The 288,358-nt window shown below is 41.7% G+C and overlaps 7 protein-coding genes and 2 long non-coding RNA genes across 18 annotated transcripts in view; 4 read left to right on the forward strand and 5 right to left on the reverse strand.

Annotated features, from left to right (window-relative positions):
* Positions 1 to 2,267: 2,267 nt before the first annotated feature.
* ncanb (neurocan b) lies at positions 2,268 to 160,294 on the reverse strand. 2 transcript variants are annotated; one of them, XM_031318339.2, is made up of 16 exons: positions 159,938 to 160,294; positions 125,686 to 125,768; positions 107,721 to 107,950; positions 107,417 to 107,585; positions 101,879 to 102,053; positions 99,809 to 99,936; positions 94,451 to 94,744; positions 92,616 to 93,482; positions 85,987 to 87,189; positions 64,594 to 64,710; positions 36,878 to 36,991; positions 21,433 to 21,591; positions 17,643 to 17,725; positions 17,061 to 17,205; positions 7,342 to 7,524; positions 2,268 to 6,029 (listed from the first exon to the last, which is right to left on the reverse strand). In XM_031318339.2, exons 2-16 carry the CDS (start codon positions 125,756 to 125,758, stop codon positions 5,899 to 5,901), a joined length of 4,071 nt encoding a protein of 1,356 aa, XP_031174199.1. In that variant the 5' UTR covers positions 125,759 to 125,768; positions 159,938 to 160,294; the 3' UTR covers positions 2,268 to 5,898. The 2 variants fall into 2 exon arrangements, with proteins under 2 accessions (XP_031174199.1, XP_031174198.1); XM_031318338.2 differs by having other exon boundaries at positions 92,610 to 93,482.
* Positions 160,295 to 203,923: 43,629 nt separating this feature from the next.
* LOC116063400 lies at positions 203,924 to 208,395 on the reverse strand. Of its 2 annotated transcripts, XR_004108263.2 has the most exons (4): positions 208,289 to 208,395; positions 208,099 to 208,181; positions 205,932 to 206,062; positions 203,924 to 204,015 (listed from the first exon to the last, which is right to left on the reverse strand). It is a non-coding gene; the product is annotated as an uncharacterized LOC116063400 (long non-coding RNA). The 2 variants fall into 2 exon arrangements; XR_004108264.2 differs by lacking the exon at positions 205,932 to 206,062 and having other exon boundaries at positions 208,289 to 208,392.
* LOC116063398 (nuclear receptor 2C2-associated protein) lies at positions 208,372 to 211,140 on the forward strand. The gene is made up of 5 exons (XM_031318378.2): positions 208,372 to 208,495; positions 208,680 to 208,770; positions 209,801 to 209,906; positions 210,066 to 210,133; positions 210,668 to 211,140. The coding sequence occupies exons 1-5, from the start codon at positions 208,458 to 208,460 to the stop codon at positions 210,788 to 210,790; spliced, it is 426 nt and encodes a 141-aa protein (XP_031174238.1). The 5' UTR covers positions 208,372 to 208,457; the 3' UTR covers positions 210,791 to 211,140.
* rfxank (regulatory factor X-associated ankyrin-containing protein) lies at positions 210,818 to 213,682 on the reverse strand. 3 transcript variants are annotated; one of them, XM_036006976.1, is made up of 9 exons: positions 213,432 to 213,682; positions 212,749 to 212,853; positions 212,453 to 212,563; positions 212,284 to 212,349; positions 212,076 to 212,176; positions 211,864 to 211,989; positions 211,673 to 211,739; positions 211,499 to 211,579; positions 210,818 to 211,408 (listed from the first exon to the last, which is right to left on the reverse strand). In XM_036006976.1, exons 2-9 carry the CDS (start codon positions 212,849 to 212,851, stop codon positions 211,359 to 211,361), a joined length of 705 nt encoding a protein of 234 aa, XP_035862869.1. In that variant the 5' UTR covers positions 212,852 to 212,853; positions 213,432 to 213,682; the 3' UTR covers positions 210,818 to 211,358. The 3 variants fall into 3 exon arrangements, with proteins under 3 accessions (XP_035862869.1, XP_031174221.1, XP_031174220.1); XM_031318361.2 differs by having other exon boundaries at positions 213,420 to 213,672; XM_031318360.2 differs by lacking the exon at positions 213,432 to 213,682 and adding an exon at positions 212,968 to 213,194.
* On the forward strand, positions 213,135 to 218,479 carry borcs8 (BLOC-1 related complex subunit 8). Of its 5 annotated transcripts, none has more exons than XM_031318372.2 (6): positions 213,135 to 213,384; positions 213,604 to 213,716; positions 214,471 to 214,535; positions 214,627 to 214,734; positions 215,515 to 215,606; positions 217,122 to 218,479. In XM_031318372.2, the coding sequence occupies exons 1-5, from the start codon at positions 213,348 to 213,350 to the stop codon at positions 215,594 to 215,596; spliced, it is 405 nt and encodes a 134-aa protein (XP_031174232.1). In that variant the 5' UTR covers positions 213,135 to 213,347; the 3' UTR covers positions 215,597 to 215,606; positions 217,122 to 218,479. The 5 variants fall into 5 exon arrangements, with proteins under 5 accessions (XP_031174232.1, XP_031174233.1, XP_031174230.1 ...); XM_031318370.2 differs by having other exon boundaries at positions 213,261 to 213,384; positions 213,565 to 213,716; XM_031318373.2 differs by lacking the exon at positions 215,515 to 215,606.
* Positions 215,005 to 220,166, reverse strand: tmem221 (transmembrane protein 221). Its single transcript, XM_031318354.2, has 3 exons — positions 219,511 to 220,166; positions 217,767 to 217,852; positions 215,005 to 216,791 (listed from the first exon to the last, which is right to left on the reverse strand). Exons 1-3 carry the CDS (start codon positions 219,819 to 219,821, stop codon positions 216,265 to 216,267), a joined length of 924 nt encoding a protein of 307 aa, XP_031174214.1. The 5' UTR covers positions 219,822 to 220,166; the 3' UTR covers positions 215,005 to 216,264.
* A 4,806-nt stretch (positions 220,167 to 224,972) lies between these two features.
* mef2b (myocyte enhancer factor 2b) lies at positions 224,973 to 238,318 on the forward strand. The gene is made up of 9 exons (XM_031318350.2): positions 224,973 to 225,157; positions 229,885 to 229,965; positions 232,277 to 232,480; positions 232,709 to 232,837; positions 233,091 to 233,280; positions 234,492 to 234,640; positions 235,667 to 235,781; positions 236,385 to 236,496; positions 237,473 to 238,318. The coding sequence occupies exons 2-9, from the start codon at positions 229,912 to 229,914 to the stop codon at positions 237,783 to 237,785; spliced, it is 1,266 nt and encodes a 421-aa protein (XP_031174210.1). The 5' UTR covers positions 224,973 to 225,157; positions 229,885 to 229,911; the 3' UTR covers positions 237,786 to 238,318.
* Positions 238,319 to 242,844: 4,526 nt separating this feature from the next.
* Positions 242,845 to 250,509, reverse strand: tmem161a (transmembrane protein 161A). The gene is made up of 11 exons (XM_031318349.2): positions 250,359 to 250,509; positions 249,709 to 249,812; positions 249,532 to 249,615; positions 249,158 to 249,249; positions 248,779 to 248,935; positions 248,267 to 248,482; positions 247,979 to 248,122; positions 247,395 to 247,508; positions 247,072 to 247,246; positions 246,844 to 246,940; positions 242,845 to 244,919 (listed from the first exon to the last, which is right to left on the reverse strand). Exons 1-11 carry the CDS (start codon positions 250,359 to 250,361, stop codon positions 244,615 to 244,617), a joined length of 1,491 nt encoding a protein of 496 aa, XP_031174209.1. The 5' UTR covers positions 250,362 to 250,509; the 3' UTR covers positions 242,845 to 244,614.
* A 5,117-nt stretch (positions 250,510 to 255,626) lies between these two features.
* LOC116063399 overlaps positions 255,627 to 288,358 on the forward strand; it is a 45,579-nt gene continuing 12,847 nt past the window's right edge. The window contains exons 1-3 of one of the 2 annotated variants that reach the window (XR_004898714.1): positions 255,627 to 255,731; positions 271,401 to 271,536; positions 284,043 to 285,642. This is a non-coding gene — a long non-coding RNA (uncharacterized LOC116063399). Of the gene's footprint in view, positions 255,732 to 260,811; positions 261,178 to 271,400; positions 271,537 to 284,042; positions 285,643 to 288,358 lie in introns of those variants that run through there. The other variant, XR_004108262.2, reaches the window with a different exon arrangement.

Raw genomic sequence — 288,358 nt, forward strand, 5'->3', positions numbered from 1 at the left:
TGACTTTAAATAAACTAAATGAACACAAATAATCACTCCAGCAAAGACAGTTAACGGATCCAAACAAGGGTTTCCTTTAATGGTCATTTGTCTTGTAAAGAATATAATACAATGACATGACTGAAATTCATAAGAACACACATCAATAAATATGAATAAATACTTGTGGACCACATTCACACAGCTGTAGACAGCTCAGTTGCAGTTATACATTTTATGTATCTAGATTCTCAGCCGACATGAACACAGGTAGCTGCAAATTGAAGTGTTGTGCAGGGAACAGAGCCAAAGAAGTGATATTTCCCTGTAAGGTAAAATATCACCTCGCTTCTGCAGAGTGTGTGTTGACCGGAGCGTCTCTGTTTGTCTGACGCAGCAGTTCAAAACAGCAATGTGTGTGAGCAGAAGGGAAAAACAGAGAGAGGGAGATGGGTTTTGGATCCACTGAGGCTGTGTGGATATGGTCCAGAAAGGCTAAGCAAAACACACCCAGAGTCTAAATGGATTAAAACAAAAAGAAGAAAAAAACAGTATTTACATCACAGAGGAGAAAGAGTGTTTGTCATTGATTTCTGCTCTTCGCTTGTCTCTTTCATTTCTCATTCTCTCACTGTAACATCTTTCCATTCATCCTTCCAAACTGAATGCAGCCGGTTTCTCGGCGATGATAAATTGTCTCAACTCAATATCAGACAGAGACGCAATGCCATATAAACACCACTAGGGGTGTACTTGTGCATCAGATGCAGAACAGCTGGAAAAAGAGTTTTGAAAGGTCTGATGAGAAGAAGATAATGATACAAATTATGCAGAAGCAGCAGTGAGCCAAGACAGTCCATTTTCCATGTCATTTAAAAAACATCCAGCGGTCAGACGGCGCTATTGTGCCGTCAATGCCATCGGCGGACTTAATTGGAAATCAAGACGGACAGCCTAATCATGGAATCAATAGTCTGCCTGTGTGCGACTGAGGACAACAGCCTCTACCGCTCTTATCAGGTTGTCATTGCTGATGAGCACTGCATTTTAATGCATCACGTCACAAACAGTTGTTACAGTACAATTTTCTTCCACACTGTTTGCAAATAGGCCCACGCACAGTCACACATGCTCCCACACACAGTCAAATGTCACTTATTTCTCTTGACAATAAAACTGTTCCTTTTTTCTTTTCAAATCAAAAAAACTGCTCTGCAATGAACATAAGATGCATTTGTTAGCATGTTCAGCTTACTACTACTTGTAACCTAGCGTTACCTCCAAGGACAGGGGCATTTCATTCCACATTATTTTGTGAGGTTACAAGTTACGTAAAAGTATTTAAAAGTTTTTAAGAGTCCGACAAGCACATCCACTCTAGTACTTCAGTGTGGGAGCCAGTCCTGGATGCTATATCAGAGTGTAGGCTAACGTTAGCGGCTCTGTCCTGCTCTATTGGATTTAGGGAAGTTAACACTCCAGCAACCCTAGCTTTACGTTCACAATAAACAATAGTCCTAAAGCCATTTCTTTTGTAATGTTAAAAGTCAAACATACTGTTTAAAAATGCAAATCCAAGTAGGCTATGTAAGCTAAACAGGGTCATGTTTGAATTAAATAAGAGTCTGACATTTTTCTTCAAAGTACAAAGGCTAAGAGCAACGCAGTTTATTTATCTGTATGTCTTATCATCAACTGGTGTGGATGCTAACTTTTTGACTGGGACATGTTTAACATGTAGCTTTAGCCTTTGTCTTTGCTTGCGTTATATCATGTATGTAGCTATCAACTCCATATTTAAGACACCTTTCACATGGAAGACATAGCAACAGTAACTAAGGGGGCTTTGAGAAAGGTCAATTGCTGCTCTTGTTTTTTTATTATTAAATGCCTACCTTGTAATGCCTGTATTCATTTATATGCGTTGAAGGTACTTGCTTTGAACTTTGAGGTCTAATTAGCTTTTTGTTGTTGTTCTATTATTTTTAATTTCATACTTGGATATTAGGTCAGACTTCTATAACCTCCTTTCAATCATTCTTTCCTCTCACCTTCATTTTTGTCGTTGTGCTATGTTTTGTTTTTATGTGAAAGGAAAATATGATGTTGGTGTGTTTATGAATGTTGCTGCAAACACTTGCTGTTGCCTTTGAGACAAGAGCGCACCCAATGTCAATTTCCGCGGACTTGTTTGTATCACTTCTGTCCCACTGATTCAACCAGACACACACTTTCTTCACAACATACACAACTAATCTAAACAAGTTGTGCCCAAGTTGTGCTTTTTTTAGACAGAGTGCAACCAAATTGCACAGCTACAGTAAGAGCACACAGAGGTGTAAAGATTCACTCCCCTCAAAAACTTCCTAGAGGATGGACCAAAAACAAGCTGTCCCCTTATAGAGACAAAACACACGCACGCACACATGCATGCACGCACACGCACACGCACACAGAAGTTTAACATAAATCTGTGTGTTTGTGGTAGGCCTAAAAATCTCTGCAGAGGCGAAGAAGACAGAAAAGCAGATTAAACATGACTTCAACAGATTATCTTTTCCTCACCTCAACATAGATCCGTTGGAATGTAATTTCATTAACTTGTCATCATTAATTCAATTTTGTCAAATCATGTCTCCTCACTCTCTGTTCTCCGGCCCAAATTTAGTTCCTCACTTCAGAACTTTTCAGAAAGTTTTCCACTCCTGTCACACAGCTGAACATTTACACAGCTTATAATTACACTGTCTCTGGGCATCAACTCTGATCTGAATTACTGTGAGAGGGGCTTCTGTCTGCCCTTTCATTCAACCACCCGTGCTCGATCCATTTTCCCGTTGCAGCCTGACATCTAAGAAGCGACAGGAGTGTGATGGCTGTGACAGTTCTCTGGGTCTCCTGTCCGTCACCCTAAACCTTTCACTGGCTGTCCGTCAACCTAACCCTTCCCTTGTCATCGCGGCTCCGCTGTTCTGCAGATAATGCAACTTGTTAATTAGGCATGCAGCAGATTAATTAAACTGATACAGAGGTGTAGGTTCACTTTGATTCTCCGTGCAGAGAGGAGTGTTGTCATTGCCAAGGTGAAAAGAGACAACAAAGGCAGGGAATTAATGTGCACAGGATTGATTTTCTTACCTCATGTGACTTTATATAACCTGATCATGCTTTAGTGTTATTTTTTATAATATGGGTGAAAGGCTGCTAAAAAAACAGCCTGAAAAAAGATCTGGTTGAAGTGAATTTAGGAGCTTCACTACTTTTAAATTGTTAAAAAAACAGCGAAAGCGAAAAAGAATGTTGAGTGAGGAAGATAAATGAAAAGCACTCAAGTGAGAGGTGGTGAAGGGAAAAAGCAAGAACAAGAGGGGGAAACATAAAGGATAAAAGTGCTGGAGTCAGTGGACATAATCCCAGAAGCTCCAACCTCAAGTGCTGGCTTTAAAAAACACCAATTTACGCGGCAGTAAAATGGGAGGAAAAGAGAGCAAAGTGCTCGTTCTATTCGTCTCAATCCCCTCTTTAAAGCGGGACAAGCGGGAGGAGCGAACACAGGTGTGAGCAGCTGTGAGACTCGGTCTGCCCCAGAAATGGGGAGCTTTAATCTCTGCTGACCCTCTCTATCATCATCCTCTGGGACCTCAGCCACTGTCAACATCCTCAATCATAAACACACACACACACACACACACACACACACGCACACACACGAACGCACACGCGCACACACACACACACACACACACACACACAAACGAGAGATCTCAGCTATGTGTCTTCTGCCTTATATTCATCCTGATTCCCTGTGTACACACCTTTCATTGATCCATCAGTCATCAACATTAGTCTCTGCTAGTTTTCATGCCTGTTCCCCAACTCACCCTGGCCTCTTTCCTCTTATTTAATCTTTTCATTCACTCTCATCGCTCCCTTCAGCAGTTGTTTTCAGCCAAATAAATTGTGATGAACTGAATGTATGCTACCTGCCCTGCACAGTTAACAAATAGCTGGTGAACGTGATGGAGCATTTAGCTTGCTAAAGGGCCAGATATTTAACTGATGAGTGAATATTGGACCTACATTTGTTAGGTGTCATGACACCAAGTGAATGCTAATGTTGCTCCATATCTGCTGGATGTGTAAATAGGCATCTGTTTGCTAACATGTTAGCCATAACAGCTAACAGCTGCCAATGTTGTGGGGTACAAAGTGGCCAAAGAAATCAATTATTGCAAGTCTTAAAATAATAATAATATATATTTTTTTAAATAATCTACCACTGGGATAACACAAATCTTGTTTTAAGAACAACATGTCCTCATATATGAGTGACAAAGTCAAACGACTAATTTGGCAATGGCAAATGTATTACTTCCATTTTTGCTATTTTGCTATATGCTAAGATGCTATGAGTAATAATTCTTTTATTTTGATTATTTATTATAAAGGTCATTAATGATCAAAACACCAATGTTGTTGTTTTCTTCAAGAATTATACTTTTATTCTTTATATTAATACAGGGATCTGTCCTATTTGAATATAATTACTATCTTCCTAGAAAAAATCCTAACACAATGGAAAAGCATGAAAACAAGTATTAAGTGAATTGCAGAATCAGTTTTGTTTTAGGAAAAAGTTTTGAAAGGCTGAAAGTAAAATTTTGAGATTTCTTTTTAATGACATGTTTTTTGTGTAGTTGTCATATCTTGTGCTTGCTGTGACACATGAGGTTGCTACTGGATAGATGTAACGTGCTCCGTCTCTCTCTGCATCTGTCGTGCCAGGCTGACGGCATCATTTCTCCTCATCAAACCCAAGACGTAAAAACTCTGTTAATGAGTGAGAGGAACTTCGCCTCCATTAATGCCCAGCACACATTCTTACAGCCACACAAACTGTAAGAAGAGGCAAAGCAAACGTGGGATTGCTGAGCTGAGTTGAGACAAACTGACATCAAAGGCTCCGATTAATCCTGGAAAATGACAGGGATGGATGTCTGACACAACAAGAGCTGCTTGAGATTGTTTTGACACTCCTGAAAATTGACTGATGTGTAATGTTGTGTGATGAAACTGAATTAAGATGTGTTTTCCATTTTCCTCTGGGGGTTTAGCATCTGATCTAAAGTAACTGTCCCACACTGACGACAAGATACGATACGCTAACAATCAAATCATTCAATTACAACTGCCTCGGATTGAAAGAAAAATTAATTTAAACTGTTTCAGAATAACTCGCCTTAAGTCAAGTACAATGTCTTACAAAGAGCAAACCAAAAGCAGCAGAGTGAAGAAATAAATACTGAGTATTTGTAAAAAATAATATGTGTTCAACAGACAGAAGGCTCAAAGTCAACAACACGGATGTCTTCCTCAAATCGTCTGATTTTGATACAGTGTTTTCAGTGATGTCGTCCCTATTTATAGTTTGTACTAAACTGCTTCCCTCCGAAGAATGTTCGGTGTGGATCTCAAAGGTATTTTTCTTTTTTTTTTTTCCCCTTCAAAAACAGGTCAGCGTAGCCCCATGTTTCAGGTCATCGTTGAGCTCGGAGGGAGAGTAACTGGGTCGAGTTAGAGGATAGGTGGGAGTTAAGACGAGAAAGGAAAACAGAGAAAAGGAAAGTCAAAAGAGTAGAAAGGGATCTGTTATCGTCCCGGCGACACCTGGCAGCACTTTGGCAGGCCTCGGAGTTGACTATGATACAGGCTGACTCGGGGAGCCAGGGAGTGGAGTGTAGGGCAGGGCAGGGCAGTGCAGTGCAGAGAGTGGGCTTGGGCGGAGAGTTCTGAGTTGCAAGGTGGGAAGTAGTGTTTGGGGAGAGGGGGTGAGAGGAAGGGACGACAGGGAGACAGGCAAACCGCAGTTGGCAGCAGAGGAGAAAAAGGAAAGGACGTGGGTTTTTTTTTTTTTTTGGTTCAGACGTGTGCGTGGTTGTGGCCCCGTTCTCCTCCGTGGTGCCCTCTCTCTCTGTGGCCGTGCCTCTTGTGCTTCCTGCGCTCCCTCCTGCCCTGGTGGTGGTGGCGCCGGTAGCGGTGGGCTCGTCGGGCTGGCGGAGCAAACAGAGCGGGATAGGGAGACAGTGAGATGGGAAGAGATAGGTGAGATAGGAAAGGCCAGGTGATGTAATTAAAGAAGTGAGTCAGAAAGAGTGGGAAAAAAACGATGTAAGAGGGAGATAAATCACTGACATCAGAAGCATTCGCAGGGAGGTGAGAGCAGGTAAGGGATGAGGGAAAAGGGATTTTAAAAAAAGCAGCTCTCTGCAGAAGGGTTAGCTGTTTCCACCACACTGAGGGAATCGGTTTGATCTGACATTCAGTAGACTGGGTGCCCGTAGCAAGAGCACACTAAGCTAGTCACCCACTCACAGCATCAGTATAAGCTCGCTCCTGGGGTGTACTACCAAATTAGGTTGCTCTGTCCCTTTCTGGATTTTGCCAACAAAGACATGTCATCTGCAATGAATGATAACGACAGCATAACTCTGGGCCATAAAAAAAAACAACTCTGTGTAAAGATAAAGAAAAATAAAGGAAAATTATTCTTTATCACTTTCACCAGAAGCTACATTATTTCAGTATTTCATCATTACTGTCACATTGTGAGCTGAGTGAAATGAAATACAAGGGACAGTTTGTTGAATATTTATATACATCTCTGAATAAGCATGATTATTACGCTGAAAAGTTGGGACATTTATTCTGTCAACTCAGTCATAGTTGGAGTGAGTCCTTTTAAAATGATTGTAGATAATAATAAATAATAAAGTTTATTTTAAGGCTCAAAGGATGATCTCCTTTGTGTGAACGTTGCATAATGAAAGATTGATTTTAGATGCTAAACTGCGCTAAAATAAGAGGTGGCTTCAAAAGAGATCATTTCACTCAAACGCTCCATGAGAATGAATATGAAAATACTTGCTGCACTAAAAATGTCATATTTCAGTCCGGTTGAACATTTTTAGTTTTTAGCACACATCCTTTGTATTTAATAAAACGGTCAAATGGTTGCAAATCATTTGTTTTGAAAAGTCTAAAAAAGAAAGAAAGTGTAAAGCACTTCAAAGGAGACCCTACCACTTCTAAGTAAGCCCAGGAGGTTTCATTCATACGGCAACTACAGTAATCTTTTTGCTTGCAATTATTAATAATGAGAGCAGGGATGGCGAGCCTGAATGCGCATGGTGACAGCACGTCCCGAAGGCAGTTAATGAAGGTGGTTCGTCTTACGGACCTATACATGCATGTTAAAAATAATAAAATGTAAATGTGAAAATGATCTAACAAATGGAAATACTGCTTTAAGTCTTGCTGTCTGCCCTCCCACTCTGTGTGAAAACACTGTTGTGTAAAACTCACATTTTATGCAGATGATTTTAGGCCGGTCCCATCTGCCGTTGGCACGACACTTAGCAGTGGGCACGTGGCGCTGCAGGAAGCCGTCGGCGCACTGGTAACGTGCGACAGAGTGGATGTCATAGTGGGAACGCTTCCGACCAATCAGGAAGGCATTATCCACCGTGGGTGGGGCTCCGCAAAGCACTGGAGGGGAAAGAAAAGAGACGGCACAGAATATTAATCAGATCGTCCACTTCTGTTTATCTTCATATCCTCCTGTGTGATAAATATATATCCAATAATAATGACTTCCACCTGAGTTCACCTTATCAGAGTGCATGTTTTAAACAGTTAATTAAATGTCTCTACTGTTTTCTGCATTCAGTGTGTATCCTGACTTCTGATTTGAAGGCACACATCTCTTAGAAAACCACTTACAGCACTAACATGAAAATGTGGATTTAGTGTCTTGCAGGACAGCCGGTCTGTCAAAGTCTCTGAGTGAGTGGGCGGCTGTCAAACAGTGAGTGATTCAGACAGAAAGAAGTAGAATCCGAAAAATGTTTACACAAGCTGAGATGGAAAGAGGACTGACACTCCGGTCAGAGACTGACAGGATGGACAAGCCTCAAACAACTTCACAGGTATTTTAAGTCTCCTGTCAGAGGGTGCCAGCCTCTCCCGTGGTGGAGGCAGTCCCTACATGGCAGATCTGCCTCTCAACAAACGCCTCTTTCCGACCAGGTAGTTACAGGAACGTAGTTATAGGAACAGTCCACTTCTAAACAGTTCTACTAACTACTCTCCCCCAAAACTGGTTTTGCCATTTGCATTCAAACTGGCCAAGTGGCCATAGGAACTGACCTTTTGTTATTATAATCACAGCCATCTAACCACTATGCGGAAAAAGGGAAAAGACCGTGCCCTGAAGTAGGAGCTGAAAGAGTTACAGGAACTGTGGCCAGAGGAACTTAATAATCCCCAAATTGGTCCAGTCGAAACACGAGAAAAAAAGGGTTCTAGGAACGTTATGTTCTAGGAACTGCAAAAATCCCTCCGGTCGGAAAGCGGCTATAATGTCCTTTCCCTATTAGTTCCTGCTGAAACGGCTGGAGTATTCACAGAAAAGACGCTAGAGTCTGACGTCATATTTACATGGAAAATAAGCTTCTTTATATTTTGACTGATGTTTTTTTTTTTTTTTTTACTATCTTCTAAATGTGTATCATATGGATTTTAATATTTATGAGATCTAAAACAAGTCACAGCCTGAGCTCCGTTCAGAGAGAAAACTACTATAGGAGCTGACTAAGGTTGTGAAAGTTTGTTTGAGGTGAAAAAAACGTCCACGCTGCCACAATCAAACATACCTATTTTGCCAGCACCAGTAACTACAGTTCCATTGATTCCATCCTTGAATGTGATTTACAAACTTCCGTTCTAAAAGCGGTAATAAGAGGACATAATCAGCCATCAGAAAATGTTGACAAATCCTTCATTCCCTCGTCCTTGTCCTAATACCTCTTAAATTCTTAACAAGGTAAAGAAATGTCATTAACTCTGATGAAAGGTTTAATGCCACATTTGCAGTTTAATGTGTTGTGGATGGAAGGGGCAAAAAGCACTTTGCTTCTCACTAGAGACAATCACACACTCAACACAAATGGAAGGCTGAAAGGTAGTTTTCCATTAGCCCTAACCTATGTTCACTGTTGAATGATTTCTCGCAGCAAGGCAAGCAAGGTCAGAATGTATTGAAGTATGGATAAAAGAAAATGTCACTAAACTCAGAAAAAGGATATGGAGCCGTGATTTTATGGGAGACGCTTTAAGACAGAGAAGGCCTTTTGTAGAATAAAACCTGAATAGTGGGTCTGCTACCGAGAGAGGAACTAGATTTCTTAGAAAAATTTACTTTTCAAAATACTCCAACGCTGCTTCTCAATATTTTAAGCAGTGACTTAAACCGTTGAGTGTGGATTTTTGTTAAACCACTGATTGTTTGAGACTAAACATCCAGCCACTCCTGGTATCTGCATGTGTCTGATAGCAGATGAGTCACACACACACTGTCAGAACAAGCATTTTGCTTACATGATGAGATTATAGAAACTATGTATATACTGTAATATCTACACCCTCTCCTGCTGTGGGTTGCTTTCTGTGTACAGGCCAATTTTGAAAATTCAGACTAAGTACCCAATACACTCAAGACGGTGGCTATAGTTAATGCAGCAATAATCAATATTTTTTATATCAATAATGAATCACATGTAATGTGAAATCTGTCAAATAATACAGCTGGAGAGAGTGGAGTAAGGTTGCTAAGTCAGTGACTTGCAAAGCTGAGAGAAAGTAAACCATTAAAATATGCCATTTTAGAAAGCAAGAAGCAAAAATATGTTCATTTAAAGTGTCTGGATTATAACTTGGAAAAAGAACAAAGGTAGAAGTTTAAAGGTAGAAATGGGGAAGTGTGGGTGAAGAGATGGAAAATGAAGGAGATGGAGAAGAGAGACTAGAGCTGAAGAGAAGGAGGGATTTACTTGTGCAGAGGAAAAAGGAGAGGACATTTTACAGGTCCCAAATTTCACTTTATGAGTTTTTTTTAACATTAATATGAGTTCCCCCAGCCTGCCTATGGTCCCCCAGTGGCTAGAAATGGTGATAGGTGTAAACCGAGCCCTGGGTATCCTGCTCTGCCTTTGAGAAAATTAAAGCTCAGATGGGCCGATCTGGAATCTGCTCCTTATGACGTCATAAGGAGCAAGGTTACCTCCCCTTTCTCTGCTTTGCCCACCCAGAGAATTTGGCCCACCCATGAGAAAGAGAGAGACATCATGGCTTGAAAACAAGCAAAGTGGCAGTTGGTCAAGGCCACACCCCCACCCTCCACCTTGCCCCCCCCTCCTCAATAGCATTTAAAGCTACAGACACAGAAATGGCACATCCTAAGGAAAGCTCATTGTGGGACTGGCTCTAGTGGCTGTAATTCTGCACCAAGGCTGAATTTTGGGAAAGAGACTTCAGATACAGTATTAGGGGACCACTAAGGCCTGTATAAAAGCATCCAAAAAGCAGCATGTCATAGGACCTTTAAAAGTTTTCTTAGCATAGTACAGTCTGTATCCAAATTAAAAATCTAGAATGAAGAATACAAATTACTGCATGTATGTACATATGGCATAGGTGTTATAGTTTCCAGCATCTGATTTTAATTTTAGTGTAGCCGACATTAGAAGCTAAGAAGTTACTCCTGCATGCAGGCGTGTGTGTGCTTTAACTGCATACTTGAAAGCAGCATGTTTCTAGAGGTATTTCCTGTGGCTGTGTGCTTGTGTCTGTGCTGCAGGGGGGGGAGTCAGTGGGAGTTGGTGGCATGGGGAGTGCTGCAGACAGTTAGATGCTGGTTCCTCTCAGCACTCCGCCATGGCCTCAAAGCATCCGCACACCTACTGGCAGTACTGTTAGAATGAATCAGAGAGACGTGAAAGTGTGTGTGCATTCTCACTGAAATACTTCTGGGAGCAAAGTCTCACATGGAAACAGTAGATGTGGATTCTTGTTTATTAAATAACAAACTGCAGGAGTTGTTTGTGTGAATGTTTGCTGAGGTGCCACTGACAGCCCAGACCACCTGACAGATAGAATGGCAGAAAATGGTGATGTTTTGGATCACTATACAGTACCATGCAGTACAAAATACTTTTAGAATGCAATATGCCATATACTATGGTGTGTCTTTACCTTCTGAAGTATATCTGCAAACAAGGGATAAAACTGCAACAAGTTGTATTATGTTGTAAAATATAGGAATAGAGAGAAAGACAAAAATGATATTGAAGATTTCTACAAACTTTATTGAAATCACAGAGCAAACTAACGCTCTTTTCACAGCACAAATTTTAAATGGGTTTAAACAAAAAAATGACCGAAAGAACGAGATCCGGGGTACAAGCGGCCGAAATGGGTTTCCTCAGGAGGGTGGCTGGGGTCTCCCTTGGAGATAGGGTGAGAAGCTCAGTCAACTGTGAGGAACTCGGAGTAGAGCCGCTGCTCCTTTGCGTCTAAAGGAGCCAGTTGAAGTGGTGTGGGCATCTGATAAGGATGCCCCCTGGGCGCATCCCTAGAGAGGTGTTCCAGGCACGTCCAGCTGGGAGGAGGCCTCGGGGAAGAGCCAGGACTAGTTGGAGGGATTATATCTCCAACCTGGCCTGGGAACACCTCGGGATCCCCCAGTCGGAGCTGGTTAATGTGGCTCGAGAAAGGGAAGTTTGGGTTCCCCTGCTGGAGCTGCTGCCCCCGCAACCCGACCCCGGATAAGCAGATGAAGATGGATGGATGGATAAACAAAAAAAACACAGGTGTCACCATTAACATTAAAGGTCCTATATTGTGCTTATTTTCAGATTCACACTTGTATTTTGGGGTTCTACAAGAATATGTTTACATGCTTTAATATTCAAAATACATTATTTTTCTTAGACTGTCTGAATATACATGTCTGAAATGCTCCATTTTAGCGCCTGCCTCTTTAAGCACCCCCCCTCCCAAAAAGCCCAGTCTGCTTGGATTGGTCAGCGTTTCTGGATCTATGTAATGAATCAAAACCTCCAAAGAGAATGTTTTGTCAAAGATTTATGCGAGTCAGTGAGCAGTGTAGTGCGGTGAGAGAGAGCAGCTCCTTGGAGGTCTTCTGGCTCGTGGACTTCTGCTGTGTCCCTGCACACACCTCCCTGAGGAGGACGTAACTATCTGTAGCAGCGATGTCTACAAAATGACAAGACAGGGTCCCTGTGGGGAAGTTTGTGGCTGCTCAGGTGGGGTTGGTGAAGCAAACCTTCATCTCCTCCTTCCTTCTCTTCCTGTCTGTGACCGGACAGATTCATCTTCAGCATTAAACACAAATCAACATAAGGATTAATATTATATAGGGAATATAGCATATATACTAACATATATATATATATATATATATATATATATTAGGGCTGTCAAAATGAACGTGATACTGTAATACTGTAAATGCTGTATATAAATATGATACTGTTACTGTACTGATACGGATACTGTAAAAGAATTCCTTTTAATGGCACACATTTTTTTGACGCTCAATTAACGCACATGCGTTCTGTTATTTGGGCCTTGGTCTGCTCCGTAGTTTGGGAATTCAGGAAGCGATGCAGCAATAACGTGTGGATAGCTAGCAGAAACCGTAAAGTGCTCCGTGAAAACATCCAGAGGAAACCCACCATCACTGATCTACGAGGAGACCCGTGCTGTGCTGAAGGTGTTCCTGGAGAACGTGATACGTAATGCTGTCACCTAACACCGAGCACGCCAAAAGGAAGGCCGTTACTGCCATGGATGTGGTGTATGCTTTGAAGAGGCAGGGCCGCACCCTGTACGGCTTCAGAAAGTGTTAAACCTGATCACAAAAAAAAACCTCTTTTAAAAGCCACACCCTTAATCTAAAGAGAGACTTCCCGTTCTAAATAACAGGCTTTATTACTTACTTAACCTCCTAGCACAGAAATGGATAATGGAAAGGGTCTTTTGAATGGCAGGTTCAGTTTCAAAGCCCTTCCAGATGGTTTTCTCGAGAAGAATAAAGTACGTCAAGTCTCAAATACCACTTGAGCTTTTAAAAGTACATTTATAACTGTTAAGAAATGTGTGATTAATTTGCAATCAATCACGAGTTAACTATAGACAATCATGCGAATAATCGTGATTATGATCGATTGACAGCCCTAATATATATCCTGTAAATGAGTTGTGCCTCAATTAAACACAGGGGGAGTGTGTGCACAAACACTCCCCCTGTGGCTTCCTCACACACAGGTGAACCGGTCTTTTCTCTCAGTCCGTTCTGAACTAAAATGTAAATTGCTTGTGCATTGTGGGATTGTGCACCACACCAGCTAATGCTCCATGTACACACACACACACACACACACACACACACACACACACACACACACAACTGCAAACATGCACGCTAGCTGGTTGGGTAATTCATATAGAAATAAAAATTGTTTTCCCCCTTTCTTTTTCTTTCAAAGTACATTACACCAATGGCAGTTTTACTCTACATGTGTATCTAGCAATGATTACATTACACACCAGTGGACACATCAACTGCTAAAGGCACTGACAGCAGCCTATCATCTCCCAAAGCACTCTGAGAGCGTGCTGAGTATGTCATGCAGAATTAGATTTCCTGTCTCCGTACATACTAACCCATCCAAAATAATGGAACAATTTCATAATACTTACATGTCCTGTTGTGGGCAATTTCCCTCTCGTCCTCGCTGGAAGAACTCAGAGGAAGAAGAATATGCGACTCTCTCGTGCTATTGCATCCCATTAAATCTAATTTTTTTGTATTCATCCTTCCTTATACAAGGATGATCCAGCAATGAAATACTGCTTCTAAATGTACTAACTACTCTATTTAAATCTACAAAATGTATTGTTCATCAATATAACATGTTAAAAGCCACCCCAGATAAAAAGCTTTCCCTTTATATTTTCTTATTTGGGAAGATTCTGTATTCTGAATGGCTTACAGTATAGAGTTAACGTGATGTTTTAAATATCTGAAAACATTTGAAGACAAAACCACAGCTGTTAGTCTACATTTTCTGCATCTTTATGCAGATATTAAGCTGGCTGGGTAGCTCAAGGTAAAGACTTTTTGTAGGAAACCAGCAGGTTTAACAAGGTTCAATATATGATGTGTGATTCAACATTATGGGCTTGTGTGAGTGGGTTGTAAAAATAATATGTGTGATGAGTCTGGCTCTCTTTTATCTGACCATCTTCTCATCAGATGACAGTCTCACCTCGTTTCAGTTATATGTCAAAACTATCGTCACCATCTGCATGACACATCACCCTGACTGGGCTCACACGACTGGGCTCACACGCTGCTGTTATCGCTCCATCAAGCCCAGGGCTTGCTGATGAACAGACAAACATATCCTATGAGCTGTGAGCAGTAGAAAGCGGGGTAGAGAATACTCAGCATGGAGCTGACAAACTCCACTTATAAGACAAGACATTACATGGGGTTACTGAGAGTGAAAAAAGAGGCTGGCGGGGAGGCGGGGAGAAGATGAAAAGACGCCGGTGATTGTAACTGACTGATTAAGGTCAGAGGTGGGCTAGACGCTGGGGACTTGTGACAGTGTGCATCAGAGGTGGTGCAACACCTTGTTTGTGAGGGAAATACCTTTCCTTTCATGCAAGGATAGAACTTGGTGTTTCAGGAGACGTGCTGTGCCTGAGGCTTTAGAAGTACGCTCTCTACGCTTCTGGCCTCTGATGACAAACCATCTGTTAAAGCACAATGATTTGCTTAAATTAACATAATGACCATCAGTAAGGCCTTAAGGGCTTTTATGTTAAGGCTCATCTAATATTCAGTGATAAAGAGGGATGATTAGGGAAGCTATTTCATTAGTTCTACAAGTATAGGTCAAACACACCCAGTAGGTGCAACCCCATAGCTTTGGGGTTAAGATGACAACAATGTTGACAATGAACCGAAATGTCAGAAATTTCTCTCCTTCCCCAAATACTTTAAACCTACCCAGTAAAAGATTAATTTTAATAGCTGACTATTACGTCATCTACTGTCAATATCTATGTACAGAGCAAGATGGTATTATTTGGATAATCCCACATTTATCAAAGTAAGAATTGCATTTAAAGTGCTCATATTATGCTTTTTGGCTTTTCCCCTTTCCTTTATTGTGTTATATATCTTTTTTGTGCACGTTATAGGTTTACAAAGTGAAAAAGCCCAAAGTCCACCCCAAAGGGACTTACCATCTCCAACAGAAAACACACAAACTGCTCCAAACAGCTCTATTGTAGTCCAGCCTTTACTTCCGTGACGAACATGCATCACTTTGTAACATACGTTATAATGCTCACCTAGCTGTTAGCGTGGCACGCCCTCATACTCTGCTTCTGACTGGCTAGTAGTCCTTACCTTGGTACTACGCATGTGCGACTCCCAACAAAGATGGAACAGAAGTGAGATGCCTCACTTGGTAGCTAAAACAGAGAGCTCAACACACACGGTGAAAAGAGGAGCTGCAGCAATAGTTGCAGTACAACAAATATATGGTGTTTTTTGAAAATTAAACCATGTAAACCTATTCTATTAGCATAATATGAGCACTTTAAGAATGCTTTGAAGAGTTTGGAGTCAAAAAGTTCTTTGCTGAAAGTGAAGAATAACAACCAATACCGAGCAACCTTGCACCTACTTAGCTCGAAGTGTAGGAGTAACCTTTAAGAGCAGATCTCAAGTGATCACGTTTAATGCTCAGAATAGTGATGTTATATCTGGAACAAATCGTTGCTTTTGAATGACTCTTAAGGAGGAAAAAGTTAACTCGATTCGCAAGCGGGGGCGTTTAACAAAGTTGTTTAATTATTACACTAAAAAAGCTAAGAGAGAGCTTGTGTTACGTGGCGAACTCACTGGGTAAAAATAGGTTTTTGAACCCCTGATAAATGCAATAAAATCCCAGCCTATTAACTATTCAAATCTTTTGCAAATAGGTGGCTAAAAGTACCATATTCTTAATTACACATATTGCTTCAGATAACATATTGCACATCATGACCAATGATGTTTTGTACAACCACTCCAAACCATGTCTCAAAAAATGTGTGTGCACCTCTGTTTCTGTACGGCAGTCATCTGTGATCTATGATATTTAGCTTTTATTCTTATGCTTGTGAGTGAAGGATTTTTATATCCACACGCCTACAGCTAAAACCGAACGGCCACCAGTGGCTTCTTGTGTCCCAGTATTTCTCTTAACCTGCCTCTTCTTATTCGTCATAAGCCTGACCTGTATGCAAATGTGTGGCAAAAAATAGGTTTTAATAGGCTCTCAGTGGAGCATGTGGTGGCTTAACTCGAGCAGCTGCAACAGGGGACGGGAAGTGGCGGTATCGGCGTATGTAGGAACTTAACAAACCAATAAGTTTGCTCACCTCGTTTTGCTGGGTTTAAGTTTCCCGAACATGAAGCAGAAAGTACATTGTGCCTCAAGATTCACTTCACCTTAGTAAAACAGAACATTTGGCAGAGGAAATGGAAATGTGGTATGAGAAGTACGTGGAGAACTTTTTAAAGTCGTGCTGGCGGATGATGAGAGATGGAAGAAAGAGCGCTGGTGAGCAGTAATGAGTGTGAATCTGAAGTACACGGACTGATTGAAGAGTTTCGGTGCTAATCTCTTCCGCTGCACAGAGATGAGTTTAATGTTAAGTATGACATAGCCAGGATGTTCCCCTGAAGGTACATGTGCTGCTTCACATGAAACTGTTTTAAGAATATTTTGTCATCTTTCTTCACTTTCTATGATTCTTTATAGGATTTCTGACTTAAGATCTGACAGCACAGTGAGCTTGTTTCTCCTTGGCCAGTTTTCTCCATCTCACTCTGCCTTCTTCTGTCCGATATCTCACCGTCTCACTCTTTAAATCCGATGTCTCCTAGCAAGCCTCTTCCTTTTTTTTCAGTGTTCCTCTTTTACATCCTGTTATTTTCTGCCTCCTTACCTCTGTGTAAGTCATCTTAATCACCTGTTGAAGTTGCAGCGTATGCCACTCTCTTCTCTCCTCTCCTCTCCTCTCCTCTCCTCTCCTCTCCTCTCCTCTCCTCTCCTGTCCTGTCCTGTCTTGTCCTGTCCTGTCCTCGTGGTTCTCACCTGTCCCCTTCTTGCAGACGTAGGGCAAGTTGTAGTTGCAGGGCACGTCATTCCATTTGCCATTCTCATGAGCAATCATAACCACGCAGTCTTCTCCTCCAGCGAAGAAGTTGTCCGGCTGGTTTTCACGCCAGTTCTCATATTGCTGCAACACATGCACAGAAAACAGACACACAGTTAGAAAAACAGATGTGTGTCTTTTTAAAACTCCAATTAAACTTACTTTTCTTGGCATGAGACACTAGTCACTGATCAAACGTCTACTTTTACACACAATAATCAATTATGCGCGGAACATTATTTTTCATGTTCTCCTTTTGACGTTGGGATGTTTCTGTATGTAACGATGGAAAATTAGAATACAACTCTTAATGGCACAAAAAAGTGCATCCTGTGCATGCTGAATATCTACTGTCATTATCAGTAGATAAAGCTGTACTGCAAAAGCAAACTGCGGTTCAGGATGTTTCCGGCTGCGATGCTGAGCATCCAAATGTACTGTATATAGTTTATCTAGGGCCTTAAACTCCACTGGGATCGACAGCTGACTAAGTGACAAAGCAGACACAGCTGGTTCCTCACCAGGTCCATCTTGTCAGTCCACTGAAAGTCGTCCTCCACTGTACGATCATTTAACCCGATCCAGGTGTTGTCATGGCTTAGACCTGAATAGGAGGTAACAGAGGAAATGAATACAGAGAAAGAAAACAAGCATGGACATCCAGTACACAAACAACAGACCAAGTAATAGTAGCTAAAAACATAATACAAATCTAATACAAACAGAAGAAGTATGGGTCTGGAAACTTTGTATAAATATGAGTTAACACCTCTCTGGCACAATCTCAACAAAAAGAAAGTGTCTTTCACAGAGATATTAGTCAGGTTTCCATCAAAATGTAGCCCAAATTTTAACCAAATTTCTAAATAATCTGCAAAAGAAAATGCAAATGCATTTCCATCCACTACTCCTGAATATTAGGAGTTGAGCACATTTTGTTTTTATCGATACACTAACATTTTTTCACCTCAGCCAAGTTGACATTTTTTTAAATCCAACTTTTTTGTTTCTTGAATTTACAGCGTTTCCTCTTTGTGTCTTTTTTTAATGTGCAAATTGAAAATGCCTTTAAAATAAGTGAATGGAAACAGTTATTTGGTATTTGGTTTGGTATTGCAATAGATTTCACAATACTGTGTCCAACCATTTTACTGTATATACTGCACACTGCATTTCTCTGTGGGTACGAAAGTAACCATGTCTGGAAAATAGGGGTTTAATTCCCTTTAATGCATTAGAAATGCATGCACTCATGGTGCTAACACATAAATAAATAACTAAATAAAATTATCCATTACGTAGAATAGGTTGGGTTATAGAGGTTAGCGTTAAAATAAGGATTAAGCTCCAAAAATGCTCCTACACTTCCCAAAATGCTTTTTGAAATTTTATATTAGTCCATCTGTGTGTAGTGAATGCCCACAACTTTTAGATTCCACACCCCCAGTTGGTAACATAGGCATTATCTTATAAAAGCCAAGAGAATAACCCCAGATGAGATCAGCCTCCTCCAGAATCATAGAAAACATTATACTGTTTGCTCAGGTTGAGTACTCCCCATGACTGGTAAACTAATCTTTACTGGACTGTAGATGTAAAATCAGTAAAGTGCTCATTAATGTTACATATTGTGCTGAAGGTTATTTTTCTTTGTGCAACAGATGAGCCTGACACAGTCCTGGAGCTGAACAGCAGCAGGTACAGCTGAGAGATCTTCTCTCTCTGGCCTCAGCTGAGAGACCAAGATTAATGCAGGTATACTGTTTCTGTCTATGATGCACTGGTGATGAGTTTTTTGTTTGTGTGAAAGGAAATACCACTAATGGTGGTTTGGGTTAATCTCATTTGTGTGTTTTGCGGGGGGCACGTCTGTGTGCACAGTTGTATAGGCGCGTGCGTGCATGTGCATGCACATACAGTATGTAATGGAATTTCGATCATGGTGTATCTGCTAACATCATTACCAGGCCCATTAATCTTTCTAATGGCTCTGATCCCCTTATTGCAGGGGTGGAGACGTCCATTTTCGAGGCAATTAAACACACTTTTTGGTAACTGTGTGAGTGTGAATGAAAGATGGGTGCAAGATGGATGGCACTGTCCTGGCATCTGTCCTAGACAGAAGGTGGATCCAGTATTACAGGGGATCATAAGACGTGGCAAAAGGCTGAGAGTGAGGAGATGAAGGCTTATGAGAAAAAATCAATAGAATTTGCAAAATAATTCAGTAGGTGGGTGGTAAATTAAATCAAGTGCCATTTTTGTCTTTATACTGGTCCTATTTAATCCAGTTTCAACATATTGACACTTGCATTTCCAATTTACAAATGCAGTTACCTCACCCACTGTGGGGAGTTTTCACCTGTTTCAAGACAAATGACATCCAAAGAAAGAATATGATAGTATATTAAATGTTCTGTCACAGACACTTAGATCAGAGCCTATAGCACCTTTTCATTGCAACAAATGGTGATAAACATTTATTTGGCTGAACAGACTCGGCTCCTGAGGGGATTTTTCAGCGGGGAGCGCAATAAACCCCTTCAAGGACTGGCAGACAGAACCAGGCAGACATTTATCAATGAGTTATGGAATACACATAAGGCAAGAGCTGCCATGGCCAAGTATGGTAATAATAAGGTAGAAGGGTAGATATCCATCAACTGCTAGTAAAAGCAGTGTGTAGCAGGCAGGCAGACAGCAGAGAGATGGTTGAATTATAAAGGCCATCTAATTGCCATTATTTAAACTGAGTGGTGACTTGTTTAAATGTGATTGGTGGCTGTGAGAGTCGCCAGATATTTCTTGAGTTATAGAGTTGGGAACAGCTGCTGGTTCCATAAGTGTTTTTTTTAATGACTTTAAATTTCAATTTGAAAGTTTTCTCTTACATCCTAAGCTTTCCTCGAAATAGAAACACCTAGGCTTTAACGGTTTTATAGGTTCATGATCTGGTGATCAGTTCAGATTATTTCATCTTCGATTCTGAGAAATCATGTTCCTTTTTGGCAGTAGCTCAGTCAGTAGGGAGTTGGGTTGGGAACCGGAGGTTCACTGGTTCAAGTCCCCATACGGACCAAAGTATAGTGGTGGACAGGTAGCTGGAGAGGTGCCAGTTCACCTCCTGTGTACTACTGTGTACTGGCGCTTTTCCATAGGCAGCTACCTCACGCTGACATCTTTCCATTAGTGCATTTATAGGTACTGAGCATGTGTGTGCAATTCAGACCTGTGTGTAATAAAAACATTGTAATTTCCCCTTGCGGAATTAATGAAATATACATTATTATTATATTATTAATTTTTATAATACCCATGAGCCTTAGCTGTTGCTATAGATAAAAAGCTAGTTAGAGGTGGTAGTTATCAAATGTTAGCATGCTAAAATGCTAAACAAAGATGGCAAAAATAGTAAACATTGTACCTGCTAAACAACAATGTGTTAGCACAATGGCGTAGGTTTAGTTCAAACATTGGGGGGGGGGGACACATTGTAACGGGGGGGTCTGGGAGTCGTCGCCATAACATTGTGAGCATCAAACACAAAATTTCCTGCATTCTGGTGAATTGTTATGCAACAATTTATGGTGCAAATGTCTTTCTATAAAGGAAAATTATTATTCTTTTGTATTGTTCAAAACATCTCACGTGTTTCGGGATGTTTTTTAGGATGTACATCTCAACAACAAATCTGTTAAGCCAGATGCTCCAACGTTTAAAGCTAAATCACATCTTTTTTTTTTTCACGGCCCTGTTGTGTTCTTTAACCCCCCGATGTAGCACAATTAGACACAGTTCTGGTTTTCCGTACATGTTTTGAGCCCCCTGAACGGTTATTTTTTACCTCTTTTGGGGAAGGGGTTGTCTAACATATTTTTTAAAGAGGAAACAAATCTGCCTATGTGTAAGGATTGTCATTGTGAGCATTTGGTCAGCTAGGAGATTTGATTGATTTTAAGAAGATTGTTATGCCCATCAAGATGTGAAAGTGCTCCAACTAGCAGTTTAACAACATTACAGAAAATGAATAGGGCTTATCTGTCTAATTTAAGATTTCCTGCAGTGTAATCTTTTCACAAACATTTACATAGGCTACACTGTCTGTGTCAATTCTTTGTCCTAACTTTCTCCTTAACCTCCACCCAGGGGCGAAGCACAAAATTCTGGGCACTGTAGAAAGGCATTTTCTATGGGCCCCTCCCCGCATCCACAGCTATTCATTCTAGCATCTTTTTGGGCCCTCCTCACATGCGGGCCCTGGGTACTCAGTACCCTCCCCCCCCCCAGTCCGACGCCCCTGCCTCCGCCCACCTCTGATGAAGTTCTGATCGGCCAGGCTGTGGATGCTAGCCAGGTGGCCGCTGTGCTCCCTGCAGTCCTTCTCGGCGTCCTCCCAGGTGTGTCTCCGACTGAAGTACCGGTAGCAGTGGCCGTGGAACTTCCTCCATGTGTGCTCGCAGCCCTCAGTGTCTGCAGGTGTACAGGGGTATTGAGAAAAAGAAGGGGGATGTAATTGAAAAAGACAGCGATTAGTCAATGGGAAATCCATATGGGAAGAGAAATGTGTTGTTTTTTTAATCGTTAAACACCCACAGCAGACAGATGCAAAAGAATAACAGCATTGCACAGGAACGGAGTAGGAGGATTTAGGACTAAGAAGAGGGATATGACTATTATTTTGTCGTATTTATTTTTGTATCCACACACAGCAATTTCCTCCGCTCTAGCAGCAAACAAGATCTACTGTATATATTGCCTCCCCCTCTTCCCCTTTCCCCCTTCCTTTCCTTCTTCAGAACTATCTTGCTCTAAGTGCCCTCTGTGACACCCCTCTCCATCTACATCCCTCTTTGTGTCTTCTTCTCTTTGATTTGACTTGGACTTTTAATCCACAGCAGAGGCAAGCCGACGGTGAGACAGCTTAGACCAGTGAAAGGGTGTTTTAATCTATTCAAATGACAACAATCCTTAGAAATTGCTTCCAGTGCACAGCGCTCACTTGGTAATTAAGCCCTGTCACAGCCCTGTCAGCACACCGATTCTCACTCCCTCCTTCTCTCCCTTCATCTCTCTCATCTATCGGCCCTCATCTGTCTGGGGGTTAGCAGTGTGACTGTGAGCTGTACATTTCAAATGTGATGTGTGTGTGTGGCTTTTGGTTCCATGCTGGATTGTCTATGTGTGCACAGCTGTGGACGTGCAAATGTATGTTAACCGGAATATGTGGAAATGTAGGAGTGGATGTGGTTCAGGCTCGATCTGTCAGCTAAGCCACCTCCGGTTTCCCCCTCATCCTCATCCCCTTCCTCCCTCCCTCCCTCCCTGCAGTGTGGGGATCAGGGAGAAGGCCTCAGCTTTTCCTCCAACAAATGTGAAGCGACATCAGTAAATTGCGTGGTGCAAATTGGGCCGTATGGGTCCCTGTTTAGTATGCAGAGAGATGCAGTTTTTGCCATGAAAAGAAGAGGGTTGAGAGGAGAGGAGTCCATTATGAAAGTAATATAAAATAAGGGCCTTGAAAACCCTCATACTGCATTGAGGAAGTAAGTGCTTTTCATACTGTTAGGCTCTCCTCCATTCACTAAGTTTTTAAGGGCTATTTGAGTGCAAAGACACCATTCCACAACAGGCAAGGCACTGGGTCACAGCAGGACTGCCTCCTCAGGTGAAGCTACATTTCGTCTCTCAAAGCGAGGTTTTGCAAACTCACTGTACTCACTCTGCTTCAGATCAATGTGTTTGCCAATTAAAACATATTTCTATATTTTGTTTTTGGCAGCTCAATGCAATTGCTCACTCACGAGCTGTACACAAATGCCTCCAGTAAGTGTAAAAGTAACAAAAGCACTAATTGACAGTGAACAATGGTGTCGAGTATCACCAACACATGTCCAACACGCAACAGTTAAAATATACTTGCATCTTGTGCTCAGAAGGTAGTTTGAGAGAGCGAGAGAGAGAGAGAGAGAGAGAGAGAGAGCGAGCGAGCGAGCGAGCGAGCGAGAGAGAGAGAGAGAGAGAGAGAGAGAGAGAGAGAGAGAGAGAGAGAGAGAGAGAGAGAGAGAGCAATGAAGAATGAAGAGATTAATGTTTGCATATATCTGGAAGATTCATGGAGGAGACTGTCTAGTTCTTATCACTCTCTGATGCTCTGATGCAATTCAGCACTGTTTGAAATCCATCATCCATCCGCTGGCCTGTCTGATATGCATTCATTCAGTCCCATAAAGTAGGTCTGGTGGAAGTGGAGTCCTATATACAAAAGAAGCCTGTTCCCACTCTAACAGTGAGTCACAGGTGTGGTTAAGTAACAAACCTCACATTTTTTGTTTTTGGTAAAATTGAGGACTGAAATGTGTCTGAAAACTGCCAAGTACTGAAAGCTTTACTTGTTGTTTGATCAGGAACTTAGTGATTCAAATATAGTATTTTATACAGGCAAAGTGTGCATGCACAAGACATGGATGAACTAATATTCACAAATAAATCTCTCTCGTTTCTCTACATATGACATGAGCTTCATCACACCACAGACATTTCGAGAACATAAATCCATGTCAGTCATATGACTAAACCCAATTAATAAAGTACTTACAAACATTATAAGACCAAAATCTGTCATACACACAAACTACAGTAGTGAATCACCACCTTAGTGTTTTACTTTAGCACTGTAGTATTACTAAAGTACTCCTTTTAGCAGATGCATGTTGGGTCCCTGAAGTAACAAGCGCTCGATGTGTCTTATTTTTTAAATAAAAATATGAGTTCTCATGTTCTTTCTCTGTGCCAGACAATTATTTTGTTTCTTCGTCCAAAACAAACGTTTAGTGCTGAGTTCCTCTTACTACTATTTACTGAGCTACTTACTACTTACTGAATCTAATCGTGTCTTCTGAGCAGTGATGTCAGCTCTGACAATTATTGTAAATGTGGAGAATTGCTTCATTACTTTGCCTGCTCAAGTTTCTCCTGGTTGTCTGGGGATTGAATCTGATGACCTCGAAACACGCTAAAGACATGAAAGCCAATTAGCCACTTCAACCTTTCCCGCCTCCTCTGGGTGGCTCAGCGGCTCCTTGGTTAGCCCTGTTGCATTAATCGCAAGATGAACCTGGGTTTAACTTCTCATTTGGACCTTTGTGTGCATACCCTCTTCATTTGTAATATATTTCCTTTCACAATGCACAGTGGGAACGCTAACATACTCATACTTCTGAATATGAGACAGTATCTGTCTATTATGCTTGGGTTAGTCTGGCTCAGTGGATGTACATAGCTGGGATAAAGCCTAACATCAAGGTACCTCCCTTTCCCCTACTGTATCTCAGCTATCTATTTTGCAAGGGCACCGTTACTGCATCCGGGGGACGACTGGGATTGGTTTAAAGAAATACAAACAAGCCAGAGTGTTTATTCCCCCCTATCCCAGAATATATAAGCCATGTAGCCAGATTTTGCTCCAGCACTGACAGTGCTTTGGAGAGAGGTCTGGCAATGCGAGACTATACCTGGGTCAACTCAATCACTTGATAGAAAGAACAGTTTGGTAAAGATGGTTTGATTTAAACTTTTCCATTGCTTGAAAATGAGTGAAAACCTTTTTACACATGAGCTCAGCTGACACTAGGAAACTCTTGTTATCCTAAAAAGGATTTTAAAGTGGCCATATTATGCTCATTTTCAGGTTCATAATTGTAATTTGAGATTGTATCAGAATAGGTTTACATGGTTTAATTTTCAAAAAACACCATATTTTTGTTGTACTGCACATTGCTGCAGCTCCTCTTTTCACCCTGTGTTCAGGTCTCCGTTTTAGCTACAGAGTGAGACATCTCAACTTCTGTAACATCTTTGTTGTCAGTCGCACATGCGCAGTAGCTAGGTAAGGATTACATGAGCTAGCTAGCTGTTTCTCCAACTTCGGTCAGTACAAGGCAGGATTAGCCAGGAGACTTCTTCTAAACGAGGGCGCACTTCCAACTTTGTGTGGAATACCTGTAGAACAGGGACATGTAAGTAGTTCTATACAATTTATTTTGTAGATTAGGGTGAATTTGTGTGTGTTGTAGCAGTGTTTTGCCATTGAGAACGAGCTAGCATGCTAGCGTTAACATGCTAACGGTTAGCCCCCTAGCCCCCTCGTTTCGGCTAGTTACGTAGAAAACCGTGCAGATTTTGAACAGCTCACCCGGAGACTGAAGGCAGGACACATTCAGAAACTGTATCTCACTCAAAACAGCATAGATGTTTTTTTTCAAAGTTTGTATGCGTGTGGAAGCACCAGAGACACAAAATAACACCCCAAATCCAAGAAAAAGTGATTTTTTCATAATATTGGCACTTTAAATTGCTGGAGATTATGGATAAAAAAAAAGCATTTTTTTTGTGCCTTTAAGGTTAGGACTGGGACAAATAGATTCTCAAGAATATCAATGTTGACGTTGATATTCTTACCTGTTATGTGTAAAAGATATTCTATTACATGTAACAGTAAAGTTCATAACATACAGTATAATGTTAGGCCTATGGAAGAACATAAATAACCTGTCACTATTCAGGAACCACTTTAACTATCTATAAACCAAGCTGTCTGAGCATTGTTATATCCACAGTTAGATTTCTGCTTTATTAATACAATGATTATTTCCCAAACTAATTCATTTAGCATTATGTAGATTTTGCATCCTACAGACCTAATTAGACAATATGGAAATGTGGTGTCAATGTTACCACACTAATGGATGGTGACCAGTGCAGGTTGTTTCCCTATGTTTGTTCCAATATGCAGAAAGTTTCAGGACCCTGATTAAGATTTTAGTAATTTTCTTAATTCTACTAATATTAAATGAACAAACTGGACATTTATGTAAAGGTTTGTCTTATGTTGGAAATGTCTCACAGCTTCACAGGAGACTGGCTGCGTTAGAATCAGCATTTTGCAGCCATACTCCTCCCTGTAGCACAGACCGTGTGCTTCTGAACAGAGAGCAGTAGATTAGCATTAGAACCATGTTACTACTGTTATCTCTGGTCAAACGGGAACTATAAATCAGTCACTGCTGATGTAATTTTCTCTGCTGACGGCTAACTTATTCACTCCTTCATCTGAACTGGAAGCTACCTGCTCAAAATGTTTGCCCACATGGCAGCTGGTACACTATATTAGCATTGGGAGTGGGTCCAGTTTGGCTGATGATGGTGGGCGATGGGTATTATCTACACAGCAACAGGGACAGGAGAGTCAGGGTAGAGACAAAAATAGACACACAAATACGCACATCTATAAATGAAATGAAACATACTTCACTGAATCACACATTGACTGCAGTGAGTCTGTACTGTATGTGTATAAGGCCGGTGCTGGCCACATTGAGGCCTTTGAAAACAGGAACTACAAACTAAACACACACAAATGCAGACTTGGTGTGATTTCTACTTGGGAATTTACATAAGCATATACAATAATTTGGCGTCCAAGGAAGACAAAAAACTTAAGTGCATCAAACACTGTAAGATGCAGAGTGGGAGGACAGAAAAGAGAGAGAGACAGAATAAGGAAGTGATAGAGTCACAGAAACTGAAAGAGACAGAGACAGAGAGAAAGAAAGGCAGAGATAAAAAGTAAACAGGCATGTTTTCTCCCCCTCAGATCTTCAACCCAGTCTCTGCTGATTTCTTCTCCCACTCGCTGACAGTTAGGCTCAAAGCCCAACATCACATCAACCTCTTCAAATATTTAGACATTACTCAAGTCGTCTTCTTTCCCCCTTTTTTCCCTCTGTCAGGCGGAGAGAGAGGCAGGGGGTATGTTTTAGCGATTAATATTCCCACAGACTTTAGTGAACGGCAGTTAGGAAATAAAAGGCCATACACTTCCAGATGACTGATTGGCTCGTTTATCCACATCACCAAGTGATATTTCTACTGCTCGGCTTTTTCAGATCCCCTGAATGATGAAACGGGTGTGTGTTTGCATGTGTGTGTGTGTGTGTGTGTGTGTGTGTGTGCGCTGCCATTATGCCTCCTCCCTGTGTGACTCTTTGAAGGCTGACAGCTCAGCGTGCCATTTGCAAGAGGGCAGATGACAGCAGTCCAGAGAGAGGGGACGTAAGTGAGAGAGAGAGAGAGAAACAGAGAGAGCGAGATGAGAGGGAATCTGCTGATAGCCAGCGACAAAAGGTGAGAATGTGAGAGCGGCTGTGGAATTACTAATGGTTGATACGAGTGCAGCGTTGATTAATGGAACATCTTAATAGTTTGATTCTCACAATTAGGGTAATGGATGTTACAGTAAAACAGCTACAGAGCGCAACATGAATGCCAGTATGCATAGTTAGCCCGTAGACGTGTCTTTGCACATTGATGCTGATGGAGGAGGCCAAGGTAAAAGTGAGGGCAGCACGGGCCCTTACAGTAAATAGGCAAAATCCAGTTCATTCAAACGGACACAGTGAGGACAGCACACCCAATCAACAGATTTGTGTATTTCCATTGTCTGAATCAATATTATTCTAAAAAAAAGAGTGGGCAGGTAATGGCCTATTAGCGTATAGCTAGTCTCGCTTTGCCAGACCTTCCTCCACAGCGCTGCGGAGGAGGGTCTGGCTAGTCCACACAGCATTCCTGGATGGAAGAAAAACGTGCTCTGGTTTATTGGCTTTTTAAAAAAAAAAAAAAAATCACAATTTGTGCTCAATTTGTGCTACCCTAAAATGGTGAAATTCCAGGTCTGCACACAGGTGAACACGTTTCTCAGGCATGAGAACAACTTACTCGTTACAGTAATGTGATTACTTTTTTCAGTAACCAGTATCGAGACATTCAGTTATTACATTACAGTTACTAATCCCAGTAATGCTCTGTTATTTTGACAGTTTTGGGTTGACTTCTTCGCTGCATTCCTGGGAGTTTGATGGACAAGTAATATCAGTTTCTTCTCTGTATGCTCAGAGGACAGACTGTTGCGGGATGCATCAGTTTAACGCTCTGGGGAAGCAGTTAGAAATGTGATTATCAGTCATTTAGAATTTGTGTTATTTACATGTCGTGTGCTTTTAACTGCCAGCTAGGCATATGATACATGATGCCATTAAAACATAAAAGTTTCACTAGTTTTTTTTTTGCACAACTTTTTTCAAACACATTGACTCTTGCGACATGCGGCCACTGTTAGTTTGCTGGTCTGAATGAATGTTGAGAGTCATACAGAATAATACCACACAGGAGCAGAAACATTGGTAGGCCAAAAAACTGGAAACAAGCTTCCTGTGGTTGCAGGTTAAGTTCCTGAGTTCTGAAAAAGGTTGCTGGAAAACGTCCTGTGGTGGAAATAACTGTGGGATGACAGTAAATGAAAAACAAAAGAAAGCACAATAGTACGAGCCAGGCTTCGTAACTTGGCCATCAGAGTACTTTTGCAATTTTCTTGTGTATATCAAAAAGAGGAGGTAAAGTGGCCGGGTTAGCTCAGTCGGTGGAGCGGGCGCACATATGTGGAGGTTTGCTCCTCAACGCAGCGGCCGCGGGTTTGACTCCGACCTGCGGTCCTTTGCTGCATGTCATTCCCCCTTTCTCTCCCCTTTCATGTCTTCATCTGTCCTGTGAAAATAAAGGCCTAAAAATGCCCAAAAAATAATCTTAAAAAAAAAGAGGTGGTAAAGAAACGTGCTAAACCTCGAGCACAGCTCAAAGTAGTTTATCTGTGTTTTAAGCCCCCAACGTCTCCTTCCAGGCAGCGCTGCCTGGAAGACACTAGGATTAGGCAATGGTTACGGTATTGCTTATGGTTAGGGTTAGGTGCCTTGAAGTCAACGGTCGCAGCGCTGCCTGGAAGGAGACGTTTTAACGTTTTAACGGCTTAAAACACCATCGAGCGTTTCACACTGCTCAGAAACCTTCATTAATGCACAGCAGAGGAACACAGACTCTCCTCTCCCTCTTTTCATCTATTGTAACACCTGCTCTGATGCTTCCTCTCTCTTTTCTTCTGGGTTTTTTTCTTTTCTGCCTGAACTTCCTTTCACTCTGGAGAGGAGAATGACAGTTGCTTCAGGAACATTGTCTAATTAAGTACCCAAAATGAGAATAAATTACCCCCATGCTCTCTCCAGCTCTACTGTTAAGAGGGAGAATCGCTAAGTGTCGAACACATAACATATGGAGTGAGTGATGCCTTGCTGTTATTCCATTTGAAAAGCCTCTGCCAGGCTAAAGCAAAACTTCCGGGATTTATTTTTCCTTGTGTACCTGCCCTGTGTGTGTGTGTGTTTCTCTCTTCAGAAGACCACTGTGAGCGAGGCAAACCAAAAAGAAACAAAAATTAATCTTGAGCCGAGCTTCTGCTGGGTTGCCGGTTTAGACGGCGGCAGCACAGTCAGGGACAGAGCAGAGAAGCACCACAGCAAAGTCGGCAAACTCAGACACCTTCCTCCTCAGCCTCTCTGTCAAGTCTGAAAGAAGATGCTCAGTGTCCTGTGGCTTAACAACAGAGCGTGGACAGGAGATAAGACAGGAGTGACATATCTAATTGACCAGTGAACACCTCTGTACAAGAAGCAATAGCATGATAAGGGTGAAGTGACTGAAACTGGTCAAAACATGGTCTGAACCAGGATCAATAGAAACTTGTAGCTGTATTTCAAGCAACAGTACCATACGAAAGGATAGACGCTTAAATATGGTTAACATCATTTAGTATATCTACTTTCAGAAATGCACAATTACCTGAAATGTATTATTTCAAATGTGATTATGATATCCTAACCTCTCTTAGTTCTATCACTATATCTGAGCCCCTACTGACTTGAAACCCAACCTTATCACCAGACAAGACTGTCAGTACAGGACAGTTCTGCAACATTTTGAATACAACAGACAAAAAGCCTTTTTTGTTTTCAATTCAATGCCAAAATTCTCACGTTCTACACTACATATGTCAACTAGAATATGGTTAAAAGAGTACTCCACTGATTTAGCATTGCACTCCCATAACTTTTTTGGACCCTGAAGCTAATCCTAAAAAGTAAAGTATAAAAATCGATGCAGTAGAACCAGAGATGTATCTTTTTTTATATTACGCATTCTTCCTCCTTTTCAAAACCTGGTGCCTACATTATCCACAATACAACACGGCCACCAACAGTTTGGAAATTCGGGTGTGTTACGCTAGTAGCAGCTAATTTAAACTCCAGCCGCTAGCCTCAATCCGAGATGAAGAGCGGGCCGCAGTCGTCTGGTAAGCTCACTTCTTTCTAACTCCACACCTCCAGATTCTTTTCATTTTCAAACTTGTAATCTTGAGCCCCAACTGACGCTAACTCAAGAGACATCACTTGAGGACAATTATCAGACTTGACTTTGGCTTTTTACTAGAGGTGGGAATCACCAGAGGCCCCGCGATATGATATTATCACGATACTTTTGTCACGATACAATATTATTGCGATTTTAAACAAATTGCGATATTCTGCGATATATTGCAATTTACTGACATATTGCAATTTACCTTTTTTCCAACTTCAAATTATGCCTTCAAAACTTTGTCCACGTCCTGACCTCACCAGAAACAAAACCTCAACTGCACCACCTAGTGGACTGAAAAGGCAATTGATTTTTATCATTCTAGTACCAAAAACTCAAATTGTCATACTTAGTTACTCGATACCTAGCGTCCATGTATCGATACAGTATTGCCACTGAAAATATTGCGATACTATGCTGTATCGATTTTCCCACCCACCTCTACTTTTTACACATATGCAGTGGTACTCCCTAAAAACTGTCTCTGCTCAGATCATGACGGAGGTTGGCAATTTCAGCCTTAAAATCTTCCAGGGAAGCTTGGTGGGACAGCTGTAGCTCACACCTTAGTGTTTGCAGAGTGAGTGGGGTCTCCTTCGCCATCTTGTGACTTCTTCCCATTGTCGCACTGTTTTTTTGTTGCTTTTAAATGCTCACTCGTATTTATTATACGGCTGTATATTGTTCCTCCTCATTCAATAGTGAAAATAGTTTCAAGGTACGTAATCAAATCACGATTAAAACTTGAATGAGTCGGTATTAAAGAAAAAATATTCGGGAGCCACGGGACTTCGGTCTACTCCATTATGGGCCGCTACTGGAAGTCTTCCTTAAAAACTTTGTAAAATCAGCGCATTTTCCCTTTAAGGTCGAAAAAAATCGTGGTTAAAGCAAATAAACTATGTTTGAGACATGGTTAGGGTTAGGCAACGTAAAACACATAGGTAAGGTTGGTTAAATGTGGTTATGGTTAGTAAAAAAGTAGTTAGTAGATATGCCCTACATAAAAGATACACTACACATAATGCATAAGCACTGAACATTGGCAGTGGATGTAAACTGTGAATTGTGGAAGTAGTTCCTTGGGATGAGTTAAAACCAGAGGATATTCAATCATCAAGATTCAATTCAATCATGCATTTACCCCTAGTGACTCTAAATTACAGGTAAATTACCTTCACTGTAAGAAAACATGCACACGTGAGAGAAAAGGTAGAACATGAGGTCCGAAAAAAAAAGAGCACAGTGATGGAGTGACTGCATGTGGAACTTTTTGAAGCACTTCCCACCACTGTCAGTCAGCTCAGTTTGCTCTCCTCCTCATTAGTCTCAGTGTGTAGGCTACACTACATCGCCTGCTTCCTGCTTCCAATCTGCAGCACTGGTGTTGCTGTTGGCGTCAACGTACTCAGAAGTCTTCCTATCTGTCTGCCTCAGATTCACCCGTCACACTCTTTGGGGGGGAAGTTGAGCTCCACTTTTCTTTAGCTTTCCTGTAACGCTGTCTAGTTTTTGTTTTCCTGTCAAATAACTTATTGTGTGTCCGTGCGTGCATGCATGTGTATTGTATGTGTGTTTTAAGGTGTTTATGCCAGCAGCAGTATCTCATGCCAGCAGAATGAGTGAGCCATCCTGCCTGGAACACTGTGACTTCTACTGGATTTTTATTGGTTCCAATAGTAGTTGTGATGTATAATGGTCTCACCACACTATCTGAAGGCTGCAAACCCCACCAACAAACTTCTAGGCTAAACTCATCGCCATGCTTGCCTGCGTGTTTACCTCTGTATGCTGCTCAACCAGTAGTTGCAGAGTCATACTTGCCAGTAACAGCTGTGTAGCCTACTCGGGGATGTAGCAAATGTGTTCCCAAAAGCCAAATAAAAAAAAAAAAAATGTTAATGATTTGACGCGTGGAAGCAGGGCAAGGAACAGAGGCTTTGGAGCTGAAGATGAAGTGCTGGCCTTGCCTGTGAGAGCAAACACATTCCTCACATAAAACCAAGCTAAATACCTTGGGATTAATTAGCTACACATCCTTTCAATGCAAGCTTTTGGTTTCCAATTTGTAGATTATTAGTTCTGTTAGGAAACAGAAGAAGAGAGAGAGGATTATTGTTTTATTAGGCGTGTTGTTTTGTAACTACAAGTTATTTCACAGCACTGCAGTTTACTGCTTGGAGTCGGAAGTGTTCGATTGCCATCTAAGCTGCTGTTGAATAAACAAAGGGAAAAAGTCTTTTGATAATTGGAAGGGTTCAAGGGTAGGTAGACTGAGTTTTGTTTGTGTGTGTGTGTGTGGCACATAATGTATCAGTAAGCCACAAAAGTAGAAAAGACACAGAGCAAATATGAAATTAAGTGTTTGTGAGTGTACTTTTGTGCTTCTATTTTTGTAGACAAGACAAAAGTGAGTTTTAGACTTTGAGCAGTGAGGACATTTTGTGGCGGTTCCTCACATCTTCATAAGGCTTTTTGAAAGGGTTAAGACTTTTTGGGTAAGACATGTATAGTTGTGATGGCTAGAGAATGCATTATGTCAAAGAGGGTCCTCACAAGTAAAAAAAACATGTGGATGTGTTGCTGTGTGAAGGTCTGTTAGCTGAAAGATCTCTGACTTTGCAGCTCTAAGAAATGTTAAAGCATCACACAAACTTCCACGCGCACACATTCACTGCAAAACAGCAGATACAGGCTGTACAGACACACTCACACAGTGACACACACACAAACACTCACACTGAGTGACGAAACCTCCTGCGGTGCACCAGAGATGAGAGGCACAAAAAGATGCAAGTAGTGCAGGGAGTGACAGCAGAGGGGTAGGGAGAGGAAGGGAACATGATACGTCGGTATGTACAGTAGTGGAATAGCAAAGTAACACAACCACACTCTCACACATTACACATGATGTCCTTTTTCTCCCTAGAACAACCGAAGGAAGCAAATTGCGGAGTGAACGATGAATAAAAAGACTGGGGGAAAAGAGTTGATGAGAAGAAACCAGCTAATGCTTTCTCTGCCACTTTTCACTTCAGTCAGTCAGGCTTAGAGAGATTCGCTTTCTGCCTCCACTGATTAGGCAGCGAACCAAAAAAACAGCAGGACGCACTCAACTATCAGTCTTAGTGCTGGGATAAGAAGAGAGCGAAACAACTGGCTGATGTCTCCGTTACTCTCATCACACTGGCCTTTTCTTTTCAACATTCATTACTGATAGAGAACTGATGAAAAAATAACTGCAAGAGGAGGGATTTGGTTGTTTCGCACAGCTACAACTACAGTGATGATTATTAAATAATGTGAAAAATGCTGAAAATTTATTTTAATACAAAAAGAATATCATCAAACTTCTAAACTTCTTGAGTTTCAAAGTGTGTTACAGACAAAAAACAGCTATAAACCAACCTGATCAACAACAAAAACAAAAACTTGTGTAATGTTAATATAACTGTAAAATTTGTAGAGTAACAAGCCATTTTCTTCTATCTCTCAGGACATTTGCTGAAGGACTTCAGCCCTGTCAACTTACAATTATTGACTCTCAGATGGGATCACCATGGTAACAGGCCAGAGGGAGCCAACAGCGGACCGGATCTACCCAGCATGCAAGGCTGTTAGCTTACGAGTCAAAGCACACACACACACATTCAAGAAGACACAGCAAATGAGACGGAGAGAACCGGACCACTTTAGTGAGACAGGGACCAATTGGATGACATTTAAATGGATGGAAGCCTTGGCGGAACAAATGAGTTCATTTCCAGCGTTCAGACCCCCTTCTGGATATCAAACTGAGATCACGACGAAATGGCAGAGCGACGCCTGTTGCGAATTGCACTTTTCACAGCTGAATCCTGTTTTTCTGCGAGTGTGGAGCAGCGAGAGATAAAAGTGACAGACAGACAGAGACTTTAGATCTACACAATCAGACCTGCTGTTCCCAATCAGGCATTAAGGCAGCAGCGCAGCAGGAGAGGAAAAGTACGCGCTGCATGTCAAATGAGAAGCACACTCTGGAGATGGGTGTGTGTGTTTGGGAAGGAGTGGAGGGAAAAACACACTTTTTATGATGTACATGCAATACTAAAGGCTGGTAAAATCAAACCTTGTGAGACTCGATCGATTGACACTTTAATGATCTGCCTTGACTTAAAGTAGATGCACATTTAAGGTGAAGTTTAAAACTGCCTGAAACACAGTCAAACACATCACCACAAACAAATGTATATATACTGTGTAGCCTCTGTGGCTTTAAAAATTTTTTTTTTTCTTGTGTATGTATGATCTGCACCACAGTAGAGGCATGCATATTAAAGGGGAACTATGTCATTTTTTTATAGCTTAATTTATCTTAACTGAACAGCTTCGGAGTCATTGGAATGGTTATATGACTTTTTTCGAGTTGAACGGCGGTCGTCTCGCTCCCCCCTACCGCCTGTGAGCTGAAAAACCACCCTTGCAACTTTGGGCCGGCGAGTCGCCGGCCTTAGCATCAGGAAGTATTGCGTGATATCAGGTCTCGCGATGCAACGAATTGCTTCACGGCACTGCACACATACGCCCATTCAGGAACCGGCTAACAAGGTAGCGATGGAGTTTTTGACACTATCGTCATGGCTGAGCTGGCAAAAAAGAAGCACAAAGCTAGGAAAGCGTTGTCGGAGGAACAGAGAAAGAGGAAATGGCAGACTGACTGAGCGAGGAGTCAGACACAAGTAAACATTGGAGCTGCCAAATATCTATTCCGAAGCTGTAGGGGGAGCTCTATAGAGAAACCTGCGCAAAAAGTGAGAAAACAGCGAAGAAATGGCCCAAACTGCATAGCACCCCTTTAAAGAGGCAGCCATGAAAATAATAATTTGGAAGCTCTGTTAGAGCCTGCCAAACCTACTGCAGTTTCTACAGCATTCAAAATGTCCTGCTTTGGTCTGCTACTTCTGTCTGGCTTCGCTCTCTCCTCTCTCTATCGATTGCTCTGCCCTCAGCCACATCAGACCACGGCAGAGCAGTAAAAAGCGAGACACTGGAAGCCAGACACATAAGAAAGACAGGCATTCAAAGTCACAACTCTTCTAAAAGTTAAGATCAAAGGTCACGCTACACCACTGGAATCTGGCTTGGTTTAATGCAATTCAGAGCAGTCCAGAAATACTCCCGTTCTCTCATACTTCTTCTAAAAATGTATCCTTTGCTAAAATCTCACGCTCTCTTTGTCTCTCCAACTATCTTTATTTTCATTCTCATGTTTTTTGTGCAATTTTAAATCTTGTGTTTTAAGAGATGAAGGATTTGCAGAATTCAGTCAATGCATTGCTAGTTAGAAAGGAAACTCCAAACTCACACATTTATTTAATTTCCATTGTATCCCTGCATTCACCCTTAGTATATAAATGAGTTTTTAAATATGCTATATATAAAATATAAAATATATATATATATAAATGAATACTGATATCACTGATACAGGATCAGTGATATCAGTATTCATTTTTATTATGAAAAACAAAAAAGCTACCAAAGAAATCAGATTAAAAAAATTCAATAAGTCTTGTGAAAAATGTTAAAAATACTTTTTTCAGCAATAGTCTTTAACGATTTAATCAGATATTTTGGCACACAATAGGAAGCTCATGTGCACTTCTCTCTATTTCTGCCAACTGCCAATGTCACAACCCTTGTTTACTTTGGGGACATAAAATCCAGGTACAAATAGTTTTGAACGAATCAACTCCTTTAAAAGAAATCTAGGTATTTTATTTTTCATTTAAATGGTCAAAAACCCAAATTATCAACCCTAATGTATACAACAGCTGTTGGCTTTCCTCAACGTTGTTTTCCACGGACATGTCGGCCATGTTTTAATGTAACGTGCAGTTTGTGAACAGCCTCCTCTGTGGCCCCCTTCTCACAGGGGAATTCCAGTAATGAGAGAGAACACCAGCTGGACGAGGTGTCCTGTATAAACCTGATACATTATTCCAAAGGGCTTCCCTCTCCATCATCCACCTCTTTGTCTACATCCAAAATCCTCTTCCTCCCACTTCCACCGCCTCCACTTCCACATTCTCATTATCTCCATCTTCCTCAACCTTGTTGTTTTCTCTTCACCTCTGTCCCCACATCCTGCTCTTCTAGCATCATCTTACTCTGCTGTGCCTCATACACCTTTCCCATCCCTTCCCCCTCTTTATCTTCATTGTGCTACCTCCACTGTCACAACACATTGCTTCTCCACCTTCTTTGTCTCAACATTCTCTGCCATCACTGTCTTGTGTTCCTTCTTTATCCATTTTTGCCATGTCCTCCTGCTACTCTCAGTCATTTCCTCCATCCTCCATCTATCTACTTCTCCCCATCCTCTTCTTTCTCCTCCTCCGCTCTCTGCTTCCACAAAACACATACCCCTTTGTCGGATGAAATGAGAAAGCAGAGTTTTCGTCCACATCGTTACCTTTCTCACAAGCAGCTCCTCCGTAGCTGGGCAGACAAAGACACACAAAGGAGTTGATCTCATCGATACAGGTTCCTCCATTCTGGCATGGATTGGACTGGCAGTCATCAATGTCTAGAGAGAGAGAGAGAGAGAGAGAGAGAGAGAGAGAGAGAGAGAGAGAGTCAGATTATGTAGATGAAAACACACACACACACACACACACACACACACACACACACACACACACACACACACACACACAGTGCGTGGCACTATCTTTGTGGGGACCCCTCATTGACATAATGCATTCCCTAGCCCCTTACCCTAACCATCACAACTGAATGCCTAACTTTAACCCTTACCCTAACCATAACCATAACCTAATTCTAACCCTAATCCTAAAACCAAGTCTTAACCCTCAAACAGCCCTTTAAAGTTGTGGGGTCCAGCATTTTGGCCCCACAAAGCTGTCTGGACCCCACGAATATAGTTAAACAAGAACACACACACACACACACACACACACACACACACACAGCACTTTACAAATGTCTACCTGCCACAGCGTTTTACTGCACAAACCCCCGAGAGATCAAACTTTTGGAGAGATTAGAGGTGTTTCTGGGAAAGTTATAATTAAAGTGAATTGATTGAACTTCATCAGAGAGCGGTTTGGGATGCACTGAAGCGCATGATGCTAATTGCAATGTGTTTGCAGGACGTGCTGCAGTTCTGCAGGAGCGAGGGAGAGTACAGAATGAGGTGTAAGGTAGAAGGAGAGAGAGACGTGGAGATTAGAGGGAGGAAGACATTCAGATGGGTGAGCTTCCGATTTTCCACAACAACACTGCCCACACTGATGCACAAAGCCACTAGCTAGTAGCTACAAAAACTGTATGTAAATCAATATAAAAAAAATACAATTTTGATATGTGCAAAAATGACCAAAACCAAAACAATGCAACCGGTCATACAGCATCTCTTATATGCAATATCAAAAACAAGTCTAAATGCTTGTGCACAATGCACACACACACACACACACACACACACACACACACACATTTCGCAGAGGCGTTGCTGGGGTGAGAGTTCTCATTCTGTTGAAAAGGTAGTAACTGTATTTCTCTGGCTCATCTGGGCCTGGGGGCAAAATCATTAAAACTGCAGCTGGTATCCCACAACCCACTGCTATCACAACAACCAAGTGAGTCCCTGGGGCAAGAGGTCATGGGAGTGGAAGTGAACGGAGACTGGGGGAGGCAGGAGAAAGTCTGAAGAGTGAGGAAAGGTGTTGGGATATGGAGATGCTCAAAAACATAGGGAATGAAGGAGAGGTAATGAAAACAAGTGGAGAGTTGATGTGATGCTACGACTTTGGGAAGTTGGCAAGTTTCAGAGTTGGATTACAGGGGCTTTGCAGGCAGACAGCGTTTGGGGCGGAAGAGTCTTTTTGGATAAAACAGCATGACAGCTTCATTGCTGGTTCCCCTGCTTTGGGCTGGCTGACATTAAAGGCTGAATTTGATGAAGCAGGTAAAGACCTAGCCAGAGGAGTGAGAATGAGATGGCATTTGTGCTGGTTTAGTGTATCGTTGTATATCCATCTATATGGGTTGAAAAAATAAATTATAGAGAAATGGAATAACACAGCAGAGATAGGAAGACAGTCACACACAGCCCAATCATTGATTACTTTTTAGCTTTAAAGGTGCTGTACTTGAAATACTAACAAAATTGCGGGTGGTTGAGCCGTAATGGTGGGGGGGTCGCACTGCTAGCCGCAAGCTTATAACGGCAATAGTGCACCCACTGGCTAGATAATTGCTGCTGCGGCCGGACTGGCTACCAAAACAAAGAACAGAGAAGCTCGGATTACAACACACACAGAGAGAGTGTGCCTTCATTCTATGCTCAGGACGGCATTACTCCACTATAACTTTACATTTTTTAACAGGAATCCTGCATTACAAACTGGAGGTGTGGACAGAGACAGGGAGGGTCTAATGAAAGATGCTGTTGAATTGCATTATGGGAATTGTAGGATCCAACGTGAATGGAGCTTGACCCATATTAAACAAGTTAGAAAAAGTCAGGATATGTCAACCTCTGATGCTTCAATTTTCATTTTTGTTGTTGTTAATCCATCTCTTGTAAGTCCCCCAACTTTAAAAAAAAGTTCAATACTAAATCGCCTTTAATCTTGTTGTGTGTTTGACCAAGAGCTCTTTGTTGAAGGATCTAATAGTTCAGAGATACTTGCCTCTAGACTGACATAAGTACTAGAGGATGGATACCCAACCCAAGCCCGACGGTACCCAACGGGCCGGGCCGGTTTCAGACAGATATTTAGAAATTATGTTCGAGTTGGGCTCGGTCTCATCAGCGCGATACAGCATTGGACATTTTACATTTAAAACAGCTTATTATGTAGGTAGCCAATGGGCCTGTTTCACTTGATGCAAAGGTTCGTTTTTGTGATTAAAATAAATTTAAAATATTACCCTAACATCTGTCTTCCTGTGTGCGGAAATTTGTTTATGTAGCTGTGACAACGAAACACGTGCATATTAGGCTACATGTACATGTGTCATTAGTATGAGAAAAAAATGAGATTCTAACTGTGTCGGGCTCGGGTCGGGCTCGGACATAAATATCTTAATGCCTGTCGGGCTCGGGTTGGGTTCGGTTACTGCTCTGTCAGACGTGGGCCGGGCTCGGACAGAAAAATGCGGCCCGATCCGCACTCTAATAAGTACCATCAGTCACAATGTAAACAGTTGTTGACAGACTGCAATATTATTGATAAAGCCAGAGGTAACTGAATGAAAAGGTAGGAATGATTAATAATAATAATAATGAACTGCATTAGGTGTCCTGTGCCAGCCACGAAAGCTATGTACTGTACATCATGAGCCTTTCTTACAGTGTAACATTAAAAGTGAAAAATTAAAACATACAAACGTTATTTGAGATCTTTAAAGTTGCAATTCACCACTGAGACCCAACAATCACCACTGAGTGAAAACATCACTCTTCAGGATTATTGGCCAATTGTGACAGTTAACCGCCATCAAACAAGAGGTCTCTAAGCTGCTTGGCAGTGAAGAGAGGCCACGCTGGGTTAATACTGTTAAATGGTGTGATGTTGACATTAAAGGACAAACAGCAGTATTTTTAATCTTACCAGGCATTCAATTTTAAGTTTCAATTTCAAGTTTCAACCAAGTCACTGAAACTTGTCTGTGGCAATTAAACCACCTGCAGGAGTCCAGGTGTGATGACATAAATATAAAATACAGAGCAGGTCCAATTTTTGCTATCTTTTTGATAGAGAAATTATATATATATATATTTATTTTACAAAAAATGTGACAGTGGGTCCAATGTAATGTCCAAGTACACAAAACCATATCATTTCATTTTAAGTATATCCGGTGAAAATACCAAGTACAGCTGGACAAAACAGAATGATTTGACCCAAAACAATCCATATTAAATATGGCTAAATGAATAGAGAACCCTGAATGAACCTCTGAGGAACTCCATGAAATGAATGATAGACACTGGAATCCCTCTACACTGTGAACCAATAGATGAGCAGGTTGTCAATACAGCTGTTCAAAAACAACAACCAAAACAGCTACTGGGCCTAATATGATCCAGCATCTGGCCTCATTAAGCACTGCAGCACTGGGTTAAGGGGTGGAGGAACCTCCTGGATTTTAGGACCAACCCCAGGTAACTTCATTGTATGAGATGGGCATTTTCACTCGCAACCAATCAAATGGCTGGCCTTTGTGTACTTAATAACTGGAGCTCTGGCAACATGAGATTAGCAGTTGCGGAACAAACAGTAGCATCAGATTTAGGCATAATAAGCTTCACTAATGCTGTCTTTGTAAAGACAAGAAATTGCAATACAGATATGCCAAATATGTGTTTAAGATCATTTAGAAAAGGTGTCTTTATTGCATAGTTTGTTGACCAGGGAGCACTAATAATTAAATGCCGTACATCATGGTCACAATTTGACAAAACTCAAGGATCATCGTCAAAAATGTTCATTTATGTTTTGTGTTTATGTACAAAAAAAGTTGAGTGGTTGATTTGATTTATGGGATTTCTTAAACCCTTAAATATGATCGGTCGGGCTACAATTTAAACACACATCTGTAACAATCTTAACTCGAAGGTCCACCCACAAGCTTGTTTTGGCTTGTTTTAAACAGCATGGAACTTCAATCACATTACAATAGGTGGCCGTATTGGGGATGTCATGGAACATAAAACTTTCTGTTACTGCTGTTAGCATCGTTAACACCCGGCGCTGGAGTTTGTGCCGGCTGGGTTCGGATTTCTGTAAGTTTATAATAGTGGCTGGCTGCTGGCTAACTGTGGATGCGTCGTGTCCGCTTTCATCCCAACTGAAGTCCCTTAGCAGCTGGGAGTGAGGCAGAAAAAACAGGGTGGGATAGTTGGCTAAATTAACATTCGATTTGTCTTCTATCTATAAAGATTACAAACGTAATCGTGGGTTAGCCCAGTGCTGTTTAACGGTAACTTTACCTTGATCAAAACAACTACTTAAAATAACTTCATGAACGTGTTGAACGATGTTATAACCTTATAACGTTAACGTTCCCCACCGAGCATTAGCATGAGCTAACGCTAACGTAGCACGTTAAGCTAAGGTGACCAGATTTTTGAGACAAAATCCGGGGGCATTTTCAGCTCAGAAGTGTTAATACCTCCAAAATAGGTAATGTTTTTATCTTTGTAAAACTTAAAACGGGGACACTGCCCCAGGGGCGTCACTAGACCTAGAGCTGCACTGGGGCACAAGCCCCCCTAGGTGGGTCCATGGGCATGCTCCCCTGTAAGAAAATGTTGTCTATTTTAATGTTTAAATGCATCAATCTGGTGCACTTTGAAAAGAAATTCAGAGGTTAGACTTGATTATTGTTATCTATGGATGGAAATATTTGTGCTGTAGCCTGAACTATTTTGCACTTCAGAATTATAACCATGCACACACAGGTGGAATAGTTTTTTCTTCATATTTTTTCATTAATGTCACTAGGAAGCATACCAGTAGAAATATATATTCATATTTGTAAGTGGATAAGTAAGTGGGATTATCTGGAATCTGGCAATATAATAACCATTATGGTGGGATACACTGGCTAAGCAATTTACAAAAATCTCTGTGCTGACATAAATAGTTTACATGAGAATACATTATAATTTTGGCCCTTTGGCTGAGTCTCTATCTGTCAGAGGGAGAGCAGGAGTGCGGTTGTGAAGAAGTTGGTAATTTCATGGCGCAGATTAACACTTTTGCATTCACTATATCCGTGTCACATTCTCATTAGGGGCTGATCCTAGAATCCTAGAATCTCCCCTGCTGCTACTTCATACTTGTACGTGTACTCCACTACACCTCAGAGGGAAATGTTGTAATGTTTACTGCACTACATTTATCTGACAGCTTTTGCTTTATTGCTTCACGCTGGGCTTGTTTCTGCAACAGCTCATTGAGTATCAGATACAATTAAAACTATTGAGGAAATATTTTCCTTTGACATTGGTCCAGTATTAAATGAGATTGCTGCAGTCGGCAACGCCGAAACAAGCTACAATCAATGTAAGTTAATAGGATGTCAATTGTCCAGCTTGTATTTACATTCATAAAAGTGCTCATTTTGCCACTGACAGGCTCAGATTAATATTCTAAGTGTCAGACAACATTATGGAAAGGATTTCTAAGGAGGTCGAGCTTTCTGTTAAAGAGTAAGATCCTTTTTTAAAAAAAAAAAAAAGTCCGCGAAATTGCATTCGCTAAACCCACCAGACTCCATGTAAATAAACAGTAATTTCAGCATCTTAAATGGGCATTCTAGAACATCTCTGAGCTCTGAGGCTTGCTCTGGCTGTCTTTAGCCTGTGCGTGTAGGGTGCACCACTATTTCATTCCAATTTGATTCGATCATTCGATTGGCATTTAAACCAAAATCATGCTCACATGTACACATCTCAAACTGTGTGAGCATGTGTTGCTGTGTAAGCAACACATCTCAAACTCAACCCTAAGAGAACAGAGACATTTTCTCTCTTCAGCAGATAAATGTGTCAAACTCTCCGCATACATCGCTCACACATCCAAGTGAAGTAAAAACAAGCTAAACATTTTTGAGAGGAGGGGGACTTACATGTTCATGCTAAATCTAAATAACCGATATCATAAAATTATATTGTTACCACTGTGTACCATATGGCCGTGACAACACATTGTTCCTTAGTGTATGTCGCTGTCTACCTCACCTCTACTCAAACGGAGCGTTGAGGGCCAGAGCGCAGCAGGCTGGTCCACTCAAAGCCCACTCAATGTCCACTCTGCCAAACTAGCTTAATGAGAGAACCATCCAATTTAAGCAGGTGGCAGTGTGTGTGTGTGTGTGTGTGTGTGTGTGACTGCATTTGTATGTGTGTGTGTATGACTATCTGGCTCGCTCCCCAGTACAACAAAATCAGGCCTGGGCACTAGTAGAGTCTCCAGGGAGTCTAGGAGAGCAGTGCTCCACTTATCTTCTGGCAGAGAAATGGATGGAGGGACAAACAGGTGCCAGCCACTGTGGTAATTGCTGGGTGCAGCGAACACTATAGCGACGCTATGAGCTTTTCTTTAAGTCATTTGAATCTGTCAGGAGAGGCAGCAAAATCCATGTGAAAAGTTGACATGACTAACCTAATGGCTGAGGATTAAATGTGGTTCATCGCTGATTGAAAAATACAGTTTGGATGGGAATGTTTGATTGCAGGATAAATATGTAACCCGCTCTTGTTGTTTATCCCCGCCTCTCTGGGTGTATCTAAGGATAGCTGGCGAGTGTGAGGACAGAGGATGGGGAAATAGAGATAGAGGAATATGGGGGAGGATAGTGAGAGAGCAGCCAGACAAACTGGGGGTGGTGTTGGTTGACAGAATATCCGGAGGCTTACTGTAGGCATGTGTCAAAACCAGGGTATGAATAATTGAAAAGGGACAGGAAAGAGACAGAGAGACAGAAAGAGACGGGAAGCAAATAAAAATCCCGCGAGAGAAGGCCCTGGGTCAGCCTTTCCCCATTTCCCCCTTGGGATTATTTGTCAATACAATAGATCCGATTACATTTCTATGAGCGCCCGGATAGGAGCGGGTGCTCCTATGTTGGTGGAGCGGGCGCCCATGTGTAGAGGTTTACTCAACGCAGTGGGCCCAGGTTCGACTTCGACCTGCGGCCCTTTGCTGCGTGTCGTTCCCCCTCTCTCTTCCTTTTCATTTCTTCAACTGTCCTGTCAATAAAGGCCTAAAAATGCCCAAAAAATAATCTTTAAGAGAACATTTCTATTACCTGTGTACTCAACCAGAGCTATGCCCAGCCCAAGATCAACTCCATCACCGTCGCGTCCTCTCTGATGCTTTCAGAAAGGACGTTTCTGAGTTTGCCACCTATGGAGGGTCTTTTTCTACTTTACAACAGTGAGATTTATGCTTTCAATTACGCTCCGGCCACGGCATTTGTAAATGCTCAGGCCACATAAAAAGTAAACAGCTCTGCAAACAGCAATTTCATGGCTAAGAATCCAGAGTCCAGCAGAGAGAGAGAGAGAGAGAGAAAGAGAGCGTCCACTCAGGTGGTAATAAAGGCTTGGACAGAAGAATCAATATTTCAGCCAAGGACTGGCATGCATTAAAACATGGTATATTATTTTAGTGGTCTAGTAACTCTTCCATAAAAAGTACCACATGGTGATACTGTACACCTGCAAGAGAGGGAATGTTCCACACTGTAACTTTCTGCTGGTTGTGGGAACTGATTTTTGAAAGGACAAACTCTAAAAGATAATAACATCATCACAAACTACACATTATATACAGTCTATTTTACCAATAAGGAAGTGGAGACAACAGCCTGTGCTAAAATAATGAGGCAGGATCCGGACTAATAGTGGCTGATTTTCCAAAAGATTTACGAGGCTTCTTCATCTCCAGATAAAAAAATATTCACTTTAAATCGCACTTTCTAAGTAACTACTAGAGAATCCTGAGGGGTCTATGGATTAATTAAAAGCCCACTTTAGACACAAATGACAACACAGAAGCACCACTCAATGGATTTGAAGCCTTTTGGTAATTTCTTACACCACAAATTCCTCCTTGAGTAGCATAAGACGTGAAAGAGTTTTTCATTGACATGACTGGATTATGAAGATAATAAAGTCTACAATTGACGCTAAACACCAACTATTCTTGCATTTCAGTGCTCAAGTGACATAAATGATAATAGGTGCAGTGGTTAGTACTGGCGCCCCACAGTAAAAGGGTTTGGGTTCAAACCTGCTGGTAGGCTTGGGCCCCGCTGTGGGGAGTTTGAATGTTCTCCCTGTGTTAATGTGGAGTTTTCCCCGGGTTATCCGGCCTCCTCCCACAGTCCAAAGACATGCAGGTGTTCTGTTGACTCTAAATTGCCCATAGGTGTGAATGGTTGTCTGTTTGTCAGACGCGTTCCTGGATACAGCTGGCAGAAGGCAGGACATGACAACATCCAAGGGTGAAGAAGAAGGGTGACATACACGAAGACGGCAACGAAAATGTCTCACTGGAGAGACGTCTGGATCTGGAAACTTCAGAAACTGATGCAGATTACACAGCGGTCAGGTAGCCGATTAGTGATTTGGTCATAAGTAACTGAGTCTCTTGCTGTTCCTTAAATTTGTCAGACGATTTCGTCGTCGCCTCTTACCACCAAAAGTTTCGGAATCTCGTCGTCTCTCCTGTGAGACATTTTCGTTGCCATCTTCGTGTAAATCACCCTTCTTCTTCGTCAATGTTGCATTGCTGCCTCCTTCTGGAGCTCACCCATTACTGTATCATCTTCATATTAGATCATTTTTATTAGTCCAGAGTGTCTCAAGAAGTCAAATAACAATGTTCCTCCTTTTCCTCTCCCTCCACACTCCAGGATACTTTTTACTGATATTTCTGTTAATCCAATTTTCCTCATTTCAGTTAACATCACTTCTCTTTTTGCCCCATATCTCCTACATGCCACAAGTATATGCTGTACCGTCTCTGGGTGCTGGCACTGCTCGCATAACCCGGTTAGATGCTTCCTCAAGATATAGTGCAGTTCAGATTGGCGTGTCCTATTCTCATTCTGGTCAACTTGACCAGTTCTCTCCTATCCCCCCCTTGCTTGAAGTACCGCCTACTCTGAATAGAATAAAGGTGTCTCCCTTTTGTTTCCTGCTCCCAGTACTGTTGCCATTCCTGGTTTATTTTTTCATAAAAATACTTTTTCTTTTAGATTTAAATAATTTTATATTATTATTTTATGTGTCTCATTTTAACAGCTTCCTTTGCCAACCTATCCACCTTTTCATTGCCATACCAATATGTGCTGGGACTCATAATAAAGTCACCTCACTTCCCCTCCTTGGAACTCTACTTAATGCTGACAGGGTTGAATATACTAAATTAGGCCGACTCTGGGATGCACCAGACCTAATACTCTGGATTGCCAAAAATGAGTCACTATATATGAATATTTTACAAGGTTGAAATCTGTTCAATCCACTGAACTGCCATCAAAATAGCATACACCTTTACAGTATACACAGTCAGGTAGTTGGATGTTCTTTTGCGAAGCTTGACATTCAGCCCCTAGACTACCATAGCTGCTCCTTTTGCATCAGCTGATGGATCCTTCGACCCGTCAGTGAAAATTACAAGATGCTCCCTGTACCTTTCTTTTTCACCAATTTTATGCGAGCCGCATGATAGAAATATCATAAATGTCAGCCCACTCACTTGCTGTGAATTCTCCGGACAACGACCTGCTGTATTCACACACAGCCTCAATCCGACTTTGTACTAGGGAGCTAGCAGGGTTTATGCCCAGTCCATATGATTCAGATATTTGTGTTCTTACATACATACTAGATATTTTCAGGGTTGCAGTGCATGTATGAAAGGAGCTTATGTGTCAGCCCAGAAATAGTCTGGTGACCTGTCCAGGGTGTACCCTGCCTCCTGCCCAAAGGGATCGGCTCCACACCCTGTGACCCTGAATAGGAGAATCAGTTTCAGATAATGCATGGATATTGGGTCAGTGAAACTAGGTCAGAGGTCAATATATGGATACCAGGAACACAATGTTGCTTAGGTATTTAGTTGCACAAAGAAAGCCTTTTCTAATTCACTGATGACAGCCACAGTCTGAAATGTCTGTATTCTTATCTGTGAACGAATGAAATGAATCCCGTCTGACTTCTTTTTGATTGCGTAGCAGTAAGTTGTTTTGCAAATGTCCCTTTCTCTGCTCCACACACTCATAAATATTCACCCACAACATCAAATAAAAAGAATGTCAAAGCGAAGCATTTTGGATATTTTTTTTACTTGGCATTTGTTGGCTCTGACACACAAATAGCTACAATTTCCTCTGCACAAGTCTTAAAAGGTTCATTCTGAATGTGGTTTTAAGAGAAAGTGAAGATGCCGGCTGCCCAGTTAAAAAGCCAAAACTACTACAAACATCCATATCGAAGGTCAAGATTGCAGCCATTGCCTGTCAACATAATGACTGTAAGAGTGCTGGGAGCAGTGAAATTCAGTACTAAGTGGGACTTTTTATTTATTTAGTTTTTAGAGCCATTTAATATTTGAGGGAAATTTCTGAAGGAGCGAGAGTCCTGTTTCTGAAAATGTCTTAGGCGTAATTGCTTCGGCAAATTGTGAATAACCCTGAGAAAAAGTGGATTAATCGAAAAGAGAAACAGGACAGCAACAATGTGTTGATTGTGTTGTGTTGATTTGTGTTGATTCCTCATGCAAGTACATGTGTACAGATACACAAGCAGACATTGGATTGCGAGCAAAGGAAATCTCATTATTCGGTCTATATGATCCATCCACACCAAACTTCTGTAGGTGGCAGGCAAGGGCATTTGAAAGCCAGCCAGTTTGTCCCAACAGAGTCGGAAAAGCACATTTTTCTCTGTAGAGTAAATGCCAGCCGTACAGATCAAACAGCAGTCTGATCAATTACACAGAGAACCTTTGAACCAGTAAATGCCACCTGGAGAATTCACATCTGACAGGGTGGTATGGAGGGCATGAAGGGACAACATAAATGCGGCAGGGGAAGACTTTTTGTCAGCTACATAGTAGAAAGTGCACATTCATGCAAGCAAACTCCCAATTGCTCTATCTGTGACACCTTTACAAAAACACACTCTACCAAACACACATGGTGGCAGTCTGCCACCTTATCAACCAACAGCAGTGACAGATCTGGTCACTCTTTCTACATTCGCCTAGTTGCCTCTGAACCACAGCAGACATTATGTAAAAATAAATTGACATGACATCGTGTAAAATGGAGGCTTTGAAATGGAAATGTTTGTCACACAAAAGGTTTTTGCTGAAAGGCTCTTTGTGTTTGTCATCCTTCATTGTGTGAGACCCTGGATGATTGACTTCCTTTAGCTAGCTGAGGGGCATTGACATTTCCATGCCCTTCTACAAAGATGGATACCTTTCTATTGAACCGCCGTTCGTCCAAACAGCATGCCCACTTAATGGAACATGTTGTGTTGTGTCAATAACTATAATGCTGGTGTGTGCTGTGTTTATTATATAAATGTGTATATGAACGTATGTGTCTGTTTGTGTAAGGAATGTGTGAGTGAACAGGTGCAGGAGAGAAAGAGTTTCTAAACCACACTAAATACAAACATAATTATCACCTGACTCTGCAGTTCCCCACAGCTCTACAAAGAGTTTTAGGAGGCTTTCACAACTTCCTCGTCTAGTTCAGTTGAATTGCACTAGAGTTAATGTCCACCCTTGGTGCGGTTCGTTTGGACAGGTGAGAACAGAACAATCGCACTCGAGAGCGCAACACAAGTGACCAAACAAGCGTACCGAGACCTCCGTATGCTTTCAATCGAACTCTGGAGAGGTTCGTTTGTGGTGAGAACCAGTGTTGCCACAGTTACTTTGAAAAAGTAACTTAGTTACTTTACAGATTACTTGATTTTAAAAGTAACTAAGTTAGATTACAAGTTACTTTATTAGTTACATTCAGCAGCTGCTGACAACACCCCGCCGCCGCCTCAACATAAAAACGACAACCGTGACAAAGCTGTTCTGTGAGGCAACTCTGCATTGACAGTAGGCCCCTAGTAGGGATCTTGTTTACTATGGCATGAAATGAAGGCGAGTCAACCGTGTTTAAGGGCAGCATTTCCTCTACAACATACTGCCTGACCAACTTCTTCAACTCTCCCCCACTTACTGGTTTTGCATCGAAGTCCAGCTTTTGTTGTTTGGGTGGTGGGGGACCTTCTCCTCTCTGCTTTGCATCACCTGGTGGGACTTGCACTGTAAGTTTGACTGCAGTGCTGCGACTCCAAATGTTTCTTCAAATTTTACGTAGTATTTTTGTAGCTAGATAGCACTTTGTCGCCACCAGCACAGAGTGTACAACGAACCTTAATATTGCCGTCTTTAGCTGACACAAACTCAAAATAGTGACTGTATTTCCAGCTAGAAAACGCGCATCTCTCTCCTCCCTCCATTGTTGTTTACGTTTGTGTCGCTGCGTGGTACACGCTAACTGTCCACATGCTGAAAACGTGACCTGTCCACATGCTGAAAACGTGACTTGTCGTCGCATACGTGACTTCACTCCCCGAGACAAGAAGAAAGCAAAAACAATATATATTTTTACTAAGGAAAATGACAAAAATAGTAACGCACAGTGACTTGGATAAGTAACTTTAATCTGATTACTGGTTTGGAAATAGTAACGCATTAAATTACTCGTTACTGAAAAAAGTGGTCAGATTAGAGTAACGCGTTACCCGGCATCACTGGTGAGAACGTGATCCGACCTCGAACCGCACCAACTACTGTATGTGTACTCCACAAGTCTGAGCTAAACGCCTACTGTAGTCAGGTGTGCTTTGCGATCTGCGATGCGGCAAAGCAGCAAACTGTAGCAGCTTGTTAGTTCTCTCACAGAAGTAGACAGCAGTCAAGCTCGCCGTCCGTCACTCGCACGCAATTTCGGTGACCAGAGCATACGTAGTAACGTCGCTTGTGGAAAAAAAAGTGTGATTATTTAAATGAAATGAGCTGGTTTGACCATGGAGATGCAGGAAATATGCACAAGTTCAGAACACAGGACCTTCTTCCTGTATTTACTTTCTTGCTCCCGCCCCACACACATCCGACCAATAAGCGGAGTGAACTTTTTAGCGTGATTTGTAATCACGCATTTTGGTACGCTTGGATTTTTCCAGGTGTGAAAGGAAACCGAACCAAGGAGAAATAGCTCCAATTTACAAACTCATCAAATGATATGGACCAAAGCAAACAAACTCTAGGTGTGAAAACACCCTTAGAGTCTTTCAGCTGCTGAAAGTCACTGCTCTTCTAGCAGCAGCAAGCACCACTGAACGCTAGCTAACCAATACTGAAGCGGACCAACTAAAATTAGGGACTAGCTGGCGAACGTAGTGCAGCATTCAGCAGCAAGAACCAAATATTTCCCTCAGGATTTTGGTGGACACCAACAAGAATCAGACTTACATTCACCACATGGCCAGAAACACAAAGCCAAATGAATGCTAATGTTTCTCTGTGTCTGCTTGATGTGTAAAGTTTTCTAACAACATGTAGAATAAAACACTCCACAGCTTACAATAATAGTACAACCCATGGACGTCAACTTTGTTAAGTAACATTAACAAAGAGAGACAACATTGGTCAAATTTAAAACTAACTAATACTGCTATTGTGACATCTTCTTGCACAAGTGTGTCCCTACATTCATGAAAAGATAGCTAAAGCCTGTACAATCTTTAAAACTGCAGGTCTACACAGAATTGAAGTCGGGGCCATCAAATTGTGCTGGGACCAAAATATATCCTTCCCTTGTAGCAGATGTTTAATAATACAGGACTTCTCGTGTGTAGCTGCCTTGTCCCACAATTAGTTTCTTCTGCTATCTCAGAAAAAAGATGCTAGAGCAGTCCAAGCACAGGAGGTTTGGGAATAAAGTCTAACAGGTGTTCATTTTAAGCTTTTCCCTTACAAGTACCTTCCATTTGTTGTTCACTTCAAAATATTTATTTGAAACATGTAGGCTTAAGAAACAAAAATAATTTACTAAAAACATATAAAAAAGGGGGGGGGGACATGAGTTTCTAGCCAACAATAACTAAAGAATGACTGTGTTGTTAATATAGAATTAAAGGATTATTATATGTTTAGAGAAGATACTGTGTATTGTGCCTCGCAGAAGGTCCCTCCATGTTCTTCCTAATCTATTATGTATATATATTTTGATATTTGATCTGTGAATGTGAGTTGAATTCAGTTTCTATAAAGTGGCCATAAAAAGAAAAGAAATCCTACAAAATGATACCATTTCACAACGCTAGATTTCCACTTTTAACAAACTTTTTCTTTAAATTAAATGTGATATTTCTGTTTAGCAAATAGCAGAGAATGGTTAGTAAAGTAGTGTGAGTCCCGAGTCCCTGTGTTTGGGTGCGGATGGATTACAAAGGGATCAGGATCAGCAGAGAGAAGAGGAAACAGACAGACTACACAGCAGCTCTGGTACAGCCCAAGGCTCTGTGCTGCTCTCCAGAGAACTCAGTGCAACGCTGATCAACCTATCAGAGGATCCAGCGTTTGGCGAAAAGTCCTTCACCCTGGGGTTTCTGGTGAAGATAGAGAACATGTTCCATCGCTTTTCCTTGGCTAAGATGTAAGAATGAGCAGGGATATGCTACCTCCCCACTAGCCCCAGACGCGATTACATCTTGAAGCGCCGACGATTGTGCTGAGAGTGGCGCGCAGGCAACGATCCAAATCGTCTGGGTTTACGAGATCTGAAGTGAGCCTTAAACCTGCCTTGTAGACGTTTCCAAAAATCACAAGGCGACATGAACTACAAAAACAGCAAAAAGAGTCATCTTAATTCACGTGTTGCAAGGTTGATATGACAGTATGCATGCGTCAGAGGCGTGTGTGCCTGTGTGTGCCAATAGTGTGTTTCTGACAGGTCCTCGCTTTGGTTGACAGCACTTCTGCAACATTCATAACAGCCTGGGAAAATGTAATGAGGTAAAGTGTCACAACATCTCACATCGCTCTGCTGGTCCTCAGTTCTGACAGTCTGACTTCACTCACTGATGCTGTGTGTGTGTGTGTGTGTGTGTGTGTGTGTGTGTGTGTGTGTATGCACTGGCTCCATCTTCAGTGCCTGTTTATATTTTGTGTGGGAAGGGACCATTGGCCAGGAAAAAGAAGCCAGGGACAGGAGAAGCCAAGCAAGCTGCCACAGTGCCACCAGTATCATAAAGCCTCGCTCTTTATTTCTGTCTCCGCGCAGAAGCAGAGGAGGACTTTGAAATAACAGGAAATAAAGAATAGAGCCAGATAATCATCAGCAGCAGCTGTAGATGTGCTCTTCTTTTTTATTTTTTGACTTTCTCCTCTTCATTTCTCTTCCTCCAGAGTAATTTCCTCCTTTCCTCACTGCCTTCCATACTTATTTTCATTAGTCACTTCCGAGTCTCTTCACCTTCTATTTTCTCTCCCTCCCTCTGGAGATCTCTAAATGGCAAGTTTATCCTCCTTTACCCCTGTGGGTCTCACCAGGCTAATTTCCTTTGAGTCAGGAGGGTTTACAGGTGTCCCTTTAGGACTCCTGGTGGTAGCAGCGGCAGAGTCCCTCTGGATCGTGTGGGGTTTGGCCTGTTCCTTGACGACTTTATCTGCCCGAGATACCCAGGGTGTGATCATTAACAAAGCTCACCTCAGCTTAAAGGAGCTACACGTCTACCTCTTAAAATGGATCGCATTTTCTTTCCCTCCTTCATTCTCTCCCTCACTCAGTACGTTTACACGCACACTAATATTCCACTATTATTCCGAATATGACAATATTCTGAATTTGATACATGTCATGTAAACAGCTAGACTGGGTAAACCCAGCCCGATCTGCCGGCGATTTGATTTCGCCCTGCAGCTCAGGCTGGAAACCTGTACGTTTATCTATTCTGCTTCTGTTACAAATTTGCAGGGACAAACTGGCTTATCCACCAAGCGCGCTATTGGCGGGTTTAACACGATGACGATAGAGAAGCGACCAAGCAGCTTTTTGTTTACATTCAACAAGCCGGCCACCGAAGCGCAGCAACTCGTTGATGCCGCTGTCGCTGCTACATCACCCGGATCGTTGGTCTGATTGGTTGAAGGACTATCCAATTGCGAACAGAGTCATTTGAACTATGCCCGTTGATCACGCCTCTTGTGCAGTAGAAAATACAGAGCAGACTCCCCAGACTAATGTTCAATCTTAAAAGATTGAGCTTGGTCTGGTGATAGCCAGACTAGTAAACAGCATATTCTGGTTGGATGTTCCGAATAAGGCCTTTTTCCAAATATAGCATTTTCCGATTAAGACGTGGGATATTCTGGTATTATTTGGGTATTATTTTAGAGGCATTCTTTGGACATGTACACAGCACATTAGGAATATGCGTCTCAATCGGGGGTTTTACCGCAGTTTACGGCCTCTTGCCTGTTTACGTCTTATGGTCAGCTCTGTGCATTGCTATGGTTACTGTAAACAAACCAACCAGCCAACAGTTTGCAAGGCTGCAGACCTGATAAGAAGGAGAAACACAGCTACTTTTAAACATTGTCAAAGACTTGGATATCAACAGGTTTTTGGATATGTGCAAAAATCGCTAAGCTGACCTTTTCAAGAAGCTGGGTGAAGGAATGAAAGAGGGACGCTGTGTTCTCACGGTCCAACAAGTCCGCCACCGCTGATAAACCATGAAAAAATCCTGTTTTGCACGGCTACATGTAAACGGGAATATTATTGGAATACTTACTTTCATTAGCCATGTAAACAGCTTAGTCGGAATATCGTCTTTTTTGGAATTAGGGCAAAAAACGGAATATTATGAGCATGTAAACGCAGTCACTGTTACTCCATCTGTCTTCCTCATTCTCTTCCTTCCCTTGTTCCATTTATCTCTTCGCTTCCTTTTTTTTTGCATCCTCTCATCCTTCCTTTTGCAACCTCCCTCAGACTACGTTTCTTCATTGCTTTTTTCCTCCTTTCCTTCCCTTTTACCTTCCATCCTACCTATTATCTTTCCTTCCCTGCTTCCTTCTTCCTTTCCTTCTCTCTTGGTCCTTACTTCTGTGAGTGTACACACTTAAAAAATACAATAACTCTACTCTTAAAGTAGAGCAGTTCCCTAGAGGGGTGAAATGACAGGCTATTCTCTGCCTCCTGTCGCTATTTCTGACATACTTAAAGAGGAAATAGTAGATTGGAATTATCTATTTTTTTCTTACTGCTGTCAGAATCAATTAATCACTGACAGTGAAATTATATAAGGATGTGTTTCTGAGCAGAGGGAGCTCTGATGTTGAATCTTTAAATCTATTTCTGAAAAGAAAAGGCTCATGAACCAAACAAACGGCCTCTGGTAAATCTTAAGGAAGACCTATTTACAATTTTTCAGCTAATCTGTGTTTGCTACTCAATCATACTCAGGCAGGCCTGGTCAATGACTTTACTCCCTCAATCATCTTTGCTCTGCCTCTCTGTCATGCCTTCTTGCTATATCTCTCTCTGTCTCATTCTTGTCTCCTGCTATTTTCTTCAGAATCTCTGGCCCGCTACCATGGAGATAGAAAATAAAAATCCCCTATGTAATGTTGGACACGGTCACTATAGAGTGTGCAGTTTGTGTACATGTGGACAGGACAGGGACAGAGGACAGAGATACATATATAAATGCTCTCTGCCTGCCATATGCCAACGCTCCGGTAAGTCCACTCACCCCGTCTCTGCCCGGGCATGCCCCAGCTGCCCGCACATTGTTGACAAACTCCGAAGCGCACGCGACGGTGAAATGGCGATTTATCCCTTTAAATGTGAATAAAAGACAGTTACACTCATCGCCAGCAAATGCTCTTTCCGTTGTGATTGGTGGTAATCTTGACAACTCGCCGTTACCTTGTTTCCTACAGACTGTGTTGATGCGACTTATACATTACAGCCACTCAAACAGGACAGAGTTTATATAGAGTTTGACGACTTAGTTAAGGCGGCAGGCGCGTGTTGTTAAGGCAGCCGCCTTAACTGCAAAGTGCTGCGGGAAACCCTGTCTGTAGTTCAGTAAACTTGGTGCAATTTCGGGGTGAAGTTACAACATTGTTACATTTTTCATATGGTTCGGTTAGTAAACTGAATTCTAGTGCACTGAGACCTCCGTTTTCAAGTGGATCAGAGTTCGGTTGTTTGGTCTGCACCAAAGTTCGAATGAGCTTTTCACACCACCCTAAACCAACCGGACTATTTGACCAAACGCTCCAGGGTTCGGTTTAAAACGGACCAAACTGTTCACGTGTGAAAGCAACCTAAGGTTACGGGTATACTTCCTACTTGATTAAGATTAAGACATACTTTATTAATCCTGCAAGGAGAAATGACATTTTTTTCACTCTGTTGCAAACAAAACATTGACCTACTTATAAAAACACTGCTAGTGCTACTAGTGGTCCAAAACTCCACAGGGTACCTTTAAAGTCATTTGACCAGAACATATGTGTGCATTGCTGCATGAGTGCATGTTCTCATGTTTTTTGTTTGTGTGCACTCTCATATGAATGTAGCATTTTGTGATCCATTTTTACACTTGATGATATAAGTATGTGTCCCAGTGTGCAGACGCTTGTGTGTCAGTATGTGTGTGTTGTTCTCGAGTGTTTCTGGAACACTGATAAGACCCGCCTGTGTAAAACCCAGCTCCCCGCCTTCATGGGAAATCAATTTGTCCCGCTTTCTACGTGGCCAGCCTTTATATGCTTCACTTGCTCCTGAAGCTGTCACCCAGTGTATACAGAGTCATTGGCTCATCCATCCCACACACACACACACACACACACACACACACACACGCACGCACGCACACACACACACACACACACACACACACACACACACACACACACACACGCACACACACACACACACACACACACACACACACACACTGAGCTAAACCAAACCCATATCAGACTCTCGCATGCATATTCATTCACTGTACCCGACACTTCAGCTGACGACTCAATTACATAGAAGAGTAGTAAAGATGAGGAAAGTCAAGGTGGCAAGTGTGTGAATGTGTGAGTATGAGAGAGTGCAAACTGTGTGTGGGTGTGTGTGTGGGTGTGTGAGTGTGAGAGAGAGAGAGAGAGAGAGAGAGAGAGAGAGAGAGAGAGAGAGAGAGGTGAGTCCTGGCCAGCAGTTTATTAATCTGCAGGTATGTTTATACCAGAGAGATACTGCATGCGGTGCACGTGCACACACACACACACACACACACACACACACACACACACACACACACACACACACACAGCAGCTCATTCAACTCTGCAGCCAGTATGTCCTTTGTTTCTCATTGTCCTGAGCAGTTTGGAGAGGAAGGAGTGTCCATGCTGATTGAAAGCCGGAAAATTATGCCATCCACCCATCTCCCATATAGTGGGAACAGAGTTTAACTGCACACCTGCAGATGCTTGAGGCTGTATCTGTGTGCTTCCATGTATCTGTTGTTGAATTTCTGTGTTAGATCATGAATGAATTTGTGCATTTTCATGACTACATGTACGGTATGTGTATTGACCAGTTTTGTGTGCCTCTTATTGTGTGAATGAATGCTTTTGTGAATGCAAATGTGTATGCATCACAGCATGAGTCAGATGCAGGCCGAGAAACTTCAATCAGGCACTGCTGGTGGCAGCATTGGGGTAAGAGTATGGGTGGTGGTAGCTGGCGTGGCTACATTAATGAGGCGTGTAGATACGAGCAGAGCCAGCCAATCATAGCTCTTCAAGAGCTCCTCAGCTGCTGACAAACTGTGACAAACTGCTGCTCATCAATCACACAAAAGACACATACTCTGCCATTTGTACACTCGCTGTCACATCCAGCCTCATGCATGGTTCATCCGAGTCACTGTGCTGAGTCATGTGTTGTTAAATCATTGTCAGGCTGCTTTAGTTGCTTAGAAAATTAGGGCTGCACAATTATTCGCAATTTTATCGAAATCGCAATATGGACTAGTGCAATATCCTAATCGCAGGGGGGGGGGGCGCAATATTTGTTAAAGGCAAAATATGTGTCTAACCATTCTGAATGAAGTATTGTGGGGCTGCAGAGATGTCCTGGGCCTACAAATCCTATCCTACAGACTAAAGGAAAACATCTTTGTTTGGTACAGATTCTTGCAAAAATCACACTACATGACTATAGTACATTTTGATTTGTGTTTCAATGAAAATGAGAATGATGATCCAAAAAATGGATCATTCCCTCCAATATCATGAATCATATCGCAATCGCAACATCAGTCAAAAATAATCGCAATTTGACATTTTCCTCCTATCGTGCAGCCCTATAGAAAACCAGAATATTTAAAATCTACAATGTTTCTGCAATTCAGTTTTTGTATGAATTAGACAAATGAGATATACTTTTAATTAATTGGTTAATCTGACGGATGCTAGTCTTTATGCTAAGCTAACTGGCTGCTGACGGTAGCTTTATATTTACCATATTGACATGAGAGCGGTATCGAACTTCTTCAAGTCTAACTCTCGGCAAGAATGCGAGTAAGCACATTTTTCACAAAATGTTATACTATTCTTTTGAGCCACTTGTTGAACTGCCTGCATAGTTTTTTTCTACCGAGTTTACACTTTGCTTCATCTAGACATATCCTACAAAATGTTTTGGCCACACAGCTGGACTCTGAGCTGCCGTTTAAGCAGTAAGAAATTAGAATGAACTACTAGAGTTGAAAAAGTATATCCAGTTATATTACTAGAAAAACAACATTTTAAGGTAAGATGCTTGCATAGTGTTAATGAGGTTGAGAGGAGGTGACTTTGTTTCAGTATAGTCTTCAGTACACAAACACAAAAGGTGCACACAGACACAAAACCTCCAGGTTCCTGGAGTTTTTTTGCTGGGAAAAGGGAATTGATTTTGTTAAGTTTTCCCAGTAAATACCAGAATTTCCATTTTCAGTATTCAACCCTATCCTTGTCTGTGCTGTTGTTTCGTATGCGAGCAATCAAACTGCTCATCACTACATGAATCATCATTTTCTAATGGTGCAGTATTTCCCCCCGTGGCCAGCACCGGATCTACATTTGGAGGAAAAGTAGAAGCCAAAAAAATAGCAGTGAAACTCTACAACATATTGACGTAAGCACTAGAACTTGGAGGATTTGGAGCCAAACACATAAATCCATCCCATCATTAATGAAGGACTGAATGGGATCTCCTGAGGGCAGCAGCATGGTAGCACCGGCCCTTTCCATCTGTCTTCCTCTTCATACCCTTGCAACTCACTGAGAAACTATCTATCCGCAGCTTTCTTTCTTTCTTCGTCCCACACTTTTGCTACACTTTTGGCTATACAGTAAGTCAGCTTTATCACATACAATACCTCTAGCTCTAAGCATGCCAATTTCACGTTCTGCCTCAATTCACCTCAAACCACCAGATTTTGGGAGATCTGCTGACAAATATTGCAGCTGCCTGTGTGTATCTACAATACAACCACCATTATCTTCAGCCACAGCCTGTTCTTCCTATTCCATCCTCTTTGACCTCATCGCTCAGATCTGTGGACACACACCAGTAAGGTGGGTTAAGGGCCGATGATATTAATAGCCGCAACCTCATGAATCTTTCAAGCTCAATCATATGAGCTGATGTGGGTGGAGTGGGTCTCAGTGGATGAATTAGTTTAATACAGAAGCCCAGCGGGGGCGTTTTTCTCTTGGCCTCTTTAAACATCAGTTATGCATCAGCTCTTCATATAGTCTTGGGTACATATTGGGTTTATAAGGGTCCAAACAGGTGTGTGTGTGTGTGTGTGTGTGTGTGTGTGTGTGTGTGTGTGTGTGTGTGTGTGTGTGTGTGTGAGAGAGAGAGAGAGAAAGAGGAAAAGAGTTAAGGGAAAAAAAAGTACAAAGGAGAATATATTTTGTGAACACCCTTGTGAGCATATTGGCAGTTTGAGTATGCAGGTGAGTGAACGTGTGAGCTTGAATAAGTTTCATTTATGCATGAGGCATTTCTGTATTAATAATTGTATTGGCCTTTGACAGGAAAACACAGAGCAAGAGAGAGAAAGATATGGAAGCACAGAGCCAGAGAGAGAAAGGGTGAGAGAGGTTAGGGGTTTGTGGGGGAGTGAGAAAGTGTGGCAGGAAATGAAATGGGTTATTTGGTAAAAAATGCTGGGGGGCTACAGGCTTGTTTTCACCCCAATCTCTGCACTGCAGAGTAATTTCAATACAGCGCTATAGTGTAGGTCTTGCCAAAGAGCAACGTGTTGGAGGGGTGAGGAGGGAGGAAGAGAGGAGGGAAAGGAGATGGGCTGAACAGGAAAAAGAAATGGGTAAAATAGTGATAGAAGGGAGACAAGGAAAGCAGCAGGAGTAGCAACAGGGGTGAAGATGTAGTCAGAGAAATACAAATCACATTTGATAAAAATGTACAGAGCAGGGAGGGAGAGAGGAAGGAAGTGGGAGAGAAAACTCAGATCTAATCACAATGATTGGAAATGAGGTCAGAGAGTAGGGGGAGGTGTACAACAATAATAATAATAATAATGAATAAGCATCAGGTGTGCTCCCTGTTGAGCAGAAAACCAACTTGAGGACATTGCTGTGTACACAGATAGAGGATGTTGCTATTCAATTTATTTTGCTGAAATTGACCTGGGAGTTCTTCAAACCACCTGTGAATGCGACTGAATGTTACTGTAGTGTTGTGAGGTAGTGATTGGACAGTGTATGTCTTTTCCCACATGTGTTGTGTTATGCCCAACAGCGCTCTGCTTGTTGTTTCTGACTGATTTGCTTGAGGAGTTGAGGAGAAATAAAACAAAAAGGCTGAAAAAGAAGTGAAAGCAGAGTGAGAAGGCAGCTCAGACACTGCTATCTCCTCTAATTCAACATGGGAACGACAGAGAAAATGGAGGAGGATACTCCACACAGGGCAGTGAGAAAGATGGATGGAGAGGAAGAGGGACAGGGGTCGAAAGACAGGATGAGAGAATAGTGCGATCAGAGTAATTTCCCTCTATTAAGAGGATCATTTACAGTCTTGACCTCACACCACATTCTGCATTTGAAATCCAAAAAGCACACATCTACCAGCTATTTTGATTCTGTTGCGAAAAGCCATGAAGAAAAACACTGCATTTATGTGTCTCTTTCTATTTGTTGGTTAATCCAGATGCATATGAATGTCTCACAGCTCGAAACGATTTTCATGCCCGTTTTCTTCCTTTCACCTGACTGGCTGATGGGCTGATTGAGTTCTTTCTGTAGAACAAACAGCAGTCGACCAGAAATGATTTGCCTAACTCCTGCTCCAGGTAGAATCACAGTGATTTGTTGACCCGTCCTCAGCAATAGACTGAGAAGGGTTAATGCGTTTTCTCCACAACAAACCATATTTGAACTAAACAGAAAATGGCTGCTGCTGTCAACAAGAATGGCATTTCATTTTTAAAAACCACAAAGGAAAACAAGACAAACACAATATAAATGTAAAACAACGTGTATGACGTATCTTGACCTTTAAAACAACTTATTATTCTATCTGTGGGTTCGTGAATCTAAATAAACTAAATATATTGTACTTAAAACCCATATTAACCCTGTGATATAAGGTAACAAAGGGAAATGTGTTGGTATGAAGAATGAAGATGTCCCATTCATTAACAATGCTCTCCTTATTAGCTTAATTAATATGTCAATGTCAGGCAATAATTTGTTGAGGTCAACTCGTATTGAAAGAAAAAAAAATGGTTAGCTGCATCTATTGTGGGAAATGAAGTTCTGGGCTGGGCAATATATCGTTATTATATCGATATCGATATATGAGGCTAGATATCGTCTTAAATTTTCGATATCGTAATACCCTGATATGACACAAGTGCTGTCTTTTCCTTTTGTTTTAAAGGCTGCATTACAGTAATGATGGAATTTTCCGAACACACCAGACTGTTATTATTATATCAACATAACTGATGATTATTTATCAAAAATCTCATTGTGTGCATATTTTGTGAAAGCACTAATTGTCAACCCTACAATATCGCCACAATATCGATATTGAGGTATTTGGTGAAAAATATCAGGGTATTTGATTTTCTCCATATCGCCCAGCTCCAGTTTGCTCAGATGCCATCGTACTGCAAATGTCCTTACTTTATATGATTCTGAGCAACTCACCCTTTCACTCGATGTTGATAGAAAGTAAAAAATAAAGTTGTCTTTGTTGACTTTGTTAACTGAACAAACTAAATCTGCTGATGAGGACCGTTATTTCCTACATACAATGCAGCCTATCTGATTTCTTTTTCTATCAATACAACCATTCCCCCCTGCACACAAAAATGGTTGTTTTGTCAACTTTGGTTTCCAGCGTGAACAAACTGTCACCCTTCTTTATTAGATCAGTGTAACCTTGTCGTGTTTTCTTCTTGTGATAAATGTGGGAATAGGCCTTTCTCACAGCAGGAAAAACAATGGCTTTATTACATTTTGGTGTACACATGTATAGTACAACACCAGGATCCTGAAACTGAAGCAGCTAAATGGAATTCACCAATCATTCATTTAATTATTTACACATGTGCTTATTCTACTGTGACATCTCAAAATGTCTGAAAAAGGCTTGTATGTTTGTTTGTAAGTTAACCACAGTGAAACAATCTTTCTGACGCTAGTGCTATACGTCCAGTAAATGTGTAGTTTTAGTAAGCAAAGTAACGAGACAGAGATACATAATTTGTTCTGGTTATACACTCTTAGTGTCAATTCCTTAAGTTCACATGCCATGTGCTCGTGCATACTGTCTGATCTGAATTATTTTATAGAATGTACAAAAACATCTGAAGTGATACTTTGACTGTGTTGCACAGCTTGATTGATCTTCAGTCTAAAGGCTCTGGACACCCACACAGGAACTACATGATGTAACCAAATTCTATGTCCTAATATGAATGAAAAGTAGAGGTCTAATGGGACAAAACATGCAGATTCATTGAATTTTCCCACATGTACAGTTATCCTTTCAATACTTTTCCAGAGCAGCAGGACAGACAGACACTTTTGTGTAAAAGGATTGGAAACATTAAGACTGAAATATTTGACTATTGTATCTCATCATAATCAGTGGAAGAGTAGAATCTCCCAGAGGTGCATTTTGTTTATATCTCTGTTTTGATTTTCTCATATATGTGAACAAATGTTCATTCCAGCTGTGGGGAAGCAAAATATTATTCATTATTGTATCTCAACACATGGCCATCAAACTGACAGGCTGTATTGTGCCTCATTAATCACTTATTCTGCTGAAGAATCCAGACTTTACCACCAAGTCCTTACCAGTCCTGGTATACTACTAAAGCCTAAAGCTTAGATTTTTAGAACGGTGTTTTACAGACTGTAATCTGTCTGTGTCCCCAGATTAAGTCAGGAACATAGATGAAGAGGACTTTCTAAAGATGAGGATCTAGTGGAGCTGGAGTGCTAACACTGAGATGTCCACAGCTTCTCTCTCTCTCTCTCTCTCTCTCTCTCTCTCTCTCGCGCTCTCTCGTTCTCATAAATATTAACGACACACAGTAGAAACACGGGCCATCAATAATGCAGCTCTCCAAAACGCTTCTTACCAAATAATTGCAGCTACAAGCCATGTTCTTGAGACATCCTCGAAGGTGCGTTGCAGCTGTGGTGCCACTGCCACATTTTGCCTAAATAATCATTTCACATAGAGAGCAGAGGCAGTGCAGCGGATATATAGGTTTATATGCCACTCTATAGGCTATAATGGGGCTGTGGTGGGTGTATCTAAACTTGTTTGGAACCAAAGGACAACGAATACGATATTCAACCACAAATGATGAACTGAAGGAAATAGTAGCTGCGGATATTAAATGCAACACAAAATATAAGGCACACTTTCCTTAAGGCCTAGTTCCTTCAGAACAGCGCCGTGTGAAGTTTGTAAAATTGTGGTCAAACATTTGCTGTAATAAGCAATTAACCTATGGCCGTAATTATTATTAAAAACATCAGATATGCAGCTGTTTAGCAACATAATCAACATCACAACACTTTAGTTACACTGGGAAAGGCAATTAAACACTCCTGACAGACGGCAGCCGAAGGACAGACAGCAAGTGCAGAAATAATCAGTAAACAGAATATATATAATATTTTATGAAAGCTCTTTCCTTCCGAAATTAAGGCAAAAATGTGATACTTTATTCCAATATCTTATAAAAAAACATTAAGTTTGGTCTCATTCAATAAGAAACCCCAAACACATCGACTGCAGCAAATCATTACAAACAGTTAACGTTCATTTATCACCAATTATTGATCCAACTCCAGACCGCTGATTGATCTCCAATGGTGTTAATGCACTGGCACACCTAAATGCTGCATAATATCTTTTTTTCTGTGTATAAGAATGAAAGGTTATTGATAATCAGACCCAGGACAATAGGCTTAACATGACCTCTGACCCCTGATCTATGTCCTTTTTCCATAAGTAATGACCCTTAAAGCCTCAGCTCGGCCTGTTGTCTTTGTACGCATAATTCTGGAACACACAGAGCTCGAGAAGTCGGACTAACAAAAGGTTCAACGTGCTTGGTGCTCTTTTCTAATTTAGGAAGTTCAGGAAAAGGAATTCTGATGGTGCATCTGTCTATTAACTGTTTACACTTGATTACTTTCACTCAGATCAACACCACATTTTTAATCATAAAAACAGGAATTGCCAAAACTGCCCAAAGAAAGAGAAGCCAAATGTAAGACTAGACCCACATTGCACCACAAAAGAGGGCAGTTTCTGCACATAATCTAATATTTACTATGGTTCAACCCACGGTTCTTTGGCTGGGAGCCAGAATCAATGTGCCAGACAGGATATTTTCTACAAATGCCACATCTATTTTTTCTCTTCTTTATTTTCCTGTTTTCCTTCAGCACTTTAATCAGCTGCTCCATCCCTCACTGATCCTTATCATGGCTCCTCTGTGGGCCATGTGTCCACACACACACACACACACACACACACACACACACACACACACACAAAAACAGTGCACAGCCATTTTCTGACAGCCACATTCTCCACACAGCTGAGAGGAAAGACAAACTGCCAACTACTCCTGGGGCAGAAGGTGAAAACCTCACACACACACACACACACACACACACACACACACACACACACACGCACGCCTCTGTCACAACTGGCTGACTTGCAGCATATGGATGTTCCCAGTTCACTTTCAGTCAGAAAGCCTGATTCAATGCTACTGGACCTGACAGGAAAGCTCCTCTTGGTATTGAGTGCATTGGGATTGAATTCAGAGTTGACAAAAAAAAAAAAAAAAAGGAAACAAATCCCACAATAGGGAAACAACGTATGCCTGTCTCTCTGTCTCTTATCCCACAGTGATGCAGCATCTGCCTGCAGCTGCTGACCTCTGAGGTCTCCCATCTCAGCCCTGACCGGCCAGTGACTCACCGATCTCGCAGCTCTCTCCAGAGAAGCCCTGAGGACAGTAGCAGCTATAGCCATCACCTTCCTGCAAGCAGCTCCCTCCATGGAGACAGGGGTTGGTCTGGCATGGGTTATTCTCCACTGTAAAGGCAGAAAGAGTGGGAGACAAATATGAATTTATTATTTATTTTGTACAGAGAAAGAGCATTACGAAAGTGCCTTGAATGTTGACAAACTATGACAGGCAGTGAGCAAGCATTATGCCCCTCTCATTATCCTGGGCCCATCCTCCTGCTGCTCTCTGACAGAAACAGAGAAGAGAGTAGAGTAGAGTGGGACAGACAGTACATAGACTTGTCCCAGTCTCTATGACTTTCTACAAGGTGACGGATTGGCTGTTGTTGCGTCGGTCGTGCCCCTGTTTATCATGACTGATGCTCGCCAGGCGAAGGACAGTGTGCTGAGTCAACCCCCTCCTGTCGTTCTCCTGCCTCTCATCCCAGGTCCTCCTGATAAGCCAAGGCCCTCATAAATCAGCTGATCATCGTCCAGTCACGCATACTGGTGCGGGCACCTATTTTAATGGCACATTACTGCAGGAGGTAATAAACACATTTTATGTTACTGAGCTATAACTCTGTGACTCTTCATGGGAAATATTTTGGTGGATGTATGGCCGAGATTGAGGAGATTAAGTCGTAATTATTGCTCCTATATTTTAGAGTGGGACAGAGGGAGGAGGAGAATTTGACAAGGACGGTTAGACCGCAGAGGGGGCATCAGGATTTTTTATTTTGTGTGCAAAGAAGGACTGTAGGGAACCAGCTAGATTAAGTGTCTTTTTATTATCCAATCCTGCAGGATTGCAGCCCCTGACACAATCTGTCAGGCCATCTAATACACTGCATCTTCTCCATAATAACAACCAGACTTAATCATGTCTGAGCAGAGAGATGCTGTGCAGAACACAGAGTGCAGTTCTCCTGCAAGTCTGGGAATACTTTTCATTTGTATGTGTGTGAGTGTGTTTATGCATGTGTGTACACATGCAAGCAAATGCGTGTGCATTTCTAGATGTTGTCTGACCCTGACTCAGTACATGGGAGTGTGTTCAATTTCCTGTGAAACTGGGCGATGGACTCCCACCGCTGCAGAGAGGCTGCTGTTGATACACAGGGCAGGGGAGATGATGGAGAGGCTGCCTTTGAAAATACATAAAAGTGATTCGCTGAATGAGAAAAACCATTAGAGACAGGCTCATTTCTTAAATCAACAGCAGGGAGGAAAAAAACAACACTGTACGTGATTTGAAAACATACAGTGCTTAAAGGTTAATGATGTACCGATGGAGATGGTAAAATATGTAAGTGCTGAGCATTGAATGACTCGTAAAATCAAATATAAACTTGCAGGATATGGTCAATGTGTGTGCCTGGTTGGGTCTAAATCTATCCATCCATCCACATCCATCCATCCATTAATGGGTGGATAATGCCAGTGTACATAACAAATTTATAGTAGACCTATAGTTTGAAATATACGTTTTTGGTAAATTACTGATAAATCATTGTTGGGGAATAGCGACTGTATAGCCTGGGAAAACCCTGACAAACTTCCGGCAAATTTGAGATTTGCTCTGCAAGTCCGTCTGGCCAAGAGCCCATTCAAGCCCATTTCCAATTTTTCCAAATCGAGGCACCAATCACAACCGATGTGATTGGTGATTGGTTTTAGGTCTATCCAGAGGCATTTGAATGCCGTCGGTTGGTGACGCCCCTTTGGAAATGGGCTGTGAATGAACCTTCCCCAGACCCACTCTCAGTTACAACTGAGAAGCGTCTGGTGTCAACTAGGCTAGCGACGGTACAAATACTGAATCTACTAGTTTAACTACGATTGCCACTAGCATTTGGGTAATGTAGCTATTTTCAAAATCATGCAAAGGTTCCAGTATTAGGGCTAGTGTGAACAAAATGCTAAGTTCACATCAGTTTGTGTTTCCTCTTACCTTAACCCCAATCCAACCTTACCTTAATACCAACCAGTTATCTGGGCAACGCCTAACCATAACCTAAGAAGTAATGGTAGTTTGTAGTGTAATTTATACAATAGTGTTGTGTTCTTTTACCTTAACCACTTCCAATGAAGAGTAGCTTGTAGCTTAACTAGCTACCGTTTTCAAAGTAGCGTCCTCAACACTGTAAGTTATGATAAATCATGAAGTTAATCTGTTTCCAAAAACATAGGAAATGTGACTTCCATTGTTGCTTTCAGTGTTGTTTAAGCATGCTCAAATGATTGGTTTACTGTTGCCACATGCTCACAACTCGACTATGCTCTCTAGTCGTCGCATCAAGCAAAGGTGGATAAAAGCATGTCACCAACAGTATCTTCTGTGTGTTTTCATGAGGAAAAAATAGGTGAAGGTGGGAGATTATTAGCATGAACCTAAATCTACTTTCAGTGCTGCTGTCCACAGCAACTGTTCAGGTAAATCAGGTGATGTGATGTGAAAAGCCATTTTGACTCAAACTTGGCCTACGCTCGCTCGCTCTGGGTGGAATAAAAAAATGTCAAAATGCTAAAATTTTGGGAAATAAGCTTTTCAAGGTGGCTTCACTTTGATACAAAAATGCTTAGTACAGTAGCTTCAATTCTGAAAAGTCGGTTTCTCTAATCCACTGTGAAATTAAATGTCTTTGTGACATAAAATCCATAAAATGCCAGCTTCAGGTGACATTTTATGGAGTTTAAATAGTATGAATGTGTCATTTGAAGTACTTTAACAATAATATACAGCATAAGCATATCATACTGTACTTTAAATTAGCTAAATCTAACGCTAGACATTACAAAAAAGCTAAACTAGTTCAGCTTAAAGGTAGCCAGCCTTTTTTTAGCAGGGTAACATAACTGCTGTCTCTAAACCAGAAATATACTACATGTTGATTAGTTATAGTTCATTGTTTGGGTTTTAAGTTTAAACAAAACTAGTTAAAATTATGATATATTTCACTCAAAGCTACAAAACTCAACTTCATGATGGCGCCAGAAGAAAAATCAGGGGATCACCAAAGTCTGTAGGATTCATCCTCTGGGGACCATTAATGTCTGAACAACATGTTAGTGCCAAGCCATCAGGTGCATGTAGATGTTGTGATATTTCACCTGATAAGTGAACACTTTGCTGGGGGTGCCAAAGGAAAAGTTTTAGCATCACCAAAGTCATTAGAATTTATTCTACGGGGACCATGAATGGCGACTAACAAACAAAAGTCTGTGTTGCTTCTAATCATGATGCTTAACCAATTAAGCAATACATACATAATCATCATATTAGTGGTGCATGACATTGATGAAATTAGGATATTAATCCACTAACAGCTACTCAGTACTTAATACTTTTCAAGTGCTGTGCAATGCTACTGCTCACTGTAAAAAGCTAGTGTACAGTTGTCAATGAATGAAATAAAAGATGCACTTTGACCTGTAAAGAACCAACATGAAAATAATAACCTTTTTGTTTGTAATGTTAACAAATAATAAACACCAAAGGTCAGCATGGTCCCATTAAAAGCAAAAATCAGATATGTTGAGGTAAAGATCTATGGCAATAGTTCAGTTTTTAAATACTTACATTTAAATTGCTAACATCTCAAAACGTACCTGTGTGCTCTACAAACCCCTCCCTATGCATTAATCTGCTTGAGTCACACTTATACTGCCAAAGATAAGTCTGGCAAGTGAGTATCTCTACATGCAGTTTTGGTATTAAACCTCAGCTACACAAACGCCTCTCCACTTTGAGTCATAGCTCAGGCGGACATGTATCTGCTGCAGTGAAAAGGCAGTGATGCACACAGTGGAACTGACAGCTGAGGACTGGGTCATCAAGTCGCCTTAGCCAGGGAGGTGTCAGTAGCAAAAAGGCCAAACTTCTTATGACAATTCGCCGAGTCAATCACACCACAGAGAGTAATACTGCAGCTCTGTGCGCTCTGTATGCTGCACAGGGTTTTTGCCGTCGTGAAAAATGAGAGTGACAAATCTTATAAAAATAATCAATAAGCTCCTTAGGATTTAAGTGGATGACATCACCAACTGAAAAATAAGAGCATAGCTGGTGTGTTTATTCATGTGTGGGCATGCATGCGTTTAATGCCTTAAAAACCTTCTATTCCTATTGGTCCATTTTTCTCTATAAAAGAAACCATTTATTGACATAATTTGACCAGTTCCAGCAAAACTGCCTTAATAATGAGATGAAAAGGACTTTTCCTTAGCTACCATCTACCAGTCTGTTTTGATACAGACTGAGAGCTGAGCTGGAGCAGAATAGGACATTGATCCAATCCGCAGACAATTAGTAATGACTTATTACCCACAAATGAGACTGTGTTGTTCACCATCTGTCCACAAACAGCCTGCAGTCTTGGTGACATCACATGTACAGTATACAGAAATGAGACAGCAGTTATGGACTGTGACTATGGTAACATCTCTGCCCAAAGAAATGTTCTGCATGAATGGATGAACATGCACGGAATCAGCCCTTACCATGCAGCACATAACTTAAAATGAAATGTGACTGGTTTAGTGTTTAAACATTCACGACAGGGCGTTGGATGACATTTTGCGGTTTTCATAATTAGGAGTGTGCGTGTGTGCAAAGATGTGAAACAAAAAATTAATATGCAAGTGAAAAAAACAGATTAAAAGAAGGCATGAGACAGAGAGACCCTGGTCTTTGCAAAAGAGGCAAGGATACAAATTACATGTTATTATAGAGAAGCACATGTATGAGAGAGAGAGATGGACTGGTAATGAGAGAGAGGGAGAGAGAGAGAATGTCAGCTAGGGAGGGACAGAAAGTCACAGAGGGAGCTATCATACATTTCCTCCTCTCTTAATGCTTGCTGCTTGCTTATGATTAATTACACACTGGTCTTAAAATAGGTCGCCTCTTCCATTCCTACTGTGTCATTCTTTTTCTGTGCGAAAGACAGAAAGGAAAAAGAGAGGAAGAGAGGAAGCTGAAGTCAGAGATAGAGAGAGAGAGAGAGGAAGAGAAGGACTACAGTAGGTGTAGCACTAAAGTTTATGGAGATAAAAAGAAAGAGAGACTTATTACTTAAGTTCAGCTTTCAGGTCTAAGCTTTAAATGTATACTTCTACTAATCAAATACATAATGTAAGGTTGTCGCTCCTGACATTGAACGGATACCACAACATCTCTTGAATCCTGTGCAGAATTTCTTTAAATATGTTCTTCTGTGTGACATTTCACTGCTCCATGGGGCCGTCTTAAGTTTTTCCTATGCCTCTCAGGAGAGAGATTATCTTAGCCTTGTGGCACATTTGTGAAGCCACTCCCCAATGGATCATACATACACCCAGGATTTAGAACGGACCATAAAAGAGGATTGCGATGAGGGAAATGTCTTGCATCCCATGAAGTCCAGAGCTGAGTGGTTGGCAAATTCAACATAAAAAAGCCTGCAGAAAAGGTTGTGCTGACAGAAACACTGAACTCTGCAGGAATAAACTGACACACACACTGACACACACACACACACACACACACACACACACACACACACACGCACACACACACACACAGCAAAACTGCACACACACACACACACACACACTTACTGTATATACACCTGCTTATCACCCGCCGCGTTGCTGTGCTTGGACTCACTGAACCTTGTAATAGCTTTGCTGAGACAGAGATCATGCCTTGGCCTGTTCAAGTGTTCCCACCCTATGAGCGTGATAAGCCATCACATGGGCCCAGCAAAAGCTGCCCCGTTAAAATGTAATGCTACAGTGCGTCTCTAAAAGGTACTGACGCACACAGAACAGTTAAGAGCCATATGGATAGCTGCGCTAAACTGCAAAGTATGGGCGTAAATACAGTCGTCGTCATCATCACTGTGCTGTAGTGTAAAATATTCATATTGTCGTTTGCATGATGGCTACTGTGAACATGTGTTTAATGTGTTTAGTGATGCTACAGAGCAAAAAAAGGGCATACATAATGCATCTGTGTAAGTGGCTCTGTCAATGCCTAATTGTCACCTAAGCCACAACACATCTGGAGCAAGACTAGATCAAGAATTTCCTGCAGATCATTATTATTCATCGTTATGATGGTGTTTTACTCACCAAAGTACATTTTGAAATCTGGAAAACAGCGATATAGCTACAGTAGAGTCCAAGAGAGCAATAAATGAATTGCGAGATTTTTCACCCTCATTGGATCGCCAACAGGAAATGAGGGGAGAGTGAGAGGTACATGGAATCAAACCAAGGACAGTACGGTTATGTGGAATACTATGTAACTATTTGGCTACCAGTGCACCCCAACCCAGGTGCTCATATTTCTTTACTGTAGCCGACCCAGAGCATAACTGCCTGCTCCGGGTCCCCCGTGGCCACCAGAGGAGCCCCAAGAGCGCTTGAAATGTCCCAAGAGAGAGCTTTAAATAAAGCCGAGTGCCCTGTACGCTTACTACGCAAATTGCGTAAGGCCCGCATATTACACAAAGGCCTCACCTCCCCTTGTGTCGAAGTGGGTGTCACTGTTTATAACTTCGATGAGAGGATGACGCGGAACTATCCTGGTCACGAAAAGAGAAAAAACACTATGAGGGTGAATTGGGGGAACAGCAGTCCACTTGGGTTCTCTCCTCTCCAAGTCTGATGTCAGCAAATTACAGTAACGTTAGGTCAAAGTTCTAGCTTGTAGTGCATCTCTCGGTCTGTCTGTTTTGCTTGCCATTCACTTCCAGGGCTGTGTTCTAAAACTTTGTGCCTGACAAAGGTGAGAGTGAAATACAACTACGTCTATATAACTATGTCGCCACAGCAATGACTGTTACTGTTCACTGAGTCATCTGTATGACCTGAGTGACTCCAAGTTTCCATCTCTCCCCTGACAGGATGGACAGAGTCAGAGAGACTCACAGGTAGGAATATGATCCATGTATCAGCGTGTCCCCTGACAGGCAAGTCACTCACTGCAGATGAGCTACAATTACTGCCATGGTAAGCTGACTACACAGCGGAGGAAATATTAAAATTATTTCTGCTGAAATATAGATAACACCTCCCTCAAGCACAAAGATGCAGACCCAAATGTGGCCCTCAGATGACTTCAAAGGGATTGATTTGCAGAGGTTAGCTACATGAGGGCGGAGAGGGAGGGAAGGAGGTGGAACAGAAGAGAAGACGAGACGGAGAGAGACAAGAGGTTACGTTTACTTGTTGGTGGAGCTGCTCTGGTTTGTGCTGATGATGTCAGCGCCTCAGCAGTCAGTCTGCACTCTGCAGAGTGAGACAGTCCAATGTGTGCAGAGGCTGACAGTCTGCAGTCTGGGTATTACACCAAACGCTTCAGCTATACAGTCCATGAGGTCATACACACATCGGGGAGGGTCAGCGTGCCTCGCCTCCCCGAAACCAAGCTTCCACCTCTCCCTTTTAACCCACTGCACCAACTGTCAGTCAAAACCAGTGGTACGCCAGATAAATCCCACACTAAATGACTGGATAGAAAAGAAGAAAAATCATGCCCTTTATATATATATATATATATATATATATATATATATATATATATATATATATATATATATATATATATATAAATGGTTCTTTTCCAGCAATAGCAATATACTAGCCCACAAGAGTATTCTGCTTCATTTAATGTAGAAGAATTATAATACAGGCTGTCTTCAGTAGCTCAAGCTATAAATCTGCCGTTAGTGGATGTGTCTCAGTGAGATCTAGAATCACAGTTTTTGATTGACCGCATAATGTAAAGGGGCCTTTCAGTGTGTGTAGTGATATAATAAATCTGGACATGTGGTTGTAAAGAGCACAGAACTACAACACGGTTAACACAAGGGGTCACATACGGAATGAAGTCAGCTGTTGTAAAGAATGATAATGTAATAGTCTTTTGATCCCCCCCACCACAGGGAGATCAGAGCACCTGGTCAGCTACTGAGCATTCCCAGGCTGGCAGGAAGTCAGTGCTCAAGGACAACTGACAGCTTAGATACTTGCCAAATCTGGGCTTGAACCCAGCTTGACCACTTGAAAGGCAGCAGACGCCACCCTGCATCCTTTGGGAATGTGTTCACATCTTAGAGAGAGAAGGTTGTGGATGGAGCAGGTGTGGAAATGTGATTACTGTACCGAACCTGGGCAGAGCGGCCTCTGACAAACTACATAGGATTGATGAGCGCTGCAGGGGAGGGAGCAGCTATTTCTGTCTGTCTGACCACATGCGTTGCCGCGTCTGGCTGCATACGTATACACTCACCTTTGTGTATGTGTGAGAGTGTGTGTGTCCAGGGGTGAAAGGGGTGAAAACAACACTGGATGCAGACTGCAGTCTGTAAACATTCCACTACAGTAGTACATTAATTATTACTGAGCATGCTGAAAGCTGCAATGAACACTGGATTACTCAAATAACTATGGCTTGCCAAATCCGTTTAACTGGTCCAAGTTATTATTTATTTATATAGTGCTATTATCAATATACAGTCATATCCTGAGGTGAAAATCAACCCTACAGGTGTATGTGACATAAAAGAAATTGAGCTGTGGAGACGCAAGAAGAAAAGAAGTTTCTAACTTGAAAGTTAGAATATACTTTCACACGAAAAATATACAAAACAAAAATACATAGACGGTTTCTGATTCTATTTCCCTTCCATTTCCTCCTCTCTGTGTGACACATACACGCACGCAACACTTGTAATTAGCTCCAATGCCAGAAGCCTGAGACAGCAGAAAGCAGCCGATGCGCTCTCAGTGAGCACCTCGTGAACCGAGCGCCACACTGAATCAGCCTAGAGAGGACCGGGGAGGAGTAACATGCCAGCAATTCAATACAACCCAATTCAGCAGGCCTGTGCAAGGCGAGACTGACGAGGAAATTGAGGGTGTATTGTTACAAGAGCGGCACTTGTGGTGTCTTCATTCGTCCTAAATAAATTGCATTATCTTGGCTGTCAGAGTGGCAAGAAAATAATCCATCCTAGCTTATCATCACAAACACATTCTATCCACCTTGGACCCCCCCCCCTTCTCTTCAATGTGTCTTTGCTCTCGTTTTCAGGGCATTGTGAAATGAGAAAATTGAATCAACTGCGTTCCCCCTTTTTCAAATTACCCAACAATATTCTATACGCACTAAATGTAGGGAGTGACAATTACTGTCAATGTATAATGAATAATTCATATTGTGACTTACATGATTACTAAAAAGAACATGTATTTTTACATTAAGTGATGCCACGGTGCAATGAACGTGCACATATGCTTGATTACTATGCCTTCAAATAATGTGAGGGATGTACACACAGATGAAGGCTGAGTTCCTATTTCAGGTATAATTAGAGAAGTAGACTGTTATTAGAAATTAATATAGTGGCGCAACATGTGGCGCAAGAAGCCAAAGGGGTATATTCTTCACCTTGAAATGCACTTTGCCCATCAGTATGGTATTTCCAGCAGCAAGTATGGTGAGAAAGTGGGAGGTGAGGTGCAACAGATATGAGCTACCTGCAAGAAGTGCAAGCAGAGGAGTTGGTATTCTGGCTAACACTGGGTCTGCGTGTCACTTAGCACCACGAGCCAGCCTATACTAAATGATCCTGAACAATCGACATGAGACACTTTGCTTTCTCCCTACAGCCACCTGAAGGCAATAGGACAGACAGAATGTGTATCTGCAGTTTCTTCTTGAAAAGTGCCATGACAAATTGCACAATGATTCATTGCGGTTACCTTGATAAAATCATACACAACCAACACCAGGCCGCTGCAAAAAACCACAGAAGCTGCCTCAGTCTGCAATACTGAGTTCATTTCTGTTTTAAATCAAGACTTTTTAGCCAAGACTTTTCATTAACACAGTTGTTGCTTCTTTTCTGTATGTAAAGTGGGCTGGGGTTACATGAAAGATATTCTATTATTATTGTTATTATTATTATTACAGGGGGATAAGCACACAGCACACATGAGAAAAAGTGTCTCCTCTGATTTTTTTTTATATGCAACCATTAATTACAATATGCTACAATTACAACTCTGACTGCGTGATTGTTTTGGTTAAATCTCATAGGGGTTATTCAGGAATTATGCAGTACCTGCACAGAATAGTTGGTGTGGATCATTGTGTTTCAGAATAAAACCATGCATCGGTGTGGAAAAAAACCTGACCAGACATTTAATATCTCCACAAATATACATTAAATTTACAAAGGCTCATTGTCTGCCTTCGGCAACACATTTGTAGTGCTGTGTGTTTGTGTCCTATAAGGCAGATCACAGAAAACAACACTATTCCTCTATTTGGAAAAGCTGATTTGCACTCTTCTCTTCTCTCCATTTGGAGAGTTGTTTTTCTTCATGTCCCACTGTGATTGGCACAGCTGCTTCAAAGGAATGATACCAATAATGCGACTGGCTGGGAAGACAATCACTAAACCCTTCTGTTTATATTCTACTTATCCAAAACGTCATGCACATATTGTGCACAAATATAAACAACAATAGCAAGTATGCTTGGAACACCTTCACTGACCTCTCACACATGACCTAGTGAGCCCTAAACCAGAAAGAAAAAGCAGGAAACACACACACACACAGACAGATTGGGGATCTCATACTCCCTTGCCTGCATGTTTGTATTCCACTGTGGTTACTAGCAAGCAGTTGTTCTGGCAGCAGAGCAGCACTATTAAGAGAAGCAAGCTGTGGGCAGCAGGGTTTGCCTGGAGACCTGTTTAAAACAAAGAATAACTAATTTACATGATCTCACAGTGCCCTTGCCTGCAGAAACTCTGAAAGAAAGCTTGCTACCCAAAATTCCTTCAAGGCACCATTGCTATTTGCAAAGCCTTAATCTTCATAGCTCACTAGATTCTGTAATTTACACCTTCATATCCATTACCCCCACCACTTACAGTAGGAAACCTTCCCCTCCTTGAGCCTCTTCATTTTCCTCCCCTGTCTATGAATCCTCCCTGCTGGGACATATCTGTGGGTGTGTCTGACATGCCCTACATCGCTGACAACCCTTCCACTTCGCTGTGGGCTGGCTGCTGCATGATGTGTTGTGACTGACGCTAGGAGCCCTGCCACTGCTCCCGTTCTGCCTTCAGCGGCGTTGAGAGTGAGTGAAGTCAGTCAGGCAATCTGGCAGCTCCAAAACCCCAGCTGGGTGCACTCATCCTCTCGCTGCCACTCCTCTGTAGCTAGAAAATACCTCAATTTGAAATCACACATTTCACTGTTAACCTTAATGGCAGGCGGCGGCGGCTTCCATTTTTTTCTATGCTGTGTGCTCGCACATGTGACTGGCTGAGCCTGACTGCAAATGGAGAATGAAAATGCGAGAGCTGCCTCTCAGGCAAGGACGCTGCTGTTCAAACCTTTTTGGGTGTGCTACAGGCATAACAGAAGCCATATTTCCACGGGGTCTGCCGAGCAGTTTCACATCATAATATATCCAGATCCTTATCGTTTAGAGGTAATAAAAGCAGTCTGTGTAAAGTGATCTGAGAAACATCATGGCTGTGTACTGCTAGTTTGTCTCCATTGTTTGCCCTCTAAGAGGACAGACCTGTTGGATACAGATAGAGTGGGGAAATGTTATTTCCCTAACAGGAAGCAGATTCCTGACGTCTAATCTGATAGCACCTGAATGCTCCATTGTAACGTTACTCACATAACCACGACCAGGTTAGCCTCTCCCGCTCTGCACATCCCCACACAATGACTCCACACAGAGGATTATATTCTTTCTGACAGTACCCTGCCAAGCTCTCTGTCTGCAGCCATCCCTCCCATCATGTCCCAATTGGTGGCACACAAAGGTGATGTTGTTCGTTGCTGTATGAAACTCTACGCACCCTCAGGGGCCCTAAGGCTGTGCCTGACAATAAAAACTCAGATAGGGATTCATCGTGGAAGAAGTGAAACAAAAAACAACCCTTCTCAGTGAATCCCTGTCTGTGTTTTTAATGGGGTGACATATGGCTCAGCAGAGGTCTTTTCTTATCTGGTTTACAGAATGAAAATGACTACAATAAAATCAGAGGAGATGGTGATGCCTGAATGCTCCAACAAGCAGTTGATGGTTTCGTCTGCTGTGTGGCTGAATGTTTTACTTGGCAGTTTTATTCCCCATTGAGCCAGTTGGTTTGACTGTCTCTAAAAGCCAAGAGGAGTAAATGTTCACCATGTTATGGAAAGTTGAAGTTGAGAGAGACCACAAATTCTCTCAGAACAATGCTTTGTGCATATGTGAGCATAAGGCGCTGCACTAAATAAACAAATACATGATTAAAAAGCATATGTTGTGCTCAGGGAAAGTGAAAATTGGAGCTTAGCATCCACACTTACTGTGTTACTGAAGTTAACATACTGTAGCACTTTGGTCTGCCACGCAACTGATCTTTAGAGGGCTGTGAAGTGAGAAAATATTCCACAAAAACAACAACAAAACTTGCTTTGCAGTTCTGCTGTGGATCTGCCACCAGTAACAGCCGAGTAATGATTTACTTCATTCATCTGCCATAATGGGAGCTCTGGGTCATACAATCTCAAAAATAAAATACAGCTGCCTGCGATGGGGCTCCTAGAGGCTGAATAATCACCAGGTTTTGTTGTGACAGCAGAGATAATAAAGCATTTTTATGGCATCATAAAATGCTGTTTAAGACAGCTTTTCTGTGTTTTTTTTTTTTCAGGCTCACTGCAGAATATTAAACCCACATTTTGATGGTGCATTAGCTTTACAAACATCGCTGCTTGTTTCATTTACTTTTACACATTAAATCAACACTTTCTATTCCCCAAAATGTCAGTGAACACCCTGCTACACAGAAAATCCCTCACTGAATTATTTAGTCAGTCTGTGTGTTTTACTTTAACAGTTTAAGAACCAGCAGCACTAAGCAAAACAGCTAATATTTGCCTTTCACATCGCAGCTTGCTGTGATGTTCAACGACCTTTCCAGGCACAGCACTGGAGAGACCGAGTATCATGAGCTGCTGTGCTTACACACATGTGTACAACACTTCCTGAATGCTGAAAATTGCTGTGAGAACAAATTAAAGATGTCAAATTCGACATGATGTGTACAACCTCATAACGCACATCTCGCTTCCTAGAGATAATTTCTGTCTACGCGCTCTCTCCCTCCTCCATATTCTGTTTTATTCTCCTCACTCTTTCTAATCTTTACTTCTGTCCTTATCGGCTGTTATTCTCTCTGTGCTTTGTCTACATCATCATTAGATTGGTCACCTTTCGTTTTCAAAACAATCTTAGCGTCAGAAGGGTTGTCTTTGTTGTTGCGAGACGTATCGGTAAATTAGAACAGCTTATGCTAGCATACTTTAAGGGAAGTGCTCGTTATTATAATGGTCATAAAGAGATAATGCTGAAGCTTTTTGTAAACACTGATACAGATTGTTAGGGTTAGGTATTGTTCAGGTTTTTTCCAATACCGGTGCTAAAACAATACTTTGAAAGCGGTGCCGGTGCCTGAACGCTGCCTGAACCGTTTCCGTTGTTTATTGCTAAGGTCATATGGTCAAATTTAAAAAATGTATACAAATTGTAATAACAATAACTTATTTCACCAGTCAATGTTAAGTTACTCTAGATGTAGTCTATATCCACGATGTCCCACTTCCCGAGATTGCTCTGGTGCTTCCGGAAATTCCGCCAGCTGTCCCCAATTTTCGGCTGGATTTCCGTTGGAATTCTAAACTCCGGTGGATTTCTGAGGACTATGGTTAACTGCTCCTCAGATCTCTGAAGGGTAAATCCAGACAGCTAGCTAGACTATCTGTCCAATCTGAGTTTTCTGTTGCACGAATAAAACAATCTTCCCAGCATACGCGGAGTTTGCGGTGACTGAAACGGGTAATTGCATTGTTTCAAAAATGAGTGGAATAATTACTTCTGGCATGACCAGATATTTTATAAATATTTTAAATAACACAAAACAACTAAACGGTGGTAGGTAATATAGTTATTATATTATTCATATAGACCTACTGCTTTAGTAAAAAAAATATTTTTTCAGGGCTCTGGCTCTCATCTGAGACCATTGTCGACGCATATGCAGGACGCAAAAAACTAAAATTACTGTTGCACTATGTCTGGACATCTTACCGTGCCAACGTTGCAATAAAGGTTGCCTAAATGCCATATATATAAATTTGCTGTCAGCTTACTAATTGATTGAGTGTTTTGTGTAGATTTGGACTTTTATACGTTTATTCCACTTTGTTTAAACGGCGAAGTGGAGAGGCCTCGTTCACCTGTTTGGAGCTGGCTGGTGAATGTGACGCGCGTAGGCCTTGCTGGATACACCGTGACCCTTTTTGTGGCTCTACTGATTGCTGTGGATTACTTTTTTTTCGTGTCATTGGAGTACGGCAAAATACGGATATTTTTTCTTCACGTGTCTTAACGTTTTATAGTGTGATTGCGCTTCGTTTCTGCGTTTGGAGAGGCATCTCAAAAGACTGGAGGTCGAACACTGATTGTTCACTGTTACATTTTAGTTGAATTTAAGTGTCGGGGCATTCCACCACCTTCTGTCTATTGCGTTCCAAGACAGCCGTGCCACGATTGGATTTCATAAGGGCGAATTGTTAAATTGTTATAATGTAATTTAAAATCTGCTTTAAAAATAAACATATATGTTTATTTAGCATGTTTGTTTTATCCATATGTGCTCGTGCTGTGTTCCCCAAGTGGTAGGCCAGGTCTCAGCTGCTACAATGAGTTATTTTTTTGTCAAACCCCGCTTATGCTTACCAGGGCTATTTTGCAGCGGCGCAGGAGGATCGTACGGTGCTTAGCGCTGCCCAAGATGATTGTGATTGGTTTAAAGAAATGCCAATAAACCAGAGAACGTTTTCTCCCATCCTGGAATGCTGTGTTGACTAGCCAGACCCTCCTCTGCAGCGCTGTGGAGGAAGGTCTGGCAATTCGAGACCACTCTAGATGTTACAAGCACCAGGCTTGATAGCACACCTGTTAGCGATAGCGATAGTTCTGCAGTGTGGGAATGTTCGAAAGAAAAAGCAACTGGTTATGTGGCCCGGTCTGCCGTCACAACTCCCCTCTGCCATTAATTTTTTCCCGATGCCAGAGTGTTAAACAACACACGCTAGTAATAGGGAACTCTATTACCCACAATATGAGATTACCATTGCCAGCCACATTATAGTGTTTACCCCGGGTCAGAGCTTTCAACATAAAGGCTAATCTGAAGGCGCTGGCTTGGCGTAGGGAGAATCAGGGAACACAACACTACTAGCTTTTAGCAAGACTGTCATCCACATTGGCACCCATAACTAGTGCTGTCAGTTAAACGCTTTATTAACGGCGTTAACGCAAACCCATTTTAACACCATCAATTTTTTTATCGCGAGATTAACGTTCTTTTTGGCCTAGCAAACTTTGTAGTTTTTTTCACATGCTGTTGCGACAACTAGTAACATTAGAAAAACTACAACACCACACCGGATCTAGCTAGACCGGAAACAAAACAACAGACACACTTGTTTGGGCTTGCGAGCCGGCCAAAGCGTAGACATACCTGGAAACTAGTTGCTTTTCGGCGAAAATCGCCGTTTTGAATGAGAAAATGTCATCCACGTGAATCGTGTAGATCCGAAGATTTTGTATTTTATTTTCGGGGGGGGGGGGGGTGTCCCAGACCCCGTGCTAATACGGCACTGGAGCCTTAACGACTGTTATCTACCTGACTGAATAGCAACGCGGATTTCGGTGCCTTATTTAGGTGCCACTTAAATGCCTGCGCTTCTCTCTGATGCTCCGAAAACGGACGTTAGAGGGAACTGAAACATCGCCGCACGGAACGCTAGTCAACACTACACTTAGCAGCAGCTAACGTTAACCTACTGTCTGAGTAGGCCTCGCCAGCCTTGTGGTGCATTCAAAGTTATTGTAAAATACCCTTTTCCCACCCATTTTTTTTTTAGATAAACTTTTTATTGTTATATTTTTGAACATACAGAACAGACACATTTTTTTTGTTTTTTAAATATATATATATATATATATATATATATATATATATATATATAAATATATATATATCTTTCGGTTCAGGCACCGTTTTAAAAGTATCGTTGTATCATGTTGATAAGAGCATTAAAATGAGAAAAAATAATGGGACAAAAAGAAATCAAGGGACATTTAGAATAGAGAAAAATGTGCGATTAATTGCGAGTTAACTATGACATTAATGCGATTAATCGCGATTAAATATTTTAATCGTTTGACAGCACGACCCATAACATAAACATTAAGCAGTCTGAGGTCACAAAGGAAAGCTATCTTGGATATTTGATTTGGCCAGTAAGTGGTGTCGGCATTGATTACTTTTCTCTGGTCCCTTTCCCGTGAGAGACAATAATGAGATTTACATGTTTTTGTAATAAGCAGGGTTTGGTTTTTATAACTGGCCTTCTTTTTGAGCAGCCCTGACCGGCTGAGAGTGGACAGCCTATTGGTGGATTTAGCACCACTATTTTAGGTGTTTTGTTTGTTTCGTTGTTTACAGTTTGACATTACTTAAAGCAAATGCAGTGTATTTTAAACTGGTGTGCATTATCATTATCAACAGTCACTGATGTACACAAAAGGCTCAGTGTGATTTCGCACCACAGTGTACTTAAAGCAGCCATATTATGCTCATTTTCAGGTTCATAATTGTATTTTAAGGTTATACCAGAATAGGTTTACATGGTTTAATTTTCAAAAAACACCATATTTTTGTTGTACTGCACCGCTCTCTCTCACTGCTGCAGATCCTCTTTTCACCTGGTCTCTGTTTTAGCTACAGAGTGAGACCTCTTTTCTTCTTCTTCTTCTGTACTATCTGCGCAGTAGCTCAGATGTAGATCATGTCAGCTAGCTAGCTAGCTTTTTAAAAGAAAGGCTGTTTCTACAACTTTGGTCAGTTACAAGGCAGGATTGGCTGGGAGACTTCTAAATGAGGGCGCACATGTAAGTAGTTCTTTTGTAGATTATGGTGAACTTGTGTGTGTTGTAGCAGTGCTTTGCTATTGAGAATGAGGTAGCATGCTAGCGTTAGCATGCTAGCATTAGCATTAGCATGCTAACGCTACGAGCTAATGGTTGCGGTTAGCCTGCTCGTTTCGGCTTGTGACGTCACAAGCCGTGCAGATTTTGAACAACTCACCGAGAGACTGAAGGCAGGACACATTCAGAAACTGTATCTCACTCTAAACAGCATGGATGGATTTTTTTCAAAGTTTGTATGTGTGTGGAAGCACCAGAGACACAACATAACACCCCAAATCCCAGAAAAAGTGATTTTTTCATAATATGGGCACTTTAAGCTCATCTTCAACACTTTGGTTGCTTCGTTATTCCTCTGGTTAACAGGAAACAAAGAGCCTGTGCTCAATCAGCCAAAGTGGTGTGTAACTGTCACATCCCACACCACGATGGAGCCCAGTGTCCCTCAAGGCTGTTCTTTAACAAATCCCATTCATTTAATATGCAGCAACCAATAGCAGGGGATTAGGTTCAGCGGGAGTGTTTGATATGGAAAAATGGAGGAATTACACCATGAAAAGAAAGAAAAAGAGAAACTTGGAGACGAGAAGCAGATAGCAGGATGACAAATTAGATCGGTTTAAGGGAGATGACACTTTTTTTCCCCTTTTTTTTTAAAAGGCAGTGACGAGGATCCTGCTAAGGCTGAGGATCGTACAGGGAGGACAGATACGATTAGACGGCAATTGACTGCTGTCTGTTGTACAACATTGGAGTTCAAGAGGCTATCAAAACATTATGCCAGCGAGAGTCATAACAATGACCAGAGGAGTAATAAAAGACATTAAGTCAGGGAGACGGAGAGCGAGGGAGAGCGGAAAAAAGAAGAAAAAAAAAACAGTAAGGGGAGAGACAGAAAGAAGGATAGAGAAAAAAAAAGATGGGAGACACTCGGAGGGAGAGACAGGAAAATCAATAGACTTCTATATGCAGCATAGAGAATGTGTCCTCTCGCTGCTCCAGACAGCATATCCAAGGACTCCAACAGCCAGCAGACAAACTCAACATCTATCCACAGAGCCATACTGATAATATGCCACCCCAGCCTGTCTCTGTCTACAATAATCTCCTTCCACACGCACGCACGCACGCACGCACGCACGCACGCACGCACGCACGCACGCACGCACGCACGCACACACACACACACACACACACACACACACACACACACACACACACACACACACACACACACACACACAGGCTCTTCTCCTCCAAATTTAACACTCTAATTTGGTTGAGGCCTGGCTGCTGTGTTATTGATGTTGCCAGAGGTCTGATCCATCTTGAGCCCGGGACAAGGCTTTAGTCAAGAAGGCTATAATTCATAGGCATCTTGTTCCCTGTTTGCCAAAGTTTCAGACTGGCATTGGCAATTTAAAGGCTGGACAGACAGCCCACGTCACTGTATGCGCTCCCCTTGCCATGCCAGTGGTCTGAACCATTCGGTAAATGCCCACGGCTGATGGAACTCTCTTGACTAGAAGCCTTTTACTTTTGTAACTTTTTGTGGTGTTACAAATAACCAATTTGAACAATAACAAACAATAAACACTGCACATAAACAATGTTCAAATGTGTTTACTTTCTCACAGTGTTCACGGTAAAGGATTAAGACATTCAGTGTGTGTGTGTGTGTGTGTGTGTGTGTGTGTGTATGTGTTTGTGATGGTGAGACGTGGGGTGGATTATGGAGGTTTACTTCTGAGTAAGCTTGGCATGCTGGTGCTTCCTCACATACATTTATATTGTTTGTGTATGTGTGTGTGTGTGTGTGTGTGTGTGTGTGTGTGTGTGTGTGTGTGTGTGTGTGTGTGTGTGTGTGTGTCCGTATGTCCACCCATGTGTGCGGGTTTAGCTGGAGGCCAGAGCAATGTGGAATTGGAAAGCTGGATGTGGCATTATATACCAGTGTCTTATCACTCTGATATATGGCCAAATAGGACACAGAGGGGCTGAGACTGCCCTGATAACAAACAAGAAAATTAAGATTGGAAGGAAATAAAGAAATGTAAAGAAAGAAGGGAGGGAGGGAGGGAAGGAGGGAAGGAAGGAAGGAAGGAAGGAAGAAGAAAAAAAGTTGAGGAGGAACAACGTGCTCTCTGGAGGCCCATGGGACTGTGTTAGTGTAGTCTCTGATCATTGATTAAAGAGGTTTATGTACTCCCACCTACAGCATAGTAGAGGACACACTCACCCCTCTCTCTCCACCATTATTCCTTTTCCAGAGCTGTCCATTCTTCTGCCCTTTCCCTTCTCTGTCTCTACCTCTCTGCTGTAATGGGCAGACAACCATTGCTGTAATTTTCTCTGTACTATAACTGACAACTACAAAAGGTCAGTCAGAGGGAGGGGGTCTCCCGCCTTCTAATCACTCAACAAGAGCAGGGCAACTCAAATGTTATCGTATCAGAAATACTGATAAAGAAGAAAAATGTACTCCTGGTTTCTTTTAATCTCCTTTTGTAATAAACAACCTACTACTCAATCTGAAGAAAGTGAGTGCCTTTGAGCTGCAATTACATAAACCAACATCTTTCTTTTCTGACTGAAATCTGAATTATATGTTCACTACAATAAATGATAACGGCATGGTCATGCTCCACAGCAAGCACTGAGCCTTTTCCAGCTGCCCTTTCTACTGAAACCACCATCCTCCTACCTACTGCTGTTATTAAATGGAAGAAGGCGAGTCTCCCGCTTCACAATCTCCTGTGAACTTGACCAAAGATGGTTCCCCTCAGAAAGACATACTTCTCAGACAATGGTCACTAATGGTTGGAAGTGCTCGTAAATGACCAAACAATGGAGGCAATCAACTAGTGAATGTTCCCAGGAGAAGATCTTTGACGCAAGTCAAGTGGGCAAGCAGGTAAAAAAAGAGTGCAGCTAATCCAAAAACATGCAGTAATTCAAAGTAATTTCACAGTTCATGACTCATTTTCAACTGTTGACTTTACTTCTATTGACCGAGTTAAATTTCTGTCTGAAAGACAGAGGTGTTAACATGAGGTGCTTGTATTCTGAATAGGTTGTTATCACCATTATCAGCGGTGTACAGTAAATGCAACTGAACCCCTACCAGCTCTGAGTTCTCCATGTGATTACTTATGAAGAAAAAGTTTTAAAAATGTACTTTACTGAGCGGTATGACTAATGATTGGAGTCAGAATTTTCGAAAAAACTAACAAACAGAAAATACCAGATGCACTGAGCTGAGGATGAAAGACATTAGTTTGGCAGAAAAACACAATAAATATTGCAGCAATTCTAGACAGATACATTAAACATAAGCAAACACATTTTGATTCTTAAGATTACAAATTCAGACAAGGAAGAGATGAGTGGCCCTCAGAATATAGCGTTTGTTCTGTTCATTTGCTCTGGTGTTTTGTTTTTTTTTGCCGCGGTAGCGGGTCCATTAACTATAAAAAGAAATCAATGAGAGCATTCTGAGGCAAACACTTGCTATTATTTTGAGCAACAAGTTTGGGGATAGAGTGCGAGAGGAGAAAGTTGAGACGACCGCGGGAGAATGAGCCGAGAGAACATGGACAAACTTAAAAATGAGAAAGGAGAAGAGGCCGCAGTCAATTACAAGTCCCATCTTGTAGTTTGTGTCTACATTGATTTGTTGGGGACTAGGATCTCTGCCTCTCCCCAGTTCACCTAATTGCACTCACTCTGACCCGCTAATTACTTCACTAAGACCTAGTAGGTCGCGCCTCAGTGCACCGCCTCGCTGTCTGGAGCTGTCTCTCTAAACCAACACGGGAGGAAGGGAGAACAAGCCTGCATTAAGACTGCATGATGCGTGTCAGAGTAGGAGAGAGAGGGGCGATGTAGAATGAAACAACATATACATATACATATATATATATATATATATATATATATATATATATATATATATATATACATATACATATACATATACATATATATATTTTATACATACACATATATATATATATATTTTATACATACACACATATATACATATATATATATATATATTCGGTTAGCACAGGCTGTGAACTCAGGTGGAAGGCATTCAGCGGTGTTAACATGCTTCCGTTTCTGTACTGTATGTCACCTCAGGACTGCGGTCATGTGAGTGATGTTCCTGGCTCTCACTGAGCTGCATACATAATTAACTGAACCGCTACTGATTAGATAATCACTCATAATCATGAAGATAATGCTGACAGTGAAGTTCATTCACCGGGAACACTGGGGAGCTCACGTACCTGATGGGAAGAGCCCGAAGGTCCAGTTGGGCACGAGGATGCCGAAAGGGTTGTTTGTGTCTTTCTTGTCTTTAGACACCGGAGCTTTGGGTTCCTCTGACTTAGGGCTCATGCTTTTGAAAGGTGTCCACCGACTTCCAACCACAAAGGACTCAGACACTGCGGACCTGGATTCCATTTCTGTGGCGCCAACGTTGGAGTCTGACGCAAAGGTGGTCAAGTGAATGACACCTGTAGTCGTTTGAGCTCTGTCACTGGGTGCTGGAGTAGCTGAGAGGCTTTTCTCCCGCTCTTCCTGAACCCATGAAATGGAAATAGACGACCCCTCGGGGGTGGCGTTGTCTGAGGAACTTTCCGTGGTGGTTGCTGTGGTGACAGGATCCGTCCTCTGTGTGTCTCTGGTTGTCAGAAGCTCCACTGTGGTCACTTCAGAGGTTGTCAGCACCTCCATGAGGGCTTCGGGTGTGGGAGTCACCACCTCCTTTCTGCTGGTGCCTTTGCTTTGCTTCCTTAAAAGAGGAGTGAAACCTGAATTGGAACTACTTTCTCCTCTTGGTGAAGAAGCAGAGGAGAGGTTGTCAGTGGGCCTGTGGACGTAGAAGATCTCTCCCCTGGCCTCGCTTGCTGTGTCTGGCTGCTGGGAGCCCTGAGCTGGGGTGCTGGGCTGTTGCACTAGCTGCCACTGGGACAGAGTGGTGTGCTCTGCCACGGTCACAAGCTCAGTCTGGCTTTGGCTGAGTGACGACTTTGTTTCAGGACTCAGTTTGACACTACTGCCGTCCAAGCCGTTGGCTTTCATTTCAAACCCACCGGGAAAGTTGCTCCCTTCACTGCTCCCCTCGGTCTCCTTCTCCTCCCCTGATGCAGTTCTGGCAGCCAATGGAGACTTAGCCTCTTCTCCGTCCTGGACCCTCCCCTGGCCTGAATAGTTTTCAGAGTTGTCCTGTCGAAGGGAACTGGGCAGGGTCATCACCTCGAGTGGCCCTGCTTTGGCTTCCATAGGCTCCCAGGTGGGACGTTTACCCACATAGGCTACATTTCCAGGAGGGCCTAATTTAGACCCACGCATGGATTTGATGGCCCACCGAAAGTGGCTGCTGGGGGCGGGAGCAAAGGCCGGGCCTCCTCTGGGACCCTGAGGACCGGATAGGTTGACATGTTCACTGGATGGGGATATCTCGTTGGGACCTGTTGCAGTGAATCCTACAGGGAACACAGAGACAGAACAGACTAATTAATACGATTTAAATTATGGGGGTGGAGAGGACGGGGGTGGGTTTAATTTTATGGATGTGGAGTAAGCAATTAAAACTCAAGACTGGCTTACATGAGCCCCATATAACTCTTACAGGGAGCTCAGTTTCAAAATGATTATGAAAACACGAGTCTGCTAGGATCAGCGGTGTGAGCACTGGGTTTCTGTCATGTGTGGACTACAGTACTGTATGTCCCTGATTTGTTTTTATTGCACAATTTTCTTTTTTTTCCCTGTGCCCACACTACAAACCATTTTATATTTGGGATTGTGAAATTAATAGACTCAACTCTGTGTAGAGACTGTACAAGAACTCAGACCACATCCATTGGGATTGTGTCCCACCTGTTCATAGAGCTTACCATGGAACAGACAAATACGGTTTAAGGTTTAAATCCCCTACAAAAGTTTGAAACTTTTCATTATAACATTATTCATGACTAAACAGCCATAGTTAAAGTTTGTAAAAACACATCATCAGGGATTATGGCTGGACATCATTAGCAAACAACCCCCAAACTGTCATCACATTTTGATTCAAATATTGCCAAATCCTGCTGCCTGGAGCATACAACAGATAAAGAGCACAAAATATATATATATATATATATATATATATATATATATATATATATATAAGATGTTCTGACTTTGACAAAAACACTTATGTTCATTTAGGATCAGTCAGATCGGTCAACCACAAACTAGTTGAGATTTTGTTTTTGAGTTTTCAGGGACTTTAAACCTCGTCCTGTCTAACATGTGACCCCTACAGTATTTCCTATACAAATTATCCAATCACATCTGTTTTTAGCAATAAATAATCCCATGTAATAATCCAATTCAAATGTGTTGAGACCATATCAAACACACCTAATCCTACATCTCAACAATACAACTTTTCTTGCAGATGCCTCATTACATGTGCAACTTTGCCCAATAACCTCCCCAAAAAGTTGCAATAATTAATACATATTTACATGCAGAATCGGTCACATTCATAAATGTGATCATACTGTATGTTCATGTTTAAATTGAACTTTCTCTTCTCTACAGGCTCCATAGTGGCCTATGTATTAATACTAGGGTTGCACGATATTGACAAAATGTGATATTGCAATATCGATTATGAATATTGCAATATAGACATTCATTTTGAGATTTTTAAACATATGTAAAATTACAAAAGTTATGGGAAATGCATCAAAATAGATTCATAACAAATAAAACAAGTTTTCTTACAACACAAGGTTTAACGACCATGTCTACAGAACAGGACATGTTTTACTGGTTGTACAGTATAAAATATATAAATAAAGAGAACAGGACACAACTTTTATTTCGCTTTTCTGATTCGTTCCGTTAAATTGGCTCTATCAATTTCTTCACTTACACTGTCACGCTGTTGAAATATGCACACACGTCACATGGTACGCTCCATAGGGTTTGTCGCGTAGTGGACCGTGCGCTGATGTGCACTTACATGGGCAAGTGGCACGGTAACTGGCTATTGAAACATGATCATTATGGCGTTTCAAGCGGGCTCTATATCGAAAACAACTAAGCCACATACAGCCAACGGAGGAGACGCAGCGCTCCACAATATAAACAAAATATTGCAAATATCGCAACCCCTTTCGATATAATATTGTGCAACGTGACATTGCGATAAAGATATTGAGTTGATATATCATGCACCCCTAATTAATACATCAAATTCCCTAACAGCCTGTATTGTATTTAGTGTCTAATATAAGTTGTGCATTTTGAAGTTTGAATAAGATGTAAATGTGCAAATACAGTATAAATACAATACAATGTAACTGGGAGTTAGGTTAAATTTCCCTTCCATCCCTGGGTTTTGTTTTTAGGCTGTAGACAAACTGTACTCTTTGGTGAACTGACAGTAGCCGTTAACTGTCATTTACTGTGAATTTCAAATTTCAAGTTGGATTTTTTGGGCCTCTTTTCTCTTCAGTGGAGCTGATCAGTGCGGCTACTAAAGTTGCTGGAGAGACAAAAATGGGAGCCATCCCTTGAACACACTTGGGCACCCACACAAGCAGAGACACAAACAAACCAAAAGGATGGAAGGATGTATTCAAAGTAATTTCACACTTCTCTTCTCTGTCCCTGTTTTCTTATTCCCTGTGGATTCTTTTACCCCAAACAGCCTCCTGCAGGAAGGAACACACTTGCCTGTGGTGAGAGAAGCCATGTGGAAAAACGCAAGAGCAATTGCAACACGATAAGCAAATGACTCGCTCCACAGCAAGCTCCATCTCAACCTGTTTATTTAGATGAAGTGGTCCAACTGTACCTTATCAGCTTACTGCTTTAAACCAGACACTGTCTACACTATCAATAATTAATTCTGTCTGCATGTGTGAGTCACGGCTGGTGTGTTTTTTTGTTTTTTTTTGAGGGCTGCAGTGCAGTCATGTTACTGAGAGGCCCGGCTAGTGTTGCTACCATCATCATCATCATCATCATCGCTCAGCTCCGTTTGGCTGTCCTCAGTTCAGTTAACATGTCTGAAAAGTACAACAATACGGCAGGGGGTGTGCAACACAACCCAGCACAACAAATTACCACGAGAGGGAGAACATACACAAATATGTCCGTGCTTAAAATATTAAAATGTGTGTAAATTATTCAGAAGGTCCGATGTTGCCTTATGCCCAAGTGAGGTTTATGAGCCTGAGGTTAATTTCCCTACGAGCCGTGTAAGCCGGCGTAATTGTCCTATTAATAATCCAAATAGCTAATTACATACTTTTTACTACACACACTGATGAAAGTGAGAATAATTAAACACATTAATCTGGTTTGATCATCTATGTAATGACCCATGTAATAAATAAAATGGGACAATTAGGCATAGGTTTGGATGATTTGAGCATGGTTTAAGTTCAGCTTTGACACTGCGAATCTGTTGGTGGAAAAGCCACAGCTCAACACTGAAATGCAGCAAAACAAACTTTTAATGAACCCCGTTCAGATGGTAATTGTGTGCTTCCACTGTGAGTGGTTCTGCTGTGTTGACTCCACTTTACTGGAGTAAACGGGCTGAGAGAAATCCCTCGGGTCAGGCAGACATAATATTAAATTGTGAGAGAGCAGGCTGACAATGAGAGAGACACACAGAAAGCTGGCACCAATGCCACCTCAGCCCATCTGCAGATATGGAATCTAATAAAAAAAGACTGAGGAGAAGTTATTGCAGGGCTGGATGATGTGAATCATGTCAGGAGCATCTACATTGAGTGTCAGCACACAGAACCCACTGTCTCCCATCACATCAATTCAGTCTCTGGGGCTGACGAGACTGGTGTGAAGCAGACATGCATTTCCTTGACAGACGGTCAGGACATGCATGTAGAGCTTATTCAAATTCTACATGAGTTTTATTGGAGGTAGACTGCTCCAACTAGGAGCTTAACAAAATAATTCTTCATTCAATATAATGTTCAAAATCTTTTGATTTGCAGGGGAGATCATTAAGTCATCGCTCTACATTCAGAGGCCTTTTTTCAAATTTTCAAAAATAATTTGATGTGTGGCCGGGTTGGCTCAGTTGGTAGAGCAGGCGCACATATACTGAGCGGTTTATGCCTCGACACAGAGGTCCAGGGTTCGAATCCGATCAGTGACAATTTCCTGCATGTCTTTCCCTTCTCTCTCCCCTTTCTCACCTAGCTGTCTTATCAAATAAAGCCCCCGGAAAAAGCCCCAAAAATAATCTTAAATAAATAAATAAAAATAATAAATTGATGTGCCATCTACAGTGCAAAGCCTTGCACCCCCCTCAATCAAAGAGGCAACATGGCACCAACAGTTACTAAGATCCAAGGGCTAGCCTGCGGTGTGCAATAACAGAGTTAATTCAGCTCACTGATGCTAGTTTAAGAAGAGACATCAGTTGGGCAGCTTCCATCACAGCAACATTAAAGAAAGAAACGACCCCCCCCCTCTCCATCTTCCCCTTTCTTCCCTATTCCTCTGTCTACTCTTCCCCCTCATGTGTTGCTCATCCTCGCTGTAGTGATCATTACCGCCTACCTTCACAGAGCCGGGGCCTAATAAGCAGAGACATACATGGAGGCGAGAGCGAACGGCAGTGCAGCCCAACCTCCACGTTAATTGGATACGGCTGTGAATAATGCATGCGGACTAAAGCTTGGATTTTCATTAGTACCGTGGGGGTTGGCGTCGGATTTCAGGTAGCACAGCAGTGAGCATTTATATTAATAAAGTCGGCAATTGGTAGGTGAGAAAAGCCCATCACCTTTATTAAATCATTTCACAAGGCTGTGGTACGCTCTGTTTTCTCTACTTTTGGCCAGTGATAATGTTCCTGAGCTTTAATTTACTGCAGGTGCCTTGCTCTGGTAGTTATTGGTCCAGCAACCTTCCAGTCGCGAGCCGTTTCCTCTAATCTTTAGTCCACCTTTACCCCTGCAGTCACAAACTAGAGGAAGTGATTTTGGGTTTGGTACCAGCATGCCAGGGTGCAAGACATGAGCGCTGACCTGGTGACCCTTTCCATCCGTGTGTTGTACCGCACCATTCCTGTGGGCAATTCACTCCACTATGGATGTTACCTGTCTGACACACACACACACACACACACACACACACACACACACACACACACAAAATGGACCCCCAGGCCTTCTCATACTCCTCAGAGTATTTCTCTCTTTGTGTCTAAAAACAGATTTCTTAAACTTCTATCCATGTCTGGTCGAGTTGCTTTGTTTTTCCTCATCTGTTTAATATATTCTCCACAGCTAATGCCAGTCAATTGTAAGGTCTAATACTTCTTTGACTCCGAAAATTTTTTATTTTTTTATAAAATTTTTATGTAATTTTTATGTAATTTTATTACATACATTATGCGGGCAAACCTATTATTGCAAAGTAGATTCAAATTCAAGCTTCGCCTGTACTCTTTCTGACAGCCTGCGCCGTAATCAAAGCATCCTGCCAATAAATATGAGAATGAAGGCAGAACAGTCTTCACTCAAACATTTTGCATTACTGTATGTGATATGCCCCTCTGTTTGCTTGCAATTACTGTTTAATTAAATCTACATTGATACTTCAAATTGCCCTGCGGAGGAATATATTATAGCATACTCAAGGGAAAAGAAGAGCGAGTGGAATAGAGAGACAGAGGGAGTTTAAAAAAGCTTGACATAAACAGATCCTATATTTACCAGCGACATTTAAATGCACCAGGCCTGTATCTGAAATAGAACAGTTTCAATTTACCCTCATTTCTATTTCACTCTATTTACTTGCTTATTAGTTTAGTTTTAAAGGTTAATTACACATAAAAATAAAATCAATGTTGAGCTCGTACCGTTACCGTTGGATGGAGGCTCGTCAGCAGATGTGCTGGAGGCTCGTTCGCCTGGCTGGGTGGCGGTGTCATTTTGCCCCGTGCTTTGGACTGCAGGCACTAATCGAATCAGTGGCATCACCTCTTTCTCCTGCTCGGACAGACCTTCCTCTGGATTCTGTGGTCCACTGGTAGGAGTCCTGAAGGAAAAACTACCACTCCTTTGCTCCGTGATGGCATTGTCCATGCTGCCCTTGTTTCCACTTGGTTTTGGTATACTCAGGTTTCTGCTGGATGCCTCTCCCTGCGTCTGGTTCTCTCCTGCTTTTTCCTCAAGCACAGAAGGTCCCTTTTCTGTCTCCTCCACCTCCTCACCTCCTCTCCAGTAGCTAAAGGGCCTCATCAGAGTGTTCACAAACTCAGCCAACACACTGTTCCCGGTCTGAGGTTGGGGAGTGGAAGAAGCTATGGAGGATAATGTTGAGGTGTCAGATGATCCGAAATAGCCACCATCTTCTTCTTCATGAGCAGAACCTCCATGGCTCTCCAGGCTCTCGAGGTCAGAAAGGCCCATGGTGTTGCTACTCTTTGGGCCGTCAGACTCCTCCTGGCTGAGTTGGCTGCTTCTGGGTCCAACCTGGTTTTCATCCCAGCCCTCCTCTGGCCTTAGGTGGATGACTACATGCTCTTCAGAAATCTCAGAGGAGTTGTTGATTCCAGCAATGGAGTGGACTCCTGTGTGGTCCAAGTCAACCAATCCAGTCCAGGTGGAAGTCTTGGAAAAAGGGGCACTATGCTGGGCTTCAGTGACTGAGGAGATGGCCTCTGCTGCTGGGTTGGGGGTCTTGTACACAGCCTGTGCCTCTGTAGCCTGGACCCCCGCTGGCTGGCGGCCTGCAACACACAACAGCCACATTACACACGAAAGCAGCTTTACCACAAAATCCAATCATTTTCAAATTAACAAACATGCATATATTGTGTTCATGCAATATAAATGAGATTGTATCAACAATATTATTTACATGAACCCCATTTATGCTATAAAACAAAACATATTACCATTTTTATCTACTTTTAGCGATTTGAAAGACGTCATTTGATTTAAATATTAATGTAAATGTGCATACAGCTTTGCTTTGTTGGTGCAATGTAGAGGTTCATCTATCAGCTGTTTGTTTTGACAAATGCTCTGCTGCACTGCTCTCATGCTGTTTTTGTTTACTAAAAATGATTGAGTTATGTACATGTTACGCTTCAATGAAAATTTCATAAGATGACATTGTGAGAGATGAAAATGTCACTTTTGTGGAAAGTATCTGTGGAAATACAATTGTATAGTCTGTTACAATCGATGGAAGCCAGAAAACCTAAGGTAAGCTCCAGATGCAAAATCATAAGTTTGATAACCTACAATATACATATTATCAATGAACAGAATGTGGTGTAAAGTCAATCCAGACTCAAGATGAAACTAATTTATTCCAGTCTCAGTTGGCACATGATAAAAGACAAGGTCAGACACAGTCTCTGCAAACTCCAGTTGCACTCATTCATGCTGTCGCTCTTTCTATCTCTCTTTCTTTCTACCTCACTTTCCTCTCTCGCTCTCTTTCTGTTGCTCTCTCTCTCTCTCTCTCTCGCTCTCTCTCTCTCAGACTTCACTACACATCATACAAGCCCTCAACTCCATCACGGGGGACACAAATGTCATCTCTTCACAACTACTTCATGTGTGACACAAACATGCCGTGCTAATTAAAAAGCAGAATGGAAAGCAAGTCCCCAGACCCCTCTGTTGTTGCCATGGCAATTACCACACTGATGGTGCGCCAAGTTTATCATCACAGAGCTTGCCGTACCTCGGTAGCAGTAGGCGTCGTACAGGGCTGTGGTGTCGGGGAAGCCGGTGCGGTTAGGGTTGTTGTAGATGGTCCGCACGCCGGGCTCGTCTCCGCCACAGTTCTTCCGCGGAACGTTGATAGGGTAGCGGGCGCTGCCGTCAGCAAGCCAGCCGGGGTCACACTGGTCCAGGCCGGCCTGCCAGGCCAGGTAGAGCTGCCCCACAGTGGCCAGCTGAGCTCCCAGGGAATGGCAGTGGGTAGAGGCTGTGGCCAGGCTCAACTTCTCTGGCACTGTGGAGTGGAAGACTTCACCTGGGGGGAGAAGGAGGAGAAGAGAAGCGAGGAGTTCAGTTCAGTGTGTTACAGTGCACGGTTAAGAGACTGAAGGCATTTTAGCCCTCAGACTAAGATCTCTTTTGTTGAGTTGGCTTATGATTGCAGGTTTTTGAGAGTTAGTTTTGCAGTTTGTATGGTTGTACAAAGTGATGTAGCTACATTTGAGTCTGTGTCTGTTTTATGTAATGTGTGTGCGTATGAGACTTCTTTTACTTTAAATACAATAAGTTCCAGCCATTCCCTTTTCCTCCTTTTCAACTTTGCCAAAGGAATAGGAGGTGCAGGCTTGATGTTGTGTGATAAAAGAAAAGTTTTACTTGCTATGCACTTTATTTTTTGCATAAAAGTGATTCAAAAAAAACATCAGTAATTCAAAGAAGGGACTATATAAAGATAGTTCTTTGAATTCAAAGCAGTTGCAAAGAGGGATCTAAAAGAAAGACAAGTATGCTGACTGCGAGTGAAGGAGAAGAAGAAAGGAGAAGCTGAAGAGAGGTGGGGTTGATGTGGATAAAATAGTGATGCAAAAATAGGGCTTTAGCGAGCCAGACAGAGAGAGAGCCCAAGAGGACCACAACGTCTGTGCAACACAAATAAAATAGTACAGTATGATCAGAAAACCCACCGGCAGGTTAGTGTGTGATGAAAAAAATATGAGCTGGAGGAGTGGACAGTGGGAATGAGAAGCGGAGAACAGATGGAGTTCAAAATGAGGATCCAGGAGATTAATGCCAAGAGTAAAGAATGGCGATGCTGATTTATTGAACTGAGATGGGGAGCTAAAGGGTGAAGATGCAAACAAAACGAAAGAAGAGAGAGGCAGAATGGGATAATGTGAGGAGTAATGTGTGTGAGAAGAAATGCTCAAAGACAATGAGTTAATGAGATATGTATTGGGAGGCTGGTGAAAAGTTGCTAATTACTACCGATTTATGATGAAATAAAAAAGAAATGATGACAGACTTTGCCAAATTGAAATTAAACTTTGATATGTTGCAGTACATGGTTGTGTACTGAACATCAGAGCTTTTTAATTCAGCTTCTAGTTTGTATTTTGTTTTACAGAATAAGAGAAAAAAACACTAGCCATGTATCAGCTAGTAATTCCAGTTTGATTGAAGATAATTATATGCAGATTGTTTCCATCAGGTTGTTAATTTCACTGAATTAAATTGTAAACTGCTGGATACAAAGTCTACAGGCGGTCAAGCAGTCTTCTCTACTCAGCATCCCGGGCACATACAGCGTGTCCATATCTATAAATAGCTCTGGTACGGTAACTCCTACAACCATTATGCTTGCTTAACTGTTGTGGTCGTACCACCTCATAACAAGTGACCCAGATAGACTAACCCCTGCAGTGTGTCTGATTGGGGTGTTAAACAAAACCTGCTACGCTTATGATTGTTTTTTGGAATATGCAAATATAACCAACTCCTAACAATATTTCAGTCCGTCCACTGTCGCTGTCTTGATTATGATGTGAATGTAGAATAAATTTGGTGATAAGGCTACAAGACCATCAGTGGCAGCAGTCACAGCAAGTACATTTCCACAACAGAAAGGGTGCTTTGGATCTATAGCCGCTTTCCGACCGGAGGGATTTTTGCAGTTCCTAGAACACAAAATTCCTAGAACCCTTTTTTTCTCGTGTTCCGACTGGACCAATTTGGGGATTTTTAAGTTCCTCTGGCCACAGTTCCTGTAACTCTTTCAGCTCCTACTTCAGGGCACGGTCTTTTCGCTGTTCTCTTTTCAGCATAGGAACCTAGGTCAACGAGGGTCGGGTTTCCGGTACAGATAGACCAACAACGGGACACTTTTAACAATTTTTGCCATTTTATTCATCACTAATTTCACTTCTGACAACGTTTTAGGCGAGAAATTAACTGTTTAGATTTGGAATATAGGCAGTCTTGCGAAAATTTATGCCGAATTGACAATTTGCTTCAAAGTGTTCGGAGTTGAGAAGCTCCATGAAGTGAGGCGACAGCCAGCAGGCAACAGCCAGCAGGCGCCTGCCCCGGCCGCTAGCTCGTCGCTCGGCCATGACTGGCTCAGAGACCCCTGGAGGTCTCTCAGACCGCTCTCGTAAATAAGAGGCTTTTATTTCGCTGTTGACGGTTCGTTTGTTTAAATATCACAACACATGTTCATCATAAGATTAACGGGAACCTGTGGTTAACTGTCTTTTCGGAGTTAAACTCCACAAGCGTGTCCTGCGGCTGGCCGGCCGTCACACACACACACACACACACACACACACACACACACACGTCCACAGCGCAGCAGGCAGAGGCGGGGGAGAGAGAGATACGTTTCTCTTCGGGAGACTTGTTTAAATTACGACAAATATGCTATATACGTTAGATTTAGTATTTAGTTCATACTTTTTTTGGTGTATTTGTTTTCTGATTTTAACGCTATAAAGACCGTTGCCGTGCTTGCGTCACTCCCTTACCCCTCCTACCAGTCCCTATGGCCACTTGGCCAGTGCGAATGCAATTGGAAAAAGATGGTTTTGGGGGAGAGTAGTTAGTAGATCTCTTTAGAAGTGGACTTTTCCTATAACTTCGTTCCTGTAACTACTTGGTCAGAAAGCGGCTTATGTTGCAGTGTAGGTCATGTATGAGTGGCAGTGGAGTTAGTTTACAGGGTTTGCTTCATTAATGTCAAATATCAAAGGAGTAACTACGTGTAAGGAGTAGGGAAAACCAACCAGAAACTTCAGTTGCCTATGGTATTAATCTTACACAATAAATAGTGGGGGCCCCAATGGAGGAACGAGGGCATCCAGTTATGTGGACATGATTAGATTAAATATAGATTTCCATTCTCCTGAACCTGCTATAAAAGGTTCAACAGTGCTCAGATTTGAGTGCTATTGAAGCGATAGGTTTAGGGTTTCACACAGTAGAAAGTAAAGAAAAACAGGCTTCTCATTTCTAGTTTACAACCCTCGATTTTGATGGCTGAGATGGCAGATTATATCAGCTGTAGTGTATCGTTGCAACTTAACAAAAGATAACTCTGAGTTGGTTGAGCCGGTCTGTCTCCAGCTGACTTGGTAATACTTACCGCTGACTCTTTTAAAAAGGCGAGTCCTGTAAACGGGCCTTAAATATGCACTTGATGGCTACATACTACAGACTGAGACTTAAGCCCCTGACACACTAACCCGACAGCTGACCGTCGGCAGAAAAGGCAGTCGGACTCCCTGAGGTCCAAAAAGTGCCTTGGAACACACCGAAGTGGCGCCGTCTTGAGCGTACGTTCTGCGCGTGCGCGAAACATAATACAAAAAATTAAAAACAGAAATGACGACATGTCACGTGGGTCTGGCTTCTCCAGCTGATAGTACTGGTGGCTTGTTCGAAATACGATCTCATATTTTACGAAAATAGTGCACTGAAACGTGTTTCTGAAAACATTTTAAGCGAGAAATAGGCCACATAGTCGCTGAATCTGTCTTCATTTCAGATCGACAAAGCTCGAAAAAGATTTTCGTCAGATTTTGAGAAGCGTTCGTCACTCATCCCGCTCGTTATTTCCGGGTTAGCACTCCACCAATCAGATTGATGGAGTGAGTCCAACTGCCCGCCCTCCGACCCAGCAAGTCAGGTTGGCCCAAATGAAGGCCGACGGCTCCTCCGAGGGACAACGGCACGGAACACACCAAACAGACCATAGTCACTGACCTCGCCAGACTGTTCGACGGCCGATTATCGGCTTGGTGTGTCAGGGCCATAAAGCTACACGTCCCAGGTAAACAGTCAGCCTCCTCACCGGTTGAGGATCCATATTAGGAGACAGTAAAATAAAGGATCAGCATTGTTCTCGATATAATACGATATAGCTGCAGCTTACGTTAGAACAGAGAAATTGCCTGTGGTATTGCGAATCGAAAAGTAAAGTTTTAGGATAACACTACTGACCCCCTTCGCTTATGCCTGCAGGAGATTGTAACATGACAGCTGGACTCAATATAATCTTATTTTAGATTGTAAACTGTTGTGGACAAGTCATATAGATTATCTTGTTGTAAAGATGGGGAGGAATATATCTGTTATAAAAAGATGCTCTGCTTTTCTAACACCACACTTGTCCTGCAGATTCTAGTTTTATCACATCTAGACTATTGCCCAATGTAAAGGTCAGGTGCTGCAAAGAAGGATCTAGGAAAACTGCAGCTGGCTCAGAACAGAGCAGCTCGTCTTGCCCTTCAATGTCCACTTAGGTCTAATGTAAACAACATGCATGTCAATCTCTCCTGGTTGAAAGTTGCGAGACTATCAGCATCACTCCTGGCTTTTGTTAGAAACATTAATGAATTGAAAATTGTTTGTATAGTCAACTTACATTTAGCTCTAACACACATAAATACCCCACCAGACATGCCACCAGAGGTCTTTTCATAGTTCCTAGATCCCGAACACAGTCAATGCAACGTACAGTATTGTATCGAGGTATGGTTGCATGGAACTCACTTCCGGCTGAGATTGCTAAAGCGCACATTAAATCAAGCTTTAAAAAAAAACCAAGTAAAGCAACATCTAAGGGCCCTAAGCCTGTAACCATATTTTGTAACTACTTTTGCACTTTTTATGTATAGGAATATTTATATAAAGATGTTGTAATATTTAACTTTTCAGTGCTTATGTATTTAGTGTAATATGTATATATGTATATGAAGAGGAATATGTATAGTTATATTTGCAAGAAAGAATAATGCTAGTTATACTGCTCTTATTTTTTATATCATGTGGCTGTTTTGTCTGAAAACGTCTTATCTGTTTTTTGTGTGGAGCCCAGGAAGAGTAGCTTATGTTCTGCATCAGCTAATGGGGATCCTATTAAAATCAAATCAAATCTCTGTCTCCCTCTCGTTTCCACAACCCACCCACTCCTACTGCCCTCTTCCTTTCTGTGCTAACAGAAATTTGAATTAGGTCCTGGTCACGGCGTTCTCGCGCTGCACCTACGACTTAGTGAACCCATGCATGACTAAACCCAAATGTATGAAGCTCCTAGCTCCTATACCTTGAAGCTGCTTAGCAAAGCAGTAGACATCAAACAGCTCATCAGGGGACCTATCGCCGTAGTTACGGACTCCAGGTGAGTCCTCGCGATCGCCATAGCAACCGGGCCGAGGCGACTGGATGGGATACCTGCAGAGAAAATCAAGAGACAGGGACAGAGAGAGGGAGATTAATACAGCCTGACCATGAACAATAGGCAGCCACACACAAACTTGGCTCCCTGGGGATGAGTCTGTGTTCACACGCGTACAAAATAAGATTAAAAAACTAAACTACACTTTTATCATCTTCTGCCCTAAATACAATCAATTTAAGTATATCTCCTTTCCAGAGATTACCCAAATATATTACCCAAAGAATAACGGAAAATAAACACATAAATATCCCCCCTGAAACTGGCTGACATGCCAAAGCGAGTTACACATTCTTGCTTTCTTTTATTATTCTGCCCTCAGTGTGAGTTTCACAGAAGAATTACCCTCTGATTTACTTTAAATCGTTTCCAAATGTGTTTAATGCTCTGGCAATGTAAGGATTCTAGTAATGCTATAATATTAGAGAGAGAGAGAGAGAGAGAGAGAGAGAGAGAGAGAGAGAGAGAGAGAGTGAGAGAAAGGGAGGTAGAGTTAGGAAGTCAAGGAGAGGTTAAAAGAATCAGGAATTCCTTCAGTGGCTTGGCAAGCCTATGGGGCTGAGAAAACAGCGATCTATATTCAGGCTCCAACTGAGCAATTATTCCACAAGAACATTGATTTCAGCAGCACCAGGGCACAAGCAACGAGGCTGATTAAAAGATTACGCTTGGCATACAGCGACTTATGAAGTGCTTAGGAACAGATGCACACACAAACGCACAAACACACACAATCATACATGCAGAAGACACACATGCCTACACATAACCAGAAACCTGCAGAGCTCTTATGCAGCGAGTAAAACAAGAGAACTAAGTCTTGTAGTGTCTACGGCCTCAGCCTCTTTCTTTCTCCTTGGTGGCTGATGAAGAGATGGCTGATGTCTGTATTTTTTCCACCGTATTAATTGGACACTTTCGTCCTGGCTGATGTGCAGACGGAGCCTCCTGGATCTGGACCAATTAGATAACTCCCGAGTGAAAACAACAGAGCGTAGGACAGAAGGTGAGAAAGAAAACAGGAGAAGGAAGCCGTGCCGCGGGAAGCTTGTGAAAAACAACATGTCAGGAAGACAACAGTCAATTTGCTCGGCGACTGGAGCAACAGCGATTTTGAAATTAAAATGTAGATATGGAGAACGCTGTTGAGAGATGAGCTCTGACTGGTAATGTTTAGAGGGACTTTATGGAAGGTGGCAGGCTGAAGCACACGCAGCGGACTGATAGACAGCTCAGAAGGGGCGGATGTAGTTAACAGCCTTTCCAGTGTGCAAACAAGCAATTAGGTCCAATTATGTTGCTCAGTTATGTGTTTATAGAAAGTCCAAAAAGATCTACAGAAAATGACTTGCACGTTGCCATACTTCATAGTTCCACAGTAAATACTTGACCCAAGTTCTCTGTTTTAGGCATATATTTTTAGTAGCAGAGTGCATTTATTTTTCTTACAACGTTTGATCATGTGGCACATTATCAAAAAAAAAACAAATCAAGCTGAAACAACTGTTACTGTCTGTCTGATGGAGATTTTAAAATAGCAGCCTGGTCTAACAAACAAGAGCTGCCAGCAAACCTTGATACTCTAAGCCCAAGACTGCTAATTATTATTATCTAGCGCTGGATAGTCAGATGCACCGTATGTGATAATCAGGGGCTACAGAGGTAATGTTCTGCCCCTGGAGCTCAGATTTGGTTGGCTTTCCAGCTATCATTAAACCAAAGGAATAATCTCAGCATTTTAAAATGCACAGGCCAAAATTGCGACTCTACTCATTACTCATTACTCATACTCAATTGTGTTTTATGCTGCCGCCGCTATCAAAAACACTGCCCTGTATCACAATAGTACCCAAAGTAACAGTAAAGAGTGTGCGCTTGAGAGTTATTCCAACAGCAACCACCTGATACTCTATACGTATGCAGAGTTGAAAACCTTACCGTACAGTCTGGTCAGACAGCCAGCCAGCATCACAGTTGTCATATCCGTCAGCAAAGGTAGCCTGCAGCTGGCCTGGTGTTGCAATGACTGCCGAGTTCTCCACACACACTCTCTTGGCGTCAGCGAAGGACAGGGCGTAGCGGTCGTGAGGGGCGCGGTAGTGAAACACCACACCTGGAGCAAAGAGACACAGCATGTAACGGAAAGTAGAGAGGCTACTCCAGGAACTAATGGCGTGATTTTACGACCCACAACCTCTGGGTCGCAGAAGTATTTATAAACTGCAACCTTGAAACCAATAACAACAGGAGCATGTACACGCTCCAAGATACAAAAACACAGAGCCCTCTAGACATCCACATCATGTACTGACATTGTTCTGTCTGTGTAAGAGGAAACAACAGCGTTCAGGTTCAACAACCTGTGTGTGCGAGTCTCATTTGCATCGCAGTCGGTTGGCTTATCATTAGAGAAAAGAGATGTTGCCCTTGGATACGGTGTATGGCAAACACTGGTGATGTTTATTTTACTGCTTTAAGAGTGCACACACACACATGTCACACTGCCGCCACCACCGCCTGCCGTCGTACTTGTGATAGAAAGACAAAGAAGGCAAACACAGAAATAGAGATACGCTGCATTCAAGGCGATGCATAAATTGTATGCATCACATATTGAACTACAGAGACAGAAAGAGAGGGTGAGAGGAATACAAAAAAAGTGAGGAGGAAACCGGGAAGTAGCAAAAAAAAAAAAAAAAATCAACTGGGAATAAAGTGAGACATATATTCCACTAAAATGGGAAAGGAATAGTTTCAGAAGTGTCCATCTAACGTTCCCTCACCTCCCACCTCTGCCTGCCATTCATGCAATGCTGCTCCCCTGAGGAGCGTCCAGCGACATAAAAAAGCCAGTGGGCATCTGCTACTAACAAGGCTCCTTTATCTTCGCCGGCTTTCTCTGGGAGAGTGACAGAGATTCCTGCGAGATGGAGGCCTACATGGCAATTTGAGCATCAGCACTCCAGGCTATGGCCGATGAAAGCAAGCAGGGCCATGTGTGTTTGTGTGTCACACACAGACACATTTCCCACAATCTATCTAGCCATTCTGCCATATTGGTCTTATTCTCCCCTTCACAAAAATTGTGGAGCAGAAATCCTCCTTTTTTTGGGGGAAGTTTTGTTTTCCTCCTAATTTTTTCAGTTTCCATCCTTTCTCCTTGGAGGCTGTGGGATGTTTTCCAAAAGGAGATGCTAACTCGCTGGCAAATTTTTACACTAGAGAGACAAATTGGTTGCTGCATAGTATGGGAAACCCAGTCCTATTCCACATGAGAGTTGGATGCCCAGTACATGCCTCTATTTTTACCCTCTGCATCTTCACACATCCCCACACAGTCTCCGGAGAGAAGAACAGGAAGGCACCATTTGTGGGTAGGCCCTATGCTTTATGACTATGTGCTGCCCTCATTGTAGCACTGTTGAGCAGTTGTCCCTTGGCAATATTGTTTAGTGCACTACACTGCATTACACTTAAACAGTAGCTACAACATTTACTTTGTTTAAAGTCAAACTGAAATTTGAATTCTCCCCTTACTTTTTGCATACAAAAATATAAAATGATACTAAAGTTACCGTACTGTGTGTATTTCTCTTTTGTTCAAAAGAAAATTAACCTGATTTTGGACGGATTTGTAAAAACATGGTTTAGGCTTGGACATTTGCATTGCTAGAAGATGCGCTGTAAATTATCATGGTGCACGATTGACAAGAGCACGCCATAGCCTTGTTTCCCCCTTTTTCAACAAGCCTGTTGGTTATCAATCAATTAGCAATTTAAGTCATCTACAAAATTGTACATTTTGGCGGACTCATTGTGTTGTTAAGCATGGATGGAACTAGATTTTCAGGTCTCCTGGAGAACACTACGGGGCGCTATCAATGCAAAAAGATAAAGTGCTAAAACTATCTTGCGCTACCCTGGAAATCAGACGAATTTGCCAGCTCATGTTTCATTTGCTCTGGCAGATACGTCCCATTTAAACTGATTTCCAGCCAAAGAGAAACTGGACGGGCCAATCACATTCATTTATCTCACACGGGGCGGGTTTAAGACGGATGACTGACAGAGGAGCATCATGCTTCAACGCAGTTACAGAATGTAACCGTCACACTCCATTCAGCACCAGGCTCATGAAACTCAGATCAACTGGGCAGTGCTGATCAAATACAAATCAAGATTATATTATTGTATTGCCTATTTCTCGACTAAAATATTTTCAGAAACGCATTTTAGTGTACTGTTCAGCTGTAATTTGAGATTATTTGTCCTACTTCAAAACAGACCAAGCACTGCCTCACCTCGCATGTGTCACTCAAGGCTATGTCGTGTCGTTGCTGTAATTGGTTGTAGGTCTATTAAATTGCGTCCACAGGCATTTTTGGTCTGCACCGTTGATAACGCTCCTTCGAAAAATGAACTGAGAGGTTTCACACTAATACGCATTTGAAAATTAGCCACAACTAACTAGCAAATTGCGCATTTTACGAATTAGTCTGGCTATGCCAGGCTCCCAAGAAGTTATGTAAACAATTACAATATGCTTTTGACCATGCCCAGTGCTGATATACTATCTACTGTCTTCACACCAGTTAATGGGGAGCAGCCATACAGTATCTCACCACAGACAACGACTGACACAGTTGTAAATGGCACTGTTCTCTAGTTGGTGAGGCACAGCCAATTAACCAGTCAATATGTGCCAAAAGAAAGAAAGAAAATGGAGACTAAACAAGGAGCGAGTAGAAGAGCGAGGCAGCAGGGGAGAAATTAAGAAAGAGATAGCAAGAGAGGAAGGACATGTCGTCGGGGCTTAGGCACACACAAATTACTCTATAAGAAGACCAGTGTGGATTAATATTATATTGATATAGCTGAGCAGTATCAATACCTGCTAATTAATATGTTAAGCACTCTGTAGAATTAGTGTGAGGACGGCTGTGGTCTGCCATGTAGTGTGACTGCCAATTAAGACTAAACCCTGGAGATGGCTAGTCCTCGCCAGCTACGTAATTGGTTTCTCTCTGAAGAAGTGGTTTTCATAGCGTGTCAATCGATTGGCCAAAAAGGGAAGGATGCAGGGTCTCCCAAGCACTGTGACAGGGGTCTTGCTTACTAAATGTAGATCGCTCTTATGGAGAAAGATGAGGTGCTTCTTAGTATGAGAAAACCAGATAGCATCCTTGTTGAAATGCTAAAATTGTAAAGACGTATTGGCCTGTAAAAACAAGTGCACACATTATGCCTGCATACATTATGTTCACATCTGAGCTATATAAAGGCTAAGGTATGGGGGCGTGTGTCAGTGTTATTCTCAATGGCAGACGATGCACCGTGCTGTGTCTGGGTGAAATAATAAGGCTACTGGGCCTTTAGAGCTGATGTTAGCAACACTAGCATGGATTTGTAGCAGTGGCAGCATAGTGTACAGTGCCGAATGCATCTTGTGATTCCCTGTAGTCATTATGATAATAGCCTATTATTAAAAATAGTGAGTGACCTGGAAAGAATCTGATGAAAGCTCTGCAGCTAAAATACCCTGACAAAGTAATTATGGTTCTACTACAGTGAGCTACCTCCAGGTATTCTGGTTATTCCACAAGTATGGGTGTCCTGGATACAGATAATCCAGTAAATGCTTTGCCCATATAGTTAAGCCAACGAGAGCCATACAAAGCGCTCTGAGTAACACTACTTGCGTACACTGCTGGGTTCCTACTAGGTATGCAAGATATATCGACTCAATATCGTTATCGCAATATATCGAAAGTGTCGCAATAAGTATGTTATTAAACATTAGTTGTGTTTGATTTAGAGCTCGCTTGAAACACCATAATGATCATGTTTCATTGGCCAGTTACCGTGCCACTTGCCCATGTTAGTGCACGTCAGCGCACGGGTCCACTACGTGACAAACCCTATGGAGCGTACCATGTGACGTGTGTGCATATTTCAACAGCGTGACAGTGTAAGTGAAGAAATTGATAGAGCCAATTTAATGGAACGAATCAGAGAAGCGAAAGAAAAGTTGTGTCCTGTTCTCTTTATTTATATATTTTATACTGTACAACCAGTAAAACATGGTCCTTATTTATTTATTTATTCAAATATTGGAAAAGTCCAATATGACAGTCAGTTGAAATAAACCTTGTGTTGTAAGAAAACTTGTTTAATTTGTTATGAATCTATTTTGATGCATTTTCCTGTAACTTTTGTAATTTTACATATGTTTAAAAATATCGAAATTAATATCGATATCGCAATATTCATAATCGATATTGCAATATCACATTTTGTCAATATCGTGCAACCCTAGTTCCTACCATCTTGGTTTCATTAAGCTTTCAGTGCATGGACAGCACCTCTGTGGCCCAGGTCAATGATGTTTAATGTGTTCTAGTTCCCTCACCTTTTCCACATCATCATACATTCTACACGGACAGTAAACAGCCCTGGCTGTAATGGCTGTATTTGCCTGGCATGGACAACAGGGTCATTACTATTCAAAGTGGCAGAGCTTGAAACAATGAGAGAGCTGTACACAACCAAAGAGTGGGAGTGTTGCTTCGCCACAGACAATAATTTGTGTAGTTAAAAACATGAGAACACGCCTAGAATAAAAAATAAAAGGAGTTAATTACTTTGTATATCACCACTCATCTCACCACTCAATTGTTGGTAATATTACATTTGCAAAGAGATGATAGTGAATGACAGAAATAATCAGGTTCATGAGCTCTTTCTCTCTCTATTCCAGTTACGCTTTAGTGGTGTGACTGTCCAGTGTTTATAATTGCTGTACAACAAATTACAATATAGAGCTATCAGATAAAAACAAATCCTGCTATGGGTGCTACCATGCTAAGTAATGAAGGAAAGTAAATCAAACTATCATTAACTCAGAAGCCAAGTTGGTCACTGTTAACGTCATCGTCTCTCAGCTCACATGTTAAACTACTTGGCTAGCCAAGGACTATTCAAAGTTAACAGATAGATTAAGTGTTTTCTGTCAAAACCTCTTAAATATAGCTAAACGTTTGGTTTTAATATGAATTATATATTTTATGGTAACTGGTCATGGCTGATGTTCAGCACTGCAAATGTAAAGTGCCATGACCTGGGGACAAGCTATATAGCTGTTGGGTGTTCTTAATTATTTAGTTAGAAATTATTATTATCATTTGAAATAATAACTCCTGGTAAGTTAGCAAATGTACTGGCTTGTAGCTGCTAGCTACTTGAGCTAGCTACCTGACTATAATGCGACGTTTCCTTAAAATGTGAACCAAATGCATTCTCCAAGTCCTTAAGATAAATAAATTTTTATTACTTATTATTAGACAGAGAAAATCCTGATGTTTGCTTAATGTGACTAGCATACAGCTAGGTTTGCTCTAGCATGACATTTCCCAACCCAAGTGTGACTTCAATTCAAAATGGCTGCCTTAATCAGAAAAGAAATGTCATTTTATTCACCTGTGACTTCCAGGGGAACCGTGTCCTGCTCGTCACTGATGCCCACCACGACCTCACAGCGGTACAGACCAGAGTCGCTAGAACGTAGCCCTGTCAGAGCAAGACTGGCGTTGTAGCGGTTCTCATTGTAACCAGGCAGCGTTACACGGCCCTGGAAGGCCTTCTTCACCTGAGGGAAGAGAGAGAGGGGGGAGTAAAAACAGGAGAGGGAGAGAACCAATACACCACTGAGCCATTCCTAGTTTTCCCAAAAAAAGCTTGAAACAAAATATTTCACAGTGGTCCCCATCAGCCTTTACTGTACCTTGACCACATTGTCTTTGGCCACCAGGACCGACTGTTCCTTCTGCAAGCCGTCGGAGCCTCTCTGGCCCCAAACCTTGGTCCACTTGATCCGGGGGGGCTCATGGGATGAACTGGCACTGGGGCGGAGGGTGAAGAGGCAGGGGAGGAGAACAGTCTTGGACAGCTCCTCGCTAATGGTCTGATGGGTCACCTTCCGCATATTCACCACAGTGTCGGCGTTGGTTACGCCTGAGAGGAGAGGAGAGGAGAGAAAAGGAGAGGACAATCAATGCCGACTTGTAAATTAAACCACAGGACGTTATTTCTGATTACGCTGAAAAGACGTTGGTTAATTGCTTCTTGTTGGAGAAAACATGCTCCCCCCTCCACGTTCCCTTGTTCCATCAAATCCTACTGGTTGTGGAGTAAGAGTGAAAGAACAGAGACTCATTGTGGCTCTCTGATTATCGGTCATTGATCCAGCAAACCATTTCTGTGCTACCTGAACAGTGGGAGGCAGGGCTAGACTGTGGAGGGAAGCTATCAAAAGTATTTTCATAAGCCATACATCAAACCTGGATGTGCATTATGGGATCAATATCAACCACCTCTTTGCAGCTTAAAGCACCACCACCACTATAAAGATACAAATATTACTTTCATCAAAACAACTGATGACAGAGAGAAAGGCTATCATAAGAAATTCAGAGTGCGGTGTGTTTAGAAGAGCTCTGGTATCAGCTGCTTTGTTCAGCAAAATTCTGCAATATTCCACTGTATTTTTCTTTGTTGTTTTTTCTCCCAACTCATTGTACAATGGCAGAGTCCCATCATACATTATCATTATACTCTAATCCTGTGTCACCTTGCCTGAAAAGACAAAGGTAGCTCATTTACATTGTAGAGGGGGAATGTGAATTCCACTCCTACAAAACAGTAATACAGGTTATCATCTGTGAGCTCAATCTGCATCTGTTTACCCAATGTGCATGAGGTTTACCTGTAAAGCCTTAAACCTAATCTGATTCTTTTCTAGCTCGCTTATTAGTCACTATTCCCTTTCTCCTCACTACTGAGAATGCTGGAAAAAAACATGTCACTGCAGTACGTCTACTCTCGCACCAAAGCCCACCAACAATGCACAAATTTTCAATCAGCTATAGCCACTTTTTAGCCACACTAGCAGCGTGGTCCAGATTTATATATGTCGACAAGTATTGGACGGCTGCCATGAAATTTTGTATTTAGATGAATCCTAATGACTTTGGTGCTCCCCTGACTTTTCCCTTTTGTGCAACCATGACATTTGTGGTTGTGAGTGAAGCAGCGTAAGATGAAGAGAAGAGAGCAACAAAACTGAAAGAAGCACTCCCTAGGTGGACGGAACGGTTGAAAGTGGAGAAAATGAGCATATTGATTAGCGGCAGTTTCCACTGCACACTTTGTGTGTCTTGCTCCACTCCTGTTTGATTGGATGCAAGCTAAAGCGCTACACGCTACAGGGACGGCCCCTCCTGTCTGTAATTCAAAGGCAGATTTGTGGAGCGATGTTTTTCCAGCGGTCACAGGCACACCGCTGTGTGAGTCACCCTACCTCTCCATCCTTCTGTCCGCTCTGTCATTTTTCTACCCATCTCCTGCCATTCTCTTTCTCCTCTTCCTCCCCCGCAGTACGACCACCTGCCAGCTTCAGTTCATTTAGTTTTCTGGAAACTGGAAATCATATTTTTGTTTTATCTTCAGCCTGTAGGTAAAGATATGCTGCGTTTTTCAGGATTAGATGTTCCCCCTCAGCCGTTGATGATGATTTAGATAAACTTTAAATCAGTTAAATCACACACACACACACACACACACACACACACACACACACACACACACACACACACACACTTTGAAGCTGCCATTTTTCATTCCTTACTGGATGGTTAATGTGACTTTGAGCAGACACAAATAGCAGACGCGTGGATTGCTGTCATTGCTCATTCCTGCAGCCATTATGCTGTTGCAGTTGCTCAAGCTAAGAGGCTGAGTGCCTCTACCCTGATAGCTTAACATCAGCCCTCCCATCACATTTTCTCCTCTCCGCAGACACATGAACACACGTAAATACCCACTTCTTTCCCTTCTCCCAGTGACATCGTCTTAGACAAGCGCTACTTGTCTAACTCCCTCACCAACTGATCTATGTTGCTCTGCATGGCAGCATCAAACAGGATTTGTGCTCTGAAACGGCCTCTCGTTTCACACTCGAGAGGCGTTCAGCCCGTCGAGTGAGGCGACCTGTGAAACAAAATGCATGAGGCTTTCAAAGGCAGAAGGATAAGATGAGACGAGAGGGGAGGAGAGGAATAAAGAAGTAAAGCAGTGTGGGTCACCAACAATGACTACTCTTATTGGAATTTGTGTGCATAAGGAAAAATCAACACAATAAGTTTAACTCATTGCTCTCGAAATAAATGTAAGATTTCTGAAGGTACATATTTCCACTGTATATTTGAGTGCCCCTTAATTAATGACCTCTGGGTCAAAATATGTAAGGAAACTGATGTTATATTCAAGAAAAAACTAGCTCTAACTCCCGTCAGCTGTATTCTGGGGTTAAATCCTAAAGCATTAGGTCTCGGCTCCTCCAGACTAAAGCTGCTGCAGGTGTTTCTCTTTAAGGCAAGGAGATGCATTCTTCTTCTGTGGATCTCGGACTCTGTTCCCACGATTTCACAATGGACTGGCACTGGAGTGTGTTCGAACCTCTCCCATTAGACAGTCCCTCCAGAAAAACGCGATTATGCGATCGCATAATTCAATGCATAATCAGCATTCCGCATATTTATGTGGGGGCTGCATTTTTTTCAAATACGCCGCACTTTCGCCGCATAAATTGCAGATTTCTGCGCAAAATATGTGGGGCTTGCATGATTTCATAATCCCCGCATTTTCGTTGCAAAAAAGTCACATATATCTTAGCAGAAAGTTGAAAAATGTTGCGTTTACTTCACACAAGAGCAGCCATTTTCCCCTGTTGCCATGGGAACGTTATGAAGTGACGGAATTACGCGATGTGAACATCATCGAAAAGCTGCAAACCCCACGATGAAGCCATGATGAAATCGCAGTTTTTGCAAGTTCCCGCAATTTCATCGCATAAAATTGCATAAATATCGCGCAAATTCCATCGCATTTTTCAAGAAAACGTGCCGTATAATCAAGGATTTTTGCCCGCAACAATCACACAAAAAACTCCACATTTTTCTGGAAGGACTGATTAGAAGCTATTAGCTTCTGGCTCAGAGACATGCCTTTTCGCTTTTTCGAAATCTGGGACCCTGTCTTGGACTATATTGGGGAGGATGGTGCACGGACCCTTCGGAGTGGCCTCTATTTGTATCAAACAAACATAAAAGTGGTATCAATCTTCTCATCAAACTCTCGGCAAAAAATGTAATAAACGTATTTCCCAAAATGTTGAACTATTGCTTCACGTCCGTTACAGAGTATCTGTTAACTAATCAGGGTTAACTTCTTTCCTTTGGAAAGAATCATTATTTATTTTGATATGTCATTTATCATTTTTGTCAGAGCAGATGCAATTTTTTCTAACGTGTATATCTCGCAGGATTAAACTTTTCCATTTTATCAACAAAGGCACTCAAAATGCTGTAGTGACTACAGGTGAAAATGACAATTTTGAGAGTTACACAACACTGTTGACCACAAAGTGGCTCTCTCCCCTCACTTTGTGGTCCACACTCTGCAGTAGGGATATGTGTAGAGGAAAATTGATGCACTTTGAATTTGTTTTACTTAAAAGCAAAAGCAATGTACTTTTCTCTCACACTGACAGAGGAAAAAAAACAGACACTACGGAAAAGAGGAACAAGCTCAATTGACTCCAGCATAACACAGTGTGTGATTGTGAGCGAAAGAAGGAGGCAAGTGAGGGAAAACACATAAACCGAAAAAGCTGGAGGTCTGTGTAACGGGAAAATTGGAGTGATGCGATGTGGAAAAGGAGTCAAGAGGATGTGATGGAAAAAAGTAGATTCAGCGAGCAGTGTGTTAAGACTGACATAGTGACACATTGATGCACACACACACACACACACACACACACACACACACCTCACACAAACTCACTCAAAGAACACATCTTTCACAAGAGGCTATCAGTTTCCACTCCCTGCTGTCACTCTCTTTGCTTTATCCCCCTCGAGGATGTGGCACTCATCTTTGTTTACCACACACTTACGCATGCGCCCCTCCCCTTAAAACACACACATTGACACACAGTAATGCGTGGTCCCAGAAGACAATCGAACTGCAATTTCTGAACCACCTTGCCGAGAGCTTGCTAGGAACAAAAACAGGCAAATTTATTCTTCGGCTAAGAGGCATCAATAATGCTCGCCGGTTTCTTGCCAGGTTCCACCTGGATAAGCACCATTTGGGTAACATTAAGCTATTTCTATCCCCTTTATTTGGCCAAATTTTTGCCTTTGTTTCCTGGCCGGTGCTGCAATTTGCACAACTAAATAAAATTAAATCAATTGCAGAACCCCTTTGAAAAAGCCTAAATTGCAACGTGAAGGACACCAGGTCCCCCCCAAAAAGAAATGGTAATGTAAACTAGTGAAGGCCCCAATGCCATTGCTATATCAAATCTGGATTTAGATAGAAATGTTATCACAAGCTTAAGCTATCTGTGTTTCATATTGCTCTCTGTCACTCTTTTCTAAACAAGGCTCACCAGGCTGTTGCGTGATAAAAAAGAAGAGGAAATACTAAAGCTGAATGTCAATACAAAGCAAGAAAAGTGCTGAAGCAAAAGAGCATGTGTGCTCAGTACAACTCATCGGACAGTTAAGTCCATGCCAGTGTTAAATGTTAACAGCCGATTCTTTATTGACCTCGTCCTGTGTCTTTGTATGTCTGTATGTGAGTGTTGAGAGGGGCACGCACTCCACCTCCTCCTGGAAGCTCTACTTCCAACGTCTTGCACATAGAGCTCAGATTTTCTTATTTTCTTTCTGCTGGTTCACAGTGGCATCTACGTGATCATCACTGTTGGCCCATCTGTCTTCGCTTTAGAGGTGCTCTCGAATTATTAAACACAGTCGGAGAGCCTGTATGTGGCTGGCACCGAGCTGCAAACAGACACAGGGTGGGCGGTAATGGCTTTTTCACAGTAATATAACACAACACTCTCCTTCTTATTCTTCCTCCCCTTTCTTTCTTACAGTGGTGCCTGCAATAGGTTTTCCGGTGATAAAGGCCCCTTTGTCTTCGATTTGCCCACATCAGACTCGTCAGCCTGCCACTCAAAAGAGCTACCGGGACTGATCGAGTGCATCCTCTCCTGTCCACACCACTTCACTCCTGCTGCCTGCGTGTCAGCTGATTATGTGTGTGTGTGTTTGTGCAGAAGTATGTGTAAGTCATAAATCATGACAGATGAGCTGTCCGACAGAGGCTTGCCACTATTAGTTGATCACTGTTTTAAGAAATGACAGCTGAAACAACACAAACAACTAGACTGCAGCCGGCCCAGGTTGGTTTTAATCTGGAGCATGATGGATATGGTTTCATGCACAAGAGCAGTACAGGAGAGGATTATTAAATGGACTCAATGGTAATGCTTTTACAGGTCCATAATTGTTTTATAACTTCCTAGAAAGTTTCCTGGAAATAACTATGTAATTAAGTATAGAAGAAATAGAGGCGACTTTTATAAATGTCTCCTTTTTTCCTAAAATAATTATCAAATGACATAGTGCTCCTTTACTAAAGTAAAAGTAGCAATACCACAGAATACATATAAATACTCATATAAATAAAAGCTTTGCATTCTAAATTTTGATTAAAGTATCAAAAGTAAAAGTACTCATACGACAGAATCACCCCTTCCAGAATGTTATATAACATTTTTGGATCTCATTATTATATTAAAAGACTGAAACTGAAAAACTGAGATTTTATGAAGACAAAAGTGGATACAGACGTGATGAATCAGCAGGAAGAATGGGGAGAATGTGGGAACCTGACACTAACGTTATGCTGAATGTAGTCTATATCCTTGACATTCCACTTCCGGGATTGCTCCGTTGCCGCCGGAAAATCCACCGGATGTCACTCATTTAGGCCAGATATCCGTTGCCTTGGGTGTCACGGCCTGTCCGTGACTCAGGCTGTGTATTTCCCTTTTTTGGGGGTTTTCGGTGTGTGTGTGTGGGAGTGTGTGGAGTGTGTGGGCAGGCGTGGCTTCCTCCAGGGCACCTGGCTCTCCAGCGCAGCTGCAGGTGATCTACTAATCAAGCTCCAGCTCTAGTACTCCTGTGGTCCAGGCAGCCAGCGCCAGTTCGTTCAGTCTACCAAGTGGTAACTACTCTCGGCCAAAAGCTCTAGTCTTTAAGTGAACCTGTTTCGAAGTTTTTCTTTATTTTAACACTGTGTCGTTTTTTCTGTGCACAGACGTTGGAGGTCTACAGCATCTTCACTTCCAGCCACGCCACCTGCTGTGTGTGTTTTTGAGCCTGCCTTGCCTACCTCCGCTCCTACACTCCATTTGAATCACCACCATGAGTTATATTGCAAGATTTCTGTTCGGCTGAAGTTTCATTAAAAAACTGTTTTCAAATTCCATCCATCTAGTCTGTGTTAGCTCTTGGGTCCAGACCTCACCCTAACATTGGGCTTCCTTTGTGTTGGCATTTTAAACTCCGGTCGATTTATGAGGACTATGGTTAATCTTTTCTCAGATCTCTGCAGGGTAAATCCAGACAGCTAGCTAGACTATCTGTCCAATCGGAATTTTCTGTTGCACGACCAAAAGAACTTTTAAAACGTACACGTTCCACCAAAACAAGTTCCTTCCGAGCCTATTTTGCAGCGGCACCACGGCTTTTCTCCGGTGCTTAGCATCGCCCAAGACGATTGTGATTGGTTTAAAGAAATGCCAATAAACCAGAGCACATTTTCCTCCCATCCCCGAATGCTATGTGGAGTAGCCAGACCCTCCTCCAGCGTGCTTTGGAGGAGGGTCTGGCAAAGCAAGACTATGCCGAACGTTACGTGTGAAGCAAGCATTTTGTTACCAAGTCAAATATCCAAATGTCAGTTTTAGGATAACTATATATCTGTAAGTTAAGATTAAGCATTTTGTACGCAACTTGTGTTATAGTGATATGTGGATGATTAGAAAGCTATGCATTATTATGTTTGCAAGTGCCTTGCCTTGCTAACACATAGCTTACTAACAGCTAACTTGTCCTCTCTGGTAGACATAGGTTGCTAATATAATCCTTTGACATGCTTAAATCGGATGTTTTTAGCTAGCTACAGGCACTTTGTTAGCGTTTCAGCCCTTAGTTGAATATTATGGCGGCGATTGTTTTCCCCTCCGGTGGGCGTGGTTTTCAGAGTATGACGTGATGCGCTCTGTCTCTACAAGAAGCATTTTGATGTTGCAGCTAATAGAGGTGAAGCCAGGTTTACCTACTATATATTGCTGTGGGGTATTTCAATCATTACAAAAATAAATCATATTTCATTTGCCGATCAAATATTTTGTATGTTAAATCTAAATCTCCAAAGTAATTAGTAACTACAGCCGTCAAATGTAATAAAATAACAAGTACAGTTCTTTCCACTAAAATGTGGTTGAGTGGAAGTACTGTATACTGAATAAAGAAGGAAGTCCCTCAAAATGGTACTGACACCCTCAGCCTCTCCAGTCGCTTCGATGCCCTGTCGAAGCCGAATGTTCCCCCGGTAGCGACCGATGTGGTTACCCGGGCTTGCCCCGCTTCAAAGCCGACTGACCAGCTGTCGTCACAGGAGCGGACCGCTGCCTCGCGGCGAAAACTTCTGAGGGATGCGGTAGTCAGACAGTCCGGTGGCCTCCCTTGCCTGAACCGGCCAAATGACAACGTTCCTCAAAAACAATCTCCCCCGCCAAATGGCAAGCAATATTCCTCTTCTTTTCCTTGTTCATCTGAAACCGATACTGGCTGTTTTGTTCCCGTCACCGGCCATTCACCACTCTTCCCCCCAACCACAATAATTATTGGTGACTCCATCACCCGAGATATACGTTTTTTTTAATGCTGTCACACACTCCTTTCCTGGAGCCAAAGTTGCAGACATCCTGGCTAAAGCTGTGGACCTGATAACCTCACTCCCGACCTCTATTAGCATCGTGGTCCATTGTGGACATAACGACATGTCCTATCAGCAGAGTGAGCGCACAAAGAAAGACTTCGGCACTCTCATTGAAGCTTTAAAAAGCACTGAGAAGTTGATTTTTATTTCGGGCCCACTTTCATCTCGAGGTCGCAGAGTATGCCTTTTTAGCAGACTACTCATCCTCAACACCTGGCTCCAGCTTACATGCAGCATTCACAAGATAGGTTTTATTGACAATTTTAATCTGTTTTGGGAACGTGGCTCCCTGTTCAGCAGGGATGGGATTCATCCCAATAGACGCGGCAGCCAGATGCTATGTGAGAATTTGCGGCACGCCGTGCAGATCCAGACCTTTGATTGACTGTTTGCACCCCGTAAACACACGCACAAGCGCACTTGCCAGTCACACTCTCCCATAAGCTCTCACTCTTTTACAAATAACTCTGCTAACCCACAGACTAGCTATATCATTCCAGTAAGAATCAATAATATCAGTAATCAGAGGTACAGCGCTACACGCTCCTCTGTGCTTCCTTTGGAGCAGCCACCCATTCATAATCACATAACTACGGTGTCTGTCCCCCGACTGAGATCGGTAAAATCAAACGTAAACCAACGAGGTGCTATACTTAACAACCTAATTGGAATTAAAACAACCACTGCAACGATAGAACAGAATAGGAGAATCAAATGTGGACTATTAAATATTAGATCTCTGTCTTCTAAAGCAATATTGGTAAACAATTTGATATCAGATAATCAAATTGATCTATTCTGTCTTACCGAAATATGGCTGGGCCATGAAGAATATGTTAGTCTAAATGAAGCCACTCCTCCCAGTCATAATAATACTCAAATTCCTAGAGGCTCAGGCCGAGGACGGGGAGTTGCAGCCATATTTGACTCAAGCCTGTTAATTAATCCTAAACCTAAACTAAATTATAACTCATTTGAAAGTCTTGTTCTTAATCTTCAACATCCGATATGGAAAACATTACAGCCAATTATATTTGTTGTTGTTTACTGAGCGCCAGGCCCGTATTCTGAATTTTTATCTGAATTCTCAGAGTTTTTGTCATGTGTAGTCATAAAATCAGATAAAATAATTATTGTAGGTGATTTTAATATCCATATGGACGTTGACAGCAATAGCCTTAGTACTGCCTTCAACTCACTACTAGATTCAATTGGTTTCAGTCAGAGTGTGCATAAGGCCACGCACTGTTTTAACCACACCCTCGACCTTGTGCTGTCATATGGCATCAAAATTGAAGATTTAATAGTATTTCCACAGAATCCCTTATTATCAGACCATTTTTTAATAACTTTCGAATTCTTACTACCCGACTATACGAAATTAAATAAAAGCGTCTACACTAGATGCCTATCTGACAGTGCTATAGCGAAATTTAAGGAAACAGCATTTAACTCAATGCCATGCCTTAATATAACAGAGGACCTTTATGTTAACTTTAGTCCCTCCCAAACTGATCATTTTGTAGACGGTGCTACGGCCTGCCTACGAACGACTTTAGACTCTGTTGCTCCTCTCAAAAAGAAGATGATGAAGGAAAGGAAACTAGCCCCTTGGTATAACTCCCAAACTCGCAAATTAAAACAAATCTCACGAAAACTTGAAAGTAAATGGCATTCCACCAAATTGGAAGAATCTCGTTTACATTGGCAAGACAGTCAGAAGAGAAGTCTTAAAGAAACGTTACCTGTGGTTAACACTTCATTACTAGATATGATCAATATGTCTTAACAGGTTATGTACCGCAGTCATTTAAAGTAGCTGTGATAAAACCTCTACTGAAAAAACCCACCCTCGATCCTGAGGTCTTAGCCAACTATAGACCTATATCTAACCTTCCCTTTCTCTCCAAGATCCTTGAGAAAGTAGTCGCTAATCAGTTATGTGACTTTTTACATAGGAATAATCTATTTGAGAACTTTCAGTCAGGATTTAGAAAGCATCATAGCACAGAGAGGGCACTGGTGAAAATTACTAACGACCTAATTGCTGCTGACAAAGGACTTGTCTCCATACTTGTCTTATTAGATCTTAGTGCTGCATTCGACACTATTGACCATACCATCCTTTTACAGAGACTGAAACATTCAGTTGGCATTAAAGGAATCGCACTAAGCTGGTTTAAGTCCTATTTCTCTGATCAATCTCAATTTGTTAATATCAACGATAAATCCTCCAAGTACGCTAAAGTTAACCATGGCGTTCCTCAAGGCTCAGTGCTTGGACCAGTTCTATTCTCCTTATATATGCTTCCTCTAGGCAATATTATTAGGAAACACTCAATTAACTTTCACTGTTATGCGGATGACACCAAATTATACTTATCAATCAAGCCAGACGAAACAAGTCAGTTAGCTAAACTTCAAGTATGCATTGAAGATATAAAATCATGGATGACCAACAATTTTCTGATGTTAAACTCAAACAAAACTGAAGTTATTGTGCTGGGCCCTAAACACCTCCGAACATCATTATCCGAAGATATAATTAGTCTGGATGGCATTGCCCTGGCCTCCAGCACTACTGTCAGAAATCTAGGAGTTATTTTTGATCAGGATATATCCTTTAACGCCCACTTAAAACAAACCTCTAGAACAGCCTTTTATCACCTTCGTAACATTGCCAAAATTAGGAACATCCTGTCTCAAAACGATGCTGAAAAACTAGTCCATGCATTCGTTACTTCCAGGCTGGACTATTGTAATTCCCTATTATCAGGATGCTCAAATAAAAGGCTTAAGACTCTCCAGCTGATCCAGAATGCTGCAGCGCGTGTTCTGACAAAAACTAAGAAAAGAGATCATATTTCTCCTGTATTAGCTTGTCTGCATTGGCTTCCTGTAAAATCCAGGATTGAATTTAAAATCCTTCTTCTGACCTACAAAGCTCTAAATGGTCAAGCGCCATCATATCTTGAAGAGCTCATAGTACCTTATTGTCCCACTAGAGCACTGCGCTCCCAGAATGCAGAGTTAGTTGTGGTTCCTAGAGTCTCTAAAAGTAGAATGGGAGTCAGAGCATTTAGCTATCAGGCTCCTCTCCTGTGGAACCAGCTCCCAGTGTGGGTTCGGGGGGCAGACACTGTCACCACTTTTAAGAGTAAACTTAAAACTCTCCTCTTCGATAAAGCTTATAGTTATAGTAAATAGTAAAATATAAGAAACCACGGGCTTTACCCCCAAAACGTATTCACACTACTGTACAATTTTGTACAAGTTAGATGATCTTATTCTCTCTAAAGGAAACATTACAAACCGAAGATGACATGTTCCTGTTGAAATACTATAAACACCGAACAGAACAAACTTTTTCGAACAAGTGGGAAAAAGTTGAATAATTTTTGCCTTCTGATATGAAAAAAAACAAAACAGAACAGAGCGGCAGCAAGTGTGGGTTTGTTTGTGTGCAAGTGGATGGTCTGACAAAACTGCTCGCTGTCTTAATGTTTTGTTGCGGGATGTGGAGAAATGCATCCTTTTAACAAGACCTTGAATGACGAAAAATAGAGAAACCAAGAGACATAACATGGAAAATAACATGAGTGGTGGCTGCTCATAAACCTTGATATGTTTGTCATTTATTAAAATAGACTTTATATGCTGTAATACACATAATATGTATTAATCATTGTGTGCACTCTTTTGCACTGTGACATGTCCAGTGCTGTCCAGTACTACAGAGCTAAAGAGTAAACATATGCATGTCCATTGACCTTTTTAAAAAATAGATCAGCTCCTTCTGGGGAAGCTTGAAGAGATATCATCATATCATCAGATATAGCTACATGATGTCAAAGCTAATGATTGGAGAAGAGGCAGGTGGACAACTGGACCGCATGTATATATACTGAACTCTCTGTATACACAAGTTAGTTGCTCTGCAAACTAACTTTTGAATAAAGATCTTAAAGGAGAATTCCGGTCGATTTCAACACGTAGCTTTGTTGTTTGTAAATGTGGAGTGCTGTCAGTAGCAAGAAAAACAAAAACAATCGGTGCTGCCTACACTGTGTTATCCTCCTGCTAGTTTAGCACCCAACAGGCTTAAACAGGGCAAGTTTTAAACTTGTTTTTAGCCTCTTAACATGTTCAAAATGTCATCACAAGTGCCTACCCATGTGAAGTGATTCCTTCTGAGTGAACACAGTGAATCTGATTGCAGGAGATGTATATTATCTCTTTGATTTTGAACTTTGTTAAGCACTTTGGTCAACTATGGTTGTTTTTAAACGTGCTATATAAATAAAATTGAACTGAAAAATTGAACTGAACTGAAAGAAATGCATGAAAGTTCTGCTAATTCAGCTCTGTTTAGTTCCAGTGTTGAGACGGCAGTTAAGAGTGCTTAGGGACCGTCTACAAACTACAACACAGAAAAATATGTAGGCTATTAATTTAATGATTAAATAAGGTAGTGTCTCCAAACTTACCTCAATTATAACTTGTCTCCTGCTAGTTGTACTACAGCACTTACTTTTAAAAAATAAGCATATGCCTATTTTTGAAAATATGTTTGCACCTCTTTTTGGTGTTGTAGTTTGTAGTAGAGCTGAAGATCTTTGCCCGAACCCGACGGGACCCGATGGGTTCCGTCGGGTTCGGTCTTAATTTCTATCTTTTTACAGGGACTCGGGCCGGGCACGGGCTTGCGCTCCGGTTTGCGCGGTAAATGAGAGGTAGGTGATGCGTTTCGATTAGCGTGTAAATGGATGCTGAGGAGGTGAAACAGAGGCTGGCCTCTGGAGGACTTATTTTATTTCTTTGTTCCAACTTCCAAGTGGCCTATAGCCTACGTTAGTCATGAATAAATTGATGTTAAAAAATGTATAAATTCTTGACGAAAGACAAAAGAGCTGTGTCTCTTTTTTCTTTCTCGCCGAGTGGTGCGTGTGCCCACTCGCTGTGTGAAGCGCGTGTCCGCGCTATTCTCCGACACTCTAGTCACTGCTGATAGACGGCCTTTTGTACAGTCGGGCTGCAAACGGGATCGGGCTTTTAAAAAGCTGTCAATCAAAATTTACTTGTCGGGCTCGGGCCGAATTCTGATGGGCTCGGTCCTTTTCAGGCCGAACTTTTAAGGCCCGATTACAGCTCTAGTTTGTAGACGGTCCCGAAGCACTTCTTGCAGTATCAACACCGGAACTAAACAGAGCTGAATTAGCAGAACTTTCATGCATTTCTTTCACATCTACTGCAGTCAGAGTCACTGTGTTCACTCAGAAGGAATCACTTCACATGGGTAGGCACTTGTGATGACATTTTGAACATGTTAAGAGACTAAAAACAAGTTGAAAACTTGCCCTGTTTAAGCCTGTTGGGTGCTAACGCTAGCAGGAGGATAACACGGTGTAGGCAGCACCGATTGTTGTCGTTTTTCTCGCTACTGACAGCACCCCAAATTTACAAACAACAGAGCTATGGGTTGAAATCGACCGGAATTCTCCTTTAATGCACCATCCCGGTCTCCCTGAAAATTCAATGATTCAATCAGCAAGTAGGAAATCCAACACAAAGTAGTGTCATCGAACGGATCGGAAAAGAGCCAAAGGTGACGGCCAACATTTAGGAAGAGTGAGAGAAAAATGCTGAGGCTGACACACACACACACACACACACACACACACACACACACACACACAATATGCTTTGGAGGTGGCCTCTTCAAAGACCAGCTCTGAGGCTATGTACTGTATAATGTAAATTGAATGAGGAGGGAATGGTTTCCTCCTTATTTTTCCACTGTGTTTGATCACTGGTCTGTGTTTTTACTGCAGTGCAGCCGCAGGAAGTACACACACTCTCAAATATGCAAAGATACACACACACAAAAACGCCAAAATAAAGACACACAGTTACAGTTGGATGTACAGACCAGCTGTATCTCCTCACTGTGTGTGTGTGTGTGTGTGTGTCTGTGCACATTCATGTTGCCCGTCTAGGCACAGCAGGTCTGCCAGGCGGACATCACGCAGGGTTCGGAAATGATGTCGCCATGCTGACATTCTCTTGCACAATATCTTCTCCCCAAAACATCCCTCCAACTCTCAGCGGCTCCCTCCTTTTCTATTGTCCTCTATTTCCCCTTCTCCATACATTCCTTTCTTTTCTCGTTTTTCTCTCTCTTACTCTTGTTTGTATGCTAAGCTAACATTAATGTAACATTATGAAGGACTGTCGATGTGGATATACTGTTAGGTATAGGCTTTTTTTGTGTTTATGGGCTATCAGTTAGAATGAATGCAGAATTAATGTTGTCTGTAAACCATCTAAATCTTCCCATAGATGTCTGCCGAATAAATATCACAGAGTCAATATTATCGGACGCTTCAGCTGCTCGTGTCTAAACCCAGACATTCAGTGGTGTTTTAGTGAACAGGGGAGTGAATCAGGCTTTTAAATCTGATCACACTGCTCTACACACACACTACTAGACAGCACAGGTAACTGCAATAATATGAAGTGAGCAGTTACTGTGTTTTCGCAGCCAAGTACATTTTAAAAGCATTGCAATTGCATACAAAGTCAACACGCGATTAGACGCCAACTTTGCTTGCAGTGCAAATTGAAAATTGAGCAAATTAGCAAAAACTGTGTTTATCCTGGGGCTTTATGAAATGACTTAATAAGGGAAATAAATATACTCAAATAATATATGTTTACACCAAAAGACTAATATTTAGACTACATCAAAATAAGTTGTCAAAAGTAACAGTGACACTTCACCTCCCTTCTTGGTGTTTAGGCATATTTTCTCATTCCCCCCACACTTACTGCACACTCTAATCATCCCTTTGTGACCCAGACTGCCTTGTCCTCTCTTGGTGACAAATATTAACCATCTCACTGCAGTTTTCCTCGTCTGAGCTGACTCCTACCAGTCCATGTCAGGCTTCACAGGAACTCCCTGCAGGTTGCTGCCGTGACTAATTCTGCACCCTCTGAATCATAATGATACATTTATCTTATGTGGCACACAGCCAACATTTTAAAATTCATAAAACACACATGCACATGCACGGGAGTGCTTGTACAAAAGTGCAGGCATGCTCATACTATCATCAACACACACACACACACGCACGCACACGCAAAAAAGATCACCCGTAATCTGTCCTCCTCCCCCACATCCCACCCTCTTTCCAATCTCTGGATTGTCAGGCAAAGTGTCACGGGGTGAACTTTAGTGCCAAACCTCCCAGTAGTCCTCTACCTCCCATTGACTATTTCCAGAGTCACTCAGACGGAAAAAAACAAACAGCAAAATGCAGGAATGGAGAGAAAGACAGAGACGAAAGGGTGATGTTAATGCCCTCAAAAACTAAACTCCTTCAAAGCAGAGGCGGAGAGGGTCTATTTGCATGACATATACACTCTTGAGAGGCAGATGTGAGTGTGCTATCATGATCCTCAAAGATTCTGTCTGTGTGTGTGTGTGTGTGTGTGTGTGTGTGTGTGTGTGTGTGTGTGTGTGTGGGGGCCACAGTGCGTGCTGCCTCGGCAAGTTGGCTGCATAAATAAACTACCAGGCAGATATAACCTGAGGGTTTCCGCACAAACATACACACACACACAGAAAGAGTTGGCTCCATTTTTACCAACTCTCGGCCGGCGAATCTGAGCCCTCACTGAAAGGCCCAGGTGCCAGGTCTGTTACCTCCACAGAAGGCAGAAACAATACAATGCAGAGAGGAGCAGACGGTCGGGGAGGCCACTGCGAGCACTGAGGGGACGTGCAGTCTGTCCTACATAAGCACAAACACATGCATATACACACAGATACACAGCAGGGGAGTACAAGGAGAGTATACAGAGGGCAAACAAGAATTTTGGGATGTGAATGCTTGTATTGTATAGTCTCCCCTGCAGAGCTCTGTATAAAACTGCCAAAGAGACAGATAGGGAGGCTGTTGAGCGACCAGAGTTTCTGTGTAAGTCGCTGTATGACACTGAAACCTCCATAACTCTCTTTTCACAAACCCTGTTACATGTCCTTTTCTCAGCTAAATCGAGGGCTTAAAAAAAGTCAGTAAGATGATTATCCAAGCAAATGCAAACTGCCAAGTCTCTCTCCAGAGTTACTATATACTATATAACTTGCTGACACATAATGAGAGGATTAAGATCCTAAACTTCAGCTTTTCAGCCGAATTAAAAGCAAAGTTTAATGAGCTCCGCAAATATATTTTATATATTAGAAATAAATATCTTGGAGATTTAACAAAATATCCAAATTGTTTCCCTCTCTTAGATTTGGCTAAGAGGATGAATGTGAGCTTTGGAGATCTCAGATTTATCTCATGTTTTCGCCCCTTCTTGCTGTCTGGGTAATTATGAGCAGATAAAACGATAGGAATAAGTGAGCTGGTAGTTGAGCTGTGAAGGTCCGCCAAATGCCTAAGATATAAACAATAGTACGGAGAGAAACAGAAAGGAATGGATGGACTGACAAACAAAGAACATGTCAACGCGACTGAGGAGATCTAACAAGTTAATCTACCTACACTACAAACTGTGCCGTGGGCTGCCAGTCACGAATTGTGAGCATTCATTCGTGGGTAGGTGGGAAATTCATTTTGCCAACCTGACTGCCACTCACTCAAGAATGCTCATTTGTTTCCCACAATCGGGCTACGTAGTGTTAGCCAGCGTGAGCTATAATTGTGCCAGTGAACAAACCAGAGGCAGGCGTGAGGAAAGATTACAGAAAATGTGTTTGCAGCAGTGAAAGAAGTACTAAGATTTAAGAAGAAGTACCTTTGCTTAAGTAATAGATACAATATAAAACTGTAGAAATGCAATCTGCAGATCATTTGCCGCCGTGTCTTATATATAATCGATCGTATACGATAAAAGATCGTATACTGTTGTAGCTGGTCAAGGTGTTTTGTGAGAACACCAAAATCTAATTCTCATCCTTGAGTCTAAGTGGATGTTTGTGCCAAATGTGAAGACATTCCCTCCAGGGGGTCCTAAAATATCGCGTTCACAAGAATGGGATGGATGGACGTACTGATGTATGGACACCCCAAGAACATAATGTAATGCCTCCGTAGGGGTTAAGTGTCTTGCTCAGGGACACATTGGTTGATCGCATTGGGAATCAAACCCAGATCTCCCACACCAAAGGCACGTGTTATATCCACTGCGCCATCACCACCAAACCACCACCAAACCACCACTCCTCGAGGTGATTTTGCTTCTCTCTGATTAGAAGCACATGCTTGATTACCATTTTCACACATCACTCTGCATCACTCTGCCTCTCATCCAACCCCCCTGCTTCCCCCCTTTGCTCTACAACCAGGTTTTTGAGCAGATATATTCATCCCAGTTTAATTGGACTGGGGACATCATTTATCACATCCTCTACATTGAAGCTGGTATGTGACAGGAGGTGGATCCAAATGCACAGTCCTGATCTATAGAGGGTATTTTGAAGGGGATCCAACAATCTGATTTGCAGGAATGTTGCACAAGCAGTCTATCAAATGTAAAATTTAGAAGGTAAACATAGATTTTTTTAATTTCCACTACTATTAACCATGTGTGATATGAATCATGTGCCAGATTGACTGCACACAGAATCTGATATATCAGAGGTAATAAGACCAGGAAGTGTTCATAGGCTCCATTTCGACTGAGAAAAATAATTACAAATAATGAAAGAGATTGGCCGAAGATTTGTCTGCATGTATGATTATATGGAGTTATGTACTGCATACACAGTGGGTCAGGTGACAGGGACTGTCTACAGTTTAATGAGGACTCACCACAGCCCATAGTTTGCAGCAGAAGGAGGGCCAGCAGGGGCTGCAGTCCACACACAGGCAGTACGCCCTGCATCCTGCTGCACCTGGAGACAGAGATGGAGAGAGAAGGAGGGAATGTGAGTACACAAAGGCAAGTGAAAGCAACACATTGCCCTTGTGGGACTCATCTGACACACGTTGCATGCTCGGATGAGTCACCAGTTGCAATTCCTTTTCATAGGATTTATTCTTTTCTCTCAGCGAGGGCCTTAGGATAGAGGGCAGTCAATTCATTCTTCATTTTAATTTACTGTTCCAAAATGTGGGAGTGATGAAGTCTTCTGGAGCACTTTGAGACTGTAGCTGTGCTTAAAGGCCTTTAATGGCTATACAAATAAAGCTGACTTAATGTGACCATCGTGTTTAACCTTTTTTAAAATATACTAAATTATCTTTACGCCTTATAGACGAGTATTGTCCCTAATGACATTTTTAAAGGTCCGCAATCTTCTCGTCTTTACCCGTTTATTTCTATTCAGGGTCACAGGATGGTTAAACCTATCCCAGCATGCACTGGGGAGAAGGCAGAGAGAAACCAGACTGGCTGTGGTGGACTGGCAACTTTCCCATAGTGTTTCATAGACGCAAATGCTCACTTACTCCCCAAAACCACCAGGCTTGCATGTCTTTGGAATGGAAATCTACATTAAAGGACAATTCCGGCGCAAAACGAACCTAGGGGTTAATAACAGATGTGTACACCCATTGATCGCTCTCTGGGACATGTTTTCATGCTAATCGAATGTGTTTGTAGCTTGAAAGAAGCTAGCGCGGACCGCTGATTAGCTTACAACGCTGGTATTTGGGGCACAGGGAAAGTAAAAACAAATCGCTATTTATACCACTAAAAAGGCTCAAAATATCACCACACTTCAACGGTAGCATAATGAGGGTCCCTACATGTTAACCGAAGCATTGAGAACATTGTAAGTGTACAGACAGTTTATTAAACGAAGAGCTGCGGGAGCTCCGTGAAAGGGCTACGAGAGAGAGAGAGAGAGAGAGAGAGAGAGAGAGAGAGAGAGAGAGAGAGAGAGAGAGAGCGCTATGCCACAACACAGCCTCGTACTTCGAGAAACTGGTGGTGTACCTGCGGACATTGTGAAGCTATGGCCACCGAACAGGAGTGTCTGTGTTGCACGGAGTGGGACCTGTTGCGTCGCGACACCCAAGAGACGTAGTGTTTTGTACAGTCTGAAGATTTCCCCTCTCTGATAAACAGGGCTGTACTTTTTTCCATGTCTCGAAAATAAATTGGGAGACGGCGACCCAGACCGGAGGGACCAGATGGACAGTTATCCACCGAGTAAGTACACTAGACAAGTTATGTTTTACATCGGTGCGATTATTTGAGATATATTGAGCAAATTGCTTTTGATTTTAGTTTGCTTCGCCAGCTGTAAGTCATGACTGGTTTTCAAGACGGCGGCGGCATGTAAACATGAACGCGGGTGTCTTTATAATCTATCTTTTCAATAAATTGTCTGTACACTTACAAAGTTCTCAATGCTTCGGTTAACATTTAGGGACCCTCATTATGCTACCGTTGAAGTGTGGTGATATTTTGAGCCTTTTTAGTGGTATAAATAGCGATTTGTTTTTACTTTCCCTGTGCCCCGAATACTAGCGTTGTAAGCTAATCAGCGCTAGCTTGTTTCAAGCTACAAACACATTTGATTAGCATGAAAACATGTCCCAGAGAGCGATCGAGTGGGTACACATCTGTTATTAACCCCTAGGTTCGTTTTGCGCCGGAATTGTCCTTTAAGTTACATAAAGTTATCCAAGTGCTTAAAATAGTTTAAATGTTCTTGACTAATGTACCGAAATTGTAAAGGTTAGATTTTTGATAACAGAGCTTCTGCCATCAATGACTGAGACAAAATCACCCGGAAGAAATATTCAATGTACAGTTTACCTTGTAAATTTGGTCATTGCGTTCTTCAAACCAGCGACTTTTAGAAGTGCCAAGGTCTGCTTTTGCAGTTGCTGCCCCGAGACTCTGGAACAAGTTACCCCCTGATATTCGCACTATTACAGATGTAGCTCTTTTTAGGTCCAAACTTAAAACGTATCTGTTTAGTCTGGCTTTTAATACGTAGCAGTGGTGTGACAATTTCATTCTTCTGTTTCTTTGTAACTATTTCTGATTTTACTGTTTTCTATGTTCTTTCTTTCTATTGTATGATATGTGTTTTTATTCTTGGTTTCGATGTTAAGCACTTTGGATACCTGCTGGTTGCTGTAAAGTGCTATATAAATAAAGTTTGATTGATTGATTGATAAATAGAAGCTGATTTGATATGTGGTGTGGGATTAAAAGAGAATACCAACACAGCTGTGTGCAGAAAAACAAGATACTTTTTTGGGCAAAAACACTGCACAGCGGGAAAAGATACTGATGCATTCCGACAATAGAAACAGCCAGATAAGAGCACTGGAGTCAAACTAACATGCTGGACCTCTGGGTTCCCTTGTTGCACACGACATGTAAAAAACTCAACAGGAAAGTAGCAAAGCGGCGTAGACGCTGTCACATTAAACATAAAAAAAATATCTATTTGAGAGCCAGGTTGACAGGAGCCACCTACTGTATGGTATGTCTGCATAGGTTTATGTGGACAGATTTTATTTTTGTGGAAAGCAACTGTGGAATTTTGTTCCAGTCTTACACGCACGCACTTAGATTGTGAAGAATCTCAGTGTACACTGTGGGCTGAAATGTTGTTGTGTTATAGCCAAAATGTCTTCAGTGTAACCCTTCAGTTGTATGTTATGTGCTTACAGCAGCCAAGAGCAAGCAAAAAAAGGCTGAAGTCATTTCATACTCACTTAAAATCTGTGTTTATTTATGTATATTTGACTATCGGCTAATATGTGTGTCACAGAAGCCAGGAGACAGAACAAATGAGGTAGGTCAGCCCCTGCCGTGGTGCTTGAGAAACCCTGAGTGTAAATAATGAATATGGCATCTCCAGAGACCTGGCAGGCCGAGCGGGGCCTGGGGGGGGAGTGGAGATGCTGGACACAGATAGCCAGTGTCAGTTACAGCAGCGCTGGTCGCTCTGACTCAATCTCAAAGGTACAGCCAAGGACAAAAACACTGACCTCATACCAAATACCTCTGCAGTGCCACATGGAAGCTCATTTAACAGACTCTGGGTGTTTGGTGTAGATTTACATTACTTGTGACAGATAAAAGTCACATAACGTCACAAATCGTTCAGTCCTTTTAAGGGATGTTATGAACTACTACTACTGTAATTTTAATAGCGTAATTTACATCTTACATCTACTTCTGCATCTAAGACTTTTGGTGAGGTATTGTACTTGAATACAGAGAAGCCACTGCTATAATGGACCTTTTAGGAGGAGATTTATTTTAGGTTTGCTTTGAGCCTCTTTGTTCTCCGCCTTCCTCATAAAGAGAAGCTGGTCACCACTTTAGAGGGTATCACTAAATTGGACATTGATTGGAAGGTAGAGTGTGGTTGCAGTGAGGGTGACACATTGGCCCTTTGAGGTGACCATGCTGTATGTAACTAAAGAACTGTGCTCTTCAGAGCAGTCCTCACAGTTGAAAGAAGCATTTTTTGCCAAACGGGTGTGATTTTTTTCCTAAGCCTTCCATTAGACTTTTTATTTAATAGTGTGTTTTCCTACTATCTTACAAGCACTTTAATGCAGCTACAAAGGAGTTACCAGAACAGTAGCAGCTCCAAACTGCCACTTAACGTTAACATTGCTGTATCCACGACGTTCCGCTTCCGGGATTGCTCTGTTGACATCCGCCGCCGGATTGCACTCTTTTCAGCTGGATGTCCATTACCTTCCGTTTTGTGGGGTCAGCCCTATGTTCCCACAGCCCAATAGTCCCACAGCCCTATGTTCCCACAGCCCTATCTTCCCACAGCCCTTTGTTCCCACATTTCTAAGATTTTTCTGAAAATTAGGCCCTATTTTAGGTTTTAAGGTTAGGGTTAGGGTTACATTCCATCTGTAGTCCATTGCTACTGGATAATAGGTTGGGTGTAATTGGCTACCAAATTGGGAGAAAGGGGGATAAAATCTGATACAAATTTATGCAAAAGGAAATGTGAGAACATAGGGCCTAATTTTGGGAAAAAAATCTTACAAATGTGGGAACTGTGGGAACATAGGGTCTAATTTTGAAAAATATCTTAGAGATGTGGGAACATAGGGCTGTGGGAACATAGGCACGCTCCCCGTTTTGTTTGTGTTGGAATTTTAAACTCCGGTCGATATATCAGGACTATGGTTAGCTGCTCCTTATATCTCTGCAGGGTAAATCCAGACAGCTAGTTAGACTATCTGTCCAATCTGAGTTTTCTGTTGCACCACTAAAACTACTTTTGAACGTACACGTTCCACCAAAACAAGTTCCTTCCCGAGGCTATTTTGAAGAGGCACCGCGGCTTTTCCCCGTGCTTAGCGCCGCCCATGAAGATTGTGATTGGTTTAAAGAAATGCTAATAAACCAGAGCACGTTTTTCTCCCATCCCAGAATGTTGTGTGGACTCGCCAGACCCTCCTCCGCAGCGCTGTAGAGGAGGGTCTGGCAAAGCGAGACTAACATTGACAAGGCTAAAGAGGACATAACATAACTCAAGAAATCTCGTATAGCATTCTGGAACTTACAGAATTGGCTTCCTCAAAGGAAATGTTAGAACAATGCATTCAACAATCTAAAAGCTCTGTGTGCAGTCTCCTTTGGTAAAAAGTTTGAATTGGTTGCTTTTACAATGCTTCCGTAGAAGTGTATTCAAAGTCTATATTTGGGATATTAAGCTTATTTTTACGACAAGACTAAAGTTGTAAACCTTTGTAGCTATATCCTTTTTAAAACTTCTTTTTCTCTCTTCAGGTCATTAATAGCAGTTACTCATGTGTGCTCCCAGGGCCAGAGCTGTGTTTACGGTGACCATGCTATTACACTACACCCTTTTATTTTCTGCACCCATCATCTCTCTCTAGCACGCTTACTCTGCTATCGATCCCTCATTCTCTTTTTTCTCCAGTGCTTTATTTTGCCTCCTCTTACATTTACTGTACTGTAGTGATTTAAAAGTGCAACAGAATAAGAAGTTTGGCCAGTTCTGTGCCCTTCTTCCCCTTTTTCCTTTTTTGATGCAAGGCAAACTTTCCACAATATGACTCATACAGTTACAAGAATTCTAGGACATGGTTTTAGTGTGTGTGTGTGTGTGTGTGTGTGTGTGTGTGTGTGTGTGTGTGTGTGTGTGTGTGTGTGTGTGTGTGTGTGTGTGTGTGTGTGTGTGTGTGTCATGGCAAGCCACAGGCAACATGCTGTCAGTGTCAGTGACATCAGCTTATTTGAGTCAGCCCTGACATTGCTGGCTGTGGCTCAAAGGTAGAGCGGGTCAGCCCTCAACCACAAGGTTAGTGGTTCGAGCCCAGGCTCCTCCGGCTACATGTCAAAGTGTTCTTGAGCAAGACACTGAACCCCAAGTTGCTCCCCGCACGCTGTATGTTGCTCTCCACTGCTCCTAGTGCTTAGGCTGGGTTAAATGCAGGGACTGAATTTCACTACGTTGTACTATACAATCGTACAGTGCCTAAACCATACAATAGCAGAGAAAAGCCTGATATGTGATGAGTAATACAGTTTATTCTTCTACACATTCAGCTGCTGACACAATAGCCTGTGGATCCAAAGTCTGCAGAATGCATTTAACAAAAACACAAGCGAGAGTGTAAGGTATGGATTCAACTGAGTGTCTGTGTGCTTTAATGCAAGATGTGCATATTAGCATGCCTGGCTAACTAGCCTACTATTAACTAAAGCATTATCTCCAATACCAATAACAGGTATGTGGAAGCCAAGATGCAAGTCGCGGCTCAGCTCTTCGTGTTTACACTCAAAACTTGTTTTAGCCTATAGCGCCTATAGCTCCTCACCAGACGCTGCTTGGTTCTGTGAGCTGGTAAAACATACACAAACGCATTACTTAAAGCCTGACAAGATGGATTTTCGTGTATGTTATCCCGCGGTTCTCGCATTATTTTGTGTTATCGCGAGAATCCAGCTGCCGTGCAAGGTAAGGAGTTTTCAGCCATCTCGCGGAGTTCAAGCATTAGCATTTGATTATCCTAACTAGCAACAGTTGATGAAATCTGCTAGCGACATTTGTAATTTCAGTCGAACAACTCCACGGCCATCTCTAGAAATGAAAAGCCTGCATTTGTTTACTTCCATTTAAAATGTAAGACATTTTTCTAATGACTTTGAAGAATTTCAAGTGGTAAATTTGACAGCATTACTATTGTAAAACTGCATATGTGCCGTGCCAGAACAGGCCGAGCAACAGTAGATTAGGTGGGTGGGGCAACGCACAGTCAATTTTCATCCACTTCAACCCCTTAGTGCTGTTTTATAAACAAACTCCCCCAGCCGCACCTGCGTGATCTCCCACTGAGAGTCAGTGTGAGCACTCCTGCTCCTGCGTGTGTAATACCAGACGCAAATATCCTGCCAGATCTCAACATGTCAGATGAGTGCACTGTTTCCTATCCAGTCTGTCACTGATACTGTAGATGTGGCTGACAAGACTGGGAGACAGACAGCTAGACGGTTACAGGTGGACAAAAAGACAGATATAAGCTAAAAAAAATGTACAGAGCCAAGCTGACCCATTTCAAAGTCCTTTACAGGACCCATCTCCGCCTTTCATGGAAAAATCTGGTCCATCCAATCTGTCATCTCATCTTAATCTCACCTTTTACCTCATTCTATCTATATTTGGAAAAAATGTGGCTGCCAATCTGCGTCTGCCACCATCTGTATCCATGACTCGCAATTTCTTATGTGTTTTTCTTTCTGTTCTTTCCTTTGCTTGTCTCAAATTGTCCCGTCACTCTTTCCTCACCATGGTGCATTATTAAGAGGGCTCATTAATCACTCAGGCCGCCTGCCTGTCACTCCATCACTGCACACTGCCGTTGTTCCTGCAGCACACACGTGCACACAAGAGGGAGGGGAGTTAGTCCCATCGTCCCTAATGTCTGTGTCCCCAAGTCCCTTGGAGTGAAAAATGAGGCTATCCTTCGAGTGACAAAAGACTGTTTTCCTTTTGCGAGGATATTACCAAGGTTTTAGAACCTGTCACACTGTGTTATACATAAATGGTTTTAGCAGTTCACATTTTGCACCATTCTGCACCATCAGGGCCGGTTCTGTGTTTGCACCTGTCTTAGAGCATGCATCATCCTGGGGTGGTTTCTTCTGTTGCTTAGGAGTTACTGTACAGTATAAAAGCACTTAAATGAAAACAATGGCTGAGTGGGCGGCTACATCCCAGCTTATAAAACCTGTATGAGGTGGAACAGCAGAACACCGCAGGTCTCCAAAAAAAAAAAAAAAACGGGTACTGTGGGCTAGAACAGAACATGCTGTGCAAGAGACAAGCCTTATGAGTCACTGATAACTCACTGAGCTGCTCAATTACAATCCATACAGAGATAGGAATCAAGATGGGCTAGAGAAGGTGAAGACAAAAGTGGTGAGAGAGAGAAAGAGGGAGGAAAACAAGTGGTGGGATGTTGAGAGGAAGAGGAAGTGAGGCAAAGAGAGCGTGAAAAGAGATACAGACGGAGAGACAGGAAGAGGTACGGAGAAAAGCCGAAGCTTATTTCAGCCCCACTCAAATGCCAAGCCTGACTGGGTAAGGGGGGAACTTGAATCTTAAGCAGCCATAAATTTCCCCTGATGCTTTGCTAGGCCTGCCGCTGTATGTACGCTTGGAAGGGAATGGGAGCTGGTAGACCAATGTGAGGGAAAATGGCAAAGCTCCCAACAAAAGAAGATATTGCCATCAGGCACCATCGCCATATGGGCTCAAACACAGAGCGTAAGCCAGAGACAGTTTTATTCCATCTCTCACACACACGCGCACACACACACGCACACACACACACACACACGCATGCACGCATGCACGCACACACACACACACACACACACACAAAAAAAAACCTTTTCCTCCCTGCTTGAGAGGCTGCAGAAGATGCAGGTTATGAGGGAGGAGAACTTGCTCTGCAACTAGCTCTGCATTATAATGAAGTCTGCGATATTATGAAAATTGAGTATGCAATATACAAAATACTTACGGGAATGCAAATGTGCTTGTGCACTTAGAGTGTGAATGAAGTGTGAATGACACGGGCATATGGTATCTACTCATTAGTGCATACTGTACATCTTTGCATACATCTCAACTCAAGACACACTTAATTTCTTTTTGTAATGTTCTTTTTGTTTCTTTGTACTCACTAAAGTGAAATTTTTTTTTTTTATTGTTATTGTATTTTCATTTTCCCATTGTTACAAAGCACTTGGTAATTGTTATTTTGAAAGGTGCTATACAAATGCAGATTATTATTAGTACGCTCTGTTGTAGATGAAGGAGGAACTACTCCGGCTCACATGAAAAGGTGCAATTAATCAGGAGTTGGGCAAAGAGGGATGGAGAGATGGAGGGATGAAAGGAAGGAAGGAAGGAAGGAAGGAAGGAAGGAAGGAAGGAAGGAAGGAAAGAAGGAAGGAGGGAATGAAAGTAAGGATGAGACTGTGCTTGTTCTGGCGTTATCGCTATGGAGCTAAAAAGTGCTGTCAATTACAGTGAAGTGTTTCGCTGCACAGCCTGCATGCACACGCACACACACTGCATATATTAAGTGCTTGTGGTGGACTACGTGTTGTATTCAGATGTTTTTCTGCTTTAATTCTTCAACATTAAATAAACATGATGGTCCAAATGGCAAAGGGGAAAAAGAGAGAGAGAGAGAGAGAGAGAGAGAGAGAGAGAGATTGTGTACCACACAAGCAGCACAGCGCTGACCAAGTGCCACCATACAAAGCGGGTGTGACATTGCTGAGCACCCTGATGGTGCAGAGTGGGAATAAGCTCTAGGGCTGCCCAGAACTATATAGAAACCCATTACTTACAGCTGAAAGCCACCCAGGTCTCCCTTATTCATACAACACCGCCCACCAGCCAGAAGCCAATGCAGCCAGGCACCCTGTTAAAGTCAGCTGGAAGCGGAGCATTACCCACTCCTTTCTGTAAAACATATTACCTCGCTCTCTGTGACCAGAAAAGGTGAGCTCACCCTACACTACATACGTGAATAAAAAACGGGCAAGATAGAAAGAGAAAGAAAGTGAACGATACAGAGAAAGAGTAAGATACTGCACTGAGAAAAGGGAAGGGAAGGGGCAAAGTGAAGGGATAGAGAGAAGGAGGGACGGAGAGAGAGATTCCTCTGAAAAATGAGGTGACAAAAAGCTTTTTACGTGCAGGAAGGGTGGCCAGGCAATTTTCAAATGTCTAAGACTCCTCATTCGCAGGGTTGCAAAACCACTTTATACGGTGGCAAATGTTAAACTTGTTCTCGGCACATCAAGGTCCCTTTGGCCGCCTGCTTGTCTTCACCTGGAATATAAATGTGGCTTGAGACGAGGGTAGAGAGAAAAAATTGTTTGGACACCTTGTACACAAGAGTTTAAAAAAGGCAGAATACCTTCAACGCATATGTTTATGTGGATTTGGATGAAGTAGTACAGTATCTTTTTGCATGGTTAAATGTTTTAAGGATGCAACTGATGATTACTATATTAATCAATTTATTCAAATTTTCTTTGGATTAGTGAATAATTATTTAAAGTGCTCATATTATGCTCATTTTTAGGTTCATAATTGTATTTAGAGGTTGTACCAGAATAGGTTTATGTGGTTTAATTTTCAGACACCATATATTTGTTGTACTGCACATTGCTGCAGCTCCTCTTTTCACCCTGTGTGTTGAGCTCTCTGTTTTAGCTACAGAGTGAGACATCTCACTTCTGTTCCATCTTTGTTGGAAGTCGCACATGCGCAGTAACTACTGCTAGCTAGTCAGTTGCAGAGTATGAGGGCGTGCCACGTTAGCAGCTAGGCGAGCAATATAACGTGTGTTACAAAGTGACGCACGTTCATCACGGAAGTAAAGGCTGGACTACAATAGAGCTGTTTGGAGCAGTTTGTGAACAGTGTTTTCTGTTGGAGATGGTAAGTCCCTTTGGGGTGGACTTTGGGCTTTTTCACTTTGTAAACCTATAACGTGTACAAAAAAAGATATATAACACAATAAAGGAAAGGGGAAAGCATAATATGAGCACTTTAATTAATATAATAGTATAAAAATGGAAAAATGCTCATTACAAGTTTCCAAAGTCCAAGGTGACATCTCCACAAGTGTCTTTTTTTTTTTATCCAAAAGTCCAACGAAATAAAACAGAGAAAAGTTGTAAATCCTTACATTTTCTAAGCTGGAAGTAGTAAACATTTGACATTTTTGAATAAAAGGTTTGCTGTCAATTTCCTATCAGTCCACTACTTGATTAATTGGCTAATCTTTCTGCATCACAACATTTAAAGCATTATTTTGTAGTGACTGAAACGGTCTTGTTTTCTAAATCAGAGCAAAGCAGGATAAGGGATTTTAATTTAACGATGCAGTAAAAAAAATCATATGAATTGAAATAAAATGATGTGCTGTAAGACAGTAAACAGAGACAAAAGCTAATGATTGTCAGATCCAGCTCACCCACGGGTGTTAAAGCTGGACTGGTTAGAATTACAAGGGGCGTGACAACTCTAAGACATATTGGTACGGTCGCTGTCGTGGTTGTTTCTCAATCAATATTTTTCACACAGAGCAAGAAACACCAATAAAGTATGGAGACATTACATGATGACGCCTTCTGTGACCGCCCCTTGCCACACATACACACTCACTGTCTGCAGATGTGCACTTTTGTGGTGAAAGGATGTTATCAGTTTATTACAGGAGGTCTGTATGCAGGACATATTTCACTGGGAAGGCTGCCAAGTTTTTCCTCTCTACACTTCTCTTACACTCTTATCGCCTCTTCTCTACATTACTTTTTCTGTCGCTCCTCTTCAGCCTGTATGTCTTTGCATTTCCACTCTCTCTCACTTTGCTTTATTGTGTCTCCCTCTCTGCTTTTGTCTGTCCGCAGGATCCAGTGATGTATGGCATACTGTAAATTCTCGCTGCTCAGTTATTAAAAGTCAGTGATGCAGGGATACTGAATCACGCAGGGGCAAAGGCCTAGGAGCCGGTCAGTAAACCTGCACAATCAACTCCGCACCACATCCCCCATCAGAATAAATACAGTGGCAGCCTATAGATCAGCAGGATGGTACCATATGTGTAGTGTGAGTTCACTCCAGTCATATACATGCATGTAGGCATGTTTTGTTTTTTTTTTAGGATTACAGAGAAGGGTGTAGTGAAAAGTCTATGTTTAATTCTATGGTTCACTGTCTGTGTGAAGTGGTATCACATCGTGATGATATGGTTATATTGTGTTATCATGTAACAAAATTATAGTGTCCAAATTAATGATTTAAAGATTTCTTTCACATCTGAGGAGTTTTGTGGAACAGTTTAACACAATTCATCACAGTGGCCATAAATTTGATAATTTTACATTTGTCATATACTGTATATGACATATGTCATAGTTCAACAAGACTGAGACTACAGCCATGCTAGCAGCTCTGTGAGGCTATACCTTTGGGCACAGTAGTGCTTAAAGCTAAATGCTAACCTCAGCGTGCTAACATCCTCACACTGACAATGTAACATGATGTTGAGATGATGACCATTGTAGTTTAGCATGTATGCATAGCAGCATTTGCCAATTTTGTTTTTCTGCTTTACCACAGAGGATGATTCGTAATGGACTCATGAACCCAGAGCACAACGGTTAACTATCTGTCACTGCCATCACTGCAGTGTATGTCAAATCGTCACAAAGCCATGTAATGGCAACATATTTTGCATGAGCTAAAAACAGCAAATTCCTGCCACATACCCCCCCAACTCGTCATGCCAACTGGCCAAACTGAAGCACAAGACTAATAAACAAAGGGATGAGAGCTGCCTGTTTGAATCGTATCTATCTTAATCTAATCTTATCTTGTATTTCCCCCAAGTAAGTTGAGAGGCAGCGTGGGAGATGAGGGAGGAGGGACTGGAGGGTCAAAAAAGAGACAGTATGTTGAAAACTAGAGACGTATGTATTTAGCGATACCCCTACAACACCCAGTCAGTGTGTGTGTGTTTGTTTCTTTTTCCTCTCCTGTCCAATATCTCAGCTCTTCAAGTTCCAAGTTCCATCCAATCCACTTATATTGCTCATTAAATCATTTCACAAACAAACTACACACTGGGAAGCATATGCGTCTGTGGCTTGGGTGTCTTTAAAGGACAATTCCGGCGTAAAATTAACCTAGGGGTTAATAACATATGTGTACCGAGTCAAACGTTCTCCGTTTTCATTCTAATCAAATGCGTCTCTAGCTTTTAACAAGCTACCGCAAAACCGGTGATTAGCTGCTAACGCTAGCTTTCGGGGCAGAGGGTAAATCACTATTTTCTACCACTAACAAGTCTCAAAATAGCACCACACTTAAATGGTAGCATAATGAGGGTCCCTACATGCAAACCAAAGCATTGAGAACTTTGTAAGTGTACAGACAGTTTACTAAAAAGATAGATTATAAAGACAGTATCTTGGAAAACAGTCATGATCAGTCGAATCACGAACGCTGTGTTTGAGCTATGTTACTGGTTACTGGTTGTACGGCGTTCGTCGTTCGACTGCTCATGACTGTTTTCCATGTAAACATGTAAACTATCTTTTTAATAAACTGTCTGTACACTTACAAAGTTCTCAATGCTTCGGTTTACATGTAGGGACCCTCATTATGCTACCGTGGAAGTGTGAGACGTGTGAGAGACGCATTCAATTAGCATGAAAAGAGATCCCAGAGAACGTTCGACTCGGTACACATATGTTATTAACCCCTAGGTTCATTTTGCACCGGAATTGTCCTTTAAAATAAAGACAGAGAAGCTAAAACAATGAAACTGCTAAAGGGTGAAAACAAGACTAAGAGTCTACAGCCATGTTAGTGGCTGTGTGAGGCTTTACTTACTGTAGACACAGCGGTGCTTTGAGCTAAAAGCTAACGTCAGCATGCTAACATGCCAATATGTAGCAGGTATAATGTTTACCATGTTCACCATCTTAGTTTGGCGTATTAGCATGCTAACTCTTGCTAATTAGCATTAAACACAAAGGGCTGATGGGAATGTACCTGCTGGGGTGAAGTGTTTTAATGAACATTGTCGCTGACTGTTACTGTTATGATGACGATGATGATCTGATGGTAATGACTAGGATAGTGGTTGTACTGAGGATCGTGTAATGTTGGTGTGCATGAATATGTTGATTCTGACGTTAGTCATTGATGTTCACACTATTTATTACTGTGCTCTCCTCTTATTATGTATTGTCTTGAGATGTGTATGTCTTCTCCTATTGTCTTACCTGTTGTCTGTTGTATGTGTATGGTGGAACACAGTTTCCCTCCTGGGGGATTAATAGGGGTATTTAGTATTGTACGTCTAGTGTTGCAGCTATTTGGTCGTAAACGACAAATTGAAAATGTCACCTTATGGTGGTAGATGAAAGGTTATCACCAACGTTAATTCATCCTAAGGGGGACATTACATTTCTGTTCCATATTTCATGGCAATCCATCCAATAGTTGAGACATTTCAATCGTAACCACAAATGTGAACCTCATGGTGGACAGTAAAGTGAAGAGAAGGCTAAAAAGTAAAAATGTGTTTGTATTTTAAGTCAATTATCTAGAATCACTTAATCTGCAAGAAAAAGTTAATCATCATTCTATAGCTATATCTATAGTGGCGGTAATCTCAGTCTATAAATGGAGCTAAGGAGGAGAGGTAGACAGAGATGAGAGAGACAGACAAACAAGATGGTGAGATGTGTGATAGACGTTGACAATGTATCAGCTTTGACAAAAAGAACCAGATTGTGGATACGAGTGAATGGCATGGAAAGAAACTGGACTTCATGGAGAGAAATAAAGAGTTTAAAACTGAAACGAGATGAAGAGCGTCAAAGTACAATTAATAAATTGAGCAGAAACTGGAATTGGAGCGCACAGCGGCCAGAAAAAAGAAAACTTGATTTTGACAGGGTGAGACGGATACTCAAAGCGCCAAAAAAAGAAGCGCCGGTGTGTGTGTGTGTGTGTGTGTGTGTGTGTGTGTGTGTGTGGGGGGGGGGGGTACAAAGCAAGCATGCTGATAGTAGCAGCATGCTCTGTGCTTAATAAATAATCACGCTTAGAATGGCTAATGAGTCATGAAAGTCTGCAGATGTTTCCAATATCCTGTTAGGAGCGGCAAAACCGAGAGTGCGCTGCTAAAGTGTAAATAAGGAGGGCAGGGAAGGTGCGAGACGCAGGTGGGAATGCAGCCATGGGAGATGCAGAGAGGAGGGACGACTGCGGGGAGAGTTAACACACCTTGGCGAGAGAGAAGATAACGGGAGATAAGGGAAAGAGTGATAGAGAGCAAGAGAGGCTGTCAGGGGCATGAACGTGCAGCCTGGCTATTTCCAGCTTTATTGCTAAGCGCTGCTGTAGTCTGGTCTCAGTCCGAGCATGATTCCCTGGTCTGAGATGGAGACTGCCTGGGATCTCCTAGGTATATCGATTCTCGGGCACGCTCATTTGGGAGAAGCAGAATTGATGAGACCTGCCTCGGGCCAAGGTTTTTTTTACTTATTCATCTGGTGCCTGCTCTGGCCCTATCTGAGAATATGGGGCTACTTGCTGGGGCCCAGCAGCTCGTAATGTCCAGGCATGACAACTAATTTGAAGGTATGTATATGTGTGTGTGTGTGTGTGTGTGTGTGTGTGTGTGTGTGTGTGAGAGAAAGTGGGAGAGATACTGAGCATGCAGCAGACCACCTACACTGTTGCACATGAACCATAAATAAAGACAAGGCAGCCAACACAAATTGACATTTCACAGAGGGGTGTAGTTTCATTTGTGGTGCACTTGATTGTTAGTTTTAGGCTGTTTTTTGCAATGTCATTATGAGTTAGTCAGACTGCTACCAGAGGGATCAATTTAAAACAAGCTATGTGCTTTACTCCCTGCTGCAAAGTTTACAGTCTTTCAAATTGCACCCTGTCATCATTTTTATGTTTTAATCGACAATGGAGATCTCCAGAGGCTTCTTCTCACTTTGACACGGTCTCTATATCATGACACTTTGACACTATCTCATTAATCTAAAGTGTAAAAACAACAATTCACGGGGGGATTATATGCCAGACTATTAATCAGCAGGGAATAGTAAGGGAATTGTAGGTTTTTTTTGTACGGATTAAACAAATGAGAGATAACGTGTTAATGAATGCGCCTTAGAGGCGCTGGTAGGTGGATTTTGAGCCAGGCTAGCTGATTCTTCCCGTTTCAGTGTTTATGCTAACCGGCTTAAAGTACAGACATCAAAGTGGTATCAATCATCCTCTTTAATTCTATGCCAGGAAGTGAATAAGTGTATTTCCCAAAGTGTCGAACTATTGCTTTAAGCTTCCACGGTTATCTGGTGACTAGAAAGGCAAATAAACCATAGCCCACATTCAAAGTAAACAAGTGTTTTTAAGCTTCTTGTATAAAGGTTTTCCTTCAATTAAATTCCTCACATCTCACAGCCAGACAGTGTGTTTCCCCACGACTTGCTATCTCTCTTTCCGCTTCCCAATCCTCCCCTCCCCTCGTCGCCGCCCCAATCTTGTAAGCTACACAGGCTGCCTGATAATTGGATTTGAACAGACAGTTCAAACGGCGGCATAACATAATTAGCAACAAACCTCGGAATCAATCTCAGGGATGGCGATCATCTCTCTGGCCTGGCAGGTCTCTCTGGGAGCGCGACGGGAAAATGCATGATATCGGTTTTGCACAGTTTGAAGCTTTTTGTGCACCTGCATGGGTGCGCAGGTGTGACGGACGCGTGACGTGATGAATCACTGGGCATTCTTGTGTTTGGATGAGTGAGTCGGTACATATGTGTTCATGAATGTGCGTGCAAGTTTGTGTGCACCCATGTGCATTCAATTTATGTTTGCTTTCTGATCTGGACAGGGGTCTGTGTGTGTGTGTATGTGTGTGTGTGTGTGTGTGTGTGGAGGCAATGATGAGAGGCTCTTCCAGTGTGAACCCCCCCCCCCATCTCTTGAGACAGGAACAAAGGAGGCCAGACTACATAAGGCAGGCCTTTGATCAGCTCGGCTCTATCGTGTTGCTATCAGTAATTGACAGCCCTCGGATCACGGATGCTTCCTCTGCAATGTGCACACATGCAAAGTCTCCATGTGTTTCGATATATCATATGGCCTTTGTCTCTCATGTAAACAACACGCAGTTGCTCGCAATATGTCCATGTGGCTGTCATTTTGGGAGTTTTGGGCAAAGCATGAGGCTGTGCAGCGCCACACACTCCTCTTTCCGGCACAATCTCCCAATGGTGGCCTTATCACCCGAGTTAATGTAATGAAACAGATTAGTACCCGCAGCATAACACTTGACCAGGGAAAATTAGAGGCAGCCATAAAGTGCTTATTCATCTCCACTGAATTCACCTTCAGAAGTAAAGTCAGGGGAAAAAAATGAAGGCGCTCCGGTCTGAACGTAAAGTAATAAAGTTAGTTTGTTTCTACTGCTGCTTTATTGGAAGCACTGCTTTACAGTGGAGAACAGTGTTAGCAGCCCGTAAATTTGATCACATTTATAATATTTCGCCATTCTCACGAGAAGAATAAGTGGAGAAGGGGGATTATAATTTTTACTCTGTGAGCGGGCTGAATGAAAATGAAAAATTTTCACCATTGCAGAGCTAAACCAATTCACTCAGAAATGCTGTTTTTTCTTGATGAGTCAACAGTGTTGGTGTGTTTTGCCAATAACACTTCACACCATATAAAACACACACACACACACAGGTCCCAGAGAGAAGTGCACAGCTGCTGAGTTCCTAAATTAAAACAATTTCAACCAAACAAATAAAAAAAGAAACCTAACTGTGTTACTTGTGCATAACAGTCACTCATTTTTAATCATCATCATAATCAGCTTTCTGACAAGCTGCTATTTATGCTAAAATGTAACTTGTTCTCCTAATCTTGTTTGATAAAAGCGTAATGGTCCTTATTGTTGTTTCACAGCATTGTTGCTGGAGTGCAGAGCTATTAGCCCGTCATATATCAAGCCCTCGGTGTCATGTGTAATGGCTAAGTGTTTTGAACCAACTTGATCATGGCAGCATGAATCTCCTGAAGGCTGCTGATTATTAATGACAGTGGCAGCACAGAGCAGCCACCTTCAATCACACTGCAGGTAAATCCTGCAACAAAGACGATGGCGGGGAAGCGCCCTTTAATTCCCTTTTTGCTGGGAATTAATCAGCCCTGGTTCAAATTTTTCACCAGACCGATGTTAATGTCTTTCCTGTGTGATACTCTAAATAAGAGATTAGATGCCACATGCACACACACACACTCACAAAAACACCATTGAACTGATGACAAACGAGGTCGCGGACGCAGCCGCTCATTTGAATATCAGAGAGAACGAGTGCTGGCGTGCCAACGTAACCTTCTCCAGCCTGTAAAGTAATTACTCAGTGCTGGAACACAAGAGCAAATACAGGCTTTATGGAGCAACGAGAGCAGGCGTAGGAGCTCCAGGAGCACTATGAAGGAAGGAATAGAAGAAGGAGGGTAGAAAACGGAAGGAGGAAGAGAAGAAGGACCAAAGGAGTGGGACAGATGTTTAGAAAATTGGAGGTGATTTAGAAGAAGAGACAGCGTGTAAAGTTAACACCATCATTCTCCTCTTTATCGGGCCAACCTGATGGGACAGGGATGCAGGGCAGTTCCTGTGGACCATCTGTTTCATGAAAACCCCAGTTGTGCACAACAGCCATAAACGGAGAGCCAAGGAGCAGCAAATTTCTCTGGATGACACCCTACTTATTGGGCTGTTTATATTAGCCATTCGTCTCCCTCCTTCTCTATCTGTATGTCTTCTCCTCAATATCTTCTGTAGCATTAAACCCAAATGTCCCTTATTTCATAATCCTCGTTCTAGCTTTGTTTTTGCTTCTCTTCATACCTCACAAGGAGGGTTGGGTATCATTTGGATTCTTTCCAATAACTGTGCTAAAGCTATACTTTTAAATATATATATTGTTTACTTAAAAAATAAATAAATGCACAATCAGACAGCTGGCTACATTAAAGAATGGCTTCTTTATTGCTAAGGCCATATGGTCAAATTTAAATAATGTATTTAAAATGTAATAACAATCACTTATTTCACCAGTCAATTGCTTTAAAACAATAGTTCAGCTAGGCTACTCTGTGTCTTTAGCTGCAGACTGTTGCACGTCCCATTGTTTGAATTGTTCTGAGTGAAATACAGCCACACCGTTTAACTTTCGGCATTTTAACCGTGTTAACTATCCACAACAACTTCCTCAAGAAGTTCTGTAGTACTTCAGCAACATCATGTTACTTGTGCCTTTGAGTCTTAGAGTAGACAGCCATAAATTGCATGACCATAAGTCATCACTTGTCAGGAAAATGTAAACAAAAGTGATTTAAAGCATGTGATCTACCTGCAAATGCTGTTGTTTTTCCTGGTGAGAACAGCCTTTGTGTATTGTCCATCATAACTAGGTTTGGCATCACCGGTTTTTCTAGCAAACATTATGCTTCTAAGGAAGAGCATCTCTTAAGAATGTCAGTTGTTTTAACAAAGGCTTCTCCTCCATATCCTGTTGTTTACTGTGCAGTGCTGAAAACCTGCACAGAAAATATGACAAACTGTATATTATGACTGGAACTAAATCTTTTAGAAACATATACATTGTCATTAATGGCACTATTGTGAAAGTCTTTGTGCAGAATAACAGTCACATTATCTTCAAGTACTGGCACATTAGCTATTATATTTGGTTAATATCATATGTGGTTCTACCAACTTTTGCTGTTCTTTCTCTTTATCCACCTCTCTCTCTCTCTCTCTCTCTCTCTCTCCATTGTTTATGTACACAGTTTAAAACAACATGGGCAATTTTCTGCCCTCCCTCCTCTCTCCTTCTCTCTTTCACTCTCTTTTTCTTTGCGGTTTTTCCAGAGACCCTGCAGGTGTCAGCTCTCACTTCCAACTCAACGCTTAATGACTAAATTGGAGCAATTAATTACCCTGATCGGTGATGTTAACCTCCACCTCTTCCACCTGGACTCTTGGCGGTCGAAACAAACTGGCTGATTCGTACTGTAGCCTTCCCCCCCTCTTGCTATTTATTCTTAATACTGCAGTGGTCTGTATATCCAAACTTGATGAGAATGACCTTGAATCACGCAAATGGAAAGAGACTATAGTGTACATAAAGAGAGAGAGAGAGAGAGAGAGAGAGAGAGAGTTTAGAGTTTATATGGGCTCTGGCATTGAGATAGAAACAAAACAATGAAATATGATTTCACAAAACTGGATCAACCTTGAATTTTATAGGCTACAATAACGCTCTCCTCTCCTCTCCTCTCCTCTCCTCTCCTCTCCTCTCTTCCTGACCTCTCTCCTAGCTCACTGCCCTTCATCTCTCATGCACCTGCAGCAGTTTGTCAGGCTGCTTCGGCTAATTACACATCTCATCACAACCACACACAGCCAGAGGCAGTACTCGTGCATTACCACTGTAGAGGGACTTTACTGGCATGATCTGCGGTTCTGACGGAGGAGTCATGCATCAAATAAAAGGTCCTACTACAACTGTGGCAAATTACAGACATGGTCTGTAATTATCTCCGGGAACAACAACCTGCTTCGCTCACATTTCACAAGTAATGATGGGTTAAATATCGGGGTGATATTTTGTGAATGTGTGTTTATCGATGCAGCTTGCTCTCTCCCTGGGCTCATGCGTGGTAACCTGCTGTCGCCCATCAAGCCCTGATGGATGCTGTCCTGTCAGTGCAGCAAACTGTTCGAGCAATGGCTGCCTCTCGTCCCATCATACCCTGCCTCTCCCCAGATGCAGTGCTGGCAGCCCAGGGACATATTTTGATTTTAATAGCTGCTTTATACATGTTCAATTGATTTAAAACAAAATGGTTATGAAGATTCTAAGTCATTCAGGTTATAGAATATCTACTTTGGATGACCGGTCAAATATCTTTGAGACCAAGCAGCAAGTTCAGCTGCCTTTGAATTTGCATTTCTAGAAATTTCTAAAAATGTTTTCTCTCCTCTCTCGTGTTTTCTTCGCCTTTCCTCTGCCCTGACTGTACTGACTCGCTGTTTGGTGAATGATGGCAGGTGAATTGGCTGGAGGAAAAGAGGAACTCAAAGGAAGAGGCAAAGCCAAAAGGAGTGACGGATGCACTGAATGAAAAAAAGAGAATATCACAAAGAAAGGGGACATATTTTCCAGCCTGTGGTGTGGGTAATGTGTTCCTGATAGCAGTTCAATCTCAGTACCGTCTGCAGACTCTTCACAATAACGCACAATAACGATGAAGAGAAAGTGTCAGGATCAGCTCACAACATATCATAACAGCGTAACAGTTAACAGAAAGAGAAAGAGGGAGCATTGTGGCACAATATCAAAGTGTCACAATGTTGAGAGACACATGTAGAAGTAGAGAAAAGGAAGCGCTTTGTCACCAGGACAGTGCAATATATTAAAAGGACAATTCAACATTTTGGCAATTGCACTTATGTGCTTTCTTGCCGAGAGTTAGATAAAAAGATTGCTACCACTCTCATATCTGTCCGTATATTATATATCGTACATTCTCTCTATTTATTTACCTCAATGGGACCTATTTGGACCTTGTATCAGAGCTCACCTGCTTCCCAGTTAATGCAAGCTTAAAATGTCCTCCATATTATACATCCAATTTACGGTACGAAGCTACAGCCATATCATAAATTCTTTCACCTTTGGACAGTCAGGCTAGCTGTTTCCCCCTGTTTTCAGGCTTTATGCTAAGCTAAGCTAACCGGCTACTGCCTGTAGCTTCATACGCTCATTTGTCTGAGCATAACAAATAAGTGTATTTCCCAAAAAGTCAAAATATTCCTTTAAGACACATAGCATGAAGCACATTATGAGAATTTAGTGTGCTGCGCTGAACTCCCTGACTACAACTTTCAATGTATCTTTGTAATATAAAAAAAATTGGTCCAAATATGGGCTGGACATTTTCTACCTAAGAATAGTTTTTCATCATCCACTGGGACAGCTACAAGACAACAAAAGAATACCTGCTATCACCTGACAAGAGAAGAAGTGAAGGTACAGTAGCTGCATGTGCTGTGGGGCAAAGGGAAATACTACATTTTCTGAGGCATACACGGTGGAAAAAAGGGTGTGAACGGTGGTGCAAAGTGTTGTGGTGCAGTGTGTCCGCACAAAATGATACAGGTGGCTGGCATGACACACGTGATATGGCATCAGTGGATTTGAGATTCGGGAAAAGGAAGGGAGGAGAGACAGATGGGATTGGGGGTTATGGATACTCTCTTGGTGCTCTCCCATTCTACTGTGTTATATGTGATATTTGTAAGAAATAAAATCTTTTGTTTGTCATGTCTTGTTAATGTTATGTTGCAGACTCCCCCGCGGTGTGAAAGAGACTCAAACAAAGAAACAAGAAGCACTACGTCAAAAGCTAAGAAGCAAAGGCTTCGCATGTTAACGCTATAAGCTCCTTACATGCTCATTTTTTACATAGGCATAATTAATGACAACCAAACATGAAAGTCCGGACTGCTCCAATATAATACACAAAAGAAGCTAGCTGCAAACCAAGGCTAGATCAATTCAATTCAATTCAATTTTATTCATAGTATCAAATCATAAGAGCTATCGGTTACACTTTACTTGAAGGTATCTACATAAGAGTGACATGACACTGTCATGAACGTGCCATAAACATTATAAACAAGTCATAAACGTTCATGACATAACGCTTCTTTTAGTAAGTGACATTCAGTTTTTGTCATAAGTTAGGGTTCGAGTTAGGGTTCATGTGTTCATGACAGTGTCATGTCACTCTCATGTAGATACCTTCAAGTAAAGTGTTACTGAGTTATCTCAAGACACTTTACAGATAGAGTAGGCCTAGACCACACTCTATAATTTACAAAGACCCAACAATTCTAGTAATTCCCCCAAATGCAAGCATTTAGACCAAAGGTGATGTAAATGTTAGCTGAGGAAACACCTCCAGTGAGGCCACAGAGTGAGCAACGCCACAAAGCACAGAGCCGTGAACAGTCTTAAGAATTCATTATTTTCTTCGCTACAAGCTCATCAGAGATGAGAGTCTGACCATGAACTCCATCAATGAATCCAAAGGCTTGATGTTCAAGCAGTGTGCCATTGCTGTTTTCTTTACCAGGCCCCTCCAGTTGCATTGTTCTTCCCATTCGGGTGTCTCCTCTCTGAAAGAGGAAGCGTCAGCAAAGCTAATTTAAGTGATCAAAGCTAATTTAAGTCACCAAACAATGTTTACTGAGAGAGGAAAAAACAAACACCTGGCGCTACTTCAAAATGCACTTCCACGCAGAGGCTGAGCGCAGTGACGGGGGGCCGGAGGGAGCTTTGTTAAGTAAACGATCAGCCGCAAGGTTTAATTGAAAGAAACGGAAGAGGGAGGGAAATATGGAGCTGTGGATAAATGGATGAGTAGAGGGGTTGCTGTAGCACGGCGTTAAAGAATATAAAAACATCTGTTGACTGAGGACAGATGTACTGACTGACGATGTTGGCACAACAAAGAGATCTCTTGCATTCCTGTAAAAAAAGAAGCAAGCAAGATTCTCTGTAGGTAGACGCAAGCTTTAAACAGGCGGACCCATTAGCAGAGCAGATTTCTCCCAACCCCAAATGTTTTAGTATTTTTTTTTTTTTTTTTCTTTCAAAAGTCTGTGTGGCAATGCAGTTGAAATTGCAGACTGATTGGGCACCCTGGTGGAGACCTTTGTTGCATGTCTTCCCCTGTCAGTTATTTGCTGTATAAGGGTAAATTGTCCAAAAATACTGATAAAAAAAGAAATGACAGTCTGTCACAAATGTGCATTGATATTCCGTTGACATTTGTTCTAAACCCTATGGCCTATGGTTTAAATCATACAGTGGATAACACAATATATCCCACTGTGCACCCACTTTGATATTTTCCTCTAAACTTCCTTACAGTAAACACAGTGTATTCCACCTCATTATTACTGTTTTTCACACTGTGCCACAAAGCTTTCAACCCTGTTTTTCCTTATGTCCATCCAATAGTTGCTGAGACATTTCACTCAAAACTAAAAATGTCAACCTCATGGTGGCACTAGAGTGAAAGTCAGGGGTTACCAAAGTAATGGGGACTAATTGTCTTGGAACCAAGCATGTACAACATTTCTTATGCAAAATCCATTAAATAAATGGACGACTGAACACTTTGAGATGCTGGAGGCGCTAAAAGTAAAGTCAGGACATTTCATAGCAACTCATCCAATTGTTGTTGAGACATTTCAGTCTGGACCAAAATGGTGGACAGACTGACCAACCAACAGACGGACCTAGCCATCCAAAGAGCCATGCTGCTAAAAATTGGAATACTTTAGGGTGCGGATAATCAGTTTCCCAAAGCATACCATATGTTTTTAAAGTTATATTCAACCACTTTTTAATTTATGTCAGCTCAGAATGAATTTCTGTCTCAGAAACTCTTGACTCTTGAAAACTCTGCTCAGTAATTTGCAAAAAGCAAGCTGTCAAATCAACATTTTTGAGCAGTGGCAGCTAAAAAAACTATTAAAAATCAGGAAACTGGGTTTTTTAGAAAATTGAGTCTGGAAGACAAACTATCCAAAGATGGAGGTTGTACTGTAAGGGCCATAAATGCACAAAGGTTTAAAACTCCATTACCTTTTTACAAAAAGAGGATAATTAGACTAAATGTCTGATCTCTAAGTTTCATCCTGTAAAACATTGAGACCGAGTGCTGAGGGGAAGGTGGGAAATCCATCTACATACTTAAAGGGAAATGGTTGTCAGTAAGCTAAAGCATACATGATTTGTGGTTAATGGGCTAACGCATTCAGAGCTACTGGTCCTTTAAAGAGCTGAGTTTTGAGCCACGTCAACAGAGCTCACTTTCCCCAGCGAAGCCACCCTCGCTGACCTTCTGAAAGGTACCGCTCTGCCAAAGAAAAGCAAACACCTCATTTATCTGGCGGCAAATGCAAAGAGCAGATGCCACAGGGGGTCTGGGGAGCTGGCAGTCAGATCCGCGGCTGTGACAAGATGAGCAGCCTGAGCTCCTGGCTTTAAGAAAAGGTAATAGCCCTTTGGACATACACTGCTGCTGAATGGTACACAGGTGGGCAGTTTAAACAAAGCTCATCCCAGACATAAAACCAGGGCGACACACAACACTGAACTAGAGCACCTCCGTTTAAAAGCCGCCATCTATAAATGACACTTAAGAGTCACATCGCAATCTTGAGAATTCATTTACAATGCTAATTTCAGTCTGCATTTTAAAAAGTGCCATTAATCCTGAGCAGCTTCTTCATGAGCAGCAGCAGAAGCAGTGTGGCCGAGGGGGAAAGAAACAGCAGCCAATTAAGGCTGTTTGTAGTGATACATAAGAAACGACAAACGCTGTGATTGCTGCGGTGTGAGGTGATGTGTTGTGGAAGACGGCGCTGTCCTGTCTGAGATCCTGATTAAGAGTAAACAGCGCAATCAAGGACCGTGATTGCGGGATTGGCCTCTTGAAAGTTCAATTGTGACCTTGATGCGTTGCATTCACAGAGATGCAAGCGAGGAGGAAGGAGGAGACTGACGAAGGGAAGAAAGAATGAGTGAGTGATTTCCTCATGTTGAGATTAAACGATGTTTGCAGCACTACACACAAACATAATCACACAATTCAGTGAAGAGAATCTTTAGCAATGAGCCACTGTGAAGCTCCACTGGCCACTTTAAATCCACTCCAAATTGCTCTCCTGCCACCTCAGCCATGAGTGCATGAGTGTGTGCTAAACTCTGTATCTATAGGTTCTAACTACGGCAGCGGAGTGAAGGTGGGCCGTCTGAAGAAATGTTTTCCTAATAAATCACAGGGGAGCTTTTAAAAACAGTGTGCTTTGCGGCGGGGAGAATTTCTTTCTCCATTCCCTCTGAGAACACCTGAAGCACACACAGCTTGACTGCTAATGGCTCAGTGGTAAACCACATCACGTGCCGTGGAGCTGACTCGCTATTTGGACCGCCTTGGAATTCTCGGGCTACCACAGCCAAGACATAAACAAAACACACACACAGACACACACTTTCCACAGGTGAGTGTTAAAACTTTCACTCCACAGCTTTAGACAGCTTTGACTCTTTTGGAAAAGCTTTGGGAGACAGCTAATGGCTGCAGGCGCGAGCCTCCTCCATTGCTGAGTCTGGCAGTTTGACAGCGAGAGGAGAGGTGCTAACCAAAGCTTTGGAGTGTCTCCTTCTGATCCCCCATCTGTCAAAACAATGAAGGTCACGCTAAGATGAGGTCCAATTAGGGCTCGGCCTCAAACGCCTGAGGTGTCTGCGGCTCAGCAAGCTTAGATAACCCTTGTGTTTTTCAGTGTGCGGGAGTGTGTTTGGACTTTGGAGGAGGGTTTGCATGTCTGCATGACAAAATCAGCGAGCAGGTGGGCAGTCGAGCATTATGAGAGCACACGTCGCGGCCTACATTTACTGTAAGCAAAGACAGGCAATGAGCAGAGCGAGGCATTTTACTACAATTACGCCTTCAAAACAAAAACAGAACAAGCCGCTCTTTTTTTTTTTCTTTGCTGCTCTCCACTAAGCCGATGGGACGCTAATATGACGGCTGGACTGAGGAAGTAAACACAGATAAGAACAGTCAGAGTAAAACAATGATTATCTATGAATGAACGCACTCACACGGTGCAGCTACAGTAACCCCCCCCCCCTCCCGACACAATGACAGACAGTGGTCAGTGATCAACAGCTAAGCCAATAGTCCAGTGCAGAGAATGATTACAGACACACACATTGCAGACAGCAGTCCCCAATCAATCTGAGCACAGAGCTGGACACTTGGGGATAGCAATGTTCTCAGACGAGCCTCTCTATCTCACACACGCACATACGCACACACACGCGCGCGGGCCAAGTCTCAGGCACCCAAAGTCACTAGAGGTGACCCAGCAACAGTTGCCAAATTTATCAAAGAGATCTGGGAGCAAACCGGAGGGCTCCAGCACTACTCACCAAGGGTAATTATCAGGACAGACAGACAGACAGACAGACAGACAGACAGACTCATTAATTGCAGCGGAGGGGAAAAGCACAGAGAAAGCTTGCAGAGAAAGGACACAAGGGGAGGTAGGTTATCGTGGTTTAACATTATTTAACGCGTGAGGGAGGTGAGAGGAAGCAGATATGTGTGCTGCAAATTCACACGCAGACTCAAGAAAGGCCCACACACAAACACACAGTCACACACACACACACACACACAACACAGAGAGTTGATTTATATCATTCCTGAGGCCTAACTTCAAGTTCAACCCAGGGTTTTCTGTATCACGACGGTGGATCACTTGTTACCGGGTTAAATCGCCGTGGTAACTTATGCTGAACACCTAACCTGGTCGGGAGCAGGTTATGTTGGAGATTAGAGATCAACCGGTGTAAAAGCACCGCCTACTGACCAATCAATACTTGATTGATAACGGCGTCACCGTTCTTAGAAGATCAGGCGGAGCTCGGTGCACGGAGAGAGAGAGAGAGAGAGAGGGGGAGAGAGGGATGCGCTCACAAAAGTTAAAACATTTAGAGACCGACAACCCCGTTAACATTCCCTGATGGGTATTTTTATGAAATATATAGATTTTAATGGGAGGCATGTTGATCTTGATTCGTAGTACAGGCCTCTGACTGAGTCATGATTGAGTGACTGCAGCAGCGTCTCTTCATTTTCTGCATCGTCCACAACATGATTTCTTTTGTATTCATTTTGCGGCGTGACACTTAATTACAAAACAGAACTTAGAACCACCCCAACAGTTCATTTTGAATTTGCCAGAGCAGAGCAGAGCAGAGCAGCTACTCTAACCACCGAGAGGGATTTGTCTGCGGAGCTTCTGCACAAAGCCACAAAATGCTAATTGTTAAAAAGCCCGGTGCATTAAAATGTGCGACCACAAAAAGCGACCTCTTCATTCAGTCGGTCTATTGGCTGACCGGGTGACTGACTTGGATTTATCCTGATTTGGGAAGCAAACAATTGTGTTTTTATTTCTTTGCTTGCTCTGTGTTGACAAAACACAGTGGAGGATTTGAATGAAAATTACACTTTCAAAATGCAATCTTCTTCTGAACAATGCAAGAAACACTGGCAAACTAAAGGGTCTTCCTCCTCAAAAAATGTTAGTCTGTTTACAAACTAAGTACAAAAGTTTCAAGTTTCGACCAATACTACACCACACACACACACACACACACACACACACACACACACACACTCAGTGAGGAAGCAAAGTCTTGTTGGGACTGGGTCACACATAATTATTTCACTGCTGTTTATTATAGAGAGACAGAGGACTAGACATAACGTAAACTAAATCTTAGTTTAGACAGACAGACAGACAGACAGACAGACAGATAGATAGATAGATAGATTTTCATTCTCTTTCTAAGCTTCATAGCTCTTTCTGTTCAGCTTAGCACATCTCTGGATCCCGCTGACCCATCCACATACACACAAGCTTATGTATATATATATATACACGCACACACACACACACACACACACACACACACACACGGCCAAACCTCTGAAGGAGAATCTTTGCTGATATCTGTCAGGTGGCTAAACCGGCAAGGACCACAAATCCAAGTGTCAAAAAAAGGCTGAGTTTGGACACAAACAATCCACCTGGTGAGGGCTGCAGGTCGGCCAGCTGTCGCTGCTTGTATTTTGGACTATCTATGTCTGTATCTCCTTCAGTCTCTCATCTGTCTGAATCTCTATTGATGGCTTTTTCACCAAAGGGCTTTACTCTTTGTCGTTTTAATGTTTCTATGTTAGCTGCATGGCTCTTGGGATGGCTCTGTCAAACTGGTCCACCACTTTGGTCCAGACTGATATTCATGTATCTCAACAGCTATTAAATGGATTGTCATTTCAACCAGAGGATGAATCCTAATGTCTTTAGTGATCCCTTTACTTTACTTTTCCTCCAGCATCGTTTTCTGTTTTCAGTGAAAACAACAACAACGATTGGGTGTGTCTGTCTGCCTCCGGCTTTATTAGAATGTATGTAGCAGTACGATCAAAAAAAATAAATTGAGTGTTGTGAAAACATTAAAAGGCAGTATTATCACAACAATAAAAACCTTTAAGAAAAATATGATTCACAGTTCTGTGCCTACAGGGAGACAGACGGGAGGATTAGAGAAACCTGTTTTTTCTGGTTGGAATATGGAATAAAAAGCAGAACTGATTTTTTTTTCTTTTATCCTAAACGGCAAAATACACCAACAACAAATCTTTTGAAGCCACAATATTTTACAGAAATTATGCACTGAGGCATTCTAGGCATAATGCTCTTTCAGTCGTCACCATTCAGTATTTGTTAGAATAACACAAAGGAGGGAAAGTCGCATTGTGTCTTACTTTGTGTGACTAAAAATTATTAACCAATATCAATAACAACAAACGTCAAACACTGCACTTACACACATGCAAAAACCTGCACACACAAACAAAACCATCACATACAATAGGAAGTCAGCATGCAGGGATCAGTCGACCTGGGTGCAAGGGATCTGAATGAAATTAATTATACAACTTTGATGATCTCTCCCATAAATCCACGTGATTGGTTTCTGCAACCCCAGAGCTAGATATCTGATTAGCGAGGAGAGCTTTATAAGTATCACACTGGTGCCTCGGCTTCATAAATAGCCCTGCTGTGTTGAATCCAGGCAGGCAGGGTGAGGTAGAGGAAGACAGACAGAAATCACTCTCAGTAACAATGGCTTACGTTGCACTTCTTCTACCCACTTATGTCATGCTTTCCTTTAGCTTTAGTTCCCATTTCCCTCAGATTCCGGGGATTACTTTGTACCCCTACAAATTAAAATTGAACACTTGCACGTACAACAAAATGCGCCTCTCCTTTGGGAACGGTGACACACAAGAGTGGAAAAGATTGGCCATCTGTAGGCTTCTCAAGCACTCCCTGTTTACCAGCTCATCAGAGTCTGACAGATAGAGCCTGTACGACAGTGATGCCAACATTAGATACTTGATATCCATGAGTGATGCATCTTTTAGTGCTTCATTGTGTGTGAAGATATGCCCTGTCGAGTTTTTGTTAACCGGGAAAGAGAAAAACTATGAGGTAGACTTAACAGGCAATGCTTTGGGAGCTGTCCGGTGCTGAAACCTCATACGTAAGGAGCCCACAGGGAGCTTTTTGTTTTTCTGAAGATTAACTCAGACAGGAAAAACACTGGTATAATGTTTAAACAAACAGCTGGGTAGTGTTTGCTTTTTCTTCGGGGTGCTTTAGGAGGTGACTGATCGAGACGCCATCCAATTCAGCTCTAGTGACACCATGCCACCTGACTTTAACAAAGGAAGCATCGCACCCAACCGGTGAGACAAAGGAAAAGGCCAGCAGAGGAAAGGTAGCTGAAAAGAAATCCACCCTCCGCACCCCCTCCTCCAATCACTGGAAGATACTCGACTGTGCCCCTGTCATTAATTCAGCAGACAAAAACTGTTACCATATGTCGTTATTTATTTATAGTATTTAATAGGGAAAATGCTTCCGTTGAATAATACATTTGGTGGGAGAAGGGTGCAGAGCTGGGCTTGAAAAGGAGAGGGGGTAGGGGGGGTCTTTGATGAATATTCACGAGGTGTGTCTGGAGGGATTGTGGTAAACTACCTTTTTTTTCTGCCTCTGTGCCTCCTGGGCTTTGTCTGCCCTGTCACTGGCCATGATGGCCCAGCTGCGCTGCTCATTTGCTTGGCTCTATATGCGGCAGCTAGTTCAATATGGCTAATGCCAGACTATTATATTATTAGCCAAGGCAAAGCTAGCATCGGCCCACTTAGGCTCTGCTCCATCTGCTCGGCGGTGTCAGGTTGGAGGAGTGGAAGGACGCCGAGCTGTCGATCAAGCAGATTGACGTCCTCTGGTGAGCAAAGGTACAGCCTTCATTAAGCCGATGAAACAACCCTGTGACTGGGGGAATGGACGTGCCAAGTGGATCCAAGCCTAAAAGATGAACTATGGGCTAACAGGCTCCACTGCCCCATACATGTGCAAACATAAACCTGAACTTTAACAAACGGTTCTAAGCACACACTCTCCCGATCATGTATCCAAACAGAACACAAACAGAATTGAATGTGTGTAGGCTGCTCTGAGCGTTTTCACTGCTTAAAGGACAAATCCGGCGCAAAATGAACCTAGAGGTTAATAACACATGTGTACAGAGTTTGACCGTTCTCTGGGAGTTGTTTTCATGCTAATTGAATGTGACCAGTTTTATCGCAAAGCGCTAATTAGCTTATAACGCTAGTCGTCGGGGCAAGGGTAAAAAGAAATCGCTATTTCTATACCACTAACAAGGCTCAAAATAGCGCCACACTTCCACGGTAGCATGATGAGGGTCCCTACATGTAAACCGAAGCATTGAGAACTTTGTAAGTGTACAGACAGTTTATTAAAAAAATAGTTTAGAAAGACAGTACCGTTCACGTATACAGGCGGGCGCCATCTTGGGAAAACAGTCACGACCAGTCGAACGACGAACGCCGTGCGACGTGAGCTGAACTGTCACTTGAAATCTCCCATGGTCTGTGGTTTCCCCATTGACATATATAAAATGGACCAACAGATCCCGTTGCTCTGGATGGAGACCAGTGAAGGATATTAGAAGCACTTTTCCGGTGATGGCTGAGCGTTACTGCGCAGCCTCCAACTGAGAGAAACGACGTAAATGTGACGTGAGCAACGTGTCTGAAAGTTGTAAGTCTTCTGGTAGCTGTGCCAAGAGAAATCTCAATCATTCCCAATCTTGCAGAGACGGAGAGCGTAGGTATATGTAAGGAGATAACATATGCACAGGCTAATTATTGCTAACTAAAATGCTAATTAACATTAGTAATTAAACTTAAACAGCTAACGTAAGTCCAAACGGCCTGTGAGCTTCTCCTGTACTATACGGTAATTTCTCTACTGTGTAACAGTAAGTTGCGTAGTTATGACACAATTGTTAGTCTATTTTTACAAAAACGTCTGCTACGGAGCCATAACGTGAGATACAAGGTAATGGAGCCTTTTATACATTGTTGTGTTTCTTTAGAAATAAACAATGGACAAATAGAGTCTTTAAATGCTTCAGATGTAAAGTTATTCACTGTCAAAGTGGCGCCAAAATGAATGGGAGTCAATGGAATGCTAACGGGAGGTGATGGCTTGTTAGCATCAAAATGGCGCCATAGGAGCTACGCGTTCCGAGGAGAAGCTTACCCCCTTGGGTTTCCCAAGGCGTTGGTCGTTCGACTGGTCGTGACTGTTTTCCCAAGATGGCGCCCGCCTGTATACGTGAACGATACTGTCTTTCTAAACTATCTTTTTAATAAACTGTCTGTACACTTACAAAGTTCTCAATGCTTCGGTTTACATGTAGCCAAAAAAAAAAGCTACATCCATTTGTAACATTGAGCCGACGGCACTAAACTTTCAGCAAAGACACAAAACAACACTTAATAATGAATGTCTTTTTCTTTTTTTTTTACAAGGATTAAAGCCATTAGCCAAAGCAGCATAACTGACTCATAACACCACAAGCTTCCAACTATAGGATTTGTAGCTGGAGGCCCTCACCAGTCAAACAGCCTCACTCAAGCCCAGAGATCCTCCACGCCGATACTGTGCAGTTGCTTGGCTGCTCTCCCTTGTTTCATCTTGAGCCAGAGTGGCTTTGTTTGTCTTAAGCATAGCAGAAGGTTCATTGTAGGAATATTAATGTCTCACATTTGTAAAAATTCACAGTTTCCCATTCACTTGCTTGGACACTACTCAAGTGCAAAATTGAATTCTTGCCCATTCACATACTTCACTACAAATGTCTGCACTAAGCTGAGCGCAGCCAGGCAGCAAAGGAACAGTATTGAAATATGTAACAACACAACCTTGTGCTAAGAGCAGATATTTCTGTAAAATTCTCTCTTTTTTTTTCTTCTTCCTCCTGAGGTGTGGCGATAACATTTCTGAGCTGCTCTTGGCCTTGACCACAGTTGGAATAGAGCCACCAAGAAGCAGTGAACCTCTCCCGAAAGGAATCTTGTTCATCCATTGTAATGCCTCATCACACAGAAGATGTGAAAAAGGGGGCAGTGAACTGGCAAGAAAACCTCTTCTGAGAACAATGGCGTTAACAGCAGAGCCTGCGATCCAGTGCGAGAGTGATAGAGTCCAAACGGAGCGAGACGAGAAAAAGAAACGGACAGACGAGAGGGGAGAGACACAGAAAGATAAACATGGAGATCTTCTACAATATGCATGAGAGTGCAAGAGGCAGAGAGAAGAAAAATCCAGCAGAGAGACACACACAGACAGACACACACACACACACACACCCCTCAACCAGTGACAAGGGAAAATGTTATCTAAAGCCAGTCACAAAAGGAAAATGAAGCTGGGTGTTTTGTGATCTCTGTGGTGTTGCTCTGCATCAGCTGGGAAACAGAAGAGCCATCAGCCAGCCTTTCTGCAGGTTCTGGCTTGGCCCCGCACAATAAGGATCACTCTGCCAACACTAAGTCCAAATACAGGATCACACACGTGTGGTATGACGTTGGGGACGACAGTTGGGAGGGGATAACATATCATAGAAAATGAGTGTGGGATCAATTCTTCCACAGACAGCTTGTAGATACTGTCGGTAGACTGTGTGTGTATACATGAAGCACCCATGTGTGTGCTAATACCAGACACATGCATTGAGAGAAACACAGAATAAGAGGTTAAAGGAAGAGAAAAAGATGGAGCGAGAGAGAGACTCGAGTAACCATTTGACAAACTGCTTGGATGAATCTCTGCTTAATTTCCCAGGGGGGCATGAGCAACTCTGCTCCTACCCTCGCTGCCATCCTCTATCTGACACACTGCCATACACTCGGAAAATGAAGACAAAAAAGCAAAGTGGAACATTGTTTTCTTTTCCACCCTCACCAACATCCCTCATCGCCCACTAAAGGCAGCCATGCTCGCTCCTCCTCCACTCTGATCAGTTTGTAGCCTATAGCAAAGTTTCCTCCAACAGAAATAATTGAGAGACCCATTTGAGTGTAAGTGCCATCCAAGATAATGTCTCAGGTTTCCCCTCTCTGGTTCCCTGATGGCACTGACAGCCCTGGCTGCGCTGCTGCCTATACTGACTTTCTCCCAAGCCGACAGCTCCCTCCGTCCCTATCTGGCTCACCTGGAGGCTTACAGCGGGAAGACATGGGGCTTTACTACAAGAGGTGGAATGATGGTCACACAGATCCAAATCAAATAGGGACCCTGTTAGGCTGAAAATTGAAGTTGTTCAACATAAGCAGCTTTCAAATGGGAAAATGAAGGAATGATACTCCAGGATGCTATATGTATTACTCAAATGCACCATACTTGGACAGTCATGACATCATGCAAACGGGCAGATAAATGACAAAAGGGGTACAATATGTGAGACAACAGTAGGTTTTATGTTTCCAACAACCCTTATTTCCCTAAGTCATGTGGTACCACGAATTTGGTTACAAGAAACTGACGAATTGATAAAAAGATAAGTGTAAACAACGGCCTTTTATCAAATATAAATAATACATTTCCAACATGGCAAAACGGTTAATTTCTCTGAAAAGCAGCCTCATGTAAGCATTAACCAGAGCAATATAAAAGTAATTTTTGGAGTGAATGAACCATTACATTACAAAAGCTACACAATCCTGTCTTTATAGTGCACCTGCAATTCTGATCATAGATCTTTGTCTTTGACAGTACTGACATATCAATCTCCAAATTATCACAGACTGCAGTGACCATGAGCTGTGAAACGCCCTTTTCATCTCGCCAAAAAACAAATGTCAAAAAAGCAGCTTAAACAACTTTAAGCCTTCACCTTTCGGATGAAGTAAGGTCCAGTCCACAGGAATGTAGAGCGATGCAGTAGCCTTACAGGAGCGTCGGTCTGTACGGTGCAGGTGCTACAGCGCCACAGACACGAGGAGCTCAACCATCCAACGACGCGTAAAAAAAAAAAAGAAAAAAAAAAAGAAGAAGCCCTGCAAGTGCGGGTGAAGACGAAGCCGTTGTGAGTGTAGCGCCGGGAGGCAGATACCGGGAGGCACGGTTTCGCTTTTGCATGCAAGTGGGGTGACTGTCTCTCGAGAAGTGACCGCGCTTCTTCCGGAGACGAGCCGAGGCAACAGCCGCGACGAGTGGATGAGCGCCAGAGTGGTGCTCACCTCTCCAGCAGCTGAGCGCTACTGAACAAAAGAGTGCTCAGCAGGCTCTCTATTCAAATAGCAGTAGAGGGATGGGGGGGGGGGTGCTTGTGGTCCTCAGGGTTGACATAACACCAGAAGTTCCTGCATCTTAACGCCATCAAACACCAAAACTTAATTCATAACCGCGTCATATAACTACATTTACATGCGGTCTATCTGACTGATGACCCGCTGGTGTGTCATCGTTTGTTTAGCAGTGATAAATGATCTGATGCGGGACACAACACCCACACAGCTATTAGTCCGTATCCCCCTTGCTGTAATTTATGAGAGAGGAAGGGGGAGAGAGAGGGGTTTGTTTAGAAAGACGTGATTTGGCATCTCAGCCCAACTGAAGGGCCCATAATCCCGTTTTGCTTTTGTCTGAGCGCTGTAATTAACAACCTTAGGGATAGGAATTACCTTGTTTGGCAGTGTAGCTATGACCTGAGATTTACTTGCAATGGGCTAGCTTAGACTATCAAATTAGATTAGCCTAATGCTCAAATTGCCAAGGATTTAGTTGGCAGGCCTGATTGAGGATTTGACCAAAAACAAACAGCAATTCCCCGCTTGCCTTGAAGGTATTGTAGTCTTTGCATGGCAGTTAACATAAAGATGATTGTAAAAAGCGCAGTTGCAGAGTGATGCCTACAGCCATTTAAAAGAGCTTGTAAAAGTGATGCTGGTATACATGCATAGGCAGCGTGAGCGACCCACCGCTTTGTTGCATATAAAGAATAATGATCCCCCACGAGACGCCAAGCCGCGTGCAGGGAGATTAACGCTTTGTTCAGCAGAGTTGTATAATTTAAGCAGAGCTCGGGCTGATTGCATTATTTTTTGTTGGTTTAACAAAAAATGATTTTTTTTTTATGCAGTGTATTTTCACCATAAGCCAGCAGTATACTATTTATAACGTGAGAGGCGATGTTGTAATGAAGGCCACTGAAGGGGGAAAAAGTAGTGCTTCGTTGCAGCCCCTCAGGACTCAAGGAGCTGTCTGTGGTGCTGAACTGGTTTAGTAGCAACATAATAGGGCAGTCACATGGAAATCGTGTGTAAGACGAGGAATCATCGCCACCTCACTCATTCAAAAGTTGCATGGTGAAATGTCATCCATCATCTTAGTTTCAAAAGGTTTTTTTTATAGACTGTAGAACGCCTCACCCACTGTAAAACATGACTAGATCAAGGCAACCTGTTTGAAACAATGTCATTTATAAAAATCGCATGCTCTTATGAGCAAAAAAAACTAATTTTATAAACACATTTTATGAAATATGTGTTGTCTCTGTATATGTTCCACTGTGATATTAATTGACTGTTTCATCCACACATAAGTACAAGTGTCCAGCATGGACTTATGAGAAACCAAAAGTAGAACTGCACTGCTAAAACATTTGTCAGACAGCACACTACATTACCATACTAGTAAAGAACTGTCTTCTGTCCTACAAATGAAATCTGCCATAAAAAGTTCCCCTTCTAAAACACAACTATCACACAACCGGAGGAACTCATCAGAAATGAAGGACATTGTTACTAAAAAGTGCAGCCCGAAAAATCCCCATATAATGAGCAGTAATACATGAAACTGCATCTTCAATCTCACCTAGATGACATGATAAACAAAGCCTTTTCTATTCCGTGAGACAGTAAAACCTGCCCCCTTCTTTAGCTAATGGTAATCCGCCTGAGCATACCACACGGCACACTTCTATTTCTGACACGCAACACATAATTTCGGTCGAGGATTTCGGTTTCTGAGAGTGCAGCAAGGAGGTCAAAGATGATTCCTCATCAGGTCCAAATGTACTCTTGTCCTGGTCCATGGTACTGTAAGGTATCTCAACAAATAAAGGCCAGATTTACCTGATCTAAAGTAAGCCATTGGAAAACATATTGTTATTTTACAATAACAATAAAGAGTAAAAAGGGAAATCATGAAGTCCAATTTTAAAAATATTTAATGCTGTCCAAATTTGATGAACGCCATTATGTAAATGCTATGCTGACAAAGTATACCTTGAAATCGTATTTGAAGTTGTCAGCAGGTTCCGACGCCCTCAGGTCCTCTGGCTGGCTGTTCTAAGGGTGATGACCATGGCACTAAAGCCTGCTTTAACCCAGGTATTAGTCCTGGCCCAGGGAACAGCTAAAAGGCCAAAGAATGGAGAGATCTAGATGAGACTTATCCTATAAACACAAGCGTTGTGTAGTCAGGTGCTGGTCCCCTGAGTGATTTAAAAAAAAGTGAGTAGTATGTGTGTATTATAAAAATAACAAATAAAGGGACTTTAAAACAGGTCTAATGTATTATCTTCTTCTGGCCATAGTCAGCACTTGTAATGCTGGATTATGTATGGTCTGCAGTTTATTCAAAGCTTTGTTAGAGCAGAAAGAAGACCATTAGTCGAGCCTGGTAGAGTTAAATGCGTGCAAAAGTTATTCAGCAACTGGCTGTGAGAGAAATGTCTATTTCTAAGACCCCAAAAAACAGTTTAGATAAAAATTCAGAAAAGAATGAAAAACCATACTCGGACATAAAACCTTGCATTGTACAAAGCAGTGTTTTTGGGCATCAAAATGAATTAACTCCCCATATCATAAGCCTTTTTTTGTGCAATTGTACTCACAACTTCCACACCCGAGAATACTTTTAACCAACCACGCTGTGCCGTACATAACAGTACAAGCATACAGCACTGTACAATAAAGTTGTATTGGGGATTACGTTTTGATTTAAGACAAAATGAGAAAACATGAGACGTAACTTTAATGATCACTGTCGCGAAAAGACGTTTAAAGACGCAACTCATTTAATGCAAATCATCGGATGTTTTCACACACTTCATTGATGGCATAATTGCTGTGCTGTGGGGACAGCTGAAGTGCTCATCCTGTTCAAAGCAGCACATAGGAGTTACACTCAGACTAACGTTGGCTGCGTGTGCTTGAGACTGACTTTGGCATTGAAGGATAGTTGAAGCCAGACTGACTCTCCAGTGGGCTTGACATCAAAAGGACTGTAGCCTCATAAACCCAAAGCTTGCGCTTACCAGATCTCTTCACACACAGACTCTTCAAAAAGGACAAAACTGTTTGATGATGATGATGATGATGATGATGATGATGATGGTGGTTGAGATGACTTCGCTTTCTCACTCTCTTTACCTCTGTGCTCTTTTTGCTTCTCTGCTTTCTGGAATGACCAGAAGGTAATCAAACCACAAACAAGAGAGTAAACAAAGAAACAGCTATATTGATCCCTGGGCTTTATAGCCCTGTGTTTATCTTGTGTAGCCACTACATTATACTTCGATTAAATACATATTTGATGTGGTGGCTGGAGCTATAAGCAATGCACTGCTTGGAAGCATCCTCTGGCAAGAGTTTATTACATTTTGTTAATACCTTAATTAGGCAAACCATGAGAGAAATTAATCCCTGGAGAATTTGCTTCTTAAAACACTGTCCAGCCACCCCTGAAACCCAACGGAATAATTAGGCACAGCAGAGAAATGTGTTTGTCCCCGAGAGGATTTTGGAATGAAGTGTACTCCTGCCGCCTCGTCTTAAACAGAGGCTGCGCTTTTGTTTGGACAAAGAAGGCGTAACAATCCTAAAGCTCGAATCAGCTTCATTGACAACAATAGAGCATTTCACATCCCCAGCAGTAACTCAATGAAAATATCTCAAGATACAGTATGTGGGCGAGGATCTTGAACGTATGTGAACAAAGTGATCAAGACGATGAACACAAGATGAATTTGTTATGCGAGTAAACAAATTGACTGCCGCTTCTTTTTCTGTGAGGGAGTGGAAAGGAATGAAAAGGTCAGCAGACATACTGACGCCCAGGCAGACTTCCGCTGTTTAAGCGTTATATTCACTGTTGTTTTACAATCTCAAATGCTCCGTCTTCTCTGCAGCTTCACTCACACACAACAAATGATTGAGTGACAGAGTGCAAGATACTCCAATGAGTGAGCTCTATCTTTAAAACAATTACTTGAAAGCACTGATGACCGAATGTGACGAATGTGATCAATCAAAGATTATAGTATATACTGTATACCTCTTCTTTGCATTTAGGCAACTTTATAGCGACAGTCTACAAACGTGCTAGCAGCTCCTTGAGGTTGTATTTAGGAACAACTGTGCTTTGAACAAAATGCTAACATTAGCGTACTAACTTGCTCACAATGACAACGCCAACATGCTTTAGCAGATGTAGTGTTTACCATATTAATTTAGCGTGCCTGCATGCTAAGATTGTAGTAGAAGTAATAATAGGAATGTAATTAGTCTTGCAGGTATTTGTACATAAAGCAAAGTATTGAACGCATTCAAGTTTTGACTTGATGGTGCTAGAGGTAAGGTTAAGGGATCACCACAGTTAGTACTAGGGCTGTGTATTGGCAAGAATCTGGCGATACAATACGTATCACGATACATGGGTCACGATTCAATATATTGCAATATATTTCAATACTGTGAGTAAGGCGATATATTGGGATTTTTTTAAGTATAATTTTAGAAAAACTAATACATGATGTGCATAAAAGTCAAAGAAGTTTACTTTAGGTAAACAATTCAGTATACAGAAAATCAAACTGCCAGTTTGGGATTGTGGTTCACAGGTTCTTAGTGAGCAAATTTGTATATGCTAAAGTAGGCCAAAGTTCAGCCATAACTACATTGTTAGCTTCTAGCAAAAAGTCAGGCACTGCTAACAGTGGTTAGGGGAGGACACTAGCAGTGTGTCTCAGCATAGCCATCTAGCAGTAGGGGGGTTTAAACACAACATAAACGTCAACCACTGTCTTACATGAATATTTTTGCACGTAAACCAAAAAAAAAAAAAAAAGTTTTTTTTTAATCGAAATAGTATTGCTAAATAAAATACTGCGATACTCAAGTGTATCAATTTTTTCTTACACCCCTAGTTACTACGAGTCATCCTAAGGGGGAACATGAATGTACCAAATTTCAATTAATAAACAATCCTTCCAATAGTTAGTGCTTTGTTTTGTTTTGTTTTGTACCCTGCCCTTTACAGGGTGACTTTGAGTCCATGAAAAGCGCTAAATTCAATTTATTATTATTATTATTATTATTAACAGTTGTTGAGACAATTCACTCAAAACCACAAATGTGAACCTCGTGGCGGCGATTGAGGAAAAGTCAGAGGATCTCCACAGTCATTAGGATTCCTCCACTGGGGCCCATGGATATCTATACCAAACGTCATGGTAATCCATTCAATAGGTGTGAAGGCATTTCAGTAAGAAGCAAAAATGGCAACCTCATGGTGGCGCTGGATGAAAAGTCACGGAATCCCCAAAGCATAGTTCATCCTCTGGGAACCATGAATGTCTGGACTAAAGTTGACCGAACAACACATTATTATTCACAGAATATTTGTTTGAATATGCTCAACAGAATACAAAAACATCTGGTGCAGCCAGACACTCTGCTGTTCTCAATTACCCTGAGAAATCCTTGCATTTTGGTAAAAGAATTAAGAAGTTACATAACCAACCCTGAACAAGTGATGCTAATCTTTTGAAGGGTAGGATACAGACTCACGCCATCTGCCTTCATTTAAAAAAAGCTGAAATTGATGCACATCCATCCTGAGTAAACAAACACATAAATGGTGATGGAGGTTGTGCTAGCTTTTATTGTATTTAAATATGTTAGAGACAGGATGAAAACTTGATGCTAACTAAGTGGATTTTACACACACACACACACATATTCATTTATGATAGTGATGTAGCCTTAAGCTTATTCTATGTTTGTACTGATTTTCTGTGGATGGCTTGACTGCTGAGTGCCTAACAAGGTCAATGAAAAAAGCAATAACACCAACTTCAACACAAAAACAGCAGGAGAACATTAGGACAGGAAAACAATCAGTACAGCCAGCCTACTGAAAAACATCAATGAATTCAATAATGATAGTTAAATATAGTTGGATTAGTTTGTTATTCACATTGCAATATTACACACACGAGTGCAGGTTGAATAAGCTCCAACTCTTTGAGCACTTACAACAAGGCAGGAAAAAGGATTCTGGGCTCTTGGGCCAATAATGGAGGCGTTTTTTTAAATTTTTTATTATTGGCTTTGTCAACTCCTTGGAGAGCCTTTTGGTTAGCAAAATTGGTGACTCAACAGAGGGAGGGAAAAAAGAGTGCTGTGTTGAGGTTACAAACAGTGTACGTGTGTGTGACAAAGGGAGGGATAATGTAGGGGTCACTCATGGTGCCGATCCAGACTTTCACAGCTCAGTGACCCAGAAATGACTGACTAAAGCACTAAAAGGCAATCAACAAACTGCACCCGATCATGTGCTGTCAGTGAGAATGACCGCCTGCATGAAGGGTTAAATACCTAATGGTGAAAATGAGAAGGAAGGATGGGGGTAGTGAGTGAAGGATAGAAGCATGTGAGGAGTGGCGGACAAAGAGTGGGGAGACGCTGGTGGGGTTTGAGACAACAACGGCACCAGCAGGAGCAGTGTGGAGAAAAGAAGAGTCAGCAGACCAGAGAAGCTGTAAATGAGGGAGTAATGAAGCCGTGCAGGTGGGGGGCAGGTGATCTATAATGAATGAAGCTGAGGGGGGGGAGGGCACTCTTAGCTGGGCTTTGATTGGTCTATAATAAAGAGATGGCCAATCAGAGAATCTCTGACTGACCTGGTGGAGAGGCAGGGAGCAGAGAAGGTTTGGCTTGATGTCTAATGATGTATGAGCGTAATACAAAGCAGGGATGACTTGAAAGCCTTTGAAATAGTGGATATTGGTGAAAGCCAGTAATAATAACCAGCTTTTTCCAACGAAAACCAGTCTATAGTGTACCAATATGTGTTTCTGTGGTACAATTGTACAGGGGTGGACATACTAATGTGCAGCCTTACAAATGATTGCAGAGTTAGATCAAAAACTAAAACAAAATATACAACATATTTTCTTAACAATATGATATCATATTCAATTACACCATTTTTAAGTTTATGCCATGAAAAATTGGACTGCTCTTGTTTATTTCTAAAAATCAAGCGTTTAAAACATCCTGCAGACATTTGATGATACAAAAATGAGCCTTTGTTTTCTCAAACGTGTGGAAAACATTTGGTTGGATTGGAGCTGCAAAGATGAATCGAGGAATCGATTAGTTGTCAACTATTAAATAAATCACCAACTGTTTTTTATAATCAGTTTGAGTCTTTATTTTATGATTTTTTTTTTTTAAATCTGATTCCAGCTTCTTAAATTTGAATATTTTCTAGTTTCTTTAGTCTTATATGACAGTAAACTGAATGAGTTGTGGAAAAAACAAGTCATTTAAAGGACGTCATCTTGGGCTTTGAAAAACACTGATCAACATTTTCCACCACTTTTCGACATGTTTAGATCAAACAACTAATCGATTATTCAAGAAAAACAAATCGACAGATTAATCGACAATGAAAATAACGGCTAGTTGCAGCCTTAGATTGGATCACAAAAAAATAAAACCCATGTGAAAGTACAAACTGATCTAATTTGCATGTTTGTATGTTAGTAAGACTGTGGTGGAAAGTCTCTCATTTTCTTCCAGATGTGGCTGGCAGATTCTCCTTCCCATCTCGTAAAATACGGACGCTTGGTTAGGTGCCTTTGTCCTTGTTATTGACGCAAAAGTCTCCTTTAGCGTCATATAACGCACTTTATCTAAACGCGCTTGGTCGGGACTATTGGCGTCCCTTTTGACGCAGTTATGTTAAGGAAAAGGTCGTGGGTGGGCTTACGTTTCCGTGACACGCGGGAATAACGGGACGGTTGGGTTTAGGAAAAGAAGAAAGCGACTTTAGGAAATGTGACACGCGGTACACATAGCCCGGTCTCCTGGGTGAAAGTCCTGTGTTTGACCCATCCACCACCCCAACCAACCTCCCTACGCGGAATTCCGGCTTACATACTACTCGCTACCGTAGTCGCTCTTAGTGTTACGTCATTTTCAAACCCTGTGTAGCTGCTGCTCTGCCCGGTACATTATACAAACACGCTTCAGACGCTGACAGCCACTGTCCAAACGTCTGTATTCTACGAGTTTGGAGTGAGAATCGGTTGGACCGTCCGGCACCATTGTGAAAACTAGTCAAATATTTGCTAAAATGCAGCCGCAAGGTGATCACAAGCAGCCGATACCAACTTACACAACGCAACACATTACTACTTCTGATGTAGACAGAAAGCTAAAAGACAAAATTTCACAGTGGATTGCCAAGAAAAAAACGGTAGATAAGATCCACAAGGTTAGGGTCACTAGTTTGCTCGGTTGTCATGGAAATGGTCACGAATGACAACTGAATGAGATCATGACCTTGACATATGGTTGAAAGCTCCATCTGATCTTAAGTTAGCATTTTCTTGGTCAAACTCCTGTTTCCATGATCAAGAATGAACCTCCATGCTCAATATTTTAACTATCCTAAAGGAACACACGACATTTAGCTGACAAATGAAAGGCCAGCAATGCTATAGATGATGGACATTTCATGCTATGGCATAATTAGTCAGAAAAATCGATTTGCCAGGTCTGTTCTCATGGCAAACAGTAACACGTGTCTCCATTTCGAGGGCATTATTTTGGAACCACCTCTTGGCTGTGTTTCTACCTGCAGCCCTTATCCAAAACTAACAGTTCTCCCCCCCTTCTGTCTTGTCAGCTGACAGATGGAAAGTGTGATTAGAGAAAATCACACCCTGTGCATAAAATACTGAACTATATTCAGCTGTGACTCCCTGAAAACAGACTTAGATTCAGTGTCATTTGAAAAAAAACTCTGGGACGAGAGAACAACATGCAAACTTTCTTTATAATTTGCTTCCCTGTGGGCCAAGCCGATATTATCTTGTGCCCTTGTCAAAGCGGTTTAATGATAATAAGACTTAATAGCATCAGTAATACCACAATTATGGTGGCCCAATTGAAACAAAAGGATTAAGAATACGTTTCCCTAAAAGACATCACGCGGGCGCCGGGGTAGCTCACCTGGTAGAGCGTGCAACCATATGTAGATGTTTACTCCTCGATGCAGCTGCCGCAGGTTCCTCTCCGACCAGCGGCCCTTTGCTGCATGTCCTTCCCCCTCTCTCTCCCCCTTCATGTCTTCAGCTGTTCTATACAAATAAAGGCCTAAAATGCCCCCCCCCAAAAAAAAAATAAATAAATAAATAAAAAAAATCACATAAGGGGGTTTCCAATCGATTGAAAACACTCTGACCAACACTGACTGATTTCATAACTGACACGCCTCTGTTTATTGCTGCAGACAAAACTCAATTTCAAACAATAGCTGTGAGCAGAGAGACAACGTCATGATCAAAGACTGCATCCTGAGGCCCGGTTGTATTACAAACTAAAGCAGGAGATGCTTTGCTTCAACAGCCCCGTCAGCACAAACACCAGAGACCCCTTCCTCTCCCGAGAACATAATATCCTCACTCTGTTTCATTTCTGTCCACCTCTACCAGTGGGTGCTATCCTCTTACTGTGTAAAAGGTACCTTGTCACCCAAAACAACTGCCCGGGACCTCCTAGCCTCCAGCGCAGAGCCTTCAAATGCCCAGGTGCTGACTGTTCCAATAAAACAGTAAAGAGGACAGTTCAGTGAATACGCCAGTTGTAAATGTGTCTGTCACGGTCCAGAGGGCTGGGAGCTTGATATTGAAGTTTGGTGATAAGACCTGATAAGTGGCAAGATCTGACTCCACTGTTGCAGTTTTCTCACACAGTATCACATTTGTTGAGTCTTTTTTGCATAAGTGTAGCCTGCTGCCCAAAATGAAATCCTAACTGTTTTATAATTTAATATATGTATAATCAGTGGACATTTTCTGGCATTTGGTTGTGCAAATTGTTTCTTGAAGGGATTGCAAAATAGCAGCTGTTGTTATTGAAGTAAAGTCATCTCAGTAGTTTGCATATTTTAGTGCATTAAGTACAACTTGCATATGTTTTACATTCCTGCTGACATTTACCAAGTTTGTTTTTTTTTTGTTTGTTTTTTTAGAATTTATCAGTTTAAATTTATTTCAATATCCAGATTTTTTTCTGCAGAAAAGGAGCCACCATTCTACCTCCATAATAGGATGATAAATTATGATAAAAAAAACTATGTTGCTAAATTTTAAAGCTGATCTAATTCATGTTGTTCATAGTGACAAACCCACAAAGAATTATCCCCCAACGGTGCAGTTCCCCTAAGGGTCTACAGAGTGTTTTAGCATCTTTCAGCTTTTGGTTTTATGCAGCCTGACGCACCACATGGTTTGTTACACAGAAGCATCTGTGGAAAATGTCAGATCAACAAACAATATGACGTTTTCTGTACTACCTGGAGAATATACAAAATATCTTTTCCATCAAGAAAAGCCTTAGGTGCCGTTCTTTACTCGTCTTTCATTGAAGAAATCCTCGCCAGTTCTGATATTGATATTGCAGCATCGGAGGTGGAAAGTAACGAAATACATTTACTCATGTTACTGTATTGAGTAGTTTAGTTGTGTGTTTTGTATTTTTCAAGTAGTTTTTAAAATCGGTAATTTAAAATGTACTTGGTTACGTTTTAAGTATTGTATTTCGCTACATTACAAATCCCATCCATTACGGAGTAAAAAAAAAAAACCTTTGACTTTGAAAAAGAAAAATCGCGCCCGGAACCACTACAGTGAAGAATGATCGGCATCTAGGCTGCCTACCAGGCGCCAAGTCTTTCTGTAGGAGATTGAGAAGGAGATGGAGGTGGATCAGGCAAGCGACGACAGTTCAGAGACTGTTTCAGTAGAAATGCTAGCTGAAACAGTTCTGCTGCCCAAAACGATGAAAATCCTTGGCCACATTTGAAAGGCTGTTTTTCATTTAAATTCAAAAGAGGGCCAATAGTATCATCATGCAATGCCAGATGTGCCTGCCAAAGGTGACTGAACTGGCAGCATTCAATAACTCTGCATCTAATCTGCGGAAGCATGTTTTGGTAAGTATTTGTGCATTGGTACTTCAAACGAAGTTTTCATGACTAATAGCAAATTGCCAATTAGCAAAACAACATGTTTCGTAGCATTGCTAATTTTTGTCTACCTGTAGGACAACGTATGTAGGACACTGGCTAAATTAATTCACATACATCTAATGTCATGTGTGACATGTGTTCTGTTGTTATTACATGTGTATACATTTGTATAGATGTTTATACATTTGTATAGATTTTTCTTTAATTAAAAACAAAATAGTTTGGGATTTATGACCCCTTGTCCTATTTTCACTACATGGGAGAGATCCCCCTGCCCCGTTTTACTGTTTTTACAGTTTCTAATGTAACTAAGCAACTTTTACTTAAAGTACATTTTAAATGGACTACGTGTTACTTTTACTTGAGTAATTTTTCAGATAGGTAATTTCACTTGTACTTGAGTAATATTTCATCAAAGTATTGGTACTTTTACTTGAGTACAATATTTTAGTACTTTTTCCACCTCTGTGCAGCATCTACACTAACCTATTGTGCCGCCATTGTTTGTTTTGAACGAACAGTCGCCTTTCCGTGTCGTCACACACACCTTCAGTAAACCACGCCCGTAGCTGCCAGTAGCTCGTCACAGGATGCCGATTGGTCTGGGCAACGGTGGTTTGGACACAAACGCGTTACTTGATGCCTGACCAGATCGATTTTTGTGTGATCCCGTGATCTCGCGATTCTTGGGTTGGAGCATCCAGCTGGCTTGCAAGGTAAGGTTTTATGACATGCAAGGTTTGATGACATTTCTCTCAGGAGTTGGTGGAGACCAAAACAACGCTAAGGAGAGAGCAAATACTGAACTGACTTTCGTGATGTGACCATTTCAGGTCACATCACGAATGAATGCTTACAGTTGTGTTCAGAATAATAGCAGCGTGTTTAAAAAAGTGAATAATACTCCAAAATCCTTAGAATAGCTTTTAATTCCATAATATCAATACATTGGGAACACTGCACATTCAATTCCAAATCAAAACATGACCAAAATTGATCAAGTTTGTCTTATACCTTTACAGAAAGTGAAGAAAAAGGAATATTAGGCTGTTCAAAACAATAGCAGTATTTGCATTTTTCTTTACAAACTCAAACATTTACTGTATAAACTGAAAAATGTCTCAAGGGTTTGCTTTACTTTGAATCACTGCACTAAAATTTTGTTGCATAACCATTATTTCTGAGAACTGCTTCACATCTGTGTTGCATGGAGTTGACCAACTTCTGGCACCTGTGAACAGGTATTCCAGCCCAGGACGATTGAACTACATTCCACAATTCCTCTGCATTACTGGGTTTTGCCTCAGAAACAGGATTTTTGATCACCCCACAAGTTTTCTATGGGATTGAGGTCTGGGGATTGGGCTGGCCACTCCATAACATCAATCTTGTTCATCTAGAACCAAGACTTTGCTCGCTTACTGGTGTGTTTTGGGTCATTGTCTTGTTGAAAGACCAATTTCAAAGGCATTTCCTCTTCAGCATAAGGCAACATGAACTCTTCAAGTATTTTGATGTATTGAAACTGATCCATGATCCCTGGTATGCAATAAATAGGCCCAACACCACAGTATGAGAAACATCCCCATAACATGATTTTTGCACCATCATGCTTTACTGTCTTCACAGTGTACTGTGGCTTGAATTCAGTGCATGGGGGTCGTCGGACAAACTGTCTGCGGCCCCTAGACCCAAAAAGAACAATTTTGCTCTCATCAGTCCACAGTATGTTGCCCCATTCTCCTTTGGCCAGTCAATGTGTCCTTTGGCAAATTTCAACCTATTCAGTACATGTCTTTTTTTCAGCAATGGGACTTTGCAGGGGCTTCTAGCTGATAGCTTTGCTTCACATAGCCTTCTTCTGATCGTAACAGTACCCACAGGTAACTTTAAGTCTTCTTTGATTTTCCTGGAGCTGATCATTGGTTGAGCCTTTGCCATCTTGGCTATTCTTCGATCCATTCGAATGGTAGTTGACCGTTTTTTGCCACATCGTTCAGGCTTTGGATGCCATTTCAAGGTATTTTGAAATCATTTTGGCTGAGCAGCCTATACTTTTCTGCACTTCTTTATATGTTTTCCCCTCTCCAATCAACTTTTTAATCAAAGTCCGCTGTTCCTCAGAGCAATGTCTGGAACGACCTATTTTGCTGAGTATTTCAGTGTGAAATGCACTATAACCAGCATGCACAACATTTGCGTCCTTCCTTCCTTAAATATGGGCCATAATTGACACCTGTTTCTTCACAGAATCAATCACCTCACTAATTGAACACAACACTGCTATTATTTTGAACATGCCCCTTTCAATTACAGATTCAATTACACAGAATGAGCAGCATGCATGTCATGACTGTTTGGTCTGTTGGTTTTCTATGACTCTACAACACTTACTAGTAAATTATTTGCCATGTAGAAATATCACTTCTACCAAAACATTTGATTTATGAGGTTAGTGATGTTGGACTGCTATTATTTTGAACACAACTGTATGTTGCTCCATGTCTGCTGGATGTGTAAATAAGCAACTGTTTGCCAACATGGCTGCCATATCAACCTTACCAGGGTAATATGTCAATGTTGTGATATCACACAGTTACTTTAATCCAGCTTTAAAGCCAATATTTTCAAGACACTGTGGCAGACAGCAATGCACAGTATTTTGTAATGCAGGTAATTGCCAAATTTGCATAATTCGTTAAACAACTTTTACATTTCCCTATTTTCCAAGGCTTGATTACTGACAACAGAGCTAATTAAAGCGGTACCTTTTAGTAGCTGATTATCAAATCTTGAATGTCAGAATATCCCTAAAAGCACCACGAAGGAAAGTGTTTAAAATGGTTTATATGCTCCCAAATGAATTACTCCACAAAAATATTCAGAGTGTGACCAGAAAAAAAAAGTGGGTGACTGCATGATCAATGTGATGGATTGCCTATCTGAAGCAGTTTCTCCAGTTTCAAGTTTCCAATTTACATAGCGTGACCCGTGCTGGAATGAAGGGAGACCACTGGCTGAAAAGTAGGAAATCAAAGTTATGGTCTAGAAAATGGCCAGCAGTAATGTTAAGTATACATGATTTGCATTTAATGGGCTAGAATGTGCAAAACCACTGGCAGTACTTTAGTGGATCAGTTTCAAACTGTTATATTTTATTATCATAAAAAAAAATGTAGGAGTAGAATTTTTTTTTTACAATGAAACAAAGCTTCACTGATCCGTCCTAAAAATGGCAAGGCAGAGTAACGCTAACATCATGTCTTTTAATGGCACCAACTTTTTTTTTTGCTACAGTCCTGTTATAAATCAACATAATGAGGCATACATCAGCATTAATTAGCATATGGGTTACTGGCATACAGTAAGATACATAATTGCACATGACATATATTCTCCATTATCGACTCGCACAGAGTAGCGACAATCACCACCTCATCTTTCCCTCTGCCTCTCTTCGCCAGCTCATCATTATTGGCAATCAGTGTACTGTGTGACTTATACAAATCGCCAGCACAGAGGACGCTGCCTGCCACTGTTTCGTACTGCAGGAGACTCATCCACAAACATGTAAATGACTGAAAATTTAGTTAAGGAAGTCAACACCAGGCAGTATTTAGCATTGCTTAATGCACTGAAAATGTTGGATGTAGTGCAGTTAGACTCTCTGGAAAACAAAATCAAAACAAGTAGAACCTGAGGAGAACCTGCTTCTGATATTATAAAAGGCATTTCACTACAATACTTTCGCCAACTGTATAATGTTCCTCTCTCCATTCCTTTTTAACATCTCTTTTCCCTATGTATAATTTTTGTCTCTTTCTTCTTGTTTTGTTTCTCCCCAGTGCTCTCTTTACCCATTCTCCTACTTATCTTCTCCAGCTCCCCACAGAGAGCTCTATCAATTGGGGTGGGGGAGTTGCCAGTCAACAAGGAAGCAGTTCTGTCGGTAAGGCTCGGGCTGCTAGACGGCAAAAAACACAACCCATAGAGGCCCAGCAGTGATCTGTCTGCCAAAGCGTCTCCAAATGCCTCTCTCAGTCTGCCACTCTGCATAATCAAGCCTCCAAACACAGCACACCATCCCGGCCCCCCTGCCGTGGCTTTATCTGAAAAGACAGCAAGTGTAGATAGACTAGCGCAGGGAACAATTTGTACAGTCGGGGGCCAGAAAAAGAGTGGCTATATTTCAGCCCAAGGGCCTGGTGTCCAGCTGTAGGGCCCCTCATTCATTTAGGATTGAGAGGCGATTGGCTCTATTCATCTGTTCACTTCAGACTCTATAATTACCTCGTGCATATCATTTCACTCCTGCCCTCTTTTTCCACTTCTCTTGCATCACACTGTACTTTTCTCTGACCTCCAGCAATTCCTGCTGATGCATTCACGGGGGAATTGTTGGCACCATGAATTGCGCATCACTCTGCAATCCTCAATCTGCCCCGTCTCAGATCCGATTCACAAAAAATATTGGGCTATTGATATAACAGCACAAACACGGCCATTAAGTTTTGCAACTGAGTGCAATTATCCATGAGGCAAAGTATTAATGTTGCCTTTGTGCCAAGAACGCAGTAGGCAGAACAATGGCAGGGAGAAGAAGAAAAACATTTTCAGACCGTGAGCTACAGGTCTTAACCGACGAGGTGCAGAGGCTTTCCTCAAAACTTCAGACAAGGAACAGAGAGAAACCATATTTGGGATTTAATATCCCAGTCTGTCAGTGCTGTTGGTGCTCTTCAGTTAACACCAACTCTCTGAAGACGCTAATTATTTCATTGTAACTGCGTGTAGCTATTAGCGGTGCCCTTTACGAATTGGACTGTTTTTGCAATGAGGCTCATTTGCATATAAGGGGCCAATTTTTGCGCCAAGCGTATGCATATTACCTCATTTAAATACATGCAAAATGAACAGGAGCACGAGACACTATTTGCTTGGCAGTGCAGTTAGGGGTGCACTTCACCCTTTGCGGGTGCTTTGAGAATTGCACGGTTTCTTTTTGTCTTATTTGTGCAGATTTAGCGGTTGCAAAGCCGTCAGATTCTTATATCTATACTGTACATAAATTCACATACAGGCCACACTGTCAACCAACATTTGTTGTTAAATTATAATGATGAATAGTTTTTGGTTCAAACAAATGCATGTTCTATAATACCTTAAATAATGATATAAAAATACAGAATTTAATGTATTTTTTCATATATATTATTTTTTTGTTTTTTATTGGCATTTGTTAGATATGACAGCTGAAGCCAGGACAGTGGGAGAGAGAGGGGGAATGACATGCGGCAAAGGTCCACGGGTCGGAATCGTACCCGGGCCGCTACGATAAGGACTAAGCCTTGGTACATAGGGCACGCGCTCAACCAGGTGAGCTGCCAGGGTACCAGGGAATTTCATGTTTTATGAGATTATAATATCCCTTTACTTTCCCTAATAAAAGAGATTTTCCTCTACAGTCAAAGTTATACACTGCTACACTGATAACCAGCATCATAAGAAGCACATTAAGCAAAAACCAAATAATCGTGCTCCATTAGTTTCCATAGAGAGAGGCAGTCATAATAATCACAGCTTCCTATGCATATTTTAGCATGAAAAGCATGCCTGGAGCCATATGAATTGGCTTCTTTTTCATGTTGATCTTTCTCTTGTCTTCTGGAGTCAAACAAAGACAAAATAGCAGTGAAGCTGCTGTGTTAGTGGCTCTATTATGTGATTGTTAAAGAAATGGTGATCATGCTGCTACAGTAATTTATGATGTTGAATGTCACATACATCTGTATGAATGTTGGAATTTGAAAACATCTGCTGAAATGAGCTGTTGAGGCGCGATTAAAGCAAAACATCTTCCAATCTCTGATCTAATGACTCAAAGAGAAGCAGGATATTGTGAGCACGGCATGTCAAACAGCAGTTTCAGGGCAAATTTGCAACCTTTTTGCTTTCTTTCAGACTGTTACGTCTGTCTATTCATGACATTTCTAATAAAGGTGACTGCGCTCACTTGCACCAGTATTGCATGCCATTGTTATTCAGCTCTTGTATCTGCTGCTATGGTGTCATCTTTTTAACTGAAACAATATTCAATCCTGCAAGTCAATGTGACCCCCACTCGTGCACAAAATGTCCTGTATTTCTTTTGTCTTTAATATTAAACCAAAAATTAGGCATAAATTCAATCCATTTTTTAAATGTATGCGGCCATCAAGTCACTGTCATGCATCCCACATATGTGCTCGTGCCAACACATGTAGAGAGCCTACTGGTGGTGTCTAACTTCCAGGATCTCTATTTGAATAATGGCAGAGCTGAGCAGAAGTCCTGTCCATATGGTCGCCTCCAGCTCTTCCTACTCTAATGATCTCATTGGAGAATAAATATCAGGACTCAGTCGCTTGCAGGGGGAGAGGCTCAGAGATGGAGCTGTGTACACTCCACTTTCTTAGGCAGGGATTTACGCCACTGTGGAGCTAAATAGACACCTTCAGGGAAGCAGGTGTAAACCACTATGCCAGAGACGCACAAAACGTCCACTTACTTCTTAAAACTATCACAAGTGACATTTTCTTAAAGAGATGTTCCCTCTTCATTTGCCTTTTGTTAACCTGTCAGCTCCCCTTACATGTAACCTTTGAAACTTCCCAAGCTTGAGTCAGATGTCTCGTACATGTGAGGATCTAAGTGTGTTGAGAATAACATTTCTGTGACTGACACGGTTGGTTGCGTTGGCTTTTTTTGAAAGGAAACTTGATGTATATTATGACTCTGTGCCTGGATTTTTAAATGTCATGTTGATAGCATTATAATACTGTCCCTGAGTGAATTAATTTCACATTAGTTTTAAAAAACGCAGAAGGAATAACTCTTTACAATATTGTTAATCAGTTCTGGTTAATAACACTGTTGGTGCAAAGGTTTTTGTTTCAACAAAGCATGAAAGTCTTAACCTATTCAGTTCAGTCCGAGACTTTAGCATCAAGAAATGTCTTTAACTACTTCAAATTAAGGGACTATTTTATGAAAGGTGACTTCACATACTGTAGATTTGAATTGTAATTAAAATTATTATGGATGCATGTAGCCAACATGGTTATCTCAGCATTTTACCAAGCCTTAATAACTTAATAAATAATGGAAATCTGAGAATCTGTAAGAATGGTACCAGATGTGTATGAAACAATGTACTACTAAATCACGAGTATAGAGAGAATTCATCTGGAAGATTCTCTGTTCTTTACACCTCAGATGCAAAGCAGACAGTTAACCATCTAACAACCAATTTCAGAGGCTCGGCGGCGACCTGGAGGCAAACTAGTACACTCATGTTTAAACTGAGTGCCTATCTGGGGAAATGTAAATGCAACCATAAAAGCTCAACAACTGTGTGACATATCCTGGTAACATTAAAGCCTAACTCTCGCCAAAATGCAACCTAGGGTCTTTTTGTGAATGTACCCGAGTCAAACTTTCGTTTAAACACATGTTTAGGACGGAAGCGCCACTTTTAAGATGTACCGTATTTTCGTTTTTCGGTCAAATGGCCTTTTGAATGGGAGTAATAGGGGCACTTTTATGCTAGCCTCAAAATAGCTATTTTTAAAACACTAAGAAGGCTCGACACAACATGAAACTTTGATCGAAGTATCACGGGGGGCTCTACACCTTAACGAAAGCACTGAGAACAATGTTTGTGTACCCAGAGTTTACTAAAAAGAAAGGTTTTGAACAACTTAGGTAGCTCTTGTTGTTTCCGGCCGCTACCACCTCGGCAGTCAAAACCAGTCGATATCAAAACAAGTAGCCACAGAGTTAGTATATCCCTTGTGCACCGGTGTAGTTAAGGTGTAGAACCCCCCCGTGACTTCGAGCAAAGTTTCATGTTGTGTCGAGCCTTCTTAGTAGGGCTGGACGATTTTGGCTAAAATCATAATCACGATTAATCGAACATTACGATTATTGAACGATTATTTAAATTTTTTTTTTCTTATACTGTAAATATGTTCAGTTACTTTTTCTAATGAGAGTGCATAATCTTATCTTTGATTCTCAAATAAGGAAACAACACACAGATAGCAATTAATGCTTATTTATTAAATATTTCAAACAACTGAACTGAAATCTACAACAGTAGATTTTACAATGAAATAAAAATGTCTTATAAAAAAGTAATTTAAGTTTTAATGTAAAAAAAAAAAAAGTTTCCTAAAAATGTAGAAAATAAATAATAAATGTCCATAAGATTAACGGGAACCTGTGGTTAACTGTCTTTTCGGAGTTAAACTCCACAAGCGTGTCCTGCGGCTCGCCGGCCATCACACGCGCACACACACACACACACACACACACACACACACACACACACACACACGTCCACAGCGCAGCAGGCAGAGGCGGGGTCTATTCCGAGTATAATAAAGCCCCGTCTGTGTTGAGCAAAACATTACGTGAATTACTACGAGAATGGACGTGCATTTAATATAGGAAAAGTGCACAAGTATTAGCATCATTTGTTGTTGTTGTATGTGGCGCTAAGGTCTAGTGACGATGCTATAAAGACCGTTGCCGTGCTTGCGTCGCTCCCTTACCCCTCCTACCAGTCCTTATGGCCACTTGGCCAGTGGGAATGCAAACGGGAAAAAAGATTTTGGGGGTTAGAGTAGTTCTTAGAACTGCTTAGAAGTGTACTTTTCCTCTAAAAAGTACAAGTACTATCCGATCGGAAAGCACCTATGGTCGCAGACTGGACGGGGCGGAGTCACGTGACTACACACACGGCGGCCGTAATATGTTTTAAGGGGAAAGTACATTAACACACAGTGGGCGGCCGTGGAAATATTAATAGGATTAAAAGACCGAAATTACCGACTTGGTAAAATTACGTCGGTTATAGGCTCTGAATTTCGGTTACGATTATTTTTCGATTAATCATCCAGCCCTACTTCTTAGTGTTTTAAAAATAGCTATTTTGAGGCTAGCATAAAAGTGCCCCTATTACTCCCATTCAAAAGGCCATTTGACCGAAAAATGAAAATTCGGAACATCTCAAAAGTGGCGATTCCGTCCTAAATATGCTTTTAAACGAAAGTTTGACTCGGGTACATTCACAAAAAGACCCTAGGTTGCATTTTGGCGAGAGTTACACTTTAAGGAGGCTATATGAGACAGATACCTGGCAAAGACTTTTCTTTTTATCAAGCAAAAAACTATAACAAAACTATAGCTTCATAATGTTCAGAAAATGCATTCAATGGAAAAGTTTACTTGTGTTTGGTGAGTTAAGCTAAACATTTTTTTTTACAGAAATTAGGAAAAGTGGATCATTTTTCATGAAACTAGCTGAGCAAGCAACTTAATGTTTCGGAAATTGGATATCGCAAGTCAGCTGGTAGCCAATCAATTGGGTGATGCTGGCCCTTAGAAATATTTTACAAGAATGTCTGGGTCAACATACTGACCAACCATAACCATCTAAATGCAGACGATTGTATTTGGGGAGAGTGAGAGCGGAGAGAATCAAAAGGTAAGATGGACCGAGAGGGATAAGAGGGAGAGACGAGGCCCGAGGGGAGCTGAGAGGGCAGAAAGGAAAAAAACAAACGCAGCTGGCTGAGAATAGGAGACAGAGGATGAGTAAGAGGGTAGGTGGCAGGGGACTTGGGGGAGTAGAGGGAGAGGGGGAGGTAAAAGGCAAAGAGTTAGTGAGACAGAAGTGGCAGAAGGGAATCCACAATTCTGGTCCATTGAGACCAGCATCATTCTTTGTAGTCCTGTCCTTAAACAGCCACAGTGTGTATGTGTGTATGTGACTTGTTAAACTCCAGACAACCTCAGCTTTCTGTCAAATCAACATAGCTTTAATCTTGCGCACAGAGCCCTCTCTTCACACTGTGTTTCACCTCATCTCAGCATTGTGTTATCACTAGGAGAGCGGTCTGGCATGAGGATTTTATCAGAGTGAATTAAAATAAGGTAAATAATATGTTGTTGTAAATCACAGTTTAAGTCCTGATGCTTTTTATCTGCCCTGGTTAATTCAAATACATGAGAATATGTTTTAAAGCCTTAAACAGCTTATGAAAATTAATTTCATAAAATCACTGGCTTTACAGGTCACTCTATTAAAAGTAGAGAAAGTGGCAGGTATTGGCAGCCAATTTGTTTGGATGTAGAATTATTTCAATTTTATTTTTATTCAGTGTCAAATCAGGGACTGACAGGGAACAAAAGAAGTGGACCGGTATATGTAGAGAGTGACCGATGAGGAAATGAGATGCAGGTGAGGAGGTGAGCGGGAAAGGCCTGTTAGTACTGTGTCTCAAACTGCGCGCTTCTGTACTTACACTTGCTATTTTGAGTACATAGTGCATTCACACCAGTCTATGGTTCACACTGACGACGTGTGGCCACATGCAGTGCACTGCGAGTACCCGGACGTTGCACTCAAAGCAGCCAAAATGTTGAGTGCGGATCGTTGAACACTACTCGCACTCAACAGTCGCCATCTTTGCTACGGAGCGGAAGCTACACGGGACCACCAACGTATTTTTAAAGTTGTGAAAGTGGCAGGAGAGGAAGCTGCAGCGGTTGCTATTGAAACAGCAAAACACAAACTGTACAAATGTAATATATGCAAGCGTTTGTTTCGATAAGTACCACTATGATGCCGTCGGTTAGTGAGAAAAAAAGTCGGGCCGACGACAATATGTGGCGGTAATGCTCCCCCAGCTGCAATTTACCATTAAACAGAAGAAGAAGGAAGAGTCATTTCTGGTCAGTGCATGACAGCTGTGCGCGATTTGAGACAACACTACCCTGTCGAAATGTACGCACTGCACAAGTGTGCACAGTGTACTACGTGTAAGTGCACTCACGGAAGTATCCGAATAGACCTTTTTCACGGCAGACATGTTGAGATGTCATGGTAGGAAAAGCACAGGTGTATTCAAAACCATTAATGATGGCTGCATTCCACTTAGGAGAGGCCCTGGTATTGTGCATGCTGACTCACTGAAATAGCTTACTGGGACACTTGATGGAATTGAGCCATCATTAAGGTTATCAATTTCAGCTGTGCTTTTCCTACTCTGACAAATCAAAATGTCTGCTGTGGAAAAGGTCCATTGAGACCCATTACAGGTAACTGCAGGGCAGATGAGGTAAGTGGGAACAGGTGTGTAGGTCTAGTGGATGTTTCGAGGATGGCAGGTGTGAGAGGAGAGTACATGGCCTGGGGAAAGTGAGCAGGGGCTGGAGACAGGGGACAGAGAGCGAGGCCAAGCACTCATCACATTAGTAATATTTAAAACAACCTTGGTTTGGGGGGACTGGAGGTAGGGAACGGACAATTACCAAAGTACGTCAGCTGTGTTTACAAAGCGCTCTTGGCCAGAACTACAAATGCTGCAAGTGTCTATTTCTGCCACAACTGTTAGGCAAGGGCAAGAAGAAACTCTGCTGGCTGCACAGTAGGTACAGTCCAGCTATCTGATGGGTTTCTTTGTTGTTTTTTTTAAAGGGAATATGTATTTTGACTTGTCATTATGCCCTAACATGAAGGCACAATACATGAAAAGAGATGTTTTCATAACAGAACCCCTTCAGGGCTAGAAGTAATTCACATAAACTATATATATATTGCTATGAATAGTCAACTTGGCTAAGGTAGGTGATTCTTTTTCCAATCCAGTTGGTTAAAGAGTACACACAGCAAAATAAGCTCATTAGAATATGTCTGCTCACAAAACAACATTATCAAGCATATACACACACTGGCAGCAACCCCACAGACAAGTTGTCAGAAGACTATTAGTCTTGCACAACAGTTTGTCATTTATTGGCGAGGAAAGCCTGTCTGTAGCTGCCGTCATATTATAGCATAATTCTGTGTCTCATTTATTATTGAAAGAGTTGGTGAAGTAGCTGATTGGTACCGCTGGAAATCAGCTGCTTAAAATTGCCACAACACTGCTGGATGTGATGTAGTTCTTCGCAGACTCAATGAAGATTCTGCCTGTTGGTGTAGCTACAGAGCGGAATCAGATACTGTGGGTTCAGAGGGGGGAGCTCTAACTGTAACAATGACCAATGACTTGAAAGCTACTCACATGCACACACATGCAAAAAACATTTTTTTATTCAAACCAGTGCTGTCATAAATACTGTCATTGTTTGTTGATGTATAATCTGACACTACATGCAAATATGTTGAAGATTCTGACTGTATCTTATTTGTGAAGGAAAAAGCCATAAAGAGTAATTACATGTGTAAACAATCCTCCATATAAATGACTGTACTCACCACAGGGGCTTTTGTCTGGGCTACATCATTATCTGACTTGAAGTAAAAAGAAGAAAAAAAAAAGAATCACACTTGAGACTTAATTGAGTTTAAATTCTTAATTGGCTCCACCGCTGGGGGTAATTAAACAAATGGGTTTTTTTGAACAAAGAGTTTCCATTGGGCGAGCGAGAAAGGAACCGTACAGCATCTGTTTGAGTTATAGGAAGTATTATAGAAAGGTTCCTTAGCTTGTGCAGGAGTGATCAGAAAAGATTAGTGATTGCTTCTGTGACGCACACGAAATGTATGGTCACATTTTATATAATTTTGTCTGTGTTATTGTGGGATATTATTTATATGAGAGAAAAACATTTGATAGGAGTCATAATGGTTAATCAATTATTTCTGGTAAGAGTACAAGGCTCTTTCTAATACAGCATTACGGTGCTGCCAGCAGGGGGCAGTGTGGCGCTGTGCTTCGCTCTCACGGACACTCTTGGTGAGCGGACTCTCGTTGCTTCGTCATTCTGCTGAGCGAAGCTGCAGTGAACGCAAGCACTCGTCTCCTGTCTGATATTTTGTCCTGTTTTACAGGTTTGTGACGCTTTAAACTTGTATACTTATACATATCTTGTTAAACAGTTACATTTGTAATGTTAGATCGGTTTGGTGGAGGGAAGATAGCACATTTATATGGTTTGTGTACAAGTAGAGAAAAGTATTGTTGTCGCGGCTGTCTCAAGATGGCACCGGCAGTGAACTTTCCGTAGATCCAAAGAGTGAAGTAAGATTTAAATATTTCGGAGTTCTTGGCTCCAGCGCATTTTAGGTTGGTTTTAAATGCATATTGGTGACGATATTGCAGCTCGTTTTAAATTAATATGTTGTTGTAATTTGATGTATATTGTTGATAAGCTAAAACGTTACCAGTCTTCAGCTCAAGCAATTGTACAGTACTGACAGCCGTTAGTGGCCATGTAAAAGGTGTGTTTTCTTTATTTTACATCTTAAGAAAATAAGTGAGCAGCCTAAATATGTTATGTTTATTGAATGGTACCTTCTTTTAAGAGGTTGTTAACTAACTGAAATGCTAGCTCAGTTATAGTACTGAATGAGGATAAATGTAGTAACACATATTGAAATGGTGAATTGAATCAGTGTTTCAATTGAAGGCTAAGGAGAAGGCTAACTAGCTATGGTATTTTGCTTTGTTTGTTTTGGATTTTGTGTTGATGCTAAATGTATAGAAGCAAAACAGAGAAACAAAAAGAGAGATATTATTGCATATTGGCAAATAAAGATTCTGCTGAGCGAAGCTGCAGTGAACGCAAGCACTCGTCTCCTGTCTGATATTTTGTCCTGTTTTACAGGAATTCTTACTGCATCTGTTTACGGGTTCTCAATCTGAGACCTGTAACAGTTCATGGGGGCTCGTCCGGGATCTGCAAGACCCATGGTTGGAGAACGTTGTGGATCCAGTGATATCTGAACCTGTGGACCAGTGTGTGGCACGTCATCAGAGCGAGGGGCTGCTAGAATCCAGGACGTCTGACTGCGGCCAGAGCGAGGGACTTCAAGGGCCGAGGGCATCTGATGAGTGTACACAATGGCAGACGAAAGGAAGAAGCTGGTTTGGACGGTAAAGAAGGGACTGTTCCACCTTTCTGCCGAGGAGTTGTTCCAGATTACAACAGCTATCCCACAGACACCGGACCAAGACCCAGCTAAGTTAAACAAATATGACGAAGAAGCCTGTATGGATTACGTTTGTTCATACATGGAAAGTACAGTTTTGCTGGAGTTAGAGGATGAGGGCATGTCGCAGATACTTTTCCTAAAAGATATGATTGGTGAAATTATTAGCAACCGTAAGCAGGGTGAATCTTCTACAGAGGGTGGGGGAGATTTTACTGTGTCTGAAGCTGATGTTTCTGATGTTTCGCAATCTTTACCATCTGATGTTGGTCATATTAACACTACAGATACACACACTGAAACTGCAACAACAGCTTTAGCTCCTCAAAGAAATGCACTTGAATCACAGCTAAGTAAACTGCTCTGTAGTTATGAGTTGTGTCAAAAGCTTAAACCGGGTAGTGTCCCCCTAGCCCCACACACGGCCGACACTCAACCTATTGACAATGACAGTAACCAGTCAGTCAGTGCACATGTCATGCAGACACCTTGTGCAAACGCTGACCGACATTCCACTAGCACCACTGAAAGCGTGATTGCTCTCAAAGACCTTTCCCTCTTGCAGAGGAAAGAATTCTAGATCCACGGTGGACAAATTGGGGATAACACATCTGAGATAAGCTACAGTCGTATCAGTAAACAGATTGATCAAGGATTAAAGGAGAAACACACCAAAGACGAAATCACCAGAGCTGTGTTTCGCATCATAAAGCCTGGCAACTTCAAGGAAATGCTCGCCAGCAAGGATGAAATGACAATAACAGAGTTAAAGAGCTTTCTACAATCACATCACACAGGAGAGAAAAGCAGCACTGAACTGTTTCAAGAACTGATGAATGCCAAACAGCATGAGCACGAAACGCCACACCAGTTTCTTTACAGAATGATGGGGCTTAAACAAAAAGTGATATTCACATCAAGACAGACAGATTCTGACATTAAGTATGAAGCACGAACAGCACAGAATGTATTCCTTCGCACAGTCTATCATGGCTTGGGTGAGAAACATGATGATATCAGGCGGGAGTTAAGACCCCTTCTCTCAGACCCTATTGTCACTGATGAGGCTCTTCTGAGACAAGTTACAAAAACGACAACTGAGGAGAGTGAGAGGAAACAACGCTTGGGACGCAGCAATCGCCCAAAATTAGCTCACGCTCAGAATAGTGAAGTTAACATCAGTGAGGTTAACAAAGGACAGTGTACCACTGACACCAGCGGCAAAGATGAGCTACTCCACCAGCTGAGCGCTCAAGTACAGGCCCTGGCACAGGCAGTAAGCTCCTTACAGTCAAATGTTACAGCAGCAGCGAAGCCATCAACATCTGAGCCTCAACCGCAGTGTACCTGCCAGTGTCCCAATAAACAGAACAGACAGTTAAGAAAAGACAGACCACATGGTTGCCCTAACTGCATTGCCAGTAATCGGACTAACTGCAATCACTGCTTTGCATGCGGGGAAGAGGGGCACCGTGCTGTGGGATGCTTAAAAAAACCTAAGCCGCCGGGAAACGGCCCCCGGTCATGGCAGAGGGACAACCAGTGACCGACTGTAGTATTCAGTCCCACCCAGATACAAGCAAGCCAGTACCAGCACAGGTTAACCACAATCTCGTTGACTCTCCTCATTCATTACCAGTGGTCATGTCAACATCACAGCGATTGGAAAGAAATGTTTATTGAAATGTAATCTGAGTGGGTATACTGTGACTGCTTTGCTAGATTCTGGCGCCCAGGTTAGCATTATTGACCGCACATGGAAACAAAAATACCTGCCTCAACAGGAAGTGCGCCCACTGTGTGAGCTTATGGGAGATAGACGACTGGATCTCACGGCAGCTAATGGAGAGCCGATACCATACGATGGATGGGTGGAAGTCACCTTTAATTTACCTGGCAATGATGATCCAAATCTCACCATCAGAGTACCCTTCCTGGTCAGTTGTGTGAGCCTCGTGAGACCAATATTGGGCTTCAACGTGATCCAAGAGCTCATCCTAGGGCAGGAGAGTGAAATTGAAGTCATTGCCATTATTGTTAAGTTGCTGAGGGACGCCATGCAAATTGAAAATGACAAAGCTGAGGCCATTGTGAACTTTGTACAGACCCAGGAACCAGTCCATGACAATGGACTTGTGACAGTTGGTCGGCATGATGTCATTATCCACCCAGGTCAAGTTGTCCACATCAAATGTAAAGTGCCTGCTGATTTCACTGAATCTGTGGCGCTGTTCGAGGTCAACCATCCAGACCTGAGACTGGACCAGCTAGATATCGGTGATGGCCTGGTTGAGGTTCATCACACCTAGCGGCCTTATGTTGAAATCCCAGTGTGCAACTACACCCAACACAACATTACATTGGGCAACTTCACAGTGTTAGGCAGTATCCAGCCAATCGTCAAGATAGTGGAAACAGACCAATCGGACTGCATTGAGGTTCAAAATGTCAACTCACTTGTAACTGTTGGGGAGGATGAGGAGGACAATGGCCGAACAGAGCAACGGTCCCAGCTGTGGCATCCCCCTGTCGATGTAAGTCAATTGAATGATGAACAACAAGCAGAAGTGAAGAAAATGCTCTATGAGGAGTCAAATGCATTTGCTCGGGATGAGAACGACATAGGGTGTGTTCCAAACCTCCAAATGAGCATAACTCTGAAAGATGACATCCCGGTGCAGCGGTCCTATGCAGCAGTCCCCAAACCTCTCTACAAAGAAGTCAAAGAGTACATACAGGATTTACTAGCAAAGAAGTGGATAGTTAAATCAAAGTCCCCATACTCTGCTCCAGTGGTTTGTGTTCGCAAAAAGGACAGGAGCTTGAGGTTGTGCATTGACTATAGACTCCTGAACCAAAAGACAGTCCCAGACAGACACCCCCTGCCACGCATTCAAGATCTAATTGACACACTTGGGGGATACAGCTGGTTCTCAATTCTGGATCAAGGAAAAGCGTATCATCAAGGCTTCATCGCAGAGGGATCCCGGCACATGACAGCATTCATCACTCCATGGGGCTTGTATGAGTGGGTGCGCATTCCCTTTGGACTTTCGAATGCCCCAGCCGCATTTCAGAGGAGCATGGAGGAAATGCTCAGCTCCCTGCAGGATGAATACTGCATTCCATATTTAGACGACGTCCTCTGCTATTCTAAGACATTTGAAGATCATGTCGAGGTACTCAGACGCGTCCTGAGGGCCCTTCAACAGCACGGAGTAAAGCTCAGGCCAACTAAGTGTGAGCTCTTCACGTTATGTGGGAAGGTTGGTCTCTGCTGATGGAGTGCGGATCGACCCCAAGGATCTGGAGGCCATTCAGGCTTTGAGAGGGAAAACTCCTAGCACGGTTGGAGAAGTCCATAATCTAGTGGGATTCCTCAGCTATTATCGGACATATGTACAAGACTTCTCTAAAATTTCCAAGCCAATATATGAGCTCTTGCAAGCCAAAAACACTGCCACTGTGATGCCTCAGCCCAAGCAAAAGAAGGGAAAAGGGGTACAGCTGTCATCCAGGACACTGATACAGTGGATGGAGGAGCACCAAAGAGCCCTAGACCACCTTGTAGATATCTTGTCCAACCCACCAGTGCTTGGTTATCCTGACTTCAACCTCCCTTTTGTGCTACACACAGATGCATCAGAACAAGGACTTGGTGCTGTGCTATACCAACGTCAGGGAGGGAAGTGGGCCATAAGTGAGAAATTTCGAGATTACCTCTTCTACGCGCCCCACTTCATTGTGTACACGGATCAACAATCCTTTAACGTACGTGATGAGCACTGCCAAGCTCAATGTTGTCGGCCACCGATGGGTTGGTGAGCTTGCTGACTTTCGTTTTGAGGTGAGATATCGACCAGGGAAAATAAATGTGGACGCTGACACACTCTCCAGGTTGCCATTAGACATTGACAGCTATGTAGAGTCATGCACAGAACAGCTGCCCAGAGACACCATTCTGGCAGCCTGGGAAGGCAGCAGAGCAGCTAAGCAAGGAGACGTTGCGTATGTCGCTGCCCTGAACCTGTCAAAAGAGAATTTGTACTTACAGTCACCAGAGTTGCTCCCAACGATAAGCTGTGATGAGCTCATCAAATCTCAGTGAGAGGATCCTGCAATCAGTCAAGTCATCAGACTGAAAGAGACTAGCAACACTCTGACTAGTGACATGAGAAGGGGAGTTAATGGTCCTACAAGGAAACTTCTACATGAGTGGGGGAAACTTCACCTCAAAGATGGTCTTCTGTACAGGAAAACCAGCCAGGGGAGTCAACTAGTCTTGCCTGCCCAGTACCGACCTTTGGTCCTGAAGTATCTCCATAATGATATGGGTTATATGGGGACCGAAAGAGTCCTGGGCCTAACTAGAGACAGATTCTATTGGCCATACATGAAACGTGATGTTGAAGCTTATGTGACGAGAAAGTGTCCCTGCATCAAGCAGAAAAAACCTGTGTTACACATCAGAGCGCCAATGGGGAGCATCACCACCAGCTCACCACTTGAGCTTGTGTCTATAGACTACCTACACTTGGAATCTAGCAAAGGGGGCTTTGAGTACATTTTGGTAGTTGTAGACCACTTTACCAGGTTCGCACAAGCTTATGCTACCAAAAACAAGTCCGGAAAGACAGCGGCAGAAAAACTCTTTGATGATTTCATTCCACGATTCGGTTACCCATGGAAACTACACCATGACCAAGGGAGAGAATTTGAGAATGAACTTTTCAAAACCCTGCAACAGCTCAGTGGAGTGGGTCACTCGAGGACCACTCCTTATCATCCTCAGGGAAATCCAGCAGAGAGGTTTAACCGTACCTTGCTTCAAATGCTCAGAACCCTGGAGGAAAAGGAAAAGGAAAGATGGAGAGAACACCTACCACAAGTTGTCCACGCCTATAACTGTACCAGGCATGAGGCTACTGGGTTTTCACCGTTTTACCTAATGTACGGCCGACACCCACGTCTGCCTGTGGATATGATATTTGGTTTGGCTGCTGATGAAGAAGCCATTTCTCCTAGAGGCTATGCAGAGAAATGGGCCTCTAGAATGAAGGAAGCTTACAGACTCGGCTCTGAGAATAGCCAACTGTCAAGTTCTCGGGGAAAGAAATACTATGACCGCCACCTGAAGGGCGTTGTCCTTGAACCAGGGGACCGGGTGTTGGTGCGTAACTTGAGTGAAAGAGGAGGCCCCGGTAAGCTAAGATCGTACTGGGAAGGCATGATTCATGTTGTGAAGGAGAGGATTGCTGAGGGGCCTGTCTACAAAGTGACACCGGAAACAGGTGGAAACAAGGTACGAACACTATATCGCAACCTGCTTCACTTGGTCAATGACCTACCTGTCGATTTACCACAGCAGTCACAGAAAACACCAATTGGAGGAAAAAAAGACTCAACAAGACACACACCCACTCAATCAATAGAACCACAACATCGACAGAGAACCAGAAACAGTCAGTCAAACACAAAGGAACAGAAAGAATGGAACCCAAGCAGTGACGCTTCTGATGATGATGATGATGATGTACCACAATACTGGCTGAGAATACCGGTAAGAAAAGGAATGGAGAATACACAAGTGCAGCCTGTGTGTGAGCCTCAAAGGAACTCTAATCACGCAACAACAACTGAGAGATCTGGACAAACCCGACCACTCACACCCGAAAGAGACACCAGAAGGAGTGTACGTGTCAGTAAGGGGAGGGGGAGCAGGCCTGGTGTTGAGAGCAGAGGAACTAGACACAGCAACCATGGAGAGGAATGGGCTGAAGAGGAGCACTTACCTCTTAACCCTGCAGAATGTGAGCAGGAAGACGGGATGCAGCAAGAGGATAGACCAGAATCTCCCCGGACAATGCGTGAGCAGTCCTATGATGATCAAGCTAATCATCCACAAACTAGGAGGTCCACTCGTGAAAGAAAGCCTACCCAGATGCTCACATATGAATCATTAGGGCAACCCTCTTCCCAACCCAGAACAGTGTGCAGTACCGTGGGGGCCTATAGACCACCTTCAATGCCGATCTGGGAAATGCAGGCATACCCTATAAACTACCACATGCCTTTCAAGATAGTACCATACCCCACACCATACCAAATCTTACCTTACACTTCAACTGTGCAATGCACTGCACCACAATTTGCATACTGATCGGCACACATAGACATACACATACATACACTCACACATACTTACCTAGAACTTACCTTTGCGTATTGAAAGTGTTGATTGAATGCAAATGTTTTGAGGTTTAGAGTTTGGAAATGTCTGGAGCCATTTTTATTTTTTGTCAGGGAGCGTGTGACGCACACGAAATGTATGGTCACATTTTATGTAATTTTGTCTGTGTTATTGTGGGATATTATTTATATGAGAGAAAAACGTTTGATAGGAGTCATAATGGTTAATCAATTATTTCTGGTAAGAGTACAAGGCTCTTTCTAATACAGCATTACGGTGCTGCCAGCAGGGGGCAGTGTGGCGCTGTGCTTCGCTCTCACGGACACTCTTGGTGAGCGGACTCTCGTTGCTTCGTCATTCTGCTTTAAACTTGTATACTTAAACATATCTTGTTAACAGTTACATTTGTAATGTTAGATCGGTTTGGTGGAGGGAAGATAGCACATTTATATGGTTTGTGTACAAGTAGAGAAAAGTATTGTTGTCGCGGCTGTCTCAAGATGGCGCCGGCAGTGAACTTTCCGTAGATCCAAAGAGTGAAGTAAGATTTAAATATTTCGGAGTTCTTGGCTCCAGCGCATTTTAGGTTGGTTTTAAATGCATATTGGTGACGATATTGCAGCTCGTTTTAAATGAATATGTTGTTGTAATTTGATGTATATTGTTGATAAGCTAAAACGTTACCAGTCTTCAGCTCAAGCAATTGTACAGTACTGACAGCCGTTAGTGGCCATGTAAAAGGTGTGTTTTCTTTATTTTACATCTTAAGAAAATAAGTGAGCAGCCTAAATATGTTATGTTTATTGAATGATACCTTCTTTTAAGGGGTTGTTAACTAACTGAAATGCTAGCTCAGTTATAGTACTGAATGAGGATAAATGTAGTAACACATATTGAAATGGTAAATTGAATCGGTGTTTCAATTGAAGGCTAAGGAGAAGGCTAACTAGCTATGGTATTTTGCTTTGTTTGTTTTGGATTTTGTGTTGATGCTAAATGTATAGAAGCAAAACAGAGAAACAAAAAGAGAGATATTATTGCATATTGGCAAATAAAGATTCTGCTGAGCGACGCTGCAGTGAACGCAAGCACTCGTCTCCTGTCTGATATTTTGTCCTGTTTTACAGGAATTCTTACTGCATCTGTTTACGGGTTCTCAATCTAAGACCTGTAACAGTTCAATCCATCATCAGTTTACCTCTTGGTGATGATTTGTTTCACTCCACCGATTGTGGGCAGACTTCCTCTCTACTTTGCTTCCACTGTCCCTTTACCATGCTACCTCTGCGTGATTTATTTATTTCTCATTTATTCCACTGTACACAGTGCATTGTTGAGCTGCTTTTGAAATTATGGATGAAGTCTCTTTCAAGATGCTATCTCATTCGCCATGTACTGCTGCTGTTTGATGTTGGCAGAGGACAATTAAGGATGTATGAAACTTGGTTTCTCATGTCTTTCCTCTTTTCTCTCGCTCTTTATCTGTCACTCATTATCCTCTAACACACACACACACACACACCAAAAACTACCAACGCTGCAGCATTCAGATAAATTCACAGACAGCTGATAAAATTGTGACTGGCAGTTCTGATATGCGTTTAAGCTGTCTACACATATTTGGCTCCTGTCAAAATATATATACGTTTCTGAATGAGTCAACAGGCTGACAGAGTAACAGGGGCCATGTCACAGCTAATGTTTGCTAGCAGACAACACCACTGATCTCAACAGCTTGATATGCATGCATCTGAGCTAAAGAAGATACACAGCAGCATATACACTAACCACATCAAACTTCATATATACATTCATGATCGAACTCCTGTAACCCAAGTGCATCGCATCTCTAACACACATCTAAAGCAGTGCCATGCCCAGGTGCACATAAAGAAAAAAAGAAGAGCACAGCTAGGATGGGAATCTCTAGGTATCTCGCGATGCTACACTTCAATTAGAAAAACGATTCTCGATGCATTTTGATGGATCAACGTTTCCACAACATGCTACGTTGCCTATATGGTAGCTTACATATGTTTAAGCGTGAAGTTACCGTGTGTTAAAGTTCTTTGTGCATCAAATTCATTCATTCAAATGATTGTGATGGCTGAACATTTTGTTTGTAGAAACATGAAACAATCCCAATGAACACCGATGCAGTCTATGTGTTGCGTTCAGATGGGGCCAATGTGAGGAATTTCAAAGCCTACACATAGTGGCTTCAATGTGATAAAGGGCACAGGTATTATTGTTATTTTCTTATATTACATTTATCTGATGTTAAAGAAAAAGTAGAGTTAAAGTGATGGTTCGGAGTAATTTCACCCTAGGCTGCTTTGCACCTTGACCTCGAGCCAAACAACCCCCCATAAGCTTTTTTTCCTTTCCCTTGTTAAAACGTTGGTCGAGTTAGCGTTATCAGCTGGTTAGCTTAGTGCAGGCGCTAATGGATCCACGTTTCTATCTAGTAAATTACCCCACTAATAATGCCCGGAATAATACCAAACTTCTACAGTAGTACAAATAGTTTCTGTACTTATAAAACGAGGCATTGGAAAGTTTGTAACTACACCAGAAGTATGTAGTAGTAGTAGTAGTAGTATGTAAGTACTGCGCGATAGCGCCGATAGCGCGGTAGCAGCCGAGAGGAGTATCCATCAGGCAAGTGTTATTTAAATATACTTCTGGTGTAGTTACAAACTTCCTAATGCCTCATTTTATTAGTACAGAAACTATTTGTACTACTGTAGAAGTTTGGTATCATTCCGGGCATTATTTGTGGGGTAATTTACGAGATACAAACGTGGATCCATTAGCGCCTGCACTAAGCTAACCAGCTGATAACACTAACTCGACCAACATTATAACAAGGGAAAAAAGTTTATGGGGGGTTGTTTGGCTCGAGGTCAATGTGCAAAGCAGCCTAGAGTGAAATTACTCCGAACCATCACTTTAATAACTTTTATATAAAATTTACTTTTTGTCATATCTGCGCAGACTTTTCACTATATTCTCATTCTGACAGTACATGAATCATGAAAAAAATTCCATTTCTCTGCCTCCTCCTGGTGCTTCTAATAGCATAAGGAAAATAACTAATCAGAGCCTAGGGTCTCAAAGCTGTGGCAATGAGTGCTGGTCTTCCCTCAAATGTTTTCAGAAACATATTTCAGTGTACTGTTTAGCTGAAAAATAAGACAGTTTTCTCTGGCGGGTCAGCTGGTGGTCACCGCTTGGTTTTTGGCTCGACTTGGTCACAAACTTTTTCATTTTACAGCCAAACAGCACAATAAAATATATTTCTGAAAACATTTGAGGTCAGAAATAGGCAATGCAGAAACAGAATCTTGATTCAGTCTTTTATATTGTAGCCACTCTTTTGTAGTGTGCATACATTTCTTTGTTATCCATAAAGTACAATTTTTAAAATTCCAAATAAAGAGGTTTGTGCATGCTGAATGGTTCAATACACAATCACAGTGCATTGAAAAATCTATTATTTTTCCTTCCATAGCTCATAGATGTGCCATGTGGATGTGTGTTTGTACTCTATGAGGGAGAAAAAGAGTGAGCGAAATAAATAAACAGAGAAATAAGCAACAACAAAAAAAAGCCTACAATTGGTTTTCCTGTGCTCTCCTTAAACCCTGCTGCTATAACAAATAGCCCAGCAGCCCAGCATACTTCATAACAGTCAGAAAAATCAACAAAATCTAACAAAAATGTGACTGGGCAGACAATGTACCATTGTTTCTATGAGTTACATCAAGAGTTATCAACTTTATAAATGAATTGCACATACTGGACAAGTGCTGAAAAAATAGTCAATTAACTGATTAGTCAATCAACCGAAAATAAATAGCCAACACTTTTGATAATTGATTAATTGTTTAACTCGCAAATTTTGCCAAACATGCTCTGGTTCCAGCTTCGCAAATGAGAAATTTGCTGCTTCACTTTTTTAAATATAATTTCAAGCTGGATATCTTGTGGGGTTTTCTGAGTTGGCCAGACCAAACATAGTCTCGCTTTGCCAGACCTTCCTCCTCCACAGCGCTGCGGAGGAGGGTCTTGCGAGTCCACACAGCATTCCGGGATTGGAGAAAAACGTGCTCTGGTTTATTGGCATTTCTTTAAACCAATCACAATCATCTTGGGCGGCGCTAAGCGCCATATGGAGCAACGGCGCCTCTGCAAAATAGCCTCGGGAAGGAACTTGTTTTGGTGGAACGTGTACGTTCAAACGTTGTTTTAGTCGTGCAACAGAAAACTCAGATTGGACAGATAGTCTAGCTAGCTGTCTGGATTTACCCTGCAGAGATCTGAGAAATGGTTAACCATAGTCCTCATAAATCGACCGGGGTTTAAAATGCCATCACAAAGGAAGCCCAAGGCAACGGCTATCCGGCCTAAATGAGTGACATCCGGCGGAATTTCCGTCCAATCCCGGAAGTGGAATGTTGAGGATATAGACTAGACCAAACAAGACGTCAACAAGATGTCACCTTAAGCTCTGAGAAGTATAAATAATTATTTTGTAAAATAATCAACAAAATAGTCAATAATGAAAATAATTAGTTGCATCCCAATTCTGGACTTCACATGAAACAACAATAGACCCGACTACACTGGACCAGCTTGGGAAGTGCCTGACACACTCGGAACTAAACAGAAATGCACAAGGTTGAGCTGAGCTAAATTAAACTGAATACATATGAGCATATACAGACAAGGAACATGATCTAGTCAGGGATCCTTGTTGCTGGTCAGATCCCATCTCTCTCCCCACTCATTTCTTGGCACCTCTCTTTGGTTACTATCTAATAAAGTCAAAAATGCCCTTAAAAGTACTTCCAATTCAATTACCTTTCTGCCTTGTATGATGCCATTGTTAATGCCTCAGTCGGAGAAAAAAAGAAAAAGCTATTCTTGGAAATAATGTACCCTCAAGTCCTCAAATCAACCTACACACGAAGACAAGCAGTACAAAACACTGGAATGGATAGCTTTTAAGCGTGATGTCTCAGTTAAGTGAGCTCCATTCAGGTTACTGGCCCTCATAAGGTTTTTACAGGTTGTACTCAAGCAAAGGGAAATGGCCTGTGGTTGAGGTAATGTGGAGAGGAGATAAGGGACATGAGCCAAAACATGCCATTACTTTCCTCTGAGCTCCTATTATTTGCCAACGTTCATTGAACATCACCACAATAAAATGTCTGCTGTTTGGTAGTTACTGTTTTTATGGCATTTTGGTGCTGTTTGATAGTGTAGAGTGAGAGACACAGCAAAGACATAAGAGAGAGCCAGAGAGAAAATGAGCGAAGCTGGTTTTGTGCTCTTCACAACAGATGCATACTGTATGTGATGCACTTTAGCTGTTTTTTTCTGCACTTGTGCACTAGTGTTATCATCATTGCAGTTTAAAACCTTTTTCTGTGTTGCAATGGCCATTCAAGTGTTAGTGAGCTGGCTTTAATATTAAAGCACATACATAAACGTGCTGCTCTCTAAACTAACGCGTGAAGCTCAGTCTCTAGAGATGAAACTGCAAACCCAATTTCTCTTTAAAATCGAATGCACTAGTGAAGAAGAACGTTGAGTTCGAGAATCATCTGTAATGTCTTTTCCTTACTGTGGACTAAGCATATTCTTCACTACTTCCTGTAGATGTGAGGTACATCAAGTTATTTCTTTTTTTTTGTTTTTAAATCAATTTACCCACCGTTCACATCCACCATCTGGTAAATGGGCCGTGGCTGGCAAATATAGCGGTTTATTTTCATTTTACTGAGTTGGGAACTTATTTCTACAGATAGAGAGAAAATCATATTTCACCAGCAGATCTCAGTCCTGCTTGACATTGATGTATTACTTTGGTCTGGAACATTCCCATTCACTTCTCAAGTAATTGGGTTTATATTCCGACACCTGCATACTGGAAGAAAAATCTGAAATGTAAACAAACCAGAAAAATGCAATTATCCAGTTTTGAAAATGTGCCAGAGGGGGCTCATATAAGATAATGCTGTCTGAGACAATAACATGTTTGATTGCAGGAGACTGACTCTAATAGAGCTCTGGTCAACACAGATCAGTCATTGTGAGCTGTGCTCAAAGAGAACATTCATGATAATCCATTCTTAACCGTTATATATGGAAGAACATACTGTAGATGTGTTCCTTCTGCCAAGCTAATCTAACAGAAATGCTACAATTGCCCATAACATATTAACTATTTGTAGGGGTACAACAAACAATTATTTCTTTTTAAAATATTTTGAATGAGTATTGTATAGAGACAGACAGGAAACAAAAGAATGACGACAAAGGTCACCAGCTGGAATGTAACCAGAGATGTTGCAGTCATGTGGTATGCCCCATAATGATTCGGCTATCAGCATTCCCCGTCAATTTTTTTTTAATTATTTGGATTCATTGTTTAGCCTATAAAACAGTCCTATGAATAGTGAATGCTCACATTTGAGAAGCTGGGGGGGGGGAAATCTGCATTTTCGCTTGATAAATTATTTAATTATAATTCTAAATGAACTGATGATTAAAATGATTGTGAACTCTGTAGATCATTCAGTCATTTATGATTACGATCAAGAGGGAATCCAATATGAATCCAGTTTAACTTGTATCCATTAAATAAATCTACAGACCTGAGATTAATATTGATGTCTGTGCAAAATAGCTTTATTTTTTTATGGAGTGGATATGACTGACTCACATTTTAGCTGGCTGTGTATTATAAAGGGTGGCACAGTGGTGGAAGTCACCTCTCAGCAAGAAGGGGTTCAAACCTGCCGGTGCTCCGGTCTCCTCCCACAGAACAAAGACATGCAGGTTGGGTTGACAGGCAACTCTAAATAAAAATTGCCTCTAGGTGTGAATGTGAGTGTGAATGGTTGTCTGTCCCTGTATGTCAGCCCTGTGATTGACTGCCGACCTGTCCGGGGTGTACCTCGCCTCTCGCTGACTGTCAGCTAGGATTGGCTCAAACTCCCTGCAGCCCTCAGGATTAGCGGGTATAGCTGATGGATGGGTTTTTATTAGCCACACGGCTCTAGGGATGGCAATATTTGTCTGTCAGTCGGTCCACCGCTGAAATGTCTCAACAACTATTAGATTGATTTTGATTGATTAGATTTGACATCCATTTTGACATTCAGAGGATCAATTGTAACAACTTTGGTGATCGCTTAACTTGCCATCTAGCGCTATTATCAGGACAACATTTTTATTTGACCAATACTTTGGTTTATGACCAAATACCTACATATTACCTGCACTTTGTGTTTATGTGCTTAATGTTAACTGCCAATCGTTTGCATACGAGCATGCCAAACTAAGATGGTTAACAATGACAATGGCAAAGCTAGGATTCAGATGTTAAACATTGTCATTGTGAGCATGTTAGCATTCTGACTTTAGCATTTAGCTTATAGCACCACTGTACCCAAGTACAACCAGTCACTTTAAAATGGAATACTCTGAGGCGTCCCTGTGTCCTGGAGTTTGAAAGCGGTGACCATGAACTGCAACATTGCCGTTTCTTTGTTGCATGCCATTCCCCATCTCTCTCCTTACATTTCCTGTCATCTCTCTACTGTCAGTCTCTACATTCATAAAAATGCCCCCCAAACTACAAATACATGGAATACTCTGATGCTAGAACAGCAGAGTTAGCGCATTAACTGCTCGGTTATATAAGGGAAGAGGAGCACACATATACAGTATGACAGATAGCCAAACCACCACAGCAATACTTTGGTTTTTTGGTTTTCTTTTAAGAAACAGTGCAAGTAGCCTACTCTTGACAGCACCGCCTTGAAACACGCAGCTAACTGGATTCTACCCAAGGCAAAGAGACACACACACACACACAGTGTTGAAAGTAAAAGACAAGTAATTAGCTGCTCTCATAGATAATTTCCCCATTATGTTCAGTGACAGTTTCCAAGTCTGGACCCTTTTGTTGTCAGCACTTATGAATCATCTTTCAATTTCATTTAGAAAACAAAGCCCACTCAAAACACAGGTTACCATTTATAATTAGTAATGTGTGTACATACTGTGCTTTCAGATGACTGACTTGAAACTTAGAGCTGACTTCAAGAACTACGTGAATAAAATAAATGGCTGAGTTTGACTAAACATGGGTGTGAATAGGACCTCGCACACAGAGGAATACTATTCGAAAACATAGAATTTGAAAAAGGCGGCACATTTACATACACATTTGATATCTTAGGTAGGACAACATTTTTAATTTCTAGTGGTTGTGGTAAAAAATACAACACTGGACTGAGCTGATGCTACAAAATGTGTCCATTGATAAAGAATGGCCGACTGACCGTGGACATAAAGTGTCCGTCTGAGCTGATTGTACATTTTCTACACTAGAAAATTCCCTTTAATTCCCACAAGAATATCCATTTGTTCCTTCATATTCTGTAAATGAGGTGTGCATTAGTGTGATCAAAGATTAAACAGCAGAAGAAACTCTCTGTTCTGCCTTGTAATGAGTGACAGCTAAATTCAGCTAAACAACCTGACCTGCCTTTACAGAGATATGAAGCCTTTAATGTGACAACTAATAGCCATATTAATGTTATGCTGTATGCTTGTCGTTGTTTGCTAATGCCACACACAGCAAGTGTTTTTTTTTTACAACCCATATCCAAGTGGTTGCAAATAAGTTCTACTTGGCCAAGCAATCAACTGAACGGAGCGGTCCTCTGCCTTCCTGCCATCGTTGCACTACTATAAGCCTCGTTGCATCAGTAACTAGGTTAGTTAGTGCTACTTGTGCAATACAGTTAATCTCTAACCATTTGTTCTGCAGGATGACCTGAGATGGATGGATCTCTCCATCCACTTCTCCTGATGGATAACTCATTTGCTTTTCGACGCAGTAATTAATTAGGCTTGACCAAGGACCCTCTGCCTGACCTGATCATAAATAACATGTCAAGAGTTGCTGCTAGTCAGCTCTGCTGGAGATAGACGGATGAGGTGGTTGTTTTTAGGAGACTATGGGATACTCTTTCAGTCACAGCCCAGTATTGAGGCTTAGCTATTTTAAACATGGTGTCATTTCACCTTTATTGAAGGATGGCTGGGTTTTTTCCACCCCAACCAGTCTATTTTGTATCACATAAAAATAAGCAATCAGACCGCACCGATACCATTTGTGCACATGAAAATGAATTTTGCTCTTACTGCTGCCGGCTCACATATGGTCCAGGTCTTTTTATTACAACCTTTTATGACAGACATCTCCCTAACAGTTGCATAATATGCAATGCTCTTCCAATTTAAAAATATGCTTCTATTGTGAACACGTTCAAATGGAAGCACTCTCCTGCGCTAGCTTTAACATTAAAGGACCTGACAGAGACAGAGAGAGAGAGAGATGGGGAGAGGGATGTGGGAGGAGGGGACAAGAGGGAGCTGTTGAGTGTCTACTGATGGGCTAACTCAATTTCAGGGAACACAATGGAGCCAGAGGCTGATTTCCAAAAGGCAAATTGTCATTCTGAGCAGTGTGGCACCTGTCTGGTGAGTTCATCTCCTGTGCGGTGGGTGGACTTGGGGGAGGAGGCCGGGACCAGAGGAGAGGACCACATTATGGTGGGCCCGGCGATGGGAGGGAATTGAAAGTGAAACTGTTTGAAATGCGTTTGAAATGCATTGAAATGAAAATCGGGCAGGCTCTTATGGCTGCCACTGGAATTCATTCAGAAAGGCACTCAATTGGTTTTGACCAGATTGAGTGGGTGAACAGGCGGGGATCGAGTGAATCGACCCAGACAATGATGCTGTTGCCTCGGCGACGAACCGAGGACCCCGATCCCCAGGACGTCTGCCGCCAGTCCTTGTACTCTCAACCCCAACCAATCCCCCCTACATCACCACAGAAACACACACACCTCCTCCACCTCTATTATTTCTTCATCTTTCAGACTGTGGGTGTGTATCAGCTGCAGCCCCCCCCCCCCCCTTTCGTGCAGCGCCCCAATTACAAAGCTGTCTGCACAGATTAAAGAGGCAGCCCATCTGACAGCAGCTAAACACTTCAACATACACACACACAAACTGTGCTGTGCAGGCAAACCGTACTCTGTACTAATCTAACCCCATCAGCCTACAGACATCTGCACATGTACATCCCCTGACTGTTGTGCTCCATAGCATAACACCTTACCTGACACTCTCAGCGACACTTATGTATGCACACATCTGTCAGCCCAACACACTTGACCCTATCGCCTGTATACGCACACCTACACACATAATAAAAAAACAAAACAGAACCAGCAGAGAGCAGGTGTTTGCCGCTGCTGTCTGTCACATCCAGGGAGTAACAACAAGCCGTAATGAGAATGGGAGCTCCTAATTGATGGTGCCAGTTTTTTTAATTGTTGTAGAAACAATGTGCCAGACTTAGCTGAGCATGTTCAGGTGTCCACCCAATCGCGGCTGTCTGAAAGGTTTTGCCGCTCATGTGCCTGACCTCGCTTTGTGGCGGGTACTCCAATGCTGAGACACAACCTCAAGAGAGCAGGCTAATCTTCTCTCTATTATAGTCTTTTTATGTCCCCATCATTCACTCACCTGTCTCTTACATCATTATCTACTTTGTATGTGAGTAACTGCCTTGTGCTTGAAAAAACAAATTACCTCATTTGCCCCTCCATTCCTTTAACTCTATGCTACTATCTTTTTACAAATCATAGTAAGATAACAAATAAATGGAGGGAAAGCTTAATATCTATTCAGATGGGTATAATATTAAATCATTCATTCCTTTTGAAATTAGCATATCTGAAGTGCTATTGTGGTGTGATCATCACAAAAGGTATAGCTATCAATGAAATACGTCGTTTATAGAGACATTTAAAACTACTCTACTTTTTATTTTATTTTGAAATGTACCTTAAAGTCCCACAGGTGCGTCGGAGGTCAGCAAAGCTTGAATAATATTTTCTCAAGGCATTTCATTTACCTACTGACCTATTTTTGTGGTCCTCTGATCCAGTAACTTACCTTGCATCTACGTATGTATGAATATGTAGCAGGTGATTTGTTCATTTTTAACAGTCGGGACAGGCCTGGTTTTAGAGGTGCCACAATGAATCGATTAATCGATTAGTTGTCAACTATTAAATTAATCGCCAATTATTTTGATAATCGATTAATCGTTTGAGTCTCTTTGATTTCTCTGATTCCAGCTTGTTAAATGTGAATATCTTCTAGTTTCTTCTCTCCTTTGTGACAGTAAACTGAATATCTTTGAGTTTTGGACAAAACAAGACATTTGAGGACGTCATCTTAGGCTTTGGGAAACACTGATCCACATTTTCCACCATGTTTTGACATTTTTATAGATCAAACAACTAATCGATTAATCGAGAAAATAATCGACAGATTAATCGACTATGAAAATAATTGTTAGTTGCAGCCCTACCTGGTTTGTTTCGTTTACCCTAGCGATCCACATGATTAACAATTCTTTTGGTTTGGTATTTTCTTTTAATACAGAACAGTTTGATGCTAGGCAGGTAGAATACAACCGGTTAATCTGACCGTTTTGCTTAAAACAGCACAAAACGAGGGTTTACCCGATAACCGGTAAAGTTGCGGGCCGTAAAATAGAAACCAAGAGCTGAAAGACACTCGAACAGGAGAGGTGGGTGATATTTGTATGAGAGCCCATAACATATACTATATGAGCAACGCCTCTCAAAAAACATATAGTCATTATTTCCATGGTTATAAAGTGTGTAGGTCTTTTTACATGATGAAATGATTAAAAAAAAAAAAAAAAAGGTGGGGGGGGGTGTATTTGTGTACATGTGTCTTTGTGTATAAGTGTATTCATGTTCACATGCATAATTATGAAACATTATTTTTGCATTGTGGCTGTATAACAAACACAACAAACAGTATTAATTCTCCCTGTTATAAGGTGAGTTACTACTCCATACACTGCAGCTAAAGACACCCAACATCAGGTCTCTCACACAGTTTTCACTGAAAAGCTGAAAATTGGGTGAATAATTAAAAGCATGTACGTCTGGATGTTGCTTAGACAAGTGCATTTGTACATTATCTCCAGTGGTGCAAGTAGAGACTGTTAACAGTCTGATTCAGCTTCTCGTGGTGGTAAACCTGAATTGTAACCATACCAAACCACTGAGATGCAGCAGGTCAATAAAGTTAAAGGCATCTGCACTAAAACCTAAGTATTTAGGAAATCTAATACCATTGCCCGATACCAGCCACCAATGATCCAGTCTGACATGGAAAACAACAACTGACAGAAGGGGTTGAGTGATCTCTGATGATGTAGTGCGTGTGTTGCCTCTTCTTACCTTGAGAAAACAGGGAGGAGGAGGAGGAGGGTCTGTGAAGAGCTGCTCTGATGCTTGGCTGCTCATGTTCGCAAGGTGTGTTTCTGTGAATAAAGTGAGACAAGGAGATTAGGAGGATGGGAGGTGGGGTCATGCATGCAGCTGCACTTGCCCGCTGGAATACAGAGTATGAGGATGAGTCCTCTTCCTCGTCTAGACAGCTAAAAGTAAAGAGAGGTGAAAACTGCAAAATCCACACCTTCTAAAAACAACAGAATGTCACTGCTTTGATCCAACTGCTTTATCCTCTATTGTTTTAGTCTCACACTATAACCTGAACCTGAACATGAAAGTGAAATTCCCTCAACCGTGAGATCCCCCTGCTATTCCTCGTGACAAATCCCTGTGACTTCACCGTAAAATGATACACTCCGGCTTCTCTTTGCACTGTGATCTCCTGTGAGCGCCTGCTAGTGCTCCAGTCATTACTGAAGGCCCATTTCCTTGCTGAGATATCAGAGGCCAGGGCATGCTGCTGTGGTAGCGAGGCTGCAGGCTGAGAAGGGGTTGAGCGAGGCATATCCTGGGGCCCTCCAACCACATCATGAGCAAGCAGGGATTCTGACTGCTCGAGCATGAAGTAGAAGCGGCCACACTTCATAAATCCTGCCCATCGCGGCACTGCACATAGTCGGGGATGCAAAGCCCGGGGGAACAAATTTGACTCATGCTCTACACTCTATACTTGCTTGTCACCTTGTATTGTTCGTATACAAAACGACAGTAGTATATTCTCACTGTGATTCTGCCAGCAAAGTGTGTCCAACCTCTTGGACACAGTGCTAAATAATCCCAGGGTTCCATTATGCTCCAGTCATCCATCATTTTTTTTAAGATTATTTTATTTTTATAGGACAGCTGAAGACATGAAAGGGGGAGAGAGAGAGGGGGAATGACATGCCGCAAAGGACCACAGGTCGGAGTCAAACCAGCGGCCACTGCGTCGAGGAGCAAACCTCTATATATGGGCGCCCGCTCTACCAGGTGAGCTACCCAGGCACCCAATCATTCAGTAATTTAAAGCTGTGAAAGCATGCATGTCCACCTTTACACTGCCTGGAAGAATAAGAAAAAAAATAGAGGAGAGTGAACTCACGCAGACAACGAATCAAACCCAAAGCTCCTTAATTGTGTGAGTGAATAAATTACAAGTGATTGTGCTTTGTAATGAAGGCAGCGGAGCATATTCTGCAAATGCTCTGCTTTTTAATGATTTAATTAGAGAACCTCGCTCAAACTGGAGCAGAAAATTTCAACATGGAGATGAGTGAGGAGCTCTGCCAGCAGACGGCACCGCGACTCAAGATCCTGTGTTAATTGCTGCAGCAGTCGACAGATGTGCCTCACGTTTCTGCCCATTTCCTGCTTTATTAAAATTAGTTGTACCCCAAAGAACGCCAAATGTTGTCTTCCTGAAGTAAATGATTTACGACCACTAAGCGGCATCATGTCATTCTAATTTCCGACATTCTCTAGCCAGATTAGAAAGGATGCTGTCTGTGGCCTAAGGCGGTGTGTTAAATCATTAACTACAGCTATCATCAACTACTGATTTGTCCCAAGATGACAGATGTAACATGCAAAACTTCCAACAACTAAACTTCAGAAGTTATAGTTACATATTTATCTATATTGTTAAGCCTCAACGCACACCACCAGTGACTAGACCTACTATTTTCACACCAACTGACTCCCATTATCGCAACAGAAAGTTTCATTTTTCAAGGCGGACTTGTCATTAATCAAAGTAAACCACAAAAAAAGTTCAGTAAAGTCACAGAGCCAGTTTGTCATGTGGACCAAAAGGGGACAGCATAATGTGCTGTGGTGCTGCCCCAGCCCGAAAGCTGTGTCCCTCCACTGATAGCAGCACGGGCATTAATCACCTAACTCATTAAGACAATCTGCACAAGTGCCCACAGCTCATAAACTCTGGAATAGACCAGAGTGACTGTTTTACCTCCTGAAGCACCTGCTTATTTACTTCTCAATACAGTCAGACTACCCATCCATTTCAGATGACACGGGGCAATGGCTGTTTATCTCCGTCATCTTTATTCATTGCGATAGACATTGTTTTTCTTCAGGTATCTGTAAACGATAAAAAGTAAATCTTCGTTTTCAATAACATTAGTGACCGAGGAATTGTACTGAAATTGCAAACAAGAAAATAAATTGATGCGTAACATTGATGCACTTCTCTCAAGAACAACACTATTATAAAATAAATAAAAAACAATGAGCAATATATCCTTCAAGAATGACCCTGATTCTGTTGCCAAGACTACAGCGGATTGTTGGAGGTAAACTGAAGATAGCGTAGCCTTAATGCTTATCATTTCCATTACGTAAACTAGAAATATGTACAATACTTTGTTGGTACCGACTTTTGGACTTTTCTCATGTATCTCACTGCTCCATCTCCAAGGTATAATGTGCATGCTTTTCAATGAAAGAATATTTAATGGTCACATTGAGGCAATGAAAAGATGTTCTGCTCACACAGACAATCTGATGCTTTCCCAAGGCTCCATTGAAGGGTGCAATTTTTTTGCCATGATTACTCATTCTGTTGATGATACCTCTCTTCGGTACAGTCTCTTTGTAATAAGTCAGAGTGAGAAACCGCTACTACGACTTTAAGTATCATCACGGAAGGTAAAGAGGTTTCATGTAAAAGACCAAAAAGCCAGCTGGGGTTGAGCCCGAAGTTAGTTTGCTAACCACTGCCTCGTGGGACATAACCTAGAAACAGAGGTGACAAACACAGAAACGGCAACCACTGTGGTGAAAATGTGACAAAGATGGCTGAGGGAACATGAGGGTTTAGGCCGAATCAGTGACAGAGGTGAAAGTAATCCTCTAACAAGCTCAGCGAGCAAGAAAGGACAGAAAAGTTTCATTGAGACAAAGTTGATCGTGAGATGTTAAACCAGACGTGTAAATAAAAGCTGCTTTTCCACATGACAACAAAATGAACTGTGAAATATTTTGGAGGCAAGTAATTAAAACAGTTGTGACATCAATAAAGATCCCCCTTTAAGCCCACCATGGCCCAGTGATGAGCCCAGGTTAAAGGAATAGTTTGACATTTTGTGAAATAACATTAACATAGTAACTTCCCTGAGTCACCACTGGTTACCTGGCAACCTGACGTGTCGAGCTCTTCCTTTATTGGACACAAAGAGCCCATGTGGGTCCTTCGTATGATTGCACATGTGGGCTCTACTTGCAGCCCAGCTTGGCCTGGGAACTTTATGGCACCAGCAGACATTTCACAGCCCTCCCATGCCAACTCATCATTCACCCATGTGAGGCCCCACATGGGTATGTTGGGCAAGTGGAGGTCCAAAATGGCTACAGGCCATAATCTGAGCACCTGGCAAATTAATTGTTGAGCCAGCATTTCTGATTAACAACTCTACAAAACTCCCAATGATGTATATACATTTGCTGCCATTCACAGACACGGGACAAATATTACAGCAGCTTTAAATCACAATTTATACTTAATCTGACTTGACAGGGGGCTGTAAATCCAAACCTGCTGTACGAAGGCTTACAAAGTCAAAGTGTGTGGTGCTGATTGTGGAATGGCTAAGGTAGGTGTGTGTGTGTGTGTGTGTGTGTGTGTGTGTGTGTGTGTGTGTGTGTGTGTGTGTGTGAAATTCAGTCATACCCAGGCCCTGTGCAATTTTTTTTACGGAGGCTGGGTTTCATCAGGTTTTGTATTTCAGACCTATTGATTATCTGCAGTGAGGGGCACTGTGACAAAACCTCAGCAGGAGTTCTCCATCTGCAATAAGCCATGTGCCAAATACAGGCTCTCTCTCCCTCACACATATTTGGTCTGCTGTGTTATTTCTTCCCTGGTTACGAAAGAGTTATAGGAATATGCTCACTGATAAAAGCAATACAACGTATGCTGGTATTGGTTCTTTTATGGGATTAACCAATCTGCTGTGACACACAATCACAGATTTATCTTAACACACATGTAACATTTAAAGCTGTTTTTTTTTTTTTTTATCTATTATTCTGCATTTCATTTGAAGGTTGCAATCGGTTAGCGGATTGATTCACCTCTTGTGAGTCCTCTCTTCCTAATCGATTCTTATCTCCCTGACCTTTGTGTCTCCTCCTGTAGACAACTGGGAGACACGCAGGGTAAACATGAAGGAGAACAGCACGTAGCATCTTTCTGGCCAGCCTATTGGGCACACAGATTATAAAGAGTCGAATTAAATTTAATGTTTTATGCTCTTAATTATTAATTTTGAGCCGCCGGGACCTTAGATGAAGATGAAAAGACTTTACCTTCAGTTTTGGCAGGCAGCAACCAGCGACACCGCCATGCAATATTTTGGACGGTACGTGACCTCCATCTAGTGGCGGGAAGACAAACAGCTACCTATATACGTCACTGTCGTAAAGAAAGCACAGCGTGGCCGGATCGCTTTACGGTATTTTAAATTGTTTTTAGACAATGGCATCCTCGTTGATTTGCAGCGAAACTCACAGCAGGTAAATAACTGTAAATTAATTAAGGTTATTCATTAAGACGTAGCCAATGGACCTAAATGTCATGTTTGAACGGCTGTCTCTCGTTAGGTCAATACAAAACGACTCGTAGATGACACATGCTCTGCTGTATGTTAGCCAGGAGACGTTCAAACTAACAACTGGGATTCTGTCACTCTCATTTTAGGGTGAGTTCAGTGCTAAACAGAGATGTGAAGCAGTATGGAAAGAAATATTTGTTTGACCGCAATGAAGAGACGTGCTGGAACTCAGACCAGGTAAAACTGCAGCGGTCCTAGTATTATAAACATCATTTGAACACTTATTGTAAACCGTACGTATTAAATACTAATTGCATTGGTAACTTACCCTATTTTTTCAGTTAATATACATGAAACCGACATACCCTCATGTTGTCCTCGGGTCAAATTTGACCCCTTATCAAAGTTTCTGTGTTAGAAATTTGGGTTTCTTTCAACCAAATTGCCCAAAAATACCACTGATGGTTCCATACATGAAACAGGCTGTGATTATCCATCAACATGTGTTCTTCTGATCGTAACTATTAGTCAAAATAATTCATAATTTCTGTTTTTTTTTAAATCAGAAATTAGGTATAATTTAATATAAATGAGGTTTATTGACCATCGATTCAAAAAAGCGTTGAAAAAAGTGACAAAAACAGTTCATTTTCCATAAATAAGTGTAAAGCTATAGTGGTAATCAGTTGGAATGAAGTTGGCTAAGAAGATCTAACACAAAATTGGGTGATAGTTTATACTTTATGCTTTATCAACAGGCAAAACAGACAGAGGACAACACAAGGGTTAAGACATAGTTTTATACTTACAGGAAATGATAATACTCAAACTGCGACTTTAGAATGCCACCTAAACTCATACAGTCTATACTTAAACTTCTCTAGAAGTGTAAAATGTTTTCTCCAAAAATGTATTAGTTCTGTCAAAGATACTCTATCTGTCTCTGGTCTTATGAGATGTCCCATCACCGCCATCCACATTTGTTTTAAGCTCTTTTTTTTCCTGCATTGCATTGTGGGAGACTATAGTGTACATCAACAGTATACTCAAAAGCTAAGTGTACTTAGTATGCATACCGGCTAATTCATGTTTATTTAGTCGAATGTCCATTGTAAACAAGACAATATATTCGAAACCCTACTTACAATTCCTATGTAGGATGGAATAGAGATATATAATATAAATATACAATATATATAAAATATACTCAAAGACTTCCCACAGACACCTGAATGTTCAGGAGTCATCAGCATCATGTCTTTGACAGGGTGAATGTCAGTGGGTGTGTCTGGAGTTCCCCCAATCTGTCAAGGTGTCCGAGTTAAAGGTCCAGTTCCAGGGAGGCTTCTCAGCAAAAACATGCAGACTAGACGGTAAAACTCAGAGATCACATTTATCAACTGTAAACGTCGTCACAAATTGTTTTCCTGATCCACTGCCTTCTCATTGTGTTGTGTTTCATACTATTACAAGACAAGACGTTAGGTGTGATAAGATAAGGTCAATTATTTTCCACTTGTGCCTTCCCGCAGGTTGTCCAAAAGATGGAGCCTTTACAGAGATCAGCCATTTTTATCCAGAGGACAACAACTCTCTTCAGATATCCTTCAGTCTTACTGTGCAGCATTGGACCGAGATTTGATTGATAGCCCTGTAAAGGGTCAATGCTAAATGCTAAAATGGTGGTGCAACATTTAAAAATAGTGAACCTTATATTTTCTACAACACATACTCATTTACCAGTAATCAAGGGAACTTTAAATGTTACATTTAACTCTTTACTCAACTGCATTAATCATCATTTTACAACCACTGATGTGCGCCGTGAACAATCATTAGGCTGACCAAAACCACTCTATCAGACAAATATTGGTGTTCCATCACCAATATTTTTTTAACCAGATAGTTAACATAATACTAAATGCAATTCTGGCTTAATCCGTTGAAATTTAGCCTTGTGGGTCTACACCAGGTTTTGTTTTTTTTCTGCAGCTGAGGCTATACCTGTCACTCTAGGAACACAGTGCGTTTCCTGTTACCGCTGTTCATGATTCATAATAAGTATCGGACAATATTTTCCTGGACATGCTTTTCATTATTGCCATGCTTATCTTGTTCTTAACTCCACACCCACAGCTTTCCCATACAGGAGGCCCCTGCAGTGGACAAAGTAAAAATAATGTTTGAGAATAGTGCCGACTTTTTTGGGAGAATTATTGTTTATTCCTTGGATGTCCTGGGGGGAAAAGCCTCGTGACCATTTTTTTTTTTATCGTCTCGTGAGAGAGGAAATGACTCCTGAGTAAAATGCAGGATGGTGTGGTGGCACTTGGGAAACATGTCATCTGTGCTGCCACCTCATGAACTGATGTGAATGTGGCCTTTTTTGGTATGGATGCTTTCGGGGGATCTGTACAGCCATATCACTCTTCATTACTCAAACACAGAAGGCTTGGCACAGAGTCCAAATCTTAATTGCAGATTTAATGTGTTTCTTGTGATTATAAGAGCACTTGTAATGATGCTTTCTGAACTTATATTGTGCCTTTAAGTTGAAGCGCCATTCCAGTGGAACACACATTATAAAAATAAATTTTTATTAAAACTCGGTTCACAGTCCTTTTTTGCTGTCCTTCAGCCAAACAAAATAATTCTGCTGCACAATGTTGCATTTTATTTTAAATGTCTCTGCATATAAACTGATCTATTACAATGTCTTGTTATTGTGACAGAAGTCTTGGTCATCTCACCATCGATGAAAGCTGGTTGCAGATCTGAGATCAAGTGTGTGAGCCCAGATTTCCAGTTATTGACTTTAACCAGTGTCATGTTGGCTTGTAGAGTTTCAGAATATGGTCCTCCAACACTTTCTGAACTAGGAAACAATAAATGAAAATGTCAATTTAGCTAAACATTGTTTTTACAGTAACCTCTTATTTCTCAGGTATACAAAGACAATACGTACTCTTTTTGTGTCCAAGGGCAACAGCCAAAGCCATTGGACTGTACCCAGAGTCAGACTCAATGGTCATGTCAGCCCCTTTGGCTTAAAGAGAGTATAGTAATGGCAGTTAAAAAAACATTCAAACAGAATTTGTCAGAGTTTATCATGACTTTATATCATAGGCATGCAATGTACCCAAGAGTGCCTCTACACATTTGATGTGGTTCCCTCGTACAGCATAAAGAAGAGGAGTCCCACCGTTCTGAGAATAAAATACAAATCACATTGTAGTTGTACAACTATCTTAGTGTGTGTTGGCTTGCCATAACTAATACATCTTGTGGATTTGTGATGGCACGTCAGACATAAAGAAAGTCATTGTGTACCCAGTCGTAAGTGTTAATGTCTACTCCATGTCTGAGAAGAGCCTCGACAATGTCCACATAACCCCCAGAGCTGGCCAGTGTCAGGGCACTCTCTCGCTCTCTCGCAATTGCTTTGGGGTCTGCGCCCTAAAACAAAAATCCCATAAACATTGATAAGAGAGTGCATTTTGACATGTGCGTGTCTTTCTGAACAGCAGTCTCTTACTTCTAACCTTTTCCAAGAGAAAATCCACCACTGCTATCTCTCCAAACGCTGCTGCCCACATGAGAGGCGTAAAGCCCCGTTCATCCTGTTTGCTCAGCAGTGAACTGTCTGCAAAATAAAGTAGGTCACGGCCCATCAGTAGAAATTTTGTACAGTTCAATGCCAGACAAAATTTTAATTCTGTTATTCTGCTTAGTGACATCCAAATTCCTCACCTTTACTCAGGTGTGCAGCCACTTGTGAAACCTCACCTTGAGCTGCCAACTGGTGTATAGACAGAGCTGCATGGTGGAAATAACATCTGAATGACTTCATATGCTCAATACAATGAAAATACCATGATTGCTTGTCTAGCACACAATTTTGTCCTTTGCCAGTACTTACAGTCTAATGTTGCTGGGCGTACTGTAACCTCATTCCCACGCTGCTTGTTGGTCAGAGTGGTGGGGTGTATGAACAAACCCTCTTCATCCACATCAATGTTTTCTGGAGACACTGACCCAAGCAGATGAACCACAGCCATGTCAGTGGAAGCAATATACTCTCTGTTTAACTGATTATTTGAAGACTGCAAACATCGGGTTGACAACAGATGTTACATAGAAAAAGGTAACGTGTCAAGAAAGAGATCACGGACAGGGAACTTCTATTAAAAGATCAAATATAATAGGCATAGGTACCATTGGACCTCTCATCTCTGGACTCGGAAGGACAAACATTCGCGTTAGATGGCCGAATATTTTGGCCATCTGCAACCTCTTCATCACCTCTGGCCTGCATCATCACTGCAATAAATTTAAAAAAAAAACAAGACATGAACTAGCTAATACATAAAGTGGTACAGCCCTCAAAAGTAGCCACAATTAGTTCATAAAGCACAAGCAACGTTGTCCACTCACCACATCCAGCCTTACAGTCTAATTTGCGCTAACTTCCTTTTGGACAAACTGAAAGTAAATTATTTCGAGTCGCACGATGGGTCTTGCTGGAAGTGCACGAAATGTACCGAGATACATTACTTGTCGCTCAGTTGATTAGCTTTTTAATAAATCATTTATTTTCACAAAATAAACGAGGACACGTTGGATTCAACCGGTGTAGCGCATCACCGCGTTACTCTTTGAAGGAAGAACTAATGTTTCATAATCGTTATTTCTGTCCGGAATATTGTAGTGTGACACACGACAATAAAAATACGGAAGACGCAAGAATCAGCTGACATATTTCGCGTACAACTGCATTGTGTTGTTATCGGTTTCTGACATAAGCAGCCTGCATTATGGAGGACCAGGAGATGCAACTAAAAGTTAGACGAGGTAAATAATAGTTTACTTTATCAGCATACAATTACCTCATTGTTCACCTTGCAACGAAGCTAGTAGCTGTTAGCTCGCCTTAGCCGCTAAGCTAATGCTATGTTTACATCGCTGTTTGTTCATGTCCCATGCTGTTGGATGTTTCCTTCTGTTTTTCTTTCTTTTTCGAACACTGGTCAGGTATTCTCTGCATGTGTCTGTACTTCTTTGATTCTACAGTGACTGACAAATTCACGGAGAGCATGTACGTGCTAGCTAACGAGCCGTCAGTGGCTCTCTACAGACTGCAGGAACACGTCAGAAGGTCCCTGCCTGAACTGGTGCAACACAAGGTACTCACCCTGTGTCATATTGTTGGGGGGGAAAACTATTAGTTTAAAGGGCTAACCAACCGCAAATCGTACTATTACAATAACCTGAGAGTAATATGTGTATCAAGAAACAAACAAATACCACAATATGGGGTTTATGTGGACTAATAATGTACACAGTAAACAACACAACCCTCAAGTCTGTAGATGACATCATCAGTATGTCTGCTACTCAATTAAAGACCAGTCATTTAAATCAAGTAGTTAAAACTGAGGTATGCAATAGTAAAGAAGTAACATGTAACAAGTAACATGTAGCCAATAACCAACTATTTTGATAATGGATTAATCGTTTGAGTCATTTTTTTTATAAAAAAAAAAAAGATTTCTCTGATTCCAGCTTGTTAAATGTGAATATATTCTAGTTTCTTCTCTCCTTTGTGACAGTAAACTGAATATCTTTGAGTTTTGGACAAAACAAGACATTTGAGGACGTCATCTTAAGCTTTGGGAAACACTGATCCACATTTTTCACCATGTTTTGACCTTTGTATAGCTCAAACAACTAATCGATTAATCGACAAAATAATCGACAGATTAATCAACTATGATAATAATCGTTGGTTGCATCCCTAGTAACATGTATGAATTCTGATTTAGCCTGTGTTTCCCCTCATTGGGTTTGGTTGCTTTTATTACTTTGTGACTTATTTTCATGTCTCAAAAGCTTTTGTGTTATATTTGATGGTAGTATTTTCTGTCATACCTCACACAGACAGACATGCAGAGCTGGGAGGAGCAGAGTCAAGGAGCCATCTACAGTGTAGAGTATGCATGCAGGTGAGCAGAAGCATAGACCTGCGTACAGTATTTGTAGAACCCAGGCACTGCCTGACTGATAACACTTTGATTGATCTGGTGGTTTTTGCAGTGCCGTGAAGAGCATGACGAACAGCAGCTTGTATTTCAAAAACATTGACGGCCTCCTCCGTCAAGCCATCAGCATGAAGGAGCAGATTAGCAACTCTCAAGGACGCAGGTAGGAGGCAGCAGTGAACATGCTGACTGAGCCACAGTGATGTCTAAAGTGTAAGGCGGCGGGGGTATAAGAAAAGGCCTGGTAAAAAAGCCACAAAATGTGCAAATTTAGATACACCAACATTTGTCAAGTGGCAAAGTTAGTTCTTGGGGCTGTTATCTAGCTCAACTTTGAAGTGTAAGGGTAATATAAGGGTGTTTCTCACTGCTAAATACTTGTACCTGTATCAAGGGTTGTTTCTTCAACCATTTGGATGAGGGACAGTCATCATTTGAGGTTTTCACACACTTTTATTACACTTACCAAACAAAAAATAGTCATTGACATAATTATTGCCAATATTTAAATAAGCCAGATGATTATTATAGCTATTACCTTTTTGGCCATACTACCCACCCCTACAAAAGTATCAAAGATCCACTTGTGAGTCCTTGTACTTCACGTTTTCCTGAATCTCTGCATACTTGACTTATTTGAGAGTAAAATTAGAGACGTAAGTGACTCAGTGCCTGGAGTTTTATCCTATTTGCATTTATTCTTTGCACAATATCATACCTTTTGTTTGTTGTTTTTGTTTTATTTAATCCATTTATTATTAATTGTATATCAAGTAATATTTTAGGACATCAGCTAATATGTTGTTTTTTCCTTTCAGTTTTATTCCCCCCCCCAATAACTGCAAAATATTTATCAGGCCTGTTCTGAACTCTTTTGTAGTTAATGGGAGCTTCACATTTTCTGTTTTATTTGCCCTGTTTTTTCCTTTGCACCTGCATGAAGCTTACATGATGTGACCCCCTCACCCAGTCCCCTTGTCTCTGCTCCACATGCCCCTCCCACTTCCTCATTACCTCTGGACTGAGGTGTCCAAGGTTAGTATTACCTCCAGACATGACATAATCACATTCAGGCCTGTATTATACATTTTCTTTTTTTCAGAAAGGTTTTACATGTGTATTTAAATGACATTTGAAGTTAACAGGTTTTTTTTGTGAACATTATCGTAATCTCCTTTTCAGGTGTCAAAAAAACAGCCTACTTTTAAACTGAATTACATCTTCTAAAAATGAATTAGTTTATGCTTGATATGAAATCATTTTGAACAACACATAACAAAACACATCTGCACATTGTGCACAAATATTTGGCAACAAGCCACCATATACAGCGGAATAGAGTATTGACATTATTACAATGAAAGCTATACATTTGCCAGGTTGATACTTGGGCAACACTGGGGAGATTTAAATCAAACTCGTTCATACAACAACACTACAAATTATACAGACGTTTGTGCTCAATGTGTTTTTCATCAAATTAAAAATGCTTTATAATCTGAACAGGAGAAATCAGTTGATAAAGGGGACAACATGGGTACGCCTTTCAATCTCTGTCCCATTTTTTTGTGTGTGTAAAAAGGTACAAACGGACCGTTCTACATCTGTCTGAGATGACACTTGTGTTAGCAGTCCTCTAGTGATGCTTAAAAGGTCATCAGTTTCTCTAACCACAAGCTCAGCTTCCTTTATGTCACACAAGAGTAGAGTCTTTTGTGGAAATCCCTGACTTGCGTGCAAGGACACTCCTCATCTCGTTGTTGACCCCATTCCAGGGTTTAGCCTGGGCCTGCAGTAAACCAGATTCAGTAGACAGGGTCCTGTGCATTCGGGGACCACTGCCAGCACTGCTGTAGCCGTCTTTATCACTAGTGTGGCCCTGGGAGCCTTCAGCAGGGGAGTACTGCTGTTGCTGCCTCAGGTTGCCACACTGAGGGTAGGCGATCTGATGCTGGAGGTGAGACTGGCTGCGCTGCATCCGCGGTTTGTCCACGCCAATTTTGAGCTCGCAGTGGCGGGAGACGGGCATGTTGCTGCTTCCGTGGTCATTCTGGAAGAGGGTGTCGAGGTGGTCGCTGTGATAGCGCTTGGCACTATAAGAAGCTTTGACCAGCGAGTGGATCACAACGACCAGTAGGATTAAGATCCCAGAGGAGAGTACGCAAGCACTTGCAATGCCTGTCTCCACCTCAAATATGAGGAGCATAAAGATGGACATAGCTGCCAAGGAAAAGAAGAGGGAAATTTATATATATATACAGAAACACTAAATGACCAGCAAGCAATGTTCATCTTTTATTTGATTCATCTGTTATGGTCCACATTACTTTAAACAAAAGACCCTGAAAGTTATTTTTTTTTACTTACATCTGGGTTTTCTGCTTTTTTCCCTCCCAATTTAAGCTTTATTTTTATTTTCACATTTCTTTCTCTTCATCACAGCAATTGGATGCTTTACCAAAAAAAAAAAAAAAAAGTGCTTGTAATGTTGTTGTAATGTCATTTAAAGGCTAGCTGTTCTTAGATGAGTTGTCCTATGTTTATCCCCAGGAAAAGGACTACAGACTCAGGCATGCTAAAGGAAGGGGGAGAAAAGCACAGCTCCGGGATGTGACGTGACTTCCTGAGTTGTTGGTGTTGCTTCTACAGTCCCTTGCTCTATTACCTCTTGATTGAGGCTGAAGTGGGGTCATAAGAGCGACACCTCATCACAATGGAGGGACTGCCTCCAGTGACACACCCCCCCCACACCCCTCCAGTACAAGCCGCTCAGTGGAACAGAGCACCACAGCACTGCCAGGTTCAGCATTAAAAACACTTAAGTCATGGACGCTGCTCAAAGAATGCATTGTTCTCATGGACTCGCTGGACGGGCCAGAGAGAAGGCAGCCGTGCTGCTTTTGCCTCTGCTGTTGAAAATCCACTGCGCCGCCAATGTTTTGGACACTAGTTTTCAAGTCTTTGTGAATTTGTTGTTGAAGGCTAAAGACTAAAAGAGTACCCTGCATGGAAATTATAAAAGCTTAACGCACTTACACAAGGAAAACATACAAAAATGTGCTAGAAGGCAGTAACCGATGCCCAGTTCTACTTTATTTAAGGATTAAATATGACATGCCAGATTGGGCAACATGTTCTTACAGAGAAAATCCAGAATCTTAACAAAAAAATGAAAATCTAGTTTTTCATTCTTACCTGCCAAGTAGACAGAAACCCCCAGGCAAAACAGTCCGATAGCCACGTGTCGTACAGCTCTGCTATCCAAAAGGAACCAGTCTGCTCTATTGAAACAGATGTCATATGGTTAATGTCAGACATGTTTACACTTTAACATTGCTACTTTTGTTTTTTTTCTCATCGGTGCATAAATGATTTTATGCAACAATTTCTGTGTTGACAGTTTTCTTTTTGTCTCAAGTGCACCTTCTTTGCTATGCAATCCAACTTTTCTTCATCTTTTTTTTATTTCTCCCCTGATAAGTTTGTATATCAGAACTGTAAGTCCTAAAACATTTGATTATTAATTAGCTGGGTATGTTTAAATGCTATATGTTTTGTAAAGCTCATTATTATTCACATTTTCTTGGAATGTCCCCTCTGTCAGTAGGGAGGTCCTGGGGTATGCTGTTGGATTTGAAAACCGATGTGGGAAAGGGCCAGCTAGAGGCTGTGTGCTGGGTGCATAATGAGAGGAAGGCCATTGTTTAGATGGGATTCATAGGGTTTGAGAGGTGGGGGTCGGCCAACAACATTGCAGTACGGGCCTCTGCACTCTGACACATACGGAAGGCACTTTTATACTTAAAATAAAACTGTTTTCTTTTAATGAAACTTAATGCAGTCAACCAGGATCCGCTGTGGTTTACAGAGAACAATTAAAGAAGATTGTGTGGACACAAGAACACTAACCAGATAAATTGTATAGTTTTTTTCCCCCCCACTTATAGCAATGGTGTAAGTTGTACACTGACTGTGTGACCAGAATATAGGAGCCTAGGATGCAATACAATGCAGTTCCATAGCCTTGTAAGAATTGATACCATTTTTAAAGCATTATTTTTTTGGAAGGCATTGATTTGAATCTGGGGTTTTATTTAAAGCTGTATTTTGTGGTTATTTGTTTTGCCTTATATTGATCATATTATCATTTACATATACAGACAAAAAACACCAACAGCAGTTGATGTTACAGGATTTATTACAGGGTTGTATTGGATTAGGCTACATTACATAACACAACACAGGGGGTATATAATTCCCTGGTCATTCATTGCACTTAAACAAGTAGGTAAAGTGTAAATATGTAACGTTTGCTTAACAGTTGCCACTGTAGCCAAAAGTGACACTTACAGGACACTATGCTAAAATGTAGTGCAACAGTAACAACATTAGCTAGACCAGACCACATGAACGGAGCAAATGTGGGTTTTATTGCTTATGAATGTAACTTTTGTATCTGTTAGAGAAAGATTGTGTTATTTTATCATTGTAAAACGTATAGCGTTGTTTTAAAGGTCTTAAAGCAAGACATACACTTGCTCATAATTGGCGATTTCCAGGTGCGTCATACTGCAATTAGCTGTAATGTGACCAGGTGCGTTTTGATCAAGTCACCGGACTATCAATAGACCTTTTTCACGGCGGACATGTTGACATGTCATAGTAGGAAAAGCACAGGTGTATTCAAAACCATTAATGATGGCTGCATTCCACTTAGGAGAGGCCCTGGTACTGTGCATGCTGACTCATGAAATACACTTGATGGAATTGAGCCAGCGTTAAGGTTATCAATCAAAGTCAAGTCAAAATGTCTGCTGTGAAAAAGGTCACAACAAGTGGAGCAGCATGCAAGTGAGTGAAGCGGCTGACAGGCCTGTCGCAGGTGTTTGTTTCTTTTAAACTTGTGGTAGAAGAGGTGCGTTACATGCAGGCTAAATACCTTTCAGTATCCTGCTCTCCTCTGCAGACCTCTGTTGAAAAGTAGCTGTGAAGTAGACACACCACCACAGAGCTTAAATGAAGGGTGAGAGATAGAGCAGAGAGCACCGTGGAGACAGGCAGCAGGACGGCCCAGATATGAGCGGGTATGAGCGAGGAGGTGGAAGGGGGAGACTCCTTCACTGCCGTCTGTTGAGACTGAAGCTGGAAAATCAAAATAACCGATAAAACAGACATGATGGCCGATAAAATCCCCAGCAAAGACAGAACTATTAGAGACCGCTGGCTGTACTTGAGCGTCATCTTTATCATAAATCTCAGGCGGTCCGGTTTCTCCTACAGAAGTTTCGCTTTTGCTGGTCGGACACGCTTTTCCGTCAATCCTAAAGTCCCAAAAAGTGCACTGGCATTGCTGTGTGAATACAATGTCTTCCTCGGTCCTTTCGGGATGAATAGTTTCCTCTCCAACATGGATTTTTGCAGTAGTTTGCCTGTTGTGGTACAGCGCCCCGCTGCTCAGTCTGAGCATGTGATGGGCTTTAAATCGCCAGATTAAAAATTTCGCAACAACAATGGACTTTTTCTCTTGGATCCACGGAAACAATGCGTTGACGCGCTCCTGGGAGAGGCAGAGCTCACTGACTAAATACAAAACACAGTGACAGAACAAAGGGCATTAAAACGATGCAGTCCCACAACAAAGTTAATAAAAAAAAATGTAGGGCATTAAAACGATGCAGTCCCACAACAAAGTTAATAAAAAAAAATGTAGGGCATTAAAACGATGCAGTCCCACAACAAAGTTAATAAAAAAAAATGTTTATAATGTGTAGGCTACATTGCACAAACTATAGCCTACTGGAAGCAACTTCTAGGGCCTACTCCATAAGAAAAACAGACCTTGAAATTACTCAAATATATCCTTATGAATTGAAAGCCATATTTTATTTCATGGGCTAATAGATTAGCCTACTTACGATGTGATAGCCTTTATATCCTCATAAAGTGATTAAAGGATTATATAGCCCTTTTCAACAGGCGATTTAATTGTCTGCTACAAACACTAGAAGAAAGAACTGACACGCACTTCATATGATGAAGCAAAATCCAATGTGACTCCAAGTCCAGAAAGTCCTAAAGTTGTTCCTGTGCAAGATGATACCATGGCAGGTGTGCATTACAGCAAACGTTTGAGGAATTTGCAGCAGCGTCCACCTTAGCTAACCTCTCTTCATTGTAGAATACCCCTTTTATTCTTCGCCCAGCTACTCAGACTCTCTGAATCTAATTACCTTTTCACTAGTTGCCGTGGAAACATGCACACTTTATTAGGGATGCACTTTTTTTTTTCATTGCATCCATTTATTTTACAATAAACAACAGTGCCCTGTAGCCTACTTTTATTTTTACATGCATATTGCAACCATATTATTAAAAAAAAAAGACTTGTCCAGTATCTGCCTGATTTATTAGAATACATATTTTAATATTAACTTCATATAGGCTACACTTCTACACACCACTGCTGGACCGCAAACACCTTGACATACTTAAAGTCTGTGACTTGTTTCACAGAGGCCTTATTGTTCTGTTAGAGGTTTGGGTTTGGTGGATGGGGGGGTAGTAAAGGTGTAGCCCTCTATTCTGTTGAGATGTAGATAAGACTGTAGCTATAAAGGTACACAATGTGAACAATTGCTCTCACACATGTACATTGACCATGGAGGCTATTTCTGAATTCGACAGCCTCACCACATGCTCTAAAAGGACCGTGGCTGATCTTGTCGAAAGCAGAAGTGAGAAGTTTCAGGAAAATGAAAAAAAAAAAATGGACGATGCAGAAAGTTCTCAAAGGCACCTTTATCTCGCTACTTGCTGGCTCTTGCCTTATATTCATTAGTCATATTTAATAACTGTGATTGTATTGTAATTCAGTGTCCGGCTTGTTGGAGCTCTAACAGTGTTTAGAATAAATGTATGAAGAACACACTTGCATAAACAGAACTCTGAGGAGAAATACAGTTTCCCCTGCAGATAATTAGCTTGCTGTATTTACAGACGGGGGTTGGTGCTATTCTCTGTCGGATTGATGGCACCCACGCAGATGAATCCTGGAGGTAAAAAGGCTGCGGCAGTCTGCAGGGATGTTGCTAACTATTGCATCAGATGCAGAGTTTGAGTTACCTCTTGGGGATCTTTTACTGTGTGTGTTTGCACGTTCATAGCTGTGTGTGTGTGTGTGTGTGTGTGTGTGTGTGTGTGTGTGTGTGTGTGTGTGTGTGAGAGAGAGAGAAACAGAGTTGTTGTCCACACTTCCAAAGATGATCTGTGCTAATAAATGTGTCGCTATATTATTTTTAGGAGTACATTGTGTCACATCCCAAAAATAGTCAATAATGCAGCTCATGCAGTGATTCAGTTATTACCTCTAAATATATCTATTAAGCTGACAGCATGTCTGTTTTCCATTAGTGTCTTAGCTTTGTTTTGCTTTTACCGTCACACCATTCACTTTCATTAGTGGTACCCAGGGATAGCAAATAAACTGAATAAACACATATTAACAGCAAATGGTCTATGCAGCAGTTTGGACACGTGGCACTCAAACAGAAATATTGTATATAACAGTTGTATTCATGTTTAATTTGTGTGTTTTTTATTTGACATGCACAGTAGGTGAACACAATAACTACAATATAATGCAATCTTATATGGCAGCCTTGCCACAGATGCTGCCCCCCCTTCGAAGCTCGTATTAAATGTTTGTTGAGACTATCAGAGTTGTTGATTGAACTCGGGTTATTCCGGGGGCTGTAACTTGTGGTGTTGTTGAAATTAATGCTAGCCTAGCGTTAGGTGTTCCTATAATTTTGTCCGACCAATAGGCCTGTATGTAGAGAGGTGGACTAAATTGCAATCATAGTTTCAGTTCACAGCCTTCGTTAGGGTTCAGTTTAATAACCAATTAGAATGCATTTTGACTGATCAAATCAAATGTAATCATAATGTAGGGGAGAGACACCTGGTCATATAATACTGATGATACTGGGAGACTAAATATATAGATATATGACACTTAATTCATCTGTAGGGAATTAGTGATACTTCAGCAGAGAGAATGCCTGCCAATTTACTTGAACCTTCCTCCTTTGATTAAAGGACAGTCGATTGACCCAGAAGGCCACTCTTATGTGCAGGCACCTTTATTTAATACACAAAGCTGTATTTTTCTTTTAATTAAGTCTAATCATACTTATTACAACTTTGCACATTTGATGTGCACCAAGATTAAAATGACGTGTCAGATGAGATGAAAAAATTAGTTTTGTTACTTTGCTGCCATTAACTGCTTTAAAATTCCAACAAGAGTCCCTGTGTAATTCCTCTAATTTCACACATTGAGTGCAGGTTTCAAACCCTCAATCAGTATGGGATTTTCAGATCGTGAAAAAAAAAGATCTCACATCAATGCAAAATTCCATTCAAATCGTAATAAGAGATTGTGTCTTTAGGGCAAGGGTTCCCACCCTGAGGATTGAGACCCCCCTCTTGGGGTCGTGAGATGAATCTAAGAGGTCACAAGATTACTTTCAGGGTAGGAAACAAGAAAAAGCAAAGTTCTGTTGCAAAAAATTACATATATTTTTGGGGGCTTTTGTTCCCATCTTAACAGTCTAAAAGGGAAAAACACTCTAAAATATAACTCATGCAACCAGTTGGGTTGCAAGTAGATATTACTTTATATTAAGGGATCACTGGAATGCCATTTAGTCAACACTGAAATAAACATGCACTTTGAAATATGTAAATAACCTATGCTTATGAAATAAATCCTGAAATAAATAAATAAGGCAATACATATATGAATGAACTGTATATTACAAACATATAAATGAGTCAATGTAGTTCAATAGACCTAAATGAATACATTATTTTTTTTATATACATTTAAATACATTATTATATAAAAACGTCTTTTGGATGTTTTCCAAAAGACTATTTCTATTTATTTTAGGGGACTTTTATTTTCTGATGCCATATTTATTTCCCAGCTCTTTACATTTCCATAGGTTATATTTAAATGAATGGGGTTATATTCAAATGTATGGGGCGTGGTTATCTCACAGATTCAGACCAAAGCAACAGCGCAAGAATTAGCTAGCTCGCACACCCAGTGGTCCCGCCGCCTCTCTCCCCGCCAAGCAGACTACTTCGCCGGAAAGTTAACTGATCTGGCGGGGTGTCGGGGCGGTCCGGTACTGACCCCCGGTGCTGGGGATTGCACCAGTTGAATTTGAGTTGCTACAGCCACTAACTAAAGGTCCATCTCCATCTCCATTCACGCTCATCCCGGCGAAGTAGTCTCCTAGTGGCGGGGAGTGAGGCGGGCTCCGCGGGATGCGCTAGCTAATTCTTGTCTCATTTGTGGTCTGACATACAGTACAGTAATTTCATCAAATTCAGTGCCCCATATTGCTATTTTCCAAGCAACTGTAGCAGTTACATATTTTTGCAGAGATGGACCTTCAGTTAGCAGCTGTAGGCCCATAGGGATTAGAATTTAGCCCGCACAAAGTAACCCAGCACCTCATTTATTTATTTCAGGATTTATTTCAAATTGTTATGGTCATACCCCCTGGATTCATGGTCTCTTTCATTTCCAAAACACCATATAGCCTCATTTTATATGCTATCATTAAATCATCACCACCCTTTAAGAAACTGAAGAGACACAACTGCCCTATTTATATTGCTCTTGAATTAGAGAAGATTGTTGCATAACTCACAAGTGGTAATAATCTCAAAGAAGAAACTGTAACAAGAGTATTTATAGTCTGACCACAATCTGATCTTGATTTTATTATCTTGTTATTTATTATTTTTTTATCTTGATAATCTAGATTTTATTTAAGAATCGTTAAAACTTTATTAGGAGATCACCAATGATGCCAGTCTGGTGTGGTGGTTTCCAAAACGTGGTCCTGGAACCTCCAATAGGCCAAGATAGGAGCGTTTGGTGGTGTTCATTAAAATGAATAATGGTTCAATCTTCAGTCATAACAACTATCATGTCATATTTTCTTTGCACATTTACATTTTTTTTGTAATGTAATGTGATTGTGTGGATGCAAATCACTCATCACAAAACAGGACTTTCCACTGCCAATTGTCCCCTCCCCAACTCTTGAGTAATGAAATTCTCCTCAAAAACCAAACTACTTAAAAAAAAAAAAAAATACAATCTTACCAAATGGTTGGTGTCTGCTCTATAACACGGATCATTTTAGTAGCCCTACCTATGAGCCCTACACATTGATAAAAACACAGTGAAGTGTAGTGTAATTTCTGCTGCGAACTCGGTGCCAGCCTTGAGTGACTGGTGCGTTTGGGGGAGGAGTGTGTCCAATGGCGCGGTTGAGGAGGCGGGGCATGATGACAGAGAGAGGCGGGCAGCAGCAGCCAGCTGTTGGAAAGCAGCGCTCCTGAACCATCCGCTACTACTGACCAGGTGAATAACTCACATCAGCCCGAGACCAGGACACAAGACTTCATTAAGACATCTTTGTTTTCTTTGTATTTGCGACTTTTCCTGTTGGTTTTGTTAGGACCCAGCGGGTGAAACTCCGAGAGAAGGAGACCGAGAGCAGGTGAGGTGAGATGAGATGTTTTATTTTGCTTTTGCTTTTAGCGCATTTAGTTTTTTTTAGTATCTCTGTTGCTTCCTGTGTGGACATATTTATGGCATAGGCTATAGCCGTTAGTGAAGTACCTGTTGCTGTGTCATTGAACGCAGCGTATAGATGAGGCTATATTAGACAGGGATGCTTGGCAACTCGGGGACAGACGGGCTATTCTTAAACGGTCTATTTTGAATGACGTCAGCAATTTATCAGGCCTAATTATCCGCTAACATTTCTTTAAGCAATTTATTTTTACAGTTTTTATTTTTAGCGTCGAACAGCGTGCCGTGCAGAATAAATCCTTTGGATATAGCCTAGACACATCCCATGACTCCTCCATCTTTCTCATCCCTTCAACCTGTTGCCTTTTTTCAATCATTTCACTGGGTCTCGTTCAAAATGTGCGTTGTTAGCTCTCATATTTTGGGGAGTATAAGATTATTCTTCAAGATGTCACTTTTTTTGAAACAAATTGTAGCCGTCTGCCAGAAATGTCCTTTTGTCAGTTGTCATTAAGGTGTCTCTCATCTTCAGTTACTCATACTTCAGTCACAGTGTATCAACTTTATAAAGTCATGAAACATTTGATAATTCATGGAAATGTTCCTCTCATGCCTGCGTGTACTATTACTATTCTGGCTATATTAAGGCAATTCAATTATCTCCTGATAAAATTAGACAAATATTTCCTCACCATCAATCTGCAAAGGCCTGGTGAGTCCATGGACTGTCCGACCCTGAAGATGACACACACACACACACACACACACACACACACACACACACACACACACACACACACACACACACACACACACACACACACACACGCACGCACACACACACGAGCACACACACACACACACACACACACACACACACACATACATGCATTTATTCTGATATATTGATGCTTTCATATTAAAATTATATTCTTCAGCTTTGAACACAAAAGAAGAGTTGGGGGCTTTCTCTTCTTAAAGTAATGTTGGTTTCTGTTTTGATTTGATCTTTGGCAATCACCTTTGTGAACTTTTGGATTTCTGTCTTGGTTCATACAAAATTTGGTTCCAGTTTTGGACCTGGTTTCCCATTTGACCATCTTAACTCGGGACTTTGATGTGACTAACACGGGAGTGACTGAAATGAGTTAAACTTAAACTTAAGACTTAAACAGCAAAACCAAGGCTGCTCACCAGAGCTCGGTTAGGTGCTCTGCATTTAGAGTTCACTAGATCAGTGGGGTGCAGCAGTCATGCAGCTTCTCTTTTGATTATTTTCATTGTACAATCAATACATGTGTGAAAAATAATATTTCACAGCGGCAGCAGCAAGACAGTAGTGCAGAAGCATGCTTTAGTGCGCTAACTAAATGGATTATTGCAATTTACTTTTTCTTTTCAACACAAACTTTGGCCTTTGACTTGGCTGTTATAGTATAGCTTCTTTTGGCTAATATGCTTGCACGTGTTTAGTATGTTTTTGACACATTATCAAGCCATCATGCTCTAAATGACTCATGGAAAGAAAACCATCGTAGCAGAACCCCCAATACTCACAAATGCCCTACTTATTTCCCTTCTCATTCATGCATGCAGTTCACTGCAGCAAGAAAAAACCACTAGTGCAAAATACATTAATTTGAATCTATTTTATAGAGTCTGGTTTGAAATGATTGAACTTATTGAAATGATCTTGTCTGTTGATGCACAAGCTTTTAGTTTGCATGTGCATTGTTGTCCCAGTGATGCCCCCAGTGTTTAGCCAGAAGCGCCCAGGGTATGCCAGAGAGCATGCTGAGTGCTGCTGTGTGTCTGTGCTCAGTTTTTTCCACTGTCTTGCCTCTGGGAAGGCATCTGACGAAGGTGTCCACTTTCCCTATAGAAGCCCGAGACCCAGGGGCAAGTGTGCATGTGTGTAATCACTGCACTATTACAGGACACACAACAATTGTGTTTTTACATTCATGTCATTCATATGCTTTTGATACTAGCTGAGAGGTTAAAAAAGATCTGCTATTTCATTTCATTTCCACATTTGGCGGTTCAGGAGTTGAGCTTAGAGATGAATGGTCACAGGCAGTAGATGTGTTCTGGTGCATTCACAGACCTCAAACTGCAGTTGTCGTGCGGGAAAACATCCAGAATTAGCTGATGTGTGAGGCACAGCTGGGCCTTTCTTGCCTGTCTGGGCCTTTAGGCCTTCGACAAACTAAACCACATAGAGTTCTATAGCTAACGCCACCAGTTCGGCTGGAGGTGTAGCTATATATACCCAGCTAGTTGTGTGTTTTAACAGAGCGGCTGTGATAGTCCTCGTTTGGTTATATCTGAGAGGAGAGGAACTTTCTGTAAAACCCCTGAGATAAAGATCTTTCTGCCCTGTTTAGAACACGTCCCACTTCCCTCTCTTCTCGCCATTAGCACGCCTTGACAGAGGATAAATGGTCTCACTTCTGAGAGACAGCGTAGCTTGACGTAGTGTGAGTAAAAATTTTTGTGGTGTGGCTGGAGGTGTTATTCAAACAGACCAGTACTGGTTTTGCGGTCCCTGTACTTGTAAGTGTAGGCTATTCGTCTGCAGTGTGTCCTGTTTTACCGCTGAGATGGTGACAATGACGGGTTCATCTGTAGCTGTCACTGTTGAGGTGAGGTTGAGGTATATCTGCAGCATATTCAGTGCAGTGGATATCACAGGACTTTATAAGGTAATAATAAGGGCAAAAAAAGAGGTGGATTCCTCCAGAAATGCCCCAGATGCCTTTGTGCCAAGCTTACGTTGAGGGAACTTTAGGGGTCGTGGGAACACAGGCGCCATATCCGCTCAGGAGGGACAGGGGACTAAATATAGAAAAGTCAAATACATGTCCAGTATAATGGGGAAAAACCAGCGAAAACTGCTCCGGGCTTTGGAGAAGCACTGTATGGTCAGGTCAGAGGAGTCAAACCACCACTAGTTGTACGCTTATAGAGGTGTATAAAATGGAAATAACATACGGCAAATTTACGTATGCGTTAGATTTAGTGTTTTATGAGTTTGCATCGAAGTCACTTCATGGCTGTCACCCATAATGCAAATAATGTCAGTAAAAACAATTGTGTTATTTCACATTTCTCTAGTGTCCCGCTCTATAAGGGACAGAAGCATGGCCGCGGGAACTAGGAGTGCGGAGGGTGCTACAGCACCCCCTTAGCAAATGATAGACAAACTACAACCATAATTAAAAATGACATGTACATTTATTTTAATGAATTGATTATTGATATTAACCTACTCCCTTTCATTACAATGACATGTCATTTGATTTTAAAATTTGGTTGGTAAGAGATAAACACATAATTTGATAAGAATTAATCTACCAATTTTGCCAAGAGCGAGGCGTACTGCGCGCCTCTGACACTCGTTCATGAGTGAAGATAGTTGTGGAAACTTTCCCGGAGGGTCAACAGCACAGAAGTTAGCTTGCCTATAACATGGCACGAAAGCGCATTTTGGATTTCTTCATAAATCAACCACAGGCTAAAAAGCCTAATAGACCTGAGTCAGAAAACCCAGCAACTGTAACTGAAAGAGGTAGCAGCAGCACCTCTACATCTGTTACTCCCACAGCAACCCTGCTAGCAACAGACGACGAGGCAGCTAACTTTTGATTTGATTTAATTTAATTCAGTGATGTGTTTTATACCCTTGTATTTTGTGGCTCAGTGTTTGAGCTTGTAGTAGGCCTATTCTGTACCATTGTCGTAGCTTTCTGCCTATATCCTGCGTTACCCGGGCCTAGTTTTGCCCTGTCTTGGATTTTGGATTTCATTCTTGTTTTTGTTTTTCCGCTTGTGGAGCGTTGTGATGGATGTGGTGTGTGGTGGTTGACTTTGGCTGAAAATGTCACTCTCGGAAATTTGTCAGCACCCCCAACTCAAAATATGTTCCCGAGGCCATGGACAGGAGCGGGGCTTTTCTGGACCAAGGAAAAAAACAAACAGCTTGTGTGTATCACAAAAATGGACCAAGCCAACCACAATCCATCCATGTCTTTGCCTTCTGCTTGCTTTTTTTCTGACCTGGCTGTGCATGAGAGAGGAGTGGGTGGCTTTTAGCTTCAGCCATCTTTCAAAAACACACCGTTTTCCTTTTACTGTTTGGTTTTAGCTATTGCCCGCTGAACCTTTAAAAGGAGCTATCGACTGTATTTTTAACCCTGTCTCTTGGGGCCGTGCGGTGCAGTCGAGCACTGAGCTGCTGGCCCGGGGGTAACCCAGACTGTGGGGGTGTCAGACTGTGTGGACTGCTGGCCTGGCAAGGCCTGCTCTAACTTTAGACCGCATCGCCTCATGGTTTTAAAAATAAAAACCCTGCCCTTGTCAAAGGGAAAGGGACTTGAGTCACTTAAACCAAACATTTTCCCACCAGAATTATACACCAGCGTGAAGAGAAATATTATTGAATATTTGTGCTGTTGTTATTGTAAAATGTAGACGCACATACACAATAATATACCATTAGTTCAGTGGCCACTGCGTACAAATGTTACACAAAAGAAATATTTTTAACATAACTTTTTTTGTTTCTTTTTAAATATAGAAGAAAAATGTTTAATATCACATTTATTTGTTGATGCTCACTGCAGCAGGATGAATGCCAATAACTCAAACATATTGTGTTGCACTGTAACATTGTTATATATTATTTTACAGGTGTCAGAGTGTCAGACGGCAGAAAAAATGGGAAGAAAGAAAATACAAATTTCTCGTATTCTGGACCAGAGGAACAGACAGGTGGGCAATATTTCATTTATTTACCCTAACCTTTTTTTAATACAGTAGGTTTGCCTCAATAATTTTTGCACAGGTTCATTTTAAGGCCTGTTCGGACATGCTGTAAATACATACACATTAGTACCTCATGTTTAGTGCAAAGAGGGTGCAGGAGATGCAGCAAAACATGGCCTAAAATTGTCATTCTATATAGACGAGGTTGAGAGTTCAGTAATTGTACGCACACAACACACATGATGTGATAGTTGTACTGATTTGTACATAACAATGCGTTTTATGCATTGGGCAGCAAGGACATCCAGTAGCATCAGGGGCTAATTATTTCTTAATACTGAATGATAAGAGACAGTAGTCGGATCATAGTTACATTTTACAATAATTGCAGTATGCATGCTTCATTTTCTCACTTGCATATTGAGGGCCAAATAGGTGTAAATAAGAGAGGTAGAGAAAATTGAGAGTTAAAGCTGAAAAGTTTGCTGTAAATTTAAGAAAATCTGAAAGATCTAACCGTAAAAATTAGATTTTGTTCAGTGCCAAAAGGTTAGTAACGGCACTTATGCTCTTTCACACTGAACAAAATGGACCAAGCACTCTCACAGAGCGACATGGCAGGAGGACATATGGTTTGAAGCCTAAAAAGAAGATTTATTTGACAGTACAGTAGAGGAAGTTTTTTTTTTTTTTTATCAGTTTGATGGAAGATGAATCTGACAGTGTGATGTTGACTTCAACTTACAGCCAGAAGTTACAGACATTTTCACCACAGACTGAGGTAATGTCAGTGCGATACTGCAATGTGACCGAGATGTTCACATCATGCTCGTAACCTACGAGCATGAATATGCTCGTATATGCACACTGATTAATATGTTAATCAGTGTGTATGAAAAAAATAACACACACATCAAACACACACAAGGAATCGGTGGAGACAAGAAGAAAAACGTATTAAACTGGCAAATACGATTTGTTTCTTATATCTGATCTTCAGAATTGAATGTTTTTTTTGGTGATACGGTTTTTTTTGGGGACTTTTTCCTTTTCTGAATTGAGTGTGTCAGGAGGATAGACAGTGTTGTATGCTGTACAGATTGTAAAGTCTTCTGAGACAAACTTGTGATTTTAGGCTTTATATATATATATATAAAGCCTATAATCACAAGTTTGTCTCATATATATATATATATATATATATATATATATATATATATATATATATATATATATATATATATATATATATAGTGCTGCTCATAAGTATTCATACCCATGCTAAAGTTGACTAAAAAAAGGAATAAAAAAATCATCTTTTGGAAATTGATCTTAATGCCTTAATTAAAAAAATGAAGACAAATCTGACCTTTTAAGGACACCAATTTGTTTTGTGAATTAATAATGTATTGTAAATAAATAAATGTTCTTCCTTAAAATACAGGGGCCATAATTATACATACCCCTATGTTAAATTCCCATAGAGGAAGGCAGATTTTTATTTTTAAAGGCCAGTTATTTCATGGATCCAGGATACTATGCATCCTGATAAAGTTCCCTTGGCCTTTGGAATTAAAATAGCCCCACATCATCACATACCCTTCACCATACCTAGAGATTGGCATGGTTTTATTTCAGTTAGCCTAGTAGCTAACTGAGATAAGATCCATATCAATGCAAATCAAACCAGCTTTTATTCAACATTTATTTATTTACAATACATTATTAATTCACAAAAAAAATTGGTGTCCTTAAAAGGTCGGATTTTTCCTCATTTTTTTAATTAAGGCATTAAGATCAATTTCCAAAAGATGATTTTTTTATTCCTCTTTTTAGTCAACTTGACCATGGGTATGAATACTTATGAGCAGCACTGTGTATATATATATATAAAAACATACCTGACTGTCAACACCGTAAGTATTTGCAAGCTATCAGTTTGGATTTGTGTCTTTTGCTTTTCCATTAAAGGAAGTAATACACTTTTTTTTCCCAATCCTACCTTTAGCAGTATTATTTTTAAACAGCAATAATCATGAATCTGATAACACAAAAAGTTTGTATTTTATGCTGATTATATGGCAACTAATCCAAACTGGCCCAAAAAGATTATGTTTTTTTTCCCTGCTACAGCACACTTTGGCTATATTTATTCCAATTATTCATTCCTGCGGAAATATTTGAGTTCACACTGGAACATTTTCACATATTTGACTTTTAGATTGATATAAATACTATGATGTATATATTCTTCTCACTCATCAGTAACTAGCTGTAGTTAAAGGCAAGATGACACAAACCTCTGTGTGTTTTTTAGGTGACTTTCACCAAGCGTAAGTTTGGTCTGATGAAGAAGGCGTACGAGCTGAGCGTGCTGTGTGACTGTGAGATCGCCCTCATCATCTTCAACAGCACCAACCGTCTGTTCCAGTACGCCAGCACAGACATGGACAAAGTGTTGCTCAAGTACACAGAGTACAGCGAGCCACACGAGAGTCGCACCAACACAGACATACTGGAGGTACGCTCCAAGCTGCTGTGGAAGGAAATGACAGTGAAGCATGATTTAATAGGAACAAAATAGTCAACTGTTTCAGGAAGTATTAACATGAAATTCAGGGTTGCAAACTTTAACAAAAAGAATGCAGAGGGTTGTATTTTGGATGAAAACCCTTCACATGTTGCTTTTCCAAATCTTCATGCTATCATTGTGGGTCATTTTCACCGTGCGCCTTCTGTTCTGTATCAGACTCTGCGTAGGAAAGGCCTCAATCTCGACGGATCTGAGCTGGACAGTGAGGAGAGCATGCAGGTGGCTGCAGACAAATATCCTCTCAGCGAGGGCATGGATCTCTCTGTGGCTCGCCAACGCTTCTATGTCAGTCCACACACACTTCTGCTATTGCACATTCACCACACACACACACACACACACACACACACACACACACACACACACACATGTCGGGCTGTGTTTTAATGTGGATTCTCCTAATTCTCATCATTTTAATGAATTGAAACAGCTTACAATGACTGAAATGTCCAGAGACATAATATGATATTGACCCTTTCTGACTGTTTCTAAACTTTAATTCTTATGCTGTTATTATACATGGATTGTTACTCTTCAGGCTCCGTCGCTCCTCTCACCGGAGGCCCAGTTCCTGGTGTCTGCAGGCTGTGAGAACGGCTTCCCCAACTCCTCCGGATCCAACATGGTGTCCCACAGACCTCCAGGCTTTAAATCTCTGAGCTCCAGACCTGGTTCTGCCAGCCCTGCTGCACAACACGCACACACTGCGTTCATGTCTCCACACTCAGGTGTGCAGAAGTGGCTCCTACACTGTATGAAACATTACCCGATACATTTTATTCACAAAGTGAAAGATTTGCAGGACATTTCACATGTCAGTTCAAGACCAGCAGATGACAAAGGGACAGAACATACTATGGAGAGTAACCTATACACATCGTTAGAATGTATATGTGTGTATTACTGTATACTATATGCCATAATTGCAGCCAGAAATGGCCCTTATTATGAAAAAGAGCAGTTCATTTTAATAGTGAACCAAACTATCACATTACCTCAATGTGTTTATTGTACTTTATATTCATTTGCAGTACCATAATTTGACTTCTACATGACTCTGTGCCAAAAAAAGATTTTCATTACAAAATGGAATGTGCATAATTTGAGAAATGTGACTCTCACTATGAGAAAATGATTGCTGGCATTAAACTTTCCACTGAATTAAAAATCGTTTTTAAATATAACGGCATCAAAGACATTAGCAGTTCACAACATGTCTTTTTAGAAATTGACAATGTTTGACAGAAAATGACCATTTGTTACCATATTGAGCAATGGACGTTCTGCCTTAAAATAGATTTAGCAAGATTAAATTATTAGTCTTGCTAAATGCTTGCTCTGAAATGCATGTGTACTATCAACCTTCTGTGCAGCTGGCTGTGAACTCACAGGAAGTGTGTGTGTGTACGTGTACGTGCATGTGTGTGCATACTAATCCACACATGCAGTTGGTGTGTTTTGTGAAACTGGCCCTCTACCAGTGTAACAGCAGCTGTAAGCAGTTCTGTGGTTTCTGTGCAGAATGTATCACACCTGCCAGTCATGTCAGCCTCTTTTTTACACTCTTTAACTATTTGGGTGCACTATGATGTCATTAATAGACAGTGTTCACTGACGGACGTAGTGTTTTAGACGTAAAGTTAATCATTTTCTAATAAATGACACAGATATTTGCGATTAGTTCAAAATGGATTCCGTCAGGTCATCAATACACTTATAATATATTACAAATTTGAAATTGTAAACTAGACCTGCACATTGTCCTTAAAGATCAGATATCAACTCAAAGGTCAAACTAAAAGAAGAAGTTCATTTTTATCACACTTGTGGCAGAAACAGAGCGAGCAGAAGAATGTATCACAGAGAATAAATGATCCCTCTGTGAGTGAAACAAGCTCACATCTCTTTTCACTTCCTGCTCCTTTCTTCCGCTGTGTAGGTATCGGCTACTCCGTGTTCTCCCATGGCAACCTGAATCGAGCTCTGGAGATGAAAAGCCCTCCTCCTCTGAACCTGGGCAGTGAGAACCTGCGGGGAGAGGCTGCTAACCAGGGCATGGGGGCCACACGTGCTAACCACAACTCTGCTGTAAGTTACGATTCTGTGTGAGCTGCACTTAAATGTGTCACACTTCTCACACATATGATATACATATTTTATGCATGCAATGATGTCACTCTATATCACTACAACTACAACTAGGGCCGAATTCGAATCAGAATTTTTTAGGCACCGACCGCATTTGCCTCTAAAGTATCCAGTATCGAAAAATGCCTCGTCATTCAATACCAAAGTTCAATCCCTAAGGAGTAAATCTCATCAGCGTCAGTGAGCCAATCAGCATGCAGCATGCTTCTACCAAGATCTAATAATGCTGCTGATTGGCTGCCTAAGGTTACACGCAGTGGCGGAAGAAGTATTCAGATCCTCTACTTAAGTAAAAGTAATAATACCACTCTGTGAAAAAATACTCTGTTACAAGTAAAAGTCCTGCATAGAAAAGTAAAAGTACTCAATGCAGAAAAATCCTCACATTTTAGAAACTGGAAATGATCAAAACAGTTCTTTCCATCAATTAAGTGTTTAATGGTCTAATGATTTCAGCTGGACTTGTAAGGCGTTATATTGTTGGGTAGTTTAATTTATAATAAAACATCATATTTTATAAACCATGTGTTTTATGTGCAGAAATCTTAATTTGTAAGGTAACTAAAGCTGTCAGATGAATGTAGTGGAGTAAAAATACAATATTTCTCTCTGAAATGTGGTGGAGTAGTAGTAGAAAGTGGCATGAAAAGAAAAAACTCAAATAAAGTACAAGTACCTCAAAATTGTACCTAAATACAGTATTTGAGTAAATGTATTTAGTTACATTCCACCACTGGTTACAATTCGTAGAGACACACAGGAAAAACTCAAAAATAAATAAAACGATTTGTATCGTAATGTGTTATGTTGTAATTTCTTTTTTGTTTTATAAAATTGGTATTGGAAAAAGTATCGTTTAGGAACCGGTATTGAAGTCATGGTATTGGTATCGGTACCAGAAATGTTTGAACAATACCCAGCCCTAACTACAACGGTTTGACTGATTTCTCCTTCCCTATTCCTCAGAGGGGTGTCTTGTACCAGGGCCTGCACAGCAGCAGCTCCATGGTAGCCATGGGCAAGGCAGGGCTGCTGGGTCACAGTTTGGGAGGCTACGGCCTCCCCTCTCCTGGAGCCTCTGGTACGTCTGCCATGTTTCATCTATTCAACGGTGGTTGCTTTCTTGCTGAGAGTTAGATGAGAGGATTGATTCCGCTCTCATGTCTGTCTGTTAAAAGTCAAGCTACAAAGACTGTAAACAGCACATGTACAAAAACGACAAGCTGTGGTTTTTCAGAGGGGGTTTGTGCTGCACTATTTTTTGGGCTCTGTGACCTCGACTGGTTGCCTGACAACATCACATTGATGTCAACATTTCAGGAAGTTACTACACCCGTCCAAATAAAATAAATTAAAATATATAGTTCTGCACATAACTCCCTATCGTATGGATTAAACAATATAAGATGTAACGTGTAAATTAGTGAGATTTAGAGCCAGGCTAGCTGTTCTCCCCTGGTTCCAGTCTTTGTGCTAAGCTATAAGCTAAGCTAACTGGCTCCTGGCTGTAGCTTCATGCTTACAGTACAGACATGAGAGTAGTATCGATCTTCTCATCTAATTCCTAAAATGTCGAACTACCCTCTTATTGTGAAGATAATCTACCATTCACTGATTCTGGTTTAATAAAATCCATATATGTGTCCTCTTTTTTTCATCTTTTAATTTATATGTTTCTTTCCAGAGTACAGCCCACCTGGTTTTTATCACTCTGTTAGTCTACAACGAGGGACAATGAACCCCTGGCAGCCAGCACATCTGCCTCAGGAGCCCCAGGGGCCTCATATAAGCCCAGGGTAAGGATATTTATTGTGTAATATGGTAGCTCTGTGAAGATAAAGTATGGAATCATTGCAGAAAGTTGTATCTGCACACTGTTCTTGGCTCTGGCAAGGATTTATTTATTCACTCTTGCTGTGCATCCATTTGATCAATCAGATCTTCATCAGGAGCAAAACAGCACTAACAAACATCACGTTTTACATACGTATCTCAATATGATGGTAATCTTCAGCCTAAGGCAACCATATACTGTATGTGGCTTTAGAACACAATAAAGTACTCGTTGACAACAGCTGTCAGCATCTGGAACGCAAAAATAATGTGATAAACAGTAAGACAGAGAAAGGGAGAGAAAAAAAAAAATATATGGAGAAAAAAAACTATTAAATCAAAAGAAATAAAGTGAAAAATAAATAGATACAAAATAATAAGGAAATGCAGTAAAATAAGAAAATAAAAACAATGAAACAAATATTTTGAAACTAACGCTAAAATATGATAAAATAAATTACAAAGAAATAAAACAAAAGTTAATGGAATATAAAGTAAAAACAAAGAAAATGAGAGAAAGGAATTATTATTATTAATAATAATAATAATAATAATAATAATAAAGGAAAATAAATATCTAAATACATAATCATTTTTTTAAAGATATACATAAAATGATAAGTGTGGAAAGATTGTGTTTAATTGTAAAGGGGAACTGCCACTGGACGTTTTGAGCTATTATTTTCATAAAATATGGAATTACAAATTCTTGTGTGTTCCTGGGTTACAGCTGGTTCCTCTACTGGATTTTACTTAATGTTGTTTATATGGTAGAAAGTGTTGTGACTGTTTAATCCATAATGCCACATTTGCACATGGTATTTTCATTGATTTTAACTACATCAAACTGTCATCAAGCTGCACCCGATACACCTAAGACATAATTGGAGAACTGAGGTTCTTTAAACTCCGACATTTCTTCTGTCTTGTTGTTTCCAGGATGTCCAGCGGAGGGTGCGCCTTCGCGTCTCAGTCTTGCTCCTCAGCCTCTCCACATCTGCCCTCACTCAACCTCAGCATCAAATTGGAGCGTAACTCTCCTGAGCACATGTCCTCGCCCACCTCCCCTCCTCTACACCACCTCCGGCAGCACTCTCCAATGAGCAACCCTGATTCGGCTCGCCGGACTCCTCCAGAAGCCCGTCCAGCCAATGAGACAAAGGAGTTTCCCAAAGCCGGCTACCCACAAGACGAAGAGGAAGGAGGGCAGCCGCTCAGGCAGTTAGAGATAAGTGATGGGTGGCAGAGATAGCTGGCTGCTGCAGTCTAACACCATCTCCCATTCAATCAGCTATCTATCTTCCACCAAAACCAGTCCTCTCTTACACACACACACACACACACACACACACACACACACACACACACACACACACAGAGAGAAGATAGTGAGATGGGGTCGATTTGTCCCTATCATCCCAGAGAGGAATGCCTCTCTTTGTCTCCTCACACGGAGCTGGTCTCTCCTGGGCGATGGAGAATGTTCTCTGCATCACTTGATTGATCCCTTGAGGAGACAGATGCATACAGACATTTGGTTTTTAGTTTGGTTAGGTTAAGGTTTCTGTGTGGAGCTAACGTAAATCAAAAATACAATTTCAAATGTGTTTTTTTAATTGTATTTTTTTCTGTGACTTTGTTGACGTTAGCTACAGCAGCACAATCGGGACCAGCTGCATTTCTCCAAAGCTGGAAAACCAAGTCCAAGTACATATTTGACTTTCCAAACGGTCTTCAGTGTTTGACTGAGGTTTGGTGTGAAAATTGGAAAATAGCTGTAAAATGACACTGTCTTGGTAAAAAATGTTACAGTGAAAAGCAGATGGAAAATGACTCATCACACCAGCTAGAATAAACCACTTAGGGCTCCTGCACACTGGCTGCGTGCCGTGAGCATTTTTTTTTTTTTTATTTTGGCTTCCATGTTAACAGGTTAAAGCTTGCACACTGCCTGCATGACACGCACATCTCATGCACGGAATGAGCCGCACCGAAAACGCGTGCATGCTAGAAATAGGACCGCCGCCTATTTTTCACGCGACACGCAAGCGTGTTGGAAGCGTTTCCAGGCAAAATAGAATACGAAAAGATGTTTATATGTCATTTTGACACAAATACATCTTAATAAATGACATGTTGATGTTTGAAAGTCTCTAGGTTTTGACATAATTGCAGATATAAAATGTAATTTAAATAATTATCGATTTTCAAATATTGCACCTGTCAATACAGAACGAAATATTCTGTAGCCTATTTTGCCGTCAATACTGCAGACGTTGTATTTGCTGTAATCAAATCAGTATATATTTATAGTTAACAAAAATATTGACAAAATAAAATTGAAGAACACGCTATTATTTCATTTTATCAATGGGAAACATAAATGTGTACAGACAAGGCTAGCAGCAGCAGCGCCGCCTCAGACACGTTTCTGGTGTGCAAAGACATAGAAAACGCCACGCAGCCGCCACGCAACTGACACGCAACAGAAACGCCGCGCTCACGCCACGCTCATGCCACGCTCACGCCACGCTCACACCACGCAGGCAGTGTATAGGAGCCCTTAGTCTCTGTGTACAGTAAACCTTTACACCTTATGTCCCTCCTTTATATAAGTTATATATGTTTTAGCCTTTAGCCCAAAATCACTGACACAGTCTCCCCACATAAAACCAGTTCACCCGTCACTGGAGCTTTGGCCTTTTTTTTTAATACACTGACACATTTTAAAGGATGAATTCACATTTCTTTCAAGTCTGTCTTAAAACAATTCTTACATGCCCATAATGCACACTGAAATAGATTTAGTTTACCGAAATTGCTCCTACTGTCCATAACGGCAGTGAAAAGATACTTCCATAATGATGTTCTAATATAAGAAATGGGGGACAAAATCTACACTCTTTAATCTGCAGTCTAAAATTCGGTAGTCTCGCTTTGCCTTCAATGCGCTTTGAAGGAGGGTCTGGCTACTCCACATAGCAATCAGGGATGGGAGGAAACATGCTCTGGTTTATTGGCATTTCTTTAAACCAATCAGAATCATCATGGGCGGCGCTAAAAATAGTTGAGAAGCGAGAGAAAACTCAGATTGGACAGATAGTCTAGCTAGCTGTGTCAATTTACCCTGCAGAGATCTGAGAAGCAGTCAATAATAGTTCTCATTATTCCACCGAATTTAAAATTCCATCACAAAGAAAGCGGAAGGAAACGGAAAATACATGCATCCGGCGGAATTTCCTGCTGCACAGGAGCAATCCCGGAGGTGAAACATCAAGGATATGGACTAAATATTTGGCTAATAGGAGGCTTCAGTAGTCTGAATAAGACAACACAAGTTATCTTACAAAATCCCTTCTTTGTGTTTGTCGCACAGTGTTTCATTGCATTGGTGGAGGGACAGTCAAGTCCAATATATTTGTAGATCACAATGTCATACAGAAGCAAGTCAAAGTTACAGAGTAACACAGAGAGATGTTGTACTAAAAATACTGTAACTTTGCAAGATGTCCACTTGATTTGTCTCAGATTGCTGAAGCCCCACAAAAGCTCCAGAGTCAGTTAAGAATGCATATTTTACGCAGGAGGAGGACTGTGAATTGTGTCCCTCGTCTCTTACTGTACATTACAATCACATTAGGGATCTCTGCTTAAATGTACATATGGACATGTGGGTATTGTTTTAAGACGGACGTAAAAATAAAATATAACCCTATCCTTTACAATTCTGGGTGTCAGTGTCTCTCAGGGACTTGGATGATGTTTTCTTTGGGAAGTGTAATAATGGCTTATTTCTGTGTTTGTTTGTAAGACTGTAGCTGTGGATATGCTAAGCTTGTAGTTGTATTATTTTATTCCTCCAAAAATTGCTGGTTTCATATTTTTACTTTACCCCATCAACACAGTTATGGCATTCTACTTTAACTGAAGACCAAAGTGTTTAAATATTATCCCTTTGCATTGCAATCAAAAGCTGCAACAGCCAAAGACATTATATGTTTGTCTATATTGGGTCTAATTTGATTTAAGTAATAGAAAAATGGTTTCCATATTATTTTTTTTAATGAAGGGCTTAAATTAGTAACTGCATATTGCAGATATTATTGAGCTTTACTGCCATCATTGTCTTATGATATTTAGAAATATATGAAACACTGTGTAATGAATGAGTCTAAATATTCATAAGATAGGCTATTTAATAAAAAAAACCAAAACAAATTAATTTATTATTGAGGAATGTTTGGTTTTCATTATATCTGTAAATGTACTTTGCACTGTATTTTTGTGCACTGGATTTATGTGTTTTAATTTTGCATATTCAATTTTTGTTTGTTGTGTGCAAATGACAATATACTCAGAATTTGGGTTTGGATGAATTTCCACTTGTTGTCCACAAGGGGTCATCCTTATGTCACAAAATTTGGATTTGAATGAGAGAGTGCAGCGCAGGGAAGCCCAGGCTGAACTATTGGTGATTCATTATCTGATGAATTTCTTTGACAATACACAGGTTGAGTGGTTCACCCTGAAGACATGCAACTAATGCATGCGTGACGCGCCCTGCAGAGATTCTTGGTGCAGTTCTTCAAGTCAGGTGCTGCTGTGGAATTAGCTCTTTTTTATGTGGATTACTGTAATATCAGCATGAAGAACCAAATGATCAGTATTCTGATGTTTTTGGGTTGAGTTTTTACATGTTTGCTGAATGCTTTACTAACAGAACAAAGACAGATTTGTTGTGATTCCTTTTAAATAAAAACGGTTTGATTTGTACCTTTGCCTTGCCCTGCTGTTTTTTTTTTCTAAAAAAAAAAATGTGACCACAGTTGTTTTCATGTACATTGAATCTGAAGACAGATAAAATGCTGTCTGCTGTGGCTATCAAGCTTTCATGTGTCCATTGATTTAGTCTTATTCACCTGCGTTCCGTCTTTTGAACCCCCCCACACGCACACGCACACGCACACGCACACGCACACACACACACACACACACACTCCCTCATTATCATGTCTGGCCCCTGTCAGGCAGCTCACCATGCAGCCATCAAACGAGAAGAACAAGAAGGGACCACTTTAAAGGCCTGGAAACCTTTATGTCTTCAAATAAAATACATCTGGCACAAAAAGGTTCATTTCCACAGCTGGTTGTCTTACAGCAGCTATGCCACAACGTTTTCTTATGCTAGCGCTGTGAGTCCACCTCTGTCGTCTCTCCTCCCTAAATGAAAAGAGGCTCTCACTGGGGTCATGTCTGGTCTGCTCCCCTGAGACTAGGCTGGCCCAATCTGTAGGGCATGTCTGGGTCCTGCACACACACATGCACACATATCCTGGTTTCTATAGCAACCACAGCCAGCCATGGCTGCCTGACTTGGCCCGCTGCAGTCCACGGCTCAGGCTGAGGGGGCCTGAGGCCTCCAGCACAGATGCACATAATGAATGTGATTATATAGATATGTCAACCTTGTCACCTTCCAGTTCACAAGGCCTGTCACAGGCTCAGAGAGGCACAGAGCGCCACATAAACTTACAAAGCCCAAATTGTTCACCTCGATTAAAGGTGTCTAACAATAACAGAAATATTTTCCATGGAATTGTTCTTTAAAAAAATGTAATACTATTGATACAGAACATCCCAATGCTTAATCTTTAAACACTCATAATATATGGGATGATAATATATGGGATGTCAGATTGGTAACCGGTACCCTCCCAAATTTCTTCACTTGGCTTTGCATCCAGTGAAATATGTCCCAGTGCACATTAAAAGACAGCAAGGTGGCCGTCTCTCCCTAAATAAGAGAACATCTGTGGCTTTTGATTGGACATGGAGTTTGGTCAAATGATATCAGCAATAAATGACAACTGTCAAAGAGCCTTTCCAGCCTCGCTCTGGTGAAAGGTTACATTCCTTAACTGTTGTTACACAACTGGCATGAAGGTTTTGATAATGTCACAACGCTTACAAATCTAGCTTAGGCTACACTGACAAATGGAGAGGATTTGGAAGATGTTCAGATAAATCACAGTTCTTGTGGCCAAGTTGAGCATCCACAAACAATATTTCTTCCCCGACTCTTGAGGGGCATCAGGTTCATAGTAATTATCAGTGATTAAAGAATGATCTTCTCAGGAGGTTGGGGGTCAGAGATCAGGACCCAGCACAGCGGAGAGACACTCCATTGTCATGCATGATAGCTTTTGTCAATTGGAGCACCGACTTTTAAAAGGAAATGTTTTATCGGCAGTATGTCCCACGCTCCTTGAGGGAAAGCAGTATTAAGTGGAAACATCAAACTGACATGAGACTGAAAATAATAAATGTTTTATTGAGCCCCACAAACAAAAATGTCAGATTACAGCCAAAAGTTTGCACACCATGCATTCAGAGGGAAAGTAACACTTTCCATATAAAGTTCACAGTACAAGGATTTCAGAGCATTCAATTCAAATATACTATCTAAAAAAAAACACACTAAAAATCAGAAACGGCCACAAACAGAATTACATCATCTCTATCATTTTTAAAATAACAAACGTTATTTGAGTCAATGTATCATAAATAAATAAATAAAATCCACTGACACAAAAGTAGGCTTTGATAAATCTGACATGTACATGACTAATTGGCAATAAAAACAGCAAAATAAACTGTGAGCTAATTAAGATACTGCAACTAAAAATGCTGCCAGTGAGTAGTGTTTGAAAATAAAAGCAAAAACATATGGCATTCTAAATACGGCATATTTAGGGAGAAAGGACATTTTAAAATGGACTCAAAATCCCTGAGCTCCCAGGCACTTAGGAATACTGAAGGAAACTCTTTAGATAAAAGCAAAATCTCTCCGGTTCTTGGCCGACACACAGCCACAAACACAGTTAGGATTCACGTTCAGCGGCGTTTAATTTAATAGGATGGATCAGAAGCTTTACTACACATTTTCAATCAAAACCTTTCAGCAGAAAAAAACATAACCATTTAGCACTCTTGAATCGGTTCTTTAAGGGGGACAAAGAGTCCCTCACAAAAATAAATCTACACAGGCAGTAAGTACTAATACCTACCTTGGTACCATTTCATAATGTTCTATTAAGAACAATTCAGGTAACACTGGCATAGAAACATCTGAAAAGTTGCAGGAAACGTGTTCCACTGAAACAGCTGGACGATGACCAGGGGGCCTGTATCATGAAGCAAGATAAGTGGGTTAGCTGGATATCTTTGGGCTTAAGTCGTTCTCCGGTATCACAAAGCTGGCTCACTTTCAGCCAAGGTAGACCACCACGGTAATCTATGCTGCACAGCTAACCTGCTCCTGTTAATTGCAATAAACGGATATAGAAAGTAAGCTGAGAAATTACATCGTGATGCAGATTTGTAAAAAGTCTGAATTCATGCTTTTGTCAGGTCTGTCCGCAAGAAGTCGTGCAAAACAGCAGTGTGAACACAGCATTACACTCATATATAGCCACGCTTAGAAATATGTCCTCTTATTTCTAAAGCTTTTTTATCCTATTCTACTTGTGCAAATATACTGAATATCACCTTTGACTAGCAATTGACCTAATTTCCCTGTGGGTTATTCTGTGTCATATTACGTAATCCTCTCATGGTTCTTTTGATGTTGCATGCAATTAAAAGCTCTGCCTCTTTCACGTGAACACACCCGTAGCTGGATCAGTTAACCCAGAGTTAACTCGGAGTTAACTGAGCCAGGTGAAAACCAGCTTTGTGGCACTGGTTATCAAAGACCGCCAATGTGACTCGGTGAAGCCAGGTAACCCAAAGAGAGCCAGACTAAGTTAAACTTGCTTTGTAAAAACAGACCCCAGCTCTCTCTGTATTTGTGTTGTTGATACCAGTAGCGTGCTGGTCACAAAAAGCCCTAAGGCCCAATATTGCAACAGACCGTGTCCATCACCTGTCTCCTCTCAACAAACCTGTTTTGGCCACAAACAAGGTGCATTCTGTCTGCATTTGTGTGTTTTTAATGAAATGTCCCCTTTATCTGTTGTCATGCTGTTGCAGCCCTCGGCTGTCTGCAGGTAGAACCGTGTGGCACTCCCGTTTCCCTCAAGTTAGTTCTGCATTAGGTACTGGTGGAAGTAGATTCCAAACAGAGAGCTGATGACCTGGCAGGCAGCCACCCACCACGTCAGGAAGGCGAAGAAACCTCGGAAGAAAAGTGGAGTGAGGACGGACCGCAGCGCTGTGAAGGCCTCGGTTAGGCGTGCTACTGTGGCCTGGATGTCCTCCTCCATATCCTCCATCCCCTCGTCATCTTCGTCCAGACCGCCGGGCAGCACAGGCGCTGCTGTGGGCATCACCAGTGCTGGCGTTACCCCGGGGGTCTTCTCTGCACCGGCCACCCAGGAAAAGTCCCCTGTAGGATTGGTAGAGATCAGTCAATATTTGGATCTTACCACTCAACTAGGGAGGAAAAAGTAAGTAAGTAGGCTCTCAAAAAGAAACCGTTACTTGTTACGTTTGACCGAGGCAAAAACTTGATATTACTTGACTTACTATGGATGTTTCTAATATGTAACTCCACTGTAGCTGCAAATGTCTCAATGGGATATTACAGGAATGGTTCGAAACATGCTTTACCACTCTCATATTTGTCTTGTTAATATGTGACCACAGCCAGCAGTTAGCTGCTAGTTAGCTATCCAGGTTAGAAACAGATAGCCTGGCTCTGTGCGTAGGTAACAAACTCAAAGCTCACTTATTCACATGTTTTATCTTGTTCGTTTAATCTGAAGTGTAATTACAGGGGGTTATGTGCTGGACTATTTTTGGTTGGAAGCAGTAGCTGTTTCCCCATTTCCAGACTGTATGGTAAACTAATCTAGCCGGTTCCTGGCTGTAGCGTCATCAGTGATGGGAATAACGGCGTTACTTTTTTCAGTAACAAGTAATCTAATTGATTACTCTTCCCATCTTAATAACGCCGTTACCGTTACTGCCAAAAAATGTGGCGCATTACTATAATTGAAGCTGTTTTTTTTTTTTTCATCAGACCAACTACATCTCTGAGCCGAGAGGCAAAGACTTTTTTTTTTTACTGTTCTTCCTTGGTTAGTGGGCAGTGCACGAGACAAGCATATAAATGCTGACGATTGGCTGAGGTTGAGTAAAATTTCATAAGCCAATCAGAGGTAGTGTTGGGCGGGTGTTCGAAAGCACGCATAGTCGGACACACACAACGAACAACATAAGCGAGTCAGTCAACGAGAGACAGGTATGGCGAGCCCAAATAATCCAAAAGTAGCCTTCTCTAAATGGAAGTCTAGCCATTCATTTTCCCTCCAAGAAATTAAAGGAACGAATGTAATCATGAAATGCACATTATGCTCTGGGCAAAAGAGCCTATCCACGTCGGTGTCAAGTAATTCAAACTTACTCAAACGTTAAATAACTATCTGTAACATGCGTTTTCGCAAATGTGTGCAAATGTTCTCATACGGTACGTCCCACTGGCTGCAGGCTCTGATGAACTACTATTTTGTAATGAACTGGCAAAATGCCTCCAGAAAGAACCGAACCGTTTGCACTACAAAAGAGTGTATATATTTGTTATTTATTTTTGGTATAGTGCTTAACAAGCATAATTTAATTTAAATTTAAATTTAATTTTGGCCAGTTGTGGCCTGTTGAGGGGCAATAAATATCAAAAGTTCCAAAACATCTATTGTGTTAATTGTATCGATCCACTATATAAACATAATATCTACATACATGACATTTGATTGGAGGCTAGTCTCACTTTGTTCCACAGCAACATTAAAAAATAGTTTAGATTTGTGTACATTGTTTCTGTTAATAAAGTATAGTATTAAGTGTCCATTTCATTATAATATTCAGATTTATCATAAATAATTGAACATGCATGTGTATTTTAAGTTCCGTTAAAGAGGGATGGAGGTGGGGTCACATTTGAGCATACATAAAAATGTACTTGAAAGTAACGCAATAGTTACTTTCTGAAGTAACTAGTTACTTTTATAGTTTGTAACTGAGTAACTAATTTGGTTACTTTTTGAAAGAAGTAATTAGTAACTGTAACTAATTACTTTTTAAAAGTACCTTGCCCAACACTGAGCGTCATATTTAACAAACCGATATGAGAGTGGTATCGATCTTCTCATCTAACTCTCCACAAGAGAATAAACACATTTCCCAGAATGTCAAACTATTCCCATGAATCTACATTTGACTCATTGGTGAAAAAGTACAAAACACACAAAGATCATGTGTGGCTTCTTCCTCACATGCAGTGTTCATGATGGTGGTGGTATTTTACTTACCTAGTGCCTTGAGTGCCAGTGTGGAGAACAGGATGAGAAAAACAGGAACCAGATACTGGAGAGTAATTACAGTCAGGTAGCAAAAGATCCGTGTGACCTGAAAAACAGCACATTTGTTGTCAGTTTACACGTCACATGCAGTGACTTTTCCACTGCCCAGTAAACCTTCACTTTATGTAAAAACTATTGAATTCAAAAGGCTAACCCGCCATTGTTCAAATATCTGACCTTCCTCTGAATGTCAATAGCAGCGATACGTCCCGCCTCCTTCTTCATCTGCTCCACCCACTTCTGAGCAAGATTGAGGTAGGCCTGCAGGTGGTAACGAGTCAGTGCTAGCCGCAGCACACACAACGCCACGATGATCCACAGGCGCATGCTGTCAAATGTTTCACTGGAAACTCTGCGAGCGTGAGATTAGGAGAGGATCCGAAAAAGTCAAATGTGCCATTTGGAGGACATCTTGCATTAGTGGCCATTGTTTCGGTCTCGAGAATTGAGAGAGTAGTAGTCGGAATGGACAAAATTAGCAAATATGTACGTGCACTCACAATGTGACAGAGTTCTTCCCCATAGGTGCATTGGCCAGGAAGTCCCTTGCAATGGGTTTCACCCACAGAACCAACACAATGACTGGAGACAGGAAACTCATATGCAGCAGAATCCTGCAGGAAACAATAACGACATCTAAGAGAGTGAAATACTGCTAATATAGTAGGGCTGCTCGATTATGGGAAAAAAATATAATCACGATTATTTCGGTCAATACTGAAATCACGATAATTTAACACGATTGCTTGTTGACTTCTGGAAAGATGTTGCAATTATTGAACTTAAAACAGTGGAAAAAGTTAAATAAATCGAAAAGAAAACATACAACTGTGAAATTTGCCTTAATACTTTTCCTATTTAAACTTTGTTCTTTCATTTAGAACACAAGAGAAAATAAGAGTTTACTTGCAAAACGTAACGAGCAAAAATAATTGTTTTTCTCGATTATTCAGTTTTTGTGATCATTGGGAGCCAAATCATAATCACGATTAAATTTTGATTAATTGCACAGCCCTATAATATAGGTGTTTAATAAGACATGGAGCACATTGCTTGTTGTGGTAGTGAATGCATCAGTTCTTACTGGATGAGTGGTCGGTCTGAGTTCATCTGTACAGCATCTAGATGAGTCTGAGCCATCCGCAGGCCAGGGAAGGCCAGGAGAGCCCCAATGTAAGAACAGATAGCAGCCAGAATGAGCTTCACCGTCAGCTTGGTCACTGGGATTCTGAAGGGAGTCAAAACAACAACCGAATGTAGCTGCGTCGAGCACAGGTATTTGTCAAGTAAAGTCTGTTACTGGCTCATGCACAGTACTTAACCAAGCTGGTGTCGTAGTCATAAGTTGTCTTTGCGGGGACAGAATACTTACGACCAGTCAGCGTAGCCCTGCTGTTTGGCAAAGACTTCCAAGTTGTCAAAGAGGTTGGAAAAGCCCGACTCCAGGCCGAACTCCAGGTAGTCCTCTCTGACCACCAGCACCAGCATGGCCACGAGCAGAGACAGGAAGCCAAAGGCAAGGCACACCGAGCGCTCGCCGCCCTCTTCAGAGCGGAAGTAGTGGCTCATCATAGTGTGAAGGGTCTTTCTGGGGGTTGTGGGTTAAATTAAAACTAACGAGGAAAAAGTTACCATCCAGTCCAATCCCCATATATTAGGCCACTTTATCTTTAGTTTATTAACTGGTTTTAAAATATCCAAAGTCTTTTTAATATAAAGTTTCACCACTAGCACACATCCTAATAATAATGTTTGTTAATCGTTCATGCAAAACATTAGAGACTGCAGCTCTAGAACAAGTTAATTGTGTTTTGTAGTATCAATCCGTAATAATGTTTACAGACTTATCCGTCACGGCAAAGTGACTTCACAGTTGAAGGATACAGACTGAAGAGAACAGTCAAGACACACCAGATGGCTCCGATATTGACCTCTTTGCTGGCATCCACAACACTGTAGTAACACTCAGTGAACAGGAAGACACCTGTTGCATAGACTGCAAAATCTATCAGCCACTGGTACTCCAGGAAGAAACGCAGCACTGAAAGTAGAAACCAGACGGAAAAAACATTGGTAGGCTCAGAAGATTATTTTGTGTACTACCTGTTAATTAAAACTGTGATCCATACACTGTTTTTAAGGCAAGGGCTATAAAAAAATTTGTAATACTGTATATGCATTGTGAGTCAATACCTGAGCTTGAGCAGTGTTTGTACTTGCACAATGTCACTGTGATAAAGATAAAAAGGAGTGTTTATTTTACCAAGAGCGTCAATGGCGTTGACTGGAGCTTTCTCCAGGTGAAGGTCGATGTCTTTGGGCACAGTGAGAGGCTTGCTCTCCCCATTCTGTCTCCTAGAAATCAAACAAAGAAGACACGACGATGTAAAAAAAAAATAAAGAATAATCTGCTGTTTTTGACAAGAAGCAAAAAAAAAGAGAGACAAAGGCCAGCTTGTCTGGATAAGACATTTTTTTTTCTCAAAAGTGAAGTACAGCACTGGCAACAAAAGGTAAACCTATTTCAGAGAGTGAAAGACCTATGAGTTATATTTTTTCAAGGCAGTTTCTTCCTGCAGACTGCATTACTTTGCTGTGTCTCCTTTCTGAATCATCAGACCCTCCCCCAACTCCCACCTGTCTCTCCTGGTCTGTTTAGGCATCTGCTTCCCAGCCAATGCACACAGCTCTCCTTCTGATGGGTGTTTGAACCGGAACAAACTGAGAAAAAAAGCGACATGCACATGTATACAGTGCCGAGCACAGTATGTGTATAATGTACAACCTGATTGTAAGGGTGATAGAGTATAATACCTGCCATTGCAGATTAGCCAGCGTGCAAATGAGCAGTGTGGAGCCATCCTCTGCATAATGCTGGCAGCCAGCAAGCTGACCACCAGCTGAATTCCCATCAGCGCCTGAAGAGCAAACACACACATGTTTAAGTATGAGATCCAACTATAAACTACATCTTTGGACACGAAAACATGTAACGTTATGTGTCAGTATGTAAATGCGTCAGAGACGGTCAGAGAGTATGTGTGCCTTCTCCACAACTGTGACAGTCAGTCAAGACAGTATTTCATTTTGACTCGGCCTACAAGACCCAAGAAAGTTTTATAGGTAACGTTAGTTTGATCTAATTTACACGAAAGGTAAGTTTGTCCACATATCACAGGCTGCAGAAGAAGCTAGCTAAGTCTAACGTTAAATGCTAAAAAGCTAACAGTAACAACTAAGTCCAACAACCTTTAAACATAGAATGTGTTGAAAGCTCCTGCAAAATGAATGAAAGTTAGCAAATGGCTATCGTGCTAAATTTAGCTAAACTTCACCACCTGTCAGTGCTGCTGCAAACGTTAGTTAGCTAGCTAGCATTAGCACACTAGCTCTTATATGCACCATACAAGCAAAATTAGCTCGCTGGCGAATTTACCAGTGTACTGGTGTGTGAATTAACTTACCATCTCGTTTCTCGAAAGAAAGACGTGGTCAAAACCAGAATAGATACCGGAGCTTCTTCACATGCAGGAAAGTCTGGACAGCTGAACCAACTGACATGTGAAACTGCTGAATGTCCCGGATGTGGTAGTGGAGTCGCGTTGCCTTCAGTTGCTCCTCGAAAGCTTTGTAAATTGGACGACTTTTGATTTCTACCAGCACAACTGCTGCTCAGAGATGGGAAGTAAAGTAGCCGTTCTCTTTTTACATACATGACATTAGCATGACCGAAGTACTGTCATTATTTTTTTAAAATCAAAAACACAAGGTAAGATAAAATTGTAAACTACGCAATAGCCAGTGACGCAGTCAGATTTAGCAACAACCCCATCTAGGCCTGCTACTGTCAGGTTAACAATGATAATAGTTAATAATTTCACTTTTTTGATTTCGTGCTACGTTTGAAAGTTATTGCTGTTCCTGTTATTGCTTCCATGTGTCAATAGTAACTAATAGTAGGGCCTACTTTTTATGAAAAAAAGTCTTCTGCACTTTTTTGAGAGAAAAGAACTCATTGAATCTACATTTTTGTTTATAGTCAATGTTCTCTCAAAAATAATTAAATCTTTTGATTATTTAAAACATAGGCAGTAAAAGACAGTAGTATCCTTGTGCTGTCTGTCCTAAAGATGCATATACAATATTCATCTTATGTAATGACAACCAAATGTAATTTTAATTGGCATTAGTGTATTAATACTACTGCAATCATTTCTAATTTTTGGAAAGCCCCATAACCTGTTTCATAATAATGTTTATTTGCAAGAGTAATATAAGTATAAATGAAGGAAACAGCATTCGACTAACCTCCATCTGTGAAACCAAACCTATGCCCTTGAGTTTTAACCACTTTATTGAAATTGTTTAAACGTCCAACAAATGAACACAACCAACAGGGGCATCTAAAAGCTCATTCATCTCAGCAGCTATTCTCAGCCTCAATATTATTTTCTTTCCGGTGCTCATGGAGGCAATATAGTAGCCACAGAGGAACAGTGCTTTCATTGGCTCGTAGTGACACTGACTAAAGAAATATTATTATCATAGGCCTATTTAAAACATTATTAAAAAACGTTTTCCCCCATAATACTACTGTTGTACATACCAAGTTGTATCTGAAAAATATTAAGCAGACAAATATACAAGTTAAGACATATTCCCTTCCAAATAAAAAAAACGTGAAAAAATAAGTATATGTAGCCTTTTAATGTAGCCAGCAGAGCAGTTTTAATTAAACCACCATGCTTGCACTCCCTCCTCATCTCTAATTAAAATGTAAAATATTATCCGTCTTAGTTCCGTGTTCTACGTCAATACCCCTTAACACCTCTGTGAGATCCTCCTAATGATAATCTCCAAGTTTCATGCTTCCACCATCATGTATCTTAACATTTCATTGAATTAAAAAACAAACATTATGCAAATGGTGAAGCTTAAAGTCTCAGAGTCTCAGATATGCTCCTCTTACTCTCTGGCATTAAAACACACAGAAGCCAGGGAGAGTGAGAGAGGATGCAGTGGGATTTGATGTAATCATGAACTTAAGTTTTATTTTTCCATTTAGATGAATAAAAATAAGGAAATGCGATCGTTATCTTCAAACCTGTAGACAAAGTTTATACTGTATGTTTGTAATGTGTTGCTTTACTATGTTGTATGATCTCTGAGCCTTATTATAAACCACAAGGTGTTTGGGGAATATTGTGCTACAAGGACGAAAGCTCTGGGTGCACTGATGCATCCTCCGTGTGTGGTATGCTTGGTCACTCAGGATGAGAATGATTGTCCACACACACACACACACACACACACACACACACACTGGCCTGTACACGCATTATAATGGCAGCTCATCCTCTGTAAAGAGGAGGCCCGTGTGCCTCCAACAGTGCGGAGTGTTTCCAGCCGCACGCCCTCCAAAAGATCTTTTACCAAAAACCATTCACCACATTCAAATCTGTGTTTAGCATGTGCGTTCATGTTATTTGGGTGGTCTGCAGAAGTTGATTGAATTCCCACTTCTTGCTAATTGGGGACACCCCTTCTGCTGAAGGTGTGTGTGATCCTTTGCCCCGTGAATTTGCGCACAAGAGCATGACATTTCGATGAGAGCTGTGCATTTTGATCAAATGGAGCTTTGTGCGATGAAGCAACAGCATCTCAGGTGGTCATGTATGCACCAGTGGGCAGGCATCTGTAAACATAAATCACATCAAATTAGTTGTTCAACTCAATATCAAACTCTGTGTGGTTGTTTGATCCTTATGAGTCTTGCTGATCTAACTGCAGTCTATACCCAAAGGCAATTAGTTTGTGACATTCTGAGCGAGGGGAAATGGAGCGATCACATTTTAATTAGGATCTTATTTTGTCCACATTACCTTTAAAGACACAAAGGTGCTTGTTTCTCCATCTCTCTGAAGATAAAATGTACACCGTATGCATGGACTGTTGTGGCAAACCAGAGCATTTGAGAACTTTATGACCTCTTTACATGCGGATAGTGCAACATCAAGAGAGCTGTTTCATTCATTGCCATAACATCATCCAACATGTACTTTTTTAATCATAAGCAGCAAAATTATACAGAAACAGGTTCAATATTCTGTACCCTGTGTCCAACATCTCCGTCATCTCACACTGTGAGAAGAAATGTCTCTGTCTGGGTGGAAAAACACTTCCATAATCATCATCTTTGACACAAATGCTAATCCCCCTGCCATGTTAGCCATCTGTGGCTGAAGTGGCGGGGCAGAAATTACTGAGGTAAATGGACACAAATAAAATGCTAATTCCCCACGGGCTACAAGTGGCTCCCCTCCCTCTGCTCAGCTCGGGGGGCCTCTCGGTTCCCACACCACTTCCCTGTGTCTCTCCCAGGGTGCTGCTGGGATCCCGGCGGCTGCTTCGGAGTCCGCAGCAGGGATGCAGCCCTCCCATTGGCTCGTCTTTGTTTGCCCCCATGCGTGGTATTCATTGGCTGATCTGAATATATGCAAATGCTGCAATGGTGCCCCGTCAAAGGAAACTCCCACCACCACCACCACCACCATGTCTTATCCCCTCCTCCTGTCTCCCTTCATTTTCCCCGCTCTTTTGCTTTTTGTCCCTTTCCTAACTGCTGCAGTGTGGGGGGATAACTGTGGGAACCAGCTATGGAGGGACAGATCTGCTTTGTCACTGGGATTTATTTAGTAGTGAGACCCATGACTGTTAATTACATAGACACAGCCTTACTGTATAAGGAAGAAAGGAAAAGAGTCTGTCAAGGTGATACACCATCCTTCAACCTGATCATGTTTATGATTCGATCCAAACCAAATATCAGGGTCATAAGTGTCCGATGGGACCAGACAGACGCATGTCTTTCTACTCAAATATTCAGCATGTGTCATGTGATTACTGATTACAGTAATAATAAGAACTTTAGTGTATACTGTTGGTTTAAACTTGCAGTCCACGTTTCTACTGTAAAAGAAAAAGGCAAGAACCTCAGTGTTGACGACTCTTTTTAAAATAAGAAGATGTTGCTTAGTTTCATATAGGCCTTTTTTTTTTACAGCAGATATTTAGACTCTATAACATTAACAATGACTCCAGGACTCTTCATCTGAAGCAACCAAATGGAATTCAGCCATTATTCACTTGATCATTTATACCTGTGATTTTTCTACGGTGACATGCTGAAATGTCTTCAGTGACAAAGGCCTGTTTAAAAAATAAGTTATTCCACAACAATACCATTTAAAAAAAAATTTAAAAAAATTCTGGAGTTATTCATCTAAAGCTATTTTTGTAGTGTCACAGCTGCAGATACAGTCCTTCCTCTGCAATGGCCTACATTACAGCATAACTGCAGGCTGTGGATTTAAAAATATGAAAACACACATACATTTGAAGCCTATCTGCATACAGGCTTCATATCTGCATATTCACTCACTGCATGGCTTGTCTATTTTCTGGGTACGGATTCAAACAGAAGGGAATTAGCTCTGCCTGGCTCTGCTGTGATGTGTTAAGCCGTTACTTTGGCTCGTCCTCACACAGATTCTGGATTTGGACGACATGAATCGTTGCACACTTACACCGTAATTACGCAAATGTATGCTGCTTATTTTATTTCACTAAGCGTTATAGCATATAGATGATGCCATGGATGATCCAGCATGCACAGATGGGTGATGTACATGCACACACAAATACATTGTCATTTGCCACTTAAAGAATCAGGCAATAGGCTTTATTTTTACACTTTATTTTCTTTTACCTTTCTGCGTCAAATGAAAATATGTTTGCACAAATGATCATTAACACTAAATGAACCAAATATTAGACATCTTTCCATCACTGAATTGCAGCCCCTTTACACAAGCTCTCACTGATTTTTATTTCAAATCTCTAACTCAGCCATTTGTTTTTCTTCATCTACCCTGCATATCCTCCTCTGTGATTGATGGGTGTATATATTTATTTATTTAAAGGAAATATATGAAATAATGGCTTTCATATGACTCGGCTCATGTGCTTCATGAAAAGAAGAAGCTCCTCATGTTTTGACACTGCAGTGCATGTCCAGGAGATGATTTCTGAGAACAGGCCACACCAAAGTGTCCATCTATAAAAAGCTGTTCATTGAATTTTCAAAAGCACCTTTTCAAGAAAAGTAAAAAGCCCCCAGGATAGAAATGATTGTATAGTTTTGCATTTGTCAAGTTTTAAAAACGCATATAAACATGCCTACATTCATTCATTTATTAACAGTCCAAACAGTATTTTGCTCCAGATATTGTAAAGTGAAACCGTAAAATGTTCTCATTTTGTCTTGTAAAATTGTTTGAATTAAAAAAAAAAAAAAAAAAACACCTTCTTTGCGAACTCTTCTTGAAAACTGATAAACCGATTATAATTGATAAGCTATGTGTAAATGTGTTTGCAGGCCTACAGTGGAACCGGCCTCCCACCTCCCCCAATGAATTGGCTCTGTGCATTCACGTGTTTTGAATGACAAAAAGGTGCGCACTGGCGCTGCGCTTGAACTTGACCGGCGGAATTGCCTGGGAAAAGAGGCGCGACTTTGGCCCTTTGCTCCTCTCCTTTATGGAGTGGAGGCTGTTGAGACTGATGTCAGCGCTCATTAGCATAAACTTCAGCCTGTTCCCAATTAAACCAGGAAAGCAGTAAGAAAACCAGTCTGTTTTCACATGGCGGAGAATGAACCAACATCTCTCTCTCTCTCTCTCTCTCTCTCTCTCTCTCTCTCTCTCTCTCTCTCCCTCTCTCTCTCTCTCTCTCTCTCTCTCTCTCTCTCTCTGAGCATCAGAAGAAGCTGCTGCAATGTAAGTTTTCTTCAGTTGGAACAGTGTTTAAAATCGCTTTGAATGTATTTTTAAAATTCATTTTAAAGTTTAATTTTTGTGATTGAAAATGGTGCTGTTAATCTACCAACCTGATCTCACAGAATTCCGTGAAATGAACACTGTCCATTTTTTGCAAATCCCTTGTACTTATCAGTTTTGCTTTCTGTTCATGAATGTGAGCCTCGTTGTTGATGTGGGAATGATGATGACACGTGCAGTTTGTCTCTTGCTTCCGCCTGTAGGCCTGAATGTGTCAGACATTTGCTGCATGGCAACATCTCTGATGTCTTTTATGAGTCTGGAGGTTGTCTACCTGACTCCTTAATGACACAGTCAGGTGTTGCTCCGCTGAAAGCCTTTGCATTATGCCAACTGATCATTGCTGCTGAGTGTATCTACAGTACAGTATACTTGTTGTGTATGGCCATGATGTCAGCCTATAATGCAGGAGGCTGTTGGTGCTTAACATGGTTATGGCAAGCTGACAGTATGAGATTCTCCTTACTCACCTGTTTGAGAGTCCAACTGGCTCCTTCATTAGCTTTTGTGGGAATTTGATTTGCAATAGCCAAATGACTATTGAAGATATAATCTGAAAACAATACATTTGTTGTTATATTTGTTGCCATTTTTATGAAATTGCCTCGCATAAGAAATGCATTTTTATTCTCAAGGGAAAATGCTCCCATCATGCTGCTATGCTCTTTAACTAGAAAACCAATATGGCTTTACATTCTCATATCAACAGATCTGTATCATGTTGCTCCACTAACATAAATACCAAGAAATTCAGAATAGATTTAAGAGAGCTGTGAGAGTTTAGACACCTTGCTGTTGCTTATCTTGATATGCTGTCCAAATCATGGGCGGTCATTTCCTCCAGACGTGTTATAAAACACTACTGTAGCTGAATAATACTATATATGTGGATTTTGTCTAATAGCTCACAATTTTTTTGTGTTTATTTGTTGTGGATTTGAGTATTTAAAATCCTTTGTAATACTACCACCACCACCACAAGCAACCTCCATAATAATAATTTGTTACAATTAACTGCTGCTAATTTGGGGGCATGGCAAATATTTGCTCCCTGCATGGTCTTCATGAGTGACCTCTGACATCTTTATGTCCCTGTGGCAGGTCAAGCCTCTTTGAAGAGCGGCCATTACAATTCCCAGAAGTGGCCACTTGAATTGGTCAGTTATTAACAATTGAAGCCAACAGGGCTCGGTGTGGTCACGCAAATCATACAAATTTGAAAGAAATGAATGAATTTAAGGTGGAAGCATTTTTGAACTGGGAGATTTAGGATTAGAATTAGGATTCGAAATGTTCTGCCTGAGTGGGGTGTGTGTGTGTGTGTGTGTGTGTGTGTGTGTGTGTGTGTGTGTGTGTGTGGTATTGTGTTACAGTGGCAATTTATGTATTTAAATACATATGAAAAGTGCAAATGATGTGTGAGAAAGAAAATGATTGAAAGTAGTAGCTGTTCTCATGAAAAAGGTTACAGATAATCAGAAGATAGTTCTTCTAGAAATTTAGAAATGTAAAAATCGAACATTCTTTTACAAATATTTTGTCACATCAATGAAAATGCTTATACTGTAAATACACCAAACATAATTCATGTAAGTGGGACGTAATAAGTTACTGAATGAAAAAATAAACGCATTGATTTATTGAATAATATATATATATATATATATATATATATATATATATATATGCTATAAACAGTTGTATTGTTTTGAAAACCTTAAAGGTCTACAAACAAAAGCAAAAATCCAACAACAAAAAATAATAATATTACAGTAATTCAGAAGGTAATGAGCCTCAATGTTCATTATTCAGTGAAGGTCCAATTGCGCTGAATTAGCTTTAATCGTTTAGTCGGCACCGTGTATTTGGCTGATCTCTGCGTTTTATTGCCCTTAAACACCAAAATATAGTCCAATACTTAAAATTATTATTGTAATGTATTTTATACAGAACAATACATTCCTAGCGCATTCTTTATAACTGTACCAGGCTATAATTTCGGATGATAACCGCAGTTTCTGTTGCTCCTAAAATTCTTTTAATTAATTCAATCATTCGGCTATACTTCCGCACAACCTAATCTATTTACGTATTCATTCCAGAAATGTCCAGAAATGTAGTTTTATATATTAATAGGCTAAATAAATCCGAATTATAATATGATAAGAATGCACCTTTCTTTCAGTAACTCAGAATCAAACTACAGGATTTTTTTTTTTTAGCTTTATGATACTAAAAATCTAAAATCATATCGACATGATTTCTATGTTAAACTTAAACACAATCTGTGTGAACATCAATGATTAGAGTCTTTGAGGAATTTGTTTAGGCTCTACTCCTGTATTCCTGTGCCATTACTTTCATAAATAGAAACGCTCTCCTGCTGAAGCCATAAAAACACAAGCAAATAAAAGACACAACAATTCCTCCTCTATGTTTATAAATCTAAAACACCCCATACTATTATTACACATTCTATGATTTTACAGCTCTGAGAGCGACTATCACTGATTATACATTATACCCAGCTGTTTTAATCATATGTTGATGACTAGATGACACTGTGTAGGCCTACTCTCACAGACTTACTTCTCCATGTCCGTCGTTATTTCAAGGTGAATCACATTTTGTTTTTCCAGCAACGTTGTACAATTAGAATGATTTCTTTTATTCTGCATCTTGGGCCTATAACGGATTATTTTTCGATAATATCTACTTATGTAGGGACATAGATTACGATGAAATATTCATTTTATACCCCTCACTATCATTAGGCTATACACTCATTATCGCTTGAGATGTTTCTAATTTATCAGCATGTCTTTTAGTTTGAAAAGGCCTGTCACTTCCTGCATCAGATACTCCAACACTTTATCTGCAAAGTCGGAGAGTTTTAGTATATCCAACAGCATCAATGTAGATGCTGTGTTTCTGTAATAGTGTTGTTATGATGTTTGATGCCGTTTAATGGAGATGTGTTGTTGTGGATTGTGGATTTAGGACAGTCAGACCTACACAGGCCTGAGCCTCAGTGCTGCCTTTCAGCCAATAGGTGTCGCTGTTACTCGATGTTTACGCAGGCATTCTTGTCTTAGCTTTCGGCGATGTGGAGTGTCTAGAGGACACTGAATATGTTGCCGTTACATCCCATAATATGCTTTGTATAGTGATTCAGAAAAGTTTTGTTAGCTCAGCTCATCCTACTTCCCAGAGCTGTTTGAATGTGCAGGGCAATATATAACCTTATTTATTAATTTCATGTGTGAGACTGGCTTCTACACCAACTAATCGTGAAGACTGTAGGCCTAATATTGTTGTATTATACCGGTAAAAAAAAAAAAAAAAAGTGATATAAAAATATATAAAAATAATAATAATAATAATAAAAATAATAAGGTTTTCTTAGCTTTAAAACGTTGAATTAAAGAAAGTAGAATAAAGAAAAACTGTGTGTACATTTAATCTTGGATGGTCTGTTAGGTTTCATTTTTGCAATCATTATTTGCACCAAAAAATCTTTTCTGACTTCGAAGTGATGAAGAATAATGTTCCTTACATAAATATTATCATGGTCTAGTTTTCGCTAAATTCTGACTTCTGCTAAATTGACATCTGGTGACACACACACACACACACACACACACACACACACACACACACACACACACACACACACACACACACACACACACACACACACAATGCACACACTGATGTATTTATTTGGAAATTCAAAATGCCTTTAGAGAGAAATTTATTTGTATTTCTTAAAAAAAAAAAAAACCAATGCAACAAAATAATCTGCCTATGCAGCAGTGTCAGCGCTAGTGAAGTAGACTTAAACTGTTGAGAGCCCACGAACGAGCGAGCCTGTACCGTGGATCCCACACACAGGCGCATTGGATAACATATTTGGAATAACCAATCCCGGCGCCTGACGTCAGCACGTAAACAATTACGCTCATTTCGAGGGCTAGTTTTGTTGCACGCGGCGGCGACTCTCCTCTGTGTTCACGTGCACTCAATCTGTAGTTCTGATTTTATTGACTTAATTCAGTAGTTTTCACTCTGTTCATGGTTGACATTTGGCACATGAATGTCCACCGTGCGCTCCGTTACGCAAAGAAAGGAAGCAGACGTCGCACCACGTACAAGCAACGTGACCTGCAGGAGCTCCGGGGAAGCATCTGCTTCTCCTGGCGCTGCTGAGGCTGCGGCAACAGCATCACTCTCCGCTGCTGCGTGCTGCGCTTCGATCGTCCCCATCTCTCACAAATCGTTTTTCTTTTACGCACTTTCCCCTTCTCCTCTGCAGCCTGCTCAGAAACGTAAGGACACTACAGTCTTTAAATCTACAGTCGTTTCGGCTGTTGACTCAGGTGCTTCAAGTCTAGCAAGGTGCAGGTTTGGAGATCACTGTTCAGTCGAGGTCTCTCTCCTGCCGGCTTCACTGCCCCAAAACTGACTCTCTGCCCGTTGCCATCGGGACCTCAGTGTGCAGCTGACAGGGGGAGGATGGAGTGTGCTGGGGATGAGGAGTGTAGGTATCTTCTATGGCACATTTGTGACCAACACCCTCTGCCACTCAGATGTGCTTTTACATTCCGTGACGTCGAGCGAAAGCTTTTTTCATGCCTTCTTCCCTCCACTCGAAAGATCCCAGCATTTTGGGGTCTGCTGGATCTGTCTCCTAAAGGTCCTCAGTGGTGCCTTCCTGCACCCTTTCCCGAACCGATGTGCAGCCACAGAGGCTGCAGCCGTGAGCTGCACGTCGCTCACCACGTCTATCAAATGCTGCCAGTGCTGGGTGCAACTAAAGAGGGAGACGCGTCCTTCAAACCGAACAATGGACACCAACTCACAATGGTCAATGCATAAGCGGTGCGAAATGTGTTTTGGTTTTTGGTACACGTCGTCCATAGCAGCCGGTGTCTGTCTGTGTGTGTGTGTGTGTGTGTGTGTGTGTGTGTGTGTGTGTGTGTGTGTGTGTGTGTGTGTGAGCGAGAGAGAGAGAGAGAGAGAGGGGGGGGGGGGAGAGAGAGGAGGGGACCAGCTACGCAACGCAGCAGCTCCGCACGCACACTGTCATCCGAGGAGATGTTGGGATGCAGGAGTAGATGCTGGCAGCAGTATCGCCTCGGCCTCGGGTTGTCTCTGGTCACTGAAGCAAAAGTAATGGCAGTGTTTTAAAAAAAAAAAAAAAACACTTCTGTGGGTTGGATCAACTCATTGTGCAGGTTTAATCTCAGTCAGTGAAGGCGTGCAACGTTTGGGTTTCTCCCTGGAATTCTGGCTCTTACACTTGAGAGATGCTGGTACAAACTCGCGTTAAAATACTGAATGGACTTGAACCGGAGGTGCGGGATTTATTCAAAGTTTATGGCTTGTAAGTATGACTTTTGAATGTTTAATTTGTGGATTTATGATTTGAACATTTAGGCTATTAGAAAGGTGCATGCTGGGCTATTTGCTACAGGCCTATGATAATTATATTATTATTAATAATATAAAGTAGTAGTAAAATAAGTCATAAGGCATTACAAAAATAATGTAAAATTAATAATATAACATTATATTAACAATATGGTTAAAGTGAAACAGAAAATGTCACTTTCTTATAAAGTGAAGCCTGAAGTAATGAGTGTCAGCAGGCTGTTCCATCCCATATTAGCGGGAGCATCCATTGAGCGGTGATGAGGCGGGCTGAGTGGCCCCAGAGCTGGCGTTTATAAAGCAAACAGTTGTGTGATTGTTAGCAGAGCCTGGGAAAATGTCCCCTTGGCTGGGAGGTGGAGGGACTTGACGCCAGAGCCTCTTGTTAAGAAGACTTGTGAGCTCCCAGACAGCATTGTGATGCTAATGAGCACCAGCACGTTGTTGAACTTGATGTTGACTTTTTTTCTTTCTCTCTTTGGGCGATTTTTTTTTTTGGTCTTTTTTTTTTTTCTTTCTTTCTTTTTTCTTTTTTTTTCTTTTTTTTTTTGGTCACTTGTTTGTGGGACAATCTTCTCCGGAGCTACAGTGTGAAATTAATGAATCAGGCCCTTGCAGTTTACTACGATAGAGAGCCATCAAATTCTTTGAAACACAAAAAGTCACTTTTATTCGCCTTTTGGTGTTAACGTTTATTTCGTCAACCCTGTTCTAAAGGGAGAGATAAGACACTTATGGGAGTGTTTTTGATTGAGTTACATTTCCATATCTTTTTCCCCCCCAAAAACTCAAAATTAATAGTGACCCTACGTCAAATGATTGCATATTTAGGCCTGAATACCAGATATTTTGTATTATATTTAACGGTAATATTTTAATAGAGAAATATGTTGTCATTATAATAGTTAAATTTAATTGAATAGCAAAATAAATGTAGCAGATTTTTTTAAAGACATAATTAAGATACACTTTCTTTTTTTCTTTCTTTCTCTCTTTCTTTCTTTCTTTCTTTCTTTCTTTCTTTCTATAGTGCAACAGGTGTAGGCCTACTCTAAACTGAATTACCAGCACTGGACTATTAGCCTCCTATTTCATTTCCACTTTCTCATGCCACATAACATCAGATATACAACAGCGGCTCTATATTCATTCTAAGGTGATTGAGCCGTTTCATGAGATTCAACTTAAATTAACTTGAGTCCACACAGTTTCGCTATAAACATAATAACTTAAATCAACGCAGCAATTAATATCATCAGATGTAAAATTCTAATGATATACATCTGATATTTAGATATAATGTTATTAGAGTTAAATCGTGTTTATTCTTCTGATCATATTCTTCTGATCATATCATATATATGCCACCGAGGAAAAGAAAAAAATATCGCAATCAATGTTTTTGCTTATTGAAGTCTGTTGAGATCTGTTGAGATCATCATTCTCAGTCTCATTTATTTCATTCTTTCATTAATAAAAACGGGAAACAGTCACATTAGGTAATCGGTTTCTGTTGAATGCTGAGGTGGGACTCCGATCAGAATATGACAAATATTTGTTCACGTTTGATACGGTTACTCAGTTTTAATTTTTAAAAATGTATATTATTACATTTGATTATATCCTACTAGGTTTGTATCTCTGCTTAAAAACCCCAAACTATTTCAGCGTTTTCCTTTTTCACCTTTCGATTTCAAAACAGAGCCGTGACTCATTTTCATTCGTTTCAGCACCATGGACAGTGACTGTAATTTTCACTTGAGGTGCTGAACTCGAGTCTCTACAGTTTTTTTTAAATACAGTACATAGTTTTCATACATTTAAAATGAAAGCATGTTTTCCAATTATGCTTTAGTCACTGCTCGTGCATCTTATCTCTTTTCAGATTTTGTTTTGAAGTTTTGCTAAGACGGAAAGAAAGAAAGAATCCTTTCTTTCCCGACGTGAATCACGCGTGTTTGACAAACAGCATAAACAAAAGAATATGGCAGGTGAATTCATCATTGGGTATCTGACGTTTGATTTTGATTTTTGAGATTTCTAAGACAAATATGAGCAAGGAAGAAGACCGTGACCACGATACGCACAGACTGTAATAGAATAGAGAATAGAATAGAAAACTCTTAGTCAGTATGTTCAGCTCGTGCACACCTTACTGTCAGGACGTGACGTAGTCAGGGGGCGTGTTCAGAAGAATTCACGTGAGGCTGATGAAAGGCAGAGCTGAGAGTCAATCAGTTTTAATGTGGATACAGTACACACACACACACACACACACACACACACACACACACACACACACACACACACACACACACACACCTTAAAAAAACTCTACTTCTCTTTCTACTTAATTTAAACGCATTTGAACTGCTTTAGCTAGTCAGTCTTATTTACAGTAGTAGGCTATGGCATGCATTGGAAGTTGAGATCATTTGAAAAAGTGAGATTTCTGTCCTGTAGCCTATTTTTAGATTCTCAAACAAGGGTGGACTGCAGGTAGCCTTGGTAATTATGATATTATTGAGGATGGGGTTCTTATTTTGAAAAGATGAAAAATATTTCCTATGTGTCTGCTATTAAGAAAGCCTATGATCATCTCCTATTTTTTTTTTATCCTGAAATATTTCCTCCGCATAGGACACGGCTTTATTCGCAGGCCTACAGAAAACTGGCTGATTAAAATTCAAATAGAAACAGGACACACACACACACACACACACACACACACACAGTAATATGCACACATAATGAGGTATGATAAGAGGCTCGTTATTTCGCGTCTGAAATAAGGAGCATCTATAATTCTAAATAAAATTCATAATTTTTTAATACAATTTTAGCATACAGTGTGAATTATATAGGACTCCATTTAACATGTACAGCTAAAGGCGATACGCTAACACAGCATAGGCTTCTAATACAGTAATATCGCTGTGATGTAGTCCAAATGAGAGTGCCGTCATGCTTCAGTCAGTCTTTGCATTGTTTCCATTAGACTCTCTGAAGTTGCTAATTAAAACATAAATGTGGCTCAAATGTTTTTAGACTCGTTTTAGCCAATACGGAAAATACAGAAATATATAAAATAATGAATAAAAATATTCTTTTTTTCTTGTAAAAGAAAATTAAGATGATTTAGACTTTTACTAAAAAGTGTACATTATACTCCGAACCCTAACCATTGTAGTGCTCTGTGCTGTAACCTTTAAGTTGCTATAGGCCTACGTTGCTCAGTACTCTGCTTGCTCAGTGTTTCTTTATGGGAACAAACTTTCTGTCCTTATTTACACAGACAGGTTGGGGCTGAAAGACGGATGTTCATTGTCAACAAATCCTTAGACGTGGCCAGTTGGGTGATGCATTGCCCAAGGCCTATCCATTCAGGGGACTGTGCACACTGTTGCACTCTGTACCTCTATTTAGGACAACGCTGTTATGGTCATAATTGATTCGAATGTTGTTAATGCGTGTGTGCACTTTTGGTGGTGATTGAAACATGGTGCATGCTGCATTCTCTAAGTGGATGTTTTCTAGCGGATCATAGAAATATGAAAGGATTCCTCATTTTGTTTGAGGAGCTCTGGAGACCCCCTCGGTGCATTTTAGAAGGCTCCTAGGACCCCATATTGAGATCCAAAGACCGTTTTTACTGCTTATGATAGTGGATAAGTTTGATAGCATTTAGAAACTTGTATCATGATAGCAACTCGTCTTTCTGAATCTCCCAGTGTCTATGTAGTTTTTAGCTTGTGTTTTTCTCCGTCTGTCTGTTACGTCCACCCCATATCTCTGGTGCTCACCCATGTGTGTGTGCCAATGAGCATGCCTAATTCCGTGCGACTCCCCTGGCAGTCTGACCCCGAGGCCCCCCGGGCGGCCCTCCGCCTCCTGCGCCCCACATCTGACACTCTGATAGCCGAGGCGCTTTCTCATTTTCTCTCATTTTCGCTTCTTCGGCCCCTGCTGCAGTGTTTTTTTTTACAGCCCGGAATATACGTTATTCTTCGATTATTCCTCTAAGCATTCGCATGCATACACCGATGGTGGGGCGCTGTGCGTAAAATGGGCTTTGTCTTCGCATATGTGCCGGCATCCCACATGGTCGAAGACAGGGAGCATCACGGCTGGAGAGAGCCGGGGAGAGACGCTCCCATCCCGGATTGAGTCTAGAAGAATATCTCGGCCGCAGCAAGGCGTTGTGGATTTTAATAATTTAGTCTCATTTATTAAGAAGCACACATAACTGTCCGATTATGGAAACTGCCGTTTCAAATAGACTATGTAAGTATTCTGTATGTTTATTCTCAATTCAAGGACTTGTTTCGCCGAGGACAGGCTATTTAATATGAAATGCAGCTTCAGCCACATTTAAGAACAATGTAGCCTATTGAAGGAAGACTACAGTGTAGTTTAAATGACCTGCTTTAATTTGCTTTATCTTCTCTATAATATCATGTGAGTTGCACGCTAGTATCCTCTACAGAATGACTTGTGCCAGCAGATATTAGACGTGTTTAGAAAGATGTCAAATGACAGTATTTTATCCTGACGTTTGTCCCGATGCTTATCTGTGATCTGCATTTTTTCTGCAGTGAAATTTAGATTTAAACGCTTAGCATTAGAGCTGTCTCGACGATACATATTTATTGAGCATAATAATAATAACAACCATGTTTTGTGATTACAAAGGATTATATAGGCTAGTTTGCCCCGCTTTACCTGTCAGCATGTCATTAACTAATCCAAAGTACAGAGTGACAGCCAGTGAGGCTGGACTTGTTCCACTAGATCATGCTGTTGACATTTAGCTGGAAGCCCTTGGACTGTGCGCTATATAGGCCTTTTTGTAGTTTGTCATGCTTTCAAACAATTCATGGATTAATTCGCTCAACACGGAAACTATGCTCTGTGCTCTGAAATGGGTCGATGTGAGCTGGCATTTAAAACAACAATAAGATGGTTGTTTGTGAGGGCCTGTGCTGTGATCTTTTAGCGAGACAGTGGAAGTAGCACTGTCTCTTAAATCAGCTGGTGTGTTATCGCCAGCAGCGTAAACTGGACATGATATGGTATAGTTAGTGGGTAAATGTACGCTATATTAAGGTTATTAACGGTGGCATGGAGCCTTCCTGTTACGCATGTTCGTGGATGACAGGTGAATGTGTCATCCTCCTCCTGCAGCTGGATGACTTCACCCTGCAGATGCTCGTCAGGACTCAGGAGGAAGTTCACCGCTGCTTTTAAAGAACAGAAACGATGGCATGAATCATCTCACATTGGTGTAGGCTATAATTAGCCTATAGAAAGGGTTGTTGAAAATGATACACTTTGTAGCGTATTGATGATCATCTCATAGTGAGGGAGGTAATGCTTTACATCATCGCCCATCAGCTCTGAGCTATTCCAAAGCAGTCTTATGCGTAAAGACAATAATAAAACAGGGTATTACCTATAACCAGCTTTGTGCATGCGCGCAGTTATGTGTGTAGGCTATGCGAGATGGAGAGACAGAGAAAGCAGAAGAAGAGGGGGAGAGAGCGAGAGAGAGCGAGAGAGAGAGAGAGAGCGAGAGAGAGAGAGAGAGAGAGAGAGAGAGAGAGAGAGAGAGAGAGAGAGAGAGAGAGAGAGGCGTACGCATGCAGGCGGAATGCAATGGCTCCATGTGACCACAACACAAGCAGCTCCGGCGGCGGCGGGCCCTTTAAGAGACGTGGGTTAGTTTTTCTCTTTGGTTATCTAGCTGTATGAGTTTATGCAATATCATAAAGCTAGAGAACCGAATGTATAAACTAATTCTGCAGTCGTCACGGCGGAACCGGGACCGATGGTGGAGGAGAGGTGCTGCCGGAGCGAATGGATGGATGCAGCCCGCACGGAGGAGGACTGGAAGCCCGCGGCAGCGTCCGTGCATCGCACCGAAAAACGCCTCCTGCTTCCCTTTGGACATATACCGGTGCAGAGGAGAACGCCGCCCCCCTAAAACACGGATTGATAGCGTTTGATTCCTTTCACGGGGGATGCGTGGAGTGACAGTACTGTAGTTAGCAACCAGAGACAGGCTCCATTCATAGAGTGATGATGATGAGGATGAGGATGAGGAGGAGGGCGACTCGGCAGTGGTGCTTCTGCTGTTTCTCTTAACGGAACATACCTGCCTTTTAGTCACAAGATAGCAGCTTAAAAGCAGCATGTTTGGGATGTGTTTCTATTGATTGCGTAGTTAGTTGGATGCTGATAGCCAGAAGGTGAGATGGAACACGGCTTGTAGCTGGAAAAGCACCTGATTGGACGACTCCTGGGAGTCACGTGTTCCACCAGTAGCCCCCATATCCCCATGCTGCTGGCCTACAGTATACTGTCTCTATAATGGAAAGGAGTTTTACCAATCCAAGCTAATGCACTTGTTTGTGTTGTGCCTCTGCTAATGCATGCTGCTGTATTTTGTCTCTAAAAAGTTGATGGTGGTAGCTTTACTGTGCCATGCCAGAGAGGCTCAATGCATACTGTGCCACTGCTGGATGCAGTGAGAAATAATCCCACTATCAGGTGCCTATGGTGGTATGTATGCCTAGGTGGTATGTATGGCTGGTGCTGTACAGCAGGTACAGAAAATATCAGGAGAATGTGTTGTAGGTTATCAAAGTAATGTGTCACAGGTTATGTGGTGGAGAAGAAGACAATATTGTGATTGAGTAAGTGTTTGTCAACGGGATCATTTTACAGTAATCCCTGGATTTAGCTTGATTGATGCGCTTATTAATAGCAGCTTCAGGCCTCATGCACAAAGAGGACAGAACAAACAATGTCTCACACTGCTGAGGAAAAGGCCTGCGGCACGTCAGGGGAACATCATTTACACCTTTGTATGATTTTTTAAAAACAAATGCATTGCAATAGCTATGTTTGCTAAAACGCAGGTTACCAATATGATGATACCAATAAGCACGGCTTTCCATAGCCGATGTACAGCAGCAGGCCAAGCAGAGATTTTGGAAGCAGTAGGGGAGGGCAGGGTCAGCTGGTTAGTCCAGAGACCGGTCTGATTCTGGGCCTGTTTTATAATGCTGTTTGGGCTGCACATTATCTTCTTCTTCCTTCTCTTTATCCGAGTCAGAGAGGAGCTGCTCCTGTCTGGTTCCAGCACTGCCTGAGTGATAGGTTGCACTCTGAAGTGGAGCCTGTTGAATTTCAAACAAGCCAATTATGTGTTAGCTGCTAAAGCTGGATCTGCTGCTCTGCGTGGTGGCTCTGCCCTGCACGGTGGAGAGTGTGTGAGTGTGTAGCAGCACATAGCCTGGTGCTACTGTTAGTAGGCCCCAGTTTACTGCGTCACAGAGCAGGGCAGGTGGAGAAGGAGCTAGCATGGGCCGAGCAAGGAAATGCTTGGCAACATGCTGCTGTACTGTATTTGTTAATACATACTGTGAATATATGCCAATGTCATGTGTGCTGTGTAACAATAGGCTATACACCTCAGTTGACTGTTGTCGTAATTATGACATTAATGGTAATTTCAGTATGAGCTGTGCAGTTATGCTTTTGATAGTTTAATAGAGCGTGGAGCAAAATAGTGTTTTCATCAAGGAAACACTGCAGGGGTGTCAGGATACCCATGTCTCCATTTCAGTGTTACAGGAGCCAGTAAATGTTCTATTGAGGCATTTTTTAATACACAGAATTAAAGCTTGTATTGTTTCAACTGGAATATTCCTTACGTTTTTTCTAGTGACGGTAATTTTGGTACAGGTACAATGATTTCATAAAAGCAGATTCCTGATTTCAGGACTATCCATGTGCAAAATGTGCCCAATATCTTTACAAATGCACGCCCCTTCTGTCCTTTTAAGGGATAATTGTGATATTAAGCTAAAACATTAATTATACAGCACGGTTCCATTTGATTTGACAATGGCGTTTTGTGCTATGACTTACACCAACCGCCACGCCAACAGCACCACCCTCCCAGCTTTCGCCCGGTAGCAGTAGAAATGAATGCATTGCTGAAGGGTAATAAATGGAGGATATGGGGAGAGCCCTTTGAGATTGAAATGCAGTCTGAGAGGCAGACTAGACATCGGTTTTTCCCACATTAATATGTGTCTGTCTGGGCCCTCTTCACCATCAGGATGAGGCCCTCAACACCAGATGGAGCCCAGTCTGGTCTACGTCTAGTCTGCCAACACCTGCCATAAGGCTGCATTACACTTTCCATTGTCTTGCACAGTTTAGTTTCACCAGCTGGGGTTTATTTGCATGCTGTTGTCATAGAGTAATTAACAAACAAATAAAAAAAATAAAAATAAAAAAGTGGTATGGCGAGAGAGGGAATAAATGATGTAGAAGGAATGAGAAGATAAGAAATTAGGAAAGGAGATGTGTTTATGCACTCATGCTGTGCATTTCTCACCAACCTGTCACGTCTGTAGCCTTTCCTGCTGAAGCGTAGATATGTCAGGATGTCCCCCCCCCCGTCCCTCTCTCTTCCTTCACCCCTCTTTCTCTGCACTGTATTGATAACGTTGAATATTTCCATGTTAGGATTGTTGCATTGGCGCGGATGTTGTTTGTTGACAAAGATGTTGGAACAAAGCAGCCATCATGTACACAGCAGAGCCATTGTTGTAGGTCTACAGCCCTGCTGCATTTCCAAGCTACCATCCTGTAGATGTTAACGTGTGTGTGTCACACCTGGCCACTAGATTGCCGAGCTGTTTGTGTACGAGTGTGTGTAAGTGTGTGTGTGCACGTTTTTTTACAGTTGTACATGTGCTGCTCTGCATGTGTTTACATGTGTGCTGCTACACGTTGTCAGTGCCTAGTTTTTTTTGTCTTTACAGAGCACAATAAGCATCACAACATACTGTCAATTACAGAATTGGACTTTATTTACAATGTGCTCGAGACTGGGGTGTGGGACTTGTATTTTCGCAAAAGCTGCGTCTGTAATGTGTTTATGTAGAAAATTACAGAATTTGATTTTGAGTTTTTCCTGGAATGCATTCTCTCATGGGTTTCTTCATTTTATATTTTTTTATAAAAGTGTTGAGTGTGATTTACATTTTTTATTTAAGCTATATAGACGTGCCTGTTATTATTATTATTATTATTATTATTATTATAATTGCTATTGTTATCATATTATTATTATTATTGTTATCGCTATTATTACACTTTGATTCAGATCTGAAACTATTTCTGGCTCATGGTCTATTTGATTCCATATCACCAAAGTCCATATATTCCAGTGTTATCAATTTTCTATTATCATTTTACCTTGAATTGCAATGGCCTATATAAACCTTTTCTCTGAACTTATGAATTCTGGGTTTTGGTAGCCTAGCAACAGCAACCCATGCAATGGCAAGAGAAAAAAAATTGAAAAGCTGACGTGCAGGCTTTAAACCCATAAAGGACATCAGGTTTCAGCGGATGTAATCTTTGAGTATTTTGTGTAATCGCTTGTGAAGTGTGTGTGTGTGTGTGTGTGTGTGTGTGTGTGTGTGTTGAAGAGATTGGTATTGTCATGCATTTACCACTGACCGTTATAAGACAGAAATATGAGAAACTTTCCACACATTAAGTCTAACAATGGTGCATGTTTTATTTTCCAATATAACAATATGCACTCTCTTCATTATTCTATTTGGATACATTACATTTTTTTCTTTTTTACCTCATTATATGTGCAAATGAAATTCATCGTCATTAATTACAGTAGATTTATCTGTTTGACGTTTACTGTTTTCCAGTTTAATTTATACATTTTAATTTTCTTATGTAGTATTAGAAGCCCAGATAATATAAGGAAGTGGTTACCAAAGTATCTATTTTTGCCTTTCTATTTGACAAACAATAAACTAAAACTTGAATCTGACATGTTTAATTTATGATTTCATAATTTATCTTTAAGTCAAAATATCAACGTCTTGTTTGCAGAATGTCAGTTAATACTATGTTATTGATAAATGAAAGATATACGTTGATTTTTAAATCAACACCTACCTCTGTGGTTTCCTATAGAAGATTTCAAGTGTGGCTGAAATGTTTATTGCGGTGACATCCATTTCTGCTCAAAGCACTGTGTAAGAAAAAAATGAAGGTGAATCAGACACTTGACCTGCTGCAGGAATGGACCCTCTCTCTAAACTTAATGCTTTATTTTATTTTTTGCAGGAATCTGTGGAGTGCAGACACACAGAAATACACATCTGCAAGACACCAGGTCAAAGGAGACACGCACCACCTCCTGCTCTAAGGGTCAGAGGTCACAGAGTGGGTCAAAACAGACTTCATCACTCCAAAGTTACCGGTGAGACCTCAAAATAATCTTCCTCTCACACTCACACCAAAACACACACTTGAACTTGAACTATTTATACAGTACTTTCAAATAATTGCACTCAAACTGTTTCGAGGCCTGAAAAGTCACACAGTGTTATTACAAGTATGCATTAAGAAGTCCGGATCTCATCATAACTGATCTCTTCAAAAAAGAGCGTGCCTCTCATTCTTTACATGCGCACTTTCTCCTTTGCTTTCCTCACTCTTTCACTCGCCAGCCTCTCGTCCTCTGCTTTATAACATCTGATCCAATTTGTTAGATTCTACGGTTTTGGCAGATAAGACGCAGGGTGGTCACTTGTGTAATCTATGTTTTAATTCCTTTGTCCATGCTTTTTATCCCTTTAAGGATACATGGGTTTGGGGGAGGGCTTGGCTTGGTGTGTGCACAAGGTGTGCTCATGTGGAAAGACTGCCAGGGTGGCTAAGTCCCTCACTCCTCTAATTCCCTCCCTCTGAACTCCCCCCACAACTACTTACTTTTCTGTCCTCTGCTCTCTGCCCAGGCCTTGTACCCTCAGCCACACATACACCGAGAGAAACATCTCTGTTTTTGGTTTTTTCTTTCTTTTTTTTTTCAAAGATTATTTTTTTGGGCTTTTCCGCCTTTAATGTTTGATAGGACAGCTAGGTGAGAAAGGGGAGAGAGAGGGGGAAGACATGCAGGAAATTGTCACAGGTCGGATTCAAACCCTGGACCTCTACGTCGAGGCATAAACCTCTCAGTATATGTGCGCCTGCTCTACCCACTGAACCAACCCGGCCACTTTGGTTTCTCTTTCTGCATTTTAAGTTTCGCGATGCACCCTCATACCTAATTTCGCTGCAGTTCTCCAGGAATACTGAACACAGACAAAACACGTTTAAGTTAGCTGCTTAAGAAGCCAGTGGCCTAAGTAGTAGTAAGTGAAGTAGCCATATTATAATTTTCACCAAATTTCCTGCCTGATTATTTTGAAGACAAGGTGCTGTTGTATTGTTGGAAAGCAGCATATATTTGACTGTTTGCAGTATTACATATTTACCAACTTATCACAATATATTTTTTGTTATAAACTAGTATCCCCAGAGACCTTTGGCCCCAGCTGTCATCAGTGGTGGAATGTTACTAAGTACATTTACTCAAGTACTGTACTTAAGTATAAATTTGAGTTTTTCTTTTCATGCCACTTTCTACTTCTACTTCACCACATTTCAGAGAGAAATATTGTACTTTTTACTCCACTACATTAATCTGACAGCTTTAGTTACTTTACAAATTAAGAGTTTTGCAGACAAAACACACGTAGTTTATTAAATAGGATGTTTCGTTATAAATTAAACTACCCAACAATATAACGGCCTACAAGTCCAGCTGAAATGATTAGACCATTAAACACTTAGTTGATGTCTGTCCATCAACTAAGTGTTTAATGGTCTAATGGATCTAACTGGATCGTTTCCAGTTTCTAAAATGTGAGGATTTTTCTGCATTGAGTACATTTACTTTTAATACTTTAAGTACATTTTCCTGATGATACTTACCTAAGTAACATTTTCAGTGCAGGACATTTACTTGTAACAGAGTATTTTTACAGTGCAGTATCAGTACTTTTACTTAAGTAAAGGATCTGAATACTTCTTCCACCACAGCCTGTCACAGTTACTCTGCTAACTACAGTACGTGTCAAAACCTTGTAAGCTGTGGGTTTTTATAACAGCACATAATGTTGAAGATGCGGGCTGAAGCTACTGTAGAACCAGGTGACTCGCTCACTTCCCTCTTAGCTTCCCTCTCAGTGTTGAATGACACGACTAAAGATTACCTTCGCTATCCTAACAGCTGCTGTAGCGGGCCATCATGGCCGAGAATGCTGCTCAGCTCGCGCATGTTCAACCTCCAGCGGAGAACAAAGTAGATGGAGTGATGGAGGGAGCGTTGGCAAGGCGAGGTGAGGGAGATGAAGCCCCATCCGCAGATATTGAGGTCCGTCACTGGGGAGAAACAGAAAAAGTGATTTATTTTTTATTTTTATTTCCCTCCAGGGTTAGATGAGCGTTCTGTGACATTGGCCTATTTCTATATCAGCATGCCCCCCCCCCCAGAGAAAGAGTTGCATTTGAGAATCAGACAAGGGAAGATCAGAGGAGATTTCACAGCCTGTGGCTATCCTCCTTCATAGTGTTCGACCACCTCTTAAACCTCCTTCGCTTTGCCTCAACTCGATAAGGGCTGCCGGTCTACTTAGTCAATATCATATCCACAAACTAGATAAATCGATGCAAACAAGCTTCGGTTGGACATGGGCTTTAGAAGTGGAGGCATAGCTACAGGCTAAATTTGACGCAGAGACACATCAATCCAGAAGTGACACTCCTCACATTCTCTTTGTATTCATAACAGCAATTAAGAGCTAGCACGCATGGGTCTGCATTCACGCCTCGTTTTACCCTTACAGGAGCGACGTACAATATGTGCATTTGTTAAAATTTACGTATAGGAAGTGCGGGCCGAAGGATGTGTGATTTCACACATAGCAGTGTTGCTTCACAGCCGAGCACTCTCATGTATATGGAAAGGCTTGAAGAGAGGGAAGTGGTAATCCGCTCATTTATAGTACCTCAGATCCAGTCTGCCATCACTCTCTCTCTTTCTTACTCTCTCATACTCTCTCTCTCAAAAAACACAAACACACAAACACACATACCTCAGTGTACCGTATCTCCTCCCCCACAGCCCCCACCCCTTTCCATCCCCATTCGGGCTCATCTTGCCATCACCTCTCCAGCTCCGCCACCCCACAGAAACCAATTCAGACTTCTGCTCCACACCGTCATGGCATGTTGGCCAAGGGAGATGGAGTCCTTTCAGGTTCTCGGCTACAACCTCCCTCCCTCCCTCCTCCCCCGTCGCTGCCCCCTCGCCGCTTCTCAACATTTCCTCAACGCGCCTGGCGTATCAGCAGGGTAGCTAGACAGCACCATAGGACTGCTCCTGAGAATCTGTTGGAGTTATTCTGCACATTATGTGACCTTTTAAAGTTTCTCCAAAATTACATGTGGGTGTGTGTGTTTCATGACTCCACTCTGAGCCTGCCTTTGTATGGTAATACTGTCAGATTAGTAAGAGCATGTGAAACAAAAGAAGCCTTGCATTTTGTGTTTAAACAGGCTGATTGTGAGGTTTGTCAGTAATAGGTTATCTTTAATGCCCAAACCAAACACCCACCGCCCACCCATGGTTTCTTAAAGTTGCCAATCTGCGTTACACCAGCTGTTTGCTGGGAATTTTTTTTACTTGGCTTTTTAGATTTGTATACATAAACTGCGCTGCTTGGCTGTTCTTTAAAGTAGATTTGAATTATACCCTCTGCAATATGCAGCTTGATAGGAAATAAATCTCTTCAAATGAATAAACTGGATGGAGGGAGGTGGTGAATGTGTGTGTGTGTGTGTGTGTGTGTGTGTGTGTGTGGGGGGGGGGGCACTGAGTGCAGAGTTGTGGCCTATGTTAACATAAATTAAAGTATCTGCAGAGGGCCTCAGGGAAGGAAAGAGAGAAAAGAATGTGAGAGTGAGAAAATAGAACTGGAGTTGAAGAACAAAAAAGAGAGTTTAAATAAGTAGAAGGAACTCATGAGGTTAAGAAGAAGTGTGGGAAATAAGACAGGGGGTCTGATTTTAGCGTTTATGTTAAGTTGCGGTATGTCAGTACAAACGTGCCTAGGCAAATTAGGTTTGTTAGTTATTTAGTTTGCATTAGTTGCTTTATTTGATTAGTCACTTAGCTACGTTGTTTTTCTGTACCTCCTTAAAGCTCAGAGGCCTCTGGCATCTCAGTGCACACTGGCTGAATGGGGAGGTGGCTGTATTAAAGGTTGGTGGTGGCTGTGATGGTGGGGTGCAGCAGGGTGACGAACAGAGCGCAGGAGGGAGGGACGGGGGTCCGCTGAAAGGCAGCAGGCTGCAGAGTGAATAGGAAAGGGGGAGCAAGGGAGAGAGGGAGGGGGGCATTAGCGGCGGAGGCAGGTTGGGAGTGGTGGTGGGGGGGCGGGGGTGGGCCTCCATTGGTTCAATGCAACGGCCGGAGCAGCTGTGAAAAGAGGTCTCCCCTTTTTCCCACGCCCAGTACGACGCAGAAACCCTGCTTCAGCCTGCCAGGGTCAAGTCACATTTCTAATATATACACTGGGCCTGTGGACTCGCACAATGCACACGCACAGCTCATTTATTTTATGTATGCACACAGACACTTGTATGCACGCAGCGAGGAGACAGCCTCTCAGACAGAGACAGAGGTGGGGGCCGCTGCAGAGAGAGAGAGAGAGAGAGAGAGAGAGAGAGAGAGTATTATGACACTGATTTCTATCCCGTTGCCACCATTATTTCGTTTTGGATCCTGCAAATTAACAAGCTGCAAGTGACCAAACACACACACGCAGATCAGCACTACACCTGCTAGTTTGAACAGTTTCAATTTCAGTTTTTGGAAAAACAGAGTCTATGAAAACAGCATGAAAATTTAAAATGTACATACAGATTTGGCAGTTTTGTTTAATTTCTAGGTTTTCCATGAAGACATAAGAAAATCAGATAACCCTCTTCATTTGCTTGGACTACTATATCTGTTGGTGTCTTCACTGTATACGCCCATGTATAATCCGACGCATCTCAGCCCCTTTCTTCTCCTCACACGTTTACTTCTTAGCCACCATTTACAAACTATAATCATATTCCAGGGAGGGGGATGTAAACGCTTTGTCCTGACAGACCCCCACCCAGTCCCCCACCACCACCCCAGTGCCAGATGCCCTGCTGTATTGTGTGGGTGCTGGGGGCAGACAGGCAGGCAGCCCCCTGCCTCTGTCTCTCTCTCTCCCTCTGCACCATGATGTCACCCTACTTGTCTGTCTGTATGTCTGTCTGTCTGTCTGTCTGTCAGGGCCTTGACAGGAACTTGAGTGTGGGAAGGAAAAGTGTTCAGGATGGGAAGGGGGAGTTAGGGGTGGCAGAGGTTCAAGGAAGGGTTGAGGGTTGAGAGGGGATTTTTTAGGGGGAGAGTTTGGGGGTTTGGGAAGAGTGTCTGGCCTGAGAGGTCAGCGAGTGGACTTGAGCATGGAGCGAGTGTGTGTCTGTGTGTACGTGTTTTGGAGGAGGGGGCTCTCCTAGCAACTCTAAAGAGAAATGGAATTTCGTTCAAACTCCTCGGTTAGCCACACAAAAGGTCTAAGCATATAAAGAAGAAGGGGAAACAAAAGCACCTGTTTTGTCTATTTGTTCATTATGGATTCCATCAAGTATTTCCACAACTTTGCACTGTCTGTAGTGAAGTCATGACAGTTTGAAGCTTATATAGCTTATAACTATTGCAACAGGCAGCGTAATGCATTTGGGTGATATTAGGAAATATCCAGGATCTTACACATAACAGTAGAATTCAGTGCTCTCCTTGAGCAAATTCACATCGTTGTGAAGTTATGTGGTAGAGCAAGGCTTCAAAGTGAAATTATTAATATTTCCTTTATATATATTTTTTTTTATTTTAGACGTGGGAGGCGAGGGCAATTTTAGTTCAAACACCCAGGCTCACTCCTGGACCCGCTCCAGGATTTCTTCCTGTTTGTGTTTCATTATAAGAATGATAGTTATTCAGATTCATATTGCAGTCAAACTGTACTGTAATAGTTCTTGTTTTTTGTGTAGAATGAGCAAGACCAGTGAGGCTAGATTTAGAACTGTTTTTCTTGAATTAGGAAGACTAAATGAACATAAAGGAAATAGGTGACATCACACAATAATATATATAAAAACACTTTGCTCTGTATACGCTAAATAGTGGACCATGATTGGCTTCCGAACTAGGTATGATATCTTAAAATTGTGCTCGTATGTGCATATGCTCAACTCAGATATAAAAAAGGTGCAGAGAACCTTTCCCTGTACAGTAGCTGAATGTGAAAACAGCCTTCTATTTTCAAACTCTGTACATACATTTTGAAATTTCCCCACTGGGGATTGATAAAAAGTATAAATTATTATTATTATTATTATTATTATTATTATTATTATTATTATTATTATTATTATTATTATTATTATACATCATTCTGTAAAGTGAAGGTCAAACATTCAAGTGACTTAACAAAAAACACATTCACCCTAACTCTATGTCATGGTCGTCAGCCAAATAACTCATGAGTCATGACACTCCAGTTTTGGTTATTTTAATGCTTTTGCCTCATATTGTCGCTTTAAAAATGCATTGCTGTCAATCTAAATACTGAGACTTTTTTCCCTCCTGATTCCTGAAATGACTTTATTGAGAAGGAAGATTTTTGTCTGACAGCAGTAATGCGCTGTTTACAGCTCACCGGCACACAGACAACAAGCACCTTTTTCAACAGGTAAACATTTACTAGGACACAGACACATGCCTTTGTCATTCATCCTTTCTCTATTTGGACCCCTGCCTTTGTATTCCTTCCACCCCTTTGCTCTTTCCATCTCTTGCTGTGGCTTTCTCTCTCTCTCTCTCTCTGGCTGTGTGAAGAGGTGATAGTATTGGGAGACAATGGGAAAGACTCACTTAATTAGCTGGACGAGAAGATGCATTGTGGCAATTACAGAGCACAAAGGGAGGGGAAGGTATGGCTCTGTAATGTGCTGCTGCGTGTATTTGCCTGGCTGTTGTAGCCTGGAGTGCAGGCAGGCCTTTATAGGGGAGAGTGAAAGCAGTAACAATGGAAGACAGGATGTACTCCACATGTAGAGCCATTTCCAGTCCTTTTACAAACTGGAACAATAGCCGCTACAGTCTCTTAAAGACTGGAAATGCAGAAACTGTATTCCCTCTACAGATGAATAATTGGAGCTTAAAATGTACAGGTCTTGTGGCTTTGTGCAAACTAACTTTCCAGATCTTTGCATAGTTTTGTTGTGGGTTTTTTTTTTAACCACTTTCTAATAAGGTGCCCTTTATATAGATGGTTGATATTATCAAGCATTGTCAGTTTTATGCATAAATAAAAAGAACTAGGGCTGAAACTAATGATTAATAATAAGATTTAATATTTTTCACGTCTTCACAAACCCCTCCCTCAAACAGCGATTGTCCAATCATAGCTTAGGAATTAGCTAGGTACAGCCGGGCTGTCTTGCTTTGGATTTCTCCACCTGATGAAGCGGTGTGCATGGGGCCGTAATACTTTGATGGAGTGAACAAAAGTGTAAATCATGGATTAAATAGTGTGTACCAGGGTTCTTGTTTCTAAACGAGTCGGCTGGAAACTTTAAAAAGTCAGCTGGTCACAGCGTTTGACCGACTCGTGGAGCTAACGTTAGCTTTTTTAGCTAGCTAGCTAATGTTAGTTAGGTAACGTTCAATGCCAGTCACAATTCAGCTTTTGGCTATCTGTGTCTGCAGTCAGGACCCAATGTTTTAAAACTTAAGAAGAATTCCGAGTGGTAAATCTGCCACTATTATCATTGTTAACTGCATACCTGGCGACGTGCCAGATTGGAAAGCTTAATAATAGGCAATGGCAATGGTATCTCAATTAAAGGGGATGAGTGAGTAACTTAGTCAGTTTATTATCATACTAAGAAATCCAGCACATATTCATGCATTAATCGATTATCTGAATTTTTGCCAATTTATTTTCTGTCAATCGACTAATCAATTAATGGACTGATTGTTTCAGCTCTGAAAACAACATTTGTGTTGCCAGGTTGTGAAAAATCACTCTTGTGTTGTACCTCCTCCAGGATGAAATACTGCAGCTCTAGACAAATGCACCACTCAACCACTACCTTCTGAAAAAGAGCATGCAGTGCACCTGACAACCCAAAATGTGTTCTTTTTAGTGGCTTATGACTGATATAAACTCTAAATTGTGCCTTCTAAAAAAGTAGTGCTGTAATGCTCATTTTCTAATTTCATCTTCCCTTGTCCAGTCATCCATCCTCTTTATTTCTATTTCTGATTGTCCTGTTGCTGTGTACCAAAATTATGGACAGGATACTTTCTATTTCTGACTGGCTATAAGTGGGCCGCTGCTTGGTGCCACTGTGTGTTGTGTGTGTGTGTCTGTGTAGAGTTGGGTCTGGCAAAGAGCATCCTCCTCTAGTGGAGTGGCCTAAAGGGATTTCTTTCATGAAGTCAGATAACATCCAGGCGACCCCCTCTTCCCTTTTTTATAAGAGTTCTTTAACCTTGATAAATGAAGTAGAGGCGGGGAGGGAGGGAGGGAGGGAGGAAGGGGGGAAGAAAAAGTTGCGGGCTGTGATGGGGTATGAGGGTGTGATGGAAGGAGGAGAGAGAGAGGGAGAGACACCAACTCCCTGGCCATCTTGCTCTCAAGATCAATAACGTTCGGAGAGCTGCTGAGCACTCCTGTCTGGCAGCTCTACCATAGGGGATGGAAGGAGCGGAGGGAGGCAGAGGGGAGGATGGGAGGGAGAGAAAGCAAGAAAAGGAGTGTTGAGAAAGCCTCTCTATCTCCTTTTTGTCACCCTTTTTTGTGAAGAGAGGGAATAGAGGCAGACAGCGAAGTAAAGATGGAAGGATGAAGGGATGGAGTGGAGCATAGATCGAGGGGAGTTTAGAACTGTGCCACCCACCTGTCTGCCCGCCAGGAAAACACACACACACACACACACACACACACACACACACACACACACACACACACACACACACACACTCACTCACACACACACACACACACACACACACACACACACACACACTCACTCACACACACACACACACACACACACACACTCACTCACACACACTCTGAGGTCTCCTTTTACGGAGCCACAAGGTTACAGAGTGTCGATACAAATGCACACAGTCCTCCAACAAATGGGATTTGGCATGTTCAATCAACAGTGTTGCCAAATCCCTGTTGTTAAGTATTGCAGAGCCATATCTGTCTGCAGTGGGCCTGAGCCATGCTACCTGGGCCCGCTAACTGTCCCCTAAATATCCTCTATTAAAGTCCTCTGTAATAGAATTATCTGCTGCATTTGTCATTGGATTTGAATAGGTGTGTGTGCTGTGGCATAAAAAAGGAACAGAGAGGGAGTTTTCACATTGTGCACCTGTTACAATGAATGCTCAAGGTCATAGACACCTGAGCTCTCCTCTTCCTCGCTGTTCTACTTGATTTCCTTACTTTGAGTTTAAGTCGCTGGCCTCCCTCCTCTGGCCATCTATCCCGGCCTTTTTCCTGTCCTCCGTTAGACCTGATCCTTTGATCTTCCCTCCCCTAATCCTGTGCTCGAGAAGCCTTCTGTTCGCCCCTCCGCCGCTTCCCATTGCTCTCTTTTTAACTCCATGCCTCTTCTTATTTTAGCGTGTCCATGTGCACCTTGCATCGCTTTCTTTATCCCCCCTTTTATCACCACTGCCTCTATTTCTTCTGATCCTCTCTCTCTGTCTCCTGCATCAGCCATTCCTCCTCTTCTCTTACTTTCCTCTGTCCTTAATTAAGTTAGTGATCAGTTGACTGCCCCTATCATTGGTAGAGAGCAGGTTGGTCCTCCCATCCCAGGAGGGGGGTACATTGTCTGTGCTGGTTGACCAATGTAATCCCCCACCAGGGACAAAGGGCAGTACCCTACCTACCTCAGCCACCCCTGAAGGGCATTAGCCCCCTGACGAGAGCCGTGCCCCTGCCTGCCTGACACCCCAGCATCACACCACTGGTTCTTTCCTTCTCTAAGAAGGGCAGTTTGACTCCAGGCTGCTGAGAGGGAATGCAGATGACTAGAAATAGGGGAACATGTGTGAATGCTTGAAAGTTGAGCTTTTTGCTTTTAGCCAGAATCATCCAAAGTTCATCAGAGATTGAGGTCTGGGATACATTAAGAGGATCCCTTGATTAATATTTCCACCACCCCATCACACACACACACACACACACACACACACACACACACACACACACACACACACAGGTAAATCTGTTGTATTAGTCCTGCTGTAAACCTCCACACAACCCCACATATCTCTCCCTGTTTTTCTCTTTCACACACACACATACATACACACACACACGGAACGAGTAGGTAAGGTTGCTATGGGAACGGTTGGTCAGAGTTTACCAGAGGGGAAACAAACAAAGTACTGTTCATGAAAGCAGGTGGTTCTGTGCAGAAGGAGCAGTGATACTGTGTGTGTGTGTGTGTGTGTGTGTGTGTAAATGTGAGTTGTGTGTCATGTCTAGTGAGCAAAGTGATAAGATACATGCAGACTGCATCCTTTTATACTTCTGTCCTTTTCATCCATACCTTACTGCTGCTATAGATCTGCTGTTTTATACAGTAAGTCCTCAATGGGAGGTACATGTTCAGTGACTGCAGATTCCAAAGGAATTTGATGAGATGTCATATGGCAACATAGTGTTGCCTTTTATATGTGACATGTCAATGAGGAAGACACACTTGCATAACACAGTTGAGCATACTTTTCATCCTTTGCATGATCCTTTTCATTGCCAATTGTGTTCTCGATTAATCATATAAACATTTAGTCTAAACGCACATTCATTTGCATTTTCTTTTTGCGGATGTTCTGTGAATTCAGTTACAATTTGTGCTATATTTAGTTGGAAACCTGACGTATATCTCGTCACAGCCTGAATTCCCCTATGCCTACTGTGCTGGTTCAACTCTCCGTTTCTTCTCCCTTGCAATTATATGCTGTCTCTCCTCTCCTCTCCTCTCCTCTGGAAAAGTAGGTCTTGTGGTAGTTGGATGTCACCTCATCCGAGTCACGAACAGCAGCAACCTCCACAGTTCTCATTTTCTGTCATTCCCCTTTCTCCACTCTTCTCCACTCTCCCTCTTTTTGAGGCGTATGAACAAGATGCATCTAAACTATAAAGCAGCATACAAAACCGCAACGTTTTTTTCCTCCATAAAAATGCCACCATTCCTTCCTCGCTCCGTCTGTGTCCCCACCCCCTTTAATGCCTCTTTAGCCCTGCACTCGGCTGCTTGAGTAATATTTATTGCACATTGTCTCTTTTAGTCTCAGTTTCTCCTTTTTATTCCCCCCCCTGAAACAAACAAGTCCAATGCCATGGGGCAAAACAACCCCAACACCACCACCACCACCTCCGCCGCCCCTCCCCACCTTCTCCGCCCTCTGTTCCCTCTGCCCCTCGCTCCTTGAGCACTGACAGATAGACAAACATACTGTTCTCTCTTTCTTTGCCTTTCACCTCTCAAACCTCCCTCCATCCATCCTGCCGGATGGGTACAATGCAGGCGCTCTATCCTGCGGCAGGGAGAATGCAGCCCTGAACTAACAATATCACCAAGGCTGCCTGAATGCCGCCGAGTCCCATTGTGCTCTGTCAGAGGGGAGTTAACACCCATGTCTGAGCCCAATGAATAGTATTATTGTGTCTGAGACATGCACCGCACCCCCAGTCCCCATCCATGTCCCTCTAACTCAACTCGCCCCCCTCTCCCAAACTTGGTTCTCTTGTCCCAATTGTGTAACCTCCCCCCACGCCCCTCTCGCACCCCCTTCGCTCCTTCCTTAACAGACAGCTCTAACTCCCAAAGCCTTGCCGGCCCACCGGCTCTAAAACCTCCGCACTTTACTTCTCTATTCCCCTGGCAGTCGGCCCGTGGGTTTTAGTCTCTTTTTCAGGCCTGCAGAGGGGTGAAGAGAGGTAGACAGAAGGGCTGTCACAGCTCTGTGGTGGCTGTGGCGAGCATGTTTAAGAGATCGTGTGGTTGGCGCAGTGTGGGGGTGGTGGGGGTTGAATTTGGCCATGGCTCTTTCTCTGTTAAGGCACACAATGGGACCATGAATCCTCAAAGAAATGTCCCCCTAACTGCTATTATCATAAGAAGAGGGCTGCTGAACCCATTTGAATAATTCTTGATGATACAAAAGCTGAGATGTTTTCTTTGACAAAGTTTCTATAGAGCACCACTGGTCTGGCCAAAACATTTCCATTCCTTCACACTCACTATGGTGCAAAGAGAGAGGGGTGAGGGAAGGGTAGTTTGAAATATCCTCTGTTTTAAATGTTGTTTTTGTTAATTCTAACCATTAATGGCAAATACATATACAACTCAGTGGGCTTGTGTGGCTCAGGGAGAGCAACAAAAGGGTGGTTGTTGAAGAGCAACATTTCCTGTAATTTTTTTCTAATGTATTCTATTGATGCAGTGCGGATTTTTATAATGGGCCCACTCTTGCCATATTTTGCTATCTGCAGCACATCAGAATGTAATGGCTGGGACTACCTTTGGCAGACAGTATCTCTCTGCCTGACACACTTAACTCTCAAGCCTTCAATCCTTGCAGTTTCTGCTCTCTAAGGTTAGCAGGTCCACATTAACGGCTGAGAAAGGATGCCAGAATCTTCACCCCCGACTTTTTTTTGATCAAAGAACAGGATTGACATTCAGGATGGGTAAAATGCTGAAAGTTAAGATTAACTTGTTTTTTTTCTCTGTCTCTGTTAGTATACAGCAGGAAGAGGAGGAGGAGGCAGTGGAGGAGGAAAAAGAGAAGCAGAGTGGGTGGAAGGATGGAAGGAGAGAAGGATAGAAGCAGTTCGAGGAGGTGGTTCGAAGCGGGTGAACCCAGAGCAGGTGAACACAGCTGTGGATCGCCATGGGCTCTCTGGCTGCCCTCCTTCTGTGGCCTCGGCGCTGCATACAGGGGGTCCCGGGGAGCCGGCAGGGGCCAGCCAAAGCTGCGGCAGAGTGGGCAGGCTAGGCCAGCCAAGCCAGGAGAGAAGCAGGTGAGGCGGGTGAGCCAAGCTCTCATCCCCGCCGGCTAGGAGCCTTCGCGGCAGAGCGGAGCAGTGCGGAGCAGCAGAAATCAATACAGAGGAGAGAGGCTAGCAGAGGTTGCCCAGCACCGCCTGCAGGCCACGGAGCCCAGGGACCAACCACCACCACTACTGCTCCCAGCTCCTCTCTCCATCTCTCTTTCTATCTTTCTCTAACAGTCCCAGCACCAGCCAGGGCCAGGGCCTTAACCGCCCCACACGCAGTGTGTGTGTCAGTAGGTGCATGTGTGTGTGTGTGTGTGGAGGGGAGAGACAGAGAGAGGGAAGAGACAGAGAGAGAGAGAGAGAGAGAGAGAGAGAGAGAGTCTTTGTGTGTGGTTCAGCCGGAGGGTTTTTTCGCTGCGTCCAACACCACTTGATGAAACTTCGTCAGAGAGACACAGAGACAGCGAGGGAGGGAGAGAAACCGAAGAAGAATAAGACAGGACGTCGAAGGTCGCTTTTCTTCCAGCTCCCTCCCTCTTATTACTCATTCCACCTTAACTGTTTGATAAGGATCCATCGGAGACGGTATACAGGACATTCCTGCTCAGTCCCACTTCCCAGCATGTAGCGCACAATATTCCTAAGATCTCATGAGCCAGGATGAAAGGACAATTTGAACTTTTTCCCTCATCCATTGTATCAGACTCAACCTGTCTTTTTGCCTTAGATTTTCTTACCCTCACTACAGCAGCTCCCATCAGAGGATATGGCAGTGCAGTATTGATCTATAAGGTGGAAGAGAGGAAGGCGGGCCCGGGCTTTTCATACCTCTCTCCCTGTGTGTGTGGAAATAGCACCTGAAGTCCACTTACTGCTGTGCAGCAGGGATCCCATGGCAGCACAAGCGAATGGCTGCTAATTGAATGAGAGATGAAAAGGACAGTAGTTGTACCTGCTCAGTGCCCCCCCCGCCCCCTCCTCCTGTCTAATACTACTCGGTTTTTCATCTGACTTTTTTTCTCCTCTACGTTTACAAAAGTCCTTCTCCACACAAAGAGACTCGCTCTTCAGATGTTTTAGCAGAATTGGTGGTGACTAAAGAAAATTGGCAAAATCTTCAGGAAGGAAAAAAAAAACTGACTTCAGTGTAGAGGTGAAAGCCTTCAGTAGAATTTCTTCATGCAGTGGTAGAAACATCTGGCTGAGAAAAAGTTTTGAGAGGTCATGCCACAAAACGTACTGTACTGTAGATATTTGTGGACTTGGAAGGACATTACAGGACAGATGAACAGTTTTCCAAGCATGAAAACTTGCTGCGATTACAACAGGATTCATACCTCTTGGTGAGTACAATGTCTTCATTGAATTGCCTTTTTGTCTTAAACCAATTATATGATTCTGTAAGCCATATTGAACTAAGCCAGGAGAACAACAGAAATAAGAAATACCCCCACCCCTGGTAACAGTATTATGATAAGATACCATCTCTGCTCAGAGTTGTAATGTCAGAGTCTTTAATGTTGTAGTTGATCTCAGTCAGCTCTCAACAGGAGCCTTGGGCTGTGATCATACTGTCACTGACTGTTGGAGAGTCCGTTGTTGTTGCCTGTACCAGGAAGGGTATTAAAGCACAATTCCCCCTCGCTGCCAATCTCCTGGCACACAGAGAGATACTGGCACCTCTCTACGCCTCAGCCTGGCAGCGACCCACGCTCACAAAATGGCCGATTCCTGTCTGCCAGCTGTCTCCTCAGCCAAGATGGCGCTCGGTCGCTTTTTAATGCCCGCTGTTTGCCATCTGCCCTCTAATAGTTAACGGCTATGCAAATATCTTGTAATTGCATTTGCATGTGCTCGATATTTAAGCCCTCCCACTCGGTTGTAAATAATAGCGCTAGCGTAAAAAGGGAAGAAAAAAAAAAAGGATACACAATCCTGCGCGGTTGCTGATTGAATACACAGCAGGAACAATTAGCAAATGAATGTTGCCTGTTGTTGCCCTCCTCTTTACTTTTCTTCAAGCTCACCTTATGCAAATCGTTAGATGGCTGTTCTTGCTTTTGATGCTGGCTGAAAAATGGAGCGTCACCCTGTCTTTCTCTCTGCGGCTCATTCGGAGACGCTCATATGTCTTCTCATTGTGCCATATGTGACATCTGTGGTTGGCTGCATTAGCGGGGTACCCTGCCTCCTCTGACAGGCAAAGCCCACACTGTAAAGGAGAGCAGGAACGAGGGAGAGGCATAACATAATGACCTCATTAGCATGCTCAGCACTCCCTGCTATAGGCCCTGGTGCGCTGCTGCGCCGTGGGACCCACCGGTGTACGCCCTTCTCACAGCACTCAGCAGGCAACATTGTGTTCTCCCCACACAATGCGGCGCTTCATACAGGCTTTATTACGCCTTGTCAAAGCGCAGGGGGATCAGGGGTATCAGCGCAGAAGCAGCAGGATACGGGCTGTGGACGTGGAACAGGAGATGTATTGGTGCTTTATGGTCTTAATGTGGTGTTATCTGTGCTGACGGAGCCTCTGTTGCTGCTGTTGTGCATGGACGTGTGTGTTTATGTTTGCGTGTGCGTGCTTCTGTGGTTTATAGTTGTGCGTTTGTGCAATTGTCCGTTTCATTGTGAACTCCCGTGGCATTTGTGGCCGTTTTCACCTGTCAGTGCTAATTATTGGAGAGAGCGATTTGGTGAATTGTCTGTGTCCTGGAAATAGGCTATCATCCGCTCTGAAGACCTGCTGTATGGTATCTGTTGTCGGTCTGTAGCAGTGCAGCGTTGAACTTCACAGCAACGACTGTAGGACATACAAACACACACACACACGCACGCACGCGCGCGCACACACACACACACACACACACACACACACACACACACACACACACACACACACACACTCTTTCTCTCTCTCTTCTTCAGAAAGAGCCCATTACAAAAGGCTGATATTTCTAAATAGTTGCTTACAGCAATTACATGGCTATGTTTTGTCCTTGAAAGCCATGCAGGGATTTGAAAATAAATTATCTTTTTAAGTGGTGTGGTAACCGCTGCTGTCATTTACCAATCCACAAAAGGCATGGTTCACCCGTTATCGTCTTCTATATCAGACTCAAGGCAGTTTTAATCAAGCTTCTCTCCAATCAACCCATAGTGTCACTGATGAGGCTGAAGTAGTGAAAAGGTTAGCGTGAAGTGCCAACGCTAGCTGTGGTTAGCCTGGAGGGGCTGCAGGCTTCGGAATCATGTTGTGGGGGAAAATGGCAGTCAAGCAGACAGGCGGGCTCGAATCTGCTCTCAACAACAATCCAGACGTGCTCGATTGAATTGATTTCATTCATCCATTTATTTGTTCCGTAACCTGACTCATGCATTTTAATTCAGCTAAATGTTCCCAGGTTAATGAAACTTTTGGAAGTTAGGGTTTGCTTTACAGTGGAACACTAGCTAAGTTTCAGAAAGCGAGAAGAGAAAAATAGGTCAACAAGAAGAAGACAGAGTGAAAGAGAGAAAATAAAAGACAGGCAAACAACTACAGTTAAAAACAATTGTGGGTGTGTGTGTTTGGGCACTATAGAACGGTGGGGTTCTGAGGGAAGGAGAAGGATGGAGGACAAGCCCAGGGAGGTGGGTGGTAAGTCTTTCCAAGAAGAAAGAGTAGTTTGCCTGGTTTATGGGGGATAAACTGGGTGGAGCCGTTGTTTTCCTCGTTTGTATATTCAAATCAAACATGGGGACCATATGTTTGATGAAACACCTGTATATATATATATAACACCTGACCACGTATGCTAGTCAGTAGGATTGGGCATCGAGAACCGATTCCTACTTGGAATCGTTTAAAAAAATTACGATTCCAGTAGAATCGTTTCTTTATTGGAATTGTTCGGAGGATTTGGTTTCAAATCTGATCATGGGTTCCAAATTTAACATGCGCAAGTTTTGGTTTCAGTAGCGACCAGGCACTTGTTGTGTTGCAGCTGTGGAACACAGTAACTGGCACTCTAGTGTGGCTTTATTTTACGTTGAAAAAGCCCGGTAAAACTGCAACCC

This window comes from Sander lucioperca, chromosome 11, assembly GCF_008315115.2.
Source record: "Sander lucioperca isolate FBNREF2018 chromosome 11, SLUC_FBN_1.2, whole genome shotgun sequence".
NCBI classification, from domain to species: Eukaryota; Metazoa; Chordata; class Actinopteri; order Perciformes; family Percidae; genus Sander; species Sander lucioperca.

Excerpts from the sequence above, each read along its gene's own strand:
- ncanb (XM_031318338.2), bottom strand. The coding sequence starts at position 125,758 with ATGCAGGGCGTACTGCCTGTGTGTGGACTGCAGCCCCTGCTGGCCCTC. Across the intron at positions 102,054-107,416 it reads GGTTCCCCTGGAAGTCACAG|GTGTGGTGTTTCACTACCGC; the intron begins GTGAATAAAATG and ends TCTTTGCTCCAG. Across the intron at positions 17,206-17,642 it reads GGACTGACAAGATGGACCTG|CAATATGAGAACTGGCGTGA; the intron begins GTGAGGAACCAG and ends CATGTGTTGCAG.
- LOC116063398 (XM_031318378.2), top strand. The coding sequence starts at position 208,458 with ATGGCATCCTCGTTGATTTGCAGCGAAACTCACAGCAG. Across the intron at positions 208,771-209,800 it reads CGTGCTGGAACTCAGACCAG|GGTGAATGTCAGTGGGTGTG; the intron begins GTAAAACTGCAG and ends TGTCTTTGACAG. Across the intron at positions 209,907-210,065 it reads AAAAACATGCAGACTAGACG|GTTGTCCAAAAGATGGAGCC; the intron begins GTAAAACTCAGA and ends GCCTTCCCGCAG.
- rfxank (XM_036006976.1), bottom strand. The coding sequence starts at position 212,851 with ATGATGCAGGCCAGAGGTGATGAAGAGGTTGCAGATGGCCAAAATATT. Across the intron at positions 212,564-212,748 it reads CAGAGATGAGAGGTCCAATG|TGTCTCCAGAAAACATTGAT; the intron begins GTACCTATGCCT and ends TGCTTGGGTCAG. Across the intron at positions 211,990-212,075 it reads TGGATTTTCTCTTGGAAAAG|GGCGCAGACCCCAAAGCAAT; the intron begins GTTAGAAGTAAG and ends TTTTTGTTTTAG.
- borcs8 (XM_031318369.2), top strand. The coding sequence starts at position 213,513 with ATGCTGTTGGATGTTTCCTTCTGTTTTTCTTTCTTTTTCGAACACTGG. Across the intron at positions 213,717-214,470 it reads CTGAACTGGTGCAACACAAG|ACAGACATGCAGAGCTGGGA; the intron begins GTACTCACCCTG and ends TACCTCACACAG. Across the intron at positions 214,735-215,514 it reads AGCAACTCTCAAGGACGCAG|CTTACATGATGTGACCCCCT; the intron begins GTAGGAGGCAGC and ends ACCTGCATGAAG.
- tmem221 (XM_031318354.2), bottom strand. The coding sequence starts at position 219,821 with ATGATAAAGATGACGCTCAAGTACAGCCAGCGGTCTCTAATAGTTCTG. Across the intron at positions 217,853-219,510 it reads GGAGAGCAGGATACTGAAAG|AGCAGACTGGTTCCTTTTGG; the intron begins GTATTTAGCCTG and ends CTGTTTCAATAG. Across the intron at positions 216,792-217,766 it reads GGTTTCTGTCTACTTGGCAG|CTATGTCCATCTTTATGCTC; the intron begins GTAAGAATGAAA and ends TTTCCTTGGCAG.
- mef2b (XM_031318350.2), top strand. The coding sequence starts at position 229,912 with ATGGGAAGAAAGAAAATACAAATTTCTCGTATTCTGGACCAGAGGAAC. Across the intron at positions 234,641-235,666 it reads GTGCTAACCACAACTCTGCT|AGGGGTGTCTTGTACCAGGG; the intron begins GTAAGTTACGAT and ends CCTATTCCTCAG. Across the intron at positions 236,497-237,472 it reads GGGCCTCATATAAGCCCAGG|GATGTCCAGCGGAGGGTGCG; the intron begins GTAAGGATATTT and ends TGTTGTTTCCAG.
- tmem161a (XM_031318349.2), bottom strand. Across the intron at positions 249,616-249,708 it reads TGGCTAATCTGCAATGGCAG|TTTGTTCCGGTTCAAACACC; the intron begins GTATTATACTCT and ends TTTTTTTCTCAG. Across the intron at positions 248,936-249,157 it reads CAACGCCATTGACGCTCTTG|TGCTGCGTTTCTTCCTGGAG; the intron begins GTAAAATAAACA and ends TTCTACTTTCAG.